General features: G+C 39.7%; 25 protein-coding genes across 43 annotated transcripts in view; 14 read left to right on the forward strand and 11 right to left on the reverse strand.

The window, feature by feature from the left end:
- The window catches only part of mazb (MYC-associated zinc finger protein b (purine-binding transcription factor)), a 6,164-nt gene extending 3,323 nt beyond the window's left edge, over positions 1–2,841 (forward strand). Inside the window, exon 7 of the mRNA XM_041029294.1 lies at positions 431–2,841. Within this exon, the coding sequence (XP_040885228.1) occupies positions 431–774 (344 nt within the window). The 3' untranslated portion in view covers positions 775–2,841. The remainder of the gene's footprint in view (positions 1–430) is intronic.
- A 1,395-nt stretch (positions 2,842–4,236) lies between these two features.
- Positions 4,237–11,334, forward strand: tlcd3bb (TLC domain containing 3Bb). Its single transcript, XM_041067275.1, has 7 exons — positions 4,237–4,715; positions 6,145–6,345; positions 6,674–6,757; positions 7,220–7,445; positions 7,884–7,979; positions 8,991–9,100; positions 9,244–11,334. Exons 2-7 carry the CDS (start codon positions 6,221–6,223, stop codon positions 9,509–9,511), a joined length of 909 nt encoding a protein of 302 aa, XP_040923209.1. The 5' UTR covers positions 4,237–4,715; positions 6,145–6,220; the 3' UTR covers positions 9,512–11,334.
- Positions 11,335–11,739: 405 nt separating this feature from the next.
- On the reverse strand, positions 11,740–13,562 carry pagr1 (PAXIP1 associated glutamate-rich protein 1). 2 transcript variants are annotated; one of them, XM_041067277.1, is made up of 5 exons: positions 13,419–13,562; positions 12,915–13,121; positions 12,442–12,775; positions 12,257–12,345; positions 11,740–12,127 (listed from the first exon to the last, which is right to left on the reverse strand). In XM_041067277.1, the coding sequence occupies exons 2-5, from the start codon at positions 13,081–13,083 to the stop codon at positions 11,892–11,894; spliced, it is 828 nt and encodes a 275-aa protein (XP_040923211.1). In that variant the 5' UTR covers positions 13,084–13,121; positions 13,419–13,562; the 3' UTR covers positions 11,740–11,891. The 2 variants fall into 2 exon arrangements, with proteins under 2 accessions (XP_040923211.1, XP_040923210.1); XM_041067276.1 differs by having other exon boundaries at positions 12,915–13,124.
- Positions 13,563–13,958: 396 nt separating this feature from the next.
- Positions 13,959–20,391, forward strand: kif22 (kinesin family member 22). The gene is made up of 13 exons (XM_041066441.1): positions 13,959–14,087; positions 14,363–14,573; positions 14,686–14,813; positions 15,270–15,421; positions 15,637–15,846; positions 16,314–16,710; positions 17,119–17,239; positions 17,693–17,786; positions 18,022–18,202; positions 18,828–18,922; positions 19,241–19,441; positions 19,572–19,631; positions 20,203–20,391. Exons 2-13 carry the CDS (start codon positions 14,386–14,388, stop codon positions 20,230–20,232), a joined length of 1,857 nt encoding a protein of 618 aa, XP_040922375.1. The 5' UTR covers positions 13,959–14,087; positions 14,363–14,385; the 3' UTR covers positions 20,233–20,391.
- Positions 20,392–22,955: 2,564 nt separating this feature from the next.
- prrt2 (proline-rich transmembrane protein 2) lies at positions 22,956–27,135 on the forward strand. Of its 2 annotated transcripts, none has more exons than XM_041066503.1 (4): positions 22,956–23,244; positions 23,422–23,723; positions 23,864–23,993; positions 25,047–27,135. In XM_041066503.1, the coding sequence occupies exons 1-4, from the start codon at positions 23,016–23,018 to the stop codon at positions 25,061–25,063; spliced, it is 678 nt and encodes a 225-aa protein (XP_040922437.1). In that variant the 5' UTR covers positions 22,956–23,015; the 3' UTR covers positions 25,064–27,135. The 2 variants fall into 2 exon arrangements, with proteins under 2 accessions (XP_040922437.1, XP_040922438.1); XM_041066504.1 differs by having other exon boundaries at positions 23,428–23,723.
- A 7,070-nt stretch (positions 27,136–34,205) lies between these two features.
- LOC121175376 (double C2-like domain-containing protein alpha) lies at positions 34,206–48,761 on the reverse strand. The gene is made up of 10 exons (XM_041029130.1): positions 48,403–48,761; positions 47,762–47,841; positions 46,965–47,039; positions 46,592–46,701; positions 43,966–44,092; positions 42,199–42,258; positions 37,900–38,099; positions 35,819–35,900; positions 35,420–35,516; positions 34,206–34,342 (listed from the first exon to the last, which is right to left on the reverse strand). The coding sequence occupies exons 1-10, from the start codon at positions 48,755–48,757 to the stop codon at positions 34,206–34,208; spliced, it is 1,323 nt and encodes a 440-aa protein (XP_040885064.1). The 5' UTR covers positions 48,758–48,761.
- A 17,028-nt stretch (positions 48,762–65,789) lies between these two features.
- Positions 65,790–104,956, forward strand: adprh (ADP-ribosylarginine hydrolase). Its single transcript, XM_041066998.1, has 8 exons — positions 65,790–66,059; positions 66,707–66,821; positions 67,075–67,183; positions 67,562–67,660; positions 67,746–67,851; positions 69,008–69,274; positions 70,161–70,375; positions 104,236–104,956. Exons 1-8 carry the CDS (start codon positions 66,052–66,054, stop codon positions 104,382–104,384), a joined length of 1,068 nt encoding a protein of 355 aa, XP_040922932.1. The 5' UTR covers positions 65,790–66,051; the 3' UTR covers positions 104,385–104,956.
- Positions 104,957–105,554: 598 nt separating this feature from the next.
- On the reverse strand, positions 105,555–116,097 carry LOC121201248 (ataxin-2-like protein). Of its 2 annotated transcripts, XM_041066996.1 has the most exons (24): positions 115,387–116,097; positions 114,670–114,741; positions 114,485–114,524; positions 113,770–113,826; positions 113,297–113,368; positions 112,936–113,095; positions 112,635–112,756; positions 112,237–112,328; positions 111,363–111,611; positions 110,140–110,591; positions 109,942–110,028; positions 109,725–109,838; positions 109,449–109,529; positions 109,247–109,299; positions 108,396–108,754; positions 108,217–108,286; positions 107,779–107,910; positions 107,450–107,513; positions 107,158–107,339; positions 106,857–106,998; positions 106,636–106,745; positions 106,167–106,346; positions 105,818–105,989; positions 105,555–105,711 (listed from the first exon to the last, which is right to left on the reverse strand). In XM_041066996.1, exons 1-24 carry the CDS (start codon positions 115,509–115,511, stop codon positions 105,662–105,664), a joined length of 3,237 nt encoding a protein of 1,078 aa, XP_040922930.1. In that variant the 5' UTR covers positions 115,512–116,097; the 3' UTR covers positions 105,555–105,661. The 2 variants fall into 2 exon arrangements, with proteins under 2 accessions (XP_040922930.1, XP_040922931.1); XM_041066997.1 differs by lacking the exon at positions 114,670–114,741.
- Positions 116,098–116,198: 101 nt separating this feature from the next.
- On the forward strand, positions 116,199–121,357 carry mto1 (mitochondrial tRNA translation optimization 1). 2 transcript variants are annotated; one of them, XM_041029345.1, is made up of 14 exons: positions 116,199–116,213; positions 116,605–116,654; positions 117,161–117,363; positions 117,529–117,728; positions 117,845–117,962; positions 118,263–118,561; positions 118,714–118,826; positions 118,932–119,122; positions 119,390–119,520; positions 119,688–119,892; positions 120,300–120,471; positions 120,594–120,703; positions 120,845–121,002; positions 121,138–121,357. In XM_041029345.1, exons 3-14 carry the CDS (start codon positions 117,174–117,176, stop codon positions 121,306–121,308), a joined length of 2,058 nt encoding a protein of 685 aa, XP_040885279.1. In that variant the 5' UTR covers positions 116,199–116,213; positions 116,605–116,654; positions 117,161–117,173; the 3' UTR covers positions 121,309–121,357. The 2 variants fall into 2 exon arrangements, with proteins under 2 accessions (XP_040885279.1, XP_040885280.1); XM_041029346.1 differs by lacking the exon at positions 116,199–116,213 and adding an exon at positions 116,265–116,354.
- A 217-nt stretch (positions 121,358–121,574) lies between these two features.
- On the reverse strand, positions 121,575–128,479 carry LOC121175553 (tectonic-3-like). Of its 2 annotated transcripts, XM_041029348.1 has the most exons (15): positions 128,315–128,479; positions 125,012–125,251; positions 124,465–124,579; positions 124,278–124,375; positions 124,072–124,184; positions 123,815–123,923; positions 123,495–123,607; positions 123,357–123,395; positions 123,151–123,225; positions 122,940–123,059; positions 122,761–122,859; positions 122,540–122,643; positions 122,265–122,412; positions 121,925–122,059; positions 121,575–121,820 (listed from the first exon to the last, which is right to left on the reverse strand). In XM_041029348.1, exons 1-15 carry the CDS (start codon positions 128,427–128,429, stop codon positions 121,575–121,577), a joined length of 1,869 nt encoding a protein of 622 aa, XP_040885282.1. In that variant the 5' UTR covers positions 128,430–128,479. The 2 variants fall into 2 exon arrangements, with proteins under 2 accessions (XP_040885282.1, XP_040885283.1); XM_041029349.1 differs by lacking the exon at positions 128,315–128,479 and having other exon boundaries at positions 125,012–126,047.
- A 578-nt stretch (positions 128,480–129,057) lies between these two features.
- Positions 129,058–134,439, forward strand: sult1st6 (sulfotransferase family 1, cytosolic sulfotransferase 6). The gene is made up of 7 exons (XM_041029251.1): positions 129,058–129,692; positions 130,443–130,571; positions 131,644–131,741; positions 132,014–132,140; positions 132,900–132,994; positions 133,365–133,545; positions 134,081–134,439. The coding sequence occupies exons 1-7, from the start codon at positions 129,506–129,508 to the stop codon at positions 134,191–134,193; spliced, it is 930 nt and encodes a 309-aa protein (XP_040885185.1). The 5' UTR covers positions 129,058–129,505; the 3' UTR covers positions 134,194–134,439.
- Positions 134,440–134,444: 5 nt separating this feature from the next.
- atp2a1l (ATPase sarcoplasmic/endoplasmic reticulum Ca2+ transporting 1, like) lies at positions 134,445–145,962 on the reverse strand. Of its 3 annotated transcripts, none has more exons than XM_041029250.1 (24): positions 145,685–145,962; positions 144,732–144,749; positions 144,270–144,352; positions 142,951–143,055; positions 141,888–142,026; positions 140,986–141,066; positions 140,815–140,900; positions 140,365–140,662; positions 140,099–140,265; positions 139,922–140,010; positions 139,701–139,803; positions 139,473–139,604; positions 139,197–139,313; positions 138,873–139,091; positions 138,678–138,789; positions 138,179–138,402; positions 137,832–138,052; positions 137,503–137,705; positions 137,327–137,412; positions 137,109–137,242; positions 136,844–136,961; positions 136,579–136,696; positions 136,200–136,245; positions 134,445–135,099 (listed from the first exon to the last, which is right to left on the reverse strand). In XM_041029250.1, exons 1-23 carry the CDS (start codon positions 145,800–145,802, stop codon positions 136,241–136,243), a joined length of 2,976 nt encoding a protein of 991 aa, XP_040885184.1. In that variant the 5' UTR covers positions 145,803–145,962; the 3' UTR covers positions 134,445–135,099; positions 136,200–136,240. The 3 variants fall into 3 exon arrangements, with proteins under 3 accessions (XP_040885184.1, XP_040885183.1, XP_040885182.1); XM_041029249.1 differs by having other exon boundaries at positions 134,445–135,102; XM_041029248.1 differs by lacking the exon at positions 136,200–136,245 and having other exon boundaries at positions 134,445–135,102.
- Positions 145,963–153,252: 7,290 nt separating this feature from the next.
- Positions 153,253–159,759, reverse strand: LOC121201125 (serine/threonine-protein phosphatase alpha-2 isoform-like). The gene is made up of 7 exons (XM_041066777.1): positions 159,352–159,759; positions 158,054–158,185; positions 157,106–157,336; positions 156,133–156,237; positions 154,900–155,123; positions 154,328–154,462; positions 153,253–154,155 (listed from the first exon to the last, which is right to left on the reverse strand). Exons 1-7 carry the CDS (start codon positions 159,404–159,406, stop codon positions 154,060–154,062), a joined length of 978 nt encoding a protein of 325 aa, XP_040922711.1. The 5' UTR covers positions 159,407–159,759; the 3' UTR covers positions 153,253–154,059.
- Positions 159,760–160,091: 332 nt separating this feature from the next.
- Positions 160,092–165,749, forward strand: pelo (pelota mRNA surveillance and ribosome rescue factor). Its single transcript, XM_041066776.1, has 13 exons — positions 160,092–160,315; positions 160,822–160,914; positions 161,632–161,782; positions 162,331–162,421; positions 162,917–163,080; positions 163,208–163,268; positions 163,523–163,684; positions 163,785–163,831; positions 163,952–164,025; positions 164,118–164,189; positions 164,544–164,618; positions 164,731–164,762; positions 165,192–165,749. Exons 1-13 carry the CDS (start codon positions 160,275–160,277, stop codon positions 165,284–165,286), a joined length of 1,158 nt encoding a protein of 385 aa, XP_040922710.1. The 5' UTR covers positions 160,092–160,274; the 3' UTR covers positions 165,287–165,749.
- On the reverse strand, positions 165,724–168,533 carry LOC121201126 (progestin and adipoQ receptor family member 4-like). Its single transcript, XM_041066778.1, has 3 exons — positions 168,368–168,533; positions 167,016–167,234; positions 165,724–166,638 (listed from the first exon to the last, which is right to left on the reverse strand). The coding sequence occupies exons 1-3, from the start codon at positions 168,531–168,533 to the stop codon at positions 166,205–166,207; spliced, it is 819 nt and encodes a 272-aa protein (XP_040922712.1). The 3' UTR covers positions 165,724–166,204.
- A 942-nt stretch (positions 168,534–169,475) lies between these two features.
- On the reverse strand, positions 169,476–183,271 carry cmn (calymmin). Its single transcript, XM_041029448.1, has 42 exons — positions 183,236–183,271; positions 182,723–182,773; positions 182,272–182,322; positions 181,945–181,995; positions 181,497–181,547; positions 181,330–181,384; positions 181,179–181,247; positions 181,055–181,102; positions 180,870–180,950; positions 180,692–180,742; positions 180,386–180,430; positions 179,101–179,193; positions 178,872–178,928; positions 178,117–178,572; positions 177,324–177,620; positions 176,130–176,186; positions 175,818–175,871; positions 175,511–175,555; positions 175,163–175,222; positions 174,736–174,789; positions 174,577–174,615; positions 174,402–174,458; positions 174,218–174,256; positions 173,991–174,035; positions 173,862–173,900; positions 173,668–173,724; positions 173,077–173,145; positions 172,833–172,901; positions 172,586–172,651; positions 172,356–172,412; positions 172,108–172,155; positions 171,929–172,000; positions 171,749–171,814; positions 171,539–171,610; positions 171,379–171,450; positions 171,221–171,289; positions 171,061–171,123; positions 170,891–170,956; positions 170,765–170,803; positions 170,342–170,632; positions 169,987–170,043; positions 169,476–169,900 (listed from the first exon to the last, which is right to left on the reverse strand). Exons 1-42 carry the CDS (start codon positions 183,269–183,271, stop codon positions 169,896–169,898), a joined length of 3,219 nt encoding a protein of 1,072 aa, XP_040885382.1. The 3' UTR covers positions 169,476–169,895.
- A 5,817-nt stretch (positions 183,272–189,088) lies between these two features.
- On the reverse strand, positions 189,089–194,990 carry patl2 (PAT1 homolog 2). Of its 2 annotated transcripts, XM_041067441.1 has the most exons (19): positions 194,907–194,990; positions 194,540–194,693; positions 193,815–194,092; positions 193,656–193,718; positions 193,510–193,563; positions 193,259–193,423; positions 192,968–193,042; positions 192,706–192,854; positions 192,173–192,247; positions 191,949–192,072; positions 191,674–191,791; positions 191,420–191,526; positions 191,290–191,343; positions 191,058–191,200; positions 190,743–190,899; positions 190,354–190,494; positions 190,172–190,269; positions 189,942–190,082; positions 189,089–189,856 (listed from the first exon to the last, which is right to left on the reverse strand). In XM_041067441.1, the coding sequence occupies exons 1-19, from the start codon at positions 194,928–194,930 to the stop codon at positions 189,823–189,825; spliced, it is 2,154 nt and encodes a 717-aa protein (XP_040923375.1). In that variant the 5' UTR covers positions 194,931–194,990; the 3' UTR covers positions 189,089–189,822. The 2 variants fall into 2 exon arrangements, with proteins under 2 accessions (XP_040923375.1, XP_040923376.1); XM_041067442.1 differs by lacking the exon at positions 190,354–190,494.
- Positions 194,991–195,532: 542 nt separating this feature from the next.
- On the reverse strand, positions 195,533–204,505 carry LOC121175700 (transforming growth factor beta-1-induced transcript 1 protein-like). 6 transcript variants are annotated; one of them, XM_041029509.1, is made up of 12 exons: positions 204,100–204,505; positions 201,466–201,516; positions 200,942–201,090; positions 200,769–200,824; positions 200,102–200,238; positions 199,933–200,014; positions 199,579–199,663; positions 198,488–198,670; positions 198,222–198,395; positions 198,029–198,110; positions 197,273–197,421; positions 195,533–196,676 (listed from the first exon to the last, which is right to left on the reverse strand). In XM_041029509.1, exons 1-12 carry the CDS (start codon positions 204,110–204,112, stop codon positions 196,410–196,412), a joined length of 1,428 nt encoding a protein of 475 aa, XP_040885443.1. In that variant the 5' UTR covers positions 204,113–204,505; the 3' UTR covers positions 195,533–196,409. The 6 variants fall into 6 exon arrangements, with proteins under 6 accessions (XP_040885443.1, XP_040885445.1, XP_040885448.1 ...); XM_041029510.1 differs by lacking the exon at positions 201,466–201,516 and having other exon boundaries at positions 195,534–196,676; positions 204,100–204,397; XM_041029511.1 differs by lacking the exons at positions 200,769–200,824; positions 201,466–201,516 and having other exon boundaries at positions 204,100–204,398.
- A 1,406-nt stretch (positions 204,506–205,911) lies between these two features.
- Positions 205,912–208,835, reverse strand: LOC121201114 (elongin-B-like). The gene is made up of 4 exons (XM_041066762.1): positions 208,763–208,835; positions 207,834–207,968; positions 207,454–207,562; positions 205,912–206,910 (listed from the first exon to the last, which is right to left on the reverse strand). The coding sequence occupies exons 1-4, from the start codon at positions 208,763–208,765 to the stop codon at positions 206,798–206,800; spliced, it is 360 nt and encodes a 119-aa protein (XP_040922696.1). The 5' UTR covers positions 208,766–208,835; the 3' UTR covers positions 205,912–206,797.
- A 100-nt stretch (positions 208,836–208,935) lies between these two features.
- pkmyt1 (protein kinase, membrane associated tyrosine/threonine 1) lies at positions 208,936–213,288 on the forward strand. The gene is made up of 8 exons (XM_041066763.1): positions 208,936–209,016; positions 209,766–210,182; positions 210,705–210,942; positions 211,076–211,355; positions 211,450–211,556; positions 211,649–211,821; positions 211,917–212,137; positions 212,534–213,288. The coding sequence occupies exons 2-8, from the start codon at positions 209,808–209,810 to the stop codon at positions 212,916–212,918; spliced, it is 1,779 nt and encodes a 592-aa protein (XP_040922697.1). The 5' UTR covers positions 208,936–209,016; positions 209,766–209,807; the 3' UTR covers positions 212,919–213,288.
- A 345-nt stretch (positions 213,289–213,633) lies between these two features.
- On the forward strand, positions 213,634–219,635 carry LOC121201116 (rho-related GTP-binding protein RhoG-like). 4 transcript variants are annotated; one of them, XR_005896599.1, is made up of 5 exons: positions 213,634–213,883; positions 214,185–214,383; positions 214,476–216,128; positions 216,348–216,594; positions 216,710–216,849. XR_005896599.1 is itself a non-coding variant. In XM_041066764.1 (4 exons), the coding sequence occupies exons 2-4, from the start codon at positions 216,563–216,565 to the stop codon at positions 219,410–219,412; spliced, it is 1,164 nt and encodes a 387-aa protein (XP_040922698.1). In that variant the 5' UTR covers positions 215,385–216,128; positions 216,348–216,562; the 3' UTR covers positions 219,413–219,635. The 4 variants fall into 4 exon arrangements, 3 of the variants coding, with proteins under 3 accessions (XP_040922698.1, XP_040922700.1, XP_040922699.1); XM_041066764.1 differs by lacking the exons at positions 213,634–213,883; positions 214,185–214,383; positions 216,710–216,849 and adding exons at positions 218,151–218,341; positions 218,472–219,635 and having other exon boundaries at positions 215,385–216,128; XM_041066765.1 differs by lacking the exons at positions 213,634–213,883; positions 214,185–214,383; positions 214,476–216,128; positions 216,348–216,594; positions 216,710–216,849 and adding exons at positions 216,952–217,769; positions 218,151–218,341; positions 218,472–219,635.
- Positions 219,636–221,639: 2,004 nt separating this feature from the next.
- LOC121200914 (sesquipedalian-1-like) lies at positions 221,640–224,557 on the forward strand. 2 transcript variants are annotated; one of them, XM_041066409.1, is made up of 4 exons: positions 221,640–221,705; positions 222,180–222,274; positions 222,752–223,055; positions 223,923–224,557. In XM_041066409.1, exons 2-4 carry the CDS (start codon positions 222,194–222,196, stop codon positions 224,351–224,353), a joined length of 816 nt encoding a protein of 271 aa, XP_040922343.1. In that variant the 5' UTR covers positions 221,640–221,705; positions 222,180–222,193; the 3' UTR covers positions 224,354–224,557. The 2 variants fall into 2 exon arrangements, with proteins under 2 accessions (XP_040922343.1, XP_040922344.1); XM_041066410.1 differs by having other exon boundaries at positions 221,689–221,705; positions 222,151–222,274.
- A 2,050-nt stretch (positions 224,558–226,607) lies between these two features.
- Positions 226,608–229,932, forward strand: mylpfb (myosin light chain, phosphorylatable, fast skeletal muscle b). Its single transcript, XM_041066890.1, has 6 exons — positions 226,608–226,711; positions 227,386–227,484; positions 228,645–228,825; positions 229,022–229,100; positions 229,197–229,245; positions 229,346–229,932. The coding sequence occupies exons 1-6, from the start codon at positions 226,709–226,711 to the stop codon at positions 229,448–229,450; spliced, it is 516 nt and encodes a 171-aa protein (XP_040922824.1). The 5' UTR covers positions 226,608–226,708; the 3' UTR covers positions 229,451–229,932.
- Positions 229,933–231,459: 1,527 nt separating this feature from the next.
- Positions 231,460–237,551, forward strand: pgap3 (post-GPI attachment to proteins phospholipase 3). Its single transcript, XM_041066889.1, has 8 exons — positions 231,460–231,866; positions 232,747–232,844; positions 233,063–233,215; positions 233,300–233,362; positions 234,197–234,258; positions 234,533–234,669; positions 234,897–235,101; positions 235,267–237,551. Exons 1-8 carry the CDS (start codon positions 231,596–231,598, stop codon positions 235,328–235,330), a joined length of 1,053 nt encoding a protein of 350 aa, XP_040922823.1. The 5' UTR covers positions 231,460–231,595; the 3' UTR covers positions 235,331–237,551.
- Positions 237,552–241,347: 3,796 nt separating this feature from the next.
- Positions 241,348–262,133, forward strand: erbb2 (erb-b2 receptor tyrosine kinase 2). Of its 2 annotated transcripts, none has more exons than XM_041067521.1 (27): positions 241,348–241,659; positions 248,976–249,127; positions 249,333–249,513; positions 249,657–249,797; positions 250,125–250,190; positions 250,307–250,419; positions 250,591–250,732; positions 250,919–251,047; positions 251,517–251,658; positions 252,162–252,235; positions 252,361–252,451; positions 253,222–253,424; positions 253,780–253,909; positions 254,556–254,646; positions 254,760–254,914; positions 255,001–255,048; positions 255,201–255,339; positions 255,554–255,676; positions 255,811–255,909; positions 256,001–256,186; positions 256,436–256,591; positions 256,679–256,754; positions 257,047–257,193; positions 257,435–257,532; positions 257,724–257,915; positions 258,032–258,413; positions 258,538–262,133. In XM_041067521.1, the coding sequence occupies exons 1-27, from the start codon at positions 241,587–241,589 to the stop codon at positions 258,885–258,887; spliced, it is 3,879 nt and encodes a 1,292-aa protein (XP_040923455.1). In that variant the 5' UTR covers positions 241,348–241,586; the 3' UTR covers positions 258,888–262,133. The 2 variants fall into 2 exon arrangements, with proteins under 2 accessions (XP_040923455.1, XP_040923456.1); XM_041067522.1 differs by having other exon boundaries at positions 258,035–258,413.
- Positions 262,134–267,646: the final 5,513 nt, after the last annotated feature.

A 267,646-nucleotide genomic window follows, 5' to 3' on the forward strand; every position in this document is an offset into this window, starting at 1 on the left:
CCTTTGATGCATCTCTCTCTCATGTATTTACTGTCTTGCTGAGATTGAGATAAGGCAGTTCGAAACTACTCTCATGTTTGGTATCAATCTTCCCATATAACTCTTGACATATAAGTGGATAAGCATAAATGAGCACAAATGAGATGTTAATTCATTATATCAACATTTTAAGATTTTTATTATTTTCCTTTAGAAATCGACTTCATCCTCTGTTTTTAACTTTCTGGTTACCTTTTATATCATTTGGATCACATTCAGACGGTCTTTCACATGTGACTGCTTTGCATTGGCAAGGTCAAGTTTATCACTTTGCTTGGATCTTTGTTTAGCTTAGTGCGGAGTGAACCTCTGCTGTAACATGGCTATCTCTCGCTGAAATAACTCTGTGTCATTTTCACTCTTCCCTCTCGGCTCTCCTCTCTCCCATCAGGCTTCACCACACTGACCTACCTTCGTGTCCATGCCCAGAAGCACCATGGCCAGGAGTGGAAGGACAGTCCAGGGGGCTTTGGCGGCACAGCCTCTGGTGGTGTACTTGTCTGCCACTTGTGTGGCGTCCACTGTAAGACGCCCACCCAGCTCCAGGGGCACATGGGCACCCATAGCAACAACCAGGGCGCCCCGAGCCCCATCACCTCTAACGTGGCAGCCAGCAGCTCAGTCTCCCTTAGCAACATGGTGACGGCACCTACTGTGTATGTCACTGGTAACACAGTGGTGGACCTGCTTGTCACGGACTGCTCTAGCATTGCAGCACCACAGTCCCACAGTTAGCAATAGAGAGCTCAGCAATAATAACCTCGGTCCCTGAGCAGAGGGCAAGTTAGAGAAGGTTGACGTTACTTGTAGATGCTGATCCGGTTTCAGTTTTTGTCATGTCCCCACTTATAGGTAAGGTTAGGATTAAGGGTGGGGGAGATTAACACCAGTCAGGGCTCAAGGGCAGTTTCACCTCAGAGCTGCAGAGCTGGAGCGTTGGAGAAAAAGGAAGAACTGTGTTAAAATAGAGCAACGAAGTCATGGAAAGAGGGACCTTGGTGCCTGCGGCAGGTTCACTGACACTAACGACAAACATGGATGTGTCGTCCAAATATTCCTGAATGCTCTTGTGCATTTAAGACTCCAATGAAACTGTGGTATTGTGAGCATCTACTGTATTACTCTTCCCTCTCTCTCTCTCTCTCTCTCTCTCTCTCTTTCTCTCTCTCTCTCTCCCTCCCTCTCTCTCTCCCTCTCCCTCCCCCCCTCCCCTCAACCCTGGCATTGGCTGCTCTCTGCAAGTGCACCAAGTACTGTATATCTCACACCAGCTCTGATCTTACCTCCATTTTGCAGCTCACTTACAGAGAATCCAAATGGCTTGCGTTAAAAAGAAGTGGTAGGGTGAGGATAGCTCTAAGAAAACATGATGAAGAAACACATTAGAAGGGAAGTTGCGTGTTCGGGTGTGTGTAAGTCAGGGCTCCTCTAGCATGTTAGCGTGTTTGTATACAAAACTAAAATCAACATTTGATTTGAAGCTGTAATGCTAGTTTATTAAGTTTCTAGAGGGCTGTTTTTAGATCAGGACAGGAGACCATACATGTTGTGGTCAGTGTGTAATTGTATTGTGGGATGTACTTGTTCATTTGTTTCCTAAAAGTTCCTAGAAAAGAATAGAGTTGTGTTCAGGAGTGTCAAGCACCTTAAACTGTTATTGTTTGATTCAGTGAGGATCAAAATGGGTTTGGGATTTCTTGGATTTTCTTGCTCTGAGTCTTCCTCTCTGGGTCTGGCCATTTAAAGAAAAAACAAACAATTAAAAAGACAAAAAAAACCTTAACTGCTAATCTACACTTCAGCTTCTGACATGGCGATTCTTGCACCTGAGATCTACCTTTTGCATGAAACCAAGCTAGCTCAGTCATGCTTATTGCTAGGGAGCTGTCACGACAAAAGAAACTTTTAGCAGTTCCACTAAGTTAGTTGGCTGTAAACAATAATATTAATGAAAGTGTTGATTTTATTCAGAAAATTTTAACATTGTTGGCCATTCATTTGATTGTAACTGTCATTGCCATAGTCCTTTGTTTTCTCTATGTACCAGTCCAACGAGTGAAACTTATGCATTAGATTTAGTCATTTAACTCTCTGTATAGCACATAATGTTCTGAACGCAAGTCATTATCGTTCCTTATTAATCATGTGAAGAATGGTCACTTGTCCATTGGTTATTTTTGGTTGCTTTGAGTTATATTGTGAGTGATGTGTGGTGTCGAGAAAGGGCTTATAAAGTCACAAGTCAGGCAAAGGGGTACAATGGGAGTTTGACAACACCATTTGGTATGCTGTAAACAAATCCTGGTTTTGTACTGGAGTGCTTTTTCAGTTTTGTGTTAATATGTTACCTTGAAATTTGTAGAGTTGTTTCTTTCTTCCTTTCGTTTTCTTTCTTTCTTCTGAAATGTGTTCTTCCTGTTGGGAAAAGTAGTGATTTATTAAAAAGTTAATTTTAGGTTTTCTCCATTACACTAAGAAAAAAATAATACCTCTACTCTAGGATTCTGTACAGCTCTTGTGATACATCTTAATGCCTTATCGTACTCAACTGCATTTTAATTCTTTTATGATGAAATATTTCAAATCTTAGTCATGGATTCATTAAGAATATTAATGGGATGTATTTATATTTATATTTTTATATTTCTCAACAGTATGCATGTCTAAAAGGTTGTTAGAGCAAAAAAAAAAAAATCAATGATGCTTACTACAGTCATAAATGTTATGTTATTTTGTAGATGAAGTAGAGATCATGTTATTATTTTGTAATTTGGACAATTTAAAGTAAAAAGGGTAAACAGGCATTGTTTTGTGTGCTGATCTGTTCACCTGGATAATCATTTTTACACTACAGCTTCTTCACTGACATGATTCACAGACCGGTGTTCATTCTGGATATAGTGTTGTCCAGCTGATCAGAGTGTTACACAGCCATTTTTTGTCTTTGTAAGAAAGGTACAACATGCATGTCTGAATACTGCATAACCAGTGATGGATGCATCATAAATATCCATCGCTCACCATTAAGAAATGATCAAGTCATTGTGAGTTTATGTGATTACTTAAAATAGGTTATTAATTAATTAATTAACATGAACTCATTACATATGAAATATAAAGCTGCTTTTACTGAAATGAGAAGCAGATGCAAACACATATAAGTTGCAGTATGACCCAGAAACAATCTCCAGTAGTAGTTGCCGTAGTCGTGACAAGTTGCAATCAGAATCCTGATTATCCATTTATACCCACTTTGTCTGTCACACTTCATTACACTGTAAACTGCAGACATATATGTAGACATGTCTGTCCATTCTGCTTTGACTGAACAAGTGGCACCTGCAAGATGTTTTTTGGTTTTAGTGCACACTTCTCTTCTGTGCTACGTGCCACTTCTACACCCAAAAAATGTAATAGTGAATTATAAGAATCATAAAAAGAGAACCCCATTTGTGCAGCTTAAATAGACTGCAGAGTAAACTATTGCAAACGGACACAGGATGTAGTGTTTGGGGGTACACAATTGATATGACCATGTAGTATAACTAACAAAAAGGGGATATTCTACTGACCACTGTTTCCATTTTATTTCAAGTTATAAAACAGTGATCACAAAAAAGTTCCCTTTTCAGTGCAGTGCAAGGCAATGTTACAGTTGCCCTAATAATGGTAAGGACAGAGATGGGTTATCACTGTAGAGCCCTGACAAAGTTGCATTGGCTGGAATGCAATCTGCAAACCTCCAAACGTGTCAAGGTTCACAAGGCTGCAAAACAGTAGGACCATGAACCTACAAACACACCAAGCATCTCTGGAAATGCGCAGCTATTGACTGTATCTATTAACTGATCGGTTTATTTGCAACTGCTGTTCAATTCAAAGGCCAAATGACTAACCTGTCAAAGATCAACAATTCTCTGAGTCTTTACAGACATCAATTGCTTGGCAACTATCTGTGCTCATTTATTTATTTATTTATCGCACTACATAAATGCTGGGTCCTTTTGTTTGCACGTAAAGGAATGTATTTTTTTTAAGTAGGAAGAATGGATATCGCAAACTATGAATGCAGCTGGAATAGACAGCCTCCTTATGGGGAATCCATTCAGCATTTCCCTGCATAGAAAACAGCAACATCAGAAAAAGAAACCCCAATTTTCAAAATGCAGCGCAGTGAGTGGTGCAAATTTCTCGTCATGACATGAGCTGCTGCCTGGACCTGTAGGAACTAGCTGGCGCAGCAGTCCTCAGTGTTGAGTCAACGTTGCATCTGCGAGGCTGAGGCAGCGGCAGCTCTACTGTTGCGAGACAGATGCAATGACATAGCGGCTGGAGCAGCTAACGTTACTTTGACACCTGGATGAGACTGTGGCGTTGTGTTTTTTGTTTTCTTTTTTTTTAGTCGGTTTACCGTGCTTTAATTGGCCATTTGCTTGAGCTGGCTAGATCACAATTGCTAGTCACCGATGCTCTCAGTGAGCTGCCCTCGCATAGATTTCGATCTAAGTTGCTGCAAGCTAGCGTTAGCTCGCTGCTGCTACCCTTCAGACATTGAAGTGGCCACATAAACATGCGGATCATCGAGGCGGAGACCCCTGGGACATCTCTAACGTTATACGCTTTCTGCAGGACACGAGTTTCGACTGACCGCTGACCGGACTCCGCAGAGTATCTGTGTAAATGCTGCTTAAGATTTTTCATCTATCCTAAACATGAGTAAACTCCAAATCTGCTAGCCAGCTAGCTGTGGTTGGCGTGCACGGGGATCGGATTGCCCCGCTGCTTCTGCTAACTGCTACAAACAAATAACAAGCTAACAAAACAGTTTAGCGTCAGCGTAACGTTATCATGAACGAGTGACCAAACGTGGACAGTGGCACATTCAGGTATTAGCTGTCGTTTTTGCGTGTCATCGTGTTGCTAACTACTGTTTTTTCAATGTGGTCGGAGCGAAATGGTTGCTAACTAAGGCAGCGGTGACTAACTGTCATAGCTATATGTTGGAGAGATGCTAACGTTAGCTAAAGGTCTTAGCGTCATTGTTAGCAGTGATTCAACATCGCAGACAGCTGGTCATGCTTACCAAGGGTTATGGATGACATTTAATGTTAGCAGCATTGTCTCTTTTCGTTAAACCTCAACACTTGCATGTTGGCTGACCCAGTTTTTTTGCTAACAAGTTAACAACCAAATGGCAAAGCTCGTTAATTGGCGTTACCTGTAGCTGTCTGGTGTTATTGTTAGCATAACTAGGGGCTATATTTGACTGAAAGCGTACTGTACAGCTAAGTTAGTGTTCAACGCCAAATAGATTTGACGTTTGTGCTCTTGGGCTTAACGTTGCACAGTTTAGCCAAAGTTGCTTAAGCTAACATTAACATTAACATTAATGGTTTGACAGATCAGCCAGTGCCAGAGTAGACTAGTTACATGTCAACCTCAAGCCGGTCTCAGTTTCCTTTTTTGATACCTACCAAATCTCTGCCGGTAAGTCATTTTTTTTCTTTAGACAGGTAACGTTGTTAGTAAGAACTATGAGCACCGGCAGCCCATGATTATGTCGATATTTTCGACGTTCAGGATTTTAAAATAGCGCAATGCGTATTTTGCTAATGGACTTCAACTTTTTAATGAGTCAGCTAGTCTAGTCTAAGCAAACTGCAAAACCGCATGGAACTACCACATGGTTGCCCCAGGAATAAATGGGGATAATGCTTACAGTGTCATCAGATGGACAGGGGAGGATGGTGCACAAAAGGGCCTTCTATCTGATATTCTGCCCCTGACTCTGTGCTCAGCAGTTATATAGTCTCCCAGCTTTCTGTCCCATGAACTGTCCTCTGTCACCTTTTATATAAACTCGTTTTCCACATTGTGCCTCAACTGTCTTTGATACTCTATCTCTCTACCCCACTTTATCTTCATAGTATATTTAGCAAGACCTTCAGTAAAGCTAGAAGAATACATTGCCACATATGTTGGACTTTGATAGCATGCTTTGTTTGTTATCTTAGTAAATGCAGCCAAATGCATACATGTGGGAGTTGCCACCAGTCAGATCAGTGTGGGCTCTTTATCCACTGTATGATGTTTTGTGTTTTTCAGAGAGGAAAGAGCGACAGATCTCAAGGACCAGATTGCCAGCTGAACTTTTTGCCTCTCAGACAGATCGCCAGGGACCATGCTGACCATCTTAGCTGCTGGGTCTGTGTTCTTTCCAGGCCTTTTCCTACTGTCCAAACAATGCCTGAAGTCCATCCCAGCACTGAGATGGAGCGAAGGCGATGCAGTCATTGTGTCTGCCAGGTGAGACCTACTTATACTTGGTTTTCATTTTCTGTGTGGACTTACACATGAACACTTTGTGCATGTATACATGTCATGTAGATGCACAGTGCTCACACTTGTACCCACAAAAAAATCTATTGCTTAAGAAGTTCTTTTACTCCCAAGTATGACAGCATGTTGCAGCTACAGTTGTGTCGTTTTTACTGAGTGCTTTCAGCTGCATTGTTGCTATATAAAAGTGGAAGGGCATTACTTTCCTGTGCGTTCATGGGTTAACTAGACAGTGTAAAACCTTTCACCACAGTGGATAATGAGAAATACATTATTTGTCATTCTCTGCTCACAGGTTGGTGTCGTCAGTTCAAGCAGTCATGGCTTCCTCAGCTGGCTACATCATTGCTTCTTCCTGCAAGGACATCATCGAGGACCAGTAAGTCAAGAGAATTCATAGAAAATAATCCATCACATTTGACCACACTGCCTTGTCTTTTAATGTATGTAACAAGTCACGTGAGACAGGCTGTAAGATGTATGATGCAAAGGTGAACAAATTTTTGGTTAAAATTAAATGTTAACCAAACGTTTAACTTGGCATTGGTCTCTCATCAGAGAGCAGTAAATGTCAGATACTGTGTATTTTAGAGTTTTTAGTTCAGCTCAAGTTTTTTTTATACTTAAAACTGTCCCAAGCATTTAATCACCTTTTTTTAGATGGTTGTAAATTGATATGAAATGGGTCGCATTGGGACTTTTTTGGATTGCAGATGGGGAAAGCGGTTTTGTATTGGGAGTAATCACTGCACTGGTTATTATGGATATGTGGTTTTAGTTACTTACTGTTTATTCTTTCATTTCTGTTTTTAAAAGCCAGCTTCTCTTCCTCTCCACACAGGCACTGGCTGACTAGCACTTACATCATGTTTGCTGTTCCCTACTTTGTTTATGACATCTACGCAATGTTCATGTGCTACTGGTACAAGCTACGGGTCAAAGGGCACGAGGAGGCCTCGGCAGCACCCCAGCACATGAGCTCAGCACTGACCAGCTACTTGCGTCGTGAGTTCCTCATGGTTCTGCACCACGTTGTCATGGTCACCGTCTGCTTCCCCGTCTCTGTGGTAACTGTCACACATTGTTCTTTCTCTTTCTTTCTATAAAACATAAGAAAACTCAGAGATATTTAGTTACGTCTTCTGTTAAGACAAGGAAAAGCAAAAGTGTGGTGTTGAGCTTTAGTTGTGTGTGCATGTAAACATGGATGGATATATGGATTAGAAATGTGATATAATCTCTGTTATACTTTATACTATAGTAAGTAAGCCAGGCATCCATTTTTGGAGATGTTTTCTTGTTTTCAGACTGCATGTGGAGACACTAAAATAAAAAGTTTTCTGATTCTGAGAAAGTGGGAACTAAGCCCTCAAAATGTTTTACTTGTTGGTAGATATTTATTTACAGATGTGCATTTATTGCAAATCTACCAGAAAGTCCACAAACAGGAGCAAACACTGTAATTGCATTCTAGACAAATAATCAACCTCCTTTTCTCTCTCTAGTTTTGGCGACAAGGAAAGGGAGATTATTTCCAGGGTATAATGTTCATGGCTGAGCTCAGCACTCCATCTGTCTGCTTAGGGAAAATACTCATCCAGGTAAGTGTTCAACCTCAGTGAAGTTTTAGGTGTTGCTGCATGTGCATGTGACAAACTAAAGTTCTTCTGCACTTTCCACTTCTTTCTTCCCTTTTCATTCAATGGAGATTATCTGTCTCTGGTCATTCCCAGCATGCAGCTTGTTCATGCCCATCGTCTCCTGTTGACTGTGTCTCACATGAACAGCACTTGTCAGAAACATCATTCATTAATCGGTAACACGGTTTTTGTGAATACACATTGTAGGAGCTGCAGCCACCTGTATGTGTTTTAGGTTTGTGTGGGTGTGTGTACGATGTGTCAGTGTCTAGGTGAAGGTTGTCCTTCCACTGCTTCCTGCTTGTCCCCCATACGAGGCTCCTACAGCTGTTAGCCTCTGAATATAGCCTCTAGTATTTAGAATGGATATTCAGCAGATACAATATCAGCTTGTCTTTCTACCCTCTATCACTCAGCACCCTGCCCCTCCCGTCCCTAACAGCAGCGCATGTGGCCGTTTGATAAACAACAGTGGGCTAAAAGCTGTGGCCCTGCTATACCTATAGTATAAAAAAACAATGAATAATAAAAAACAATAGCATGTTTATTGATGGGATGCCATGTAATTCTAGGATACGAGACCAGTGAATGGGCAAGAGGAAAACGTTTTTAGGGAAATGCATGTGGGCTTGTCCTCAGTGTTATCTCACTGAAACAGGTTGACTGTTCAAGATAAAAGTTTAGTCATCGGCTATAAACAAATGAGAATGGAGGGAAAAAAAAGACTCTCTCACTGATGCACACACTCTCCTACTGCCTCCTGTAGAAATCAACCGGTGTGCAACCAGCAGCATGGCATACTGTGCTCTCCATCGCTACTTGTTCAGTCCATGCAGATAGTATTAACAAATATAACAGTGTTAGTATTAACAATATAACAATGGCAAATGAGATTAACATCGTCAGCTTTCAACAAACTGTACTGCTTGCTTTTCTTTCTCCCTCTCTCCCTCTGTTTTTTTCCACTCTCAGTACAAACAGCAACACACTCTCCTGCACAAAGTGAATGGGGCTCTTATGCTGATCACTTTTTTCATCTGTCGAGTCCTCCTCTTCCCTTACCTCTACTACGTCTATGGAAGGTATGTCTTTCTTTCCATCTCTGTTTTCTCATGTTCTGCTGTCTCGCTGAGCTTGGGTCAGTAACTTGCAGTCACATGATCTCTATCTTACGGGTTATGGGGACAAGAATACAGTCCTGTATGTCTCCTCTGTTTGTATCCAGGTACGCGTCCATCCCCTTCCACATGGTTCCCTTCTCAGTGCCATGGCACTGTAACCTTGGTGCTGCTCTGCTCATGGCCCCCCAGCTCTATTGGTTCTCCCTAATTTGCAGGGGCGCCCTGCGACTATTCACAGGCTCCTCGCGCTCTCAGAGACCACGCCCGGCTACAGCCGCACCAAAGGAGCGCCAGACGGATGGCAGCGCACTGCCCCAGCCTGCCAATGGCTACAGCACGCGCTCCACAGAGCCCGAGCTGGCCACTCACTGAGAAGAGTGGAGGGGAGGGTGGGGAGGGAAGGAAGGAGGGCAAATGTACCAATGAAAATGTAAAGCGAAAGAAAGCTGTGAGGGGAAAAGCGAGACTTGAAACACGTAGCAATATGAAGAAAGCTACAGACGATGGCCTCAAACAGCGCTGAAGGCTTCGTGGCCAGCAGTCAAAGTCTTAAGAGCTTAATGATTTGGTTGCTGGCCTTCAGGTACTTCAGCTTCTCAGTTTGTAGGAAACAAATGGTGTGTTAGCACACTAAGTATTTAAAGATGTCATCAGGCACTGTGACAGACAGGAACATGCACTGACCTGAGAGGAATTTGCCTGGATGTATAGTGAGTATAGGTGGCTATTTCCCTCATGTAGATCAAATTCAGTCCTCTCTGCCTCACGGTACGGGAAGGGCAGGAAAATAGGAATGTATTATATTGTATGTTAGTACATTTGCTGTAGATGGAAGGCCTAATTCAGTTTAGTAATGAAGAAGACCTTCAAAAAAGAAAAAAAATCCTGGCTAAGCAGTATTTTGACTTGTTAGTGTTTATTATCTGTATCCTCTATGTAGTCACTGTCACTCTAACAAAATGTAACCAACCTGCAGACTGACTCATTTTTAGAAGGGAGATAATCTCATAAGACTGTATTCTGCTGCCTTATCCCTTTTCCCCATTCTTTGCAGTTTCTTTTCGTTTTTATTTATTTTTATCCTTGGAGGAGAAGGAAGAGGTTTTCCTCGGGCACAAAAATGTGACGGGTGTACATAGCCGATGTAAAATTGTCCTTATTTCCATGTCAGTATTAGGTCAATGTTTATTCCCCCACCCTCATTTTATTTTTTTAGATTTTGTCTCATTTCTGCATCTGATATTTCTACAGGCATATTTGGACCAGTTACATTTCAGCATTAAAACAAAACGTTTCACAGTTTTACAGCTTAGTGTATGCAGACTATCCCCAAACGTTATGCCAGTGCTTCTCATTTCAGTGTAGATATGACTTCATTCCACTTAACTGGTATCACAAAGTGTTTTTTTGCAAGTGATGCACAGTAGCAGTCACTTTAAACTGAATTTACATGTGTTTTTTTTAGTTTGGTGCTGATGTAAATGTCAAAACATACATTTGATTGGCTGGAATATTTCACAAAGGGATCCATGAGGTTTGAATATTTTTAGCTTTGTTCGGGGGACTTGCAAAGATAGAGTTTGAAGGGACACAAAGGTGATCTTCTGGGGAAGCATTCCCTTGTGATTGACATGCAGCACATTTGTCCATGGCAACTTATTGTGATGTGACTTTTAATTTTTTTTTAACCATTATTAAGTCTCTAAATTATTTTATTTTTAACATTGTTTGAATTGCTCCAATCATTGAGCCGTGCATTTGAGCCACTGGTTCCATGAACCTTCGATGAACAAAACTGGCTTGTTTTATCATTTTATGTTAGTTTAAAGCAGCTACACTGTCCTTGAAATGGGTCAAGAAAAAAAAACTAAAACACAGCTCAGAAACCATCAAGACAGGGCAGCGTGTGCCAAAACATCTGGACAACTGTGGGCATGTTGAACACAGAATATTCATTCCCCTGTTCCATGAATTCATGAGGTACTGCTTCTTGACAATACTAAAACATTTCAACTGATGTACTGTATATTCCACAAAATGCTTGTTATTTATTTGTAAGTATTTATTTATTTATTTATTTGGTTTGTGGTTTTGAATGCATATTTATGCATACATATTATACTCTATGCTTCTGAGCCTTATGTGAAGGCTGTATTGTTACTCAAACTTAGCTAAAATATACTTCTCTGTCCTGAGCCTGCCTTGAGTCTTTTTTTTTTGTTTGTTTTAGTAGTGTTGAAAATGTTTTAACAATGTTTTAACAAATGCCTTTTGTTTGTTCTAACACCACTTCTCTAGACAAAGGTAAAGTGAGACAGTAGAGGGTGCCAGAATCCGTGATTTCATGTAATGATTTGAAGTCATTTTAAACACTACAAAGTGGACTGGTTTCTGTCTCTTACTGCGATGTGAAAAGGCCTTTAATAATCAGTTTTACTTTCATTTGTCAGGTATTTAATTGACCACGTTAGCCAAAAATATTCTTTCCATGAAGTTTAACAGTTTTTAGTCCCATCATAACAAACTCATATGCTCATGTACAGTTACAGAGGATTTCTATGTCAATCGCCCTTACTGCCCACAGAGCACAACAGGGTTACTCCAGGGTTAAAAGGTTTATTGCCATCATACAAAACACACATAGAAAACATAGAAAAAACTTGTTACATTAAAAAAATTCAAGTTTTGAAAAAGCCTTGGAAAGCTATTGTCCTTGTTTGCCTCTGGGCAAGTCCTCATCTTTCTTAATACTTCAGTATCTCCTCTGTCTTGGGGAGAAGATGGTGTTGGGGTTGCTGTCTCGTTCCCTCTCCTTCTCCCGCTCCTTCTGGCTGTTGGGAGACAGGGCTTCCTCCAACTTCTTGTCACTCTTGAAAAGGTCTCGACCCGTACGCATGATGTGTTCCTCGATTTTGCGGTGGCGCTTCATGTCTGACAGCACTTTGTCCAGCCGAGCTTCCCTTTTCACGGAAGAGCGGGCTGAAGATCCTGGGAGAAAAGGAAAAACATTTATACTTGATTAAAAAAAAAATACACCAAGTCATCAGTGATGAAAGAAAACGGGTTCAAGAGTGCAAATTTTAAAACTGAAATCTCAGTGATTACTGTCTATCACACCTGGAGTTCTGCGTCTGTTGATGAAAGCATTTTTCGGAGTGGCTTGCGTTTGCTCCTCATCAAAGTCAAACTCAGTTGGAGTTGGAGGCCTGAAAAAAAGAAAGTCATGAGTTTTCTCTTCCAAAACTAGTACACAAACCAAAATCTTAAGACATGAAATGGTTAGGAAGAATTGTAATACTGACTTGCGCTCTCTCTCCTCCCTCTCCCTTTCCTTCGCCGCCTCTTCCTCATCATCTCTTTCAGGTGACGGGGTTCGTTCAGGTGTAGGGGGCCTTCTAGGAAGGGGCACAAAGTTCAATTCCAGCATCTCTCCTTTAGCAAGGAGCTCATAGAGTCTTTTGATCTCAGCAGGAGGGGGCATCCAGCTTTTGGGGTCCTCCATTTCCTCGTCACTGTACGCCAGCTCCCATTCACTGTCCACTTCTGCAGCCTGCTGTCCCTCTTCACCATCCACTGCTGCATCTGCCTGGGGTTCATCTTTGTTTGTCTCTCCTTCCACAGCATCTGTGTCTGCATCTGAGAAAGCAACAAAAAGGTGTGAAAAAAGTAAGTTTAAAAAAAAAAAAAGCTGCTGAGTAAAAGTAGTAGGAATAACAGTACAACCTTATTTTATTATGAAATATACAGTATTTTAGCAGTATTTTAGTGGAGTTACCTTTCTCATCCTTGGTTTCAGTGTCCTCCTCCTCTGTGGCAGCAGTCATCTCAGTGTCCTGTTGCTCTGTGCTGCCCTCCTCTTTGCCTGCTGCAGGTTTTTCTGCGTCCTTCACACCCAGAGCCTCTATGCCCTCTCTCAGTGAAGAGTCTGTGGCCTCAGTCTGCATCCTTCCTTCTACTTCTGGTGAACTTAATATTCACAGACCTGCTTTATGAAAGAAAAAAAAAACCCCATTTTAGAACACCTGAGAATAAGTATAGGTATGAAAGGTTAAGATATTTTTGAGAGAGCTAACCCAGAGTAACATCAGGCGTTTGAGGTTTAACAGGTACCCTAACGATAGCTGTTAATTTTGCTGAATAAGTAGATAGCATAGCCAGATTTGAAGCGTAATTGTAAACCTATTTCACATGATTAGCTTGCTAACGCCAGGCCTGACCGCCAGCTATTTCTAAACAGTAATTACAATTAGCCAACATATGTGCATTGAATTGTCATTACCGAACTTCTGTTTGTCGTGTTACTGAAGTTAATTTTTACGTCAGATTATCTTTTCCAGGGAATAAAGTCACCGAAGCTCTCCATGAGACTTGCTAGGGATAAAAAACGATTATGCATAGACGTAAACATAGCGCCATTTTGGACTCCAGGAACTGTGTGACGATCTGCCCTGTTCCGTGAGCCTGCGCATTCCCACTGATTAAACTGTATGTGGATGGTCCACCGATAGCGTGAGGAACCGATAGTACTTAACGTGTGTGTCGTAGAGATCTGTGGTGACACGACTTCCTCCGCAGTGCGCAATCGCATACATGGTTGAATGCTTATCGGGCGAAATTCTTTTCTTCACTATTCACTTTAACTACTTGTTTTAAAAGATGTACATATATGTTTAAATAGCATGTTGACACTGACAACTACATTTGGTGTACGAGTAGTTCTGATAAATAAGGACGCTAGACGTCAAATAGGCGCCAGTGTTAACGCGACTTCTGATTGGTCAATGGCAGTTTCCGGTGGTAATGCTCTTCATTTGAAAAGTGTTCCGGACCGTTAGATGTTTGGGGGTGCTCAGTAGCTATAGTTAAAAGACGGTGTTCGTGATGTTGCTAAAAGTGAAACCTGGAGAATAATAGAGGTTTTTGTTCTTGGAGACCATACATAATATCGGTAAGTATTAAAGAAACGTTTATAATTAAATAAGTGAAGCAGTAACTGACCTTAGCGGGGCGGACGCGCTCATGTTAGAAGCAAGACTAGAGTTGACGAGACTTGGCGCTAGCTAAGTTAGCTTGGTTGGCTCCGCATTGCAGCGTTTTGTTTGCAGTCAAATGGGGACTAATGAAAGGTTATGCAAGTTTGATAATCTGTATTGTTAAACTTTAATTTTTTCACACGCAAACGCCAGCGGAAATAATACGTGGCTAACTTGACTTGTTATCCAGGCCTTTTGTTTTGGAGTTCAAACATGGCTCAGCGCGTAGCGGTACCAGATGGAGGAAACAAGAAGACCTCCAGAGTTCGGGTAGCTGTTCGTCTGCGACCCTTTATGGTCAAGCAAGATGAGAAAGGCGAAGGACCGTGTGTGAGAGGCCTGGACTCCCAGAACCTGGAAATAATCAACTGGAGGAATGCTACAGAAACAGTGAAATACCAGTATGTGTCCTCAGCAATGCAGAACTCTTTTCATTTCTAAATAATCCTGTTGTTAACGTTTCTCATTAATTATTAAATTTAAATTCTAAGAGTGCCGTGTTTGTTGTTTCAGTTTTGATGTTTTTCATGGTGAGCAAACGACACAGCAAGAGGTTTTCCTCTCATCAGTGAAGCCCATTCTACCACACATACTGAAGGGACAAAATGCAAGTGTGTTTGCCTATGGGCCAACAGGAGCAGGTATATCAAAGCAGAAATGCATGTATTGTATTTGTTCCGAATTCACTTGTTACAATACTTAGAGTTTATATGTTTTGCTGAGCAATCTCTGTGGCCTCTTATTTTACTGCTGTCTACTAGGGCTCTGTTAATAGCCATGCCCTGTCTAGCATTGTTTGCTTTATGTCACTGTTGTTTTTTGCACATTATGTGTACATGTGTGTCCTAGAGTGTGTGTGTCAGTGTGCATGTGTGTGTTTGTGTATGTGCGAAATGTGTGTGTATGTGTGGGGTTCGAAATAGTGTGTGTGCACACTATACTGTATCTGTCTTGTCTTTAGTGTGTTTTAATAGTTGTGTATATCACCAGTTGTTCCCGGTGAAACGTTTCCTCTCACTGTATGCTATGTATATGGCTGAAATGACAATAAACCTACTTGACTTGGTATTTTTTTTCCTCTGTAAACTCCTCCACAGGCAAGACCCACACCATGTTAGGCAGTTCAGAGCAGCCAGGCGTGATCCCCCGAGCAGTTCATGAGGTCTTCAATCTGGTCAGAGGAAAGGATGAGAATGAAGGATGGGATTACAGCATTGGCATGTCTTATTTGGAAATTTACAATGAAAAGGTGTGATTGATTGACTGTACACAGTATAGTGTGATCCATTGCCAGTAGTTCAAAATTGTTTGTCATTTGGTAGTAGAATTGTAGGTTTTAATTATAGTTGTTATGCTCTAGTTTCTGTGCTGTGTACATCATCCTTAGGTGCTTAAGTTAAAACTGAATTCTTGAATTTTTGACATACTTTATGGAGTCCTTTATTCCTTCTTTGGTTATTTCAGGTTCTAGATCTTCTATTGCCAAGTTCCCAGGATCTGCCAATCAGAGAGGACAAGGACAAGAACATCTTTATCCCTGGCCTCACTCACACAACAATCTCCTCCTTCTCAGATTTTGACAAACACTTTGTCCCTGCCAGCTTAAATCGTACTACAGCTTCTACCAAACTAAACCAGCGCTCCAGCCGCAGCCACGCTATTCTCCTCATCAAGGTTTGATATGTAATCCCATTGACTATTTGTTATAATTCTCTTTGAGAATTGCTCTGTTTTTCTTTGAGTTTGTCTCTGCGTGAGTCTCCAGCGGACAGTCAAATAGCATCTTAAACAGGTCGTGGCCTCCGAGCAGTAGGCCAGGATTTGGTAGCTGGTGCTTAAATCAATTCTCTCTTGCAACACCCCCATTAGCAATTTCTGGGCTTTCTGGGACCACTATGAGAGAGATACAAACTGGTGTCTGCTGTCCTTTACTATCTTTGTCCTGTTTAATCATTCTTAATTCCTATCTGGTAGAGCTGAATATGTGATTTGCTGAATTTATTATAAAACAGATTTCTTTTGCTGCCTTCTTTTATCTCTTCTAACCTTGTGTTTCTCCCTTCTCCTTCCTCTGTTTCTCTGTCACGTTTGACCTCTGTGTCACGGCCCTTTCTGAAATCTTAATCTTCTTGATGATCTAGGTTGTACGGACTGAACGTGCTTTGCCCCACCGTCAACAGACGGGCAAGCTGTACTTGGTAGACCTGGCTGGTTCTGAAGACAACCGCCGCACTGGCAACCAGGGCATCCGCCTGAAGGAGAGCGGGGCCATCAACCTGTCTCTCTTCACTCTGAGCAAAGTGGTGGACTCTCTTAACTCTGGCACTGCTGTCCGTGTGCCTTACAGAGACAGTAAACTAACACGGCTGCTGCAGGACTCCTTGGGTGGCTCCGCGCACTCGGTCATGATCACCAATATTGCGCCGGAGTACAAATACTACTTTGATACATTTAGTGCGCTCAACTTTGCCGCTAAATCCAAGCTCATTATGAACAAGCCCTTTACCCGAGAAACTGTTGCTGTGCCTGTGCTGCCAGGTGAGTGAGAAAAGCACCAGATTTTTCATTCAGGACTTGTATATGTAGAGAGAAATGAAATAACTAGAGAAAAGGAAGCTGTATTTGAATTTGATCTAACAGCCATCAGGGACACCTACGTCACATCCCAGAGGAGGATGACTAAGAGTAAACAGCCAGCTGTCTCACGGAAAGAGGAATGTAAATTTTTAATTTCTGCTTCTGATACCTGCAGTTCTCAAATGTATTTCTGGTGGTTACGTTGTGCTGCTCTTCCCTTGGCTTTAATTCAGGCACTGCAATGCAGCTCTGACCGATGCTGTACTGTCATCATCTGAATTCCTTTTCACTCTAGAGAACCCTACAAACACTGTTGCTTCAGTGCACTGAATACTAAACTGTTAATTTCCCCTCTGCCTTCATCTCCAGTGAAGCGGGCCAGAGAGAACCAGGAGGCGGGCGGGTCTGGCACCGAGCCACAGAAGAAAAGGCAGAAAGAGGAGAAGAAAACCGAACAGGGTGGTTCCTCACCCTCTGCACATTTTCAGAGGTTAAAAAACACACACAGACAGACTTATTGATTATTTGTCTGGCCAATCAGACTTAGCAACTGTGATGTTTGACTGTGAAGAAAATGCATTTGCATCTGCCCAAAGCCAAAACAGCAAATTCAATTTCCTCTGCTCTGTCCATATTATAGCCACTTAAACAAGCCTCAAACCAATGGGCCAAGATTTTGTAGCTTGTGCTGAAAACAAGTATCTCTGCAGTGCTCCTATTGGCTACAGCTGTTGTGCCCACTGGAATCTCTCTGGGAGACAGACGAACACTGCTCTCTTGCCATATGTTATCATGGGTACAAGTCCGTCTGGGCTAGGATGCTTGTCAACATGTATTTGTTCAGCATGGCCTGGTCAACCATTTGACTTCTGAGCCTCTGACCACACTCTTCCCTTCTAGTTGTCTGTCTGCCTTTTCTTGATTTGTTTTGTGTCTCTTTCAGTCCGTCAGAACCATCTGTGATGGACAGACTAATAGCTCTGGAGAAGCTGATGATGAGCTGCAAGGACATGGCCCAGTCTTGCAAGGAAATCCAGGTGAGAACACACACCTACATCAAAACTTAGTTTGTCGATCAAGGGTAAAAACATCTACCCTTCTCTAATATAGGTTTTGATCATTTAAATCCACTCCTGGTTCAGCCCTTTGTCAAATCATAATTTGTCTGTATGTGATTTACTAAATGCTGATACAGTCGGATCTTTGAATGGATCAATCAGCTCTCCTTCATTGATATTTGATATCCAACCTTGCTTCACCCCCTCCCCACAGGAGCTCAAAGAGAAGCAGCGTGAGTTTGAGAGCAAGGCCCTTCTACTCAGTCGGTTGGCTGGAGAAGAGTCCAACACCAAAGAGGAGCCCATCTTCAAGAACAACACAGCTCCTTTGCAAAGGAAACAGTCAAATGCCACAAAGCCCATTAAGAAGCAGGCTGTGGTCCAACCCCTGCAAGGTCAGTTACTTGGTTAACTTGGTGAAATTACATAGAATTTTTCTTTATCCATTTATCCATAAAATAACACTCATTGAAACTTCAGTTGTATGAATTTAACTGACAGAAAGCATAGACTACAAGACTGTGGTCATATCAGATGCCACTGTCCTAAAATTGCCCTTGAATAATTAAAGTTCTGTATGGAAAAAAAAATGACCTTGGAAAACTGCTTTCCTGTCGTGTAATCCTTTATTGTTCATTCTTCCCTACAGAGTAGTCACTCGCTAATTCTGTCATGTTGAATCACTGGAGCTTATGAAGAGCTGCAATATGATACAAGAGCTCAGTCTACAGTATAGGAGCCAAAAAATATATCAAATGACGATGAGGAGGACTTATTTTTACACCCCTCAGCAGCTCAGAGTGTGAGCCAGATAACTTTCCTTGGTACATGTGTCTTGTCTTTGAAGCAAGACTGTTTTGTTTTTCTCAAAATATGAAATTTTTAGCGTTTCAATGCAAAATTTCGGTTTAAAAATTTCCCCCCTCAGTGAGAATATTTGCCTTATTAACAGATTGTGTTCTAATTTGTAGTATTATTTGATTTTAACATTAACTGTATGTGTGGTTTCCTCTCTATCAGTGTCCCAGCTTCAGCCTCTTCAGCAGCTTGCCGTCGTCAGAAAACAGTCCACCTGTGTCAAGAAGAAAGAGAGGAAGCTTTCAGACCAGGTTGAGGTCAGCATCCGAGCTTTGACTGTGCTGTGCTTAGCTTGGCACATCTGCAGAATTGCAAGCATCAGATACAAGCTGACACAGTGCATTAGCTTCAGTCTGCTTTTTAACTCGACAGACACTGCAAAATTAACATCCTTTCCGGGCCAATATGAACAAATAAATGCTGGCAGTTATAGTTATAGTAGTTAATTGATTTTCATGTACTGTATATTTTCTGTAATTATGTAAAATCCCAGTTATAAATGTAGTCTAGTTTGTTTTGCTTTTTGTTTGTTTTTTTTGTAATTACTTTAATTGTTTTTATTGTTTCTCTCTCAGCCTCCAGATGGCAAAGAGAATTTAATGGAGAATGCCTGGGAGTCACAGCTTGACACATCTGTGTTGGAGCAGTCCAGGCAGAAAATCCTGCAGGTTCTCAACACCGGCTCCCTTAAAGACCTGAAGGGTCTGCAGCAGATCGGCGACAAGAAGGCAAAACTCATTCTGGGCTGGAGGGAGATCCACGGTCACTTCCCAAAGGTAAATAGAGAAAATGTTCTCAGCTTTTCTTTTTATTGTGTAGTACACCCCACAACCATACCATGTCTTAAATGTAGTTTTAACATCACTTGTGGTGACATCAGGCATATTTTTTTTCTGTTTATTGCAGTTGGAGGATCTGGTAAAAGTTGAGGGTATGACAGAAAAGAGATTTTCCTCCTTCATGAAGGTAAGCTGAGTCCTGAATTTTTCTTCCAACCATGGTGGCAGCCTAACATTGCAAAAGTTTGTACATTTCGGTGTTCCTGACCTTTTCTCTGGCAGCAGGGTTTTCATTGTTCACATTTGCACAGTAGTTAATAAAAAATAAAATCATTTCTTATACTGAACCCAAACTTCAGTTAAACTAGATCTGCAGCAGATTTAAAATAAACCTACAGGAGTCTAAGTTGACTTCTGCGGGACACAGCAGCCAGGCTCAGACTGAAACCACAGGTGCAGCTTGAACCGCTGCCTCTAAGGATACAGCAGGGGGCGGGATTTACTGATCGTGTGATGTTAACCCAGACAGCACAGGTTTAAACCCATCCTAAACCTCAGACTGCAGCTAATGACCCCCAGCGTGTTGGCTCACAGCTGTACTGTGCCTCAGTACAGTCTCACAAAGACGCTAAACATGGCTGTAGACTGGTTCAGACGCATAACTTGGGGAGGGTGTCAACTATCAGCCTAATATACTGCTTTAGGGATGATCTTTCTTTTGCTCTGTGTTAATGTTAATTTACTCTTATTTTTTTCAGGCAAACATCCTGAGTGCCATGGGGAAGTGATTTTATTTTTTCTTTTGTTTTTAAATCAAACCTTGTATATAATTTGTGTCTCGGAAGCCTTTATTTGTCATTTCTGCTTGATTTTATGATGTTTTTGTAGTTACAACTGTGCTCCAGCTGATGGCGCACTACTGTTTTTAATAAACATCTCACATGCCATTGAATGTTTACTTCGGTAGTGTTTACTTCATGATGATAAACAAATGTGATGGTCACCTTCGCATGTGGGCCAAACGTCCCCTACCCCGAACGGTGTCTCGTGTCATGAATGGACATCTCAGGGTGTGTTTTATGGTAGCGTATTTCCGGTTTGAAAACCTTAATTGGGCTAATTTGTGAACTCTTGTCCTCTGCAAGGCGGAGACAGGAGGATACGGACTCTGAGATGCTGAGAGTGTGGATGAATGTTGTGTTCAGGGGTGAGGAGAGGAGGATGCCATAATCCAGCAACCACTCCCCCCACCCCACCCCACTCCCCCACATCCTCCTCCTCTTTCGCCTTCTCCCACGGCACGTAGTCTGGTTGATTTCACTTTTCATTTCTCTCTCTCTCACTCTCCCTCACACACACACACACACACACCCCTCCTCCCTGATCCACCCTGCCGTCCAGGAGACTCCCCATCCATCCCAGCACTCCGCGCTGGAGCAAGACGCTACACCAGCTCTGCCGCACTTTCACATATAACTAAAAAGAAATAAGATATTCTCGGATTATTATATAACCGTGCACGTTTGAAAATACGCTGGATGTAGAAGAGATGTGTGGTCGTGTCTGATGCTGTTATTTTCCACCTGAGATCAACGTTACCACGATGCCAAAGCCACGGACGCTCCGGCTGTGTTGAGACTGGCGCTGGATTAAAAAAAAAAAAAAAAAGGTTAGTTTGATTTCTCTTCATAGCCACCTTTTTCTTATTTTTAATTCGGAAATTGCCCATCATTTATTTACAGCTTGCATGTTGCATTACGTGCAAGCTGTCTGTGTGTTTGTTTTTCTGCTTATCATTGCAATTTAGCAGCTCACATCCAGTGAATTCAAATTACCAGCAGCAGGCTGAGTAATGAGCAGCCCCCCCCCCCCCCTCCCCCTCTTCGTCAATCCGACGAAGAGGGGGGAATTTTTCCTTTGTCCCCATCATTTTACCGCTGTGTCCTTTATCTTTTGTTCAACCGGTCACCATATGCCATTTTGTGCCTGTGTACACATGATTAAATAATGGTATGTACACACCTGCACAGAGACCACGGCTGCTACTATCGTTTCAAAGGAACCTGCCTCCATCTGCCATGCCTTTGTACTCCTCATGTCATTGTGACCTGCTTTTTTTTTCTTGTTACCTGAGCTAGTGAGTCTGATATTTGAAAATAAGCTCTGAGCTCATCTGAGGCCTGGTTTACGGTGAACCGTGACTGTATTGTATCTGTTCACCTTCAGCCCGTTTATTTACAAACCACCGTAGCATGACAAGCGATCAAAAACAAAATGAGACGATCTGCTGTCATCTGAAGTCAAAGTGGATTGTAAAGAGGCTTATTGTGGTGATACTGAGCCTGGGTCCAAACTGAAAAGCATCTGAAGCAGAATGTGTTTAGGGACTGTGTGAAAATGATTTTGTGGAGTGTGGGCTGGAAACTTAGGGTTCACATAAATAAACAAGTGAAAACTAAGAATCTCCCCAGTATTATTGATATTTTCATTGACTTAGAAATAAAATGCACCCCCCACCCCCCACCCCTTCAATTTCATACGTTTTTTATGTTTATGTTTGTGTACATGTATGTAATCTTATTTTAATTAGAAGCAAATTATATAATTTCATGAATTTGTTGTAGCTACTTTTTTCCTGTGAAGCCCAGAGGCTGTTGCTTAAGTAACAGCCAATGGGGATTCAAATAAAGAAAGGAATATCTCTAAAATAACATGACACTACTTAATTAGTACAACTCATTTTGCCATCAGAAACAAAGAATGTTAGATGTTGTGGTAGGCAAGCCCAGAATCCATTACGGTCTACTGTGCCACTTCAGACCAGTTATCAGCAGACGTAAAAAGGATGAAGTGCTCTTTATATCTGCTGATAACTGAATCAGCCTGAATACTGTTACTGTCCAAATATGATTCTACTATAGCAGAGCCTTCACAGATGATCATTACTGTGGATCAGACCTCTGTTCTTCTTAATGACACCCGATCAGATTGACACTGTCAACAGAAATGTGCAATTCCAAACAGTTTTGTCAATAATTTTGAAAATCTATCTTACAGTACACCCACACGCCTCTTAATAAATTGATTTAATATCTATTATCTATTGTCTGTTCTGTTCTATAATATCTATTATCTATCTATTGTTTTACTTCTCCAACTTCTTGTGTGTCTTTTTTTTTCCTGTCATCTGATTTTAACTGTAACTCTGAACTGATGCCCCTTAGTTAATTATGTGGACATTATATCAACAGAGTATTTGAGCCATGTCCTTGCACAAGGTCCCAGTGAGCTCTGACACACGTCCACATGCTTGTTGTCTTAATGGGCACTTGGGTGCCGTGTTACCAGAAACACATTACACAAATAAGTAAAAAAAAAAAAGTTTACCACTAGTCTGCCCATTTTCTAACCCTTCCCCACTCAAGTTATTTTTGTACAGTCCCTAAGCAGAGGGGTTAGAGCAGGTTCTTTTTATAAATGTGGTTAAAACCATTTCCTTGTCCCCAGGTGTCGCAAAGAGGCAGCACACACAGGACTGGACCACAAACAGAGGCTTTATTTTGCGGTCAGCATGGCTGTGAACATGATGCCAGCTCCCGCCATGTGGCCGGGGGAGGAACAGCCATCTCTGCTGGACCAGGAGGGCTGTCTGTCGAGCCAAGCCCCCGTCTCTGTGCCATGTCCACCAGGCATGGGCGAACATCTCATCCACAGCAGCAGCAGCCCGGTCAGCACACGGCCCCCTCGCAGCAAATCCAAAGGAGAGCTAGTCATAGTCATCAACGAGAAGCTGAAGAACAGTAAGTGACTGGGTTTGACCTGATATTAATGCAGCTGGTGGGTCATACAGCTGCTTAGTCAGCTCGCTCAGGGAAAGTCAAATTGCAGTGTACGAAAGAGCTCCTGGGAGAGTGCACACACACACACACATCTCTTCCAGTGTTTGAAACATCTGCCCGTCCTTTTTGTCCCCTCATGTCTAGGTAATGGGATACACCCAGCGCCTGCAGAGAGCACCTCTCCAGTCATCTCCTCTCCTCCCAGAAGGCAACACTCCATCTCTTACCCTCATCACGGCAAGACCAGGAAGGGGAGCAGGGCTGGCTCCATCGGCTACACCTCCTTTTCACCCAGACCGTCGCTCTCTCGCCACTCCAGCATTGCCACCAACCCACCCTTGGACCGGACCAAGGTTAAAGACTACCTCCTCCTGTCTGTGCTGGCCTGCTTCTGCCCCGTCTGGCCCATAAACATTGTGGGATTTGTCTACTCCATCATGGTAAGAAGAGGATCTTTTGTTGTTCTGAAGCAGGTTTACTGAGCGTTTTTCTTTTCTTTTTTCTTTAAAAAAAAAAAACAAAAAAAAACATGCAACTGTGCTAAACCCAAGTTAACGGACAGTTCCATCTTCTCTTTCAGTCCAAGAACAGTCTCGAGCAGGGAAACCTGGACGGTGCTGTACGTCTGGGACGTGTGGCCAAGATGCTCTCCATGGTATCACTAGTAGGAGGGACGGTCATTATCATCGCCTGCATTGTCAACCTGGCCAGTGAGTGTCCCAAATCTGACCTTTAAACCTTTACCTCACCCTTTTACCCTCTGTGTAGTTGTGCACAGCTGACTGTTCCCCCTGAACTCCTCTTTTTATTTTCTCTGTGAATAATGAATTGACAGTTAAGGATTTATAGCAGTAGCCCTGCTGCCACTGATCCTCCTGGCCTAAAAACCTGCTACTGTCACTGTTTATCCCATCAACATATATTTAGCTCTGTTAGCACAATCTGACTGTAATCACTGACATTGTTACCCGTCCATGTTTGCACAATATTGCACTAGTTATAAAACCTGCACGAGTCTTTATACACCGCGACACTTTAGCTTTTAGGATCTATGTCGGCGCTAAGCAAAGATCAGAACGTATTAATAATATTTGCATCAGGCTCAAATCTACATTTTATCACACATTTCTCCATATTTGCACGGGTGGTCTCCAGCTGTAACAGACTGCATGCCTCCGACTGCTGTGTGTGTATCTGTAGAGTGGTATGTGTAGTCCGCTGTCTGTACGCCTTGCCCTGTTTGCTTGTACAAAATGTGAAGTCCCTGTGACAATGTGTTGTCCCTGTACCATATGTATACATAAAGAATGTGTCAGTGTGTGAGTTGTTGACTTGCTCACAAGATAAATATATGTACACTTATTGTACCTGGCAAATAAAGGGATTCTGATAACAGATCAGTGATTATTACTTATTAGAGATTATAGTATTTGTCTTTTGCAGTGCTGTATACTTAAATTCATGAAGGGTCAGTCAGTTAAATCATTCTTTGCCTTTTCACTTAAGACACTTAACTGTACTTTGTTTTTGAATGCACGCAGTTGCAGCCTGTTGGGTCTCATTAAGCCAAGAGATGTCCTAATTAACTTAATGACTGCAAGAGCAAATGTACGCACAACTTGAGTTTAAGGGCTCTGGGACTCGACAACCCTTGTTTTTCTCATTATGTAATTGTCCTCTGTGGTCTGTCAAAGTGTATACATCCATGTGAAGTTGCAGAATATATAGCTCTTCAACTAATACACTTCCTTTTCTTTTTTTAGTAAATGTGAAAACCTGAGTTTCATCCCAGGATGAAACTGGATAAGGCAACAGACCGTCTGGCCCGCACCTGCACCACCGTCTTTACCGCCTAGTCATTACCTGGATGTGTGACAAATATGCACCTGATATACAGTGCTTACTTATATTTCTGTAATCTATATAAATCCCTTTTGCTAATGGAAGAAAATAACATATGCAAATGCAGCTGCTCTGAGTCGGGGTTGGGGGATGGGGGGAGTTAACAGTCTGATGTTAGATGGAGAAGGGAGTTGGCAGTCAGACTAATCAGTCCCTTCGTATTCTGGTCAACGCATTCAGAACGATTCTTGAGAAAGAATCTTCAAGAATCCCATCTCCACCTGCAGAAATGACTCAAACAAGGTGGATTAGAAAAGAGACCAGTGGAGGCTGGTTACAGAATGTGAAACAGGAAGCATTGCCTCCCAGCTTCAGCGCCCACATGCAAGTACCAACAAAATGTCCACCAAGCCCATCCTTCACTGCACTGACGACAGGATGCATCAGAGTTTCAGCCTGCCGTTAAATCCCCCCTGATAACGTGGAGAGGCTCTGGGGTTTTGTGTTGCATCAGTCACAGAGCAGAAATTCATCCGTTTCCCTCACAGAGAAGGAACACTTCCAGTCACAGCACATCCTCTTGTTTCAGACTGTCCTCTGTGGTTCCCATGACTCCTGCCATACATCTTGTGTTCGAGAAGTGAGCACGCGGGTGGCAAAAACGGATGAAAAAGAGGCTTACCAAGGACTAGCTATGGGTGCTAAAATGGATGGGATTATGGAAAGTCTCACACAGAAGGTACCGTCATCACTGCAAGGAAAAATATGTGCCAAAAAAAAGAATTAGTGGGGAAAGTTTCTGGCTTTGTAAAGACCCAACTCTGATCACAGAATAGTTGTTGTAGAGAGGAACATCAGAAGTGTTTTTACCCTGCTGCAACTTTACTATATATCCACTCAACACCACTGAGCACTGTGAGCTGGGGAAAGGGTACATGTTCACAAAAAAAAACCCCATCACTGTAGCAAGGTACTTAAAATATTCATTTTACAGCGAAGCCAATCATGCCACGTTATCTGTAACCTATCTTTTGATAATGTTTGTAAAAGATCATTTTGAAGCAGAAGAAGATTTGTAATGTGATGCTCCTCAAGTGCCGCGCTGCAGCTGACAGATGATGGTAGTATTGTATTCATATGGGGCATCGCGATTTGGTTAACAAATTAAATAGCTTGTGATTGCAGTCAGTGTTGTGGCTCTAGCCTCAACCTGCATCCACAAGTCAGCTGTACTTTCAAACCAGACAGATGGTGGCACTTTTTGTCCCCTTGAAAAACTTAAAATAGTTGATTTTTACTTAACTGAGTATAATATGCTAATATATGCCCATTTTGTTGTGAATCACAGTAGGTTGATCTTTTGGTGGATTATTTGTAAAACACTGGTTCAGACATGGTTTTATGGATGAGAGACATGAGTAGCATTGTGGTAGCAGTGCAGTGGAGAAGTAATTTTAAAATCTGTCTTATTATATTATTCTTATAACTATTATTATTATTATTATTATATCTCCTGTGTATCCTTACCTAACCTCTAATCTTTATCTACCTGTGATTTTCACTGTGATCTAAAACAACCAGGATTCATCAAGAATGCATAAATTTCTCCTTATTTTAATGTATCCCAGATTTTGAATCATGTACAGGAAATGCCACGACTTCAATTAATTTAATTAATTTTCCGTCATGGTTAATATGGCTTTTTTTTTTCTTCCTTTGTTAGTACTTGATATGTAAATTTGATTGTTATCAACAGTTGATGTATTCTGCAGATATAAATCTCAATATTGTGATAATTCTCTAGGTGATATGAGTTAGCATTAAGTAGTTATGATCTAACGTAGGCACAGAAACTGTCGGCTAGCCTCCTCTGACAGTCATTGTATTACCACCGGGCTTCTATAATCTTTGTGGTTATTGGCATGTTATTAATGTATGATGATAGAAGAAAAATACAAAGATAAGCTGGCACTTGGAATATTATACTTCTGCAGCACATTCATAATAAAGACACAATGCATGTAAAATGCTTTCAGTGTTGTTTTGAGATAAAGAGCAGCAGCCACAGCAGCAGTAGAGATTAAAGAGATTTTGCTTTTGTGGGAGAGAATGAGTGTCAAAAGTGAGTGATATCCAGAGAGCTAAGCCATTGAGTCAAGATTGTGTTTTGCTGTTTAGCAGATGAGAGCAAAAGAGAGAGAGAGAGAGAGAGAGAGAAAATGGGGGGGGGGGGGGTGTAGTTCTGTGTACTGTGAAAGTGTGTAAGCTGCAGGGATGGAGAGTGCCTGCTGTCGTCAGGCAGTGGAGCAGAGACAGCAGGAAGAGCAAAATGCAGAGGGGAGAGGCCCTGAGCCAAGGAAATACACTGCGTGAGAATGAAAACCTCCACAAATTCAAAGCAAAAATATTGCTCATTATATTCTCTGAAGTTTTTTTTTTTTTTTTTTAACCCTTAAGAAGTCAATCCATTGTCTGCTCAGGCTTTTTTTCATTTAATGATTTAATGTTTATGAGCATTCTTAACAGTAGTGAATGGGCAAAAAATTTGTAACGTCATAAAGTAAATAGTTGTTATAGTAGATTTTTGCATCCAAACTGACAGTGGTAAAGGCTGTATTAGATTGTAGCTTATTCTGCACTACATCTGCCAACTGACCAGAGAGGAAGGCAATCGATCAGTCGAGACAGGAAATTAATCAGCCGCTATTCTGATAAATGCTGAACACTAACAAGACTGAAAGTCTATGGCCACGCTAGCAGCTCTGTGAGGCTGCACTTAGACACACTAGTGCTTGAAGCTAAGTGCTAACAGCAGCATGTTAACACGTTCACAATGATAGTGTTCAAATGCTGATGTTTAGCAGGTATAAAGTTTGCCATGTTCACCATTCTGGGTCAAACACAAAGTGCAGTTAAGGCTGGTGGGAATGTCTTTAGTTTTGCAGGGATTTGGTCTTAAACCAAACTACTTGCAAATGAACTGATGATGGTGCAGTATAAAAAGTCACTTATTAGTTATTACAGTTCTTCCTGAGGGGGATATGAAAGTTAGTAACAAATTTCAATAATTGTCAAGACCTTACACTTAAAACCAAAAATATGAACCTTATGGCCACACTAGAGAACAAGTTAGAGGACCACCAAATTTGGGGTCCTTCCTCCTGGCAATGTGAACGTCTCCTTCATATGAGAAACTACTTGAGCTCACAGAGGGGAAAAAACAACTAAAGTAGCAGAAATCACAACATCTGACAACAGCAAATTCCCCATCACCACTGTTAACATTTTGACAGCTAAAGGTATTTTTCTTTGTACTCAGCTAATTTAACAGTAGGCTTGTAGTGCTGTTCGGCTCAGAAGGGGATCACTACACCAGACAGAGTCACATCCAGATGCAGTAAGTGGGTCAGGGATTATCCAGCTGGGTCACATAAACACTGAGGCCGTGAGTCAGCTTGGCAGCGTTTGGATGCATCATGATCATCCTGTCAGTCTGCATAGGAGATAACGGCATAATGAGACATACTGACCTGTGGCAATGCTGTTCTATTAGTGCCTGATTAATCTGCAGAGAGAGCTGAGGCGGAAAAATAATTGTTATGACAGTGAATTAATGCTGAGATGGATTGTTGTGGATTTTCCCTTTGGAAAGAGAATCTAGAATCAGTTTGTATTCATGGCTCATTCTGACTCTACTGTACTCTACTGTATTCAGTTCAGTCACAGCTGCCTGTAAACACCAGTAGACTTTCAGAGACTTCTTCACCTGCTGTCAACACAACAAATTCTCAGCTCTCGTTTTATGGGCTGCTGTGTGTTGACTGAGGGAACTTTTTAAAGTTTGTTGTCAAGAACTGTCAAAGCTGAAGCGTCATGGAATTGAGCCATCATTCATTTTATTATTTACACTCACACTGCTGGGTTTGCTGTGTAAGAGGAGGGAGATTTTCGCTGCAGTTCTTTGGCTCAGCTTCAAACATAATTTACATTTGTTATTTCTCTACAGACACCATTAATATTTAACGCAGTCTCTAAACAGTGAATAATTTGCCACTAAGTTCTGTGTTGTCACCTTCAACATCAGAGACAAATTAATTATTAACTACTTATTTTCATCGTGTGTATGAGTAAATTCATCTGTTGTAAAACAACATTTTAGCATGTGTTTTAGCAAGTGGACCGAAACCCTCCTCAATCAGGCCTTTTTATCTATCTAACTATCTAACTATCTAACTGTCTGTCTGTCTGTCTGTCTGTCTGTCTGTCTGTCTATCTATCTATCTATCTATCTATCTATCTATCTATCTGTCTGTCTGTCTGTCTGTCTGTCTGTCTGTCTGTCTGTCATTTTAAATGTAGTGTATGGATGCTTGGTGAGAAAGCAGAGTGTCCAAATTAAGTTTCTCCTGCAAATTATTCCAAGCCCACGATGGAATTTCACACTAATAAACATGTGACAATGAGGGGCCGAGGGAAATTATGGAATTCACTCAAAATCTACTCATGAACTGGGTTATAATTGAGTACCTTTGCAACATCCACACAAACGCAGCCTAATTAAAATGTGATGGGAGCTTCAGGCTGTGATTTGGCCCGTTATTACTGTACAGCACCACTGCCACACTTCAGCATCCTCTGTTAGCTGCAACCCCAAGTTTTCATCACAATCCTGGCTAGTTGGCAGTAATGTGCTTATTACTGGCTCTCTAATGAAAACTACCCATCATCACAGAATAGATTCAGAGTTCTGTCCCTCTGTGGTGAAATATAACTGTAATATTTCCATTAAAGCTCTTAGGTTTTCTGCATCATCCATCAGACTGTGGTGTCTTCAGGGCTCTTTGTATCTTTTATTTTCAGTAGCATCACTGCAGCAGCTTTTTCTCACATTGTTTTTTTTTTTTTTTTTTTTTAATACTGCCAGCTTTAGTGTTATGAGATGATCATGCAAAGATTATTTCACCTTCAGTAAATAAAGGAATTTTTTTTTCTTCACAAGGCAAACGATAATGTGAATGTTTCTCAAAATCAAGACTTTTTCAGAGCATCAGACAGCCGTTACTTTGTGGGGTGGTGAGCTGCCAGAGACTGTCATTAATGTCCATGTGTTTTCTAAATAAACTGTAATGCTGGCTCTGGTCCCTGCAGAGCAGACAGGGTTTAGGTTTAAACAAATGTTTGTGATTTTCACAGAAATCTGCTAAACCGCTGGATTTTAGATTAATCCTCCCTGAGCAAAATAACTACTTTTATTATTTTAATGGTTATATTAAAATCTGTCTGAATCACTAGAGGGTGAGTTTTTAGTACAGGAATTTGTGGCATAATTTATTTATTTATTTATTTTTTTTATCTTTTAAGGACAGCATGTTTTTGACCTGATTGTATCCTGATGAAATCTTCTTTTAGATGGTATTACATCTTCTGACACTGATGCTCTTTTGATTCTAATTAGACATTTTTGATCACTAGGTGAGCGTCTTTGGTATTCTCGAAGATGCCATAGAAACCGAATGTTTAGAGTCCCTTCTCATTTTTCACAGTTTTTCACTGTGCTGCTGGTGAAGCAGTGATTATAACTCATTCTGTGCAGACAAACATTGTTCAAACCTGCCGAACTTTTGCTTAAAATTTCAACGTTACCAAAGACACCAAATGTATATCAAATAATGAAGATTACATAATATTTACATTTGACTGAACTGTACAGCAATTAAAAAAAATCTTAGTTTTGAATATTTCACTCAGTGTAAACTTCATTTTGTTTTTGTTTTTTTGTTTTTTTTTTTAGTTGTTTGTGATTATTTTAGATAGATAATTTTGTTTTTACGTCATCTTATTGTTCAGTATTCAATTTGGACAACACATTTTCCAGCTCTTTGCAAAGCACTTTTTGCTTTTGTTTTTTTTTTTTTAAGTGCAATAAAAAAGCAAAGTTATTAGTATTCATAGCAGCAGCAGTAGTATCATGAAGATAATTCTTTCCCTCTGCTGACAGGATCTGCAGAGGACAGACATCCAACAGTGCAGCTGATGTTTGAGCACAGGGAGGAACAAACAGTGACTAAGATGAAACAGTAGTAGCCTTCTCTGATTTCCCACTCAGGATACACGAGAAAATGCACAATAATCAGAAAATGTGAAGCGGCAAAGAGCTGTGTTTTTCTGACCCCTCTGTTCTATTTAAAATCTAAACCGAGTCTCCGTCCTGACGTCCGTGACTCTGTCTCTGAGTCAGACATTCAGTCAGCTCGTGGTGAGCCATAGAGCATGATGATCCATCCATGCATACAAACATCCTGATGTCCTGACCCTGACTTCTGACCTGTGACCTCCCTGTCAAATGGAAAAAGTGAGAAGTTCAGTTGATCTGACTGAAATTGATAATTCAGGATGAATTATCGAAATTAGCTTGATCCAACATCCGATTTGCTCCAAACTTAAACCTAGAGTAATGAGCCCTGGGGTCCTCTTGAGGTTTGATCTCTTTCCAGGTAGCTGATTAGAGTGATCTGGAACACCTGTGGCGCCCAGTGTGTTCTAGGTTACATAAGACCAGGCAGTCTAACCACTCTCTTTCTCTGCTCCTCTCCACAGGCACTACACATCCGCTGCTGGTTGTGTTGTTGAAGTTTATCTTTACATTTTGTCAGGCACCTTACAACTCCTACCCCCACACCCTTCACTTATACACACCACACACTCTGAACTTGATTGATTCCCACACCCCAGATTGTAAATATTTAATTTGGCACTTCAGTTTAGTTTAGTTTAATTTGGTTTAATGAACTATTCCTAATTATTACCTGCAGTATGTCTCCCTTTTGTTGTGGCCACCTGAGCCAGGTCACCACGTTAGGTAAGTAACTGAAACAAACATTTGCACAAAATAAAATGAGGCTGCACAGGCAGGAAAAAAGCTTAAGTATGTGAACCACTAACGATATCAGCTGAGTATGACTAGAATCAGTAAGTCCTCTGTCCAGTCAGATCTTGTGTGATTAAAAAGGAAGAAGTTTCTTCTGTTACAAAGAAGTTTCATTTGTCATGTTAAGCTCTGGTGTCTGAATAATCTAATTTGGGTGTGGGCTAACTTGATTTGTGATGTGATTTGAATTTTTAGCTCAAAGCTTTGTATTATTTGAATTTGACTTTCACATTATTCTAGTTTTTTGAAGTTGTGCCACTTAAGTGTTTCACATAGGTGAGTTCAATGCACATTAATTCAGAAAGATTGTTTTAAAAGTAAAATATTTAAATGCTATAAATGCAGTGACATTTAAATTTTAATACTGTGTTTTCAGAAGTGATTTCACAATTAACTATAAGATTGTAAACGGCTGTTACTTCGATATGATTGTTTGGAGGTTACATGCTATGACTGGGCTTATTTTAATCTGACTGATCATAGGTAATCACAGAATCACAGATCTGGTGTTTGTCTTATACAAAATTGGAAGTGTAAAGTGTTGAACTAACACTGATACTTTTGTTGATTTTCTTTCACCTGTGCCTCTCGGACACGTCTCCTGGATCCCTTCTGTCTACATTACTGTCAGAGAAGAGGCTGCAATTGTGGATCCTGAATACTAGGTGGCAGCGTTGGCTTTACTGGACCGCCTCTGAGCCGTGAGTAAATATTAGAGACTGAGAAAGGATACTTTGGAACCATGGAGCAAATATAATAGAAATTCAATGCACGCAATAACTCAATGTGAATGTTTTATGAAAAAAAAAAAAAAGAAACAACCATGCACACTTTATGTTCCAAAAGACAAACATCCAAAGCAAGTGAAACACAGTACATATTTACATATGAACACCATTGTTATTTTCAGCATGCCTCTTTTTGCACGAGACTGAGTACAAATAAAACCTGCAATCCATAGTAAAGCAGCAGCGATGGAGAGTTATTAGACAACACTGTGCTCTATACAACAACTCATATTTGTTATTCAGATATTAAATAAGGGCTGATGATTTTATTTACTGTCTGTCAGTAAATACGGGTACGACCATGCACAACTCTCTGCCGAACAATCAACTCTGCAACTTTTCTGCTAATTACACCACCATCCTCTTCCTTACAAATTAAGCACTGAGAAGCAAAAGTAGATTAACACCAATGTGTCATCAACAAGAAACTGACAGTGATATTTCAGCTGACACATCAAACAACTGTGAACAAGATAAAACAAAACAAAAAACCTGCTACCCTTGAAGAAAACAAAAATTCTGTTTAGTTAATCAGAGCAACGCACCTCAGGAGAATTGGGAACAACACAATGATGAACATTTCATCCTGCAGCAGAGTCTGGCACACATTTGTCTTTTAGTTTTCTCCACCAACACCAAACATGCAAATAACTGACACAAACCATCAACATGGAAGAACCAATTATCTTATTGGGTTGTGCTGTCTGCAGGCAATCCAGTGGCAATCAGATCAATAGATACAAAAACGTCTGACAGTATTAAGACCACTTGGAAATCTTCGGAAGCATTAGGCAAAACATTATTGCAAGGGAGAGGTATGTGCGCTGTGAGACAGATGGCCATAACAGTGGAGTTTTAATGTCAGCAGTTAATGAAAATAACAGGCCAAATTAAATAAGAGCAAGCAAACCTGACATGAGGGACGAGACGAGAGCCGAACTGCAGAATAATTCGCCTTTCTCCCTCATTTTACTTTCTTGCACGATTTCAGTTTTTCTTGTTGAGTGAGATCTGACCAGTTTGGAGCAGTGCAGAGGAGCCTTTAGATTAACATAAAATCCACAACAGGGACATGGATCCCTATGAATATGATTATGAAAATTCTCACAATCACAGCTTTACGGTAGGGATGGTTTTCCAGATTTGCATCGGGTCTATTTAAATCCAAGATTAGAGTATTGATCTCTGAATGTGACCCCTTTGGGTATGTTGTTGTGAATTATGAACTCATTTATGACACAAAGTAAGTAGGATATGAATCTGTCATAAACATGCAGAACATCCTCAGAGCATGCGGTGAAAGGTCTCTCATCCCGAGTCTTCAGGCAGTCTCTCTGGTGTCAGTGCAGTGGTAGAGGCTCAGTTCATTCCTGCAGCGTGGATCCGGGCAGCTCGTTGGTCAGCGTGTGCCAGCGCTCCACCTTCTTTCCCTTGTTCTTCAGACAGTCTATCCAGTGCTGCAGAGTCTCTCCCTGTGAGTGACACCCTAAAGACACACCCCCTGACAGGAGACAAAAAAAATATGATCATGTCAGTAAAACCAGAGAAGAGAGTGCATGTTCAAAAAAACAAACAGTGAGTAGCAATGTTTAAAAAATGAATAGAAAATGTATCATCAGAATGGCATGTTGGAATTAGTACAGTATGTTTCATGCTTTTGATGCCAAATAGATTGTAGTGTGTTGTAAGAAGTGTAGGTGTAATTAGCTATAGCTTCAACCTACACCTTGCAGGTCTATAGAAAATCTTCAATTGTTATTGTGTTGTTTTCTTTTCTACTGCGTTATTTTATTGCACAAGGAGACTCATTCCTCCATCACCATCAGCAGGGGAACCGTAGTTATTTTGGCTCAGTCCCAAATATACACCATCCTGTTGCTGGAGATACTCACCAGACCACGCAATGTGTATTGATCCACAGATGAGAACAGTCACCAACAAATGTACCATTCACCCCTGTATCACTGACTGATGCTGAGAACTACAGTGCCCAGTGGTTTTAAGAAATTACCGAGCCTTTTTAAAAAGAGAAGCCATTTATTTGTTACCTGCATTTAAGGATTTCTGTCTCCTGTAGAAACAAGTGAGCTTGGGGCTGTGCCATGAACAGGGATGGGAAGTTGGAAAATACTGAAAGACAGGCTAAAGCACTGTCAGTTTTGGTCTTTTCTTAGGATTTATTAAAAATAAAAAAGGATATAGAAAAACCCCAGACTGAACCTTCAACTACTGTAAGAAAGAAAAACTTTTAAAAGATCCCAGAAAAAGTAGAAGCACACAAAAGTTATTCAAATTATGAAATTACTTACTCCCACTCAGAAAGCAAGTATAGTATGAAGCTCATTTTCAGCCAAAATGTCACTGACACCCTTTTGGCAACTAAACCCTGCAAATTACACACAATGCTGCACTCAGATGATAGCTTACAATAGAGAACATCTTAAAATATCTTTGGCAACATCTACCATGGGTACAACATTATTAGACTGCTAATAAAGTAGCCAGCCAGCTAATCAGTGATCCAAAAATCACCAGCAGGAAATTATTAGTTGGCAGTGTGCTTGTGGTGTCAGCTCACCTATGAAGTCATTGGACTTTCCCAGGTCGTAATCCCACACTGTGACCTCCAGCGTCTTGGTAGCTAACTCTGAGAAGGAGATTTCATAGAAGAACTCCTGAGAGAAAACAAAGAGGGGAAAAGGATGGATGTCAAGAGCAGAGGTCAAAAGATCACACCTAACACACATGTTGGTCGTCTTCTTTAAACCTATACAATACTCACTAATGAGGCAGCAGATAATCATATGCATACTGTAATTGGCTGTCTTACAAAAAGGTTGCAGAAACTTTGTATGCAGCACAGTGTCTCTGAGGACTATAAGTCTAAATGAGCTGTCTCTTTACATTCAGCCATTGCTAATGCACTCCCCCCCTCCCACAGTTATACACATTCAAGTGCACAAACATAGATAGCTACCTCATTAAACTCTGGGTTGAGAGTCTTCTTTATGACTGCTGTTTTGTGCTTGGATTTCTTGTGAACATCTGGCTTGAGATACCTGAGACAGGAATGTGACACCATCATACATGAGTCTGGTCATTAACATTCAAAAGTCACAGTACTGCTGAAAGTCATAGTAAAGCACTAAGGGCAACTGCAAATACCAGCTATGACTATACAAAGGTCAGAGTAAGTTCATACATAAAGATAATCATTATTTTCATTCAGGAATTACAGTCAGTGATGGACAGATTTCATGTGTTTTCCTGTCATGTCTCTCTTTTACTTCATTAATGCTGACTTTTTCACCGACAGGTGATTCAGGAAAAAGTAATTACTCTGAGGAATAGTTGATCATTTTGGGAAATATGTTGAGTGTAAAATCTATATGTTGAACATCACGCTACAGCCAGCAGCTGATAAGCTTAGCTTAGAACGGGAATGGGAAAGAAGGGGAAACAGCTATTAAGGGTCTGTCCAAAGGAACAAAATCACAACAGCTCTAGGAATAACATGTAATTTATACACTTTGTAAAAAATTGCATGAATAAAATATAGGGTATTTTATTTATTTATTAATATTAGTTTTACAGGTGCTAGTAGGCAGACTGCTACCTCTGGACAGAGCCAGACTAGTAGTTTTCCCAGTTATCACTCTACGTGCTAAGCTACACTAACCAGTTGCTGCCTGTAGCTTCATAATAAACAAACAGACAGTAGTGTCAATATCCTCATCTAACTCTCAGCAGGAAAGCAACTAACTGTACTCAAAGGTTTTTATGTATTATTTGTGAAACTAACACTGTGTGAGTGCGAGGACGGATCTGTAATTCCTTCACCAACACAGCACAGACTGAAAAAGCTCAGCATCCCTTTGCGAGCTGTCATTAAATTCTTAGGATATTTTTAAGCCAGCTGGAAGGAGCGTGGCAAAATCTCTATTCACATTTGCTTTCCACCCACCACCCACAGCTCGGAGAGCGTATGTTCCCACACGCTCTCAGACACAACAAAGCATCTGAGAAAAAGCTCCCGCCAAAGGGCAAAGATGCGAGCGTGCATCTGAAATGTAACAAGGTGCGTGATGTATTACTGTGGATGTGTGAGGGACGTACGCGTAGGTTCGGTGGCGGTAAGGAAGGAGGGGGGAAAACTTGAGTTTGAGGCATGACGGGGAAGGAGAAGGGAGATTGTGAGTGTGTACTGAGGTGAGGCAAGCATGGTGGCATGCTCATATTTATGTGTGTGTATGAATGTATGTTTAATGGGAGGTTGTTTTGTGTTTTTCTCATTCCAGAAACAACCTCAAAGCCAGAATCCACACTCAGTGAGTGAAGAAGAAGGGGGATTTTAAAGCTCATTTGTCCAGTTTCTGTCAGGGTGCATCATTCAACCCAGGGACCTCCCTGCCCTCTCTAGCACAGGCACAAACCCACATGCACACACACGGTATTGCTTTTCTTTCATCAGTGAGTAATGAAACTCCTCTGAGGACCTCTGTGACACTAACAATAGCACCCAACTCTGTTTTTCTTAATCTTGCATCTCCTCTGGGTGATACAGTACGCCCATAACATTAGATCATGTCACTGCCTTTCAGTCCATTTTGAAGGCTGTCAATACACACACACACACAGTTATCATTATCTTGATGGATGAGTGACATATTTAACAATTGCTTCCACTTGTGTGAAAGCTGCTCTCATCTGTCACCATTACTTTATGAGGGGTTAACAGAAGTCATATATCATTCATGAGGGGCGACAGAGGGTGATTCATGGGGTCAATATGAGCCAGCGGCGGGTTAAGACCAAACACAGGTATTAAGGTGGAGAAGGAGATTGGCGCTGGATAGGTCATGTGGTAATTGGTCTGAAATGAGGATTGTGAATTGACAGTAAATCAGTCTAAGCTGTGTATATTGTGTATTCTTCATTTTAAACCTGTCCAGTTGTTAATTGTTTTTCATTAAGATATAAACATTCTTCTAGTTAATTAAATACAGCAATGCATATAAATTTCATAGTTTTCAGTCACTGGTTTGATGTCCTCCTTACGTTTTAACATAGGGGTCTGAGTAGCCGTTGACATCCATGGCTGCCAGGTGGGCACAGCGTTTGACGCCCACACACAGCCCTCCACGAGCCCTCTCCTTGGCCTCGCCCTTCACATCGCCATCACTGGCTGGGGGGAGATACTGCAGGCAGAGCAGCAAACGGCCTCTCTCCTCTAGACTTCTCTGCTGCTCCGTCTCCCACTGAAGGAGAGAGGGGATACAACAGGTAGGAAGAAAAAAAATCGGGGAGAGCTGCGTGAGCTGCATTTCTGGTTGATAAAGGTTCAGAGTTAAAATTATGTCTCATATATTGAAAATGATGAATCAGAGTCTTGTGCCACGACCTGCTGATGAAACGGGCAACAATAATCGAGTTGTTCTTTAAAGCTGTTGTAATCAATGTTTTCATATTACTTATGGATTAAATGGCCATGTGTAATGTGAGAGGGGCTGCTCTCATAGTGATGAACTATTTATTTTAGTTGAACAGTCTGCAACTTTACTGCCACCACTCCCATCAGCATCATGTCCAACTGCTGCGATAAACCCAAAGTACCTGCCCAACACCAAATGACAGACCATTAGCTACCAGCTGCTGATCATACATGGAGCATTTAGCAGCTAAACAGCAAGATATTCCCCTCAGGAAATATTGGAGAGCTAAACAAATCTAAAAGGAGAGTGAATATTGGACTTGGGGACACAATTTCAAATGAATGCTAATGTTGCTCCTTGTGTTCAATGTGCAAATAAGCCACAGCTGCTTACTAACACGCTCACCATATCAACTCAATGAGGTGATTATATGTTGTTTTTACAGAGACCAAAAAAAATCAATTGATGTAGGTTTAAAGCCACAGTGAAAACAAACCGTCGGAATACAGTGAAGATTTGGAAGCACAGCAAATATTGAAACACGCCTAACTTTGGGTGAACAGTAGCTACTTTTGCCACAAGTCGCAGGAATGTTAAAACTGTGTAACAGTAGGACACCTCTGTGCAGGCCTAAAACACAACTCCAGCTAATCCTTATGCAACACATAACACCCAATAAGTACGAAGAGAAATTACATTTTGAAACAATTAAACCTGGACCTGGCTCAGCTTGTGTAGAATTACACAACAAAATGGTCCAAACCGCACCCAAAACTTGACACTTAATCTGGACCCCTAAATTCTGATCACGTAGCATAATGGTAAACAGCAAGAGCAAGATGGCTCATTTATAGGCTGCAAACATTAGCCACCATATGCTACTGTTCATATGGCCTGTGGCTGCAAAACACCTGGATCCAGTACACCTGTAGTGTATTGGCTCGAGCAAGGGTGATTTTTTTTTTGTGTATGAATTCAACATTTTATTTGTGAGAAGAAGAATGGGCCATTTCTTCTCTCAGAAGTTGCATGGTCATTCTTTAAAATGTACTTTGTGTTCCTCATTGTGATGTGGCTCATTTCTCTTCTTCCTCTCGTAAGCAGATCCATCTAAAGAGCACGCTGACTTTCATCTAACATTTGAGCTCATCTGCCACAGCTCAAATGACTGTCATCGAGAGCAAAACAGGAGTGCTGTTGTTCCGATGGCAAAGACCTGTCTTGGACAAACTGAAGCACCATCCCTTAAGTCTTATTAATACTCTGTGTCGCTCCTGGCCCGGGTATTTTCCGTGGACAACATCAAACTGTTACCAACGCATTTGACAACAAGTGAAACAACAGAGAAGATTCAAAGTGACAGATGAAAAAAAGCAAGGAAGCAGCAGCAGCAGAGGGTGAAGAAGGAGAAGACGATGTTCTCACAGGACCGTGACTCACCCTCATGGCCAACAGCACCAATACATGTATGTTATTTATAGGAAAGACGCACGTCTGCTATTTCAGGATTTTTCTGCACTGCAGGTGCATGATTTTCAACCGAGCTATCTTTGGTGTTTCACCACAGAAAATGGAGAGGGCTCTGTTCTACTGCCTGTAATACAATTTTAATACAAAATGAGTTCTATCACTCCTGTACTGTATTTTTTCCCTAAATGTCTCTCCTCCCCTTTAGATCTCTCCATCTCTCATTAAGTCTTATCTTCAGGCGAAAGGTGGACACAGCCAAGGCAATCAATATGCCACACGCCCCACACTCCTGCATGCTCCTCCCTCCCTGTTTCTAATTGTCTCAACAGCCTACCCCCTTCTTTTTCCTAATTCTCTCCTTCCTGCCTTTCCACTCTCCTTGTCTTTGGGAATTATCTATCCTCTTTCTTTGGGAATTATCATTACTGCCAACAGCCAGTTCACCATCTGTCGTCAATGAGTAGAAGACTCTGAAACTCACAATTAGTGAGAATAATTTGTACCAGGTATTTGGTAATAAAACAGCTCAGACCTTCACAGATCGATAGAGAGCAACTCATTAGGGAGGTGGAAATAAACAGGCATCAATGTGGAGCCAGCCACACACACACACACACACAAAGTGACAGATGACTGGGAACAAGATGAGATTGTGGGTGGGTTTGCAAGGCGAGAGAACAGGCGAGATGATCGGCATACACATTAAACAACGTTGAATATGGTGAGAAACACAGAGGAAGCTGTTTTACTCCAGTTATCTTAATGAAGTTAAAGAGCTACACAGTCCTTTGGTTTAGCCCCTTTGTTAATTTACTGTGATGAGAGGATTGGCTCTGAAATCTGTGTTCAAAAGAACTGAGACATTAAGAATTTGTGACAGCTCTGAGATTGGATTGTTCATTAAAGGACCAGATCACTTATTTTGCTCTTTCACTAGAAACCTTTATATTTTTTTAACTTGTGAAAGGCAAACTATACAATTCTGCCTCTTAAAAATGGTTAAAAGGTTGAATTTGTAATAAGAAACAACCTTGATCACTTCAATGCACTCAGGGTTTTTTACTGCTCCTTCCTGTTTTCAACCGTGTCTGTTTGTTAGTTTGTTTGACATTGGCCTTGGTGGAGATCTGAGCTCTCTAAGTGTCCTTCTAGTTTTGTCTGGAATAACAAGTAGCCTGCGGTGGCTATGTTAGCTGATTGTTATTTGTTTGTTTTTGTCTTTACAAACAATCAATGGACAACTGAATAAATAAAGATAAAAGATAAATATAATAATTGCAAAAGCAATTAAGATAAACACAAAGAAGACTTTAGAAGAGATACAAATAAATAACAGAACATTAATGATAAATAGATTCATGAAGTGAGCCATGAAGAAATAGATTACATAAAGACTTACTGTATAAATGAACCCCTATATATAAGGACAACAGTTACATTTTCATAATTTTTCTACTTTTAAATAATTTAAAAGAAAAAGATTTAAAAGTAGTTGATTAGGATGTAATTATATTCAGAAACATCTTCTTGAGATTGTTTTTTTTTTGCAGATCAACCTGCAGATCAGTTTACATAATAGTTCAAAATTGTTCCACCTCCACCAGCTACAACTGTAAAAGGCTATTTAGACATTAATACATCAGGAAGCCTTTAATTTTGATTCATTTCCCTGTGACATAAAAATCAAACTCAATTTTCCCATTTAGCCACAGGACGATTTGAAATGTACTGTAATTAATTACCTCACAACAATAAATTAACGCTGGTTTAATGGTTTACATGACTCAAGTGAGTTGGCTAATTGATTGTCATTTCTCATGGAATTGACTGGAAACTAATAGATGCCTGGAACAGCATCTAGGTGATTAGATGTGATTTTTTTTCATCATGAATCTAATTACTGATTAACTATTTAGTTTATAAAATGTCAGGTTATATTGAAAAATATTCTTGTTTTCTGGAGTCTAAGGTGTTGCCTTCAACAAACAGAGCAAAGCAGCAAATCGCAGGACAAATGACTAAAATGATAAATCAATTATCTAAATTGTTGTGGATTACTTTTGCTTAATTAATGAATCAATCTACTACTTGTTTTGTCACCAGTTAGATGCAAATGGAAAAACCTGTTGCTTAGGCAATTTTGTTTTCAAAAGAATATAGAGACTGTAGAACAAAAATTAATGGTAACCTTGGATTACTAATATTTTTACTCTTAACAATTTTACAATAATGCTTGTCATAGTCTGTGAGCTACAACAGAACAGATCAAAGACACGGAAATATTATTTTTGGAGCCATTTTGTCATTTAGTTCCATAATGGACAAGGTGACCAAACAGTCCCCAAAAGACTGGTTGTAGTCCTTTATGACAGGCTGAAAGCTGGACTTGTAAGAGGATAGACAGACAGAAGGAGGGTCATGTCGACCACAACAGACAGAGAAGTCATGTGTTCACCTCTCTCAGGTAGCAGGAGATTCCTCTCAAGGCTGTGCTCATCGCAGTCGGTGATGGCAGCTGGAGGTGGAGAGAGTAAAAAAAAGAAGAGAAGGAGATAAATAACAGGGGATATGACTGACAGAAAAGCTGTACAAGCAGCTTAGAGGAGAGGAGGATGAAGAGGAAGGGATAGATGTACTGCGTCGAGGGTGAGGCCACTTTGAAAATTACAGGTCTGACACAGTGTCTGGTTTGCAGGATGACAGAGGGGCCTCAGTGTTTGATCGCAGAGTGGCCACCGGCCTCAGAGGGCCAATTTAATACCAACAGCCCCTTCCAACTCATAAAGAACAAAAACCCAGCACCCTCCCAACCGCTTTTCACACACATGCCCCCCGCACTGCACCACTTTTATTTTTTAATCCATTTGTTTCTCATCTCTCTCGCTTGCTCTCTCTCTATTGACGCTCTGCCGGCCTCCCTCTCCTCTCGCTCTTTCTCCTCACCTTTTATTCCCTCCAATCTCTGTGTACCCTTTTCCCACGTGTGACCCGGCTGACATTTAGTCTGCACAAAAAGCTATTTGTGGGCTATAAGAATAGATATGATACTCTGTCCCCTACCTTAAATATTGATATTGGCTTAATGCATGATATAATCTATGGCCAAAAATATGCAGACACCCCTGTCCTGGAGCTGTTGGTTTTGGTTCTTAGTTTGGGCCTCTTAGTGAAAATCAGGGGAAATCTTAATGCTACAGAATACAATGAACAAGAATTCGCACAGACAATAGCGTGTTTCCAACTTAGAGGCAACAGTTTGCTGAAGCCTCTATTCCTGTTTGAAGATAATGGTGTCCTTTGTGCACAAAGTGAGGCCCAGAAAGAAATTTTCTCATGGTTTTCTCTGCGTTTGGTGTCGAAAAACTGGCTTGCACAGAGCCCTGAGCCAAAGTCTTGTAGAAAGCTTTCTGCAAAGAGTGGAGGCTGTTACAGCAGCAGATTAAAGCCCATGGTTTTGGAATCATTATTGGGCACCCATGTACTTTGTTGAATGTGCTTTGAATGAATGAATCAATAACACACAAATTTTGGGTTGCCAGGTTGTGAAAAATCCCTTTGAGTGATTGGCCCAGCTTCCTAAGCAGTTATTAATGATTAAGCATTTTATACTGCATTATTACCAAAGAGAAATGATAAACAGCAGTGTAGGTTTTTTTTTCCACAACCTGAAAACTGGCTTATGCAGCTTTAAGAAATGATTTACTAACCATTAAAAAAGCCATTAATCACAACTTTTATAAATGGTTCTGTATTAGAAAGTGGTACCTGTGCAACTTTAATATTTGTTGTTGTATTTGTTGCATGTGTGTTTACGTAACAGGAAAGTCAGCCTATTTTTTTCTGTTTACTCTCAAATATTAATATTAAGTGTTAGTTCATATTTAATCTCGAATAAAGCGGGGATCTTGGGTGAGCTGAGGTATTTGGGGACATGGGACATTTCGTCCAGCAGATTTTTGGGAAGCATTTGTTTAGCTCTTTCTCTAATGATACCACAAATCCACCAACAGGTTGGTGTTTATATAAGATGAGACCCAGGTGTGTGCTTAGCTTTAGAGTGGATTGGTATGTCTACTAAATATCGACATTTGAACACCTCCCTGTTGGCACGTAAACAATGTCCTGACTATAATATTGTATCCTCCTTTTCCTCTTTCGTTCCTTTTAATCTTTCTTCCCTATCCCTCTTTTTATTCTTTCTGGTCCCCTCTCTTCTCCTCACAGGAGGTGGATGCTCCAAACAGATGTTAAAGTGTTTGGTCTGGTCAGGCTTCACACGGCGCAGGGCCACCCGCGATTCCCCGATGAACTCATTATGTGTCAGCTTGTCTTCGTCGCACACGGACACCCTGGGAGTAAGAGACAGAGGAGGGAGGGGACAGCAAAAGACAACGATGGAAAGAGAAGGAAACATGATTAAAAATAAGAGAAGGTAAGCTGGGAAAGTTAAAAAATTTAAAGTAGACAGATAAAGTGTGCTTTTGTGTATTCCGAATGTTGTGGCATTCTTATAATGAGGGAAGCAAACTGTTGACAGAAACCTGACCTGAATTAAAGAGCACACCTCCATATAAATCCAGCATCTGTATACACACATTTTACAAGTAATTACCATTTTTCTTCCCGTGGGAATTCAGATAGTGTGAAAGTGCATCTGCAAGGTTAAGTCAATCCATATTTATGGGCCTAGCAAACTTTTACACCTGCCATAATGTCACCCGAAATGCATATGTGGGTGGGAGCAGCAGAGAGGAGTGAAGGAGATCCAGGGAGGCTGCATATGTGAAATCAAAAGCTGCCGAGTGAAGGATGGAGTGACGTGGGTGAGAGGTAGAGATAAAAACGGAAGAATTTATTTAAATCTGTGTGTGTGTGTGTGTGTGTGTGTGTGTGTGTGTGTGTGTGTGTGTGTGTGTGTGTGTGTGTGTGTGTGTGTGTGTGTGTGTGTGTGTGTGTGCGTGTGTGTGTGAGGAGTCATTTATGCGTGCAAATGTGCATGTCTATAGGCAGAAGTGATGAATCAGTATGCTACAGGCTAACTTGAGTCCAGTGTGATTACTTTTTTCTGTCTTTTATGTAAATGTGAATGAAAGACATGCGATGAGAAGAAGAAGAAAATTAAGAATGCAATCTGACAGAGGAGAAATTCAGATATGAACATGCGTCCTCTTCATCTGCTGTTTTATTCAACTTTTATGTGAATTCATAACCAAAGGAATGAAACCTTACAGTCACCTGCTGCCTTCAGCTTCCAATAATAAAACATTGCATATCAGATATGTGAAAGGTGCCAAGGGCCAGTTGCCTGGGGACACCAGATATGGGTTGACACTGCCAGAGGTAATTTCCAGTCTAGTAGCTTATTAGCCAAAAGGAGACCTGAACTCTGTCGAATTTAATAGCAACAAAAATAGGAAAAAAATGAACATGCAAGAAAGCAAAAGACAGAAAAGACAAGGGTGGGAGGCAAAAGAGATGAGAGCAGAGGAGAATAAAGGGAGGTGAAGTCAGTCAGTGCTGAGAGGATAAAGATGGTATCTGTGATGAAAACGGCTTGAGGATGGAGCGATGGGGGGTCAAGAGGTCAAAGAGTGTAGTTAAGTAATATACTAATTTTACTGTCACTATGGCAGCTCGTGTTTCCTGCATTGAAACATTTCATAATGTCACTAAAGCGGGGTGATAAATCTAATGCATGCATATTGTCAGTTAAATGTCAGTGTCAGACAGAAATAAACAGATACTGTAATCAGTTCAAAACCTTCATATATTACGTTGCAGTTTGTTGCCTGCTGCTGCATGTTTTAAGTTGGAGAAGCAAAAAGAATATATAGCTTCAGTTTCTCCAGGTTAGAAAAAATAAAGAGTTCTGCTCTTTTTCAAAATGTGGCGTATCTTGCAGTTGCATTGAGTTCTGGTCGATTGAAGCTGCTGTTGGAGAAATTGGAAAACCTCCCTTTTCTGTGATGGATTTCTGAATGTACTGGAAGTGTTGAAATTCAAATTCAAATCCAAAGTCTAGATAGAAACCCTTTTCCTCACATTCTGAAGGACACTGTTGCTTTTTTTTTTTTTTTTTTTGGATGGCTGAAATATATTAAGCTGGTTTGGATGGATTTAATAGAATAGATTAATTCTAATAACGATTTATGTAAATGTAAAAATGTGGTCACATTCAGTCACTGATAAACATAACTTGGCAGACAATTTCTAACATCAGTGCATTGCAGTGGGCAACCTCAACATGTTCACGTGTCTCAATAGGTCAAACTTTCTGTCTCCTGATCTTTAAACGCCTCTGCTGAATTAACACAGTGTCGCAGACCAGTGGTAGGGCCTGTTTCTCTAATTTCCCCCGAGAGATCAACAGTCAGTCCTATTTAAATCCCTCTCCCACGTGTGCTGTGGCAAAGTTTTAGTCACAGGCAGAGACAATTCGCAGCTTTCGTCACCTCTGGAGGGGGTCAATGAAATTAAAACACCCCACGGTGCTTAGTCTGACCTCAATCTGTCACTGCAACATGGAAAGAGAGAGGCAGGGAGACAGATGGAAATAAAGGGAAAGGAGTGGTTTAGAAGGAGTGAGGGGAGATCTGAGGACAGGGAGGAACGAAGGTGAAGTGACAGAGGAGAATCAAAGAATCAGCAGCAATAGAAAGAGAGAGGGAACATGGTGAAACAGAAAGGATAAAGGCCTACAAACCAAGAGAAAAGGACTCTGTGATTGAGATAGATGATAAGAAATCCTTTGTAAGCAGGAGTCAGCTTTCTGATGGGAAAGAAAGAACATGAAGGCAGGAAGTGAGGAGTACAGAAATAGCGAGAAAGCTTCTACAGCAAACATTTACCGGAGTGTTTTGCGGTACATGTCTTCCTCTGTGATTCCACAGTAGGTGAGCGTCTCGTTCCATACAGGGTTCAGCGTGTTGCGAACAGTCTTGGTTTTCAGTTTATTGGCCTGTACATCACAGCAGAGAGGAGAGGAAAACAGTAAAGTAACGCTCAGACTTTTCTAAGAGCTGCAAGCAGCAAACAACCTCAACAGGAAATCAAGTTCTTACTGGCTACAAGGTCATTTTGCTTCAGCGCACATTTGTTCGCATTTTCATGATGCAACTCTAGAATTATAGTATGAAGGTGATGTACACTCAAAATTCCAGAGCAATGAATTTCTCAAGGTCTTTTTTCAATTGAAACTATGTTCTGATAATAAAACTGGACCTTGCAAGCTCCTGGCAGAAGATGCAGCTTCACATACGGATCAGCCAAACCGTTGAAATCCATCGGTTTCAGACCCTTATAGACACAGACAGAGAAGATATAAGATGACTAAAGCGCAGTGGTAGAGGGGAGATGAGGGAGTTGTAATTTAACAGCTAAATACAGTGAAATATTTATTGCAGAAAACATAGCCTGTTTTAAAACAATGTAGAAAATGATGGATGAAAACAGAAATCTTCAGCAAAGCAGCAATAGGGAGATGGAATAAATTTATCTTGGGTCTCTGCACCTGAAATCATTCATTTGCTTTCTTAAAAAAGTGGAACAAAATAGCTGTTCAGCTGTTTTTCTACTGTAAGAATTGTCGATTTACAGATTGAATATCAGAAAGCATCTTCAGAGGGGGGACTAATTTTTATGTAATGCTTATGTGCCATATCAACAGGTGCATGACTGGAATAATGCCTTCCTTATTTTGCTGTATGTAAATGTGCAGGTCTCTTTTAATCATGACCACACAGCACAGCAAGGTTTTATTTTGAATTACAGTGATTTTACCAGGTCACAAACCTTTTATCAGCTACTAAATGAAGTCACAAAGTAAAAAAGAAAGAACAAGGCTAAGAGTCTACAGCCGTTCTAGCAGCTCTGTAAGGCTTTACTTAGGCACAGCAGTGCTTTGAGATAAATACTAATGTCAGCATGTTAACACACTTACAGTGGCAAGATGCTGATGTTTAGCAGATACAGTGTTTGCCATGTTCGCTACCGTAGAGTTTTCAAAGGACAGTATTTACCTTTGCTCTCAGGACTGTGCAGTGTAAGGAGCTGGTGGCTCTCTCATACAGTAGGTCAAACTCTAAAGTCCCCAGGGAGGCTGGAAGGCAGTTCATTAAAAGTCGTACACAAAGAAATTAGGTGTCAGTTACATTGTTAAACGCTTTTGTCCTGATGACTTTATTATTTGGAATAAAGATGGAGAATAATAGAAGGGGGGAAATACAACTTATAGACCATCAGGAGCAGTTATCTAGTTGTAGACGCTCAAACAGACACTTAGAAACAATCTTTTTGTTAGTTTAAAGGAATATTTATGTGCTTATTCACTTTCTTGCTGCGAGTGTGAGGAGAAGATTGAGAGCAGCTAATGTGCAGCTGCAGCCAGCAGATAGCTTGGCTTATCTTAGTGCAAGGACTGGAAACGGGGAAACAGCTAGCCTGGCTCCATCCAAAGGTAAAACTTTGCCTGGCCAAGAAATAGTTTGTGAACTCCCTATGTGATGTCCCAGAATGGAAAGCTTGAGATGTCACAAAAACACACAATGTTCTGAACTATCCTAGGCCTCTTCTCCCAAATTCACTTCAGTGGTGGGGTTATTCCTATTCTTTGGCTCAAGCAGCTCCAGTGAAAACAGGTCATTACTTTCAGGTGACTCACTGTTATCATCACTGTCACAGCTGTCGATCTCAATGGAGGTGTCCATGCTGCTCATGGCTGACAGCGAACCCCCTCCGCCTGCCCCTCCTGGTAATAGCGGTGACAACAGACCGCTGCTTCCTCCACCTCCTCCCCCTCCGACAGCTCCTCCACCTTGACCCGCGCTGCTGGGGCTGAGCGCGGTGGGAGCTGCCACCTGATTGGGTGAGAGTGGCTCAGAGAAGGAAGAAGTGGGCGAGAGGCGGGGGAAGTAAGCAGAGATTTGACGGATGGGGCGGATGGGGCCAGGGCAGACGTCGATAGCCATGTGCTCCTGGATGGAGATGGCTAAACGTTTTCCTTTTCGCACAGTCATAGGGCTAGAGGGAAAGAGACAGAGAAGTTACAAGGTTAAATCACATTTCTTTTTAGCAGCAGAAAAATTGAAAATCTGGAATGCAATCGGCCAAAGAAAGAGCGAAGACAATGATCCACAGATATGAGCTGCTGTTCTCAATTTCTCTTCTGCAATACCAAGTGAAACAAGGTGATCTTAATAAGATGGCCTGTGATAAATAGGATCTTTTCCAGTATCTGGCCATCTCTAAGATATCATCACACCCAACAGGAGTTGCTTGTTTGCCATATAGTCAAAAAGAAGAACTTATGATAGGAGGCTTTTATCTCAAACTGCTCTCCCACTGAAAACTTTTCACCATAATTAGAACGCTTTTAAAGAGAAAGTCATTACTCATAAGATGACAAAATACAGCAGAGGATGTGCACAAATTAGCATTTCTATTGAATACTTATGAATAAACTCAAGCATATAAGGGGAGATAAAGGATAATGGATAATAGGGGTCTCCCCCGGATCCTAATCATTCCTGATGAAATTTCAGTGCTGAGGCATACATGTTATCTAAAGTGCTTAACGATTCTCCATAGACAGACAGGTAATTACGATATGAAGTCTTTACAGGGCGGCTCGCTCTTCAGTGTACTTGGATGGAGAGAAGAGTCCTGATGATTATATAAAGTTGTGTTAGCAGGGAGAGCAGTTGACCACAAGGCTGATGTGTCTGCTCTCTTCCCAAAATAAATAAGAGGGGGGTGGATTACAAATATCTCACAGCTTTTGTTGTCTAAAGACAGCAGGCCTTGAGGGGGCGTTCTGTCCTCAATACCGAACAAACCCCCCCCCCCACCCCCCAGACTACCTTCTGCTCTCTCTGCATTAATCGATTCAGAGTGAGAAGTGCATATTTGCACTTTCGGTGTTGTCTGTTGGTTGAACGTCTGTGAAGTTTGGAAAGGCTTTAAGGAGGGAGATATGTAAAGAAATGGTCAGAATTAGTGGTCATTTTGATGAGTCAGAATGTAAACCGCATGAAAAAGTCGGAGAAAGTGCTTTATTGATAATCAGTCAATGCAGTAATTAAAGGAGTGAATGATTTCAAACCTGCACCCACGTTAAAGGAATAGTTCAACATACACTTGTTCACTTTCTTGACAAGAGTTAGATGAGAAGATTGATACCACTCTCATGTTTGCATGGTAAATATAAAGCTACAATCAGCAGATGGTTAGCTTAGCTTAGCACAAAGACTGGAAATAGGTGAGAACAGGTAGCCTGACTCTGTCCAAAGGTAACAGCAACTCTACATCTCTCGAATTAACAAAGTTATAGTGTGGTGCATAACCTGCTGTAAATCCACATCTTTTCATTTTTACAGTTTTCGGACAGATTAAAAAAAAAACAAGGTGTGAAATGTGTTCATTAGTGACATTTAAAGCTGCTGGTAAGCTGATTTTATTACCTTTTGACAGAGCCAGGCTAGCTGTTTCCACTCCTATTTAGCTGGCTAAGCTAATTGGCTGCAGACTGTAGCTTTAAATTTAGCATGCAGACATGAGAGTAGTCTGCATGCTAAATCTATGAATGTATTTCTTAAAATGTGGAACTATTCCTTTAATATTGATGCAGATCGGCTCCAATGGCCACACTCTCATTTTCGACTGACTTCTGCTTGTGGGGTCAAAACCAGTAAACAGATTAATTTCAGACTCTTTGGTCATCGGGATGAAGTCAATATGACCTGTGGCGCTTTGGCAGAAAGTGGCTCTGAAATTGTCGCCTCTGACTGTTTACCTTCAGCAGAATTACAGGCAGTGAGGGTCATTTGTCATGTGTGGTCCAGTCCTTCCGCTGTGAGCACAACAGCGGGCGATGCACACCACAGCTCATCCAGCCTTTTCTTGGCTGGAGATGAAACAAACTTCTGAAACACGCTGCAGCGTGCCAGCCTGCAAACTTCCTCCACTCATTTTACTGAAAGGACTTCGACAGTGTGCTGGCTCTGGAACGGAAAATGATCGACATCTTGCCTTTCAAAAACCAGCAGCAGCCATTTCAGTGCCACTAAGGACCACAGTAACACAATTAACGACTTCTGAAGCAAAGGCGAACTGGTCAGAGTTCAACACTGTTCAATTAAGTAGCGCAGAGATAAACTCAGACTCTTGCACTTCAGGACAAGATTTTTTGATTCTCGTGAAAACCCCAGTTTTTCAAATACGAGCTGAATGAATGTAGAGAGAAGATAAACCAGTGCTTATCACAGCCACAGCATCATTTCAATCTGCTACAACAATAACACAACACTGAATCCACCCACAGAAAGAAATAATCTTAAATTAAGTGGAGGATTGCAAAACAAGGAGCAGGTGAAAACAAGTTAATGAAACTGATGATGATGATGATTATGACCAGAATTGATTGAAAGATTAATTAACGTGGGTGAGTAGATAATAACGATTGTCCTTATGAATAATATATGCAATCCCTCAAAGCACACGCACACAAATATAGCAATACATTCACACAAGCACACAAGCAAATGTACAAGCAGATACACTTCTGTCAGATCATTAATTCATTCCTCTACACACATACTGCGCAGCTGTTGCAGACTTGTGTCTGTTGATATAATGTGCGCAGTCAGTCGCCTCCCAGTTCTGGCAGATGTGGCCGTAAGCTGGAGCAGCACGAGCACCAGCAGTAGCAGCAGCAGCAAACGTAGAACCGCGAGGCCTGGTGGCACGCAGCTCGCGGGGAAGCAGAAGCTCACAGGGAGCTCATGATTGATCGCTCTCATGCTGCCAGCTGGAATATCTCTCTCATCTTCTCTTTTCATCATCATCTTGTTGTGGCAGCGCACACTCGAAAATAATAAGGTGCAGATTTCCCCCTCACGCTTTACAGGTTTTTATGCAGTAACGCTCATTTATGTACATGACTCTCAGCCTTGCAGCACATGGCTGAGCTACTTTACATAATTCACTTTACATAATTCCTATAAGCTACAAGATAATGACCCAACATGTCCACAGTAGCAACATACAGCAGCCCCTTGGCTGTTAGTTATGCAACCACATGCAGTATAGTGTATCATGCATGGCCCCTTTGTACGTACACATGTTCGTAAGGTTGCGTCGGCTTCCAGCTTTGAGAGAGAGGAATGAAGCTGCCAGAAGCCAGCAGTCAGGAATATCTTTGTGCCTCCCCTCCTCCTCTTTTAGCTCCTTCACTTTACATTAGAGTCATATCACAGGCATGGGGGCTCTTTCCCTCAACCCTCCCTCCTTCTACATTCTCACCTCCACCTTTCTAATCCACCTCTTCTCTTCTTCTCCCCTCTTTATCTCTCTCATTATCTCTCCGTCAGTCTTTCTCAGACACCATTATTCCACCTGTGGGTACGTGAGGATCTCTCTCTTCCTCTCTCTTGGCTTGGTTTTCTTCTTCTCTTGTGTCCAACATACAATGGGCCCCTGCGGCGGGCTCTGTTCACCTTTAAATAACAAGCTTACTGGCTGACAGGCAGATGGTATAGCACAGTGTTGCAAAGTGTAGGCAGTCATTAGAGCGTGATAGCCAGCACATCATTTATAGCTAACCACAGTGACAGTGAGCACTTGTCAATTAGAGCCAAGTTATTTTTGGACTGCCAGGGATGAGTAAACTTTAATGTGTGTGTTTCATGTGTCAGTGTGTGTTGGAAGGTGTTAAAAAAAAGTGAAAGAGCAGGTACAAAGATACAAAATCAGACTGCCACATGTTGCACCTGTCTGCTGCGTGAAAATGATGCAGAATAAACGTGCTCCTGTGCCAGTCTGTTTTTTTTTTTTACTGCACTAGTTTTTATTCTCTCATGCAAAGTTAACAAGAAAACACACACATGCATAAATGAAACAGAAAGACAAGTGAGGATGTGATGAAAGAGACGGATGATATGATTAAGGAAAGAAAAAAGAGGTGTAAAACATAAAGTGTATTTTATGCAGGGAAATGAACGGAAACAAAAAATACATATAAATGACAAAATTTCCAACCTTGGCAGCAGATTCAACCTGTATGCATTTCAGAATAAAAAGAATAAAATGTTGACTTACCTCAGTGATAGTGTGAGTGTGAAACTCCTCATAAAAAAAGAGGGGATTCCAGTGCGGAGAGGAGAGGGAGACTAACTAACAGGTGGTGAAGAGAGGAGCAGAGAGTAGAGAGAGAGAGAGAGAAAGAGAGAGAGGGAGAGAGGGACTGTGCCAGTTCTACATGTATCATTAAAAATTAAATGCACGTTCAGTAGTTGAAGTTGAGATGAAAACAGGGAGCAGAGAGGGGAAAGAGGAGAGCGGCATGCAGGAGGAGGAAGATGAGGAGGAAGAGGATGAACAGGAGGATAAAGGGAGTGAAGAAGAAGACAGAGAAAGACACAGAGAGAGAGAGAGAGGCAGCGGGGAGTTATTCCTTGACAGTCTGTTGTGCATGTGACTGTTTCGTCTCACTCCCTCCTGCATCCCCCCACCATCACTGCACACACACACACACACACACAGGCAGGCAGACACACAAACACTTGTTTTTGTCATTGTGAAGACACTGCATTGACTTCTTCTGCATTCCTTCCCCCGACAACTTAAACTGGCCTCAAAGGAAAAGGCTGATGATGCTCTATTTTTTTCTTATTGTGAATTTCCACAAAAAGGACAAAACCGACAAAAGATTTACTCTAAGAATTTTCTGAAATAAAACTAAATATTTGCATTAACATAACCAATTCAGCTTATTTAAATTAATGAATTGCTCCAAAATACGTAACACAATAATAGTAGCTACTTAGGCTATTTAAATGGTGTGACTACAAGGCTAGCAGTGGCAGTAACTCTTGGATTAAAGTTGATGTTCAAAATCTATTAAAAAAATTACATAAACAAGCAGATTCCCCTCAGCATGGAGATCTCTCTTGCCCAGAGCTTTCTGAGGTTTTGTTGTCAAAGACAGGTTGCCAGGTTTGGTAACATCGTACACTGTAGCTGGAAAAGGTGCAAAAAGGTGTCTGGAGGATGAGTAAACTGTTGTTCGTCACATCTCCCTTTCCAGCCCAGTGTCTTTAAGAAATTTGGACAAATGACAACTTTTAGTGCTATTGCATGAAGTATGCCCCCTATAGGTAGCAAGGTGGAGTTTTTATGCTAAGCTAAGCCAGTGACCTCCATTTCATGCCTAACCTTAACCCTAATCTTCACCAAACATATTAATGTCTTAAAATCTTTACTCTAATATTCAGGGGTTTATGTTGTGTGGACCTGTGTTCCCAAATGAAAGACAAGTCCCCATAATGTGACTATGTGAGATCAATCATGTCCCCCATTATGTCAGTGACACACACACAAACAGTGTCTCTTATTAGATGCAGGCTTTGTGTTAACTTTAGTGGGAAAAATAGATATGACATCTAATTAAATTTCTCCATCTCTCTATCCAAGTTGATTCCAAACTAATACACTGTTTCAAAATCTCTCTGTCATTCCTCTCTCAACCACACACACACACACACACACACACACACACACACACACACACACACACACACACACACACACACACACACACACACACACACACGGTCTCTTCAGTCTCAGTTCTTCCATATAATTAAGCTAATGGTTCTTGAGTCAGTGATAGACAAGGGGAAACATGCTATTTCCCCCTTGCGTCTATTGAAGGGACAAAATTGGTGTTCTCGCTGTCTCTGTCTCTTTTAATCTGACTTGTACCCCTTCTTTTTTTGCTCCTTTCTCTCAGTTTCGAGTCCACACTCTCTGAGCCTCTCTGTCTATCAAAAAGAGGAGAAGAAAACTGTCACACAGCACAGGCTGTTGAATAGACTTACTGGTGTTTTTTATGTTATCTTCAAAAATTGCTTGATGTCTTTGTTCAGTGGTGCTTCTTCATGCCACTCGCTTTTCTTATCTCATGCCCCCTCTCCTGTTCTCTCTCTTTCTCTTTCTGTCATTCGCACATGTTGGTCTTTCTCTAGTTGCAAGGACATTCGTTGACATAATGCATTGTCTTGCCCCTCACCCTAACGTTAACCATCACAAATAAATACCTCACCCAAACCTAAACCTAATTCTAACCTGAAAACCCTTAAAGCCAAGTCTTAATCACCAAACAGCCCTGAGGACCAGCCAGAATGTCCTCACAATGATGATTTCAAACCAACATGTGTCCACACAAACATAGAAAGACATGTACAAACATACTCACACACCCCCTCATGTATGTTCTGGTTCCATTAAATTGATGCCGTGGCACAGACATGCATGAATGCATTAACACGGTAATATAACGCACACAAGCCTCCAGAGAAGGATGACTCCCACTCCTTCATGCAAACAGCTCGTATCACACACATTTACACAATCACCCACACACAAACACACAGACACACATACACACCACTCTGCCAACTCCGTCAAAAGACCCCTCAATCTTTATTTCACCTTTTTGGGCTTTATTCCACTTTCCTCCCTCTTCCCTCCTCCTTCTCATATCTCTACTCTCCTGCCTCCTGTTTATGAGAACTGAAAATCTCCTCATTATAAATGCATAGTCGTTACATCCTCCCTCCACACCAATTATCTCGGGGATGGGTGCTATTGCTTCAGTGAAAACAGCTGACCACAATGTCCACAATGGCTCTGAAAAGAACAAATGGCATCAGCGTGCCAGTCGGCCTCATTACACACAGATGACCGACACTGACAGAAACAGTTTCCCCAACCAATTGTAAGCTGAGAGTAATTTATGATGTATAAACACACAATTGATGAATTCTGTACAAACAATGAATATTTGGTGTCATGTCATGGTCACTTTTATACAGATGTCATGCATATTCTCATTTTATTGTACTTTCCCTATTTTTTTTTTTTTGCATATGTTGGTATGGACCCTGCATGCACTTTCATTTACTCAGTGAATTGAGTAAATTAAATTGAGTAGTAATAGACAGTTCTGTAATTTTCAGTTTCAGTCCCTGGTCAAACAGTTCTGCACAAATCATGTAGAGCAACAAGACGCAGCAAAACACAACAATAGAATCCACTGTTTGATGTAGTCATGCAAAACTGTATAAAGCAACAGAGCAAAAATGACCAATGCGATTAATAACAACATTTTACACTTTTACTATACTTTTTCGTACATTATTTTTTCTTTTACCCTAAAAATGTGTAATTCCAAGGTGGAAACAGACAAAATTAGAAAATAGAGGTAAAAGCCAAAATGCAGTGACTGCATTCTGGCTAGTTATGGTTAACTGGTGAGCCTTAGTTATAGCCTTATCTAGTAGTTCAAATGGGAAAAAAAACTGAAGAAGAAACCAGAAGAAGACCATATTTACTTACTATGTTTTCCCAGCGCCTTTTAGATTGTCCAAACATGGAGTACAGTGTCTCCAAGTGTTTTTGGTTTGATGTAACGTCTGTGACAATGATTAACAATCTGCAAAAAAATGAATAAAATTAAGACCTTACACTTCATATCTGTTACACAGTTTGGATAAGAACCAAACTTTAAACCCTTTCAGCTCAACTTCACTTTCTGTAGTTGCTAATAGCAAATATATTTTGTACTTTATGAGTGATCTTAGGTCTGTGGCTTCAGAAGATATTGCTTTATCCTCTTTGTGTGAAGGTCGGCAGCGATAATACATTTCACAAACACATAAGTTTAATAAAGAAGAAACTTGTATAAAAGCTGTCATAATTATGTGAGGCCAAACAGAGCACACTATGTTTTTATACAGAGCAAACAAGTTGAACATCTCCGAGAGATTTTTATAGGGGATAAACGAACAACTACACTTCCTCCGATAATGAAAGAATGCCAAACATTGGCCAGAAGAATAAAAGAAACAATCGGAGAACCATTTCTCTGACTCTCAGTTACGTGAATGCAAGGTTGTACTGATTTGAAAGGCAAGGGCTCAAGCTTCTCACAGCGCTCTAGTAAGCTGCTTCTCCAGTATTGTCACTCATTGAGATGAGCTATGCCGATGTATTCCATGATTCACAGACCTATAAATGTATGAAATGGAAATGCTAGCAGTCTGAGGGCACCTTTATGTTTCAAATGAAAAGGGGAGAGCTTGATAGCAACATTGAAATAAGAAATACAGCAGCTGTTATGATACCAGGAGAATGGCAGATAGGAGAGGAAACTGCTTCCAATTACCAAAGATTAAAGTTGTGTTCGAAACAGGATGCGTGAACATACTGTAAAAAAAAAAAAAAGTAATAATAATAATAATATTATTTATGTTTTTATTACTCAAGACCTCTTGTGTTTATTCATTTTATTTCTCTGCAGAGCCAGTAACTGCAGAATTGACTAATAAGCCTCACAAAAGTGGACTGCTGACATTTTCATAAACCATCTGAAATTTCGATAGTGTCAGCAACAGAGAAGCCTGTCTTCATTTAGGTGAGTAATACCATTAAACCACACAATTTTTTTTTATCACTTTAGACAATCTATTCAATATTAAATTAGATGAAGAATTAAAAAAAGGAAGGAATTTCTTTGTAGGGTTTGTGTCTTTCATCTAATGACTGGATTATCTACAAAGATCCAGAGGAAGCTCACACTTGAGGCAAAAAATATAGACACTTTTTAAAAAATATATTACTTCATAAGTCAAGTCAAGATAGTGTGAAACAATAAGTGTAAACTGCACAAAGTTTTAGCCTCAAGCATGTACTTCTCTGAACTGCACATCTAAATGACCTTCATATTGTATTACTGCATGATAGGATCTGCCTTGACTCACTGTAGATCATCGTGGTTGCTGTCCCAGTTACCTTTTCTATTCTGCCAACTCATCCCTTATGGAGCTTTACATCAAGAGACAAGAGAGTCTCTGACTAAAGGAGACATTGTTAGATGTCCACTCATGCAGGTGTAATCTTGTCTGACGGAAGGAAAGGAACAAACATAAACAAAATCTCAAAGCTGTTTCATTTAAAGATGTTTTTCGATTGAGTCTTTCTCAGGGAAAACGTGTTGCGTGGTGATAGACAGACACTGAAAAGATGTTTGACAGCGGAGTCATTCAGCAGGCGGCCTTGGTTGCCATATGGAGACAAGCCGCTGGAACAGTCACGGAGGGTGGAGAGTTTACATGAGTGCATGACCGACTGTGACGTGTGCAGATGAGTGTGCAGCATCTTATGAACCCTAATGTGCCTAATGTGCAGATCCCAACAACAGGCATGTTTGTGCGTCTCTGTGTGTACGCCTCCCCATCACAAAGAGATGTGAATGCGTGTAGTATGTTTACCTAGGAAGTGTTTTTGTCAGCAGATTCTTCTTCCCGTTGATATAATCGTGTACATCATGTACCTTAAAGCGTGGAGGGGTTAGAGCAGACAGTTAATAAAATCATGTACGGTAATATCTCGTGTGCAAGAAAAACGCGCCTCCCACTATTTGAGGACTTGTTAGATCAAATGTGATATTGCAAAAATCAATATCACAGAGATCCATAATACACACAGGCCTGCAGGCTGTGACAGATAACATTAACTTTGTGGAAAAAGCAGGAATGAACACAACTTCGCAGGCTGTTTCAGCTCGCTAAGTTTCCTATTGAACTAAATGAGGAAATTACTGAGGAGTGGCAGCTATTTAAGATTACTGCCATTGGTCAGCCATAGTGGACAGTAATGGCTTCTCACGTTGCCCAAATGACTTGAGGTCAACCTTTACTCAGACTCTTCAAATTGTCCAGGAGCAATCTGTCTCCATAACTGTGTGTTTAATGGTGTAAAACACTACTTGGACACCAGATTTTGGAAGTCTCTCCACCACATGAGGTTAGTTTGTTAGTTTTTTCTACTTTTATGTGAATTACTGGACTGTTTTTATCTTTCAGGCCTTTAGAAATATTTGAACGAAACAGTCTGAGAGGGAAGGATCACTTTGGTTGAAGTGCACACAACTCATAGATGCATTAAACCTATGAGAACTTGAGAATTCATAACCATTTTAGGGGACACAAGCCAAAAAGGTTGAGAACCAGTGATCTTATGTCCGAGTATATGTTTGCAAATGTTGATTTCAGCTCATTTTAAGCTGCTGGATTGTCTTTAAAATGCACTTTTGAACTGCTCTCTTGTTTAAAGCAAATATTCAAAGCTAAATTAAGTGCTAAAAATATGATACAACCCTACATCACTTTGTTTATGTGCATTTCATGAAATATATGTTATATTGCTGTTGGTAGCTGATTTCATCTAAAGCAAAGATTTTTTTTTTAAATCACAGATGGCCTCAAGCTGTGGTTGTGGAGGTGTCAGTTCCTTGCTCTGTTTTAATTATAAAATGATTATTTACAGTATTATTAAATAGTATTTTGCACATCAGTCACAACATTCATATTTACTTTGAGTTTTTAAAGTCCTGCATCTTTTAAATCTCACACAGCTTTGCATATGTTCGCTTACAAAATGCAAGCTGACAAGCTGTTATGTCAGCAGTGTCTAAATCTGAGCTAAAGTGTAAAGTGCTGAAATGTTCCCTTAAAATGGGAGCATGGCATCGACTTGCTTTCTTTTTTTTTTTCTCTCAAAAGTGCATACATAACAGCCTTAGGTGATGTGCAGCCAGCCACATTCAAAACTAAATTCTATTAAAAGTACATTGAGATGCAAAAAGCCTTGAAAGGACATTTGAAAATGAAGATTTTTAGGCTGATGTTGGTTTGCAGACTTCATAAAGTCGTTATACGGTAGGAGTCTTTGGATAAGTAAGAAAAACGTCTGTTTTATTGAATGTTTTGTACAAAAAGTGGCTGTGTGCCACGGTCAAACGGTCGAAGTGAAAACTGATTAAAAACCCAAAGTGTTGAAGTGTTCATGGCCAAACATGAGGTTTTATAACCTCACCACTAACCACATGTGATGGCTAATGACAGCATAGTATCTCAGTTTAGATGACATGGCAGCCCTTAAGGCAGCAGTTTGAACTTTATGACTTCACAAAACAAATCTCAGTGCCATCCACCAACTATGTTCTCTGACCAACTTGCAATTTTTTAAATTTTATTTAATCTCTAGATCGAATAAAAAAATATCAATGTCAGAATTCATGTGTATGAAGTGAGATAACAGGGGACTCAGATGACTTGAACAGGTTTCTGTTTGAAGCTCTAATAAGAGGGTGACATCTGATGAGATAAATTTCAGATGTAAATATCAGACACATGCTAATTTTAGACTGAGGCAGTGACAGACAGGGTGCTGTGTAACACGCATGAAACAAGGCCCCTAATTATGTAAAACCTGATTAATAAACATTAACAAAATGCTGTTGTGACATGTGATGTTCTGTTTTTCATAATTATTCGGCCGCTTTATGACGTGACATAAGCTTGCGGCTGTAATCAGCAAGTCTGTTGAAGTGTCTGAAAGTGCAGTGTTAATGAATTATAAATTTGAGGAAGAGAAGGAAAACAGGAGCGAGAGAGAAAGAGAGAGACAGAGGGGAACAAAAAACATGAGAAACAGAGAGGGAGGAAGGACGAGCATGTCAGGACGGGAAGGAGAAGACGAGATGAGCTGACAAATAAACATTTCAGAAGCCGAGAGTTATTGTGATCATTTCAGTGAATTTAAATTGTCTTTTTGTGTTTCTAATCTTTTGAAATATTTGAACGACTGGATGTAAGAATAATAGAGGCCAGAAAAAAAATCAAATAATCAAATCATCTCGAAAATGCATCACTGGGGAGACTGAAGTTATTCCCGCTCTGTTGAGATATTGACTTTACATATCAGGGACACCTCCTTCACTCTCACAAGGCTTTTGAAATTCCTCAGGGATTCAGGATTTATTGGAAAAAATATTGGAGCACTGTGCTTTTGTTGAGGAGAGACAGGCCTGTAATGTGTTAGGCAATATCCTGGGAGACATTTTATATCATTACAATGACAAAACATTAATATTTTAAACAACAATCTAAAATATATATTCCTTACAAACAACATTTGCAAACCTTCCGGTCCGCAATTTACCTTACAAATTACACAATCAGCATTCCTTCCCATTTACACCTCACCCTCATCTATTATTAACCAACTGTTAAATGTTAAACAACAATTGCAGTGTCTAATTTAAGGGTGAGAAAACAAGACGAATGAGAAGAGAATAAGATAAAGGAAAGCATTATCTAGTCAAGCCAAGCTTTCCCATTTGAATTTTCCAGCCCGAGTATAATGGCTCTTCAAAAACAAATGAATTAGGTCTGCCGGATGACAACCAAGTCAAGTGATGCCTGGAACATTAACTTTAAGTGTGACCTTTCATTATCCAGTAGTGCACTTATGCTTTCACAGCAAAGCTCAGAAGACAAATCTATAAAACAGACTAATCTAAAGGGCTGTACTCAAATAAAATGAGATTTACAGTCAGTTGTGCAAATCTAATACAACAGTCCTGCAATAAATCATCATTTCATAAAGGTTGTTCAGATGTTCAGGATGTTCAGTTTTTGTTGAAATTGTTTTAAAGAATCAACTGTGTGATCATTTTGGAGGATGTAGTTTGTGGTGCTGCATTGCATTATACTACTACAGGTGTTTCTATTATTTGGTCCAGCCTATTTATATCAATGATAATAGAATATACGACAGACAAACCTCTTTGTATAACGCAATACAGCTGGGGATCTATTTTGTTATAATCACCACTGTGAGGCTGAGTTTATAGTTTATTGCCTGGAAGCAGTGGGGGGAAACGTCACTGGTGACACATCCACACACACTCATGTCAGTCATTATGGATTCACACACCACACACACACACACACACACACACACACACACACGTCACTCATAGGTCCCTCTGCCCCCCCATACACACACAAATCCATGCACACACTGATACCCCCATAAACAGTGTTAAATCTCCACCACGTACAGCCCCAATTGTAATCCGCCAGCCAGTTGCTAGGCAACACTGGAACTTGTAATAGCACTCGGGTATCATGGCCCGCCACGGCTGGGGTGGGAGTGAGGGTGTGGATGGGGGTGCTGGGTGAGGAGGTTGTGAGGAGTTTGAGCTGGAGCCTCTGGGGGGGTCGGGGATGACGAGGTTACTCCAACTGGTACTCCTCCTTGGACCACCCAGCCATCTCTTTAACTGTCGTGGGACCCAACAGTTAACACTATTGCCATTCAGTTCTGCACAAGGGGACGTGATGTTGAGGGTATGAGTGGATATCATTTCTTCTTCCAGTAATTTCCTTTTTTAAAAAAGATATTTTATCAGTTCTATTTAACTATTTTGATAGTTGATTAATCATCCTAATCATCTTTAAAAGCAAAAATATAAACAATTTTTATTAAGTTGTCGATCAAATAAAACAAATATTCAGCATAACCTCTTATATACTCTGATGATGTCTTGAAACCAATGTCTTTTTCAAATCAGCTGTCCAAAACCACAAAATATTGTGGTCTCATGTTTAGGATTTTTACTTGAAATTACTAAAATAATTAATTGGTTGTCAAAAATAGTCAGCAATACTACTCAATTAGTTAATCAATTAATCATTTCAGCTATAATGAAAGATAAATTACTGAGCAACAGTCTGCTACATCTTTTGGCTGAAAGATAAACTTCCACAATATTTTCAGTGTGTTTAAAAAAAAAAAAAAGACCTGTAGAAAAAAGGACAGAGTGTCCTATCAAATTGGAAAACATGAAGACATGAGTAGGATTTGGTCACAAAGATGCATCGACACATCCTGATCTCAGGTCAGTCGAGGCTGCCAACATATCACCCCAACACCCATGTGATACTCTTCCACTCCATCTCTCATCCCTAAGAGGAAACCTGGGAGCGAGTTTATCAAGCTTAGTCAAGCTTACTGTACCTTCTGCCTGTCGCCAAGCAGAACTAAACTAAGCACCCCAGTGGAGAAGCAGTGCTGCTTACTGGAGCTCAACCGTGCCAAAGGGGGCAATTTAAAAAACATTATAATCACATGAGGAGAAATGTCTCTGGCTTGATAATTAGCAGTGGCGAGAGGGGGATATCTTTGATGCTGTTTGGTTTGGCTGCAGTGCAACGGCATAATGGGCTTCTTCATTATCCTGTTTCCAGCTGTCTCCAGAGCACTTTCAGCACTAATACACTCACACGTTCAGAATTCTTGCAGGTTTTAGGGTAATGCTCTTTTGTTAAGGTGTGAGTGTTTCTGTCTATACCAATTCATCCATAACCATTCATATTAGTAGTGCCATTTTCAAGTTCAGCAAAACCAATGCATGTTATGACTGATACAAAAATTAAAGGAATAATTTGATATTTTGAGAAATAAATCTAGTTGAGATGACAAGATCAAAACCAAGTTCCTCTCCTAAATATCCAATTGGTTAGCTTAGCATAAAGATAATGGTACAAATAACTATGCTGGTCGCTTACCAGCACCTTCAAAGTTCACAATGTGAAGCTAACCAGCTGTTGGCCGTAGCTGTATCTGTTTACTGGAAAGATATAAGTGTAGTGTCAATCTTAACTCGTGGCACTTTACAATCTGGACTGAGAGGATTTAGTCAGTAGCCAGCAGGCTTGTTGTGAGATCTGTTTGACATGACTGATGCAATCATGTTCAAACACACATGCTCACAGCCTAATACAGCAGGTCCCTCAGCTATGACAATGGTGACATAGCGGCAAACTCTGAAACTGTAGGCACTGCCACAGTCCACCCAGGCATATCTGAACATGGACCATTTGTTTTTATTTCACCACCGTGCCTCTCTCTGGCTCTGCTCACCATCGGCCTTTATGGCCCCTGACAACTCGTGAGTAATAGCCTCCAGGCTGCCTCTCTCCTGATACCTCAGCTCCCTCCACAATCTGCACTTCCCCTTTGATGATAATCATCTGGTAGAGAAGACTGACCGTGTGCATCAGCCATGGGGAATCACTGTCTGGCATCAGGATCCACCAGCTGCCAGTGTAAATCATCAAGTCTGTTCCAGAGCCACTTTCTGTGTGTTGTAGTGAAACCATGCCACCATGTGGAGGGAAGCGCTCCAGAACCCATCAGATCGATGAGCAGGTCGCAGGTTTTGTAAGCCTGGTCTACATCTAAAGCTGCATTTGGGAGGAAAAACTTGATTTTAACATGATGTAATGCTTTATTGATCCCTGGAGGAGAATTCTCTTTTCTTTTCTTTTCTCTTCTCTCCCTCCACCTTTAGGTCAGGGCACTGGGTCAGATACAAAACAGCCGTGTCTCGCTCAAGGACATGTCAGCAGGACGGATGCTTGCTGACACTGCAGCTCGGAGCTGCGTCCTCTGGTAGAACAATGGTGCTCGTAGTCACATCGCCACCGCCCGTCACACCCCAGTGCTGCTGTCTTTCTGTCTCTTTCTGATTTCTATGCGTGATAGCAGATATTTAGTTTTCAGTTCTGAGTGGGTTTAATCCACCACAACATTCACATGTAAGGTCTTCTGGTTTGCAGTGTGTAAACACCAGTTTACCTGGCCAAATTCTTTTTGCACCCTACTCATGCACTTGTGGTTTTGACCTAATCTGTGGAATGGCTGGCACAGGGACAGGGCCTATTGGACTCTGGATTCACTTGTAATTCATAACCTCTTCAACCCCACTGACCTCGTTACAAACTCATGTTGGGGGAGTGTTCTGCAAATTTTGGACCTCACTGTACCTGCACATATTTTAGTATGTTAAACCGTTTGCCCCCTCTCTGTTCGTCATCGTCATCATCATAACTGCTGTAAATTACTTTTTATTCTTATTTAAATCTTGGCAAGAAGAATATATGTGTATTTCCCATAATGTCCAACTATTCCTTTAACAGAGTTTGGGTTTATTCTTTCATGTTCACAACATGTGCACGATATGACCATTTCAGCTCAAACTGCCTGCATTGGATAAAATCGTTGAATGACTTTGTTGACAGGTGACTGGATTAAAAGGGAATTCATTACACCTGGGTTTACTGCCAGAGCAGAGGTGGCTCTAAGGCTGCGATCTGCCTGGATTATCTAGCCACGGGTTGCATAGAGTTCAACATCTGGCCAGAAAGACAGCAGAGGTAGAGACAGCAAGAGAGGAGGATGAGAGACAGAAACAGAGACGAATGGACCAGACTATTTTTTATTATAGTGTGTTAAAAACAGTGGCATTCAGCCTAAAGTCTGGTGATGCTAATTTCTGCCAATTCCGCTGAGGATCAACAGTCCACTCTATAGCTGCAAGCAGCTTTCAGCTCCTTTAATCAAATGATTCAATTTTCAGGTGCCACAAGCTACGGTAATACAAGCTACTTCAGAGCCCGACCACTGAAAACCGTGGGCAGACCAGCAGCAAATTACTTTACCGGAGCTAAAATGCCAGTAAATATTGGACTTACACAACATGAGATAAACTCTTCTCCTATTCTCTGCTGCCAAATACATAAGATTTAAATGTCCAGTAAAGACGTTCATGGTCCTGTCAGGATGAACTCTAATAAGTCTAAATATAACCATCATCGGGTCTGCATTTTCCTTGTTTCCAGTTAAAATGACGAAAGTGTGTAGTTTTGTCTGGCCACTTCCATATTATCTTACCGTTGAACAAATTTGCTGTCTCTGTTGATATCAATACTCTAAAACAAATATATTTTGATAGTGAATTTATTATTGAAATATGATTGAAAATAACTCATGTTTTTCATAACAAATGCTATTGGTTTTGTAATCAGTTGCTGTATCACGGATGTGTGTAACGTTATAGATAAATTTATGCAGCGAAACAGAAATGTTAAAATTCAACCGAAATTTTATAATTTAGCTATTTTAGCCACAAATAACAAAGTGGTACTTTTTTCTAATAGCTCACAGATTAATGCAATCATGTGTGTGGTGCAGCTGGGTAAATGCCGAGTGGGAGCTCGTCAATGATTTTCCTGGTGTTACAGAAATCATTTGCCATTTGTTTTGTTATGTCTCCATCTTGCCAGCTGGAAACGCTAAACTTGGTTTGCTGCTGCGTCTTTTTATAGCTCACACGTTTTCAGGGAGTCTGGCTGGGGTTTGGAAAGCGGCGTGCAACAACTTTAGTGAATCAGCTCAGCTGTTTGCAGGCCTTTATCAGCCGGGACTGAGTTAACACTTGCAATAAACAAGTAGCCGAGAGCAAGAAGTCGGTGTGCAGCGCTTCAGTTCTTCGGCCCCGGTGTTAACTTAAGTGTGTGACCGCCTCTTGAAGCCTGATTTCGGGGAACAACGATCTGCAATGGACCGGTGAGGCTGCCTCAGCATGGAGGAAGGATTTCCTGCAACATGTGCAGCGTTTTGCTTAAAAATTACTCTCAAATCGAGCCAGAGAGCAACCTTGTTTTGTTATTGTTTTGAAGTTGACTCGTTTATATGTTTGGTCGATGTTATTGAATTTGTTGTTGGAAGTCAGAACATGTTAAGATTATTTTTACAAATCTGCAAAAAAATGGCCAAAAACATTATTTGCTTACTCTTAATATACAAGTGTTTTCTTAGGCATTGGGATGATTCCTATATTTAATATTTTGCTTCAGTGGCAATATCAAACCAGTGTTTTGGGGACCCTAAGGACATTGTAACTGCATTACATTGTTTAGACACATAAGAGTCAAATTCACCTGTAAAACTCAAGAAGGAACTATAAAATATCACACCTCTCTAAGTTTATTTTGAACATAAGTTGAAGATCTACGTTCAAAACAATGTCTGGACAGTTTTCAAATTAAAGTTTTCAAAGTTGGAATATGCAAAGCATCTATAATTGAAATTACTGTTAGAAATAAATGAGCTTGGTAAATAAGCAAAAATAACTGATGATTTAACATTAGTGAACACTTCAAAGTGTTTGTGTCAGATTGCCTATAGTCTTTTTGTGCCTTTTGTCCAAACAGATCTGCTACACTGGAGCACTATAAGGCAGCCATGTTGTTGAGTGGAGTGGGTGACGCTCTAGGATACAGGAACCAGCTCTGGGAGTATAATGAGTCTGGACCAGCTATTCACCAGGTCAGTGCAGGACCAGCCAGGAAAAAGAGAAAAAAAGTCACGCAACAGAAAAGTGGGTCCAGGGGTCCTACAGATCCATAGGGGTCCTAAATGGAGTTTAAGTGTAATCCAACATGGAGGAGTTTACTGTTGTTTCATTTACATGTAATAGGATTCATGATCATAGTTTATAGTAATGATGGCTTTCATGCATTATGTAGTTGTGCACAGAGTCATAACTGACCTCTTGTATTTCACCCCAAAATGTCTGCAGGAGCTCAAGGAGCTCGGTGGTCTGAAGAACATCAAGGTTGAGCTCCCTGACTGGCCGGTGAGCGATGACACGGTTCTGCATCTGGCAACCGCTGAAGGACTGGCTACTGGTGAGGTCAAAAGCACACTGAACCCATTCGCTCTCTCGGGTTCCTGTCTCTCCTTTGCTCATTTTGTGTCAAACGAGGAGTTGATTGGATTGATCTGATAGTCAGCGTCATTCTGATGAGGCCTCATCAGGACACACTCCACACCCTCCCCCTCAAGAGCCCCAACTAAAGGTTAAATCTAATTTCCAGACTTGCCTTGATTTGCTGCTCTATTATGAGTCTGCACAATTGGAAGGAAAACAGTAGAAACTCCACTTGACCTTTACTGTGATAAGGCAAACAACCAGTCTTGTTAACAGATGGTGCATCTTTAAAATTGTTAATGTGTACAGGGTGTGCAGTCTGAACAAGTGAACTCTGCGCTGTCCCCCCTCATAGGGAAGATAGGGGAGGAGCTCCTGCATGAGGTGGCTGCTCGATATGTGGAGGGGATGAAAGACATGGACGGGAGGAAACCAGGGCCTTCGAGCATCCTGGGTGAGAGAAAGACTTTGTTTCTCATTCACATCACATTCATGGGTAGCAATGGCAGAGATCTGACTGACCCTGTTTTCCCTTTTAGGAGTGTCTCTATTGAAGCCTGGGGAGGAAGGAGGCTACAGAGTGCCCTATAACCCTGAGGGGACGGGCTGTGGAGCAGCCATGAGGTCGATGTGCATTGGCCTGAGGTAAGAAACATATCCGGAGCATCTTAATGACTAACTGAGTTGTACTAAAAGATTTCTGAAATATTTTTTGGTGTGCAGTAACCAAAGTTGTGGAACTAGTAGAGAAAAGGAAATAAGCTACACATTTACTTTGACTTAATTGCCAAATATTGGCACTACATGATCATTTGATATCACTAGAAAGTCATGGCAGCTCTCAGTTGTGTTAGGATTTTTCATTTGCCTCCTGAAATCCTCTGGGTTTTGTTTGTGTTTGTGGTGTACCTGATGTTTGCAGCAATCTAATAAAGCAAGGCAATTTTCCACACAAGGACACTCAATGTGATTTACATTAGAATCCATGTGTAAACATCCACTGAAAGAAGATTCTGTCTTACCCCTCAGACACACACACGTACAGTAAGTACAGTAATCTTTTAACTTAAATTTTTTTTTCAAGTGATTAAGAGTTGCCCTTCTTATGTTACCAACATGACTTTAAAGGTTAAGGTCAGAGTCCAAAATAACTCTGAGGTCCCTGATTTACTCACCATATTTCAGAGACAAGTGTGTGAACATATTTCCTCACTTTGGTATGTAGGACCTACAAGCAGTATTTCTGTCTCCTCTCAGAAAGAAACAAGGGAACTGGTGATTGTTTTCATTATCAATTAATTGTAGATAATAATTCATCAGAGACAGGTTTGATTTCAGTTTTTTTAACTGTGGAGAAACATTGAAAGATGTTTTTATTAATTTGGACGCCCAATGATAGTTGGAAAACTTAAGATTTAATGTTTTACATTTAAATTTACAGTTGAGCCACGCGGCTGCTATTCTTTTTTTTTTTTTTTTTTCCTAAGCCATTTATAATAACAGCGGGGTAAGTGTACACTCTTTGATCACTAAGCGGAACATAAAAAATAAATAGGGGAGTTGCAGGGTTAAAACATTAGCCAGAACCAGCAAGAACATAATGCGAAGTCAATTAAAGCATGAAAAGAAGTAATTACTGTGAATATTATTTGTATTCAAGCCAAGTACTGATACTGAATGCTTAAACACATTTCTCAGCTGTGTTGGACCTCATTAGGTTTATGGAGAGAACTTCAGCTAAATATCCCCCATAATAAAAGCCGATATATACTTTAACACTTTGCTTCCCCCCTATACCCAGGTATCCAAAGCCTGCCCAGCTGCTGTCGCTGGTGGCGGTTGCCTTGGAGACAGGGAGGATGACCCATCCTCACCCCACCGGTTTCCTGGGAGCCGTAGCATCGGCCCTTTTCACTTCGTACGCCGTCCAGCGCAGGCCAATCACGACGTGGGGTCTAGGCCTGATCAACGAGGCCTGTCCAGTAGCGAAGAACTTTGTTCGGGGTCGAGGCTTCGCCGTGGAGGAGACGGAGAGAGACTGGGACTATTTCTGTGACAAGTGGCAGTGGTATGGGGCTGTCATGTTGTATTCAAATCCAGTTTCCCACCATCAGCAATTTCTATTAGCCTATTTTAGTCTCAAGGTTAATAGATGATGGCATGAGATTTGTACTTAAATGTCAGTGGTCAGTCTGAGTGCAGCAGTGTGACCTCATTTTTTTTCTAAACCATTACTCTTGATAACAAAAATACAAATACAGAAAAACCTGTTGTGGCTTTTTCCTTTTTGTTATAGTAAAGCTCCACTATTGTCCAAAAAGTAGTAAAAACACATCAGTGAGCCGGAGTGTTGCACTGGGGAACGTGCTCCTTCATTATGATAAACATGGGCATTGTATTTTTTCAAGTCAATCTCACAACACACCCTCCTGCTGCTGTAAGTACTTAGCACACCAAATGTGTAATAGTCCCCCAACTGAAACAAATGTACTGTTTGAACTTCTTTTGTTTAAAACTACAGCGACCAGAGGATTTATGAAACTATTATAACTTTTTTAAAGAAATAGATAGATAGATAGACTTTATTCATCCCTCAGAGGGAAATTATGTTACAGCAGCAAGTAAAAAAAAAGTCAGAAAAAGAAAGGGAAGGACAAGTTGACAAAATATAGAAACTTAATTCTCATGGCATTATCTGTGCTTAATTTGACACATGTATGGTATATCTAGTTAAAAGATTTCCAAATTTCAGAATCTTTCTGTGCTTTTCTTTTAATGTTGTGCAATCTGTCCAGGCCAGGAGGAGATTTCAAAGTAATCACCACTGACAAAAACAGCTGTTTTCACACCATATATACAGTAAATGATATGGTATCAGTTTGTCTATGAACCTTGCAATGACTCTTTGCTTATTTCTTATATCACGTTACGCTGACTCATATCTCTGTCCACAGGTACCTGGATTTGAGGGGTATCTCCAACGGGGTGGGCCCTGTGATTTGGCCTTCCTCCTACGGCCCAGCTGAGAGAGACGAAGCGTACAAGAGCTTCAGTCTGTCGGGCTGGGCGGGACGCAGCGGTCACGATGCTCCGATGATAGCCCTCGATGCCCTGCTGGGGGCCGGTTCGGACTGGGAGGAGCTGATGAGCAGAGCGGGCTTCCATGGAGGTCAGAGATTCAATCTAAAAATGTCTCTTTGTTATACTTTTACGGGCTGTCGGGGAAGTCTTGTCCTAGCCGTAATCCCACCTAAACTTTACCTAAAATATCTCTAATCTAAACTTAAACTTCACCATCCCCAACCTTATTGCTTAAAATAGCCTGTTAGTATTGAACCTGGTGTTTTGCCTAAACCCAGCCTCCTGGTTTAGCCTGATAATCAAAGCACTTGATTAATTATAATTAAACATAATTCCTAATTTTTTTGCATTTTTGCAAACATTCCTCTCCTCTTCTATTAAACAAAGATGCTTTTCCCAACATCTACCTCATCTAGAGTCAGGGCATTTTTGCTCAGACAAGCCATATGGGCCAATGGCCTGCACTCTAATTGGTCCTCATCTGTCATAGTCTTGAGGACAGAGGCAGCTTTGTGGAGCCTACACAAATGAACATAATGATAATAATAATATTAAAACATTTAATATTTAATATTTACCAGCTTTCATCGCTGCCTCCACCCACTATCCACTAACAGTTACAGCAGCAAACAAACATCAGCAGCCGCTTACTGACGGAGCTGCTCTGTCCATGCAATGTTGGACTTTTTAAACAGAAAAATGAGACGAAATAAAATTGTAGCCTAGTATTCCCACAATTAACGGACTCTGAGAGCACAGAACACACCGCAACAGCGTTCCTAACATTAGCTGCTCCGGTCCTCTATCTGTATCAGCAACGACTATAAATCAGCAATTAAGTCATAAGCCAGCGGCAAAATATGCTAATACATGCTGATTAGTGCAAACATCTAGATAAAATAGTACGAAATTTACTTACCGAAAAAACAGCAACACAGACCCCTTCGATGGTTGGTTAGTACAGTCTACACCAGTGGTTCTCAACTGGTGGGTCCTGACCCAAAAGTGGGTCGCGGACCCGTTCTGAATGGGTCACGAGCAGCTGGTGAAAAATCAGCGAAATAATGTGCATCTGTTGTTGGGCATGTCTTTTATTTTGAAAAATTTCTTATTTTGAAAGGCACGCGTCAGACACGTGCAGCCGCCTCGGTTCGGTAACCATGGTAACTATCACACGATTACGGTTGTTGCAGTGAGACAAGATGGCAAAGCGAAAATATGATCTTGTGTGCATGCATTTTTGATAATTTTACTCACTTTTTTACCATGCTTTTATCATGGTCCACTTTAGTTTCTTATTAATGTTGCCTGAATGCTGTGAAAGTCCCTTGTTTTGTGGGGCTTTATTGTGTGCAATTTGATATTTACCCACCTTTGTCCATGCTGTTGCATGGTCCTCAAGTTCGTCTTAATGTGTTCTGAATGCATGGATGCATATAAGAACAATTTCTCATTGTTGTGGTTTAATTAATGTTGTCTTGCACTCTGCTGAATAAAATGAATAATTTAAAAGAAGTGATTTTTCAAAGGCTTTTTTTTAGAAAATTAATTTGCTTGGTTTGAATTCTATGAGAGTGGGTCGCAACTTAATGACCACAGGAAAATGTGGGTCCCTGAGTGAGACCAGTTGAGAACCACTGGTCTACACTACAACAAGCCATATTGTCACAAAAACCTATCCGAACATTGGCAAATAAACACGGACACTGCAGCCCCTGTCAACCGCTGGAGGTAGCCGTAGGGAGTGATAGTCCTCTGACACCCGAGACTCTGACATATGCACGTTAGCTCATGAAGCAGTTTTATAAAACCACTGTGCCGAGATGTAGTTTGGTCACTTGAGTACTGATGTTTGAAGCACTTGAGTGACGTTCGAAGCAGGTGGGTGCTTTGGACGTCATACGGTTTGTCATGTGAATCACGTGATTGAGTGTGTTCAGAGAAGCTCTATAAGGTATTTTCGTAAGACCTAAAAATGTCATAAAACACGACATAGTATAGTAAGGCTTCAAAATATGCCAAAAAAGTCATATTTTAATGAGACCTCAAAATGTCATAAAAAACGTCATAGTATAGTATGGCATTTTTTTCGGGCAAAAAAAGTCAACATTTTTTTTGACCTCAAAATGTCATAAAAAACGTCATAGTATAGTATGGCGTTTTTTTTGGCCAAAAAAAGTCAAAAAATTTTTTCACCTCAAAATGTCATAAAAAACGTCATAGTATAGTATGGCGTTTTTTTCGGCCAAAAAAAGTCAAAATTTTTTTTGACCTCAAAATGTCATAAAAAAACGTCATAGTATAGTATGGCGTCTTTTTCGGCCAAAAAAAGTCAAAAATGTTTTTCACCTCAAAATGTCATAAAAAACGTCATAGTATAGTAAGGCGTCAAAATCGGGGAAAGAAAGTCAAAAAATTTTTTCACCTCAAAATGTCATAAAAAACGTCATAGTATAGTATGGCGTTTTTTTCGGCCAAAAAAAGTCAAAAAAAATTTTCACCTCAAAATGTCATAAAAAACGTCATAGTATAGTATGGCGTTTTTTTCGGCCAAAAAAAGTCAAAAATTTTTTTGACCTCAAAATGTCATAAAAAACGTCATAGTATAGTATGGCGTTTTTTTCGGCCAAAAAAAGTCAAAAATTTTTTCACCTCAAAATGTCATAAAAAACGTCATAGTATAGTAAGGCGTCAAAATCGGCCAAAATAAGTCAAAAATTTTTTTCACCTCAAAATGTCATAAATAACGTCATAGTATAGTATGGCGTCAAATTCGGCCAAAAAAAGTCAAAAATTTTTTTCACCTCAAAATGTCATAAAAAACGTCATAGTATAGTAAGGCGTCAAAATCGGCCAAAAAAAGTCCAAATTTTTTTTGGCCTCAAAATGTCATAAAAAACGTCATAGTATAGTATGGCGTTTTTTTCGGCCAAAAAAAGTCCAAATTTTTTTTACCTTAAAATGTCATAAAAAACGGCATAGTATAGTATGGCGTTTTTTTCAGGCAAAAAAAGTCAAAATTTTTTTTGGCCTCAAAATGTCATAAAAAACGTCATAGTATAGTATGGCGTTTTTTCCGGCCAAAAAAAGTCACAATTTTTTTTTACCTCAAAATGTCATAAAAAACGTCATAGTTGTAGTATGGCGTTTTTTTCGGCCAAAAAAAGTCAAAAAAATTTTTCACCTCAAAATGTCATAAAAAACGTCATAGTATAGTAAGGCGTCAAAATCGGCCAAAAAAAGTCAAAATTTTTTTTCACCTCAAAATGTCATAAAAAACGTCATAGTATAGTAAGGCGTCAAAATCAGCCAAAAAAAGTCCAAATTTTTTTTCACCTCAAAATGTCATAAAAAACGTCATAGTATAGTATGCCGTTTTTTTCGGCTAAAAAAAATCAAAAAAATTTTTGACCTCAAAATGTTATAAAAAACGTCATAGTATAGTAAGGCGTCAAAATCGGCCAAAAAAACTCAACATTTTTTTTCACCTCAAAATGTCATAAAAAACGTCATAGTATAGTATGCCGTTTTTTTCGGCCAAAAAAAGTCCAAATTTTTTTTGACCTCAAAATGTCATAAAAAACGTCATAGTACAGTATGCCGTTTTTTTCGGCCAAAAAAAGTCCAAATTTTTTTTGACCTCAAAATGTCATAAAAAACGTCATAGTATAGTATGGCGTTTTTTCCGGCCAAAAAAAGTCAAAATTTTTTTTGACCTCAAAATGTCATAAAAAACGTCATAGTATAGTATGGCGTTTTTTTCAGGCAAAAAAAGTCAAAATTTTTTTTGGCCTCAAAATGTCATAAAAAACGTCATAGTATAGTATGGCGTCAAAATCGGCCAAAAAAAGTCAAAAAAATTTTTGGCCTCAAAATGTCATAAAAAACGTCATAGTATAGTATGGCGTTTTTCGGCCAAAAAAAGTTAAAATTTTTTTGACCTCAAAATGTCATATAAAACGTCATAGCATAGTATGGCGTTTTTTTCAGCCAAAAAAAGTCAAAAATGTTTTTGGCCTCAAAATGTCATAAAAAACGTCATAGTATAGTATGGCGTTTTTTTCGGCCAAAAAAAGTCAACATTTTTTTTTACCTTAAAATGTCATAAAAAACGTCATAGTATAGTATGGTGTTTTTTTTTTCGGCCAAAAAAAGTCAAATTTTTTTTTGGCCTCAAAATGTCATAAAAAACGTCATAGTATAGTATGGCGTTTTTTTCTGGCAAAAAAAGTCTAAATTTTTTTTGACCTCAAAATGTCATAAAAAACGTCATAGTATAGTATGGCGTCAAAATCGGCCAAAAAAAGTCAACATTTTTTTGACCTCAAAATGTCATAAAAAACGTCATAGTATAGTAAGGCGTCAAAATCGGCCAAAAAAAGTCAAAAATGTTTTTCACCTCAAAATGTCATAAAAAACGTCATAGTATAGTATGGCGTCAAAATCGGCCAAAAAAAGTCAACATTTTTTTGACCTCAAAATGTCATAAAAAACGTCATAGTATAGTATGAAGTTTTTTTCGGCCAAAAAAAGTCAAAAATTTTTTTGGCCTCAAAATGTCATAAAAAACGTCATAGTATAGTAAGGCGTCAAAATCGGACAAAAAAAGTCAAAATTTTTTTTCACCTCAAAATGTCATAAAAAACGTCATAGTATAGTATGGCGTTTTTTTCGGCCAAAAAAAGTCAAAAATTTTTTTGACCTCAAAATGTCATAAAAAACGTCATAGTATAGTAAGGCGTCAAAATCGGCCAAAAAAAGTCCAAATTTTTTTTCACCTCAAAATGTCATAAAAAACGTCATAGTATAGTATGGCGTCTTTTTCGGCCAAAAAAAGTCAAAAAATTTTTTGACCTCAAAATGTCATAAAAAACGTCATAGTATAGTATGGCGTCAAATTCGGCCAAAAAAAGTCAAAAAACTTTTTGACCTCAAAATGTCATAAAAAACGTCATAGTATAGTATGCCGTTTTTTTCGGCCAAAAAAAGTCCAAATTTTTTTTTACCTCAAAATGTCATAAAAAACGTCATAGTATAGTATGGCGTTTTTTCCGGCCAAAAAAAGTCCAAATTTTTTTTTACCTCAAAATGTCATAAAAAACGTCATAGTATAGTATGGCGTTTTTTTCGGCCAAAAAAAGTCAAAAAATTTTTTCACCTCAAAATGTCATAAAAAATGTCATAGTATAGTAAGGCGTCAAAATCGAGCAAAAAAAGTCAAAAAAATTTTTCACCCCAAAATGTCATAAAAAACGTCATAGTATAGTATGGCGTTTTTTTCGGCCAAAAAAAGTCAAAAAAATTTTTCACCTCAAAATGTCATAAAAAACGTCATAGTATAGTATGGCGTCAAATTCGGCCAAAAAAAGTCAAAAAATTTTTTCACCTCAAAATGTCATAAAAAATGTCAGTATAGTATGGCGTCAAAATCGGCCAAAAAAAGTTAAAATTTTTTTGACCTCGAAATGTCATAAAAAACGTCATAGTATAGTATGGCGTTTTTTTCGGCCAAAAAAAGTCAACATTTTTTTTGACCTCAAAATGTCATAAAAAACGTCATAGTATAGTATGGCGTTTTTTTTGGCCAAAAAAAGTCAAAAAATTTTTTCACCTCAAAATGTCATAAAAAACGTCATAGTATAGTATGGCGTCAAATTCGGCCAAAAAAAGTCCAAATTTTTTTTCACCTCAAAATGTCATAAAAAACATCATAGTATAGTAAGGCGTCAAAATCGGTCAAAAAAAGTCAAAAAAATTTTTCACCTCAAAATGTCATAAAAAATGTCATAGTATAGTATGGCGTCAAAATCGGCCAAAAACAGTCCAAATTTTTTTTACCTCAAAATGTCATAAAAAACGTCATAGTATAGTATGCCGTTTTTTTCGGCCAAAAAAAGTCAAAATTTTTTTTGGCCTCAAAATGTCATAAAAAACGTCATAGTATAGTATGCCGTTTTTTTCGACCAAAAAAAGTCAAAAATTTTTTTGACCTCAAAATGTCATAAAAAACGTCATAGTATAGTATGGCGTTTTTTTCGGCCAAAAAAAGTCAAAATTTTTTTTGACCTCAAAATGTCATAAAAAACGTCATAGTATAGTATGGCGTTTTTTTCGGGCAAAAAAAGTCAAAAAATTTTTTCACCTCAAAATGTCATAAAAAACGTCATAGTATAGTATGGCGTTTTTTTCGGCCAAAAAAAGTCAAAAAAATTTTTCACATCAAAATGTCATAAAAAACGTCATAGTATATTATGCCGTTTTTTTCGGCCAAAAAAAGTCAACATTTTTTTTGACCTCAAAATGTCATAAAAAACGTCATAGTATAGTATGGCGTTTTTTTCGGCCAAAAAAAGTCAACATTTTTTTTCACCTCAAAATGTCATAAAAAACGTCATAGTATAGTATGGCGTTTTTTTCGTCCAAAAAAAGTCAACATTTTTTTTCACCTCAAAATGTCATAAAAAACGTCATAGTATAGTATGGCGTTTTTTCGTCCAAAAAAAGTCCAAATTTTTTTTCACCTCAAAATGTCATAAAAAACGTCATAGTATAGTATGGCGTTTTTTTCGGCTAAAAAAAGTCAAAAAATTTTTTCACCTCAAAATGTCATAAAAAACGTCATAGTATAGTAAGGCGTCAAAATCGAGCAAAAAAAGTAAAAAATTTTTTTCACCTCAAAATGTCATAAAAAACGTCATAGTATATTATGCCGTTTTTTTCGGCCAAAAAAAGTCAAAAATTTTTTTGGCCTCAAAATGTCATAAAAAACGTCATAGTATAGTATGGCGTTTTTTTCGGGGAAAAAAAGTCAAAATTTTTTTTCACCTCAAAATGTCATAAAAAACGTCATAGTATAGTATGGCGTTTTTTTCGGGCAAAAAAAGTCAAAAAAATTTTTCACATCAAAATGTCATAAAAAACGTCATAGTATAGTATGGCGTTTTTTCGGCCAAAAAAAGTCCAAATTTTTTTTCACCTCAAAATGTCATAAAAACGTCATAGTATAGTATGGCGTTTTTTTCGGCCAAAAAAAGTCAACATTTTTTTTCACCTCAAAATGTCATTAAAAACGTCATAGTATAGTATGGCTTTTTTTTTGGCCAAAAAAACTCAAGAAATTTTTTCACCTCAAAATGTCATAAAAAACGTCATAGTATAGTATGGCGTCAAATTCGGCCAAAAAAAGTCAAAATTTTTTTTGACCTCAAAATGTCATAAAAAACGTCATAGTATAGTAAGGCATCAAAATCGGCCAAAAAAAGTCAAAATTTTTTTTCACCTCAAAATGTCATAAAAAACGTCATAGTATAGTAAGGCGTCAAAATCAGCCAAAAAAAGTCCAAATTTTTTTTCACCTCAAAATGTCATAAAAAACGTCATAGTATAGTATGCCGTTTTTTTCGGCTAAAAAAAGTCAAAAAAATTTTTGACCTCAAAATGTTATAAAAAACGTCATAGTATAGTAAGGCGTCAAAATCGGCCAAAAAAACTCAACATTTTTTTTCACCTCAAAATGTCATAAAAAACGTCATAGTATAGTATGCTGTTTTTTTCGGCCAAAAAAAGTCCAAATTTTTTTTCACCTCAAAATGTCATAAAAAACGTCATAGTATAGTATGGCGTTTTTTTTCGGCCAAAAAAAGTCCAAATTTTTTTTCACCTCAAAATGTCATAAAAAACGTCATAGTATAGTATGCCGTTTTTTTCGGCCAAAAAAAGTCCAAATTTTTTTTGACCTCAAAATGTCATAAAAAACGTCATAGTATAGTATGGCGTTTTTTCCGGCCAAAAAAAGTCAAAATTTTTTTTGACCTCAAAATGTCATAAAAAACGTCATAGTATAGTATGGCGTTTTTTTCGGCCAAAAAAAGTCAAAAAATTTTTTCACCTCAAAATGTCATAAAAAATGTCATAGTATAGTAAGGCGTCAAAATCGAGCAAAAAAAGTCAAAAAATTTTTTCACCCCAAAATGTCATAAAAAACGTCATAGTATAGTATGGCGTTTTTTTCGGCCAAAAAAAGTCAAAAAAATTTTTCACCTCAAAATGTCATAAAAAACGTCATAGTATAGTATGGCGTCAAATTCGGCCAAAAAAAGTCAAAATTTTTTTTCACCTCAAAATGTCATAAAAAACGTCATAGTATAGTATGGCGTTTTTTTCGGCCAAAAAAAGTCAAAAAATTTTTTCACCTCAAAATGTCATAAAAAATGTCAGTATAGTATGGCGTCAAAATCGGCCAAAAAAAGTTAAAATTTTTTTGACCTCGAAATGTCATAAAAAACGTCATAGTATAGTATGGCGTTTTTTTCGGCCAAAAAAAGTCAACATTTTTTTTGACCTCAAAATGTCATAAAAAACGTCATAGTATAGTATGGCGTTTTTTTTGGCCAAAAAAAGTCAAAAAAATTTTTCACCTCAAAATGTCATAAAAAACGTCATAGTATAGTATGGCGTTTTTTTTGGCCAAAAAAAGTCCAAATTTTTTTTGACCTCAAAATGTCATAAAAAACGTCATAGTATAGTATGGCGTCAAATTCGGCCAAAAAAAGTCAACATTTTTTTTCACCTCAAAATGTCATAAAAAACATCATAGTATAGTAAGGCGTCAAAATCGGGCAAAAAAAGTCAAAAAATTTTTTCACCTCAAAATGTCATAAAAAATGTCATAGTATAGTAAGGCGTCAAAATCGAGCAAAAAAAGTCAAAAAAATTTTTCACCCCAAAATGTCATAAAAAACGTCATAGTATAGTATGGCGTTTTTTTCGGCCAAAAAAAGTCAAAAAATTTTCTCACCTCAAAATGTCATAAAAAACGTCATAGTATAGTATGGCGTCAAATTCGGCCAAAAAAAGTCAAAAATTTTTTTCACCTCAAAATGTAATAAAAAACGTCATAGTATAGTATGGCGTTTTTTTCGGCCAAAAAAAGTCAACATTTTTTTTTACCTCAAAATGTCATAAAAAACGTCATATTATAGTATGGCGTTTTTTTCGGCCAAAAAAAGTCAAAAAAATTTTTCACATCAAAATGTCATAAAAAACGTCATAGTATATTATGCCGTTTTTTTCGGCCAAAAAAAGTCAACATTTTTTTTTACCTCAAAATGTCATAAAAAACGTCATAGTATAGTATGGCGTTTTTTTCGGCCAAAAAAAGTCAACATTTTTTTTCACCTCAAAATGTCATAAAAAACGTCATAGTATAGTATGGCGTTTTTTTCGACCAAAAAAAGTCAACATTTTTTTTACCTCAAAATGTCATAAAAAACGTCATAGTATAGTATGGCGTTTTTTTCGTCCAAAAAAAGTCAACATTTTTTTTCACCTCAAAATGTCATAAAAAACGTCATAGTATAGTATGGCGTTTTTTCGTCCAAAAAAAGTCCAAATTTTTTTTCACCTCAAAATGTCATAAAAAACGTCATAGTATAGTATGGCGTTTTTTTCGGCCAAAAAAAGTCAAAATTTTTTTTCACCTCAAAATGTCATAAAAAACGTCATAGTATAGTATGGCGTTTTTTTCGGCCAAAAAAAGTCAAAATTTTTTTTGACCTCAAAATGTCATAAAAAACGTCATAGTATAGTATGGCGTTTTTTTCGGGCAAAAAAAGTCAAAAAATTTTTTCACCTCAAAATGTCATAAAAAACGTCATAGTATAGTATGGCGTTTTTTTCGGGCAAAAAAAGTCAAAAAAATTTTTCACATCAAAATGTCATAAAAAAACGTCATAGTATATTATGCCGTTTTTTTCGGCCAAAAAAAGTCAACATTTTTTTTGACCTCAAAATGTCATAAAAAACGTCATAGTATAGTATGGCGTTTTTTTCGGCCAAAAAAAGTCAACATTTTTTTTCACCTCAAAATGTCATAAAAAACGTCATAGTATAGTATGGCGTTTTTTTCGTCCAAAAAAAGTCAACATTTTTTTTACCTCAAAATGTCATAAAAAACGTCATAGTATAGTATGGCGTTTTTTTCGTCCAAAAAAAGTCCAAATTTTTTTTCACCTCAAAATGTCATAAAAAACGTCATAGTATAGTATGGCGTTTTTTCGTCCAAAAAAAGTCCAAATTTTTTTTTTACCTCAAAATGTCATAAAAAACGTCATAGTATAGTATGGCGTTTTTTTCGGCTAAAAAAAGTCAAAAAATTTTTTCACCTCAAAATGTCATAAAAAACGTCATAGTATAGTATGGCGTTTTTTCGGCCAAAAAAAGTCCAAATTTTTTTTTACCTCAAAATGTCATAAAAAACGTCATAGTATAATATGGCGTTTTTTTCGGCCAAAAAAAGTCAAAAAATTTTTTCACCTCAAAATGTCATAAAAAACGTCGTACTATAGTATAGCGTCAAATTCGGCCAAAAAAAGTCAAAAATTTTTTTCACGTCAAAATGTCATAAAAAACGTCACAGTATAGTAAGGCGTCAAAATCGGGCAAAAAAAGTCAAAAATTTTTTTGACCTCAAAATGTCATAAAAAACGTCATAGTATAGTATGGCGTTTTTTTCGGCCAAAAAAAGTCCAAATTTTTTTTGACCTCAAAATGTCATAAAAAACGTCATAGTATAGTATGGCGTTTTTTTCGGCCAAAAAAAGTCAAAATTTTTTTTCACCTCAAAATGTCATAAAAAACGTCATGGTATAGTATGGCGTTTTTTTCGGCCAAAAAAAGTCAAAAATTTTTTTTACCTCAAAATGTCATAAAAAACGTCATAGTATAGTATGGCGTTTTTTTCGGCCAAAAAAAGTCCAAATTTTTTTTGACCTCAAAATGTCATAAAAAACGTCATAGTATAGTATGGCGTTTTTTTCGTTCAAAAAAAGTCAAAAAAATTTTTCACCTCAAAATGTCATAAAAAACTTCATAGTATAGTATGGCGTTTTTTTCGGCCAAAAAAAGTCAAAAATTTTTTTCACCTCAAAATGTCATAAAAAACGTCATAGTATAGTATGCCGTTTTTTTCGGCCAAAAAAAGTCAAAATTTTTTTTGACCTCAAAATGTCATAAAAAACGTCATAGTATAGTATGCCGTTTTTGTCGACCAAAAAAAGTCAACATTTTTTTTCACCTCAAAATGTCATAAAAAACGTCATAGTATAGTAAGGCGTCAAAATCGGTCAAAAAAAGTCAAAAATTTTTTTCACCTCAAAATGTCATAAAAAATGTCATAGTATAGTATGGCGTCAAAATCGGCCAAAAAAAGTCCAAATTTTTTTTGACCTCAAAATGTCATAAAAAACGTCATAGTATAGTATGGCGTCTTTTTCGGCCAAAAAAAGTCAAAAATTTTTTTCACCTCAAAATGTCATAAAAAACGTCATAGTATAGTATGGCGTTTTTTTTCGGCCAAAAAAAGTCAACATTTTTTTTTACCTCAAAATGTCATAAAAAACGTCATAGTATAGTATGGCGTTTTTTTCGGGCAAAAAATGTCAAAAATTTTTTTCACCTCAAAATGTCATAAAAAACGTCATAGTATGGTATGGCGTCAAAATCGGCCAAAAAAAGTCCAAATTTTTTTTGACCTCAAAATGTCATAAAAAACGTCATAGTATAGTATGCTGTTTTTTTCGGCCAAAAAAAGTCCAAATTTTTTTTCACCTCAAAATGTCATAAAAAACGTCATAGTATAGTATGGCGTTTTTTCGGCCAAAAAAAGTCCAAATTTTTTTTGACCTCAAAATGTCATAAAAAACGTCATAGTATAGTATGGCGTTTTTTTCGGCCAAAAAAAGTCAACATTTTTTTTCACCTCAAAATGTCATAAAAAACGTCATAGTATAGTATGGCGTTTTTTTTCGGCCAAAAAAAGTCAAAAATTTTTTCACCTCAAAATGTCATAAAAAACGTCATAGTATAGTAAGGCATCAAAATCGGCCAAAAAAAGTCAAAAATTTTTTTCACCTCAAAATGTCATAAAAAACGTCATAGTATAGTATGCCGTTTTTTTCGGCCAAAAAAAGTCAAAAATTTTTTTGACCTCAAAATGTCATAAAAAACGTCATAGTATAGTAAGGCATCAAAATCGGCCAAAAAAAGTCAAAATTTTTTTTCACCTCAAAATGTCATAAAAAACTTCATAGTATAGTATGCCGTTTTTTTCGGCCAAAAAAAGTCAAAAATTTTTTTCACCTCAAAATGTCATAAAAAACGTCATAGTATAGTATGCCGTTTTTTTCGGCCAAAAAAAGTCCAAATTTTTTTTGACCTCAAAATGTCATAAAAAACGTCATAGTATAGTATGGCGTTTTTTTAGGCCAAAAAAAGTCAACATTTTTTTTCACCTCAAAATGTCATAAAAAACGTCATAGTATAGTATGGCGTTTTTTTTCGGCTAAAAAAAGTCAAACATTTTTTCAACTCAAAATGTCATAAAAAACGTCATAGTATAGTATGGCGTCAAAATCGGCCAAAAAAAGTCCAAATTTTTTTTGACCTCTAAATGTCATAAAAAACGTCATAGTATAGTATGCTGTTTTTTTCGGCCAAAAAAAGTCCAAATTTTTTTTGACCTCAAAATGTCATAAAAAACGTCATAGTTGTAGTATGGCGTTTTTTTCGGCCAAAAAAAGTCAAAAAATTTTTTCACCTCAAAATGTCATAAAAAATGTCATAGTATAGTAAGGCGTCAAAATCGAGCAAAAAAAGTCAAAAAATTTTTTCACCCCAAAATGTCATAAAAAACGTCATAGTATAGTATGGCGTTTTTTTCGGCCAAAAAAAGTCAAAAAATTTTCTCACCTCAAAATGTCATAAAAAACGTCATAGTATAGTATGGCGTCAAATTCGGCCAAAAAAAGTCACAAATTTTTTTCACCTCAAAATGTAATAAAAAACGTCATAGTATAGTATGGCGTTTTTTTCGGCCAAAAAAAGTCAACATTTTTTTTTACCTCAAAATGTCATAAAAAACGTCATATTATAGTATGGCGTTTTTTTCGGCCAAAAAAAGTCAACATTTTTTTTGACCTCAAAATGTCATAAAAAACGTCATAGTATAGTATGGCGTTTTTTTCGGCCAAAAAAAGTCAACATTTTTTTTCACCTCAAAATGTCATAAAAAACGTCATAGTATAGTATGGCGTTTTTTTCGACCAAAAAAAGTCAACATTTTTTTTACCTCAAAATGTCATAAAAAACGTCATAGTATAGTATGGCGTTTTTTTCGTCCAAAAAAAGTCAACATTTTTTTTCACCTCAAAATGTCATAAAAAACGTCATAGTATAGTATGGCGTTTTTTCGTCCAAAAAAAGTCCAAATTTTTTTTCACCTCAAAATGTCATAAAAAACGTCATAGTATAGTATGGCGTTTTTTTCAGCCAAAAAAAGTCAAAATTTTTTTTCACCTCAAAATGTCATAAAAAACGTCATAGTATAGTATGGCGTTTTTTTCGGCCAAAAAAAGTCAAAATTTTTTTTGACCTCAAAATGTCATAAAAAACGTCATAGTATAGTATGGCGTTTTTTTCGGGCAAAAAAAGTCAAAAAATTTTTTCACCTCAAAATGTCATAAAAAACGTCATAGTATAGTATGGCGTTTTTTTCGGCCAAAAAAAGTCAACATTTTTTTTCACCTCAAAATGTCATAAAAAACGTCATAGTATAGTATGGCGTTTTTTTCGTCCAAAAAAAGTCAACATTTCTTTTACCTCAAAATGTCATAAAAAACGTCATAGTATAGTATGGCGTTTTTTTCGTCCAAAAAAAGTCAACATTTTTTTTCACCTCAAAATGTCATAAAAAACGTCATAGTATAGTATGGCGTTTTTTCGTCCAAAAAAAGTCCAAATTTTTTTTTACCTCAAAATGTCATAAAAAACGTCATAGTATAGTATGGCGTTTTTTTCGGCTAAAAAAAGTCAAAAAATTTTTTCACCTCAAAATGTCATAAAAAACGTCATAGTATAGTATGGCGTTTTTTCGGCCAAAAAAAGTCCAAATTTTTTTTTACCTCAAAATGTCATAAAAAACGTCATAGTATAGTATGGCGTTTTTTTTCGGCCAAAAAAAGTCAAAAAACTTTTTCACCTCAAAATGTCATAAAAAACGTCGTACTATAGTATAGCGTCAAATTCGGCCAAAAAAAGTCAAAAAATTTTTTCACGTCAAAATGTCATAAAAAACGTCACAATATAGTAAGGCGTCAAAATCGGGCAAAAAAAGTCAAAAATTTTTTTGACCTCAAAATGTCATAAAAAACGTCATAGTATAGTATGGCGTTTTTTTCGGCCAAAAAAAGTCCAAATTTTTTTTGACCTCAAAATGTCATAAAAAACGTCATAGTATAGTATGGCATTTTTTTCGGCCAAAAAAAGTCAAAATTTTTTTTCACCTCAAAATGTCATAAAAAACGTCATGGTATAGTATGGCGTTTTTTTCGGCCAAAAAAAGTCAAAAATTTTTTTTACCTCAAAATGTCATAAAAAACGTCATAGTATAGTATGGCGTTTTTTTCGGCCAAAAAAAGTCCAAATTTTTTTTGACCTCAAAATGTCATAAAAAACGTCATAGTATAGTATGGCGTTTTTTTCGTTCAAAAAAAGTCAAAAAAATTTTTCACCTCAAAATGTCATAAAAAACTTCATAGTATAGTATGGCGTTTTTTTCGGCCAAAAAAAGTCAAAAATTTTTTTCACCTCAAAATGTCATAAAAAACGTCATAGTATAGTATGCCGTTTTTTTCGGCCAAAAAAAGTCAAAATTTTTTTTGACCTCAAAATGTCATAAAAAACGTCATAGTATAGTATGCCGTTTTTGTCGACCAAAAAAAGTCAACATTTTTTTTCACCTCAAAATGTCATAAAAAACGTCATAGTATAGTAAGGCGTCAAAATCGGTCAAAAAAAGTCAAAAATTTTTTTCACCTCAAAATGTCACAAAAAATGTCATAGTATAGTATGGCGTCAAAATCGGCCAAAAAAAGTCCAAATTTTTTTTGACCTCAAAATGTCATAAAAAACGTCATAGTATAGTATGGCGTCTTTTTCGGCCAAAAAAAGTCAAAAATTTTTTTCACCTCAAAATGTCATAAAAAACGTCATAGTATAGTATGGCGTTTTTTTTCGGCCAAAAAAAGTCAACATTTTTTTTTACCTCAAAATGTCATAAAAAACGTCATAGTATAGTATGGCGTTTTTTTCGGGCAAAAAATGTCAAAAATTTTTTTCACCTCAAAATGTCATAAAAAACGTCATAGTATGGTATGGCGTCAAAATCGGCCAAAAAAAGTCCAAATTTTTTTTGACCTCAAAATGTCATAAAAAACGTCATAGTATAGTATGCCGTTTTTTTCGGCCAAAAAAAGTCAAAAATTTTTTTGGCCTCAAAATGTCATAAAAAACGTCATAGTATAGTATGGCGTTTTTTTCGGGCAAAAAAAGTCCAAATTTTTTTTCACCTCAAAATGTCATAAAAAACGTCATAGTATAGTATGCTGTTTTTTTCGGCCAAAAAAAGTCCAAATTTTTTTTCACCTCAAAATGTCATAAAAAACGTCATAGTATAGTATGGCGTTTTTTCGGCCAAAAAAAGTCCAAATTTTTTTTGACCTCAAAATGTCATAAAAAACGTCATAGTATAGTATGGCGTTTTTTTCGGCCAAAAAAAGTCAACATTTTTTTTCACCTCAAAATGTCATAAAAAACGTCATAGTATAGTAAGGCATCAAAATCGGCCAAAAAAAGTCAAAATTTTTTTTCACCTCAAAATGTCATAAAAAACGTCATAGTATAGTATGGCGTTTTTTTCGGCCAAAAAAAGTCCAAATTTTTTTTTACCTCAAAATGTCATAAAAAACGTCATGGTATAGTATGGCGTTTTTTTCGGCCAAAAAAAGTCAAAAAATTTTTTGACCTCAAAATGTCATAAAAAAACGTCATAGTATAGTAAGGCATCAAAATCGGCCAAAAAAAGTCAAAATTTTTTTTCACCTCAAAATGTCATAAAAAACTTCATAGTATAGTATGCCGTTTTTTTCGGCCAAAAAAAGTCAAAAATTTTTTTGACCTCAAAATGTCATAAAAAACGTCATAGTATAGTAAGGCATCAAAATCGGCCAAAAAAAGTCAAAAATTTTTTTCACCTCAAAATGTCATAAAAAACTTCATAGTATAGTATGCCGTTTTTTTCGGCCAAAAAAAGTCAAAAATTTTTTTCACCTCAAAATGTCATAAAAAACGTCATAGTATAGTATGCCGTTTTTTTCGGCCAAAAAAAGTCCAAATTTTTTTTGACCTCAAAATGTCATAAAAAACGTCATAGTATAGTATGGCGTTTTTTTAGGCCAAAAAAAGTCCAAATTTTTTTTCACCTCAAAATGTCATAAAAAACGTCATAGTATAGTATGGCGTTTTTTTCGGCCAAAAAAAGTCCAAATTTTTTTTTACCTCAAAATGTCATAAAAAACGTCATAGTATAGTATGGCGTTTTTTTCGGCCAAAAAAAGTCCAAATTTTTTTTGACCTCAAAATGTCATAAAAAACGTCATAGTATAGTATGGCGTCTTTTTCGGCCAAAAAAAGTCAAAAAAATTTTTCACCTCAAAATGTCATAAAAAACGTCATAGTATAGTATGGCGTTTTTTTCGGCCAAAAAAAGTCCAAATTTTTTTTGACCTCAAAATGTCATAAAAAACGTCATAGTATAGTATGGCGTTTTTTTAGGCCAAAAAAAGTCAAAAAAATTTTTCACCTCAAAATGTCATAAAAAACGTCGTACTATAGTATAGCGTCAAATTCGGACAAAAAAAGTCAAAAATTTTTTTCACCTCAAAATGTCATAAAAAACGTCGTAGTATAGTATGGCGTTTTTTTCGGCCAAAAAAAGTCAACATTTTTTTTCACCTCAAAATGTCATAAAAAACGTCATAGTATAGTAAGGCATCAAAATCGGCCAAAAAAAGTCAACATTTTTTTTGACCTCAAAATGTCATAAAAAACGTCATAGTATAGTATGGCGTTTTTTTCGGCCAAAAAAAGTCCAAATTTTTTTTGACCTCAAAATGTCATAAAAAACGTCATAGTATAGTATGGCGTCTTTTTCGGCCAAAAAAAGTCAAAAAATTTTTTCACCTCAAAATGTCATAAAAAACGTCATAGTATAGTATGGCGTTTTTTTCGGCCAAAAAAAGTCCAAATTTTTTTTCACCTCAAAATGTCATAAAAAACGTCATAGTATAGTATGGCATTTTTTTCGGCCAAAAAAAGTCCAAATTTTTTTTGACCTCAAAATGTCATAAAAAACGTCATAGTATAGTATGGCGTTTTTTTAGGCCAAAAAAAGTCCAAATTTTTTTTCACCTCAAAATGTCATAGTATAGTATGGCGTTTTTTTCGGCCAAAAAAAGTCCAAATTTTTTTTTTACCTCAAAATGTCATAAAAAACGTCATTGTATAGTATGGCGTTTTTTTAGGCCAAAAAAACTCAAATTTTTTTTTCACCTCAAAATGTCATAAAAAACGTCATAGTATAGTATGGCGTTTTTTTCGGCCAAAAAAAGTCCAAATTTTTTTTGACCTCAAAATGTCATAAAAAACGTCATGGTATAGTATGGTGTTTTTTTCGGCCAAAAAAAGTCAAAAATTTTTTTGACCTCAAAATGTCATAAAAAACGTCATAGTATAGTAAGGCCTCAAAATCGGCCAAAAAAAGTCAAAATTTTTTTTCACCTCAAAATGTCATAAAAAACTTCATAGTATAGTATGGCGTTTTTTTCGGCCAAAAAAAGTCAAAAATTTTTTTCACCTCAAAATGTCATAAAAAACGTCATAGTATAGTATGGCGTTTTTTTCGGCCAAAAAAAGTCCAAATTTTTTTTCACCTCAAAATGTCATAAAAAACGTCATAGTATAGTATGGCGTTTTTTTAGGCCAAAAAAAGTCCAAATTTTTTTTTACCTCAAAATGTCATAAAAAACGTCATTGTATAGTAAGGCATCAAAATCGGCCAAAAAAAGTCAAAATTTTTTTTCACCTCAAAATGTCATAAAAAACTTCATAGTATAGTATGGCGTTTTTTTCGGCCAAAAAAAGTCCAAATTTTTTTTTACCTCAAAATGTCATAAAAAACGTCATAGTATAGTAAGGCATCAAAATCGGCCAAAAAAAGTCAAAATTTTTTTTCACCTCAAAATGTCATAAAAAACTTCATAGTATAGTATGGCGTTTTTTTCGGCCAAAAAAAGTCAAAATTTTTTTTCACCTCAAAATGTCATAAAAAACGTCATGGTATAGTATGGCGTTTTTTTCGGCCAAAAAAAGTCAACATTTTTTTGACCTCAAAATGTCATAAAAAACGTCATAGTATAGTATGGCGTTTTTTTCGGCCAAAAAAAGTCCAAATTTTTTTTCACCTCAAAATGTCATAAAAAACGTCATAGTATAGTATGGCGTTTTTTTCGGCCAAAAAAAGTACAAATTTTTTTTTACCTCAAAACGTCATAAAAAACGTCATAGTATAGTATGGCGTTTTTTTCGGCCAAAAAAAGTCCAAATTTTTTTTGACCTCAAAATGTCATAATAAACGTCATAGTATAGTATGGCGTTTTTTTCGGCCAAAAAAAGTCCAAATTTTTTTTGACCTCAAAATGTCATAAAAAACGTCATAGTATAGTATGGCGTTTTTTTAGGCCAAAAAAAGTCAAAATTTTTTTTGACCTCAAAATGTCATAAAAAACGTCATAGTATAGTATGGCGTTTTTTTCGGCAAAAAAAAGTCAAAAAATTTTTTCACCTCAAAATGTCATAAAAAACGTCGTACTATAGTATAGCGTCAAATTCGGCCAAAAAAAGTCAAAATTTTTTTTCACCTCAAAATGTCATAAAAAACATCACAGTATAGTAAGGCGTCAAAATCGGGCAAAAAATGTCAAAATTTTTTTTGACCTCAAAATGTCATAAAAAACGTCATAGTATAGTATGCCGTTTTTTTCGGCCAAAAAAAGTCAACATTTTTTTTGACCTCAAAATGTCATAAAAAACGTCATAGTATAGTATGGCGTCAAAATCGGCCAAAAAAAGTCAAAATTTTTTTTGACCTCAAAATGTCATAAAAAACGTCATAGTATAGTATGGCGTTTTTTTCGGCCAAAAAAAGTCAAAAAAATTTTTCACCTCAAAATGTCATAAAAAACGTCATAGTATAGTAAGGCGTCAAAATCGAGCAAAAAAAGTCAAAAAATTTTTTCACCTCAAAATGTCATAAAAAACGTCATAGTATAGTATGGCGTCAAATTCGGCCAAAAAAAGTCCAAATTTTTTTTGACCTCAAAATGTAATAAAAAACGTCATAGTATAGTATGGCGTCTTTTTCGGCCAAAAAAAGTCAAAAAAAATTTTCACCTCAAAATGTCATAAAAAACGTCATAGTATAGTAAGGCGTCAAAATTGAGCAAAAAAAGTAAAAAAATTTTTTCACCTCAAAATGTCATAAAAAACGTCATAGTATATTATGCCGTTTTTTTCGGCCAAAAAAAGTCAAAAATTTTTTTGGCCTCAAAATGTCATAAAAAACGTCATAGTATAGTATGGCGTTTTTTTCGGGGAAAAAAAGTCCAAATTTTTTTTCACCTCAAAATGTCATAAAAAACGTCATAGTATAGTATGGCGTTTTTTTCGGGCAAAAAAAGTCAAAAAAATTTTTCACATCAAAATGTCATAAAAAACGTCATAGTATATTATGCCGTTTTTTTCGGCCAAAAAAAGTCAAAATTTTTTTTGACCTCAAAATGTCATAAAAAACGTCATAGTATAGTATGGCATTTTTTCGGCCAAAAAAAGTCCAAATTTTTTTTCACCTCAAAATGTCATAAAAAACGTCATAGTATAGTATGGCGTTTTTTTAGGCCAAAAAAAGTCAAAATTTTTTTTGACCTCAAAATGTCATAAAAAACGTCATAGTATAGTATGGCGTCAAATTCGGCCAAAAAAAGTCAAAAATTTTTTTCACCTCAAAATGTCATAAAAAACATCACAGTATAGTAAGGCGTCAAAATCGGGCAAAAAATGTCAAAATTTTTTTTGACCTCAAAATGTCATAAAAAACGTCATAGTATAGTATGCCGTTTTTTTCGGCCAAAAAAAGTCAACATTTTTTTTGACCTCAAAATGTCATAAAAAACGTCATAGTATAGTATGGCGTCAAAATCGGCCAAAAAAAGTCAAAATTTTTTTTGACCTCAAAATGTCATAAAAAACGTCATAGTATAGTATGGCGTTTTTTTCGGCCAAAAAAAGTCAAAAAAATTTTTCACCTCAAAATGTCATAAAAAACGTCATAGTATAGTAAGGCGTCAAAATCGAGCAAAAAAAGTCAAAAAATTTTTTCACCTCAAAATGTCATAAAAAACGTCATAGTATAGTATGGCGTCAAATTCGGCCAAAAAAAGTCCAAATTTTTTTTGACCTCAAAATGTAATAAAAAACGTCATAGTATAGTATGGCGTCTTTTTCGGCCAAAAAAAGTCAAAAAAATTTTTCACCTCAAAATGTCATAAAAAACGTCATAGTATAGTAAGGCGTCAAAATTGAGCAAAAAAAGTAAAAAATTTTTTTCACCTCAAAATGTCATAAAAAACGTCATAGTATATTATGCCGTTTTTTTCGGCCAAAAAAAGTCAAAAATTTTTTTGGCCTCAAAATGTCATAAAAAACGTCATAGTATAGTATGGCGTTTTTTTCGGGGAAAAAAAGTCCAAATTTTTTTTCACCTCAAAATGTCATAAAAAACGTCATAGTATAGTATGGCGTTTTTTTCGGGCAAAAAAAGTCAAAAAAATTTTTCACCTCAAAATGTCATAAAAAACGTCATAGTATAGTATGGCATTTTTTTCGGGCAAAAAAAGTCAAAAAAATTTTTCACATCAAAATGTCATAAAAAACGTCATAGTATATTATGCCGTTTTTTTCGGCCAAAAAAAGTCAAAATTTTTTTTGACCTCAAAATGTCATAAAAAACGTCATAGTATAGTATGGCATTTTTTCGGCCAAAAAAAGTCCAAATTTTTTTTCACCTCAAAATGTCATAAAAAACGTCATAGTATAGTATGGCGTTTTTTTCGGCCAAAAAAAGTCAACATTTTTTTTCACCTCAAAATGTCATAAAAAACGTCATAGTATAGTATGGCTTTTTTTTCGGCCAAAAAAAGTCAAGAAATTTTTTCACCTCAAAATGTCATAAAAAACGTCATAGTATAGTATGGCGTCAAATTCGGCCAAAAAAAGTCAAAATTTTTTTTGACCTCAAAATGTCATAAAAAACGTCATAGTATAGTAAGGCATCAAAATCGGCCAAAAAAAGTCAAATTTTTTTTTCACCTCAAAATGTCATAAAAAACTTCATAGTATAGTATGCCGTTTTTTTCGGCCAAAAAAAGTCAAAATTTTTTTTGACCTCAAAATGTCATAAAAAACGTCATAGTATAGTATGGCGTCTTTTTCGGCCAAAAAAAGTCAAAAAATTTTTTCACCTCAAAATGTCATAAAAAACGTCATAGTATAGTATGGCGTTTTTTTCGGCCAAAAAAAGTCAAAAATTTTTTTGACCTCAAAATGTCATAAAAAACGTCATAGTATAGTATGGCGTTTTTTTCGGCCAAAAAAAGTCAAAAAACTTTTTCACCTCAAAATGTCATAAAAAACGTCGTACTATAGTATAGCGTCAAATTCGGCCAAAAAAAGTCAAAAATTTTTTTCACGTCAAAATGTCATAAAAAACGTCACAGTATAGTAAGGCGTCAAAATCGGGCAAAAAAAGTCAAAAATTTTTTTGACCTCAAAATGTCATAAAAAACGTCATAGTATAGTATGGCGTTTTTTTCGGCCAAAAAAAGTCCAAATTTTTTTTGACCTCAAAATGTCATAAAAAACGTCATAGTATAGTATGGCGTTTTTTTCGGCCAAAAAAAGTCAAAATTTTTTTTCACCTCAAAATGTCATAAAAAACGTCATAGTATAGTATGGCGTTTTTTTCGGCCAAAAAAAGTCCAAATTTTTTTTGACCTCAAAATGTCATAAAAAACGTCATAGTATAGTATGGCGTTTTTTTCGGCCAAAAAAAGTCAAAAAATTTTTTCACCTCAAAATGTCATAAAAAACTTCATAGTATAGTATGGCGTTTTTTTCGGCCAAAAAAAGTCAAAAATTTTTTTCACCTCAAAATGTCATAAAAAACGTCATAGTATAGTATGGCGTTTTTTTCGGCCAAAAAAAGTCAACATTTTTTTTCACCTCAAAATGTCATAAAAAACGTCATAGTATAGTATGGCTTTTTTTTCGGCCAAAAAAAGTCAAGAAATTTTTTCACCTCAAAATGTCATAAAAAACGTCATAGTATAGTATGGCGTCAAATTCGGCCAAAAAAAGTCAAAATTTTTTTTGACCTCAAAATGTCATAAAAAACGTCATAGTATAGTAAGGCATCAAAATCGGCCAAAAAAAGTCAAATTTTTTTTTCACCTCAAAATGTCATAAAAAACTTCATAGTATAGTATGCCGTTTTTTTCGGCCAAAAAAAGTCAAAATTTTTTTTGACCTCAAAATGTTATAAAAAACGTCACAGTATAGTAAGGCGTCAAAATCGGCCAAAAAAAGTCGAAATTTTTTTTCACCTCAAAATGTCATAAAAAACGTCATAGTATAGTATGGCGTTTTTTTCGGCCAAAAAAAGTCCAAATTTTTTTTGACCTCAAAATGTCATAAAAAACGTCATAGTATAGTATGGCGTTTTTTTTCGGGCAAAAAAAGTCCAAATTTTTTTTGACCTCAAAATGTCATAAAAAACGTCATAGTATAGTATGGCGTCTTTTTCGGCCAAAAAAAGTCAAAAAATTTTTTCACCTCAAAATGTCATAAAAAACGTCATAGTATAGTATGGCGTTTTTTTCGGCCAAAAAAAGTCCAAATTTTTTTTGACCTCAAAATGTCATAAAAAACGTCATAGTATAGTATGGCGTTTTTTTCGGCCAAAAAAAGTCAAAAAACTTTTTCACCTCAAAATGTCATAAAAAACGTCGTACTATAGTATAGCGTCAAATTCGGCCAAAAAAAGTCAAAAAATTTTTTCACGTCAAAATGTCATAAAAAACGTCACAGTATAGTAAGGCGTCAAAATCGGGCAAAAAAAGTCAAAAATTTTTTTGACCTCAAAATGTCATAAAAAACGTCATAGTATAGTATGGCGTTTTTTTCGGCCAAAAAAAGTCCAAATTTTTTTTGACCTCAAAATGTCATAAAAAACGTCATAGTATAGTATGGCGTTTTTTTCGGCCAAAAAAAGTCAAAATTTTTTTTCACCTCAAAATGTCATAAAAAACGTCATGGTATAGTATGGCGTTTGTTTCGGCCAAAAAAAGTCAAAAATTTTTTTGACCTCAAAATGTCATAAAAAAACGTCATAGTATAGTATGGCGTTTTTTTCGGCCAAAAAAAGTCCAAATTTTTTTTGACCTCAAAATGTCATAAAAAACGTCATAGTATAGTATGGCGTTTTTTTCGGCCAAAAAAAGTCAAAAAAATTTTTCACCTCAAAATGTCATAAAAAACTTCATAGTATAGTATGGCGTTTTTTTCGGCCAAAAAAAGTCAAAAATTTTTTTCACCTCAAAATGTCATAAAAAACGTCATAGTATAGTATGGCGTTTTTTTCGGCCAAAAAAAGTCCAAATTTTTTTTGACCTCAAAATGTCATAAAAAACGTCATAGTATAGTATGCCGTTTTTGTCGACCAAAAAAAGTCAACATTTTTTTTCACCTCAAAATGTCATAAAAAACGTCATAGTATAGTAAGGCGTCAAAATCGGTCAATAAAAGTCAAAAAATTTTTTCACCTCAAAATGTCATAAAAAATGTCATAGTATAGTATGGCGTCAAAATCGGCCAAAAAAAGTCCAAATTTTTTTTGACCTCAAAATGTCATAAAAAACGTCATAGTATAGTATGGCGTCTTTTTCGGCCAAAAAAAGTCAAAAAATTTTTTCACCTCAAAATGTCATAAAAAACGTCATAGTATAGTATGGCGTTTTTTTTCGGCCAAAAAAAGTCAACATTTTTTTTTACCTCAAAATGTCATAAAAAACGTCATAGTATAGTATGGCGTCTTTTTCGGCCAAAAAAAGTCAAAAAAATTTTTCACCTCAAAATGTCATAAAAAACGTCATAGTATAGTAAGGCGTCAAAATCGAGCAAAAAAAGTAAAAAATTTTTTTCACCTCAAAATGTCATAAAAAACGTCATAGTATATTATGCCGTTTTTTTCGGCCAAAAAAAGTCAAAAATTTTTTTGACCTCAAAATGTCATAAAAAACGTCATAGTATAGTATGGCGTTTTTTTCGGGGAAAAAAAGTCAAAATTTTTTTTCACCTCAAAATGTCATAAAAAACGTCATAGTATAGTATGGCGTTTTTTTCGGGCAAAAAAAGTCAAAAAATTTTTTCACCTCAAAATGTCATAAAAAACGTCATAGTATAGTATGGCCTTTTTTTCGGCCAAAAAAAGTCAAAAAAATTTTTCACATCAAAATGTCATAAAAAACGTCATAGTATATTATGCCGTTTTTTTCGGCCAAAAAAAGTCCAAATTTTTTTTCACCTCAAAATGTCATAAAAAACGTCATAGTATAGTATGGCATTTTTTCGGCCAAAAAAAGTCCAAATTTTTTTTCACCTCAAAATGTCATAAAAAACGTCATAGTATAGTATGGCGTTTTTTTCGGCCAAAAAAAGTCAACATTTTTTTTCACCTCAAAATGTCATAAAAAACGTCATAGTATAGTATGGCTTTTTTTTCGGCCAAAAAAAGTCAAGAAATTTTTTCACCTCAAAATGTCATAAAAAACGTCATAGTATAGTATGGCGTCAAATTCGGCCAAAAAAAGTCAAAATTTTTTTTTACCTCAAAATGTCATAAAAAACGTCATAGTATAGTAAGGCATCAAAATCGGCCAAAAAAAGTCAAATTTTTTTTTCACCTCAAAATGTCATAAAAAACGTCATAGTATAGTATGGCGTTTTTTTCGGCCAAAAAAAGTCCAAATTTTTTTTCACCTCAAAATGTCATAAAAAACGTCATAGTATAGTATGGCGTTTTTTTCGGGCAAAAAAAGTCCAAATTTTTTTTGACCTCAAAATGTAATAAAAAACGTCATAGTATAGTATGGCGTCTTTTTCGGCCAAAAAAAGTCAAAAAATTTTTTCACCTCAAAATGTCATAAAAAACGTCATAGTATAGTATGGCGTTTTTTTCGGCCAAAAAAAGTCCAAATTTTTTTTGACCTCAAAATGTCATAAAAAACGTCATAGTATAGTATGGCGTTTTTTTCGGCCAAAAAAAGTCAAAAAACTTTTTCACCTCAAAATGTCATAAAAAACGTCGTACTATAGTATAGCGTCAAATTCGGCCAAAAAAAGTCAAAAATTTTTTTCACGTCAAAATGTCATAAAAAACGTCACAGTATAGTAAGGCGTCAAAATCGGGCAAAAAAAGTCAAAAAATTTTTTGACCTCAAAATGTCATAAAAAACGTCATAGTATAGTATGGCGTTTTTTTCGGCCAAAAAAAGTCCCAATTTTTTTTGACCTCAAAATGTCATAAAAAACGTCATAGTATAGTATGGCGTTTTTTTCGGCCAAAAAAAGTCAAAATTTTTTTTCACCTCAAAATGTCATAAAAAACGTCATGGTATAGTATGGCGTTTTTTTCGGCCAAAAAAAGTCAAAAATTTTTTTGACCTCAAAATGTCATAAAAAACGTCATAGTATAGTATGGCGTTTTTTTCGGCCAAAAAAAGTCCAAATTTTTTTTGACCTCAAAATGTCATAAAAAACGTCATAGTATAGTATGGCGTTTTTTTCGGCCAAAAAAAGTCAAAAAATTTTTTCACCTCAAAATGTCATAAAAAACTTCATAGTATAGTATGGCGTTTTTTTCGGCCAAAAAAAGTCAAAAATTTTTTTCACCTCAAAATGTCATAAAAAACGTCATAGTATAGTATGGCGTTTTTTCGGCCAAAAAAAGTCCAAATTTTTTTTCACCTCAAAATGTCATAAAAAACGTCATAGTATAGTATGGCGTTTTTTTCGGCCAAAAAAAGTCAACATTTTTTTTCACCTCAAAATGTCATAAAAAACGTCATAGTATAGTATGGCTTTTTTTTCGGCCAAAAAAAGTCAAGAAATTTTTTCACCTCAAAATGTCATAAAAAACGTCATAGTATAGTATGGCGTCAAATTCGGCCAAAAAAAGTCAAAATTTTTTTTGACCTCAAAATGTCATAAAAAACGTCATAGTATAGTAAGGCATCAAAATCGGCCAAAAAAAGTCAAATTTTTTTTTCACCTCAAAATGTCATAAAAAACTTCATAGTATAGTATGCCGTTTTTTTCGGCCAAAAAAAGTCAAAATTTTTTTTGACCTCAAAATGTTATAAAAAACGTCACAGTATAGTAAGACGTCAAAATCGGCCAAAAAAAGTCAAAATTTTTTTTCACCTCAAAATGTCATAAAAAACGTCATAGTATAGTATGGCGTTTTTTTCGGCCAAAAAAAGTCCAAATTTTTTTTGACCTCAAAATGTCATAAAAAACGTCATAGTATAGTATGGTGTTTTTTTTGGGCAAAAAAAGTCCAAATTTTTTTTGACCTCAAAATGTCATAAAAAACGTCATAGTATAGTATGGCGTCTTTTTCGGCCAAAAAAAGTCAAAAAAATTTTTCACCTCAAAATGTCATAAAAAACGTCATAGTATAGTATGGCGTTTTTTTCGGCCAAAAAAAGTCCAAATTTTTTTTGACCTCAAAATGTCATAAAAAACGTCATAGTATAGTATGGCGTTTTTTTCGGCCAAAAAAAGTCAAAAAACTTTTTCACCTCAAAATGTCATAAAAAACGTCGTACTATAGTATAGCGTCAAATTCGGCCAAAAAAAGTCAAAAAATTTTTTCACGTCAAAATGTCATAAAAAACGTCACAGTATAGTAAGGCGTCAAAATCGGGCAAAAAAAGTCAAAAATTTTTTTGACCTCAAAATGTCATAAAAAACGTCATAGTATAGTATGGCGTTTTTTTCGGCCAAAAAAAGTCAAAATTTTTTTTGACCTCAAAATGTCATAAAAAACGTCATAGTATAGTATGGCGTTTTTTTCGGCCAAAAAAAGTCAAAATTTTTTTTCACCTCAAAATGTCATAAAAAACGTCATGGTATAGTATGGTGTTTTTTTCGGCCAAAAAAAGTCAAAAATTTTTTTGACCTCAAAATGTCATAAAAAAACGTCATAGTATAGTATGGCGTTTTTTTCGGCCAAAAAAAGTCCAAATTTTTTTTGACCTCAAAATGTCATAAAAAACGTCATAGTATAGTATGGCGTTTTTTTCGGCCAAAAAAAGTCAAAAAATTTTTTCACCTCAAAATGTCATAAAAAACTTCATAGTATAGTATGGCGTTTTTTTCGGCCAAAAAAAGTCAAAAAATTTTTTCACCTCAAAATGTCATAAAAAACGTCATAGTATAGTATGGCGTTTTTTTCGGCCAAAAAAAGTCCAAATTTTTTTTGACCTCAAAATGTCATAAAAAACGTCATAGTATAGTATGCCGTTTTTGTCGACCAAAAAAAGTCAACATTTTTTTTCACCTCAAAATGTCATAAAAAACGTCATAGTATAGTAAGGCGTCAAAATCGGTCAAAAAAAGTCAAAAATTTTTTTCACCTCAAAATGTCACAAAAAATGTCATAGTATAGTATGGCGTCAAAATCGGCCAAAAAAAGTCCAAATTTTTTTTGACCTCAAAATGTCATAAAAAACGTCATAGTATAGTATGGCGTCTTTTTCGGCCAAAAAAAGTCAAAAATTTTTTTCACCTCAAAATGTCATAAAAAACGTCATAGTATAGTATGGCGTTTTTTTTCGGCCAAAAAAAGTCAACATTTTTTTTTACCTCAAAATGTCATAAAAAACGTCATAGTATAGTATGGCGTTTTTTTCGGGCAAAAAATGTCAAAAATTTTTTTCACCTCAAAATGTCATAAAAAACGTCATAGTATGGTATGGCGTCAAAATCGGCCAAAAAATGTCCAAATTTTTTTTGACCTCAAAATGTCATAAAAAACGTCATAGTATAGTATGCCGTTTTTTTCGGCCAAAAAAAGTCAAAAATTTTTTTGGCCTCAAAATGTCATAAAAAACGTCATAGTATAGTATGGCGTTTTTTTCGGCCAAAAAAAGTCCAAATTTTTTTTCACCTCAAAATGTCATAAAAAACGTCATAGTATAGTATGCTGTTTTTTTCGGCCAAAAAAAGTCCAAATTTTTTTTCACCTCAAAATGTCATAAAAAACGTCATAGTATAGTATGGCGTTTTTTCGGCCAAAAAAAGTCCAATTTTTTTTTGACCTCAAAATGTCATAAAAAACGTCATAGTATAGTATGGCGTTTTTTTCGGCCAAAAAAAGTCAACATTTTTTTTCACCTCAAAATGTCATAAAAAACGTCATAGTATAGTATGGCGTTTTTTTTCGGCTAAAAAAAGTCAAAAATTTTTTCACCTCAAAATGTCATAAAAAACGTCATAGTATAGTATGGCGTCAAAATCGGCCAAAAAAAGTCCAAATTTTTTTTGACCTCAAAATGTCATAAAAAACGTCATAGTATAGTATGCTGTTTTTTTCGGCCAAAAAAAGTCCAAATTTTTTTTCACCTCAAAATGTCATAAAAAACGTCATAGTATAGTATGGCGTTTTTTCGGCCAAAAAAAGTCCAAATTTTTTTTGACCTCAAAATGTCATAAAAAACGTCATAGTATAGTATGGCGTCTTTTTCGGCCAAAAAAAGTCAAAAAAAATTTTCACCTCAAAATGTCATAAAAAATGTCATAATATAGTATGGCGTTTTTTTCGGCCAAAAAAAGTCCAAATTTTTTTTTACCTCAAAATGTCATAAAAAACGTCATTGTATAGTATGGCGTTTTTTTAGGCCAAAAAAACTCAAATTTTTTTTTCACCTCAAAATGTCATAAAAAACGTCATAGTATAGTATGGCGTTTTTTTCGGCCAAAAAAAGTCCAAATTTTTTTTGACCTCAAAATGTCATAAAAAACGTCATAGTATAGTATGGCGTTTTTTTCGGCCAAAAAAAGTCAAAAAACTTTTTCACCTCAAAATGTCATAAAAAACTTCATACTATAGTATAGCGTCAAATTCGGCCAAAAAAAGTCAAAAAATTTTTTCACGTCAAAATGTCATAAAAAACGTCACAGTATAGTAAGGCGTCAAAATCGGGCAAAAAAAGTCAAAAATTTTTTTGACCTCAAAATGTCATAAAAAACGTCATAGTATAGTATGCCGTTTTTTTCGGCCAAAAAAAGTCCAAATTTTTTTTGACCTCAAAATGTCATAAAAAACGTCATAGTATAGTATGGCGTTTTTTTCGGCCAAAAAAAGTCAAAATTTTTTTTGACCTCAAAATGTCATAAAAAACGTCATGGTATAGTATGGCGTTTTTTTCGGCCAAAAAAAGTCAAAAATTTTTTTGACCTCAAAATGTCATAAAAAACGTCATAGTATAGTAAGGCATCAAAATCGGCCAAAAAAAGTCCAAATTTTTTTTTACCTCAAAATGTCATAAAAAACGTCATAGTATAGTATGGCGTTTTTTTAGGCCAAAAAAAGTCCAAATTTTTTTTCACCTCAAAATGTCATAAAAAATGTCATAGTATAGTATGGCGTTTTTTTCGGCCAAAAAAAGTCCAAATTTTTTTTTACCTCAAAATGTCATAAAAAACGTCATTGTATAGTATGGCGTTTTTTTCGGCCAAAAAAAGTCAAAATTTTTTTTGACCTCAAAATGTCATAAAAAACGTCATGGTATAGTATGGCGTTTTTTTCGGCCAAAAAAAGTCAAAAATTTTTTTCACCTCAAAATGTCATAAAAAACGTCATAGTATAGTAAGGCATCAAAATCGGCCAAAAAAAGTCAAAATTTTTTTTCACCTCAAAATGTCATAAAAAACGTCATAGTATAGTATGGCGTTTTTTTCGGCCAAAAAAGTCCAAATTTTTTTTGACCTCAAAATGTCATAAAAACGTCATGGTATAGTATGGCGTTTTTTTCGGCCAAAAAAAGTCAAAAAATTTTTTGACCTCAAAATGTCATAAAAAACGTCATAGTATAGTAAGGCATCAAAATCGGCCAAAAAAAGTCAAAATTTTTTTTCACCTCAAAATGTCATAAAAAACGTCATAGTATAGTATGCCGTTTTTTTCGGCCAAAAAAAGTCAAAAATTTTTTTCACCTCAAAATGTCATAAAAAACGTCATAGTATAGTATGCCGTTTTTTTCGGCCAAAAAAAGTCCAAATTTTTTTTGACCTCAAAATGTCATAAAAAACGTCATAGTATAGTATGGCGTTTTTTTAGGCCAAAAAAAGTCCAAATTTTTTTTCACCTCAAAATGTCATAAAAAACGTCATAGTATAGTATGGCGTTTTTTTCGGCCAAAAAAAGTCCAAATTTTTTTTTACCTCAAAATGTCATAAAAAACGTCATAGTATAGTATGGCGTTTTTTTCGGCCAAAAAAAGTCCAAATTTTTTTTTACCTCAAAATGTCATAAAAAACGTCATAGTATAGTATGGCGTCTTTTTCGGCCAAAAAAAGTCAAAAAAATTTTTCACCTCAAAATGTCATAAAAAACGTCATAGTATAGTATGGCGTTTTTTTCGGCCAAAAAAAGTCCAAATTTTTTTTCACCTCAAAATGTCATAAAAAACGTCATAGTATAGTATGGCGTTTTTTTCGGCCAAAAAAAGTCCAAATTTTTTTTCACCTCAAAATGTCATAAAAAACGTCATAGTATAGTATGCCATTTTTTTCGGCCAAAAAAAGTCAAAATTTTTTTTGGCCTCAAAATGTCATAAAAAACGTCATAGTATAGTATGGCGTTTTTTTCGGCCAAAAAAAGTCAAAATTTTTTTTGACCTCAAAATGTCATAAAAAACATCATAGTATAGTAAGGCGTCAAAATCGGCCAAAAAAAGTCAAATTTTTTTTTCACCTCAAAATGTCATAAAAAACGTCATAGTATAGTATAGTATGCCGTTTTTTTCGGGCAAAAAAAGTCCAAATTTTTATTGGCCTCAAAATGTCATAAAAACGTTGTACTATAGTATAGCGTCAAATTCGGCCAAAAAAAGTCAAAATTTTTTTTCACCTCAAAATGTCATAAAAAACGTCATAGTATAGTATGGCGTTTTTTTCGGCTAAAAAAAGTCAAAAAAATTTTTCACCTCAAAATGTCATAAAAAACATCATAGTATAGTATGGCGTCAAAATCGAGCAAAAAAAGTCAAAAAATTTTTTCACCTCAAAATGTCATAAAAAACGTCATAGTATAGTATGGCATCAAATTCGGCCAAAAAAAGTCAAAATTTTTTTTGACCTCAAAATGTCATAAAAAACGTCATAGTATAGTATGGCGTCAAAATCGGCCAAAAAAAGTCAAAATTTTTTTTGACCTCAAAATGTCATAAAAAACGTCATAGTATAGTATGGCGTCTTTTTCGGCCAAAAAAAGTCAAAAATTTTTTTCACCTCAAAATGTCATAAAAAACGTCATAGTATAGTATGGCGTTTTTTTCGGCCAAAAAAAGTCAAAAATTTTTTTCACCTCAAAATGTCATAAAAAACGTCATAGTATAGTAAGGCGTCAAAATCGAGCAAAAAAAGTCAAAAAAATTTTTCACCTCAAAATGTCATAAAAAACGTCATAGTATAGTATGGCGTCAAATTCGGCCAAAAAAAGTCCAAATTTTTTTTGACCTCAAAATGTCATAAAAAACGTCATAGTATAGTATGGCGTTTTTTTCGGCCAAAAAAAGTCCAAATTTTTTTTCACCTCAAAATGTCATAAAAAACGTCATAGTATAGTATGCCGTTTTTTTCGGCCAAAAAAAGTCCAAATTTTTTTTGACCTCAAAATGTCATAAAAAACGTCATAGTATAGTATGGCGTTTTTTTCGGGCAAAAAAAGTCAAAAATTTTTTTCACCTCAAAATGTCATAAAAAACGTCATAGTATAGTATGGCGTTTTTTTCGGCCAAAAAAAGTCCAAATTTTTTTTCACCTCAAAATGTCATAAAAAACGTCATAGTATAGTATGGCGTTTTTTTCGGCCAAAAAAAGTCAAAAATTTTTTTCACCTCAAAATGTCATAAAAAACGTCATAGTATAGTATGGCGTTTTTTTCGGCCAAAAAAAGTCCAAATTTTTTTTCACCTCAAAATGTCATAAAAAACGTCATAGTATAGTAAGGCGCCAAAATCGGCCAAAAAAAGTCAACATTTTTTTTCACCTCAAAATGTCATAAAAAACGTCATAGTATAGTATGCTGTTTTTTTCGGCCAAAAAAAGTCAAAATTTTTTTTGACCTCAAAATGTCATAAAAAACGTCATAGTATAGTATGGCGTTTTTTTCGGCCAAAAAAAGTCAAAATTTTTTTTCACCTCAAAATGTCATAAAAAACGTCATAGTATAGTATAGTATGCCATTTTTTTCGGGCAAAAAAAGTCCAAATTTTTTTTGGCCTCAAAATGTCATAAAAAACGTCATAGTATAGTAAGGCGTCAAAATCGGCCAAAAAAAGTCCAAATTTTTTTTCACCTCAAAATGTCATAAAAAACGTCATAGTATAGTATGCCGTTTTTTTTTCGGCCAAAAAAAGTCAAAATTTTTTTGACTTCAAAATGTCATAAAAAACGTCATAGTATAGTATGGCGTCAAATTCGGCCAAAAAAAGTCCAAATTTTTTTTGACCTCAAAATGTCATAAAAAAACGTCATAGTATAGTAAGGCGTCAAAATCGGCCAAAAAAAGTCAAAAATTTTTTTCACCTCAAAATGTCATAAAAACGTCATAGTATAGTATGGCGTTTTTTTCGGCCAAAAAAAGTCAAAAAAATTTTTCACCTCAAAATGTCATAAAAAACGTCATAGTATAGTATGGCGTTTTTTTCAGCCAAAAAAAGTCAAAAAAATTTTCACCTCAAAATGTCATAAAAAATGTCATAGTATAGTAAGGCGTCAAAATCGGGCAAAAAAAGTCAAAATTGTTTTTTGACCTCAAAATGTCATAGTATAGTAAGGCGTCAAAATCGGCCAAAAAAAGTCAAAATTTTTTTTCACCTCAAAATGTCATAAAAACGTCATAGTATAGTATGGCGTTTTTTTCGGCCAAAAAAAGTCAAAACATTTTTTCACCTCAAAATGTCATAAAAAACGTCATAGTATAGTATGGCGTTTTTTTCAGCCAAAAAAAGTCAAAAAAAATTTCACCTCAAAATGTCATAAAAAACGTCATAGTACAGTAAGGCGTCAAAATCGGCCAAAAAAAGTAAAGAATGGCTTAAGAATGGCCTAAAAATGTCAAAAAAATAAAAATGGTCATAGTATTAGTAGTAAGGCGTCAAAAAAGTCATATTTTTGTATGACCTCAAAATGTCATAATACACGTCATGGGCGGGGGGGGGGGGGGGGGGGTAAGGCTTCAAAATAAAACCATAAACCAATGTTTGATGTCACGGGTGCTAATAAATCATAATTATTAGATAGAATATTAATAATTCAAACATCAACAATCTATTACTCAGACTGATGTCCCGTCTAGATACAGCAGGAAGAAAATGAACCATGAGTGAGCTTCCGCCCCTTCGGATGTTTGAGATTTAAAAAACCTTGATTTGTTGGTGCTACAAGAGCAGTATACTTAATTTGTGCTGATCAGATCAAGTAGCCCTTTTTATTTCTATTTTATTTGGAGAGGGGTAGTCTAAGAGAAGGTTACCTTTTATGGGAATTTAATAAATATTGACTGTTGATTACCTGTTTTTCTGACCTTATACTTACCTCAAGTTGCCTTTTGGGACTTTCATTCTCATGCTGTATCCTCTTCTTCTTGTTCAGGTGACAGTGACAGCACAGCAGTGATCGCCTGCTGCTGCTGGGGTCTCCTCTACGGCACACAGGGGGTCCCTGAAGGCAACTACTCCAACCTGGAGTACAGGCACCGATTGAAGCGCAGCGCGGAGCAGCTCTACGCCCTGTCGCACTGAGTTCACCGCCGCCGCTGACCGTGTGTGTGTGTCCAAACGTGTTGCACCGAGAGGAAAGTAGGCCACACACTCTGACACACTGACGTAAACCTAGCTGGTGTACTCAGTAGTACATTGATCTAGAGCGCTGTCACTGAGCCACATCGTGTGGTGTCATACTTGCCTGAAGGGGAAGAAGAGCGTCCCACTAACCTAAAGCGGAATCATTTTTTGCCACAAGGACTGTGTGCCTCATGATGTCGGCACCAAACTTGGTGTATAAAGAGGGGTCCCCCTAGTGACCGTTTTAAATTAAAATGCTGAGTTGTACCACTGAGTGGAACGAATCCAAGCTAATGAGAATGTGAAGAGAATACAAAAAGTCCCCCAGGAGGTAATTACTTCGTTTTGTCAGCCTGACATAATAGCAAATGCTTAGTGAGCTTCAAATTAAATGTGCTCTTGTTATTGTCTAAAGAAAAATATATTTCTGTCTCATTATAGTTAACTGTTTCTTCATGCAGTGAAGAGCAAAATTGCAGTACCCAAGACAAGCACAATTAATGGTACAATAAATTAAACAAAGCATTTAAGTTGAGTTGTAAACTTTATTTTTTGGTCATTGTTGTTTTAATATTTTTTTTGTCCATCTTGTCCATTTTTTTTAATTAATTATATTTTCCTACAGGAGAGAAGAAGGGCAAAGGGGGGTGGTGGGTTTTAACTACGGGATCAAGTTAAAAAAAGAAAAGGAAAGAAAATGATTTGCTAAAAATCCCCTCTTCTCTTCAAATCCCTCCTTTCATGCTGTATTCATGAGAATCCCGCAACAGTCTGTTTTGCATCATGGTACTTACAAAACCCAACAAGGCTAAAAACACAAGGCTGGAAGTGTCTGCTGCTGTTTTTCATCCATGTTTTTTTTCCCCCCTTCTCCGTCCAGCAAAGTGCCCCCGTGTGAGAAAAGGGAAAGAAGTTGCTAGGAAGAGCAGGGTGGCAGCAGGGGTCGGGAGGCTGCTTCTGCTGCTGTCGTCTGCCACCTTCGTCATTAGCATTAAAAAAAAAAGTCCTCCTCGTCTGGGGCTGACATCGAGGTTTGTACTGATGAAGAACATTACAGCAGAAGACTAAGGTGCTGAGACTATTGTCCTTTTCTCTGTGCGATCCTGTCAGTTTGTGTGTTTTTCTTAATGAGTCACGTTCAGTCTGGGCCTCACATCCAGCAGGAAATGGGGACATTGGGGCTCATTCCAGGGAGCAGTTAGGGGGGTTGTTGTGGGCGAGGAGTCTGGAGGGGTTTAGTTTCCAGGCGGATGGAAGGGAGCAGGGTGCGTTTGTACCTGCATTGCTGTGGTAGGTAAACACAAAAATTGAAATTGTAAATAAGACACTACAAACAAAGTCAGAATCATCTTTTTTGATCAGAGAGTTCTTCTTGGTATTGTGTCTCCTACCTTGTGGATGTCCTATGTAGAAGTGCTGGTGTGCTCCTTGCTGAGGTCCGTGCTGCGGGTGCTGGGGCACTGAACCAGGGCCCTGCTGAGGGGGTGGCTGCAACATCACTAACTGGGGTTGACCGTGGCTCCCCGAGTGGTGGGGACCTGACATGGCTCCCTGTACGTGGGCCTGGGAGGACAAATTGACAAGTTTGAATCAAGATAAAACTTTTCATATTAAGAAGCACTTGGAAAAAAAAACAATAGTCCAACAATCTTCCTACATTTCAGCTGTAATTTGCAGTAATGCATGAGAAGGTACAGTAAACAATACAGCAGAAAAATAAGCTGTACTGTGGATCCATACCTGTGCAATCTGTCCCAGGGGGTATGTGGGTGGGATGCCCTGGTGGCTGTGGATGCTGTAGCCCTGAATGGGGTAAGACCCCTGTGGAGACGTGTGACCTGGGGGCATGTTGGGTGGGGTGGGTGCTGACAGGGGACCTGAGTGGTACAAGGACTGTGGCTGCGGGCCTGACTGGGCGTTCTGAAAGGAGAGATCACAGCGTAAACAAAACAGTACAAGAGATCATAAATTAATCGCGATTGCTGTGTCCTGGGAGCTGGGTCCTCTAGAGAATGAGTCTTTCTGAGGACCTGAAGTTTGGGCTGAACCTGGCTATCAACAAGAAAACAGGCTGCAGTGGATTAGTGGTTATGAAATAGACTCGACTTGTCTGCTATAAAGTATTTAGTCTATAAATGTATACATAGGGAGATTCTGTCCCTAAATAGGACCCAGCAAATCTGTCTAAGTATATCGAAGGATGTCTCACCTGTCCAGGGCTAGGTGCTGCATGTTGGGGAGGGGGCTGGTTTCCTGTTGGGGTACTGGAGGGCTGAGGCTGATGCACTGCACCCGAGTGGTGGGAGAAGGACTGTGGAGCTACAGAGAGAAGAGATAGCGTCAGGGTACTGCTTTTGACAACGGAGCAGTAGGACCTTGTACACAGATATTGTTTCTTATTCATCACTTTGAAGGTTTGGTTCCACTCACCATAAATGCCCTGCTGTGGTCCCTGAGGTCCGTCTCCCTGTGTAGAGAACTGGGGGCCTCCTGGGGGTCCCAGGGCTTGTGGATGGGGCCCCCCGCCTTGACCTATCATCCTGGCTCCACCCTGGAGCATTGAGTACATTGGCTGGAGAGGGGAAGAGAGGAGGGAACAAATTCTTTTTGTTATGTGTTTATCTTTTAGCAGTTTGTTACTAATTCAGTTTATTTTCAAGCTAATGCTAACACTCAGCTAACTATTTAAAACCTGAATTATAAAAAAGGGGTTAGAGGTTAGACGTCCTACCTGTCCAGGGTAGGGTGTCATGGCCTGGATGACCTGCTGCTGGCCGTACTGCTGTGGGTTGTACTGAAGGTAGGACTGAGGGTAGGGGGACGCCACTAGTGGTGCCCCGGCCGCTGAGGCCGCAGCTTGCAGCATTGGGGGCGCTGAAGTACCATGGTCAGAGCGCGGAGCCACTACTGAGCCTGGTGAAGGCGAAGAATAATCAAGACAACAAAAACGTAAAGGTCAAAACACTGCAACAACCAAAATAAAAACTCAGGTATACAGCACTGGGGAAGAAAACTGCATTTACCTTTGGTCCTGGGGTATTTTCCCTGGTTGACTGTAGACATGGTGTACTGGTACATTGTTGGTGGCTAGAAAGCAAAACATGATTGACAAGGGATTAGTTGATCAAAAGAAAATTACCTGGCAAGAATTCTGACAATCATTTCAGTCAGTTTCTAAAGCAAAATGCCAAGAAATCATCTCTGATTAAAGTTTCTAAAATGTTAGTATGTACTCATCTAAAATGACCAACGTGCCTGGTATATAAAGGGATGGCTTGGCTGTTCCTTTCAAACATGGATGCCTTTGATAAGGAACACAACTGCCAATGTAAAAGTTTTGATGTTCATGTACCTGCACAGAGTGGATCTGTGAGACGTAAGAGAGGTAGGGGGTGGTGTAGAGTCCCTGTCCGCCTGGGTGCTGAAGGACCACTGGGCTTGGTGGAGTTGGCCGAGGTGGAGTGGGCGCAGTGTTGGGCTTTGTCTGTAAGAGAACATAACATGTCACTTAGCCAACCACAAGGCTTTCAGCATATATTATTTTTCTGTGTTGCAGTATGTGGAATTATAACATGGTGCCTACAGCTCTTTGACTGTAAAATATATGCAGCAAATTCTTTTTTTTGCTCACTCTGACTTTTGTGGATGCAAAACTTAGAGCTACCTTTCAAAGTAGACTAGTTTCATTACTGTAGAACAGTAATCTTTTCATTTTTGACATATTTTCAGGTTTTTGCACACAATGTGGGTGTTACACGTTAACACTAGCTAATACTTTTAATAGGCTTACCATAGGCATCTGAGGTTTATTAGGGTTGAACTCTTTAGCGTTGGGGTTTAAGGTTGATTTCTTTACTTGGCTGGAAGATGGGGGAAAAAAGATAAAGTTTACAAATGACAATCACAATGACACAGGTAAGCAAGTCAAGTGTTTACAATGAGAAATATCTAATCCTTATTAAAACTCACTCTGCCACACCCTCCGTCCGCTCTGTTGTCTCAGACCTGACCTCCTCACTTCCTGGGGTCCTGGCTGGCTGCGGGGCGGCTGGCGACTGCCTGTCTGAAACAGGTGCTGTGGTGGCAGCTGTTGTGGCACCAGGTGTAGCTGTGGTGTCCTTGGCGGGGCCCTCCGCAGGAGCTGGTGAAGGCTGAGGTTGGGGCTGAGAGGGGCTGGGAGTTGGAGGCTGAGGTTTGGAATCCAAAGCAGGGTGGGCATCTGATGACGAGGGCTTGGCTACGCTGGGCTGGGCGACCTCACTGACGGCAGGAGGGGTTGCTGCTGCCGGAGAACTGGGAGAGCTGGAGCTGCCTCCACTCGGCTGGAGCTGGAAGAAAGAGAGAAGCGGATCAGAACAGAGAGAAAACTAGAATTTCATAAACCATAGCATACAATTATTTTTTCTTAAACAATCTTGGTCAAAATGTCAAGATATTGTGATTTCCCCTCTTCTACCAGAGTGACTACAGTACTACAGGCACAGTCACACCTTGCAATCAAATAACTGCATTATAGAAACCCAAGTCCCAAATGTGCAGCTAACTTTAACACTAAGGTGTGTTACATAAAAAGTGAGTATATCTCCAGAAGCATAATGTCCTAAATGATCTTTACAGCACCCAGTAAAGACTGAGGAGGGCCACCAGTATTCAGTGCCATGTGATTACTGTTAGTGGTCAGAGCAAAAGAATAAGACACAAATGATTTTTGTTTTTTTTTGAGGGGAAGTCAGACAACTGTGGTGTCTCAGGACACGGCCTCTAGATTGGTCACAGATTTTCTAATTTCACACTTCACTGAAAGGCAACTGAACTCTTACCCTGAATTCCTTGCCAAATTTCCGCAGTTCCTCAATCTGCGACCTTTGCTGCACTGAGGGTGGGAAGAGAGGGAACAAGGGTTAATGAAAATGTGAAATTTTGAAAACTGTAAACTTGTAAATAAAGTGCATGCTCTTAAAAACATTTTTATGAGTTATTTCTGGTACCAATTTGAAATCTTGCAATCTTGCACACACACACCTTTACTGCTCTTGCTTTCTTCTGTGCTGCTGGGGCTCTCAGCTGAGCGTTCCTTTGCAGCTGCACCAAGGATCTCATTCACTGTAATGACGAGACAAACGCCAAGCTAATTAGTTGTGGTGCTTCATTGGATTCCACCTTCAATTCCTGTCACTTACTGCTACGAGGTGACAGTCTGATTGAAGCTGACGTCATTACAGGATACAAATGGCTTTGACTTTGATTTTAAACGCTTAACTTTAAAACAACAACAGAAGGCAAGACGTAAGACACTACCATCTACAGGGAAGAGAGGGGCGGGACCAGACGTCTTCTGGGCGGGCAGGGAGACAGAAGATGTGTCCAAATAAGGCGTATCCTGGGAAGAGCCTGATTTAGGAGAACGAGTAGCTGCAAGGACACGAGGGAGAAAAAGATAAAGGTTACATTTTAGGCAAAATCCATTAAAAATTTAGGAGATGATTTTATAATTGCAGTTGACTGCAGCTTATACCTGTGGACTGAGAATGTGAGTTTGGAGTGCGGACTGTCCTGCTCGACTGTGGAGGTCTCTGGGCTTTGGGAGATGTTCTGGCAGAAACTGAAAAACACACAAAAAAAAATCTCATTGATATTTTTCACAATTCACAGAGCCTTGGCAGCAAGCAAAAGTGTTGTTAAAGCACTTTCTGAGACAAGTTCACACACTTACTTCCATTAACAGGCCTGCCAGCGTCTGACAGAGAGTGTGGGAGTGAGTGGGAATGAGGGACTGTGTGTCCGTGTGGGGCAGGGGGGCTGGCTGAGGAAGGGGCAGCGGAAGCAGAGGCTGGCGTTGCTGCTGGTCCACCAGGAGAGGCAGGTGTGTAAGGGCTTGCAGGGCCAGAGCCCGGGCCTGGACTGGGGCTTCCCTGTGAGTGGTGGGGCGCGTAGGCTCCGCCTCGACCTGAGAGAGGGCTGCTTCTCTCTGAGGGGGAGATGCCGGATTGTGGCCCCGCAGCAGAGGGCAGTGGGGGTCTTGGGGAAGAGGAGGATGCAGGGGTGGAGCGGTAACCTCCACTTAGACGATTATGGGGCGGAGGCCCGCCAGGACCTCTCTCCCCTCGCTCTCGTTCCCGGTTCATCTCTCTCTGGCGCTGAGGTAATGGAATGTACTTGCCCTCTCTGGAGGAGAAAGAAAATAAATCAGACACAGACACGACACACAGGTGATACACGAAATACTATAGCATTAAAATTGACTTGTACATAAAAAGAAGTTCATTTTTGACCATGGCAACAGCAGTTGAAAGAACAATCTCACCACAAAAACCATTTAGTAACTGTTCTGATAGACAGCCTTCGAACATATCATATGATCTTCTTTAGCAGAGTTTTTCTGCTTGAATTGATTGTGTGACAGGATTGAAAGCTGGACCTCAGAATGAGATTGCTTTGTCAACTGCTGTTTCCAGAGTCAAGAATGAACTCTGAACTTCAACTTTTAAGCCAACACAATTAAAAACTGAAGGATGGCGACTACATTAAATTTGAGGTGAGGTTTATCAAATGGTGACACAATTTTGAACCAAGAACTACAAATAATTTATGTATATTTGAATTTTTTATTTTATTATTTTTACTGACTTCAGCCCTCACACATAGCATATATGTTAATTTCTCTGTTCCTAAATTGTGAAGAGTATTTCTCCCAAAAAATAATGTTAAGCTGTGGTTCAAAGTGGTGCAAGATGGTTGTTGATGTCTTCTTGCTTGTCTTCACAAGTCCTAAACATGATTACACAAGAGGGCCACATATTTTGAACCAGTTAGTGTTTTACTATAAGAGGAACTAACTCTCAAGAAATTTCAAGTCTCTTCAAGTACAGTAACTAATATCTGTAGAAAGATGAACATGACTATCTACCTGCCTGACAAACACGTGTCCCTTCTCACCTGTTGCTGGCTCCAGGGCTGTCTCGGCCCCTTTCGCGGTCTCTGTCACGGGGACTCTCACGGCCCCTCTCCCGATCATTGCCATCCCGCACCACAGCGCTGTACTTGTCTTCCTCGCTTTTGCCCTCATCATTTTCCAGGTTGACACGATGGCGATACTGGGGACTTGACTCAATCTCACTGGCCAGGCGAGCGGCGCGTGCCTCTCTCTGCCGATACACCTCAGAGTTGCCTTTTTCCAGTGGCACACTGGGCAGTGAGTGAGAGAAGTGGGACAAAGACACAAAATGTAAAGAAGGGACAGAAACCTTTAGAACAAGTTGTTAAAAGATCTTACTGACCCAAACTTTTTCCCCCCATTTTACCCTCTCCGCAGTGAGTGAACTGGTAAGTATTCAGTTTCTTACCCAAGGACACTCCCTTGCAAGTTAGCTGAAGTTGACTTTCATCTATACATCAAGTGTGACTAAATTTAATGCAAGTGAAAGTGATATGTCATCTGATTAAAGTAAATGTCGCTCCTCTGTGGTTTAAGCTGTAGTTAATTGAGAAATCAACCGAAGTGGTGCAACATTTGGTTATGGTGAAAACCTGTAAAATCCCAGTCAACAATGACGTAACTGGAGAACAATGGAATTTAAGGGCCATAATGGTTGCAACCAGATTTCTGATTTGTGCTTACTGGAGAGATGAAAGCAAAAGTAATTCTACCAATAAAATAAAACATCTTTATCATGATACAACATGTGTGATATACAATGTAGGCTTTTTTCTTCTGGTCTGCTTACTAGATATTAACAGAGGAAATTTGCTGTTTTAATCAAAATGATTTATCAAAAATTCCTGAAGACAATGAACTGATATGGAAACTCACGTGTACATGGAGAGGCTAGAATCATATGTTGACGTGACTCCGTATTTTACTTCATTGTATCGGAACATCTCATTGGCATCCCAGCCATTGGACTGGGGAGAAAAACAGGAAGATCAATGGGGTATCAAAATAATCAGTGCTTCAAAATTTGTTATTACCAGAACAGAATCAATCAAGATTGATTTCTTATGGTATATCAGATTAATTAATTCAACATGTTCCCAAAGATTTACGTGTGGATGAATAATCAGTTAAATAAAATACTTTGTATTAGCTGTACATGACCAAAATATGTATATTCTCTCTGTATATTATTAAACCATCTCTTAGGCTAATGGGAATTTATATCATTAGATGGTTAGCTGGTGTTTTTGTGTGTAAGAAAGAGAGCAACTCACTGCATCATTCTCCAGATCGTAACTCTCTCCATTGCTGTCTCCTCCCTCCCATCTCTGCAAGACCTTCTCCTTATGTTCTCCGTTGACGCGGGTGGAGCTAATGGATGTGTCTGTGAAGGAGTCTAGAAATGAAAGACAGAAAAAAAATCTGTTTACTATACATCAAGGATGTGCTCACACAATAAATTGATGACTTTTAAACCTATCCCTCTTGGATTTTTTATTTTAGAAGAAACTATACATCTGGCCTGTGTTTATCTTCTTGCTCCTTCACCCCAGCTCCCAGCATGTGTGTTTTTACCTCTAGTGGCATAGTTGAGGTCAACATCTCTGCAGATCATTGTCACTAGGTCTGAGGGGCTGAAGATCATAGTGTCAGTGATGTCCTCTCTCCGTGGCGGAGCTGATGTTGATCCCTCGTCCTCACTGCGTTTGTGTACAGCGTCAACAGCCAACTCACACTAAGAGCCAAACATTAAGAAGGCAGAGGAAATTTGAGGACGGTGTGCTCTTCCAGAGCAGGAATTAAACAACTACAGAAAAGGCCTTTTTTTTTTTAATCTCAAGAGGAGTTCACCATTATACTGACAGGATTAACTGTAGTGTTTCCTTGAATTGGCACAGGAAAGTACATGCCTGTTTGCTCAACATGAGATTCTTACCCGAGAGCTTAGAGTCTTGAATATGCCTTCAAATACGCTGCCATTCTTCACTCTTATGTCACAGGTGGAACCCTGAAAGAGATAAATATTAAAACTTTTTTACCCAGGACAGCGAGTCAAAAACATTTTTTTTAATTTAAACTGGTAAAACACTCACATATACTATACACTGTATCCTGTGTATTGTATATATTTCCTAATGACACAGGATGTACAGTCTGCCTCTTCACAAACAAAACTAATATATCCAGTGGCCAAAGGATTTTAACCAGCAACCTACAGTTGCTGTAACCCTTCATGGCCTTGGACAGACACAGCAGATCATGAAAGAAAAGGTAGCTTTACGGTAGGTAGGTCACATCTTATCACTAACTATTATGGTAATTGTCAAAGGGGGTTATACACGCTGTTAATTTTTCTAGAATAAACATCATGGTCTGGGAAAAAAATTGACAACAAGGTGAATAACTCACCACAACAGCTGTGAGGAAATGAAGCATTCTGGCATTGTTGTACACGCCCTCGAAAACCTGCAGAAGGAAAAGGTATTAAGTATCAATCAAGACAAAGTTTCACAAAAGCATGAAAAAAAAATTGCCAAATGATGTTATGTTTTAAAAGAACAAGGTTTGATGCTAAAAAAAAAACAAAAAAAAAAAAAACATCATTGTGACAGCGTTAACCACTACCTAAAATTAGCCAATTTGTTACAAGAACAAGGGAACTTAAAGGTTAGGAGCTGAATAACAGAAAGTTCTCCTTTACACCGGAGACCCACTTTTCATGCACTCTCCTTGTGAAAAGGAGAAGTTTAACCCACATCAGACAAATTCATATGGACTGTTGTCACAGGTTTATTTATGGTCATCATGGTTCAAAGTGATTTGATTTGACTGCAGTTTCATTTATACATTATTTTTTATTGTTTACCGGTAAATATTTTTCATCAATGATGTCTGCAAACACAGGAATAAAAAAATCCCTATATTGTGAATTGTGATCAATTAAGAAACACATATTTTCAATTTATCAATTATCTATGTTAATACTTTTTCAATATATGGTCTAAAAGGTGATGAACTGAGACATAAAGATAAGACATTTATACAGTATAGCCCATTGATTTTTAACACTGCACACAATGTGTTGTGAGTGTGCTGCTCAACTTTCCTGGATCAGGATACTCACAGGAGATGACTGGAATGATGGCTTTGCAGAAGTTCGATTCCTGTGAGACAGCACAGATAAAAACAAGTTTGTCTGCTTAGAAGTGAAAGGAGTATAACCTGTTTTCAAAGCTTGTCAAGGCAGTATCACATTCCACATTGCACATCAACAAATATGGATAATTGAGAATAAACTGACATGCTTACTTAAATTTTTGCTTTACTGATACTGTCAACCTGTCATGTTTTAGTGCTAGGTTTCCACCTGCCACTTTCGGTCTTCAAGAAAGAAAGGAAAAGAGAAAGCTATATCATATGAATCACGTCAGCATCTTAGATAGAAACTAGGTTTAGGGCAATACATTACTCTTCACACATTCAATAGAAGGATTAAGATATATCTAGATGATAAAGAATGCACACATGGGGTCGTATAACAGCTAGCCACATACACGGTTACAAAACAAAGAGACGAAACTGACAAGAGTTTAGTAAACACACTTTCATCTCAGAAACTTGGCCCATTATGACCTTGTGCCAGCCATGAAATATTTTCGATGTTAACTATAACGTTTCTATCGTCAGGTTTTTCTTGGTCAGAAAGACGTGTTGTTGTAATTTTTATATTTTTAATCGTCTACGTCCCCTCTCTTGCACTGACAGGCCAGATAAACTTTGTATCTCTTGTGTGCTGATTTGCTGTCCATTGCTTTCACCAAAGATGAACCCACCTCACTTATTCGCCCCGAGCATTCTGATTGGTTAACAGATACTGTCGATCTAACATAAACTAATGTCATTGGACTGGAGAGACGCTCTATTACCGGAACACGCCCACTGAGTACACAGCGTTTTAACCGGTAGGCCTCTGACTTACAGGACAATCCCCGGACTGTCCTGAAAAGAGCCCCCCAGCTCGCTTACCTCCCGGCCGGTGTCCTGTTGCCACTGTTGATGCCGCTGACTGGGGAAGACATACCGGCGGGGCCCGAGGTTCCGTTAGACGCTTTTCTCCCGCCCGAGCCGGGTTGCTGCTGTTGTTTCAGCATTGCGAAGCACAAGGCTTAGACAGTAACAAGTGTATGCTAACTTTTAAACACTGATACCTCCCGATGTAAAGTTGCTTTAGCAGCGACCTATCTTTAATGGTGTCACCTGTCCCGAGGAGCCCAGAGCCGGTATAACCTCAATAAGACCGGCTATTGTAGCTAATCTCGCTAAGTGAATATCAGTCGCCTGTGGCCTAAAATGTAAAGGCAAAACACTTCACTATTTAAATTAAATGTGACAAATAACTTAACAAATTCCCCCCCGACTATCTACTTTCTAACCACAGTGGTTATGTCAAATCAAGCAACTAATAAAATTACACGAGTTTCCGGATAATTATTTAGCAATGGCTGGCTATGTTAGCATTAGCTTTGATCCTCAAGCTCACTTCGGGCGCTTTCCCTCCGGGATTTACTGTCCTCTCTCTGTCGCGTCGCCTTAACTCCGGCACCCTGACCCTTCCGTTAAAAAATAAGGTCTTAGCGTTACTGTCAGTTTCCTTAGAAAGTTAGATTTTTCAGGTTTCTTACTGAAAACCTGCTGCGGTCGGTCAACACCACCTCTCGGTAGGTTCACTTGACTCAATCCGCGCGCGGCTGACTGGAAACCGGCTGAAAGGGGGAGGGGGCGTTGACGTGCGCGTGCGCCTTTGACCCACTAGTGAGCGCGCGTACGTGGAATAATGTTTGCATTGAATCGATGTAATTTGATCAATCCTACTTTATCTCTGATATAAACAAGAATGGATGGTATCTGTACACGTGGCAGTTGCCACACAAAACAACACTGTTGTTTTGTTTACAAAGATTACCTTGCTATTTATTTACTCCGCCTTTTTATGTGTATGTTTCTGTTGCTTGCTTTAATATTTTTCATTTCATTCATGAATTCATCTGTAACTTATAATAAGGGCAGCCAATCACCCGACCGAGTAAAAAAGGCTTTGTGGACGAGTCTATACTCCAGTTATTACGGCTGGAAGCTGCAGACAACATGGCTGCCTCCGTAAAGAGCATTTGTGTAATGTAGCAGGAGTTTTGAAATTTTCCCAAGGATCTTGATCTTTCCTTAAATCTAACTTTCTTCTACCAGAAACCTGGAAATTAAACAAAGGACCGCATTCGTCATCTGCCAAGGAAACCGTATGTATCTTTAATACATGAAGTGATTTATTAGTTGCAGTGGACCTATACATATGTACAAATGCAGTACTGTACTGCACTGTTAAATGAACTCAGTGTTCTACTGAGCCTGTTTTAATAAAACATTTTCCTTGAAGTTAGAACTCTATTTACTGTAATTACTGCTTTAACGAATAAGCCTTGGGCCACCATAGTTCCTTGTTCACTGTTTTCCTTTTATATTATTTTGCCCTTCACTGGGGTACTTAAGCAGCAGTATATAACGTAGCTATATCGCTCAATTACCTGTCAGGCCTAATGTGACAAAATGTTACACCTCTAAAGGAACCATATGAGTATGCATTACCTCTATACTTTTTATTACTCTTCATCTATACAATGGAGGACTTTTACTGTCCCATTGTGGTATCAAGCAGGTATTACATAATGGAGGATTAAAGCAGTTTATTCTGAATTCTTAAGCCATTGTATTCAAATTTCTGACCATCTAACCTCAACTTTGATAGGTGTACATCTCACATGTTGGCAAAGAGGCCCCCCTCCCTGCAGAGTTTTCTGTCCCTGGTTTCCAGACGTGCCAGTCACCTTGCGAGACAGCAGTATGATGTCATTGTGGTGGGTGGGGGTCATGCAGGGACAGAGGCGGCGGCCGCAGCAGCCAGAGTGGGAGCTGAGACACTCCTGGTGACACATAAAATAAACACCATTGGTGAGAGAAAGGGCTTTGATCAAAAAGGAGCAGTTCACGCTATACATTCACCTATTGGTGATTTTGGTGTGAGCAAGCAAAAGTGAACTTTTCGTATGTCAGAATGAATAAACAAACAGTCGATTCTTAGCTTTTCATTGTCTTTTCCCCCTCACATTTCACTAGGTGCTCTGTCCTGCAACCCATCTCTGGGTGGAGTAGGGAAGGGCCAGCTTGTGAAGGAGGTAGATGCTCTGGATGGGCTATGCGGTCGAGCAGGAGACTGGGCTGGGATCCATTTCTCCATCCTAAATCGTAGAAAAGGCCCGGCTGTGTGGGGCCCAAGGGCCCAGTTGGACCGCCAACGCTACCGTGAATTCATTCAGGTATTACATACACAGATTTAAAAAAAAAAAGATTCTGTAGTTTTCTGTGTTCCGTTTAGCAGAATTTTTATTTGTGAATTAACTCTCTGTGTATTTGCCTACTGTTTCTGGCTCAGTCTGAGCTGCTGTCCACTCCCAGGCTGACGGTGTTGGAGGATTCTGTGGAGGAGCTGCTGGTAACAGAACCAAACCCAGAGGAGCCTGGACAACACAGAGTTACAGGGATACGTTTGGGTAGGCAGCAAAAGATAACTGTCTGTCAATGTTTACCTTAACTATTTTTATCCTGCCATTACAATTAGGGTTTAAATGGTACTGAATGTACAGTCAGAGGGATTAGTAGACTAATGATAATGATAACCATGATTTATTAAATCATTTATCAAGTTGTTGTTTTTTTTGTAACTCTATTAAATCAGTTTTTTTGTGCTATTTGTGACATTTACTCAATTTCTACATTATTACAAATTTCTTTAGAAAATCTGGACTTAATCAGCTTATGATCCTTTTGCACTTCTTTAAACATTTTCCCAGCAAATGGAAGCCAACCTATCTCAGCCAGCTCTGTCATTCTCACCACTGGTACTTTCTTGTCTGGCTCCCTCTTCGTGGGCCAAACCACGTCACCCGGGGGTCGGATTGGAGATGCTCCATCGAGTGCTGGGCTCTCCCATACACTGAGGAAGAGGCTAGGGTTAAGGATAGGCAGACTGAGGACTGGTACTCCTCCCAGGATTGTGAAGGATTCAGTAGATCTTCGCCTTGCTGAGATTCATCCCCCTGACAGTCATCCAACGCCATTCAGCTTCCTTAATACACAACCACGCTGCAAGGTAAAGTTTGTGTACTCTTACCAGGCACTTCCTTTATTTCATTAATGATCTTGGTTTTGTCAGCAAAGGACTTCTACATAATGTTCTTTTGTCAGTGTCAAGTGTCCTTTCTAATTAATGAATGCTTTATTTTCAAATGAAACACTCTGAAGCCCGAGGATCAGCTGCCTTGCTACCTGACCAATACTACTCCTGGTGTGGAGAGAGTGGTGAGGGAGAGTCTTCATCTCAACTGTCACATACAGCAAGACACCAAGGGTCCAAGGTACACACACACACACACACACACACACACAAACAAACAAACACATTATGTAAATGTTAGATATCTATTAAAAGGAATGACTAACTAAGGCTTTGTCTCTGTCAGGTACTGCCCCTCCATTGAATCACGAGTGCTTCGCTTTCCAGGCCGGGCGCACCAGGTGTGGCTGGAGCCTGAGGGAGTGACCTCTGACCTTTTGTACCCACAGGGTCTATCCATGACCATGCCCCCTGACACGCAGCTCCGCCTCATTAGAGAAATCCCCGCCATGCACAGAGCTGAGATCCACACACCTGGTAATAATGACCTGAATCCTTTGATCTAAAAGTGATTTGCAGCGCATCTAAAAGCAGAGACGTCTAAATAATACCTGTCAGCGATACAATGATACAGCATGCCTACCCTCAACCCTGAAACTACAGGCTACAGCTCAGTCAACACTTTACCAATGTAAAAGTTTTTAATGTGAGATGTACAGCACAATGAAATTTACTGCTTGTCTGCACAATAGTTTATGGATCTGACAGTCAAACATCTCAGTGAATGTTTTTTGTATTTTCCAGGTTATGGTGTGCAGTATGACTTTGTGTGTCCCACTCAGCTGAGCCCTGCCCTGCAGGTGAAAAGCACTCAAGGTCTCTTCTTGGCTGGACAGATCAATGGAACAACAGGGTATGAGGAGGCTGCTGCACAGGTACCTGTTTTTTTAAATATATTTAGCAGTTAAGAGTCATAAAACATAAAATCACCTTTGTAATAATTTCCCTCTTTTCTCACACTGTATATGAATCACACTGAAACAGATTTCTGTAACAGCAGAAACTATTCAAACCTAAGGAAAATGTTTTCCTGTCCATGCAGGGGCTGTGGGCAGGTGTGAATGCTGCCCGCTGGGCGCTCTCCATGCCCCTGGTGGCGTTGTCTCGCACAGAGAGTTATATTGGAGTTCTCATTGATGATCTGGTGAGCCGAGGCGTTACGGAGCCCTATCGCATGTTCACCAGCCGGGCTGAGTTTCGAACCTCTTTGAGGCCGGACAACGCTGACCTCCGCCTCACTCTGAAAGGTAGGTATCATGTCTGGGAGTTAGCAGCCTGATTTTCAAAACTTTAAATAAACATATTTTGTATCAAACATCTCCTGAAAGCAATGGGAAGCAATGGGAATTCCTGTACTGTGTATCATAATATTGGACTATTGGGCAGTAGCGCCCAGCCCTTGTGTGTCTCTATGTGCATATCGAGCTTTCTTGTGTGTAGTTACAGCCCAATAATACAGTTTTAACCTACGTTCATTTAGAAAAACAGACCCTTTTCTGCTATTTAAGTGGTTTTAAAATTATTTATATCTAGTTCTGCTAAGGTTAAAAAAAGAGTTGGATGAATTTTCTGACACTTATTCTTTTAGACAGTTGTTCTACTGTCTACTACTGTCTTTTAGTTTTTCTCCTCTCATAAACATTCTCTCTGTCAGGGTTTGAGGAGTTGGGATGTGTGTCCTCCTTGCGCTACCGGGAGGCCGTGAGAGTGAGGGACAGTCTGCAGGAGGCACTGACAGCCCTTCAGGCTCTCACTCTGTCCTCCCCCAAATGGAGAAAAAAGCTGCCCAACATCCGTATGAGTGAGAACAAGAATACGCTTCTGACGTGAGTGACAAATATGTGGAATCACCAGTGTAATGGATAATGTCTGCCCAGCTGAAAATGTCTGACTTTTCATTTGTAGTCAGCTATAGGTCCTGACTGTTGCTGCGCGGCTTCTTTTTCAGTGGTGTGGATCTGCTGCAGTACAGCGACGTGTCCTTTGAAATGTTGGAATCTGTCTTCCCAGAGTGCCTTTCACCTTACGCAGAATTTGCACAAAGACTCAAGATAGAAGGTAAAAGGTGATTTTGGCATTTTGAGGCGACAAGGAAGGAGAATCTTGCCTTAAAATGTTGCATTGCTATTATGGCCTTATAAGCTAGCATAAAATAGTTCATTCTTTCTCAGTAAAACATTTCTCCTGTCTGTCATGTAGCTGTGTACAGGCCTCACTGTGACCTCCAGAAGAAAGAGATTGAGAGAATTCAAAAGGAGGAGAGCATGGCTCTCCCACAGGACCTCGACTATCTCTCTCTGCCGGTGTCACTGTCTCAGGAAGTCAGAGAGATTCTGGACAGAGTTCGACCCAGCACTGTGAGTCTGAACTTTCACAGTAGAGTAGCAGAAGAGCCTATATTTTGGTCAGCTCTTGGGTAAATTAAATTAACTCTTGCACTGTTACACAGAAATGAAATTTATCTACAACTAATATTGTGCTTTATCCTCCAGCTGGGTGCTGCTACACGTTTACAAGGTATAACTCCTGCTGCTGTAGTCAATCTCCTACGCTACGTCTGCCACACGGGACTAAAGGAAAGAAGACCACACAGAAACCAGCCAGACCAAAAGGACGAGAGAGAAGAGGAGCTGAATGCAAGAAATGCATCTCTACCTCAATGACAGGATGACTCAAAAACTGTCTTGTAAAAATGTATGTATTCCTGAAAATGTACAAAACACATAAATTAAGGTATTTCAGGGTGATACAGTATGTACAGTTTTCATGCTTTACTTAAGAAAGATGCCTGTTTATATTGTAAAAAAACTAAGCAAAAATAAAGCCCTAATACGTTCATTTAAATTCATTCATATAAAACTTGTCCTCAAATTAAGAAGCTCTCAAAACGTCTCTAACAACTCCACTGTTACCTTCAGTGTGAAGAATTCTACCTAGTGAAGAATTCTAATCCTGTTAGCAACATGACTGTGAACAGCATTAAACTCCATGTGACCTTCTCAGTGTCACTGCCGTTAATAACAACATGCCCATCCAGCTCAGCTTTGCCTCTAGTGAAGAAACCAAAGGGAAACTTCCAGTCAGGCTGCGGCAAGCCCCTGGGGGGTCCTGGGTAAACTGTAGTGTCTGCAAACATCACTTCGGTGGTTAGAGCGAGAGGGGACGACACCGGACACTGAAGCAAAGAGAGGAGGAGAGAAGTTTGACATTTTCATATTTATGAAAAAAATGTGTTGCACAGAAGAGCAAATTTTTTAAAACTTTAAAGCTTCTGTTTACCTTGAAATTTTGACACTTGAAAATGTATTTGGCCCCCAGGATGTATTTCTGGGGAAGGTCTAAGAGACCCTGGCAAGCCCATAGCACTTGGACAGAGAGAGATTTGGGAAGGAGGCAGCCTGATTCGCATGTTTCCTGTGAGGGGAAACAAAGTAAACAGTTGCGAAAAGGGGAATAAAAACAGCTGTGATTCAGTCTTCTGATTTTCAGGTCCTACCGCACACAGGCCCGACTTTGTCAGGTCAGTGGTCACGTAAAGTTTCAGATAATCCAAAAACACAACCCTCAAAGTAATTAAACTGTGTTCCTTAAATACTTTAGATTCCTGTTTCAGCTGTACCTGCAGGCTGACTGGACACTCCTGGGTGATGACTCTTGTCCAGCTCAGTTGGGAGCCTGAGTTCATGGCAATCTCATCAGGAGTAGCAAGCCCCTGCAAGATCCCATAAATCTGGGACCGCAGCTCTGAACAGTCTCTAGATGGGGACCTAGACAGCAGATGGAGACAGTGAAATGACTCGTGGACAATGAATTAAAACTCCATCACTTCTTCATGCACAAAACAGCAGTTAAAACTAGAGACGATAGTGCTGAAGCAAAATAGAGTGGCTTCACCTGAACGTGCAGCCAGTGATGGTGTTGTGTGTGAAGAGGATGGGTGCTCGTTCGCTGGGGTCAGAGGAGCACTCCCCACTCTGTGACACCTTCAGCATGGTCAGCTAACTTCACTGTCAAGGAGCCATGATGCATGATTGACCTCTAAGCACACTAGGTAAACAAAAATAGAACTTAACAACTTAAGGGGCAAAAGTTCAAGATATAGATGGTGAGGATACAGGTGTCACGTCTCCATTAAAGCGACCAATGAGTGGAGATCCCACCCTGAGTCCAACTGCAGGGATTGCTCCTTGTGGACTGGGGCTGGGTGTGGCCAGCTGGAAAAGACAAATGGCATTAATGTCAGTGTTTGGATCAACATTACGGATATTTAATGCCTTTGGCTTTAATGGGCTACCTGGAACTGCACAGAGTGTGTCTGCAGCAGCAACTGATTTGGATCCACATCAGCTAAGACTACGTTCACAGTTGCATATGTGAGTTCTCCTCTGCCTGTGTATCCTATAACAAACTCCACCTACAGGACAGTCAGAGAAGGCAGGGTTGGGTTTGATATTTCATCATGATTTTAAATACATGTGATTTAAGACATTTATGTAGCTGCTCACCTTTTTCACCACATTGACACAGGAGCTGTTTTGTTGGCTTGGCGCAGGCCAATCAGACAGTGGTGTAACTGGAATCTGAAAGCAGAGTTAGTACAGCATCTTAGGCTATTTTCTAAGGCAAAAGACATGACATTTAAAGATTTAGCGTTTAATTAAAGTGTTTAAAATAAAGTGTTTCTGCTTTGTATGTAGAACCAGTCACTTACAAGAAGATCTGACACTTGTGCAGTCTCGCCTACTGGAATCTGTAATTTAAAAAAAATATTGATTTTAGCCTTTCTGTTCTGAAACTCTCACCAGTAATTAGCCACATAAAAGCATTTAGTGCAGGCAGACTTGCTGACCTTTATTAGACTTAAGTCAGAGAAGTAGGAGCGGGCGTTGAGATTGGGGTCTGTGGTGCAGGACTGAGGAGTCAACATGCGGGTACAAGACAAAGACACAGACCTCAAGAATTCTACAAGTAGAGGAAAACAGAAGGTAATTAGATAAACAGTTATAGTGGTTAATATGGTTGAACCATATAGGTCTACTATACTGTACCAATAGCAATTTGGACCAAAGGAAGTCCCTGACATAAAATTTAAATAGCAGGTCTGGATTCAAAAAGGCGTGGGGAAACTTTGCAACTTACCTACACACTTTTCATGTGTTGTGAACTTACTTGCAGGGTTGCGGTTGACACAGAATGCAGCTGAAGCTCCTGGAGACGGCTGACGAAGGAGACCACGCACAAATGAGCTGGAGAAATATGTCTGGATAACATCATCAGCCTACGAAAAACAGAGTCTTATTTGCATTTCATTTATTAAAGATACTCTCCCCGATTTAGTTTTAGTACTGGCTTACACCCTCACATCTCAAAAGTTCACCACTTTTAATGCTTGAGACATAATGCTGTGAGCAGAAACTTTCTGTTACCCTGTAGAAAGCTCTACTGTGGCTGCTGCTTGTAGCTGCTGGTGGTGAAAAGTGGTATGAATCCCCTAAAGCTGGAAACTGAGGCAGAGCTTGGAGAGACTGGGGTGCAGTATCTGTTGGGACAAGTTGAAAAAAATGCTTATTTTTAACAGTATTCATGTGTGATCCTTATATGTTGCTTATTAACACTTCATATGTTTATTTACTTTCAGACTGGACACAAAACAAGGAGTCGGTCACAGTGACAAGAGATGAATCCACGTTAGCCCTGAACATCAGCCATTTCTCAATGCAAACTCCTGATCTGTAAAATAAAATGAGTCTTTATGCTTTTAAATGTTGAAAATGTGTCTTTTATGTGCAATAACTTTGGTGCAGGTGCGCAGGACTTACACAGCTTTCTGTGGACATCCAGTGAAAACTGTACTCAGGTTCGCAACACCACAATCAACTGTGTCACAACAGCAGCCAATGTCACAGAAATTGGGGCTTAAGTCACAGAGACAACCTGGAAAATGACAGAAAAAAAACTTGGGTTAGTATGTTTTCGGCAAAATTAAAGAATGAGAGGAGGTTCACTGGTTTAACAAGAACGTTTAAGAAGATAGCAGATGAACTGTGTAACAGTGTTTATTATAGCTACACCACAAAAATGTATCAAAAAATGTTTGTGACTATTGATCTTCTTGGAAGTGACTTAGGTCTAATGGGAAATAACCAGACTGTTGACTGGAGACAACATAGAAACAGGTCATAGGGTTTGACAGCCATAGATCAACAAAACTGAACTAGGTGGACAAGTTAAAAACCGTCTAGTTTTCTTGCATAAACAGAGTGAGACAATTCGCTGGACGGAGCTCCTCTCAAACCTTTATCAAACCATCAAAACAAGTGGCTTGCTTGACTTTAGCTCATGGGGTAACAAGAGGCAATGAGTTACCCTCTGGAGCAACCGCAGGGGGAGCTTCAGTGGGCACAGAGGGTGCAGGGGGAGCTTCAGTGGGCACAGAGGGTGCAGAGGGAGCTTCAGTGATCACAGTAGGAGCTTCAGACACCTCTGTGGTACCGAGACTAGTGAAGCCCACGGCCTCTGTGGCGCCTGGAGCTGGTGTCGGGGAGCTGAAAGGTCCCCCATTTGTCGGATTGACATTGACGGTTGAAGAGACGCCTGATTCCGTGGCTGCGTTTGCCAAACGTGCACACAAGACGATAAATATGTGAAATGAACGACACCACCGGCGGTAGTTCATCTCCTTAAAGTGGCATAGTGAGCAGTGCGAACTCCAGCTTAGCTGATTAGCTAGATGGCTAATGCTAACGTAAGAGTTAGCTGGAACAATTTCCCCTACGTCGCTCGAGACGGCGTTAAACCCATGAATGCATACAACATAAAACAAAGTAAAAATTAAGTAAGCAATTTAGAAGACGTGTTCTATGGACTTGTATAGCTGAACATGTCGGATTCAAAAACACTGGAGAACAAGCTTCCCGTTACCAAGGAAGTTGTCATAGAGACTTCCGCTTCTAAGATAATAATACCGTAAAACCTGTAAAAGTGAGGAAAGATACAAGTCGTCAGTCAGACCCTATGGTCAAACCTCATCTACACAGAATAATAAAGTGACAATTTGGGTAGAAGATACAAAAAATGAACAAATGAACCGAACAAGTAAATACAACATGACAATGATAATGTGGTTTTTTGTTTTTTTGTTTTTTTGTTTGTTTTATCTTGCTTGTTAATGTTTTTGGGATGCAATAGACAGCATGGACCTGGGAGACAGTTGGCCTGATCCTGGGAGATGCAGAGCCCCCCTAAACATCTGTCTTTTCCTAGAAGTGGTCTGTGCACAACTCACCCACTCATATGTACCTTTTTCATTGTTCAGTGGTAATGTTTATATATGTCCTTGCATTTACTTGTTTTGGATTTGCACAGTATATGACTATTAAATTTGACTTTATATGAGATAATCTTTGTGTTGTGCTGATTCTAATTTACTGTCATTCTCTCCATCGATGGAAAGTTACAGATTCTAACGTGCTAATACTGAAAATTTTACATATAAAGGTCAATAAAGATATTTAAGAGAAATAACTTAAGAGTACTTCAAATTAAGCTTTCTGATTTACTGTTACTGCAGTGGCAGCAGACACAAATGGTGATAGAAGAGAGAAGACAAGAGTCTGAATCTAGGGCAGTACAAATAAGTATGTTTAGTTCTTGGCTTTACTGCTTTTCCTCATGAGACACTTCATATGCCTCAGTGGTTATGACGAGATTAGCAGCACCCTGCATGGCTGCAGAGTGCAGGTACACAGCATGTTTCTTCAGATCTGCACCAGACAAGAAAAGAATTTTGCATTTGTATTAACTAGAAGTTAAAAGAATATTTTGGTATTTAGTGAGACATAGAACTAAAAATGCTTTCCATTTATACCTACTTGCAAATGTAAGACTAAAAGCTATTTGTTAAATGTCTAACAAATTAAAATGCTTTTAAATTTAAGAATGTTCCACCAGACTACAGTCTTTTAAACTGGTCAAGACATATGTTTTAGAAGTATTGTGCAAAATGCTGTTGGTCATAATAAACACATTCATAAACACACATATACGCTCTGCATTTGTGAGCCCTTCCCATGCTCTCAGTTTATCACCATACTCTCAGTTTTTCTGCCAAAATATTTGAAGGTTCAAGTCTGACTCAAGACTTTCTCAGGCAGCACAAAGCTCCTGCAGAGCAACAGGAAATGTTATACAACTGTTTGCACAGGCTGAGTAGTACTGACCATGACATGCCTACTGTCAGTAAACTGACTTTCATGTGTAAAATAAGCAGTGTAACCCTTTAGAAGCACGCAAACATTAAAAAAAAATCAATTAAATAAATTCTATTACTACTTCTACTACTACCACTACAATTACTATTAATATCACCACAACCACTACCACCACTACTACTATTACTACTACTGTTACTACCACTAGTGGTAGTAGTACTACCACTACTATTACTGTTGTTCTTCTTAATAGTAGTTGTAGTAGCAGTCACAGTGAGGTTGACTGTGTCCAGAGTGAACAGTGTGTTAGAGATGAAGGGGACAATGAACAGTTCGCCCACACCCTCACTGCTCCCCTCTGCTTCTCTCTCTCGCAGATTTTACAGCTGTGACTGTGAAAAAAAGACAAACATGGCCCTGACCTCTAGCTCATTCATTATTACTCTCTGTCTTAATCTTTAATGGCTCCATACTGTTGTTTTATTAATGGATCTTATTTGACTGCTGTTTCTTTTCCAGAAATGCTTACCTTTAACGGTGGAGCTGCGGACTGGCCAAGAGAAGGAACTGTGGTGCTACTGGAAAGCTCCCAGATGAGGGAATAACATTTTGTCCTTTGGCTACACAAGAAACTAAATGTTTGAGTTCTTAAATCATTGATTTCAAAATGGGCTCCAAAAGTCTGAGACCACTTTCCCATTCACCAGAATTATGAAATAAAAACGAAGTCCTACAAAACTCTGTTTTTATGAAGGTAGTAAGGATCAAAGAATATTTTCGTATAATGAGGTCAGTTTGAATAATTTCTTAAATTATTGTACACATTTTTTTCATGTGATTATTATATATTTTGGTAATGTTATGCAAATGCAATAAATCCGGTCATCTTGCTGACAATAAAAAGAGCCCTATTTGATATGGTTGCACCAGCAACAAAGTAAGCATGGATGTTTTGCGGCATTATATAAACCTGCCTTGTGCTCTGTAACCTCTGACATACATATTGTCTCACTCTCTTAAAAACATTCACTGCCTACATGTCCTCATTTCACCACTTCCTCTGTCTCTGTGACTAAACCTTCACTGTTCATTTACAGCTCTGTCCGGACTGATTGACCTCTACAGCGTTCTAGAAACCCTCCCTCCACATGTAGACTCTGTGGAGCCTCTAATCTTAATCCGATCTAAAAGAAATATTGCTTGAATGTGAGAGTGGAAATTATCATGTTGTTTTATGCATTCCCCTCCAGCGAGTGTGTTCTATTCTTTTGTGTTCACTTTCTTTATCCATTTAGAAAAACAACAAAACAGAAGTAAATTTTAACATCCAGATTCAAGCATTATCCTCCAGGTTGCTTTAAACTTTACATTTATTCCAAAGATTTTCTGCACGTTCTGTCCTTTGTTAAATATTTCAGGCAACTGCCGAGCTTATTTTCAGAGAAAATGTTGTTTTTACCTTTGGCAGGATATTCAGTGTGGAAATCCTGGAATGTAAACAGCTGCTTCTGGCTGAACTGAGCATACAGGGCCCTGACTGCATGTGAATGCACAGGCATACATATATAATACATATATGTCCAGCACACTATCCATCTGTAAGTCTCCACTTGTAAAATATTTTGTCCTTGCAAGTTAATAAAAGCTGACATGAGAATAGCAGATCTTTGTCTAGCAAATCTTTTACTGCATGTAGGTCATCATTTTGTTGACTTTAAAAGTTTAGGTCCAAAGGTGTCTTTCAGCTGGAGACCGTCTACACATATTCTGTCTCTGTCTCACAAAAAGAGGTCAGATTCTTTGGTATTTCTGAAAAACATTGACACAAATCCAAGCCAAGTATTATTTTCTTTGGCAAAAGAACATGAAATTGCAAGTGGCACAAGTGAAATAACATAATCATACACAATCATACAATCAATTATTTGTTGAGCTTTCAGCTAAAATGTGCAATTCTTCTCTTTTGTACTCTTTGTATGTCATTGTTTGCCTTTATGTGATGTGTGGAGCTCTTTTAAGACCCTCCCTTGTCCCTTTCTCAAATTACAGGGGAAGCAGTTAAGAAAGTATTGTGAACATAAGTGGAATTCATACGTAACTGGGAATGTTACATAAGGGCACTTTAGTGCAGGTCTGCCAGTGCAAGTTTCAGTGATTGCAGACAGATAAGAACCTGGTACGAGCACTCAGACAGCCAGCCATTTTAGAGTGACTGAGGCACTCAGCTGGGTGTTCAGGAGGGACTGTTTTTGGGACAGCCTACTGAAGGATTCTTGCCTTGCTTTGGATTCAGATGTTGGAGAGCATTTGGACTGAAAGGGAGAGGGAGAGGGAATCAAGAGGACACAAAACCAAAAGATTTCTGGCCAGCAGATAAGGACGCAAGGAAGATATAATGAAAGAGTGACGAGGATTCATATGCAGTGATTGTGGGCCTGGCGATCAAGCAGGAAATGGTTTGTAGACCATTGGAATTTATGGTGTACAAAGGCAAATCAGCCGTGAGTGTTTGACAAAGGACCAAAAGCCAACTGAGAGACACTCTCCCAGAGGAACCACCGTACAGGCTTTGCTCGATTCATTTTTACAGTCGAATTTTGGCTTCATCTTCTTGATTTCTTCTTGAAGTAAACTTTGGACAGTGTCAATCATGTCTGAGGAGAAAGACATGTCCTACAGCGAGGCCATTCAGAAAGCCAGTGCCTCCATCACTCGCTTCCCTCTCATCCCGGTCAGAGGAGTTCCTCTCATGAGCTACATCGCCAACAGCTGGGACTCCATCTGGGCTTTCCGTCCTGACCCCTCAGACCTCCTCATCGCCACCTACCCGAAAGCAGGTACTCAGAGAGCTGCTGCCAGATGCAGCTTTGTTCGTATACAGTAGATCTAAGTGATTAATCAGTTATGGACAGGGCATTTCTCTATTTTCATTAAAGCTCTATTAGTGCTCACATGATTGTCACCAGTGACAGAAAGTAACTAAGTACATTTACTCAAGTACAAATATGAGATGGTTATACTTTACTTGAGTGTTTACATTTTCTTCTGCTTTATACTTCGTCTGATCTATAAATCAGAGGAAATACTTTCTAACCCACTACATCTATTGACAGCTTTAGTTACTTTTCAGATTAAGAGTTAACATACAAATTATATGATAATCTTATAAAATATGATGCATTGTTGTGGCTATACAGCCGTATATGAAATAGTTCAAACTGGCTCTGCCTCTGTCTCAGCTTTTCCAAAGGAAAAGTACATAAATGAATTAATTCAACAAAACCAATAGTCACTCTGGATGAATACTCATAGAGCAGTCTGATCGACAATGAGGAGACGTGGTCTTCTTCAAAGGGAAATTTAGAAAAAAGATTTTTAAGCCAACGTGGTTTTACTGTTTTCCAGCATTTAAGTAAAATTGCTTAAAAAATTGTTAGCTGGTTTAAGGCAAAAAGAGAATGAACAGTCTTTGTGGAACCGTTAGAAAGGTCAATTTGTGGAAAAGGCACAAATCTAAGACTGGAGTTTGGTTTGGGTGTGAGACTGGTCCTTCAATTCAATGTTATTTTTTTGATTTGGGACATAAGGGACCACATGGACCCAGGAGATAGTTGACCTGCTTCTTCACAATGGAGATGCTGACATCTGCAAACGAGCGCCCACACCCGTCCGCAGTCCTTTCCTAGAGATCTGCTCCCCACCACCCATCCCTTCAGGTATGTGTTCATATGTTTATCATTGCATGCATGTGATTGCATTTACACATTTGAAGTAAAGTATTCTAAGTAATAAATGTGATTGTCTGATTGAGTTTTGGAGTTGAGCTTTTTCTGCATCAGCCTATATTTTCCCTTTGCACCCTCTGTCCACAGTATCCCAAGTGTACTTTGTGTACACAATTTATATGATTATTTTCTGCCTTTCAAAGCAAATGCATTCCCCTGCTAGATCTGACTGTGCCATGTCAGAACCCACAAATCCAATTCCTGGAGGAATGTTTTCATAACCGCTTGTTTCTTCCGCCTTAATCAGGGTCAATGAGCTATTAACCCATAAACATTTCCATCAGCGCCACAGCGCCCAAACTGCCCCAGTGACAGACTTATATTTGAAATGACTGCAGTTTTTTTTCTACAAACAACAAAGTTATATTAGTTCACTTACTGGTGAAGTGAGATTTTAGTGAAGCCTGGTTTTTTTTTGAATGAGTGTTCCTGGATCCCGCAGGGGTATGACGCTGAGCATTACCCATCTACGCCCTAAATTATTTATTTGTCACTCTTGTCATTCAGGTTTTAAAGCTCCATCAACAAGACTTAAAACTTTGTTAATGCTACTGTGTTAGCAATTACTGGCCTGTCTGGCCAAGTCCCTCAGACATTCAGTGATAATAACATTTTCATATTTTAACAATAACAACATATTTCTAAGATTTTAATTTAACTATAGCAAAATATGTTTTTTTTTTTTTTTTTGCTTGTACATTTAACAAAATCTCTGAAAAGAAATCTTAATTTTTGACCAATAACATGACTACTATTAGTAATAGTACTCTCTAAGGTAAAAAGTAACTATAAGGCTATTGGAAAATTGCAAAGGCAGGTGATGTCTTTTAATGTTGACTGCGTTCATAATTTTACGTTAATTTAAAGTCATAATGCAGCTGTGGGATATTTATCCATCTCAGTGCATTAGAGAGGGACTTCTAGCATGACATGGAATCAATGGAAAAAGTGTGTTTCAGCTCTTTCACATGTATGTATCCTTTACCCCAAATTCTTGTCTCAGGTCTTGATCTTCTGAAGAAAATGGATCCACCACGAGTTATTAAAACACATCTTCCTTTTCAGTTGGTGCCTCCTGGATTTTGGGAAAACAAGTGCAAGGTAAGACTCAATATGTGACAGATACAACTGAAAGTAAAATCCTGCAGTGTTGCAGGATTCTGAGAGAATCAGAGAGTTCAAAGAATTTTATTGCTTCAGGCTGAACAGTAAATACGTATAAATGCTGGTCAAAAGTTCATTATACAATGCAAGTAAATGGGGTTAGAGGTTAACAATACCGTGCCATTCGACAACCACCTCATCAAATGACCTGTTCTTTGTATTGTCGTCATAAATCCCTTTTTATATGTCCCTCCTGTTTTTGTGTAAAGGCTATATACGTGGCACGCAATGCCAAAGACAACATGGTGAGCTACTACTACTTTGATTGTATGAATCTGACCCAGCCTGAGCCAGGGCCCTGGGAGGGCTACATCCACAAGTTCATGCGAGGAGAGCGTAAGTAGATTAAATCACATTCTTCAGTGTCATCTTACCTTGAGTCAGACTGGTTCTTTCTGTTTGTACAAAGTTTCCAATCGAGCCAAGAATTTACCACAGCACAAATATATGTGGTTGTACAGAAGAAAACTATCTTTCATATCAACAAAAGAATCTCAACTAGCATATCTCTTATTTCTTCTTTCATGTCATCTCTAAACCAGCTGCTACCTTAGTTTTTGGTTGGATTGTGGAATCCATTTTGGTTTTTGTATAGATGACAACCTCTCCACTTTCTATTGAGGCAGGCTCATTAAGGGTTGTAACTAATTGATTTACTAATTGTTAAAAAAAAAACAAAAATAAAACCAAACATTTAATAGTCTGTCATCATAAGATGATGAACATAGTGGAGCAGTTAGTAGCTAAAGAACCAGATATTTACCCTAGGAGTTGGCTGAGACCAAACACAGAGCTAAGAGGAGAATTAATATTGGATTTACATGTTTGGAGACCAGAAACATGACTACAAATGAATGAAAATGTTCTCCGTGGCTGCCATATGTGGAAATATTCATATTATTATTCATGTTTCCCAACAAAATTCATATATGAAATTTGTTAATATGACAATAATATATCTGTGTTGTGTGCTCCAAAGTGGTCAGATAAAGTTATTAAAGGGTCAGTGTCTCATCCCCACTGGCTTTCAGTTTGCATAAGTGGGAATAAAAATGTTATTAAATGTTATCTCTATGAATTCTGGTGTTTGTACAGTGTCATGGGGCTCCTGGTATGACCATGTGAAAGGATACTGGGTGGAGAGAGAGAAGAGGAATATCCTTTACCTCTTCTATGAGGACATGAAAGAGGTAAGGAGATATACCCATAACCTAGTATTCCCAAAGCATGCCATACATACTCCTAAAATTGATATTCTTGAAATGCGGACAAAATATAATAACTTCCCATTCCATTACCCAAAAAGCAAAAGCTAACAATTTGATTCTGCTGGGAAAATATTATTTACACAAATGCAGATTTTTAAAATCTTCTTCTGCTTTTTATTTGACTTCTTCATTAATTTATTTGGTTCAGTATCAGTATTTGTTCTCATGCTCTTAGTTATAATGAAAAGAACTCATGTCAACTTTTCAGATACCTGTCCGAACATCTGTATCTAGTTTTAAAAAACAACAAGAAAAAAAGTACATGCTCCTACCATCATATTTATTCCCCCAGAATCCTCGGCGTGAGGTTGAGCGCATCATGAGGTACCTGGACTTGTCGGTGTCTGATGAGGTCATCGATCGAATTGTGGAGCTCACGTCCTTTAAGAGTATGAAGGAGAACCCGATGGCCAACTACTCCTGTGTCCCAGCACCTGTTTTTGATCAGTCCATCTCTCCCTTCATGAGAAAAGGTGCATCAGTCTGCTCTCAGTCTAGGCCAGAAGCAAGATATTATTCAAAGTTAATTAAGAATGTACAGGGAAAGACATGCACCAATTGCAAAGGATGAGTGATCTGCAGTGGGTAAACACAGACAACTTAATGCAGTTAAATCAACTCCCTTGTCAACACAAACCAAACCGTATAAGCTACATAAAGACAGAACTGCTACTTGTTGTCTTCTCTGTTGCTTCATGTTGTATGGTCTAATTGTGCCCCCTAGTGGTTTCTGTATTCCTTGCCTTTTTCATCAGCATTTGGAAATTGTAAAGATAGATTTTCACTGACATTTAACCAAACAATTAATCAGTTATTTCAGAAAATGAATTGTCAAATGAATGTGTAAGGAAAATAATTGTTACTGGCACCTCTAATGTTCAACAACAGATGTAGGAAAATAATTAGAGAACTTACTTCTCAGTTTGACCTCTGATTACAACATATATGTATTTGATTTATTTATATAGCTAACACTATTGTATTCTCTTCTATATTTTTTCTTTACAGGTGAAGTGGGCGATTGGACAAACCATTTCACACCTGAGCAATCAAAGATGTTTGATGAAGACTATGAAAAGCAAATGAAGGACGTCAACATACCATTCAGGACCCTCATCTAATGGATTTGGGGGTTTTACAAGTTGATGCTGCTCTGTAAACCAAAGACCAAATAAACTGACGCTGTGCAGCTCTTAGAGGGCAGAAATACTGTGAGAAAAAAACAATGACACTTGCTAAAAACCAAAACAAACAATGAATAAAAAGAAAAATGTTTGACTAACTTCTCAAGTCTGGATGTGAAACACTATAATCACTGAATCTCAAGTATGTATAAAAGATCAATAAAAATGTGCTCCACAATACAAGTACATGAGTTTGTAATCATCATTTTATTGCAGCTTATCACGTAAACAATATATAAGACCAAAAGTGTTGTGACTGAGTGGACATGCCCATTTAATCTCATGAGAAACTCCAAGAGTCCACTGAAGCCTATAGAGAGCGCCGGCAGCTGGAAGGCATGTGGTTTTTCTGCCCATATGAAGTCATTTTGCAACCCTACACCACATTGTACAGAGCCCAGCCTAAGCAGGGAGGCTGCACGAGACACGAGCAACAAAGACTAGAATAAAGGTAGTGAGCTGGAAAGTCAATCATATGAAAATGGACAGAGGACACAAAAACACAACAGCTGAGAAAATCCAAGTTTAACAAAAAATCACTTTTAATACATACTTTATTTCTTAGAATAAAATCTTAAATATTTGAATACTTTATCAGAATGGATACTTCCCTTCATTTTAATCCAATCTCCTTCCTTATGTAGAGGCTATTTTTATGTAGATTTTTTTGACAAGTTTTATTGTTTTTTTTTGTACATTTTCCTGTGTTTTCTCCTCTCTCTTCTATTGGTTGGCTCACTATGGCTCCCCTCTTTGGTTGTGATCTTCCTCTCTTTCTTCTCCACCTCTTTCTCTCCAACCCTTAAGATCCTCTTCTTCTACATCTCTATTTAACTTCTGTACCTGCTGAAGAGGAAATAGATAAGTCAGAGAGGGAAAGGATGTGTGGACACATGACAATTAAACAGAACAACACTTAAACTATCTTTCTAGACAAACACAAGATCATTTTTGATTTTTAGAAAATTTCCCCAAAATGCAACTAAACTCAGGAAGATAGCATTTTAGACAACAAGTCTAATGGAAGCAGCAAGCAATCTAAGTTGTTGTAAAAATTTAGCCTAAAACTAATGTAAGTAGTGGGATGTTGAGCTTAAGTCTTAAGATATTTAAGCTTAAGATATTTAAATGGGAGCAAAATGGAGGTTGTAAAAAGAAGGAAATTATTATCAAATGCTGCTTGAAACAGGCCTGAACAATCACAGAAAACATGTAACTCCAATAAGAAAACTATCTTTTCAAGAACTACTTGATTTTTTCAATGAGGATCCTAAACATGGATGTGAACAGAAAGGTAAACCCATTAATTATAGAAAGGTTGGTAAGGTTGGTATATATACTTTGATAACCACACCCATAAACACTTGATAAGATCTTTTATGTGCTCACAACTACATTATAATGTCCTATGAAACATTCATCAAATGTTTATATACTGTGCTAAACGTGTGGGTTAAACTAAACTTCTACCAAAGGGTTTTGAGCGACATCGACTCAATCAAGCCTTTTTGCAAAAGTGGTACCAGAGCAAGCACTGGTCACAGAGGGTCATAAAATGCAGACAGAAACCAACCCCACAGACACACGCGGACGCTGACACCAACAGGAGCAACTCAGAGGTGATTAACTCACCTGCTGAGGCATCTCATGAGCAGGTATGACATGAGAAATAACAGTAAACAGAGAACCCAGAGGAGGACATCAGATATAGACAGAAACACTCAGGGATCTCCCCCATTCACTCGTCATCATGCCACCTTGTCAATTTGTGACAGACCATTTAATTCATTCATTTTCCAGTTATGTTGTTAAGATGTAAGGGAGACCCCAGAGCTCCACGTCAACATGACTCTGATAATATGCAGACAGATCTGCATTAGAGCAGTGACACGCAACAAAACAAAAACATGCACATAAAGTATAGGTACACAGCTTTGGAATACCTTGCTTTAGTTACAGGCTAATGGTGGTAGGTTGACTGAATTTATTCTGTAAATCAAAAGAAGTGTTAAGTGAGTTAATGATGGATGGAGAGAAGAGATAGTGATGAGAAAGAACAGGCAGATGAAAACAGGCATCATTGAACTCATGATGGATTGGTAGCCAGATAGGGACATGACATGATGAAATAAAAATCCAGTAAGATGAAGAAGGATTATACTTCGTTAGAATATTAATGAATAATTAATACATGTATTGTAGTATTAATCAATTAACCATGAAGTAGAAGTAAAATTCCATGTTATCTGAAGACAGACGGTTTACAAATATACTGATTTTTAATAAGTTAAAGTGACTGTACAAATATGTAAAGCAACTTACTCTCGACGTAGTTGCGGGCCATGAACTTCAGCACCTCATCAATGGCGATGACGGGGAAGGAAAGCTTCAGGACCACCATCCACTGGTCAAATGACAGATGGGTCAACTTGAAGATCATCTGTGGGGCAAAAGAATGTGCGTCAGTACTGTTGGGAAACTACAATGTAAAGCAACTTCAACAGAGGAAAATGTAGTCCCCAAAACTGGGAGATTTACTCACACAGCTCTTAAATCAAAGTGTAGAGAGACTGGATGTCTGACTTACGGGCAGAGGGTCAACATAGATGATCATGAAGTGCAGGGACATGGAGAGGGTCATGGCGGCGAGCAGCCAGAAGTTGCTCCATGGGGGCATGCGGAGCAGAGACTGGTTCTCAGACAAGCTTGACAAAGAAAAGACAAGGAAATATTAGAATAAATATCTGCAATGTGTAAAGAAACCACTAGAGTCATCATCGAAATCAGAGCTGGAAGCAAACATGGTGGTCTGCACTAGCTGCAAACACATTCTAACACATTCGAGGCATTACCTGTTGAGAGCGTTGCACATCTCAATGGTGACCAGCACAGACAGGGCCATGGTCATGGGAGGAGCAGCCTCAAAGATCTCACAGTCAATGCCGGCGAAGTCCTCGTTCTCATCGTGGCACTGCATGAAGTGGGACTACACAGAGGAGAGGTGAGGTTAGGTGAGGGTCTGTGTGTGAGTGTTTGTGAAAGACAATGTAAAAGACTAACAATTACTTACCAGCTGGTAGTAGCTGACACCGGGGCCAGTGGAATCGTACAGGAACCACCAGGCAGCACCACCAACAGTTGCAGCACCGACATATCCTGTTAGGGAAAGGCAACAGTATTAGTGCAGGTAAGTGTTCTTCTTGCATTTTAACTGAATGACAACACAATGGTCATAGTCCTACTTACCACCAATAGCCATGTATCTGAAGAACAGCCAGCCAGAGATCAGGGGCTCCTTGGGGGAACGTGGGGGCTTGCCCATGATGTCCAGATCAGGGGGGTTGAAGCCCAGAGCAGTGGCAGGCAGACCATCAGTCACCAGGTTGACCCACAGCAGCTGGACGGGGATCAGAGCCTCGGGCAGACCCAGAGCAGCAGTCAGGAAGATACTGAGGGAGTGAAAAAAGAAATAATAGAACAAAGGGGAGGGTGAGGTTAACCGGAGTCAGAGAGAAAGATGGCTGAACGATGGCTTTTAGGTGCGGATCAGAGTGTGTGTTACACAGGCCACTCACCAGACGACCTCACCAACGTTGGAGGAGATGAGGTAGCGGATGAACTGCTTCATGTTGTTGTAGATAGCTCTGCCCTCCTCAACAGCAGCCACAATGGAAGAGAAGTTGTCGTCAGCCAGGACCATCTCAGAGGCAGACTTGGCAACGGCAGTGCCAGAGCCCATGGCGATGCCGATCTCGGCCTTCTTCAGGGCAGGGGCATCGTTCACACCATCACCAGTCTGTGGTGGGAGCACAAGTTATTACGATTATTACTATTACACTCTGTAAATCCTAGCACAAAACCAGCAACAGGACAGATGAAAAATGTTTTGTTTAGTTTGTATCCTGTGCGGTTGTGCTCTTACCATAGCAGTAATGTCATCATAACCCTGCAGGAACTCCACAATCTTGGACTTGTGGGATGGCTCCACACGGGCAAAGCAGCAAGCCCTGCGCACAGCCTCGGCCTGTTCGTGGCTGGGCAGATCGTCAAACTCACGTCCGGTGTAGGCCTTGCCAGAAACATCTTCCTCCTCAGTGAAGATGCCAATGCGGCGGCAGATGGCAATAGCGGTTCCCTTGTTGTCACCTGAAATGTGGAGAAGGAGAAGTTGAGTCAGTGAAATGTGTTTTTTTCAAACACTTTTGTTTACATTTACATGAAAGATCTGCCTTTTTAAAGCAAACCCTTTAAAAGCAATAATTGCCAAAAATAACAAAATACTATGTAATTACTATATAGAATACACAATCCAGACCAGGTATAAACACGTGTAACTTGACATTTTAACTAGTGTATTGTTAATACTCAACAACATAACACTATTTTGTGTATTGATAATTTATCCAACCCATAATACTAACCAGTAATCATAATGACACGGATTCCAGCAGCTTTGCACAGCTCAATGGAGCCAGTGACCTCCTTACGAGGGGGATCCAGCATACCCACGCAGCCAACAAAGGTCAGGTCAGTCTGAGGGGAGAGATTTTTACATGTAATCACGGTTGTATCCAAACTGCTGGAATATCTAGTCCATCAATATGTTGTATTCTCACCTCGTAATCGGCAAACTTGGTTGAGTCCTCAAGGTTCATCTCCTCCAGCTTCAGGGGGGTGTCACGGGTGGCCAGGGCCAGGCAACGCAGGGTGTCACGGCCGGTACCCCAGTCCCTGATAACAGCCATGATCTTCTCCTTGATGGCGTTGGTCAGGGGCACGCGGGTGGTGCCAACACGCACATATGTGCACCTGTCAATCACACCCTCGGGGGCACCCTGTGGAGAAAATAGGATGATTACTTTGTGTTATGTTGAGTGCAGCACAGACAAAGTGCAGGTGTCTGACCAAAGGCTGTGAGAGGGAGCACAGCCAGGACTGACCTTCACGAACATCTTGGCACCACCATCACCCTTACCAGGGGTGCAGTACACAGACATGGACTTCCTGTCACGGGAGAACTCCAGAGTGAAGTTCTTCCTCATGAGCTGCTTGATCACCTGTTGGAAGAAACAGAGAAAAGAGGGTTATTGTTGGATTAGATTAGATTCTTTGGAGGAAGTAAGACTGATCCAGTGAATCAGTGGTTGACCATGGTTCACGATTAGCTGGATTAAAAGTTAAAATGACATTTAACAAAATGAAAGTCAGAAACTTACTGCGCAGCAGGCGTTGGCTCTCTCAATCCTGGACAGGTTCTTCACGTTGCTGTTGAACACATTCATCTTCTCAACCAGGCAGCACAGGGCAGTCTCAGTGGCCTCACCAACCTTCTCATAGATCTTCTTGGACTGGAGAAAAGTAGGGTGATGGAAAGAACTGGTTAACCCGGAGAAGGTCGTGAGGTTTTAGTATAGTAAACAGACTGCACGTCTTCACAACTTTACCTCATTGTAGTCCAGAGAGGAGTCGTTGCACAGGGCGCAGATGGTAGCCAGCTCAACAAGGCCGTCGTATGAGCTGCAGTTGGTCTTGGCACCTCCCTGGGAACTGATGGACAAAGAGGGAAATTATGAATAAATAAATGACTGATGGTTTATGTACATTCTAATGGTGACTGATACTGGCTACGTTAAATGATGATAAATGGCACTGAAAACCAACTTACACCTCGCCCTCGGGGGTGTACTTGGAGCCAGAGATATCAAAGGCATCAAGATCAACATGGTCGCCATCAACATTCTTGATAATGAACATCTGTGGAGGAGGAAACAAAGACAGTTTTTATTGTGCTTGAAGTAGGCTAGGTTTGTGGGTACAATTTTCTTATTGATTAAGTGCCCACCTTGGTCACACACATCTGGTTGGTGGTGAGGGTGCCAGTTTTGTCGGAGCAGATGACAGAGGTGCAGCCCAGGGTCTCCACAGAGGGCAGGCTTCTGACAATGGCGTTCTTCTTGGCCATACGGCGGGTACCGAGGGCCAGGCAAGTGGTGATGACAGCGGGCAGACCTGAGAGACATCGGTGAAAACTGTGAGTTTGACAAACAGTGGTGGAAAAACACATGTTGTTCCTTCACTGTCCTAAACAGCATTCTTTGCTTCCCTCACCCTCAGGGATGGCAGCCACAGCCAGAGCAACAGCGATCTTGAAGTAGTAGACAGCGCCGCGGATCCATGAGCCTCCGTGGACGGGGTCATTGAAGTGGCCAATGTTGATGGCCCAGACAGCAACGCAAATCAGGGAGATAACCTTGGACAGCTGCTCGCCGAACTCGTCCAGCTTGGCCTGCAGAGGAGTCTTCTCCTGCTCAGTGGCAGCCATCTGGTCACGGATCTTGCCAATCTCAGTGGAGACTCCAGTGGCCACAGCCACACCGATGGCCTTGCCAGCAGCGATGTTGGTGCCCTATGTGGGAGAGAAGAAGAGAAAGGTAAAAAAACAAACAAAAAAAAAACAAACAGGTAATGGTGGAATTAACAGGAAAGTGTGTGTGTGTGAGTTAAACTCTGCCACAGCAGTGAAGATTATTAAATTATTAATGGTGGTAAGACACTTACAGAGAAAAGCATGTTCTTCTTGTCCTGGTTGACAGCTCTGAGGTCGGGAACAGACTCAGTGTGCTTGATGACACTGACGGACTCACCTGAGAGAGAAAACAGAAAATTAACTCAAAACTGCCAGTGGAGAAAAACACACACCGGCAGATTTAAGGTTCCTTGAAAGCTTACCGGTAAGGATGGACTGGTCAACACGCAGGGTGGTGGACTTGATGGAAACAATCCTGATGTCAGCGGGGACTTTGTCACCAACTGTGGGAATCACAGAGAAGAGATCATTAAACTTTAACTCATCATTTCTTCTAAATTGCAACAGAATTCCTAACTATTTCTCTTATCAAGAAGAAATTACATACACCCATGGTGACTGAGTAAATTTGTAGACTAGTGTGTGGTCAGGAAATTTCTCCTATTTAATTGTTTCCAGGTACATCCTAGTGATTGTAATAGTTGCAAATGGCACAATTCTTGTCACTCATGTATGAAAACCCTAACTGAAAAATACTACTACTAATAATAATACTGTAAATGATTCCCAGAATAAGAGCCAAATGCTCAGACAGCTCGCTAAATTTCTATACTAATCCATGGATTTCATAATGGAGCAAAATTGAAACTGACACATGCATGGTCCAATGAGAATGAACCGTACATGAGGCAGGGGGTGGGGACAGCCAGCCAGAGAGGCAACAGGTGTACGCTGACAAATGAACAGAAGTGGGCAATGGCAGGGAGAGGAGAAGAGGTGTGGCAGGTGCTAGTGTGGGTATTTATATTCATGATTTTGTTTTCCTTCAGTCAGCATGTTTTCACAGCAGTGCTACTTCATCCTGCTGTGCTCTCGTTGCCTTAAAAAGACACAAAGCTCTGCCATCAGCCTTTACCAGATACATATGTCCCGAATTTGCATGTGCCTTTCATTCCCTCAACAGAAGACTATTTGACACAACAGACGGTGACTAACAGGGCTATTATTCCACTGACATGGATATTTGTAGAGCAGACTGACAGACTGGGTCCCACTTTTTTAAAATAATAATAAACAACTGTTGAACAATCTTGACATTTCTTACCAGACACCTCCACAATGTCTCCAGGAACAATTTCTCTGGCCTTGATCCTCTGCACACTCTTTCTGTCAGAACGGTAAACCTTGCCCATCTCAGGCTCGTACTCCTTGAGAGCCTCGATGGCATTTTCAGCGTTACGCTCCTGTGGAACACACAGACAAAGAGCATAAATACGCTTCTGAAATCTTGGAGTGACATTTAATTGTGAAAAAGTATCCATGTAAAGACACCTAATGTCCACTGACTATCACTGAACTGATGTCAGCACGCCTGTTTATTCTTGCCTGAATGTAAACTATACTCAGTTTGTCCTTGGTCTAGCACTGGCAATGTCCTCTAAGAGGCTTTGAGTCATTACACACAGCAATTACTGACTGATACACAACCTACTGATGATATATGAGTAGGTCAAATGCACTATTCCAATCTAGGCAACCATACAACACATAGCAGATTTCTTGATTTGTTTTTCTTTTCAAATAAATACTGATTTCTGTGTGGAAATTGAGGTTCGTGTTCATTAGCATCATGCGACTGAGTGACTCTGCAACAAGAAGTTGCTAAAGTGCGTTTTGTTCTTAATGAGAAAAAAAAAGAAATGAAGCAGCTGATTTCAACACTTGAGCAGGATGTGTTAACAGCAATGTTCCCTCACTGACTGATGCCTGACAGCAGTGCCAATTACTTAATGGCGTGCATGTGAGAGAGCATGACTTCCATATTATGAATCATCCATCGCCTTCTGTCAAAAGAGACACTGCAGTCCAGACATAAAATGAGCATGATGTATGCAAATATTTAACTATTCTCATAATGATCATGTAATATCAATTAAGACTTTTGATACATTTTACAACAAGTTTGAGCCAATAATATTGTTTACTTTAAGTTTTGCTCCATGTTGCAGCAGCCACACACTATTTTGACCTTCAGAGCTGTAAAAGTGATTCCACTTGAGCAACCATGTCTGGGTTGAAAACACAGCAGTAATTGGAACCTGTGTACTTTCGGTCATCACTGCAATGGATATGTCCTATTGCTCAATGTTCTAGGACTCGTCACTGACCTGCCACACTCCAACGACGGCGTTAGCGATGAGGATAAGAAGGATGACGAAGGGTTCTACAAAGGCAGTGACGGTCTCCTCACCTTCCTCAAACCAGGCCAGCACCTGAGGTCAGAATGGTAAAGAGTGCATCAGAGTAATGGTGACAACAGTGACAGCAGGCCATACTGCTCCAGCATGCACACATCTTCACACCTTTGTGTTAAATGGACTAATTACATGGCTTAGACATTTTCATTGTGCCTAAATGACAGCCCTCTCCACAAGTTTATAACCTTGTATATAATCTGTAATAGATGAATAATAAGAGGATTCATTCTTTAGGGATTGTGGAGGCCACTATGAAGGGGTTAGGTGTTTAGAGGGCATTTATAGTTTTGTGTTCATTTTTTGTGGTTTTACACAGCATCTGGATACTTTAATGACATTCAAACTTTGTTAAAAAAAAAAGTATAATAATTTTATAAGTTCAGTTTTATAAGCTTATGATGGCTGTTATTATTTTGATGATATCTTCATAAGTCATACGGTTACATAATTGTAATAAATTTGATCTCAGTATCCCATAACTCATTGCTCCTTCTGACTTCAACCTTCTTTCTGTGGAGGCCCTTCGTTCCTTCCTTCAGGCCTGACCTTTCCCGAAGGATTCAGTTTCTCTCCTCAGCTTGGGGCTTTCTTAAAATAAACCCTTACCCCTCAGCCCCCCTATACTTTCCTGACCCCCGTCTCTCACTGGCTCCTCAATATTCGCCTTCTAAGGCCATCATGACAGCTGCCCGAAGGGGTGAAAGCTGGGCATAGGAATTAATACACCTCCGACAAGCCTTCGCAATCTGTCTCCCTCCTCTCAAGTTGTTGTCCTCAAAAATACACACAAGGGTGGAGGGACTTGGAAGGGGTTTAAGAAGTTGTCTTGACAAAGTGGCCCGACTGAAATGATCAACTACATCATGCTTGTTTACTAGATTAGTTTGAGTGAAAGGTTCCCTCCTTGTGGATTTTAAAGTTAAATGCAATTAGTTACTGGTTTCCAGATGGCACACAAGAATGTAAGAGGGGCCAAAGGTTATTGTGCCATAAAAGTTTAATGAATTGCTTCTGAAGATTGGTCAGGTTGATAAGAAATTAGTTAAGTGTCACTACAACTGTTTGAGGTACAAAAAATTGGGCCCCACGTGATGATGGTGGCTCATGGAATTTGTTGCTACTATTATGTTTACTACTGTTACTTGAGTTTAAAATGACATGACAGGAATAATCCCAGTTTAAAGTGAGTGACACAATTATAAAAATAACACAAACACTTGTTTACTTACAAAAGAGATGCAGGCAGCCAGCAGCAGGATCCTGACAAGCAGGTCCTCGAACTGCTCAATGATCAGCTCCCAGATGCTCTTACCTGAGAGAGACAAAGGGGAAAATGAAGATTAATCAACAGATGATAATCACAAAATATGGGTGCGATAATTGGAATGCTCAAATGAGAGTGTATGTGTAAAAAGGGATGTGTTCCAGTCTTAAGCACAGATTTGTGATCTTAATTGGTGATTATGATTATGGTCCAAATAAAATACAAATTGCAAGTGACTGACTGATGATGCCCAGCAGCAAGTGAATTGCATTAGAGCGCGAGAACCGTACAATCAAAAAGCTGCCTGCATGATTTTAGGGAAGGGCCTGAGCGGTAATGATGGTCGTCCCATCTGAGTCAAACCAGGTGTCTGGAAAGTCTTGTTCGGATTTACACATTTTGTAAATGTAGCTGGACGAACACTTACCCTCCTCAGCAGGCAACTCTGGAGTCGGACACCAAGGTGGAGAAGGTGGAAGAATGTGGAGACAGAAAGACACGGGGGGAAAAAAGATGGTTGGTTATAATGATTCATGTTCATCAAGAAACATTTTGAACAAAATGTTGTGAGAAAAGCTTCACTTGCTATGAAATAATGGATGTGATCATAAGATCACTGGTTCACCCTGAGTCTTTCACACTTGATGCCATGGCCGAATTTAAAAGGCCATCGTACTGTGTTATTATTTGATATCAGATCGGCCTAATGAAAACCTTCCTGAAATGGCTGTACATTTTATTAATTCATTAATCTTTAACAAAATAAAACACTGTTTAATGGCAGCTCTCTTAAAGGCAACAGAAACATCAATATGAAAACAAGAAGCTTGTTGCTTTTGAACTGTTACTACGTCACAAAGACTTTGCTCTCTAATTTGTCGTTCCATTGATTATTGATTAGCAATCATATTGCAGATCATTTAGCCATAGACCATCTAAGGACCTCCCCTTTTTGCCTGGCCTAAAATTATCCACCTCTCCTGTTAACGCCCGCCCCATATATCACCCAGGAAGCTTCTTGAGCCATCACCTGTCTCTCTCGCTCTCCAGCCATCTTCTTTGGCTATCTTTAAATAGCTCTTCAAAGCCCTCAAAGTCTCTGCTTCTCAATGTCTCTGCATTTCTACCAGCTGTTGCAACTCCTCTCTAAAAAAGCATCACATGCAAAAACTCAACCCAGCCCGGCTCCGCTGGTGTTGACTCAGGAAAACACTTCCACTTCCTATCTTTGCAAAAGTCATTGCACTTTGAGGAATATTTGATAATGCAAGCATTCACATCTGTCTTTAACTGTGAAGTGAGAAGTTTCTCTATGTTACTGTTTGAGTCTTTCCTCTTTCAGTAGGCCTCCCACCCCATCCCTGATGCCCACGCTCTCACCATTGTAGCCATACTTGTCCAGGTTCTTCTTGAACTGGTCAGGAGAGAGACCGGTGTTCTCATTCACCCCGAAGTAAGAGAGGCATTCTGCCGGGGTCTTTGCGTGTGCGTTCTCCATCCTTTCTGGACAGACAAGGGATTGGCCGTCTAACCGTGCCTATCCGCGCTCTTCTACTTCTTTGTTGTTCTCTGCAGGTTTCACCCTTGGTCCACCACCCTCACCTAAAAGTGTGGCACCCTCCAATTCAGGAGTGCTGGACTGACAGAAAGAGCGAATAAGTGCACACATGCTCAGGGTTTTATACTCCCAAAGGGCTCAGGATTGGTTGACACCCCCTGACACACGCCTCCAAATTCCTGCATGGGAGGACATGATGGTGGTGGTGGGGGGGCTGTGAGGGTGGGGCTCGAGGTGGAGCAATGGGGAGGTGAGATGGTGGACTTGGACAGGAACTGAGGACAAGGCTTGGACTTGGAAAGGAGGTAGTGCAGCGGAGTGGTGGTGCAGGGTCTAGAGTGGGGTGGGGGAGTGGGAGGTGAGGGGGTCGTACCGTGGATGAAAATGAGATCTGTTTTTGGAACATGCATGGTCAGTGGAATAAGACGAAGGGAGAAGGTGAGAGAGTGAGACAGGAGATCATCCAGAGGGGAGCTGGGGGGCACGCATTGAGTGACGGCTCAACTGGTTTCTGCTGAGGAAGGTAGCTGAGCCAGAGAGTGAGACTGCACACAGAGTGAGACACAGAAGGAGGGAGCTGGTAGACAAATAATTCAGTACAAGAATTAGATGGAATTTTTACATGAAGAACATGAGTTAGACATGTCAGCACGTGGACATGTTAAGTTCTCAGTGACTGGGATCAAAGCTCAAACCAGAAATGAAAACTTTGTGCAGCAGAGATGAATCATCTAACGTCATCAACGTGTACGTTTATCTCAAGTTTTACAAAGCCAATAACTACTCATACTAACAGAGACAACGGACCTGATAATAAACCAAGTTAAATTAGACATGGGAACGATAGAGGAAAGTGAGCATGTAGTAGAGGAATGATCCCTGGGGGGGGGGGGGGGGGGGGGGGGCAGAATGCCAGGAGGACAGCCAGCTCATACTATCGCACCACAGAGGAGAAGCCCCGGCTGCAGATAGGGGAGGATCAAGTTTTATTTCTCTGTTTTTTTATGAGGAAGGGAAGGCAGAAGGGAGATATGGTGCAGCCTAAGATGATCCAGCCTCAAACTGCCATTCAGTGAGGCACAATGGCCTCTTGTGGTGGAGTCAGAGCATAGAATTTATTATACTAGGCAAACAAGTATCAACACGATTCATAAAGAAAACAACATAGCTCTCTTTAATTTATATAATTGGGCTCATTGGGAATTATTTTTGTCTTTTTTTAATTTTTATTCATAAATCTGTTCAAATGATCACTTCATCATTTTCTGTCTTTTGATTGCCTGAAAAATTCTGTTGACAGTTTCTGACAACAGTGTGTCAAGAAATCTTCATATAGCTAAAACTGAGATGTCAGTGTGAACGTTCAGTATAAAATTGAATGGTTTGATGCCGACTCTGCTGATTTACTATTTGTTTTAACAGCAGTAAACTGGCTGCTGGGTGGTGCAGAGTCCTCTGTAGACAGGAATTCAAGTTGCTGTTGCTAATCAATGAACTGACAGGTGTTCCTGTAAGAACAGCAGTGGTCGCTGCTCACTACCTTTGACAGCTATACGACACATTTTTGCTGCAATCTATTTCTTACCGGGTCATGTTGTTGTTGTGCAGTGTCACAGTTCCAGGTTACATCAAAGATCAATGGGTTTTCTATGTGAAACAGGTTTTACTCTTAAAAATGTTTGTTATTATTGCATAACAAGCTGCATTCGCCAAACTTTATTTTCAGTCAAACTACTCCAAAGAAAAAAAAAAGTAACTGCTTTCAATGTCTGCCAACCGGATCATTAGAGGCGTTATACTGTATGTTGGGGATTGACTTTACTGCATCATATTTCACTTGAATGCCGCTGTCACTTAAAGTGTGGCCATCATAAACTGGACGGTCAGCAAATTCAAATAAATCAGGTCAAACAAATTGTGCTTTAGGGAAACAGAAAACAGCTGTTCCTGTCCTTAGAAGGCCATCTGTGTCTTTGCATACATTAACAGTTATGTAATGTTATCCTGTGCTGTTTACTGATAGCAAACTGTCTACATTTGCCAGATTGTTCAGACTTGCCATAAATTTAAATAACTGTTAAATCATTTGGCTAATGGGCAGAAAATGAACTGAGTATCCCAAAAATAAATAAATAATCTGTTTATCATTTTAAAAATTTTATAGCCTAAATAATTAAATTAAGAATTAATAGGCTTATTTGCATGAAAATAATGTTGGTGTAAGATTATACCATTTGAAAGGTTTGCACTGGCCAGAGTTTACAGTGAATAAAAATAATGTGATATTTTGCAGTGTCCTGTTTTTGCTTGCCCCACTGCACTGAGGGCCACAGCACAGTTACTGAGTATGAGCATGATAATAACATGTGAACTGGTCCTCACGTCTTTGATGTGTTCTCTTTATTATATCAGCGTTAACAACCAAACTTAAGTGTTATTTTATTTAAACTTCACAACAACTTACATTTTAATTCAGGTGACCAAGTGAACTACAAATGACCTCAGTGACTCACATCAACCAGACTGTGAGATTTTTATTCCAGGCGTTTAAATTAAGTGGTTAAATGAAAGGTGAAATGCTCTCTTAATTCAAAATTAAATATCACTTCAATGATATTGAATGTGATTTATTTTTAGTGAGATTTTTCTCTATTATCCTGACATATATGGAAAAAGCTTGTTTATTTTCTTCAACCTTTGTAAGGTTAAAAATAAACAGTGGCAGCCCTGAAACAGATTCACTGACTTGCTCAAGGACACTCCAGCAGGGTGGAGGCTTCCACTAATGGAGTCCATCTGAAGGACAGTCTCACAAGGACCTCAGTAAGTCTGTCGGTAGTTTGTCTGGATATGAAAAGTTTAAACCCTACATGGTATATGAACTATTTTTAAAAAGAGAAACTTTTCTTGAATTGTGAACAGAGTATTGTTTTATTTTACACCATCCTTGTGAAAATGTTTTACTTCCTATTGCTCATTGTGCCCTCCTACTTAACCACAACCTGAATCTAAATCTTATCAGGATGATTTTGTTGTGTGTTCCCAAACATTTCTTTATAATAATTTTTAAAATTTATATTATACATTTGTATTTTTGTTTCACTGATCTAACCCTCAGATATTTGCAGTACATGTGGAGTAACTTACTGTAACTATAATATATAACCATGAAGACATATTCACAGTAGTGGCCTATTTGTGACAGAGAAGTGTTTCTGCTGCTCCTCCACAGAGAACTTCTAAACTTTGAAGCTGTTATGGCAGCTTTTAAGTTTCCAATCAGCAGCTGGTGACCACCTGACTCGGCCCTTTGGCCTCTTAGTGAGCTGCAATTCCATTCCCAAAAGGTACAGTACATTATCCAGGATGCAGAAGACAGTGGCAACCAACAAGAAAGCAGAAAGGGCTTAGTTTAATACACATTTTAAGCTGGGCAAGAATTACGCAAAAACTACATAAGAAACATTTATGCTGCAAACATGTTTGTACGGTACATTTTTAGTAGGAAATTAATGTACTGAATTTTATTTAGTGTATATAATCATCTTCTTTGATCTCGCTGACATTTCAAATGGTATGAGAGTGACTAGTGTGATGATGAATTGGCAAGATACCTGCACTCCAGCCAAATGTGTAGGTGAGCTGACCTGTAAGTACATTACAATTATCAATTTCTCCAACATCTACAAGTCCAAGGGATTAACATTTGGCACTAGCTTTATTTTTAATTATTTATTTGTGTGTTTGTTCTCAAACCTGTTGACCAAACATTTTATGCTCATTCTGTTCTGCCAGCGTTCCCATCTCTGTTTCACCCAGCCGTTCTCCAGGCCTCAGCTGTTGTACAGCCGCTCTGACCTCTGAGATTTGGGGGGCTGTGATAGGGGTCGGCCTGTCAGTGTCTCCCTCAGGGCAGAGCAGTGACATTTAACTCAATATCCCAGAAGGATAAGGTTTCTCCCTCACTCCCCTCCATCTTCCGCCTCTGTCTATCCCTGAAGAGGCCTGTGTGTGCGGGGACTACTACAGTGTAAACCCCTGCAAGCTGGGACACCCATCACCTCCAGCTCCCACTGTGGCGTTAACATGCCACGCCTTCGTGCCAGGCTGAGGGATCACCATGTGCCGCCTTAACCTGTCGAGCCCTCCCTCCTCCACTTGTGAACTCTATACATGTTCCCAGTTCTGTACAAGTGTTAAGTACTGTGGTGGTGCAGCTGTACGCACAGCTATCTTATGCAACTAAGTCTGTCTCTGCTGACTTGCACGGTACAAGCAAAGTGAGAGGGGACAAGGCGACATTTGTCTCTTAAAGACACGGAGCCCGGAAAGACTGACATATTTCCTATTTCCAGGCAGAGTAATTCTTATGTCTAAGTAACAAATTACGATATTAATTCAATCTCATCTTTTTAAAAACAACACTCTTTAACGAGGCTCCAAGCAACAAGTTAAAACTGCAGCAGCATCACCTTCACTGCACTTAGTCTGACTTGCATCCATGAACAGCAGGTCTGCTGTAACTCTTCACTCTTTATGCACATGCAAAAATACATTTCGCAGCCAAAACGAGCGTCAATATAAAATCTAATAACACAGAACATGTGTGGTATTGACTGTGAGGACATAATTAGTACTGGGCAATAAGGCAATGGATAAAGGAGCTGCAGCGTCAGTGTGAGCTGGGTACTTGTTACAGCATTAGCTAATAGTAATAATAGAAGTGGCAGCTGAGTCTCTGAATCCAGAATTCCTCACGAGATATAAATAGAGCAGGTGACACTGTGCTGCTGAGCATGGCACCACGACAGCTTTGCGGCTTTTTTATTTCAGAATGCGGGACCTTTAGTTCAGGCTCGTAAGTCTAACTTTCACCTATTGGTGGAAAATAAGATTGTTGGGGGACACATTTGACTCCACAGTGTCATCAGTATCTATGTGGTACATTGGGCCCAAGAGTTCCTGGTTGTTCGCACCATTCCTCACACTTAGGGCTGTACTATATAAGCCACAGGGGAGCTGACAGGAAAGTGAGCCTGTTGATCAAAAGCAGCTTTCATTTTACTGATGGAGTGTCATTTACTGGGCTGGGTCTGCATTTTTGGAGGCCCGTGTTGTTCATTTACGGGTAAAGACTTTTGATTGGGAAACCCATCGTCTGCAGAGTTGAGCACAGCCTCCCGCTTTACTGGATCAGATAAATTCAGATTCTACTTCGCTGCCCTGAGTAATTTAACATGCAGTGAATTTAAGAGGCATTTCTATATAAAGATCACAGAGAAGTTATTTCTACTAGATTAACAGAGGTTGTTTGCAAAACACATCTAACATTTTGAGTAAATTGTTTTTTTTTTTTTTAGTTCTTTTTACTTTTACCTGTACTTGATCAGCCTTACAATAAAGTAACTGGCACAGCTCAACTCAAATTATTAATGTGATTAAAAAAAAAAAAAAATCTATTGAACATATGACTATGTTTCCCAACACAAGGCTGGACAGTTCTGACAGGGTTTTATTTTAATAAATATTTTATTTATTTACTGGATGTCTGCACATGAACAGAATCATCCTGGAGTTTCATAATAGCAGTCATAAATTAAACAGTTTAGTGTTTCAGGCCAGCTGAACTTGTATGTACAGTATTTGGTATCATCTGTAAGATGAACTCTTGGAAATATACTACATCTTTAATGTGTTGTCTATTTTGAGTCCTCTTATCTAACTGAGACACTATTTTTGGGTTGATTACCATGACTGATGTGAACGTCCATTCAACAAAATTGGACTGGGTCCTGTAATCAATGAAAGTTTTTTTAAACCCTTTTCTAAAAATATTGAACACAGCAAATCTACACACACACACACACGAGGAACGCGCCACATTTGAGTCCTCAAGGCTCACTGACGAACACACAATTTAGAAACATAATCCTGTAGAAGTGCCACAGTAAGAATTTGAGACAAATTCTGAGGACCACGGATGACCTTTAGTCTCCATTGACCTGCTATAAATGTACAGACATCTGTTGGCCAACAGATATCACAGCAATTTACAATGAGAATGTTTTTTGTCTGAAACATATTTCATCTTCTTGAACATTTTTGTGCACAAGAGTTTCGTAAAGGGCAACAGTGGCTTCTGCATCAGGATGTTATGAAATAAATGGGTCAACAATTTTGAAATGAACTATCTCAGTTCTTACCAAATGTTTCACTGGAAATCCTGCAGTCAGGCCTCAGCTTTTGCCTTGGAGTGGAGTTTTTACGTTCTGAAAAAGAATTATTCGTGACAGAGTTACAGAAAATCAGAAAATTAAAATTCCATTTTAAAAAAAAGGAGTTTATTATGTCCAAACTCAACCCCCTCAGCTATACCCTTCACCTCTCACCTCATTGGTCCTGTAAAAGGAAGCCAAAGTGATGGACAGAGCGTCTTGGAGAAGGGTGTTGATGACAGGAAGATAAATGAATGCAAAAAGAGCCTGAGAAATGCCTAAGAAAGAAATTGGACCCTTTAATGATAAATATAGAATGGGGAGCGTAAAAGAGAGATACAGTTTTCAACACGGCCCCTGTACAGCAACAGAAGGCGAGTATTGCTCTTATGACTACTAATATTGTTACTAAATTATTCTTTAAACTGAGAACAACTAAGTGGCTGAAGTGGGATTTTATACAAAATATGGCAAACACAGTAAAAGTAAAGAGCACTGTTACATTTAATGAAAGTACTTATGAAATGTTTGCATTCCCTTGGGAAAATGTAAATCAACTAGTGTGTTCTTAACCACTGCTCTGTTAAGTGTTTTTACCTCACAGTAATGTAGATCTTCTTAATCCTGTAGTCAAAGGAGCTCAACACTGGCCCCCTGTGGGTAACTGCTGGACATATCCAGACATAGTGGACATTATAATGGCAGTTTACATTGCTTTTAAAAAAAAAAAAAGCATGCTGATTGGAAGGTGAATAGCAAGACAAGTACTAAATAAAACATTATGTTAATAATTACATGAATAGATTCAGACAAAATAACCAATATAACGATGACATTGTGAAATTATCCCAAACATTTTTTGAACAGTTTACTGCAGCAGAACTGTAATGAGGAGGATTAAAAAAACTGAACAATTTAACCCTGCAAACTGTCAAAACTCATGTGTGCATTTATTCTTATTATTTATTTTGTAATTAACTGATCCATGATCTTTGATATCAGTAGTATTGGTCTGTACGCTACTCGTGATCTCTGCTGATATGGTGCAGAACAACAGTCAGCTCCCAGAAACCTGATATACAAACAGCTATTTGCAGGGTATTAATTACAAATCCACATTTACACATCACTGCACATATCAGATGTAAGATCATAATTAAAATGACACATCCACATTGTAGCTCAGATTCTCGCTTTATTGGTCAACTTGATGAAAGACTACAAAACGAATTCACAAAAAATCTCTTTCAAGTAATCAAATCTGTACAAACCTAAACTGTATGGGGTTTTTACAGCTCTGGCTCATATGAATCTGAAGAGTCATATGCATGTGTGTGTGTGCGTGTGAGTGTGTGTGTGTGTGTGTGTGTGAGTAAGCCTGCACTTGCTCTTGTGAGACAAGGTGACATACTCCTTCCTGTTCAAGGATACTGAGACATCACACTCAGACAGGGGCAAGACACTGCATGCACGCACACGCTCACATGCACATACCTGTGTTTTGAGATTTTACAGTACAGAGGACAGGGAAAACAAAATACTCACCCCCCCCTCCTCCACAAGTACACACACACCACCTGCTGGCAGGGTTTGCTGCTAACTCTGTCTGAAATTCTCCCACTGTCTCCCAAACCCTGTTTTTTCAGTCAAAATTACTGTACAGACAGACACTGTGGTTTCAACCTTTCCACGGGAAGAGTGGTTAGAGAGAGGGGAAAGTATAAATCTCTAATACTCTCACACAAAATGTACACGTGCACACATGATTTTAATGCTCACCGGCAGACGAGACGCGTTTGTCATCTGCGCACGCACGCACTCACTCAGACAACTCGTAACATTAAATGTTTTAAGAAGTACAGATAAAAAAGGAAAAAAGCCCTGGGTATAGGTTTGATTTCTGGCTGTTTGGTGAAAGAAAGGAGAAGAGAGGTAGAGAGGGCAGGAGGGATGGGTCGGAGGTCGAGGGCAAACTACTGGTGTCATTTCTTAGCTTTCCTTGGGGGAGTGACTGGGCGACCGGAGCCCATGCCCCCTCCGCCACCGTAAAACAGCTTCTTGTCTGCAGGTTTGAGAATCTGTGAAAGGGAAACAATGGTTACAAACTTGAGCAAAGAAGGAAAGAAAAAAAAAGAACAACAAACTGTACCATTATGTAACACAAAGTGCAATCGTTTATTTTTGAAAATGTTGATCTGGTGATCTGGGGTTAGGGTTTTCTAAAGGGGTCTGGGCTGGTCTCTTGCTTACCTGGAATGAGCACATGAGGGTCTCATCTACACTCATCATGGCTCCGGCGTTGTCGAACTCACCGCAGTAGTTTGGAGCTGAGAACAGCGTCACGAGCTGCCTCTTTGCAAAGAACTCATATCCGTCCTCAACCACCTGAACAAAGATACATGACAGGTTGCTGCGAGTTGTTTTTGGCCAGTTAGAGAATTTTCATTGCCTCTTACCTGGATACAATAAATCAAGCTTAAAAACAGAACCAAGAGCTTGTAACTGCTTTAGTATGGACATATGAAAGAAGAAAAATATATCATAAATACAGTTCTATTTTTCGTACTGTCTGCCTGTTATCAGCAAAGCTGAGAAGAATCACATTGCTCTGACATGTTCAAGTTTTCAGCTGGTCCCACCGCACTACAGATGCTATCAAAGTACTTTATTTGTCAGCTATTCCACCTGACAAATATTCGCTAACATCTGCACTCGGACGCTTGGTAGGCACCCCCACACCACAGCTCTAAGAGTTAACCCTGAGCTCCCCTCCAAACTCGTGCCAGTTTAAACAGATATAAAAGTCAAGGTCCCGCACTGACCTGATGGGCCCGACAAATGAGGTCCATGTCATGTTTGTGGAGGAACTTTGTGACCACGTCGGCGCCAAAAGTGAAGGAGACGCCACGGTCGTTCTCGCCCCAGCCCAACACGTCCTTGTCTGGGTCGGCCCACAGCAGGTCGCAAAGGAGGCCCTGGTCAGGTACATCAGTGGGGCGCATGACCCTTCGCACCTGCTCCATGGACTGGAGGTCTGGGGATAGGCCTGGACAAGGAAAGAGAACAAACTCTGTGTGAACTCAGTTGTCTTGGCTGAGACAAATGTCAACCACAGCCACAGACAAACTTCTCTTTAGGCCTTATAACGGGTAAACAGTATAACTGAAACCATTAACATGATATGAACAGAAATATTTTTGGGGAACCGGGACAAACAGTAAACAAACTCTGGAACAAAATTATTTACTAACCTTTGTCAACATCAATAATGGTTGTTAATAAAGACAGAAAAGCAGGTGTGTGAATTATGATCCACTGAGACACAAAAAAAGACGACTGGGTCTTTAACTGCAGTGTGCTGAACAAATAAGCCAAGCAAACATACAATATCCTCTCTATGTGCTTATGTAACTTTATGTTGGAAGAGAGAGGCAGTGTCTACCCTCATGATTACGAGGGCCTGTTTACATATTTTTGTGCAGTGGGTCTCAGACACAAGACAGCTGTGACTGGTTGCTGGTGTCACGCTGTCTGAACCCTTAGGTCCATTTTATTTTATTATGCTATTTCATGGATTACAAGTACTGCAAAAATAGTCAAAACAGATGACAAAAATAAATAACATCTGATATTTATTTCATTTGTGTTTTTGTTTTTATTTTTTAATCTAATGTACTTGTTTATTCTTTAATCAGCTCTACCTTTGCATTTCTTTCATTCTCAGGGGCGCGCCTTTATTATTGCTTCTTTCTAAACTTAATGTCTTGTTTGTGACTGACAATGTTTCTTTGAAATCTTCAGCTGTTTAAGACAATTACCATCTCACATACAGTATATTTATATGTGCCTGCATGATGAGGAACCACTAAATGTACTGGGCCCAATTGATCATCAACAGTGACTTGGAAATATAAGCATATTCAAACAACAAATTAAGATCCTACACACAGTCCTGCAGGCCTTTGACCATTATGTTGACAGTAACAACAGTGAGGAGGCGAGCTTGTCTGTGTGTGCTCTGGATAGAAGCCAAATGAACTGTTTGATGAGGATACCTCCATGGCAACAGAAGATCTTCTCATCAACAATGGCTGCAACAGGCAAACAGTTGAAGCAGTCGGTGAAGGTCTTCCACAGCTTTATGTTGTATCGCCTCTTACCTGTGGAGAGAAAGCACAATTGCTTGGTCACAATCTAATCTTGGGACCTTTAAAATCTTAACAGCTGCTGCGCCTATTGCATCACATTAGAAACACAACATTTTACATAATCCCGGCTGTGTGAATAGCAGAGACAGGCATGTGATTAATCATTGCCCGTTCTGCCTGATCATGCTCCTTTGCCCGAAGCCTGGTATATTGAGATTTATCTGTGTTATAGATTGTTACAACTGATAAGCCTGCTTCCCCATCAGATTTAAAAGAACAGCTCCAAGTCAGATTCATCCTTAATTAAAAATGTTTTTGTTTTTGAGTATACTAAATAGTTACATTTGTAGACTCATACCAAAGTGCAAAGTCCATGTTTTTGTTTGTTAATGCAGTGACCATCCTAACAAACTGACAGGTGATGCTCAGCAATAACTTTTTTTGTAACCCTTCAATTGCCTTTAGAGATAGATGGCAAGATAGAGGTTTAAGTTTTGATGTCTGGCTATCAGCCAGTGGAACTTGTATGTTGTATTTTACTACATTCTTGGAAACACAACCATCAGGTTGATCCTTATGAGACAAGACGAAACATGATTACTTTTTCATAACAGACAATACATTTGTCAAAAACAACAATCGTAAAATCTTGAGGAAAAAAAAACACATTCATCTTTTTATAATCTTTGCTTTACTTTCTCTTTCCCCCCCAAATTTAACATTTGAAAAATGTAAATAAACACTGAGACTTGGGACAAATCTGACTGACTGTATTACCTTGGCCTACAGGCTCAGGCTTACATTCTTAACTGTAGATGGTAGTGGAAAGACTGGTAAGATTCATGTCTGTTTGTATCTGTGTTCATGTCACATGACTTACACTCATCGTAGAAGCCATATATTCTGTTAATGGAGGCGCACTCATGGTTTCCTCTCAGCAGAAAGAAGTTTTCGGGGTATTTGATCTTGTAAGCCAGCAACAGGCAGATGGTCTCCAGGGACTGTTTGCCTCTGTCGACATAGTCCCCCAGGAACAGGTAGTTGCTCTCTGGTGGAAAGCCCCCATATTCAAACAGCCTCAGCAGATCATAGTACTGCCCATGAACATCACCTGGTGAGACAAGCAGCATTAGAGTGCAAACAGCAATGTTGGTTAAAGGTGTGATTATCATGCTGTGTGTATGAGCACAACAAAAGGTAAGGGTCTCGGACAGAGGTACAACAACACCTGGCACCCTGGAAATTAATAACAACGCTTAATATGATTTTGGCCATGCATTACTTCAAATGAACACTGTATAATTCCTGTGTTGCTTGACTTGTTTTTATGATGACGCGACAAATGAGTGAATGTGCAAGGTTGCATTTAGTGTGAAGATGCTGGTGATTCTCATTCCAGTGCAAACTTGACCAGTTCCAGAATTTTGCTGGCTGTTCCTTTAAACTAGCATTCTTCATTAACTGGCATCAGCAGTATGACACAGGAGGGCAACTCCCAGGAGAACAGAAGTGCAAAACAGCACTGTACTTGCAAGCCTATATTATCTGTTTATCCCTTCAGTTCTGTAATTATGTGGTAAGGTCAAAACCTTGCACTGTATACTCTCTTGTGGATTTAAAGATTGTTTACTTTTTAAATCAGATTCTTAACTAACATTTGAAATTTTTTTTGCAACGGGTAAAAAGAATGCACAGCGAAATGTGACTGTAAGATTTCTCATAATACTCCAACAGTCTAAGCTACAACAGCCATCTAAGAGTGTTAGTAAATGCTGTGTGACCACATTTGAGAATTCCCTTGACTCTAAAGAACACAACTAAGCCTCACCACAAATCTTGAGGGGCGCCTCGAGTTCGAGCAGGATTGGCTGGCTGAGGAAGATCTCCCGGGATTTGAGGCAGAGACCACGGATTTCATTCTCTGTCAGTTGAACATTTTTGCCAGGTCTAGAGCCTTTCACTGTGAAGGAGAAATGGAACAAGAGTGAGAAATTGTGCACTGGAAACCACAGAGTTCATTATTCTTCCTCCTTTTTTATAGTAAAGGAGAAAACAGCAGAACTCATCAAAAAATTGTGTGAAAAATATATATACATATATTTTTAAAATGTGTTTTTTCAAAGAACTAAAATAAAATTCACACTTTCTGCGCAAAATAGGGCAGATTGCCATGGATATCTGGAACATGTTAATTTGGAGTGTGCACAGTGTGTATTCAGTACTACCTCCATCATCAGAGCCATCATGATTATATAAAACATGTAAGACGGTAACAAAGTTTTAGAAAAACTGTTTCCCCAGAGCCCAAAGTTATGACACCTCTTAATAATTTCGATCAACAAACAAAATAAAACCCTCAGTCTATTATCATAAAATATAGAAAAGCAGCAAATTGCTATATATGAAAAACTGGAACCATCAAATGTTTGGCATTTTTGTGTGGAAAAACAACTGGAACGATTAACTGATTATCAAGATAGCTGAAAGAAATATAAAAAAGCTGAAAGAAATATAAATGCTGATGAATACTCATCTACAACCATAATATGTACAAATCAGAAATGTAAATTTATGATGCTTAGTCTTTAACAGCTAGAAAGTCGACAAATACGACAAGCCCATGGGGATACTTGACTAACCCAGAAAACACCGCCTAACAACATACAGTAATAAAGCCTTTACTCTTCTAATTTCCTGCTTACCTACAATTCTCAGTCTATTTAGCGTTTGACCTCACCTCCCAAAAGCTTTCGGGTGGCAAGAAAAGTCAAATTTGCCCAAGAATCCTTCGACAAAAGTACGATATAGACAACGAATTTGCAAAAAGATGTACACTGCTCCGTGCCTTTGAGGTGATAATCCAGGGTTAAAGAAACCAACTCTCACAGTATCTAATGTGCGAGTACTTTCAGAGTAAAAGATAAATATTTATTACGGACGAATGGGAACCGCAAATGTTAATTAGCTACACATAATCTTCATAATTCAAATCTGTTTCGTTAACAAGAAGCAGGAGATGAACTTAACTCGCTAACGTAGCATAAGTGGCTACCGTTGTCTAGCCTCCTCTGTTTGCTAAAATGGCTACCCCGGTGAATATATCTCGAGCGAAATACAAAGACTTACCTTCCAGCAGACGCTGTATAATGGAGTCGATGTTCAACTTATCGGCTTCTGCCATGCTATTCCACTATTATAATCGATTTCTAATAACTTCTGCGAATTTAAGACGTCGTAACTGTTCACTAGCTACCGAGTTACTGTTAGCTCACCTAGTTTAGCGTTAATCTGCTATCGTTAGCCCGCTAGCTAGCTAACCTTGGGGCAGAATTGGCAACCTCAAAATCTGAGGCTGGGTACTGAATTGTCAATGATGTGATGGCTGACATGTACTTCAGAAATTAATACTAGTCAGCTATTTTCCATTACATATCCAAATTCACTTTAAGTATTCGTATTTTCTCGTGGAAACGATGTTCCTGCCGTAGCTAGTAGCACCATGCCATCGACAAAAGAAGGCTAGATAAGCGTTAGCTCAAAGCGAGAAGGAACGGAAGTGGGCTGACAGTTTCCGCGCTCTCATTGGTCGGTTTTACCAGTAGGCGGTATTTATGGGATCCATTGTTCTTGGGGGTTGGCTGATTCCAACGTCTGTCAGCATTTACTTATCTCAAACCACAATGTAAAAAGGACTATCGTTCTCGAATATATCTCACATTTTCTTGAGTTTAAATGGATGGTTTTATCAAACAATACAAGACACACCGCGTTTGTCCTCATTTACTCAAACATCCGTGTTTGTATCGCTCTGTATTTGTTGCGCAGTAAAGCGACACCCACGGAAGTGACCAAGATGGGAAGAATTGACGACATGACGCAATGTCCCGGCGCCTGGCAACACGCACCGAGTGATTCATTGTGAAGTACAGAGATGGCATAGTTAGTCTGCTACTTCACTGTAAAATAAACATGACTCCAACTCGGATAATCGCTAACCTTTCTATTTTACGCTAACAGTACTCTTGTTTATATAATACAACCATCCGATCATGAAGCTGCTCCATAAAGACATTGAAAAAGATAATGCCGGGTGAGTGACTGGCTGCAGCTAATGTTAGCAAGCTAACCAGCGTGCCACTTTACAGCTGACTGTACATGTGTCAACTTTGTAAACGTCCATATGTGATTTACAATCACATGTAGCAACAGAGACGTGGGGGGTTATAAAATAGTACGGAAATGGCCCCTCGTATCGCTAACATGTAGCCTGTATAACACAGGACCCGAAATATTTCTATAAGAGCATATATTGTACCGCTCTGATACAGATTTAGCTTAATGAGCTACGACGCGTCAGTGAGTAAAAAAAAAAACAAACCCCGACTGTGTCATAACTGGTGTACACTCTATAATTACCGTGGCATCATGGATGCTCCTGCGTCTTTGCACCATCTGTGTCATTACCCCCAATAATAATAATGGTTTGACACCGAACCACAGTTTCATTACGTGATAAACAAAATCACACCTGCCTTATCACGAATACGGTTAACACCAACTCAGAGGCCAGTTTATTGATTGCCTTCTCTTCTTCAGTCAGGTGACTCTGGTGCCAGAGGAGGCAGAGGATATGTGGCACACCTACAATCTTCTGCAAGTGGGGGACAGCCTGAGAGCCTCCACTATAAGGTAACCACTACTTCAGCTGTCACACAAAAGTGGCACCTGAAGCCATGTGGTGAGCGTGCAACTATCTGTTTTCTGGCTGTGTGGAGAAGGATGTTGGGTTTGTGATCTTGAAGCACTGCAGAATTTCATTTATTAGCTGATCAGAATTAAAATCTGCTACTCTGTCATCGTGTGAGTTTGTATAATTTCAAGGCAAGCTTCCAGTCCTTTATTACAGCCTCTACAATACAACCAAAGGCAGCCAGCTACATATCTGAAATGAAGAGTTGCAACAGAGAGCTTTATTTACACAAGAGTTCTGTTTTTGCAAGAATACAAATCCACAGCTCTTTCTTGAATTCTCTTTAGATGTACTTCAGCCACATTTCTGATCATCATAGGAATCACAATCATATGTAATAGGTTTGTGGTTTAGACACGATATAGTTAGAAAACTAACAATCTTGTGCTCTTAAGTTAGCTTTAGCTCAATTTTATAAGTATATGAAGATGTAATATTTCCAACACCCCAGTGAAGCTCTTAGGTCAGTGCCCAGGTTAGCTTTAATATAGATTTGTTTATTAAAGTCAGTCTGTGCTTGTATATGATTATGGTTGGTTTCCTTCTATGTCTCTCACTCTTTCTGTTTGTGGATCTCTCAGTGTTTTGGTCTGAAAAACACACACACAGCTTGTCAGCAAAGTCACAACTAAAGTCCCTTTCCCCTGTTCCCACAGGAAGGTGCAGACAGAGTCCCCCACTGGAAGCGTGGGCAGCTCTAGAGTTCGCACTACTCTTACCTTATGTGTGGAGACAATCGACTTTGACTCCCAGGCCTGCCAGCTGAGAGTAAAGGGCACTAACATAGAGGAGAACCAGTATGTCAAGGTCTGAGATGTTTAAACAACCTAAAAGTAGTAGCCTTGTCACATTTGCAGAAGTTTTAAAGTGGAGCAGGTACTAGAGAAATACAATTAGTGAAGCAAGGACTGAAATTTGGATTTTAGGAGTAATCAGAGATCATTACACATGTAGATTGTGTTTGATAAGTTGTCAGTTTTATTCTTTATTTGAAAAGTTAAGTTTTTTTTGTTCTGAAATCTAACCAAAACAAATGAGTAGGTTTGTTTTAGGTTTTAAGTTTGCATCTGAGACACGTTAAGTTTATTTAACTGTTACAGGGGTTATGTTCAGTCAACATATATACTTTATTTGTATTTACTAGCATAAGCAGAATTGTATGTTAAAGAATAACAGTGCTGTAATTTATTGTTTTGCCTGCACAAAGATCTGAAGAATATCAATACAACTGTTTGTCACAGTAAACTCCATCTCCTCTGCAGCAGGATTTCTTTTTAGTATTCAGCTGGTCTTAATGCTTATTTCTGTTTGAAATGAAAAGTGGTTGTGATTACGTTGTGCTCTTCACTCTTCAGATGGGAGCTTACCACACTATTGAGCTTGAGCTGAACAGGAAGTTCACTCTTGCTAAAAAGAGCTGGGACAGCGTTGTGCTGGATAGAATCGGTAAGCAGGTGCTGCTGGTTCATTTCTTTAATATGTCAGTTTGTCTCGTTCATGTCAGCTTCATTTAAGCTCACACTGCCCACATGCACGTCAACCTGGACCTGGAACATTTCAGCAGGTTTTCTGAAAATGAAAATGCACAGGCTTCTTGTTAATTTATTTACATGCCCAACAAAGGCAGCGTGTTGCCATGGAAACAGAATATGAAGAAACAGGAGGGAAGTTCATAGCTGACAGATGGGGTTCATGTACTTGAAGGAGCGGAGGGCCACTGAGTCACTGCTGCTGTAATTTTCACCACATTAATTTAAATTCAACCAGAAAGTGTTTTTGAAATTCTTAGCAATAACTCAACTGCACGCATTAAGTATTAATTCCTTCATTAGTAAAATACAATAGTTAATAGTAAAAGTGCAATAACACATTTGTGGATAACTGCAAGAAGTGACCGTCACCTCAGATGATCTGAATATTGTTGCCTTGTCTATCCTTTAGAGCAGGCATGCGATGCAACCCAGAAGGCAGATGTGGCAGCTGTGGTAATGCAGGAGGGTCTGGCCAACCTGGTGTTGGTGACCCCCGCCATGACTCTGCTCCGTGCTAAAGTAGAGGTCACCATCCCTCGCAAGAGGAGGGGAAGCTGCACTCAGCACGAGAAGGTACGTCACTGCACAGAAAGCTGAGGAAAGAGAGTGTGGTTTTTAACAATGAAAGTTGTCAGAAAAGATTGATAGTGTATTCTGGTGTTCTGTCTAACGTCAAACCGTTTCTCTCCCTTGTTTGCAGGCGCTGGAGAGGTTCTACGAGGCTGTGATGCAGGCCATCCTTCGCCACATCAATTTTGATGGTAGGGCTGCTGTGGAGACACTGACACACAAACACATACACATGTACACACATACAGCATGTTCCTGTTTTGTGTCACGTCCTTCTCTTTTTTTAATTTGTTGTTCCCATCAGGTTTCCTATACTGTATGTCATTTTTACAGCACCATTGTGGTTTATTATTGTTGCCGCACAATTTTAGCTTGTTTACCGTTGCAAGAAGTTAAATTTAATTACAGTTTCAGATTTTGATTTCTCTTCCTTGTCTTCCACTAGTGGTGAAGTGCATCCTGATTGCCAGTCCAGGGTTTGTGAAGGACCAGTTCATCACCTACCTCTTTAAAGAGGCAGTGCGACAGGACAACAAGGTCCTGCTGGAAAATCGTCCCAAATTCATGCTGGTCCACTCGTCATCCGGTCATAAGTACTCACTCAAAGGTAGGAGCTGACTGAAGAATAAAACAATCACATCATCAATCAGCCAATCTTATCACAAGGTGAAAACTCAGTAAAATTCTTGTGTTTTGATGTTTTGCAGAAATCCTTTCTGATCCCACTGTGACAAGTAGGCTCTCGGATACAAAGGTGACTGTACATCCTGTGATTTGTCAGCTTGTTTTATAATATGCTGTAAACCAATGCTCTCAACTTGGTTTGAGGCTATTTGTTGTATATTACTGTGTTAATTGGTGTTTATGTGTTCAGGCAGCAGGAGAGGTGAAAGCCCTGGAAGATTTCTACAAGATGCTCCAGCATGAGCCTGACAGAGCTTTCTATGGGTGAGTGATGACATAAACAGGCAGTGACCCACAGGAGCCTCATTCATTTACAGTGATAATCCAGCAACCTTTGTATCTTTGTATCCTCACAGCCTGGCTCATGTGGAGAAAGCTGCTGACACCCTCGCCATCGACACCTTGCTGATAAGTGATAAGCTGTTCAGGTATGTACTGAGTTATGTTTCTGTTCTAACCTATCTTTAGGTTATCTGTGTCAAATACACACTGCAGGTGATAGTTTGTTTTTACAGACAGAACTGCTTGATAAACTGGGTGCATCAACAACCATTTTAAACAGTTTTCTCCTGGATTGTCTCATTTTTACAGAAACACAAATTTATGCCATTGGAATAAGATTACGACACTAAAATCACACGAAAAATCCTCATTTAGCTGCTTCACTTTTCTGCTATTTAACATAGTCCTGCAACTCTATTGGCTTTTAACCTGTCAGACAAGGGATTGCTTGTGATGTAAACAAGCAGTTACAAGTTTTGTGTGTCCATGTGTCTGTCCAGACATCAAGATGTCCCCACGAGGAGTCGTTACGTTCGGTTGGTGGACAGCGTGAGAGACAATGGCGGCAATGTCAGGTACCCGTTATCTTTGAAAGGACCTGTCTATGTTAATACTCACCAGGAACTGGCAGAACCTCCTGTGGCAAACATAAAGCTTATGACAGTTTCTTTTTTTTTTTTCATGCAGAATATTCTCAAGCCTTCATGTGTCTGGTGAACGTAAGTTATAAAACCATTCTGATTTTTATTCTACATTAAAAGTTGAAAGTTTTTTTGTACACATACTATCATATGATTTTAACTCATTTATCATCTGTATAATATGTAACCCATGTGACCCATCTGAGTTAAAATAACAGAAACATGCTGTCACGTCTACTCTATAAATGTTTATTGACCACGACCCAAGGAGGAATTTACTACTGTCATTTCAGCACACTGAAATGATGACACTCACTGCACACTGAGTGAAACCCTGACTTTGTCTTGGGTTGATGACGTCCTCGGCTTAAGAAGTAAAGAACGGACAGAAACAAATGTTCAACTACAGCTACGCTCTTTGCACGTCTCGACTTAGACATGAAATCAGCCTGTTTACAGGTTGTGCTGTAACCTATTGATCTATCCTCGATTTATCTGTCTCCTCAGAACTGACTCAGCTGAGCGGAGTGGCTGCCATCTTGCGCTTTCCCATCGCCGACCTGTCGGAGGCTGAGGACGACAGCAGCTCAGACGAAGACTGATCCGCAGAAATGGACCACAGAGCGGTCGTTTGGAGAAACGCAGGTGGTCGTCCATAGTTGCAGATAACACCAGAATGCATTGACTCAGTGTGTTGTAAAACAATAAAGCTGCTGTGTTATGGTCTATGTATTGCACCTCTGCAACATTCACACCTCTGTCAGACCTTATTAACGCACCTGTTTTTGTACAGTGGCCATGATTTCACATAATTAGATGCAGTTTTTTTGGTGCTTTGATGCTTTTGGTTTGAGGTGGCAGCGTTTTTGAGATGGTGCAGGTTAAGGTAATGCCAGAGTGCTCTCACTTCGCAAGAATGCCAATCAAAAGGAATGTAACGTGTGTTGCCAAGTTTCAAATGAAAACAGTTAAAATTTTGAGTAACATTTAGCAATAGCAAAAAAAAAAAGTTCCAAGTGTATATACAATATATCTTTGTTGCAATTAAACAAGAGAAGCATTCAACCACTCGTGTTATTTCACTTTGTCTCATAAATCTCTTCTCATCATGCATGAATGAAATACAAGTTGGCGCAAGATATAAAAATATATAATTAATTGCATATAATAATTTAATTAGCAATTTAAAAACTAGTTTGGTCGTGGGTAATGTGACCCAAAACTACTGCATTTCAACAATCTAAAAATCAAGTATACTCAGGATATTTAATTCGATACAGTAATCTTTGAGTTCCACAGTTACAACACTGTAAGTTCCTCTTATTCTTCTCTGGCAAAATGTCAAATGTATACTTCCCTTATGAAGAATTTCAGCAGCTAGGACTAAAGTGCATTTCAAATCAACTTGCCTCTCTCCTTTTTTTTCATACTTCATTCCTCCTGCCTTAGTGATTACTAAATCTCATGTCTATCAGCGTAGCCTCGAGTGCATGCGTGTGTGTACTTTGAAGCACTTGGCATCACTCTGTAGGACACTGGTAGGTCTTAATCCAGGCTAAATCCTCCAGTGTGCCCCAGTGCAGGTAGATTATTGAGCAAATAACCATGACATGCATTATCTGGTGGCTGTTACCCCAGTTGTCAAACAGACCCGGGCTAAAGCGCTCTGGGATCTGGATGATGTTGACCAGCCCTCCCAGCACAGCCAGAGAGTCCATGATGACAAAGAGGCGCAGGGAGTTTGGGCTTCCCACCCCGCTGCCGTACACCCGGAACAGGAAGAGGCTGAAGCGGAACAAAGCTTGCCAGACGAAAGCTTGCAGGCGCAGCACATTAGTGCGGGCCGTGGTGGCACAGTAGATCCCGTAGGCTGACAGGAGGATGTAGGCCAGCAAGGCAATCTGTTGCATGGTTGGGTAGCAAAGAAGGGTGATGTGAATGATGGGAAGTGCTCCTACAGAAAAAAGGGAAGAATATATGAGCATAAAGTATTTAATATAAACAATAAACCAAAACAGCACTTAAACTGAGATATCACAGACACAGTTGTTGTCAGGGTCCTTAGCAAAGGTGTAGAACTGAGACCTGGGATTGAATTAGACTTTTGAGTCACAAAAATGAGGACCTGAAACTTGAAACTTGATGTGTGATGTGACTTATTTGGCCTAAATCTCCACAGACTTGATTTCAGAGTTGAAGGCATGGTGAATGGAGTTAGCTTTTTTTTTTTAAATGTAATGACAACTGAGCCAACTGAGCTCCGATTATTAGTGACTGAATTTTAAATTGCTGCACTCACTGAGAAATCAAAGAAAGAATTCAAGGACCTACCCAGGGTGTTAACCAGGCAGACCCCGAACATGTCAAGGGAGAGCAGGGTGTCGTACACATGTTCTCCTCCCACGTGGTTCATGAACACATGGTAGACCACTGAGCCTAAGGTGGGGCAGAGGCAGGCCAGATAGTGGACCACACAGATCCAGACGCTGTCCACCTCCATCCAGGGGATGCTGAAAGGCATTAGCACCAAGAAAAGGAAAAAAGGGATGCCTGAGGTGACAGGAAGATGAAGAGTCGAAAGGGGAAAGAAGATAGAGGAGAATAAAGGGAGAAATGAAAATAGAAAATGTGTGAATCCACTACTATGTTAGAGGAGACAGTTACATTTAGTTATATATACACAGTATATTATATATACAGTTATATTAGTCTGATTCTTGGCCTCACATAAAAAGAATGTCTTTTGTATGTCCAAGGATTGGATTAAGGTTTGCAAGGAGGATGCTGATGATGACTCTGTAAATGGCATCTTGGTTTATAGTGACATTTTAGGTCTGATGTTATAATTATATAACAGTTGACACGATACATTAGCTTTTGCAATCAATATGAGGAATTTGATGGTTGTTCCTCTGTTTGTTTGTTTTTTATCAGGAACAGTGAGAAAGACGTGGCTTCTGGCCACATGCATAGAGGAAACCTGAGCAGATACTAATACCCTTCACTTCCCCTTAGTAAGAGTGTTAGTCTTAATGATCTTATGGGATAGAGAAAATGGAGCATGAAGAAGATGCCTTCGGAAGTTCAAGGCTGCACAGGTTTTAGCTCATGCACAGTTAAGTTTCCATCTTTCCTTGTGTTGTTTCACATTTGAAGTCAGGTTTGAATTTATGATCTTAAATTAAAAGCACAAATTTCCAAAATATGTTAACATGCTGTAATTCTGTAGCTGCCCATAATCTGTGCAAACTTGTGTGTGTCCATCTTGACTAGCTCAAGATACTTATGGGCATCTACAGCTGAAGAGTTTCAGCCAAATACTCACCTTTAAAGACCTAGTTAACAGTAGGATATTTCCAGGACAGAGTTTCCCTGGGCAGATTACAGCTAATACCCCATATCCTCATTACACACCCTCGTCAAGCTGGCTTGTAACTGGCTACAAGTGAGAGTAGTGGACATATTTGACATGTTTTGTTTGTACATCCACTGAATGGTTTAAGTGGGTACAAGATGGGAAAACCTTGCTATGTGTATTTAACTGTTGAATATTTTTAGGTCATTTTAGGTCATTCAGATGCAGCTAAAAACACTTACTGACATTTTTACATTTAGTCCAGACTGACACTTACTGGATAACCAGCTCAAAGCAAAGTCAATCAACAGTTAATTTCTTGACTTACCATGGGTGTAAATGTTCCCCAGCTCATTGTGCATGTAGAAGACGCTCCTGAGGCACTCTTGAGCTGTGGACACTGGCCGATAACCTGTCAGGACATATTTGTTGAACTGAAGGTGCGGAGGGGTCTTTGTAAAGTCCAACAGCCGCGGTCCTTTGTAAAGCACCATGACTACTTCCTACACCCAGTGCCCTTACATTTAGATGACAGGACAGGTTCCTCACCATCTACATCCTAAAAGCGGCCACACTCAGGACTCTGCAGCACAGCCATGACCAAGACAGGCTGGAAATTCTGGTCCTTGAACCCCTTCAGTGGACAGGTGTAATTCCTAGCAACCTGTTGAGCTGGCATAATGGAATGCTTTCACTAGGACCAATCAGCAAACGGCTCTTACCTCTAAGCTGGAGTAATCCTCACAAAACGCCACATGCACTACCGCAGCTGCTCCTTAACATATGTCATAAATCAAATCAAAACAGTGTTATTGTCATTGTTTAAAACAACAAATTTAAAAACAATGAAATGCTGTTTAGCAGTTTTCAGTAAAGGCAGCAAGGTAGAAAATAAATATAAATATATAAATATGTGTGTGTGTGTGTGTGTGTGTATAAAAATTACACATATACATAAATATATATACATATTATGGACATGTATATATAACCAGTGCAAAATATGAGCAGCTGTGCAAAGAAAGAGTATGTTGTGGGTGTGTGGGTGTGTGGGTGTGTGGGCGTGTGTGTTGGGTGGGGTGGGTGGGGGGTTTAAACGGTAGTGTCCGGGGTGAGTGGGGTCTTTTGCGATGTATGTAGATATATGTAATGTAGATACATATTCTGTATATATTCTGTATTTCCCTTGTTGTAGGCTGAACACGTCCTCCTATTACCAGTGCTCATTTACAGCTGTGTTGCAGTGAGGATGATCTGGGGATTACAACACTTTGAGAGGGGGCTGTTTTTCTTAATGACTGTGATTTACTGGCACCGGTAATTCCTTATAATGTACATTTAAATGTCATATTTAAAAGGGTTTGCCTGTTCTGTAACAAGTAAAATGTAGAGGAACACACGCAAATGAGTAAAGCAGCATTTTCACTGTTGGGAATTATTTGATGGTTTTAATCAGTCAAATACTATACAATAATAAACAGATGCTTGTCACAAGTAGTTTAAAAAACCCTTTCCCATGCAAAATAAATTAGACTGAATTAGGTTTTATAGAAATATTTTGAGATGAGAGCTTCCAGGTAAAACTGATAGATTAAATTAAATCACTGCCCACACACAGCAGCCAAACTCCATTTCTCCAACAACCACTTCTTTGCATGTACAGTGAACAGTAAGTGCAGGACAAAAAGGTAACGCAGGATGCATAAAAATTTACACTAAAACCTAACAACTCAAAATATGGCTACCAGGACGATTTGACAGACAGGAGAAAATAGAAATAATATACAACCAGGAAACAATCAAAAAAAATATACAATGGCAGAAAAGAGAGATTATACTTGTCCCTGTCAGCACAGTTAACCTGTGTGGAGAAAAGAATACAGTGCAAAGATGAGTTGAGGAAAATACAGCTGTCACCACATGTTTTAGTTTGAGCCTAGTTCTCACCTTGATAGCCACTATTTCCAAAGAAGCCATTCAAATCATATTTGCCATTCTTTGCTCCTGAAAAGAAAAGAAACTTGTGTTATCTCTGCAAAATACCAATAATTTAACGTTTTATCTCAAATGTTTCCAGTTGAACTTTGTCATAATTAAATAATAAATGTGTCACTATTTAAATAAATTGTTTAACATTCTAGGAAATTTACTTGGTGGCTTTTTTTATTGGATGTTGGATGAGAAAGTAAATGCAAATATTCCTGCATAGTTCATCTTCCTCTGCCTTCTCCCTTCCACCTCATGACTTTACAGGAGTCTAGATGATCTGTCACGCAGTGCTGTTACCTCTCCAGGACTTTACCTTGTGGTGTGCCTTGTGGGTGAAAATGGAGTTTGAGATGCTGTTGAATGTGTATCTGACGTGGCAGCTGCAGGTCATCTGGTTGCTCGGGCACTTGAACCACACCCTCCGTTTCTGTAGCAGGTGCAGAATCAAGGCCAAGGCTGGCAGTGCCCGTGGGATTGGGCAGGTCTTCAACATCCACTCCAGGCACTACATCGGGTGTGAAGAAGGACTCTGCTGGCGGATAGGATGGGACAGAAGGGTAGGCCAAGGTGGGGCTGGGAGTGGGAGCTGCAGGAAATGCAACAACTAGGGAGAAGTCACACATGATAGAGGGAAAAAATGGGTGCATAATGTGAAAGATTTCAATGCAGTCCGTATTATTAATGCATTATTTTTGCAGTTAAAATGTTGCGATGAAACTATTGTCCCTAGTTTTACCTTCTGGCTGCACTTGTCCGTTTATGTAGCCCACATTTTCTGAAAATGACAAATAACAGCTAAACATTTAACTGAATTCAAAGGAGCCACAAGAAACAACAATGCAGGAATACACACTATACTTACCATATCTGTCAACAGACACCCCTTCGCCTTCAACAGCAATTGCTGGAGTTGGTAGCTCTCCCTTTACTGAGAGATCAGAAGAAAAGAAGATAAGATAAGGAGAGACTGTGGGCTGCAGTCTATTTGTGCTGTGAATCTCTCAAAAAGAAAAACCTCTTTCCCTGACTCACCATAGGATTTTCCTGCTGAATCTGGCTCGAGAGGCAGGGACTCATAAGGTAAACCAGCTGCATCTGTTTATGGCAAAATAGTACACTGTAAATGTACAGCTTGTTCGAACATTTCTAATTGGACTTGTTAAAAAAAATAGTACCAGTAATGACAAAATACCATATTCTCCCCCAGATCTGACTTCAGTTGCAGATTCAAGGGGCTGTGACTGGTAAACTCCCTGGTTATCTGTTCAGAGATTGATGAGAAAAATGAAGAGAGAAAAAAATAACTGACACAACAAGAACAGAAAAACAAAAACACACATGAGGATGTACCATATTTCCCTGCAGATTTTGCGTCACCCCCAAAACCAAGAGCTTGTGGTGCATAAGGAACTTCACCGCCACCTGAGAAGGAAGTGGCCACATATAGATTAAACCAAACAAATAAACAAATGACATGTACAAGGGAACTGTCATGTTCGCTGAATCTCACCTTGTTTGCTTGTTAACTTTCCATTATGTCCAAGTCCGAGAGATTCAGGCTGATATGGTGACCCAGCCATACCTGGAAGAAAATATATAATTACATAAATTTTTAAAAATGATAAATAAGTAACAAATGCATACAAGAAAGTTAATGAGGTAATTTCCCAAAATGCTGAACTTTTCCTTTAAAGGTTTTTTTTTTTTTTTTTTTTTTTACCATATTTGCCAGTAGATTTGGCTTCAGGGCCCGATCCAGCTGCTTCATGAGGCATTCTGCCGTAACCTGAAGCGGAAGAGCAGAAACAGGAACAGAAGAGAAATAATAAAAGGTCAATGCAGGGAACATTTACAGAACTGTGACTGAGATTTTGTGTGCATAGCTCAGCTAATTATTCACCATATTTTCCAGCTATGTTTCCATTACTGCCAAGACCGAGAAGTTGTCCACCGTTAGGGAACCCACCATATCCTGGGCAGAGGTGGATGGAAAACAGTATAAAATGATCACATGACCTGAAGTGGCCACTACAGTGAAGATAAAACTATTAGTCAGAGCAAAAAAGCTTGAACACTGACCGTATTTTCCAGGTGCAGGATCCCCTCCCACGCCAGCACCAAGACCACCTGAAAATATTTGGAATTAATGTCAACATTAATATCTCAAGTTAGTCAAGATCTCTGTAGCTCAGTATATGGAGCAGCACACAAGAAATGGCAATTTGGTTCCAACTTTGGACAAACACACCAAAAACTCCTCATGGTAGGAAACATTACTTTGTGATAACTTCTTGTTAACATGGCTGCTCGAGACATATGATTCTCACCATACTTTCCAGATGATTTTGCATCACCTGTAGGCCCATATGGTCCTCCACCATATCCTGGATAGAATTTAGAAGAAAAGAATTTAGAAACAGAAAAAAATACTGGACATGTGGACTCATTACAGGCTGTATATGCTTGTATTTATTCTTAATGGGCTAGACAGATACTTAAAAGGGAACAATTTGATTTATGCTTTCAGCACACATAAGCAACAGTAGCATAGACATACCATACTTTCCAGCACCGTTACCTCCTGTACTGAGGGGTTGTCCACCAAACTGCAGCCCACCAATGCCTGAATCAGAGTGAGCAAGGCAGTGAGTTGGTTATCACATGAATGATGAGAAGGATGGCCATGAAGAAGGTGGGGCAGAATTTTATTAGCTATGAACCCAGAAAGCCATAAAGATAACTCCCTTCTCATTTCCAGGCTTCATTATAGTGGAGTGATAAGAATATGGCCAAGAAGGACTCACCGTACTTCGTGTTTGACTTCTCTGTACCCATTCCAAGTGTTTGACCACCAAAAGGCAAGCCACCCATTCCTGTAACATTTAGGAGAAATTTGTTTTGATGTGTCGCTTTTAAAAAAAGAAAATATTTCTTAAGATACTGTAATGCTATACAGGTGTGTCCTTTATTTCTGAAGTGACTTTGTAAACCGGACTCTCCTAAAATGATTAATGACGATTTGAATGTGTTAAGTTACACAGTACATACCCCCATACATGCTGCCCAATTTCCCATTTGGACCAAGGCCAGCAGACTGAGGCTCAAACTGACTAATTCCTGCACAAGTACACAGGAAATGTGTGCATGTATCACATCTGTTAACTCTTACACCTTCAGATAAATATGATTACATGCATTTTCAGACCAAGATGTCTCTGAGATCACCTTATTGCTGAAAGCAGAGAATAGTCAGATGATTGAAGTGCATGTAAACACACTGGTAGACCTACATACTGAGTTTGAGACGTTGAGATGGAATGACAGTGAAATGTAAGAGTTAGCTCATAGATAGGCTGATGTGATTCAGTACTGCCTGAGGAGCAGCACTCAAAATGTGTTGCATAACAGGATTTTGGATTTCAGCCACTCTTATCTTTGTTTTTATTTCATTCTTTTTTTTAAACTTCTCACTATTTTTGCACCAAACACAATGAGTAACATACTATTAAAACAGTTCAACACTGTGCAAGGGAGTTTGTTTTTTTCACTGTATATTCCAATGTGAAAATATTTTTGCCAACTAAAATCTAAACCTAAAGGTCACACATGCTTAAATCAGATGCTTTTTATATGTCTTACCATCTAGTCCAGCAGGAACCACTGGGGATCCATTGTAAGGAATCTGTCTGGCACCACCTGTAGAACCAGCAGCAAATTGCACAGTCATGGATTATTATCACTTTTTTACTATCGGTGTCTTCTTGAGCTAATTTTCTGAACCCCTGTTTTAGATTTCTCTTCAAACGAATTTTCACTGATCACATTTATCATACCTGATTTGGCATCAGCAGCGGGTACACCCTGGCCAAGACCTGTGACAAAGAGAAATGTTGACTTTTACTATGATTCACACAAAAATGCAATTCAGATTTTCTGAGTTAATTATTATGTAATGTACTTACTTGCATAGTCAGGCTGTACACCAGCACTGTAGCCATTTCCATATCCTGTTAAAAAAAAAAAAAAAACACAACATCATAAACCAGGTCAGTGCACAGAACTTGGACAAAGGGTGAGCTAAATAACACATACTTTTTTGGGAATATGGCATCTACCAATTCATCATAGTATGTTGTATAATTTATGGATTCAGTAATTTAACAACATTAAAGTAAATATAGCAGCCTACCTGATTTGGATTTGCCTGCTTCACCCACATTAGCATTCCCTGAGAAAAAATAATAATAATTATTAATAATAAAATAATAATTTCAAATAATTTCAATTCATAACACTACTGCAAACCCAATCTATCATCAGCCTACTGGTTGAATGTAAAGCTAATGTTTAAAGTGTTTCCTTTGACAGTGCACCTCCATATGGATTTCCATTTCCATATCCAGCTCCAAGGTAAGCTCCTTGTCCATAACCTGAGGGAATACAGAACAATTATCAAAATATATACCATACTTATAGTCATAATTATTTCTGTTTCTTATCAGGATGAATATTCCTCAACTGAGATTTAAAAAAAGAAAAAACACTCACCAGGCTGCTTAGGGTTCCCCGCATAAGGATATCTAAGCCCTACACATGTAAAACAAAAGGTACTTTAAAAACCACATCTAAATTTCCTTGGAAATTGGAGACCAAGAAAATGTCTGAGCACATTCTTCAATGTATGTTTATTTTGACAGTAAATATTACCAGCTCCATATCCATTGCTGAGTCCAGGGACAGTGTAGCCTCCTGCACCATAACCTTTGGATAAACAAAACTGTATTCAGATATATATGATCTAACAGGTACAAGTACAGTAGAAAAAAATATTCACAATTATATCAAGGAATAATTACCATATCACTGCAAGAAATCTCAATTATATTATGGATTTTACTTTTTGGATTTCAAACTTTAGATCTTGCCTTGAAGATATTATCTGCTATTAATTTTCTCTCCTAAATGTGCCAGTAAGCAAACAGAATAAAACAGCTTGGTCTGAAGCAGAGATTATCAAGTAAAGCAACACAAGATCTCATCCAAACATCTGAGCAGTATGTCCTTAAATTAGACAAATTTTCAAAAGTTTATTCATACAAAACATGCAAATGAGTTGTTTTATCAGGTTCCTTACCTGGTTTGTTTGCTTTAGCTCCTCCTCCATTTGAATACCCCCCTGCACTAGCACTGTATCCTAAATAACGGCACAATATCACTGTTGTCAGGCCTACATATTTCTGCATTTATACAATGATCAGACCTGCAGTAGGCTTTAACAGTCATCATCAAAAAACTGAGTATTTCATACACATGAATATTGAGAATGAAGAATAAAAGTAGATTTACCATTGGGTTTAGCACCATATTGGTTTGGATTACCAGCTCCTGCTCCATAACCTCAAAACAAATGAAAGAATCATAAATAAATTCTATCTCTTATCTAAATATACAGTGTTATACAATTAACTGAGTGTACAAGTACCTTTTGTTTTTGTGCCAGTGGATGCTCCAGCACCTGCATTATAACCTTAAATGAACAAGAGAAAACAATGTGTACACTAGTTTTCATTATGTGCTTTGACTTTGTGAGTTTCAAACTGACCAAGCAAATACAGTATGTGTTTCTCAATGTGGATTAAAGGTTAATGTAAAGTTTTATCTATCCCACCTGCTTTAAAATACACTGTATGTGCAGTAAAAATGAAAATACACATTTCAGCTTAGACCATTCAAGCTACAGCATGTAAATCACAAATCGGCAGTATTAAAATACAATACTCTCAGTTTACCTGGTCTAGGTATTTTCATCCATTGTCCATTTGGTATTCCAGATGGTCCACAGTCTAGATTAACCATGTAAACATGTATTATAAACACAATTCAAGAATTCAAGGCAAATATAATGTACACCCAAGCACTTAACTACCAAGCAAGCAGATTCTGAGTTATTGTAATTTTGAGGTTTTGGACAAAGTGAAACTTAGATATTTTCAAGTCACACTAATTACTCTTGATTTAGTGAATGACAGCTCCCTCAAAGTAGGGCATGACTTCAGCTCTCTATACTGCATGTTGCTCCAAGAAGGTTGACAAATGTTTACCAGGTCTGGCTGATTTAGCTCCCTGTCCCTTGGAGAGTGAGGTTCCTCCTCTGCTGTCTGAAAAGGCAGAGGTAGAGGATAAAAGGTCAGGGCTTACATGGAAATGATCCAGCAACTAAATCTGCTTTAAGTGTATTTACACTTGCATCATTAAGTAAACACTGTGAACTCAAGTCAGTGGGTTAAACCTAAAAGACAGTACAGCTCATGCACCGAAAGCACCAATTGAAATTTACAAGGATTAAGATTGACAAAACGTAAAAATATCACAAGGATCACACAACAAAGTGGCACACATCACACTTATAGACAAGAATGGACACATTATAAATTGGTTCATTCTCAACTTGTTCCAAACATTAAAACAATGGTTTGACATTTTAGGAAATTATCCTATTTGCTTTCTTGCTAGATTAGAGATAGATGAGAAGATCAATACTACTATCTGTCCATCAAATGCCAGCAGCGAGTTAGCTTAGCATAGCAGAGCATAAAGACTTGAAACAGGGGGAAACAGTTAGCCTGGTTGTGTCCAAAGGTAACAATATACACATACAATATGTGAGCACTTCTGAACTTCATTCTTATGTACCTCTCAGCAAGAAAGCAAATAAGCAAATTTCCTGAAACCTCGGTTTCAAAACCACACGTAATTATTTAAAAATGACAAATTTGGGTGAGAGTTTCAACAACATCAGAGATAAACACATATGAACACAAGTTACTGGTATTTTGCTGAGACAGAACTGAAAAAGCATGCAACACAAAAACATACAGAAATTGTAATTACACAAAAATCTGCAGAACTAAAACAAGTGTGAGCACTGGCTAGGATTCACTCTAAGGTTGGCATCTCTCTTTCTGTACCTGACATTTTACCTCTAGTATTTTATTTAAAATGCACCTATTTTATTATGGTATTTATTTAATAAACACCATAATAGGTTCGGATAGTGTATAAATATTAATAGAGTGTTTTTAGATGCCGTTTAATTGCCAAAGAATTATGGGAAAGTTAGACTGAATTCTAGCCTTTAAAACAACACAAATCTCGCAGTCTATTGAGTCCTGTAAGATACTTAGATCATAAAGTCCACAATTCTGCACCAGTCCCAGAATTAGGACAAACAGAGGATTCAGTCAACATTTACACATGCAGTCCAACAGTAGGAAACAAACCCATATCAAGTTTACCAGTTGCCCCAGTTTCTCCTGCAGGGAGACCTTTGACCCCGTGCCTGTCAGGTCCTGCCTCAGGCTGATTCTTGATGTTTGCCTCTTCTGGGGCAACCTCAGGCACACCCACAGTCAGTGTCTCTTCAGGAATGATGCCCCCTGTATTTTTAGCTGCCACTGTTTCAGGAACAACTTTGGTTTTCAGCGGTTTGGTGCTTTCAGGGGAAGCTCCCCCCTCACCAGTGCTGTCTACCCCAAAGAGAACGTCTGTTTCTGCACCTTTTTGCTCAGGCACAGCATTTCCAGTCACATAACCTAGAGGTCATACATTTCATCAACATATTATTCTGTGAAGGGTTTGCAAATTATTATAGCAGGTGACCCCATACATTAATAAACACAGAAAACACAAATATGTAGCCGCCACATGAAATGTCAGACTCTATTCTTCAGCACAGCTGCATTTACAGTGTGTTATAGCGAAACTACAAAGTAAAAACTAAAAAGCAACACATAAAACATTAAACTGACACATATGCAAACTTGTTGAGAGGTCATTCGCAATTCTTACAACTGCAAAAACTTCAAATTTGTTTCTCAGATAAAAATCAGTGAGTGGCTTTATAAAGAATTCAGTTTTAAGAAAACATCCACTCCCTACCTAAACTTGACACTAGTAAGTTTGGCTTTTATTCACCAGGCACATCTCTTTCAGTGGCAGAATACAGAGCTGTCAGTGTGCTTTCTTGTACAGTGTGGGGGGATTGTTCCTGCTACAGGCATTGCACAGATTCAGGTTTAGTGTACTTGCCTTGAGGAAGAGCAGCTGCTGGCTCTGGCAGTGGGTTACTCTGGGGAACCACCGGTGCGGGTCCAGATGTGGCTGCTTTCGGACCCTTGCCCTGTGGACCCATGGGTGCAGGTTCAGGTGTGGGTTCGAGTGCAGGCTTTGGGTCATTGCTTTGTGGAAGCACCGGTGCTGCTTCTGGTGTAGCCTGAGGGATTAGCGGCATCTGCTTGTAGCTTTTTCCTTGTGGCACAGGTAAAGGCAGCTTTTGGTATTTCTCCTGTGTCACCATAACAAGGATACCATTGGTTGGCTCAGGGGCAACAGGCGCTGCACCTTGAGTTATTGCTTGTTGAGGTACAGCACCCTCCTGTGGTGCTGCACTTGGCTGCTCAGGAGAAAGAACTCCACCTTTTAGGCCCAGTCCTTTGAAAGCACCTGCACCCTTTGTAGCCTTCCCATTTGGCATCATGCCATAACCTGAGAACCAAATGGAGACATGAGAGTGAAATCCCACCCAAATTTTAATGGAAAAACCCTCTATGAGCATAATTTAAAAGATAGAAAGGTACTTAAAATGAGTGAAATTTAAAACATGACAGATTTACAATTTTACACATTTATCTGCAGAAAGTCTGCAGAAACAAAGTTGCGCTATGACCTTTTAGATTAAGACCAGCAACGGGTTAGATTAACTATACAGCAAAAGTAAAATGTAACCAGAAATGTTGACAGAGATAAAGCTGAAATAAAACAGATGCATGTACAGGAGCATTTACCAGTACTGGCTGCTTTAGCAAACTGTCCATTGGGTGCACCAGCAGGAGCACCATAGCCTGAAACACAACATTTTCATAAACAAATCACACAAGCACTGCAGACATATAGTTTGAAGATCATTACAGAAAGAAAACCTGAGACAAAATGATGCTCGACGTTTTTATTCTTGTTTTCAGGTTGGATATCAGAAACATTCAATGTGTTATATATATTATTAGGAATTCCTACCGGTGCCAAGTGTTTTAGTGCCTTCGCTGGGTGACACTGCTCCAACTCCTTTGGTAGTGTGAGGCTTTAAGCCTCTGCTTGGCCCTCCATATCCTGCAAACGATGGTTTATAAATGTTACAGTGTGATCACAGTGACACTGCGAACTGACCATCACAATAGCTTCACAAGATTAACTTTGACTAATGAAATTCACAACTCAGTGAATGACTCTTTTTGAATCTCAAAAATAAACTTGGACAGTTGAAGTTTATCATTGAGTTTACCTCCATATCCTCCAAGTGCAGCACCATTTCTAACTCCATGACCTTGAGAGGAAATATAGAAAAAAGTAGGCAAAGTTGGTAATTATGGAAGATTTTAAACACCTAAATTAAAATAAATCAAACAAAGAAATCAAGTTATATGTAGTTCCTTTCTATGTTTGCATTTATAATGTCATAGCTAACTGAAAAACCAATGCTTTCTTTAATAACTTAATAACTTCTCATAATGATACAGATTTTCCATTTTCCACTATACAATAAAGTGAATGATTTATTACTGTATATAAGGTGCATATTAACAGGATGTACCGTTAGGCTTGGCTCCATATCCATTGGGAACACCAGCTCCAGCTGCAGCTCCATAACCTCAGGTCAAACATAATGTTACATAAACACATATACCATCACACTAAACCACAGAGCTTCTTTTCTACATGATGAATATTTGTAATACTGAATATAATTAATTACCATTAGGTTTACTTCCATATCCATTGGGAACAGCCCCATTGCCATAACCTTGAGAGAAAATAAATCATTACATAAAGATCTAATTGACTTTGTATTTACAATTCATGTTTGTGAAAAACAAAATAAACATTAAATACAAGTAGTACCTGGTTGTGGTCTCATTGCACCTCCTCTGTTGGCTCCATATCCTGTAAAACATCCAACAAACTGCTTTGTAATCTGAGAAGTCTTTAAAATAAAAACTACTTTGAGTCATAAAAAGATTTGAAAAAGAAGTGACAGTCTCACCGTTGGGTTTGGTGTCATAACCATTTGGAAAGCTGCCATACCCTAAAAAAAAATAATAATAATAATAATATATCAAGGTAAAGTTAAAGTTCTGAAAATCATTTTGTTTTTCAATCAACATTATGTAACAGACTGATGCAAGAGATGGATTCTGATTTAAATATGTGTTCAAAATAATGATTAAGAAAACATTTCCATAGTTTACCTAAGAATCTTATCAAAGAAAAATTATATGAACTTGAATTGCGACCATGCACTTACCTGGCTTTGCCGGCTTGGTAGCTCCAGCACTCGGGTATCCATAACCTTAACAATTACACAAACAGAAAGAATAATATTCATCTTATTGCATAAATGTAATAAGATTATTATTATTATTATTATTATTATTACCTTTTTTGCTTGTTGACCCACCATTTGGCATGGCTCCATTTCCATTAGGGGGTCTGGCTCCTGCATAAGCTTTACATTTTACAACACAGTGATTTCAGACAATTTTAATAGTTGCCTGACAATTTTTTTTTACTGTATGTGATGTATTGTACTATATAATATTTACAGATTTACCATTGGGTTTTGCACCTTGTCCACTGGGCACACCAGCTGCACCATTGTAGCCTGAAATTTTAACATTTAACATTTTCCCTGGAATTGAGCTTGTACAGAGGATCATGTCATCTAGAAACATGAAAATAACCAAATTTGGAGATATATCATTTTCACTAGACATCAAGGATAGTCCAACCTTGCTTTGGTCCCTTCATTCCTCCATTTCCATACCGAGATCCTAGACCCATACCAGCATGGCCATAACCACCATTGTAGCCTATAAATGAAGTATACACATGTATTTACCAATAGCATTTATGTGTTATTCATCACAGTATCCCATAAGTGAAATCATCACAGACTGACTGGTGTATGACTCACCTCCCATGGGCTGAGCTCCATGACCATTATAACCATTACTGCCATATACTGGAAGAACAAATAAAGACATTGTTACTGGTGTATCAGGTGATGACCTCAGTTCTGTGCCATGGCTTTCACTCACCTTTCCCTTGGTTCCTGGCAAGCTGGGGTACTCCCAAACCTCTGGAGGTTCCCATTCCCACACCTGGACCTTAGAATGTAGAAATGCAAATGAATAAATTTCGTATCAACGTGAATGTTTTGATTTCCTGGACTTGCAGAGGATGAATTACCTGCCCCATAAGGTGGACGGCCATATCCCTTCATGGGTTTACTTCCAGCCCCTCCCTGTCCTTTTAAATACACAGAAATGTTTAAGTTATATAAACAAACAAGTATATTTTATGTCTCATAATGTACCAGGCTGACCATTCTCACGTAACCACTTAACACATCTCACCATTTGGTCTTGCCCCATTGCCAATGGATGGGCCAGCTGCAGCTCCTTGACCTAAGGGACGATCATAATATTCAAAGATATGATGCCTTTTACATGAATTCATTTAAATGTGTCTTTTAAAGTTCTGTTTTTGCAAATGTTATCCAAATTTATATAAGGTACAGGAGATCTTGCACTACAACCTAGAAAACAGAGGATCTTAATTATTCTACATACAGCGCAGTAGGTATAGGAACCCACTACAACATGTTGCTGACTTCACAAAACCAGTTTTAGGTCCTTAGAACTGATGCCTTTTTCATTTATTATTAATCTGACCTACTTGAAAATCTTTACTGGGTTCATCATATTACAGAGTTCTTCCTGTCCTGCTCTTAATGGATGTATGTATGTGTTTGTTTGTGGGGTAGATCAATAAAAACAGAAAATGCTGTAGCAGTTACCCTACCATTGCCTTTTGTTGCATGTCCATTCTGTGCAACAGCTGCAGCACCATTACCTACAATTATATACAACACAAAAAAGTTTCATATCTCTGCTCATCAGCTTTTATTTTTTTTCTAAAGGTAAAAGGGTTTTTGACATTATATATTTGTTACTTTTTGCCAATCTAAGCAATTTATCCATGAATCGTTAAAAAAAAATAGATACTTTATCATAAAATATAAATTGTTGCGGCACTGAAAGAAAGTTTATCTCATGTAAATCATGTGTGAAGAAAACAAAATAACATTATTTTGTTACTGAATACAGAGCATTATCATGAGTTACTCACCACTGGATTTAACTCCATTCCCACCCAGAACACCAGCTCCAGCACCATAACCTAAAAGCCAATAAGAGAAACAAACACCAAGAGACTCATTTAGTCTGATGTAGCTTTTGGAAACACTGCTCTCCTGTAAAAATGACTTCAAACTGACTCACTGCATTTCCAGCATTAATGTAACATACATACAACAAAGTGTGTGTCTTCATAAAATGACTGAAAATTTACCATTCAAATAGCCTCTGTTTCCATTTGGTGCTACAGCAGCAGGAGCTCCATAACCTGGAGATTGAAGAGACTGTGTGAGTTTAGACGTGGCCTACTTTTCAACTCTATTTCCAAGAACATGAAGCTAACCTAAAATGACTTATATAGCATAGATATCGTATCATCACTCTCTAAAATTAACCCAAACCCAAGCAAAATATAACCTAGTACATCATCACATCTAATATACCATTGCCTTTAGTTCCTTGTCCACCATAACCACCAGCTTGAGCACCATAGCCTGCAACATGAAGAAAATTTAAATTGAACGGTGTTGTAGCTCAGAGTGTGTATGTACTGTGTGTGTGTGTGTGTGTGTGTGTGTGTGTGAGAAAGAGAGAGTATGCGTATGTGTCCTCAGTTTCATACCGCTGCCTTTCATTTGTTGTCCATTGGCTGGGCCAGCCTGAACACCATATCCTGTGACAAAAATAGCAAAATGATCGATATAATAGTAATCAATCATTATGTTGCATTTTAATTATTGCTACCATGGATGCAAAGTGTAAAGGTGGAGAGATGTAGTCAATATATTGTATCTACCTTTGGATTTTGCTCCATTTCCACTGGGTAAAACTGGTGGATTTCCTCCTGGTTTAGAAGCAATGCATGCAGAGACAGAGAGGTTAGTGGAAAACAGTGATTCTGACACACATTTTAAACACTGACTAAAATATCCTGCAGTTCAAATCAGAATACCTACCCTGTTGCTTGATACCTTGTCCATTTGCTGTTCCATATCCTTAAAAAACAAAAATGTAATCAAAATATTGAGCATATTTACACTGATGATTTGAGTAAACAGAGTGAACACATACATGTGGACTCACCTTTCATCCCTCCTCCATTGGTCACACCAGCTGCTGCTCCATAGCCTTCAGTAGATGTGGAAAGTAAATGTTAGGTGTCATGATAAAATGATGTATTTGCACAATTGTGGCGTGAAAACTGATTTACCATTAGATTTTGCTCCATTTCCTCTTGAAACTCCAACTGCTGGCCCATAACCTGAGTGCAACACGAGGAAAATCACATTCTCAAAAAAGATGAACCTGCCATGCAGGTTTATTTGATGTTCACATTGTGTAATCACTGACCTACTCCTTTTGTAGGATATCCACCATACCCATTTTGTGCACCCATTGCTTGACCCACACCTTAGAATAAAGAATAACAATAAATAAACTCATACTGAGGAACGGGTGAGTTAATGGCAGGAGAAAATCTATGCTAATTTACCTTTTGATGGCATCAGCATTCTTCCTACACCTCCACCATTTTGGGGTTTCTTTCCTAAAAAAAATAATAATAAAGACATGACAAATCTGGACTAAAGTTTTGGCTTGTGTATAAAATTCCACAATTTCAATAATTTTCATGTTTCATAAAGACAGAGAGTGTACAGCATGTGATGATTCACCATTAGGTTGTGGCCCTTGATACAAGCTCAACCAGTTGTTGTGCTAATCAGTGTAATGAGATGAAACATGTAGACTGTGGCTGCTCACAATTTGGAAAGTTACCCCATTATTTTATTCACATATTGAGGTTTAAATTGGAGTACACCATCTTGCAATTCTTTCTACTTTGCTTTCTTTTAATTGTGTTTATTTTTCTAAGTCAAGTTAATAAAAAATCTTAATAATGCTTGGAAGGATCTTGGGTTTTTAAGAAGTTAAACATGAAGTCCAGGCCACCTTCGCTACACAAGTGATTTTCACATGGTCCCTTATTTAGAATTCCACATTAACTTTCATCAAATTCAGTTCATTGGTGAGTCAGTGGTCTGACAAATATTTTTGGGAAGGCTCTAGAGAAGTCAGTGGAGTGACTGTGAACAAGCAGTAAAACCATTCTCTTCCTTTCTCGCAGAGGGATGTTAAATTTAGGCTGCTGCTGCCACTGAAGCCAAGCTGCCTTTGATTTCACAAACTGAGGCTGCCGGTTAAAGAGAAAACAGAATATACGGCTGCTTCGCGTCACCACAAGAAAAGCTGGTAGAGAGCCAAGCACATGGAAAATCCATACAGCTCGCGTTGCTAAGCTTTCAGTTTAACATGATCGTTTGAAATTTGACAGGCAAACCCAACCACCAGAAAGACATTTGTCTCATCTCTCCTTCATCTCATCAGGTCTGTTAGCAGGTTGTACTAACCAACAACAACATGTAGAAAAATGCAAGTTGATGTATGTAAAGTTTGTAAAAAATAATTATTTAATTTGCGAGGAAATTAATCACTTCTCTTAGAGATTTCTGTTAAAATCATCTAACAATATCTCAAATTCTGGCCTGTTTTGATTTGATTTGATTTGATTTGATTTTTTGCATAATTCAGCTCTGGTATTAGAGCCAAGTAACATCACTGAAACAAATACAACATTTCAGACATGCAAAGGTCCCAAGAGTTGACTGGTACATAACTGAGCTGAATGCTGCAATGAAACACAGTGGATACAAGAAAAATGAGCACTATAGTAGGCTTCAGAAAACACACTGTTGGTGAATTAAATATTTTCTCACAATGATCCTGTAAAGAAATGAACTTCAACAACAGATTTTATCCTTTAAGTGCATCTTTTTCTTTAAAAAAAAAAGATATACTTGGGAATGTCAGGGATACATTTTCTGAATATTTGGTTCACTTTCTGTTAGAAAACTATCTGGAAAGAAATAATAAAATACAGTGTCGCTCATTATGACTGATGTGCAAAGACACAGAGCAGTTCTTCATCTCCAGCTACATGGTCATAGGTCCCAGAAACAAACTACACAGCTGAAGTTCTTCTTCTTTAAGGATTCTAATAACTGTGAATGGGAGGTTTAAAAAATACATATTTGACTTATCCAATTTCTGTATTAACTCCCCAGTGTTTTTGCCATCTTTGTGTTTGTGTTCAGTCTAACAAAACCAGTAAAGGCAGTTATCTCAAACTGATATTACTGATGCACGACCTCAGCCATGAGGACATTTCATACACCCCATATTACACCCCAAAATACACTCCACAATATAAAACAATACAAAACATCAACGTGGTCCAATTTCACCACTGAGCTACTGGCTATCACATTATTTTACATGGCAGGGGCTGTCAGACACTCACCACCTGTGTATGCTGTCTGCACCAGCCAAAGGATCACAGCACTCTGAAGGAGTAGTTGTCCCAACATAGTGGACCTGGAGGAAAAAGCCCAAAATGTTTTTAGACCCAGCAGGAGAATGAGGAGTGTGAAGCAGATGTTCTAGAGTGGGCAACGTACCCTGATTGTGAGGGTCTAATATACACTCTGGTCTGGAGGCGCCCCTCCTCTCGCCACTTCTTCTAGTAGATGCTTCTGGTCTCCAAACCCCCCCCCCCCCCCCCCCCCACCACACACACACACACACACACACACACACATAGACACACAGACAAACTGAATAATTGGGCACTTAAAGTACATTAACACTTCAGAGAGAGACAGCAAAGAGAGGGAGCTCACCAGATTGGACAGTGACTGATGAACTGTGGAGGGTGCATCACACATGCTAGATAAAGGAAGACACAGTTGTTCTTGCACTTATTCGAGATCATTGTCCTGGTTTAAAATAGTTTGTGCAAACTATAAAACCATTCACTCGCAGTTTACTTGACTGTATAGCAAATTCTTCTGTGCGGTATTTTGGATCAAGGTGTTGGCTATGATGATGTTGGCTAACACTAACTCATGTCATGCAATGCTCCAAAGCATAAACAAATGAGCTGTAGTCAAGTCAAATATAGTGTGTAGAATGTGACAGACATCACATAAAAAGATCAAACATACTAAGCATAAAAACAACATTAACAGGATAATCTGTACAGCCAACCATGGAAAGACATATACTGCTGACTGGTTCAGACAACCATAATATAAATACCTGGATAATAAATCATCCAAATGACTGCACCACAGTGACAGAACACAACAAAGCTAAAATTATACATGCAACGATCTGAATAGGCAGCAATTCAGTTCAATATTTAGTTTTGAGAACAGTTTTCACAGGCACTTTGGTAAATATTTCTGCAGACTGAAACTCATTAATGCATGTGTGTTGAAGACTGAATATGTATCGTACAGTGCGTTCGATGTGATGTCACTTGCCAGTTAAAAGGGTAATACGATGGAAACCGTGAGTGAGCTTCATCCTCTGTTCACGCTTCTTTGAGCCCCATAATGTCTCCATGGTCCCGGCCTATACATACACACACACGCACACACATACTGCTGAATGAGTGGTGGCCCCTTGTATATTTAAAGAAAAAAGCAGGAAAAAGGGAAAAGATATCTCACCTTTAACATAGATTCCTCACCTAAAGTCCAAATCCTCTTCTTATGGGGTCAAGGAGAGGTTAACGTCTGGCCCCCCCAGCCCACCCAGACCTCTCACATACTTGGCTTCTCAATAAACTCACTCACTACCTCTGCCGCCACTGACAAACCATCTGTCTAACTTTTCTCCACCTGGTTACAAATGTGTCTTTCAATTCATTCCTGATTCCTTCAGCTCATCGTGTCTTTTGGAAATATTTAAACTGTAAAAGCTTTATTAATTTAATTAACCCTTATGGGACGAAAAGTCATTTTTGAAACTTGAAATTTAAGGTGATCCCCACAAGAGAATCACGTTCCTTAACTTTTCATCTGGCACCATCATCTTAGAATTTTAATTTGTGTAGTACATTTGTTTATAACTAGACTGAAAACTTTCAAAAGTATTGACATTCCCATCAAACATTATAGCTGGTCAGCATCAGCATGTTGTGAGCATGTTAGCATGCTGATGTTAGCATTCAGCTCAAAGCACCACTGTGCCAAAATACTGCCAAGCAGGCTTTGTCTTGTTTAAGATGCCCTATATGGGACAGGCTTTTATAGCCATGTAGTTCATCTGTTGCTCTGTGTAACATGTTAAGGGGAAAAAAAAAACAACAACCCCAAAAAGCAGGCTCAAGACCACAGTGCAGCCACTGTTCGACAAAGATTCTCTGACTCCACACAGCCATGTCTGGAGTGTGTATTCCTGTCCAGATGCATGCAGCTGTTATAAAGAGGCAGGCCAACAAGTCTCTGACTCAGTGTTTGGTTAACAGCCAGTGGAATCTGCCAACTGTTTAGTGTCCAAAGCTTGTTGGCATTGGAAACACAACTCACTTGACAATGTTGCTTTAAACCTGCCGCAGACAAACCCAGACTGACAGCTGTGAGCACAGAGAAAGGTCTGAGCAGGAGCCTGAAAAACAATCACTTACATATATTTAATGGTGAAGAGATCACACGTTAAATATAAAAGCATTGCGAGGTATTTGACCATCCAATGTAAGAAACACTCAAGTGAAATTAAAAGTATTTTGTGCTCTTAAAAATAACAAAATTATTATCACTCAACACTCAAAAAGAAAATGTCACTTCTAAAGACATTTGTGGTCCGGTCTTCATGTTTGGTGTAAACATTGTCTGCCTTTGCTATATTGTCACAGAAAACAGGGGTGTGTGTGTGTGTGTGTGTGTGTGTGTGTGTGTGTGTGTGTGTGTGTGTGTGTGTGTGTGTGTGTGTGTGTGTGTACATAAAATAACAGTCTTTTCTGTCAATGTATATTTTTGAGCCTGGGGTCCTTGGACAGACGCTCTTTACGAATGCAGATATGGACAAAGCAGAGGGTTTGATAAACAGACATGCAGAGTCAAGAGAGCCATAATTTACAAATCTCAAACCATATTACATGTAAAATATCTTCTATGTCAACGCTAAGATTTTATATAGACTTTACACAGTCTGGTCACTGACGAACAAAAACATTAAAATGCGAAAGACATTGCATTAAAGTAGTCTCATATAGGAGCACATTAAATCACGTGCGGGTAGAGGACTGAAGTGTGCATTTGAACCTATCACTAATCACATAAATGACTGTGTGCTTCTGCTGGTTTGGCTTTTCTCCTTCCTGCTTCATATCACTCTTAATGTTTAATTTCTCGCTTTTTCCTACAGTCACTGGCATAACTTGCCTTGTGAATCCCATACATCTTTAATTTGCCATGTTCTGCTTTACACAGTACTAGATAAATGATTTGCTTTCTGCTACTTCCTCTTCCCCCTATACTGTGTCACATTGTGTCCTGCTGCCGCCACCAGTCTCTCCCTTCAGGAATGTCACACACTGGCGTTTCAGCCCAGAACAGGCCAATTAGTTTGGTTAAAGCTCAATTCCTTTCAGCAAAAAACCCACAATATCTGGATCACAGATTTGTTAGAGATTTGAAGTGAGCCAGAGTTCAAAGAGTCAATTCACAGGAAAACAACCAGACCCATTAATGGCTTGCATGGATGCTGCCAATCTAACTTTGTATAAAGTTGTAATAAGACCAGTTGCACCACCCAACTAGATTCTCAAAGTCTGATGTCCTGGACTTTGACCGTGCAAGCAAACGGAGCACATGATGAAGCAAACTCCTCGAAGGAGAATGTATTTTCTGCGAACCAGATCAAACTGTTGAGCATTTTTAAAGATTTTTTTTATTTATGTTGCAAGTGCTCTACAAGGGTGCAATTTAAATTATTCCTGTTTCCAAATGAACACAACAAATAAAAATCTCTTTACAACTGAAACATCTAAGATGGAAAATTACATCAAATACATCACATTTAGTATCGCGACGTGTACACAATGCTTTTTTTTTTTTTCCACAAAAACCCAAAATTGTATGGCTCACGTTGATGGCCATGACAACTTCCTTAAATGGTTATTATAAGGTTCAACTGTACAATCATAAATTACTATACAATCCTCAACCTGGTCGCCATTATCTTAACGCATTCGATTTATCTGAAATGTCTTGTCTTACATGTGACTGGCTTTTAGATCATACTGTTGGAAATAAATAAATCTTGTGACATGATCAACATCTGAAAGTTTAAAAAAGCAAAAAAAAACAAAAACAAAACAACAACCACCAGTTTGTAATTTCTGAGTAACTCGCACTGACGTAACCTACTGGAGACCAAAGGGAGGAAAGTAAAGAGATCAGATAAAGATATAGAAATAAAAAAGGGAAACAGTTTGAGAGTGCAAAAAACGTGAAGGGATGAGGGGGAGGGGCGGAAAAGAATAAGAATCAAATTATTTTCAGCACAGTACAGAGTACATAACATAGCTTCTGTTGTAATGAACACTGAGGGGTTTTTGTCAGGGATGTGCTCCTTTCACTCTAGTGCTCACTACAACCTGGTCATTATCTGAACCTCTCATTAGCTCCTGTCCACCTTAAGATGGAAGAGCCAGGAATCCAGTTGCAGACCTAAATAAAGATGTTGGAGTCAGGGTCCACCAAGTTTATTTATACATAAATATCTTCTTAAAAGAGAGGAAAAAAAAAAACTTACTCCATGTTGCTTTTCAGCTGATGCACAGTACGCTTGTCCAGGTAACGGCAGAAGAGAGTGAGCAGGTTTGAGGGCAGAATGAGCGGCTCCACCAGCGAACACTGGGACAGCTGTCCCGCCACCTGGAATATTGTGTCAGTCCTGAAGGACAACAGCAACACGGGTGTCAAAATCCCATGAGAATGTTAAACTTATCTCCATTCATGGAATATTAGACTAAAGAGCCGCACCAGGTCTCAAAGTCACCGATACTGGGCTGGAGAGGAACACCTGAAGACAGCAGCTTTTCTCCTTGGGACAGGAGAGCATACAGTAAGGACAGCCCGAACTGAAAGGAAAAGAAGCAAATGAGAAAACCCAAGAAACGTCCATTAAAATAAACAAAAGCCAAAGAGCAGCAGAAAGCACAGACCTTGTTCTGACATGCCAGCGTAAGGCTCTCGTGTGTCGACAGAGACTCAGATGATGTCAGATCTTTGAGGACCCAAATGAGCTGACTGAACGTAAGTCCTCCGATCACATTTCGAAGGGGTGGGTAGAGAACAGGAAGTGCCTACAAAGCGGATGTGAGGATGGTGATAAGATTCATCCCAATAATTTTACATAGCCAAAAAAAAAAAAAAAAAAAAAAAAAGGCAAGCAGCGTAAAGTCGTTCTCTGACTTTTGAACAGTGTATGAAATACATATGAACAAAATTATGTAAATTCAGAGGATCTACATACTTTCAACCACATCTCGCGTTCTTTGTCAACTGACAAAAAATTAACTGGCAACTATTCAGACAAAAAATCCTCCCCTACCTCTTCTGCATCTCTGCTCATCAGCGTAGGCAGGTTAGAGGTCACAATACGCAAGATTTTCAGCGCAGAGTCATGTTTCAGGAACGGGAGCAGACGGGCGAGTAGCTTTTTGCCTTTTGAGACAAGCAGGAAAGGAAGAAACTCTCCTCCTGAATCTCTACATCAAAGTAAATAAATAAATACAAAGAGAAAGTTCTTTGCTCAAATCAAAATTCAGCGCCGATCAAAATCTTTACTATTTTGGCATAGCTTCAGTAGGAAAGCGAAAACAAGAATAAGCCTAAATTAAATTGTGGCACAGTGTGCACAACTCACAGAGGGTCATGGTGTTGCAGCTGGGAGTAGATGTGCTCCACCTTCCTCTGGGTCTTCTCCATCAGCCTTCGTTCTTCTGCTTCAGATAAAACGGTGGTTTTCATCCTTTCCGTCTCCTCCACCTCCAACAGATCTATGAACAGCTGCAGGGAACAACAAGTGGGACCAAGTGTTAGAAAAGAAGGGGGAAAAAAAAAAACTCACTGCAACAAAACAAGCAACCAGCAGGTACCTTTTCTATTTTGCTGAGGACCTCTAACCGCTGTTGTCTGGTGTCTTTTTGTTCCTGTAACATGGACATAACGGTGTCAGAGACGGCAGATTAATAAACTTAAAACTCAAACTGTCTCAAACACAGTCACCTCAAGTGGACTCTGAGCTTGGACTGCATGAACTGCACTGATGGCACGACGAGGAGAGTAACATGTGGACACAGCAACTTGACCCAAAGAGCCTTCAATGTGCACCACTGGAAGAGCAAAAGACTTGTAATAGTAGAGAAATACGTAGAGCACTGAAAACTTCTTTTTTTGTGAGTTTAAGTAGATAAAAATCTTGTGCTGCCTTTTCACACAAATCAGAATAAAACAATAACAGTGAGGGAGACATTTTGAACCTGGTGTGTAGGAGTCAGTCTTTGTGATGTAAGGTGTGGTGAGCTTCAGTGGCTCCCTCTTGCTCCTGATGCCGAGCTCCTCCTCAGCCATCTTGGCCTCCATTCGTCGATAGTACTCCTATGACAAAGTTTAACTAGCCATGAAATTCACTTTCCTTTGCTCATGCATGTTACAGTTTGCTTACGTAACACAGGAAGTATCGAAAAGAAGCAAAGGTGGATCATTTAGCTCAAGAGTGACAATGAGTAGCAACACTAGAGGAAAGTTTTCCTACCTGGTAATAATAGTCCTCCAAGTAAGGATTCTCACTTTGCAGCTGAATCATCTGCAGCCTGGTGATCCACTCCTTCTCTTTGGCTGTCATTAGATTACAGTACGGATCCAAGCCCTCTGCTTTTCTTAAAAACAGATGTCTTTTGTAAATAAGCCTTTTCCTTTTTTTCCCCTCAGCAAGCTGAATATGGGAAGTTAAAAGTATTTACTTGATGTAGAACCAACCTTTGGAAGGAACGTTGTTTTTGACTGAGTAATCGTTTGTGTTGGGGGTGGAGCTGGGTGACAGGACCGGGGTACCTGTAGATTCAGAGAAAGTCCACATTTAAAAGCACCAGAGCTTAGTCAAGCTTATTTATCTTGATTCCAAATGAACAACAGTTTATATGAATTCATACACTGTGAAAACATGGAACAAGGAAGAAAGGTGAGTATTCAAACCAGCCCAGATTTTCTACGTAAATTTAAAACTTATCCCATAATCTGCAGTTGTACCCGTTCATACTGAACTAGGATACATATAGACAGAGTAAAATCACTACAGTTTTCTTCTTCACATAAAAATATGTTAATATTTCCTTTCATTATCTCTGGGTACTTTTGATTAACGCCAGGGGCTGTATGAAATTTATGAAAGTCAAGTCAATGGGGAAAGTTTTATAAAGTAATGAACAAGACTGCCAAGTCATAAATATACCTCATACTCAAACTTTGCTGGCAAATATTTCAGTCCTGTGAGATACGAGATCATCACACACCTGAAGTGCTGCACTGGATTAGACGACGGACTGTAAAAGGGGGACGGTCTGGGTGAGTTAGCACCAAAGCGAAGCTGCATCATCTTAGGAGTCAGAGACTGAGGAGTGGAGGGGCAAGGGCGGTTCGAAGGAAACATGAAGCCCCCTGTCTGATTCAGCACAAATAAAGTCAAGAGCCAGGACAAACAACCAAAATCTGTGTAAATACATTGGTAATATGCTTTAATTTTTCAGAGCAGGTCTGATTGATTGTGGAATAAACCTGGTTGTAATGACGCCGCGGAGTCAAAGGTTGACGTGAGAAGATGGGCGATCCTGGTATCATTGGTGCATGAATCTGCAGGATAAAAGTAATCCAGAAACTGAGATTAAGTGAGGGCGTTTACAGGAGGAGCAGTTCCAGATTTGGGGAAATTTTCCTCTTTATGCTACACCCACAAACATGTAAGTGACAGATCTTCTCATCCAACTCTCAGCAAGAAAACAAAAAAACTGAAAAAACACTGAATTATTCCTTTAAAAGAACTGATTATCGTGTAAAATTAATTTCCACCTGAGAGGGGCCTCTTTGGCCAAAATGTCTCCTGGAGTAGGGTCCTCTGGGTTCCCCTCTCCTGCCCCTGAAGGAAGAGACAGGATATGGCAAATCCAGGAAGTTGGAGGTCAGGTGCTGACCTCTGCCTCCGTGACCATCAATCACACAAACTATAGCACTGTCCTAAGAAACAGAATAAAATAAGACAACTATTTGTTTAAGTAAAACACTGAAATGCAGATCATTACGTGTTCTTTAGTGATCTTAACCTGAAGTAGTGATCCAGAGATTCGTCTGGTTTTTCTGTAAGTGGGTGCCATCCACTAAGGGAAAAAAAAAAATTAAGCCGTGATATCAAACAAACAAAACAAAAGGTAAAACAAAAGGTAAAATGTCTTTAAAAGTTGGGACTTACATCATCCTCAAACATTTTCTGATACATGGCATTCCCACAGTCCACTATGGCGCTGTCAAGGCTCTTTAAAACAGGCCCCAAAAGGAAGACAAGCTGGCATGAGGTGAACTGTATAACTGCAATTTTCACACAATAAATAAATTAATCTGCATCAGTCACCTTGAGGCTTGGGCGCCCCTCCACTATCCTCATCACAGCTGGGTCTTCAAACATCTGCCCCCTGCCCAGCCCTCCCCTCTGTCCCCTACCTCTGCCACTCTGTCTAGGGGGAGCCCGGGGCAGATACTGAGGCCTCTGTCTGGGTGGGGAGGGGGAACTGTGTGGAGACGGAGGTTTGGGGTCTGGTGGTGCTGGCGGTGTTGGTGTCGGAGGCAGCGGCTCTCCGAATTGAAGGAGATTGCCGCTGGGGCCGTCTGTGGCCCCATGTGCATCGAGATCTATGATCCAGACACAGGTAGAGATGCAGTCTGAGGGTAACTTTAAGCTTTCAGGTCAGATCAACTAAATTTTTTTTTTACATTATATAACATTATTAGTTATATGTCCTTCTTTTAGCATCTCTGATGAGTCACAAAGTCTTTTCTAGGTTCAGAATTAATACAACACAAACCATAATGAAGAGATGTACTTCAACCACTCGCCATCGTCTTGATTTCCACAATGCTTGAATAACAGGATTCAAACCAAGCAAAATCAATCCTGAGCTGATTGCATTTGCTACAACTATGTTAAATGCTATACTTTTAAGCAGATGTAGTTTAAAAGAGACATAAGCACAACTGTTCTTTCCTTTTTACAGTGGAGAAGAAAAAACAGCGCTGGACAGGAGTGAGAACAGAAAGGATTATATCTATTTTCAATACTGTGGAAAATGACTAACACACCCATTCCAAAGGTTTCTTCATTGTAGACATTTATCTCCTCATCCTCCTCGGCCATGGCCTGCAGGAGTCCACAGTCCATGGTGGTCGCGTCCTCTCCATCACTCCACTCACCTCCATTCTCAGGCCACTGAGGCTCAGACACATTTTCAGCCTCCTGAGTGGATGGAAACAACGTAGAAGTAAAAAAAAAAAAAAGAAAGAAAAGGAATATATATATATATTCTAAGTGTCTGCAAAGAAGATAAATAGGACCTAAAAGCTTACTTTCAGCATTAGTTTGCTAGCACGCTATATGAGTTTGAGTATGTTCAATACAACGATATTCACACATTTAAAAAGCAGCCAAATTATAGGCCTACTGACTTACTTGTTTCTGTTCTGAATCACTCATTGTGTATTTTTTTAAACTCTTTAAGTCGACGGGTCACGGTGACTCTCCTCACAAAGTTACCTGCTTTCTCTTTTCAGGCAGCGAGGGGAACTCGTTAACTTTTAAATGAACTCACCTGTGAGGTGCAGCGTGCGTGCACACGTCATCACGCTTCACGTAGCCGTCGCCTCGCCTCGCTTCTGCTGGATGCTGCAGTTTATGAATTTTTCATCGGGCTTTTGATTTGTTAAACGGTTTAGTTTATATTCTCTCTTACTGTTCTTTTAAAATCTGGATGCAGCCTCTGATTCCTCTGATTTTAAAACGGTTAAGCTCTGTGTCCCATGGAAAAGCAGTGCGCGAATAGGGACATCTAGTGGAGAAACTGAGGTATAGATTTGTTCTACACAGAAATATCTTTGTAATGCGTAAGTGGATGTAGAAGGGTTTCTCAGTGAAATATTGGATGGATGGGTCCAATAAAAATATCCAGTTTTAATCAACAGGAATGGTGTTGGTTATTTTTTGTAGATTAGGACCAAAAGAAAAACACTTTGAAATCTTTACTAACGTCAAATCAGATTAATTTCTGAGGACTCCCCTCTCCATTTTTTTTAAGAACATGTAGTTTCATCTTTTTTCAAAATCTATGTTCCTTTCTTCAGGTGTTATACATCTGTGATGTCTTTGTCCTTAATAAACCTTGATCAGATGGTTATACTCCTGGCGTTCCTTGTATAAAAAGCTTACCTGTACTTATCTGGATAATATTCTTCTGTGTTCTCAAATTTCACACTTGATTCTTTGACTCTCTCTCTCTCACACCCATGAAACAGCAACATAAGTTGTGTTCGCCTTTATTTTATTCTTTGGAAATGTTTTTGGCAAATTGCATAGAGCAATAGTGAAAGAATAATGCAAAATATCTGACCTTAAACACATGGTAGCTTAGTTTGTTACACAAAAACATATATAGCGGTCAGCATACAATATATAAAAGCAATTGCAGTGACACTTATAGTTTTGCAATAAAAAGCAAATATATTAAAGGGGATTTCCTTGCACAATAGTACAAATCCTTCACTGAAACAGTACATTTGCTCAGATTATACTGTTTCTTTTGTACCTTTGGCAAAAGAATTCAATTTTCAATATTCAATTTGAATCAGTACAGTATGCAAAAGATTTACATACAATGTTTAAATTGTTTGGCATCATTTTGTGTCTGTCTTACCAATACTATATTATATTTGTTATATTTCACACTGCCAGTCTAAATGCAGTCCACTTTTTTTTTCACATGAACAGAAATGAGTTGGGTTGGATGATTCTCTTTTTCGCCCATCCCTCAAATATACTAAAATATTCTTAAAACCAAGAAAGAGACCAGCTCCACCCACACTCCCACAGTAAAAAAAGGACAAATTGAGAATTCAGAGTCACACAGCTTCTCTGACCCAGAAGATGGTCGGGGGGGGGGGGCAAAGTCCTGCTGTGTCCTCAGCCAAAGAGTTTGATGAAGCAGGGGTGGCAGTAGGGTTTGTTCTCCTGCTCTTTGAAGCAGCCTTTGCTCAGGGGCTTCAGGCAGAAGTGACACACGAGGTGGTGGGGGTGGAATTTGGCCCCCATGGCGGTGACACAGCGCCCCAGGATCGGCTGTTGGCAGGCTTGACACACGCTGCCACGGGACTGGTGGTAGTGGGCCTCACACAGCGGCTTACCCTCGTGTTCGAAGAAGCTGCCGTTAACAAAGGGGCTGTAGCACTCCTGGAGACGAGAGAGAGGCAGCGTGATTCAGTCACAGCGGAGAGTCCTGACTCATGGAACCGTAATTAGAAAGTTGTCATGAGAAATGATAACTTTCTCATGATATAATTCCAACTTATTTTTAGTTTTTTGGGTTTTTTTCTTTTTAAAAAAAATGCTAGTTTTACTGAAAGCTGAGCCTTTTTTTCAGGAACGCCCTGTTCACACACACACAATTACACACATGTACACATCACAACCACAGACATCCGCTGGTCACTGAGCAGCTTCACTATAGCAGTTGTGGGTCAAGAGCCTTGTAAATATCAGTTTGTTGGTCTCAGAAGTTTGCCGTGACCCATTTGGAGTGCTGCAGCGAGGATTTTAGAAATACTGAGGTCCACAATGAACGGCCTGATCCAACCAAACTCTACTGAATTTTCTGCGCATTTAAAAGACATTTTTTAAAATTTGCAATTTATTTTTTAATTTACATATTTGTTCAAACATTTCCATTAACTTTGTTTAATGGAAATGTTGTTTGTTTATCTCCATGATAAAACTATAAGAACTGCAACCATAACACCCATCCTTCAAGCCCACAGAGAAACACTCACCCTACAAACGAAGCACTGTGGGTGCCAGAGAGAGTTGAGAGCTGAGATGTAGTTTTCCAGAATGGGCTGGCTGCAGCCTTGACAGCGGGAAGCAAACAGAGTCAAGAAGCACTGCTGGCAGTATTGCTGGCCCTCACGGTCATGGAAACCTGCAGAAGACACAGTCACAGTTGAACACAGTGCTAGATTTCCTTTGATAAATGTTGAATTAACTGGATAATGCCAAACACCGTCTGAACCTTTTCCATGTAACTCTGGTTTGTGGTACATTAAACTTCAGTCTGGTTGTAATGGTTGTAAGTGTTTCCTGATCTGAACTATTAATAGCTGACAGGATTTCTTTTCTTTTTTTTTTGTTTGTCTCAAAGCCTGTAATGTTTTAAATTTGGTCATTTTCATGCCAAGAAAATACAAAGATTCAGTGTTTCTCTCCAATTCTTGGCAAGGTGGAAAAAGCCTTAACAGCTTTGAGACATTAAACTCTCCTTTTACAAATTAAAACTTTTTAGGGGGTCATACGGTAGAAAAAAATACAAACTTTTGAATGTATTATAATCTTGAAATGTACAAAAGATTCAGTGAACATTGTGTACTGTTAAATCCATGATTAAGTGAATTACTCATTGAATATCTGTGTATGTTTGATAGGAAAGTTAGTTTTTTCTGATGGTTCTATTTAAATGTGACCTTGCTGCAGTTCAACATTAAGAGCTGTGTGCTGAACCCAGACAGGATACAGTACATGCCGCCCATTACCTTCCTCTCCAAACGCCCGGCTGCACTTAACACAGCAGAAACACTCTGGGTGCCAGTTCTTGTCCAGGGCGGTGACCATTTTCTAAACAGCAAGAGGAATAAAAAGTTAAATGGCTTCCAACAGCTTCAGGTATTGATTTGAGCTGTTCATATCAGAATGAGACAGCGACATGTGCACATCCAAGTGTCTCACATTTAGTATGGGCTTGTTGCAGTGTGCACAGTGAGGGGAGAAGAGGGTGAAGTAGTCCGACTCGCAGTACGGTCGTCCGTCCTTCTCAAAGAAGTTGCGACTGCCCAACTCCATCTCACACTCGGTGCACACAAAGTGCTCTGGGTGCCACACCTTCCCCAGAGCTGTCACCACCTGCACCAGGAAACAGTTAAAAGTCCATTTGAGTTTTAAAAAAAAAAATCTACTCATATGCATCAGCAGCAAGACTTATACCGATAGCTCACCTGTCCTACTACTGGCTTCTGACAGGCTGAACAGTTTCCCTTGGAGGATGTTTGAACACCTTGTCGGCTCAGGTCTGATTGAAGCAGACCCAGCATGCTGTCCAATGAGCCGCCGGATGAGGGTTGTGGGGGGGCGGCCGGCTGCTGCGGTGCTGTCACCACTGGAGCGACAGGTGCAGCCGGCTGGGAGAAGAGAAAGAAAAACGATGGATGACACATCTGTCTTAGGGATTTTAATTCTCCGGGAGTTAATCATCGCTCTGCAGCTGGTCTGAAATTAACTGCAATGAAAGACAGTGACTGTTTTTTTTTTTCACATCCATCTGAGGCTGAGTTATTCTGTGCGTGTACAGCAAAGCAACCAAATATGTAGCCTGTGGAGAGAAAGAGAAAGAGAGTGCAGTTCATGGCGAAAGTGAAGGACGTCTTGTGGACTTGATTATAAACAAACTAGAAGGCTGCTGTTCTCTGCTGACTGTCTGGAATAATTCTGGGAAATGTAGGAAGTCACTTGCTTAAGTAAAATCCGACAAGACAGTTTTAATTAAAGTGTGTAAATATCAACACTTCAGTAAAGTACTGAACATCACATGTCAGTGATAAAAGTATCCACTGATGTGTTTTCCTCTGTTCCCATAACCCTGTGCTCAGGCTTGTTTATAAAACACAGCTGGACTGCACACTGGAATCAAACAACCTTATAATGACAGAACCACTTCCTTTGCTCACATGCTACTTGCTGACTTGCTGAAAAGGAGAATACCCAGATTATATACTGCACCAAATGCAGATCTATAACTCTGACTTCCAACTATCTGAAGCTATTTTCAAAGCTGGAAAATATCACCACCAAGACTAATTTCCATCCTCAGGCCATATCTGGTGACTGATTTATACCAGGAGGCATGTGCTGCGGCCGGGCCACACAGTAACAGTGTAGTCATGGTGAAGTGAAGTGAACGTCTTCATGAATCCACGATGAATCAGCGTGAGCTGTATTAAAGCTTGGAAAAGCTGGGAGGTGAATGGCCAGGAAGAAAAAAAACGGCAGACTCTCTGTGTCATGTTTATGTTGTTGTGTGGACTCTTACTGTGCTCTGGACTCTGAAGTCAGACAGAGAGGCCATCAGTTTGTCCAGTTCCAGTGTGGCTGATGTCGCTGAAGGCTTCGCCGAGCTGCAACACAAAAGACAACCCACATAATACACATTTTCAATTTCCAATATAAAACCTAGCCAGTAAAATTCTGGTACTGCTTAAAGAATGTAATATTGATTGATTCAACAGATCATCAATCTCGCTGCAAATAAGTTAGAAGATACTAAAACTGATCTGCAATGCTTTGACAGAACAGTCTCCCTCTGCATATGTTGTATTTATATGTACTTAATAATGCATCATGAATAGTATTGGTGTACATTTAGTGAATTAAGTGAATTTGATACCTGGAGGAGGAGGTTGTGGCCTTATCCTTAATCTTGTCCCTCTCATCTTTCTTAGAAGAAGGGAACTGGGCCAGGATCTCATCTGATGACAAAACAAAGTCAAAAGAAAAGATTCACTTCAGAGTCAAACACAGGGATATGTAAAACACACACGCACACGCTCTCTAACCTGTGATGTTGAACTGGGTGGCGTTGAGCTCCTGTAACAGATGGTCCAGTTCACTCAGACCTCCTCCCAACAGCGAGGAAGAGGAGAAGGCAGGAGGAGGATCTGCGGAGCGGGGAGAGCGCGGTTTACACACGGTGCTGTAAGAGAGAGGCAGCGTCCAAAATTAACACAGATTATAAAGCATCCCGTCACTAATGTGGTTGGATTCATCATGGTCACTTTGTCGTGAGTCATAGGTTACTCTTGAACTGTCCATTCATTCATGAGTCACAGGGCAAATGAATACTCATTTGTCCATAACAGTGGTTTCAGATCTAAACGCATTCATTAGCAAAAAACAGGCAAGACGACAAATGTAGACAAAAAAAACCCACATAATTTATCATTTCTCTTAAATGTGATTCCTAAACAGCTTTAGCCAGATATTTTTTGACACTTTCTGCTTGTTTTAAATCAGACTGAATTCTCGATTTTCTTCTCACTTCACTCATTTCTATAACAAATTCATAATTTTGAACAAATCTCAGTTGTGGGCAGCAATCTAGAGGTCTGGAACCACGCTTTATTCTGCTCATTTAGAGAGGGATGATGTTACTAAATTAAGAAGAACAGTGGGCTTGATTATAACGTGTGAAATAGGTGTAAAGAAAATCAGGGAGGGAGTTACCTGTATAATTTGTCTGGGTTGGAGTTCTGGGAAGATTTCATTGCAGCAGAAACAGTCTGAGAGACAAAACAGTGAAAGTGTCACAAAACTAATATGGATTCATGGAAAATATCTATAGAAAGTTCAGAGTTTATAGGCTTAACGACTGAAAATTGGACCTGTTGATCGTCTACCTGCTGTGGGGTGTAGGCCGGCGGCGGTGGCCGGGCCTGGGCGGCTTCCTGGGTGGCAGGATCAGCATTTTGAGGAGGGTCCGAGGTGAGCAGGACGGGACACCGAGCTAAAGGAGAGCCAGTGTTCTCCAGATCAGCGAGAAGGGCATCTGGAGGGGAGAGAGGGAAAAGAAACTGAATAAGAGACAGAGAAATGATATAAGACGTAACAGCATGAATGTGATGGAAGTTTGGTTGGATTTACAATTCACGTTAGCTTCAGGTTGGTTTTAATGGGAATTAAAAACAGTTTACAACCCCATGATGTATCTGTACGTTTAGAATAGGGTTATCAGTTTTGTTAATGAGGTGTTAAAGGTGAATCGAAAGACATAAAAGTAAAAGGAATGGGTTTTTGAAGCATGCAATGCAACACACTGGATGACAGACAGGACATATGAAGTTAAAACAAGCATAGGCAAGTAAATGACGTACTGGCAGACAGAATGAAATACATACAAACACATGCGCAGACAGTTACGTACCAAACACAACAATACGAGGACTGAGAGGGTAGTTAGGTGTCTCAGGCACTCCTAGAGAAGAGACAGACAGCCTGTGTGACCAGTGTGTGACATGGAGGACAATGAAGTGTCCTAATACACTAATCAGTCAGAGGACAGGACAGTTGGAACTGGCATAACCCCCGCCCCCTGACGAGATAATCCATCAACATAGTGAAGTTAATAGAGCACACAAAACATTTCTGCATTCATATCCAAGACATGCCAGTGTGGAAAGGAAGCAGAGGAGGAAGAGTGTTTGGCAACTGATATCTAAATCCACTCCAACACTGCCCCCACCTCCAAACACACTCACTCCACACACAAGTGGAAGCAGCCCAGAAACTAGACTCGCTCAGGCGTCAGTCTGTGCAGCTGTATGACATCATTTAGCGCTGACAAGTCCGTGTACGTGCGACTAAAGGCCACAGCAGAGTATGTGAAAAGTGGACTTTACATTGTAGTGGGGACACGTTACCTTTTACACCACTGATACCACACTAACCATTCATTTTTGGGCCTTCAGATAAAAGTATTTGAGACATAGTTCTGTATCAGCCCCCCCCCCAAATCAGGTCAGTTCAAATACCCCTTTATTGAAACCACCTATCATCTTCCAAATCAGTTCAACTGACCTGATTTTGAACGGGATAAAAGCATTAAAGGGGCAATCCAGAAATTTTCAGTTGCATTTCCTAAAAGTTGTTTGAGTAAAGAGAGACTCATTAAAAAAAAAAGAACTGATGCAGCCGAGATCAAATAATAGCAGGATCCTACAATTCCCATGATGCAAGATGCTGCTGAGTAACTTCTGGAGAACAGGTAGCTCTGGTTGAGAATCACTTATCTAGATCCATTTAAGTCCAGAATCAAGGATTAGGGACTCATCCTACATCAGCCAAATCAGACACAATAATAGAGACAGGATCTGAAATTATAACTTCTGTAGCACACAGTTGTAGTTTTTTTAATAGGTTGCTGTTTAACTGATATCTCCAAGCTCAAGAATAAACACTGACCATTAGATTATCAGACTGTGGAAACCTTTATAAACTGATATCATGGATGTTTGCTGAATGTTTGAACGAGTTTTTCATCCTGGTGAAGCACTGTTTCAAACATGTGTGGCAATCACATGTATGGCAGACATGTTAAACATATACATGACCAGTTTACCAAGTCTTAGTTCATGCCTGCGGTCACCTCTTTCCCAGATGATTCACACTTCTGGTACGACCATGTGGTGAGAATCTTGTGCATATACTACTCGCCCTCCTCCTCCCTGCTGTCTCTGTCTCTTACACACACACACACACAGAGACACACACACATACTTGTACAGACTGAACTGCTCATATAAGGAGTTGAACTTCTCTCAATGGGAATTATGACCATATTTAGAGCGGCCTGTCGACTTGTTTGTCTTGGCCAAAGGCCTCTCTAACAAGTGGTCTCTCTCACCAAAAGCCTCGCCAGATCCAATACATAAACTTACAACACTGTTGGACTACAGCATTTAAACTGAGCGTCCCGAACATGGCCACTGCCTCACTAACACTCACCCAGTCACCCAGCAACTCGCTCTCACTGTGTGCAATCCAATCCAGATGTGCTCGGCTACATCTATCCGTTCCTTCTAGTATTGCCTGAAAAGCATAAATCCCCGAGTTCTGAAGTGGACTTCATGAAAAAAAAAAGAAAAAGTTCCACAGTGAGCAAACGGGCAGCTGAGGCAAAAAGGCCTTTCTATTTTCATTGAACTCTGTGGCTTTTTGAAATAGCAATGTGGCCCTGGGCTATTTCAGGGCCTTTCCGACACAGCTATTCCCAAACACAAAGCTTCTCATAATGTTGTTCTGAGGAAGAGAGAGAGAAAAAAAAAATCTTCCTTCAACATCTTTATCAGTAGAAAGACAGAAACAGCCACATTCCTTGATGCTGGTCACAGTCCTCTTTTGATGTCTCCCACCCTTCAAAATGGAAGGCACTCTGTTTAACATTATGTGGCTTTCCCTCCATCCCTGACTTGTTAATATTAATGGACGGAGGTGACCCTCAGTGGATCCCTTTAAATCTAATTTACGAAGAATTTATTGAATTTGCAGGCCATGCATGAAAGACACAAAACGCTCAGTGGCGCTCGGGCAGATGTGGAGCAGTGTATCACCAGCTCTTGCGTTACCTGGAAAGGTAAAACACATTCCTGCAAATAATATATTCAAAATCTTAAAGAGGATCAGAGCAGACTTTGGAGAGAATAAGCAAGAATATGCATTAAAGGCAAGGAGAATTACTCTTAAGATGGAATATGAGAAAAGGAAAAAAGCCTTCCATGTTTCTGATGGAAAAGTTGTAAGACAGTTATATGTAAGGATTTACCATAGCCTTAAAATGTTATTACCGGGTGGCAGCCAATAAAATTCCCTTTATATTACAGCCTCATACATGTCCTTGGGAGAAAAAAAGGGGGAAAGCTTGTACTGTACTGTGAGTGCCAGAACCAACAGAGACCTTATTTCCTCTGTTTGGGCACACCACCCCTTCCCAGAGATCCCCTCAAGATATCCCAACATGTAGTTACAACGCTTGAAACGAAGCAACAGCAGTGATACTTACCCAAATCCTCCATGATCGGTTTTCAGCCGAGTGTTTTCCTCTTTGTGTGTGTGTGTGTCTGTGTCACAAACTCGGACGCGGACAGCATTAAGTAGTAGTGATGGGCCGTGTATCAAAGCCACACAGACCGCCTCGGTACTATTGTCTGCGTCGGTCCTGAATAACTTCTTGGACACCGTTATCCGCCGAGAGCTGGGGAGGAGGAGGAGGAAGAGGAGGAGGAGGAGGAGGGCGTCCCGTTTCTTTTTTTCCTTCACTGCTGTCTTCCTGTGTAATGCCACAGACCGGAGAAGGCGTAGTTAAATAAATGTGGCTACACACCCCGCATACCCCCGGACACAAGACGTCATCCTGGACATTCCTAGTCCATATTTGGGAGACAAATTTTAAGGATTTCGTGGCGCTGCGAGCTTCACAAACTGCAACTGGACGCGCTGCTGCTGCTGCTGCTGCTGCGACGATGCGCTTTGGAAGTTGTATCTGAGTAAAATCATGGAAAATGCATTTACCGGCCTCCACACAGGAAACAACCCTGGCAGGCCAACACCCCTTTTAAAAGAAGCTGGTAATAGGGATAATTGGATTTGACCATGTATGTGAAACTCTACAATTTATTATTTTATTTTATTTTATTTTATCGGAAAACATTAGTCTAAATAAAATTATCTGATCATTTTAGGCTTGAAAAAAAATCCATGTTTAATTCACTTATAAATTTCTATTGAACATTGTTAAAATGAAAAATAGTATGGATTGAGTGATCTCACTAGATGACAGTCCAAACAAAGCCTATTTTATTTTTCTTAGAGCTTTCTCCACCCATTAGCTGGACTGTGGGATAAACTCACTCTTTTTCTCCGTGTATACACTAATACACTAATGCAAAGAGATCACTTCCCACAGTGATTTCTTGTTCTCTTTTGCAAATCTTTAAAATGCATTTTTACACAGGAGGAATGTAGATTTTCTTCTACAGGGCATCTCTTCACAAACAAGAGAAACAACTACACAGAACGAAAACTGTTTCAGTTTACACATGGAGGTGTGAGTATGTAATGCACGTAATGCACAACAGATGGAAGCTTCATTATATCAGGGTCAGATGTATTGTGCACTATGTTGAAGTTGTTAAAATGAGTAGTTTCATGGTCCTTGTAGTGCACATGCTGGCTCACTGGGACACTTCATGGAATTGAGCCATCGCTAACAAAATTTGTTTCACCGTTGCTTTTCCTGTTATGGCAAGTTAACATGTTTGCAGTGAAAAAGGTTTACAATGCAGGACTGAGCTGATATTAAGGTGGTTATGTTTGATAAAAGTGGTGCAAATTTCCCAGGGAAATCAGGAAGTAAAAAAACAACTGATACTCTGAACCTGGGGCTCAGTGAAGTTGTTTACTTTGCCTTATCCACTCTTATTCAAACCCACCTGAAAGTTAAGGAAAACTGTTGGTTTGCTGTATATATTCATTTATAAATGTCTTTATTTTTCTACGCCTGAAAACAGTTTAAAACATGGTGCAGAGGTGTATATAATAAAATTAATGATGGCTTATTTTAATATAGCTGCTTTGGTATCAGGGTCCCTGTAGTGCGCACACCAGCTCACTGTCAACACTTCTGGGACCGCATGAATAGAACAGAGCAGTCGACACCTGTGCTTTTCCTACTATGACAAGTCAAAATGTCTGTGGTGAAAAGGTCCATTTTAGCTACAGCCTGCACAACTTCATTAACATTAAACACTTAAATTACTTTCATTAAATGTTGACACAAACCTGTTTAAAATAAAAATCAGCCAGCAGCATAAAAAACAAAACAGGAAAAACTTTTAATTAAGCAAGCTTACACATACAGGCTATGTTTATGTGATTAGGAGAAGGTGTCACATTGATGGTGGTGAAATGTGATGTATGCATTTTCAAAATGAAAGTTTTAACAAAAGAAAATGCTCCTCCTGTGCTGAATGTCACGGACAGAATGTCCTCGGACCAAAAAAAAACCCCTCTGCTGTTTAAGAGGTACCTGCCTTTGGTCTCAGTGCATGAAACATACAACAAAGAAGTGACAAGTAAAACATGCTGAAGAAAAAAAATAGACAACATCATCAACAAAAAAGTAACATTTATCATAAAGATGTTCTTTCCTGGTTTGAAATCAAATCCAAAAATGTACAACAAAAACTGGGAGAACCAGACCAAGGAAACGTGTCAGAAGAAGGTTCATCTGTTTCTGTGAAAATAAAGCCATGGTTTTGAATTTGTTCATGCAGTTCGCTGATTCAGACACCGGACTCCTTACCCATGCATGTTACTTCTAGAGCACTGTGACACAAAACTATGCCTTCACCTTTTCCAAAATATTAATGACAATAATTATAATAATTCACACACATACACACAATCATACTTTCCAAACCAACTTCTTCACTCAAAATGTTTGAGCCAGTTTGGCGCTTAAGAGCAATGTCAAGGAGCAGAACTGCATGTGTTGTGGAAAAAAAATTGTGAAGCAAATTGGGGGGGATGCTGGGATGATAGCATGAAGGTAACATGGATAGGCGTGGTTACCTACAATGTTCCCATCCATCAACTGAAATTATATTATATATCCTCCATCCCGCTACTTCTCCACTGCAGTTAATCCACACACACCCACTTCCATCCTTCCCTCCATTGCTCGTTTCCTCTCCCTGCTATCACTGCACCGCCTGTTCATTGGCAGTGCTACCAGAGTCCTGAGGCTTCATTACATCAGGGAGTTCTGGGGGGCTGGAGAAGGCCTCAATGTGCAGCTGCTCGAACATCTCATCTGGAGGGCAAAGGAAACAAGGAGACGTTACCTTCATCATGGCAGCAGAGTTGCACATGGTTAAATCAGTCATGTCACAAAGTTTCTGCTGTGAACATTTACTACGGCAAGTGTTTCTGGGCGAATATAAATCAATTCAAGTTGTTGCTCAAGAGATAAAGTCAATATAAAAAAAGTAACCACAGATTGATATTTAACAGTAAGAGTAAGCAAATGGATGAGTTTAAGTTTATACTGCCACAGCGCCCATTTAGATGCTGAGGGACTAAATAAGTTTGATGCAGATTAACTGGCCACAAAGCACAGAAACTTCCCATCATGCAAATTATTACTGACATTCAACTATTCAACTAAACAAATAAATCCAAAACAAGACTAATAGAATGTTTCCCCACCCAGAGCAACAGGAAACAGATGGAAAGAAGCAGAGAGAGACCCAAAATACATAATGTGCACAAAAACACCAAATTATGAGGGAATAAAAACAAAAAAACAGAAATTCCTGATTTTTAGAAGCAAACAAACAACATTAAGCGAACATACCATTTATGCGGAAGGCCAGACCAACTGTAGCTGGGGCCTGAGGTCTGGCAGTCTGGTTGGTGAATCCACAGTCACCCAGAGTTTTAATGTCCTCTAGCAACAGATCATCCTGTGGAACAAGAGTTGAAAATGAACCTTCAAATGGGCTCAACATCCATGAATTTGCTTGAATGAATATGGAGACTGCGTCAGACACTTGACAGAGAATATTTTTGTCACTGTTCTGAAACACAAGTAACGTGCGACCAATGCCGGGAAGAATACAAAGCTTGACTGCATGTATTTTAACAAACCAAAAATGTATGATTAATCTATCTAATGCTGTAATGGTTTCAGTTATGTGACAGGACTAAGTTTGGTGTACTTGGTCCTAAACTCACTTTGTAGAGCCGCTGGTCTTCAGGTGGTCGTTTAAGAATTCCCTCAACAATACGCTTCAGCTCATAGACAGTGGTGGATTCCTTGGCATCTGTGAAGATTGTAGTCTTGTGACGCCGGATCATTAAGAACACGTCCTGAAAGCAATGGGCATTTAATTAAATTTACAACAGTTTCATTTTTTTCTTGACAGTGGTTTTACAAAAGTGTTACTCTCAATTTAAAACGGAATCAAGTAGGCTAATTAATTCTGTGGCTGTGATAACTTATAACCAGGTTAACTGACATTAACGCGTCTGTATCTGACAATATATCTTAGTAGGCCATGAAAGTCTTTAATCACTGTCCATCTGGCGACTGTTTACCTTACTATCCTGTACGTACACTGTGCGTGTCTTGTTAGCGAAAATGCGAACATTGAGTCTTTAAATGGTTTTATAGCTAATGTGTCTGGATACAGAGGAATTAACACTACTGACAATTCACTGATTCATAAGCCAACAGTGAGCAGTGGCAGGGGGACGTAGATTTGAGCTAACGTGAAATTAGCCAACACGGACCAGCCTGGTGACTTTTGACAAAATTAGGCCCGATGGTTTACTCTAAATTAAGTAATTCTGACAGAGACTGTATATGCCCAGTTGGTCTGACTAGCCAAACTGGGTTAGCTGACTGACGTTACATCACTTCCAAGGTTAGCCAAGCTAAGTTACCTCGCTACAACCTCTCTTTACAGATGGGAAGGCGAAGCTAACACAGCAAACTTAGCGTTAGCTGCCTGGCAAACACAAACTGAAACAAACAGTCCTATAACCGACAGTATCACTTGTTATCGCGGCGTAAATCTTTTGAACAAAGCGCTGAACGTTATTTCAATGTTTGTATCTCGACACTTAGCTCATAAATTAGTGGATAATAATAATAAAGTTACCATTTCAAGTGGTCAGCTAGCTAGCCAGTTACGCCAGCCCTGTGTGTTGAACCCCAGACTGCACCGCTTGCGGATATTGCGCAATTCACACGAGCATTCTGTATTCACGGAAGGCAGGTACGCAGCACTGCGTATCATTTTCAGAATTTGGCGCCAGGTAGTTTCATGCTTGGAGGAGGGTGTACGCACAGTTTGATTTGGACACAGCGACTGGCTGAGCTATGAAGACTCTCTGTGGTTAATACCGGATAATGGTCTGTGTAATAATGTTACTACTTTTGTTACTGCTGTGGTAATGTAATGTTCTACTTCACTTAACGATGAGCTGTCAGTTAGAGTACGTTATTTGAATAGACGTTAGATAGCTAGCTAACGTAGTGATGTTATGTTGTTGATGACTGGGTCCGACCATAGTTAACCTTAGCCATCATTTGTTTTGTTGTGTGTCGGTGACATTTAGAAAAAAAACCAAAAGTTAATCAGCCAAAGCTGATTCAGCAAAATAACTGCAATTCAGAAAACAGGTCAAGACCAACGCTGTCAAACTTGTGTTTACCTTGCTAACGTTACGTTACATTCAGTCGGCCTGTCCCACTTCTTAACGCCCATAGTTATCTACAGGCTAAGAAGGCCTGTTGTTCCACATGTGAGCTGACCATCAAGACATTAAGAAGGCTGTAATGATACTGGTATCAGAAAAGCCTGTCATTCCGGATGTTCAGGGTGTCAGGTCGTGATAAATAGGTGTGGCCAAACTGGACTGAAGGGGCTTCATTAAATTTACTTTAGTAACACGGATATAATTACTGCCTGTTTTATTCTATATTGGCAAATCAGTTTTATAGCACACGTGTCAGTGTTAAATTAATAGGCTTTAATGAAACATTTAAGCAGTAAGTCTTTGCTTTTGTTCTGTTCTGCAAATGAGTATGCCATTGGTACATTCGTGTTAACTGTCAGCCAAGACCTCAGGTCTTTAAAGATTCTCTTTTCACTGTTGCAGCACACTGTCTTCAAAGAAAGGAGCTGAAAAAGTGCCTGCACAATGTCAGTGGCAGTGGAAACCACAGTGTCCACGGAGTCTCTCCCTCTTCCGACTCACTTCTCCCTTGCGGAGCAGTCCTTCTCCCTCAAAAAGCGGCATACCCCTTTTACCTTGTCGTCTGTGTCCAGCTCATCCTACTCTTCCCCTGCCTGGCTCTCACATTCTCTGCCTCCGCTGCCTCCATCCAAGGGATGTCCCCCTTTGAGCAGGATGTTCCCCCAGCTTTCATCCCCCTGGACCCCTCTGTCTTGTTCCCTTAGTAAGTCTCCCCCTCCAAGTTCTGTATACGATCCCAGCAAACAGCAGTCCTACTTCAGTCAGTGCTTCACTAATTTGGGCCTACTGGGAAGAGGATCCTTTGGAGAGGTCTACAAGGTGAGCAAGGCAAAAATTGTATGAAAGTGATATGACACGTATACTGTATTAGATTTTCCTGTATCTCTACATTTAGAAAATTTAAGTTCCGCATTTTAGGGACTACAAATTTTCCACAAGAGTTCAAGTTTAAGGTACTTCAAACAAAAACAGTACAAGGGTGAGAAATTAACAGGGGAGAAATTAACAGTGCTGAAGATGAAAAGTAAAAGTTTGAAGCCAATTTGAAAACTTAGAACAAGCTATTAGGCAATGCCTGTTACCCTTTACCTTTCCTTTTCTTCTGTTTCTAATAAAAACCTTCATCACACTGGATTAGGTTGAAAGGGAGTTATGTTACACAACAGTATTTACATAAAATCTTGACTGTTTGAACATCTGTGCTGTGGTTTTGTACTGGGGAAGCTCACAATACACATGTAGGTATCTCTGTAAGCCATATTTTCTCTCTGTGACCAAGATGATCGTGTAGAGATCCTCAAATAGAAGAGAAAACCTCAGCATTTTTCTGTATTTTTCTAGGTGCAAAGCAACGAGGATGGACGGCAGTATGCAGTGAAGCGTTCTTCACACCGCTTCAGGGGTAACAGTGAGAGGAACTGGAGTGTAAGGGAAGCTAGGAACCATGAGCGCCTGTCTCCTCACCCTCACATCCTGAAATTTGTGGCAGCCTGGGAGGAGTGTGGCCGCCTGTACATCCAGACAGAGCTGTGTAGCACCAGCTTGCTGCTCCATGCTGAGAACCAGCCTCCTGGCCCAGGTCTGTCTGAAAAGGACAACAATGCAGTTGCTGGCATTGACTATACACATAATGTGCTGTGTTTCTTGCTCCAGTTAAATCTCAAACCCTACACGCTACTAACATGGCTGTCTTTTAAAACCCTCCTATCTAGATGAGTCTGGAGCATGGGCCTACCTGTGCGACCTCCTCTCAGCACTGCAGCACTTGCACTCTCATGGTTTTGTTCATCTGGACCTCAAGCCCGCCAATGTCCTCATCACTGACTCTGGCCGGCTCAAGCTGGGGGACTTTGGGCTGCTACTGGAGTTCAAAGAGAAGGATACTGGGCCTGTAGACAGGAAAGTCAAAGAGGATGCTCAGGAGGGAGATCCCAGGTACATGGCCCCTGAGCTTCTCCGTGGGGAGTATGGACCTGCCGCAGATGTTTTCAGGTACAAACACAGCAAATGAGAAAATTAAATTCTAAAATATTAAAATGTTTTATCTTATTTAAATTAGTGGCTAAATGTTGTCATTCTCATTTAGTCTGGGCGTTTCTATTCTGGAGCTTGCCTGTAATATTGAAGTTCCAAATGGTGGTGAAGGCTGGCAACAGCTTAGACAAGGCTGCCTCCCCTCAGAGTTTACCAGTGGTGAGATCAAGTTTCTTTTAAATCCCCATAAATTGCTCCATTTTCTTTATTCAAATGACTTACGTGGGTTTTTTTACCATCTAAATTTGCAGGCCTGTCAACTGAGCTGCAGACAGTACTGCAGATGATGCTGGCCCCAGAACCCTCTGATAGACCAACGGTCTCTGAGCTTCTTGCCCTGCCCTCTGTTAGGAAACACAGATGGAAGAGGCGCATCTATCTTATGGTCGCCGAGACTATGCTGACGCTGGCCTCCCTCTGCCAGGTAAGAAATCTAACAAGCTGCTGATTGGTATAGCCCACAATCAGCAGCTGTAACTAAGTCAAGGTGCAATATTTTTTCTGGTCTTTTTCTCATAGTTGGTGGTGTGCCTCGGGTGTCGACTCCTGTCCTCCCTGCACTTGTCCTTTCTTCCTCGTTGGACCAAGCCAGTGCCCTGCACTCCTCCTAAGGACAGCTGGGACAGGGATTTAACCCTGGCCCTCAGTTACATGCATTCTGAGTCGGGGAGCCCAGAGGGTGATGCAGTGTTTATATTCGATCCCTTAAACCCAGATCTTTCCCCCACCTTCTCACACAGGTAGAGAATCATTGTGTCAATATGATGATGTTCTTTGCAAACTTGTAGCCCCTGCTATTTAAACTAAAGGTACCAAAGATAATTTCTTCCTCTGAATTACTTGAGTATTTAAAATATTTTAGAAATATCCTGAGTGATCTTTGTTCTTTGTTCCAACAAATCGGGCAGAATGAGACATAAATTTAATTATGGGATCGGGCTCTGCATCAGCAGATACACAATATTAAAGGGACATCCATATAAAATTGAACAAATTATTAACTTTGTTTTTTGAAATATCTTTAAAGTAAAGCAACAGCTGTTCATTTACTGCATCATTTGCTTCTGACTTGACCTAAGTTTTGTTATTTCTGTCATATTCCCTGCTTAAATTTTAACATTTACCCCATTTCACAGGGTCAAATCCAGACTGTCTGTGGAGAGCACATCCACCCCTCTCCCAGGTTCACCAACACACAATCGTCGAAGTCCAGCTCACACACCTACACCTTCAAATCTGGGTGACTGGTCCCCCTGTAACTTGGCTCATATCCCCTCCAGCAACCACTCAAATGGTTCCTGCCGCACACTGACCCCCAGTGCAAGCCCCATACATGCCGAGCTTCATACAGATAGCATTGATGAAAAATCCACGCTGAGCCGACTTTCTACATCCACCAAGTCCTCACAGCGGCGTGGTCGCAACTGGGTCCGAGCAGAGGAGGCTCTACCCCGACCCAACTTTGAACCAAAGAACCTGCTCAGTCTATTTGAGGAAACAGCTCCCGAGGGACAGCCATGAGTGCAACACTGCCAGTTTACCTTCAGGGACACGAATTTTCACCTCAGAGTGTCTGATGGAAAACGACCTAATGTATGAATGTACCAAGTTCACTGCTTATCTTGTATGAACTGTTTTTTTTTGTGCTGCCATCTTGAACAGTAACTACAACAGCTTTTTTTTAACATGTATTTGGAAAAAAAAATGAATTGGGGTTAAGGGTTGAATATGTAATCAGACCATAAAGCACTTTTTATGTTTTTGTCAATGCAATCACTTGCTGAAATGACAAGTTGTGGTTTATTGTTAAATAAGTTATCGTCAGCTCCGTGTTCTCTGAGTCATGTACCTCAAGAGTTACAAAAGAAAATAAAACAAGGAGGGAAGCAGAGTCTTAGCTTGTGGAATGTGTGTTTTTAGTACAAGGAAAGTAAAAAATAAAAAATCGTGCTTGTCACGGTTCATGTGAATCAGAAGAGCAGTTTTCCCCATCAGAGACTGGGGGATGACAGGCCCATTACTAGGGGAGGAATCATTTTAAACAGTTCTTTTCATTCATTCAGACTTAGAGAATTAATGTAGATTTCATTTTGAAGAGATCGATCTCATTCAGGTTGTCTTCAGGCTCTGTTTCCTAATTAACCAGTAGATGGCAGCAACGTGTCTCAGACCCGATTCCAGCCGCCTTAAAGGCACAGGAAGGGGAAGATGTGTGGTAATGTTTCGTGCACGCAACAATACACACTTTTATCGGGTTATGTTTTTTCCACACCGTTACTGTACTCTGACTGCGTTCATCTGGCATTATAGTCATACCTGCCGATGCCTAATGGACACCTGGTCCTGAGGATTCTGCGACCTGAATATCGACCATCGTAAATGTGAATATTGTAAACAATGAACGTTTGCATCCGGATCACCACTGGATAATCCGAGATTCATCGAGGACCGCAACGGTATTTTATGGGAATTACATTAGGTTTTAGGTATGTTTCTTTTCCCTTTGTGAAGAGTTGTTTATAAGAAATATAATACTCCTGCATGGTGTTCGTCTATTTAATAATGAGATAATGTTCTCATTTTTTCCCCTAATTTTTATAATTCTACAAATTTATATTTTTGCTGGGAATTCAGTTGGTTAAACAAGGAAAAGCTGATCAGATCTGTAAAGGCAAATTAAAGTCATAATATTAGTAAAATGCACGTTGTTCTTTAAAAGGCATGTTAAATATGCACACACTGATCAACACCTTGGCTCCTTTTTTCTCTTCTTCTTCTTCTTCTCAGTCCATGAAGATGTCCAAAATCGAGCGTCTGAATGCTCGAGTGGAAAAGCTGCTGTCTAAAGCAGTGCAGGAGGTTCTGGAGGTGGTGAAAGAGACTGTGTCAGAGTACCAGGAGAAAACAGCCAGAACACAGAGAGAGAACCAGAGTCTGAAGAGGAGGCTGCAGGAGCTCCAGGATAAAATAAACTTGGAGAGCAATCGTAAGACAACACAACCGAGCACTTGTGTCCAGAAATGTTGACACTGACTGCTAAAATATTTGTTTCTTTTGTGGTTCATCGTTATCTTGCAGGAATAGTGGCTCAAGTTTCCACTGCAACCCAGCAGGCCAAGGTGGAGCAGAGAGAGATAGAAGAGCTGGAAGAGGACACTGAACTCCTCCCTCCTGATAAGGACATTGCAGATTCATTTGAAGACCTTGACTGTGAAGCATCCATCACATCATTAGCCACCCCCTGTCTCTCCCCTAAAGCTACGAGCTGTCCAAGAACTCTTAAAACTGAAAGTGATCATGGACTGTCAGCAACAATCACAAATCATGTAGATCCCATGATTACAACTGAAATCAGTGAAAATAATTCAGATTTATCCTTCACATCGAATAAAATGAAAGTAGAGCCCACGTCGGATGAAGAGACCTTGCACAAAAACAGAAATTATTTTTATGATGATGCTGCGACAACATCTATATCCTCAAACAGAATACACCTAGAAACTCCTCAACCCAAATCAGGACTCTACAATGCATCGGGTGCTGTCTTCAGTCTGGGCCAAAATAGTGCACAGGAGCCACTATCTCAAAGATACAATAATACAAACAGTGTGGGTGCAGAAAAGCCATATACCGCTCAGACAAACACTAAAGCGGGCGGTTCAGGCTCAGGAGCTTTCCAGAGAAACGTCAGAAAGCACTACTGCTGCTCGCTGTGTGGTCGCACCTTCAGGCACGCGGGCGACTACAAGAAACACAACAGGGTGCACACAGGGGAGAAGCCGTACTGCTGCCCGGTGTGCGGGAAGCGCTTCAGTCAGTCGGGTTACCTGACTGTGCACCTGCGCTACCACACAGGAGAAAAGCCTTTTGGCTGCAGTCACTGTGGCAAGAGTTTCAGTCACTCGAGTAACATGAAGAAACACCAGCAAACGCATCTGTGAGGCTTCTGTGTTTTTACAGAGCTGCTGTACCACATTGCTGCAGCTGTTTTCTTTACATATCACATCTTTGATACTGAAGAGGCAGCCTGTTTGTAAGCTAAGGATAATAAAAAAGTGCAAAGTGATGGATTCTCTGAGTGTCTTTTTGGAGGTCAGTTAAGCGAATTGCAGTCCTGTTTAGAAAATGATGTAGCCTTGTGGAAAAGTTATTACATGATTCAATGTGCCTTCTTTTATCAAAATAGAAAGTCTATTGGAGAGCGCTTGTCAAATTCAAAGGTGGAAGCACAATCTAACAATTCCTGCTGTTCCTGCCTTACTGTTATTTGTCAGATGTTTGTTACTTACTGTGAGAAAGTGCTGGGAATATTAAAAAATGTTCCTGCTCTTGTGTTCACCTTGTTGTATAGTATTAGTTAAACCATTTAACATGTTTAGATTTACATTTAATTGTTATCATCGCTGGACCTTCTTTGAACAGATAACTGCACATAGCCTCGTCAGATGAGGTGAATAACGTTGCAGCACCTCATTGCATCATTTCACAGAAGCAATGACAAAGTGTCTTTACCAACGCTTTGAGCATATTTCCTAATTCCTAAAGTTCCAACAACTACTTCCCTTTCCTTCCCAACCAGATGTGACTTGTTTAAGCTTGATGCAGCCTCTGAAGGACTGCCCACTTAAGCAGTTGTGCCACTTCCTACACCGTACATTTATTTTTTAGATTTTCATTTAGGCAAGCTATAGGACACACTGCTACGAGACTTTGATATGACAGATTTGAGAGGTAAGCGAGATGTTTCCATTTGTTCTGTTTTTCTTTTTTGATATATCATCATTGGTCAAAAATAAACATTTTGAAGGTTGTGTAAAATTGTCTTTTACAAAGGGTTTGTTTTTTTAATTCACTTTGGATTTCAGTTTGAGCCTGAAGAAAAAACAAAACCCATGTCATCTAAGACCTCTGTGGTGTGCTTAATCTTGAGGGTTTGTCTTTGTGTTTCAGAATGTCTGGAGAGCAAGCTGTCACAATGCAGAGTGTCAAGTGTGTGGTTGTCGGAGACAGTGGAGTGGGAAAGACCTACTTACTCACCACCTACATCAATAAGATCTTCCCTAAGGAGTACATACCATGTTTCTACAACACGTACAATACCCTGGTCAGTGTAGACAACCACACTGTCAGCCTTGACCTCAGTGACACCAGTGGCCGGGAGGAATATGAACGTCTACGCCTTCTCTGCTACAACCAAGTCAGTATCATTCTCATCTGCTTCTCCATTGCTGACCCGACATCCTATGAGAATGTCAAGCATAAGTGGCTTCCAGAGGTTAAAGACCACTGCCCTAATGTGCCTATTCTCCTAGTGGGAACTAAGAGTGACCTGCGTCATGATCAGCAGGTCCTGAAAAAACTGAAGGAACAGAATCAGACCACAGTCACCCAGCAGCAGGGGACAACAATGGCAAAGCAAATAAAGGCTGTCAAATATCTTGAGTGTGCTTCTATCAACCAGGACAGACTGGATGAGCTGTTTGATGAGGCTGTGCGTGCCTTTCTCACTCATTCAGCCCCCACCAAGAAACCCTGTGTAGTCTTGTAGGTTAAGGTTGCATATAAATATTTTACTTTGTTGTGATTAAATACATCTTTGAATGTGCTTTTCTGTTTGTCTCCATGCATATGTAAGGATCCAAGTGTTTGTGTGAGCTATGAGTGTATGGGAATATCATGTATGACTTCAGGGAGCTTTAGTCCTACATTAATACCACAAAAGTATCCAACTGCATATAAAATATCTAACAGACCATGCCATGTTACCACATGTTGTGATTTTACTTACTACACCTTTATTTATTTTTCTAGATACAATAACACAGTTTTGTCTGTTTTTCAGCATGGTGGCAAGCTATTTTAGTTTGGCAATATAGTTGTCTTCTGTTGTTGTGACTTGGCTATATGAATAAAGTGTGCAATCCTAGCTTTGATCAATTTGTTGTGTAACCTTTTATTCACAGTATGAGTAGGGGATGGAGTTTACTGCTCGAGGTCAGATGTCAAATGAACAAAGAATCATATTATCATTATTAAACAGCAATGTTAAGAAACGTATTAAATTCCTGCTTTTATTATGAAAACCCCAGCACACCCGACGTGAATCAGGTTGTGTTTCCGGAAGCTGAGGACTGTTATGATGCGTTTTTATTTGTGTTGTGTTATATTGTTTACAGTGTTTTAAACTTGTTTTTGTTATTTAAGTAGGCTCGACATTAATTAAAAATAAAAGTTTTGCCGCATGTAACCGCATGGCGAGTTTGTCGGACCTCTGGGATAAAGGGAAAACGAAAACGTATACCGAGTTAGCTAATTCTGCTAACGTTAGCTCTCCACGTTATAGTAACGTTACAACTCAGGACTAGCTAGCAGGTACTGTTGCTCAAAACATGTATAGCTAGGGAACTGACACATGGTTGTACAAAAGTATTATCCAAATAAGTGCACAGTGTGAAATCTGGAAACTGTGCACTAAAATGTTTATTTAGCTTGTCACCTCTCACACTGAATGTCGATTCCCTGTATAGTAACAGTACAGTTGATGAGAGAACCACTTCTCAAGTTTTCAGAGTGAATGTACACATCTACTCTACCTACTGCTGAGTTATTCTCTGCCTCCAGTTGCTGTCACACTTTATAATCATACAACAGTAACGATTATGAAACGTTGCTTATTTATAATGCAGTGACAGATGGGTACATTATTCCTTATTTTGCAGTCTTTTTCTTACCCTGACTGCTGTTTCGTTTCAGGATGTCTAAACTTGAACGTTTGAATGCTCGTGTGGCCAAGCTACTGACTGACGCAGTGCAGGAGGTTCTGGAGGTGGTGAAGGAGACAGTGTCAGAGTATCAGCAGAAAACTGCCAGAACACAGAGGGAGAACGAGAGTCTGAAGAGACGACTGCAGGAGCTCCAGGACAAGATAACAAAAGAGAGCACCCGTGGGTACAAGTGTAATTATATTGGGGTGTTTATCATGACAGAGAATGTAACAAGCTCATTCTAACTGAAGTGTCTTGATGTGTTACTAAATAAAAGTAAACACTCCTTGATTTGCTCTTCATTTCACAGCTGTTCTGCCTGCAAGTGGACCATTGCCTGAAGAAAAACAAGACACACGGGATCACGAGCAGGACTTGAGTTTTGTTCAGAGGCACAGCTCAGGCATCCCTCTCACCGAGCAAGAGCCAATAAGCAGCCACAAGCCTGACCACGGCGTGAAGCGGAAATGCAAAGAACGGGAAAGCATTAATACTGAATCACAGGTTGAGTGTAACTTAGCACAAAGATCAAAAGAACATTGCAAATCACAACCTGAGGAGGGGACATATATTATCAATGAGGCAGTGATTATCCAAACATCACTCAGTGCAAACAGTGATACCAGTTCTGTCTCATCCAACAAACCTCACAATTTTCACTCCAGTAGTCCACTTGGGGTAAACCTGGCTGCTATCAAACAAGAACCAGAGCCGACAGACTGCACGTCATCAGAACTGCCGCCTCTTCAAGAACCGTATACTGGATGTGTGGACTTAAGCTGCAACTCTTCTCGTCACAGCTCTGCTGAGACCCTCATGCCAGAAGTTAGCACCGAACCTTACGGGCTTGTCTTTGTGCACTCAAATCACAGCGTACCAAGGAGACATGGATTTGCAAAAACCAGCAGGGCTGCCTTTGACGTGAGAAAAATCAGGAGGGAGCACTTCAGGGGAGACGACTCACACCTGTGTATTGTGTGTGGAAAGACGTTCAGCAGGGTCGGGAACTTGAGAATCCACCAGCGCTGTCATACGGGGGAGAAGCCGTACGGCTGCATACAGTGTGGGAGGCGTTTCAGTCAGGCAGGAGACCTGAAAAAACATAAGAGGGTCCACACAGGGGAGAAGCCATATTACTGTAACCAGTGTGGAAAGAGCTTCAGTCGAGGGGAGAATCTTAAAAGACACCAGAAGATCCACATTGGAGAGACACTGCAATTACAGCAAGCATGGAGGGAGCAACACTTGTGATTATAATATGAGACTCAATTTGTGGAGAATCTGTGAGTGATAATGTTTGCTCTTTTGCCCTTAGTTTGAAAAATATTGATATAATAAGATATAGTACAGTACAGTACAGTAAGAAATTATTTCCTATTTAGTACACAAGTCTGTTCTTCTAAAAGACCTTTGTCACAGCAGATGTTGTGGCCTGTCCTAACATGAAAAGCTCAGGTATAACTAATAACATTTTTTTAAAAAAGCCTGCATTCAATTTAGGTACGTTTGTTCCAGGGTCCTAGTGTTGTGCATACTGGCTCACTGTCATGGTTTACTGGGGCACTTGATGAAACTGAGCTGCTGTTAAGGAAATTTATTTCACCTGTGCTTTCCCTGCTCTGACTAGTTAAAATATCTGCTGTGTAAAAAGTCTTATCATGATGAAACTGGACTGTGGGACTGGACTGTTTTTTTCCCTAATATATGTGCAAAATTAGTAAAGGAGTTAAAGTGACAAGGTCTTGAGTTTTGAAAAGAAAACATGCTTCACATGTCCTGCACGCCCATGATACATCCATATGTGTGCGTTCACTTATTTTGGCTAGTTAGATATTCCCTCAGCACTTCATTACATCACCCTCACTCTCACATTAGCTGTGTTGCACCCGTTAGTGCACCAAAAGTTATGCACAATTGCACAATTATCATTCAGTTATATATTAGTATAAAGAGTTTTGTGAGGTCTAATCAGCCAGAATAAGTGAAAACACCTGCGGGGGTGTGCAGGGATTTTAGGATAGGCAGGAGTAAATTGCAGCACTCAAATAGCACATCTATTTGCTAAAAGGATTACTGTAAAAATGCATTGTATTTTCAGTGATGTATCAGACAATATAGAAGGGAAATATTTGAGACATTGACATCTGCTTTTTCTTTTTAAAAAAGCCATGTATTTAAACTGCAGTAACAACTAGAATTGATTTTGGACTAAACAGATTTATATCCACTGAGCCTTTGGTCTACAGACCAGGTTGAAACAGACTATGGTGACAGTGTGTTATATAGTGTAACACCTCCATTGGTCGCTTACAGAATGTTTTGTCTCATGTTAAATAAGTGAATGATAAAAACAAAGATTGAAACTTACTAATTTTAAAAAATCTGAGTAGCATGATTGTCATTAAAATTGCCTGATTTTCTTGAATGACTGCAATGTTTTGTTTGCTGGACATATTTATTGCAGATTGATTTAGTTACTCAAGATAAAAAAAACAATGTTTTTCACAACAAAAGCAATAAATTAATTGATTACCACCAAAAACGACTGGGTGAGTGACATTTCAAACCAACGTATTCTCATGGCTTAATTAATTAAAAAGGAATAACAGACAAACATCACCTTACACCCCTTATGGATGTGTTTTTTTGACTTCTCAAGTTCTTAGGGTTGAGTAATACTATGAGGCTCGAATGTGTAAGAAATTGTCACGTGTGTCCACTCGACTTTACACAAGAGATGTGAAGGATTTTCACAGAGGAACAAACACGCAGCACTGACAGCAATGGTGTTAATACTCTCACACAGCCAGAAACTGCATGTCATCAGCAGTGGTTCACACAGTTACAGAGAGACAGAGAATATATAATATATACATATATAAATATAATGTATGGGTTGTTACTTACTGTTACATGCTGCCAGATTTCAGTTTACCAGTTGTGGTGATTAAACATAACTTCACCTACAACATGTGGGCACAACATAACCGGAACTAATAATAAACAGACTTTGAAACCGGATGCTTCTGAAAGACAGAGCCACAGAATTACCCAGGACAACACAGGACCTGTGTTAGTTGATATGGTACTTTACTGGTGCAAATATCATATCAATTTGTAATTACTCAAATCAACAATAAATCAGCTGATAGACACATTGACATGGGCACTTTTAGGGCCCACAAAGGGTCTGGGCTCTCTTTGCCTGACCGATTATAAAGCCTTGCATTTTTACATTGGACCTTGTGTCCATGACAAAAAAAAACCTGAGTGACAACATTTAAAAGCTTTTGCATGAGAAACACTTTTTTTTTTAATGTGTCTTTTATTAAAAGAACTGGAGTGGCGCCACTGAAACAGAAACTAGCACTGATGAGGTGCATTAATTGTTTAATTATCGTGCAGCTGAGGTTGTTGTGCACAAACAGCTGTTTGCGTTGTTGACGTGGAGCTGCCCTCACCTATAGCAACCAGGAAGTGACTGACACACACACACTGTGGGAGCTGAACTGGGAACTGAAACACATTTACACACTTCAGAAAGGTGAGTGAACAGGGGCCATGTGCACGGAGAAACTTTCCGGCCTCGCAGTTTCTCAACTTTAATTGTTGAAACCGGAGTTCACGATGTTGCGTTATTATTGTGAGGCACATACGCATTTTAAGACGTTACCGCCTTCAAAGCAAGCGGAGAGTTGTTAATGGCGGGTCGGTTTGGCTCGTCTCCAGCGAAATATAAAACTTTTATTAAACTGTATGTAACTCCTTGTCGTACAAAAGGAGCTTGACTGTTTTAAAACTGTTAAGTGTGGAACAAGTTGTGGGGTTATTTCCTTGTCACAACGCGGAAAAGCGCTAAAATGGCCCACAGACACGAAACGTGTGTCAAACATTAAAGCCGTTTAATATCAGTTCTCCTTTAACATGCAAACATGGTAATAAATGTGGAAGTAAAAGCTGAATTATATTCGTTTGTTTTCTTTGGTGAGTGTGTGTGTTGTGGTTCTGTTTTGGGCAGCCTGTGATGTTGAAATGAAGATTGATGAAAAAATTGTCACCTATTTTGAATCTTGCAACTCACCTGTGGACAAGGAGGGGTACTTGTACAAGAAGGTAAGACACTGAACAAGTCAGATTTGTGGGGTAGTTGATGATAACTATATTCAGATATTATATTAATGTTTAAAAATATTCCATTCCTTATAAATTTTGTCATTGCTTTCAATATGTTTTATATAATTGTATTTTATTTTGTAATTATCTTTTTTTTTTTACTGGTTTTATAATGAGTTTGTCATCATTGTCCTAATAATATAAGAATATATGTGTAGCACCTTTTAAAACAAAGCTCCAAAGTGTTTTACACGTGACAGTAAGATTAAGCTCTTACAACACTTTTTTAAAAGTAATAACATTTTGAATTTCTAAACACAGAAAAACATAAAAAAAAAAAAAAAACTTCTTCTTTTTGGTGTTCACTTTTTTTTGGTGTATCTGTAGTTTCATGACACTCAGTAAGTCATTAATTTTGCCAAAGCTGTTGTGTAAGAAATTGAGTGAAGGAGTCAGTAACACACGATTGTCACACAGGGTGAGATAAAGACTTCCTATCAGAAGCGCTGGTTTGTGCTGAAGGGGAACCTCCTCTTCTACAAGGACCGGCCCGCTGACCGAGACCTGATTGGAGTGATTGTTCTGGAGGGCTGCACCGTCCAGCTGTGCGAGTCCGAGGAGCAGTTCGCCTTCTCGTTGGTGTGGAGTGAGCCGGGCCTGCGAACTTACAAGTTTGCTGCAGAGGACGAGGCCAGTCAGGAGAGCTGGGTCAAAGCCCTGCTCTCGGCCAACCACAGCTACCTGGCCCTGCTCGTGATGGACATGGAGAAGAAGTACAGAGGTGAGAGACAGAAAAGCAGGGTGTCTTTATTTCTGTGCGTGAAAGAGAGCAGGCTTTGTTCTGCAGAGCAGCTGTGAGAGACGTTGCATCACTGCATCGCGTTAACTGCTCCACATCAGATACCATGAGCATCGTGGTACACGGTTATAATCTGATAACATCTGCCACATCATTGCAAATACAGTAACTCAAGTTTGTAATGATCTGAGACTTTGTCAGAGAGAGGTTAATTCAACTCTGCAGTAGTTTTTGAAGGTATAGCTTGTGGTTTTGTTGTATTTGATTGTAATGCATTGTAAGATATAGATGGTGTTTTGTCATCTTCTGTATGTGGGGCAGGGAATGAAAACCAGCTAATAAACAACAACACAAACTGAAGCCTAATAAAAAAAAAAAAAAAAATAGTTGAATCAACTCCTCTCTGATGATGACTCAACAGATTGAACATGATAAGCTTAACAAAGGCTGGTTTTACTCCAGGGTTATTTAAATATAATACAGTCTTCGTTTGCATGCATGTGCTGTTATGGTGTTTATTGTAGTATAAAGCAATTAAGTTACTCATTGGCCTTAATGGGTGAGGGTAATTTTGACTAACTGGAGACTCAAATACCTATTTTTTTTAAGGCAGAGAAAAGAATGAGAATTTGCTAAAGTGTCTGTCGACATAAACATTGTGCAAGCTGCACAGTTCGGCCAGTTTTTTCCTTTTGGTTTTACAGCTTTGCTAGAAAATAAAATGCTTACTCTAAAACACTCATCTGCCAAATTAATGCATAATGCATATAAGCAACTCAAGTCTTTCTGTTGTTGTAACTTGGGCTGTCTGGTTATTATCTATTCCTCTGTTTTTTTCTGTTTCCTCAGACACATTAGGTGCATTCTCCAGTGAACCATCCAACGCTTTTGTCATGCCCAATTTCAACACCACAGAGGCAGGACATCCTGCAGCCTATCAGAGAACGCAAACTTCGACTGTGCCTACGTATCTAGCGCCACCTGCGGGAGCAGGTTCCAGTCTGAGCTCCAATCCAATGCTTCAGGCTCCGACTGTTTCATCCAAAACAGCTAGTAAGAGATCACCCAAACTGTGGCCCAAGAGAAATGCAAATGTGGTGCCTATTAACACCCCTGCTCCACCCATGGGGGAGTGGTCAGGGGTCTGCTTTGGCACCATGGAGGACTTTAGTAAACTGCATGAAGATTTTGGAAAAGAAGTCAAGGAACTGATTGCTAATTGGTCAAAAAGAGGACAAGGAGGCGAAAATGTTCAGGAAGAAAATTTAATACATTTTTGATAATAAATGTGTTGAAACCACTACATTGAATTCCAGTGACCATGGCTGCATTGCAAAGCTACTATGTAAATAGGAACAAGAAGTACAAAGATATTGTCATGATGTATTTAAGATTTATCTGTATATATTTGCAGTTGAAGAGCAAACTGTTTCTTTTTTACTTATCTTGCCATTGCGTCATTAAATGATCTGTGATCTACTGCTTTATTGACATATGTTCCTTGACATATCTTCCAACAGTCCCGGACCCAAAAATATATTCATTTTACAGTGATATAAAACAGGGAAATGTAGCAAATCCTTCCATGTGAGAACCCAGTAACAGTTTAGTATATTTTGACCTTTTTTTGCTTGAAAAATAACTGGTAAGTAAAATTTACCCAGACGTTTGATACCAGCTTTCTTGACTAGACCAGTTTTTGTTTTTAATACTAAAAAAGCATTGAGGTTAGATGCAGGCCCTATTTATCAGTAATCAGATGTTATTGATCTCTTAATTATCAAATTGGTCTGTATGCCAGTGAATTAAAATTCCAAACCACTTTCAATGTAAAGAAGACAAGTGATTGTGTGGGTACAAAAAAAAGGATACCAGTTGTATTAGGGCAAAGCAGGCCTAGAAGGGTGAAGTCTGTCGAATTTTAGAAGAGTCAAAATGGCTGAGAAAGAGAATGGCAGGGGGAGGCAGAGCTATTTCAGTCTGTACAGCTGTCTTGTTTTTACGGTCTTTGACAGAGCTTGGTCTCTTTCTCCCTCCGTCTCTCTCTCTCTTTTCACCTTTAGTCCTACACTTGAAGTGGCGGCTTTTCTGTGTTGCTTCCCTCTTCACATAGGATTTCATTTTTGATTGCTTCTCTGCGAATAACAATTCTCTGATTTCAAATATTCTGTGTCAGGATGTTGGATCAGATAAAAATCACCAAACAGAATATTACAAAACTGGCAAAGAAACATTTGTTCCTTCGGAAAAATTAGGTCATATTTTGCCACTTGAAATACTAGGCCTGCTAACGACTGAAGACGCAGTATCAGTTCACGTTGGTGCTGGATCCCAATACATACCTTAGCTGTTCAGTGGCGTGATTGATGGCAGCCTATGTAGCTCATATATGGAGTTAGGTGGGTGGGCCACTGTCCTCCTATTCTAAAGTAACTATACTGGGAACATCTAGGAGCATCCCAAATTAGTGCATCCATGATGGGAAAGCAACCCCTATAGTCAAATCATCATTTGCTGTTTCCCATCACAGATGGGACTAATTATCACAGAAACAGACATTCAGAGGTCCTGCTATAAAAGACAGAATTGAAGCTTGTGAAAACTCTGTCACATGCTGTGAAACTTAATTCTTGTTGACATTTATTTTGTTTTTTCAATCTGTATATGGCATTTTGCACTTCTACAGGTGGATAAAAATGAAAAAGAAACCAACAGGCTGACTGTAGAAGTCTGAATGTACTGTATGCGAAACATTTTATAGGTCTGGTTTTTTTTGTGTGTCCTGTGTGGTCTGTGTTTTCGCAGAGTATTTCCTCTCTCTTGTGTCAGTATTAAAGAGCTGTTTACGGTCCTCATTGATGCAAGGACACTGTTTCTAAAGGCCTAGTAGTCGAGTGTCATTACTGGAGCTGGACCAATGTCCATCAGCCAACTGTTTTTAAGTTTCATGACTGTTTATAAACCCTGCTGGCCACTACCGATCTGATAGTGGGCACAAACCGGAGACCAAACCTATCATTTAGACAGGTGATGATTTTAGGATATGCTAACTGCAAATACACGATGGCACTTTGGACAGCTAAAGGCTGTTAATTAATGGAAAGCGTTGGTCAGGTCGATGGCAGGATAACCATCCCATCTGTGGGTATATCAAGAGACTAAAACAGCAATAGCCTCCCGCTTTACAGTACACTGGGTTTTATTGTCTCGCAGCGGATAGAAAAGAAACAAAAATAGCCACAACAAAGACTCTCAGTATGTCAGGAAGAAGAAGAAGGGTACGGGGACAGCTCAGTTGCCCCTCAGCATGTCCTATTTGTCAGTTTGGCCATATTAGTCCACAGATGACACTAAAGTCAGGCCTGTGTGTTGGCATTGAATTCACCTCATTCCAAGACTCCTGGGACCTATTTTGGAGCACCGGTAAGCTGATCTGTCCTGCCACCTCCTCGCTCCTCCCTCTTTCTCTTACTTTCCCTCAGCTCTGTTTTCCTGCCAAACCTGATGGTGTGGCTAAAGTTAGCCCCCTGTGGGCTAGTATATAAGGCCCCAAGGGTCCACTGCTTACATGTCAGTCACATCGGCTTGGCGTAGGCTTCTCTTCTTGACCAACAACAACCCCACAAACTTGAGAGATGGTGAGTGTGGCCATGTTCCTTGGAAATACAGTCTCTAGGGAACTAGGATCTTGTCTACACTAATCTGATGAGATGAGAGCATCACTGATGCATTTGCTATCTGGATTACCAACATCCCATGAAGTGAAACTGTGGGAGTCTTTTAAGATGAGCCTCCCGAACTGTGGATGTGGACCCAGTGTTACTTTTATCTGCTGGTTTGAGCTGAAGTTTGGCTAACATCTCAATCCTTAAGCAGGATGAAATACTAAAATGCAATCTGTTTGGGGATCATTGTCTTATGCTTATAGTCCCCGAAGCACTTTACCCAAAACGGAGTGATGTAAAATGGGAAGATTTCTTTTGTAAGAAAAAAAAATCACCTCTTAACAAAAATGTGTGATTCTGCATTTGGCAGAATCCAATATGCAGAGTAATTTAATAATATTTGTGTTGGATCATTTTTAATTGTATTTTAGTAATATGGAATTTGGATGTAGAAGGAACTAAAATCTGCAGTTAAGAAGTCCTTTATGTCCTTTATGTAGGTGCCAGAGGGCACCTTTGACAGTCCTTATATATATATGTATATGTATATATATATATATATATATATATATATATAAAATCAGTTTGTTTGGTTGATGTTTTGTTTGTTTGTTTGAAGTGTGTTTTACCTTTTCATCCTTTTCCAGGCACCCAAGAAGGCCAAGAGGAGGCAGCAGCAGGGTGAGGGTGGATCCTCCAATGTGTTCTCCATGTTTGAGCAGAGCCAGATCCAGGAGTACAAGGAGGTAACATTTTCTTCATCACATCTCATGCACTTCAAAGCTTTCTAGTAGTAAGATTTGAGGTCCTTCTAGGCCATGTGAGAACAGGGATATTTGGCAGCTCTCATATAACTGATGACTCCGCGTGTCATTTGACCTCAAAGGTAGACCTGATCATTTTTGGCAGCATGACAGCAAAAATGTCCTCATCAGCATGACAGGAAAGTAAATCTGAGCTTTTCTGATGACAGCAGCTACCTCTCCCCTGTGGTAGCTCAGTAAGCCTCCTCAGAGGCTCGAAACACTCGCTCTGTGACCCCACTGGAATGCCGCCCAGCAGCTGGCGGACAGTAATATTAATCAAAGCGGGAAAGAGGGGCTCGACATAGAAAGAAGAAAAAAAAATACAAGGATCCAACATTAGATCCACCTAGATGGATCTAATGTTGAGTCTCCACTTTGGGAATAATTGTTGTTTTGCTGCCTCAAGAAAATTTTTCATAATATCTGAGGATGTAGCACTTTCAAGCAAATAAATGTCATTGTTTGATTACAAAAATCAGGAGTCTCACTGGGGACTTCTGTCAGTGTACAGCTAGAAATGCAAGCAAATACAATGGCTGACTACAGTAGCTTAGCTCACCCTTCAGAGGCATCACAAGGTGAAAGAACATTTGGGACAGGGTCAGAAGATTTAGTCATAAGTCAAAAAGAAGGAAAGGGAGGGGGGCTGACAGCTGTAATCAATACCTTCTCCTTAAATGTCGCAAGGGGCTTGTCTCACATTCCGAGACCATTTTAACACCTTAGAAAGACAAGTGGCCGACCAGCTGCCAAGTCCCAAAAGGTTTCCAATGCCATCTTTGGTTTCACGGGGTGCTACGCCCAGCTATGTGGAAAGAGAAGCGGAGAACAGCTTCCCCATTTACACGTTTATTTTGGCAGACCATGTCACGCAAATAATTATCATAAGCAAGTCTTATGATCAGGACTCGTGAGAAACGTGAGGATCTCAATTTTGATTTTTAATTAGCTGTATTTTAGATGATAGCTTGAGAACTTTTGATTGTCATCTGAGGAGGTGGTGAACCTTTGGTATAGTCAGCCCCCCTTCACCACCCCCTCCAAAACAGATCAAGCATAACTGAATGGTTTTAATACATTACCAAACTGTTCCCCGGCAGGCTTTCACAATCATCGACCAGAACAGAGATGGCATCATCAGCAAGGACGACCTCAGGGACGTGCTGGCTACCATGGGCCAACTGAATGTGAAGAATGAGGAGCTGGAGGCCATGGTGAAGGAGGCCAGCGGTCCCATCAACTTCACTGTTTTCCTGACCATGTTCGGCGAGAAGCTGAAGGGTGTGTTGACACATAGACTTTGCACAAGTTACCCTTGTTCAGTGTTGTCGCTTTTTCTTCTTTCATAAAATATTCAGCACTGCATGGAGTACATTTATTCTCTTATTTACCTAAAACAATTCAGGATTTTTCTTTGAGTTTTTTTTTTTTTTTTTTTCAAAACTCTCAAAACTAATTGACCCATCTTTACTTCTAGGTGCTGATCCCGAGGACGTTATTGTGAGCGCTTTCAAGGTCCTGGACCCCGAGGGCACTGGCTCCATCAAGAAGGAATTGTAAGGGCTTTTACTTTTACTTGCAACTCTCTCAGTTCTTTGTGGCACAATTTTGAATCAGGATGAGCCATCTCATACTTAATTTTCCCTCTCCAGCCTTGAGGAGCTCCTGACCACCCAGTGCGACAGGTTCACCGCTGAGGAGGTGAGCTGATCAGTCTTTGTCTCACTCAGAATTCACATTCTGTCGTTACCTTAAGTTGTTCAGGGTTATAAGTCATTACTGTAATCCCTCCTCTCTGCAGATGACCAACCTGTGGGCTGCCTTCCCCCCTGATGTGGCTGGCAATGTGGACTACAAGAACATCTGCTACGTCATCACACACGGAGAGGAGAAGGAGGAGGAGTAAATCTCCCTTTCTCAAGCTCTCTACCTCCGTTCAAAGCCATACTCTACTCACCATCTACTCACTCCGTCTTCTCCAACACTGTGGCTTCCTTGCACACGCTCGCGCCCTGGTCCACTCTTTCCGCTTGCCAGCTCACTCAAAGACTTGTCTCCTTTATTGAGATACTCAGTGAGAGGACTGAAGGCCGTGGGGGTGTTTGTGTGTGAGTACCAACAGGGGAACATGGGATTATTTTCAATAAAAATAATCTTGTGACACTGAAACACTCTCCCTATCTCTGTCCCTGCCTCTTGTTCCTCCTCCTTTTCCTCCCATCACTCATTCTGTCCTTCTGTGTTAAGGCCAGCAGTGCATGTATCATACCTACGTGCAGCGTGTACGCATATGCAGTCCAGTGTATACCACGGTCAGTCAAAAAAAAAAACAGTCTCTTGGGTGCTGTGGTGCATGCGCAGTCACTTATTTGAAACAAGTAAGCAGCCTGACCCAAGTGGTCTGTTAGTCTTAACCTGACACAGAGTGTTTAATGGATTTGTCCCTTTGTTTGTATCAGAGAGGAGTGCACAGTAAAAGACTGGGAGTAGTGCACTATAATAGTTTCCTTACCCCTCTCTTTTTAAATCTGTCTCTCCCTCTCTAATACACAGGTACAAAAGGAAAAGTTGCAGTGAAAAGAGGAAAGCATGGGGTTTTTTAACTTTAAATCTTGTAAATAGAGAAAGAGATGGTGAAAGATGGTGAGTGGGAGGCAGGAAAGAAATAAACAAAAGTAAAGCATCTTTGTTTTTGACTCTTCTTCCTCCCTCTCACTGCTGTTTCTCTCCTGTTGTTGTGACTGTGTCTGTGTCTCCACTGTAACAAAGAAAGAAGTAAAAATAAAATCCATTATCTTTCGTACAACACCGTGTCTGTTGGTTTAAGTGGGGGTATGGGTGAAAGCAGGCTGACTGTGGACAGCCCTGTAGAGCACTGACTGCGCACTGACTGTAATATGCATATGGTCAAGCATTAGCAAGGTCTGCATAGGGTACTTTCAAATGGCTATTAATAATTGTGGAAAAGTGTTGGTCAAAACTACTGAACTTCAAGGTCTATTCATGGTCCCAGCATATAAAAAAGCAAATATTGTACATCAAGATAAATTCCAGTGACATTTTTATAAAACAAGCCATTTCTCAGATCATTTCTCCACACAGCATCAACTCATGACCCGAAATGTACAGGACAGAGGGACAAAATAAAGAAAGGCAAGTGGCAACTGTGGGAAGTGGCCAACAATGAACAACAGTGACAAATAAGACAGAGAAAATACTTGCATATTCAAAGTAAGAGACATTTCCCATGGCAGGGAAGACAGCAGTTAAAGTTACGCCGAATTCCACACAAATCCAAGACCAATGTTGAAGCCATCAACAGTTCCTTACAAAGTGTACAAGTGTGTTAGAGAAAAATGGCATCAGCATGTGTGTCACCCAAGGTGTTAATGGGGTTTTAATCCTCCCAGATATTAACTTATATTGTGTTTTATTATAGTAATATCTGTTACCATTTGCAGATTATTACTGCTATATAACAACAATAATAATAATAATGATAATAATACTAGTCTGTACTTTAATAAACAAAAAACTAATTCAATATAAAAAATGTATTGATGCGTATGTACCAAGATCTTTTTTTTACGGTCTATGACCAAGATCAATGAATCATGTGACCTAGTGACGTTCTATCCGAAACAGGATGTAAAACTGCTTAAAACAAAACGTTCCGCCTTCAAAATAAAAGTCCACAATATGTCGTAAAAAATACCGGTGCTGAATCTACCAAATAAGTTCGCTAACAAAACATGAATTATTCCTAGAAGCTAAGTGTAGAGGCAGGGTTTATTATAGAGCCATACTACAGCTGTAATTTGTCAGTCGCACCCAGAGACCGTAAGGTCGAACCAAAAGCTTCCCCAAAGCGTTTTATTTTGGAAATGTAAATCGGATACAGTGTGCGAGTGTGAAGCTTGGCCCTGATGAGAGGGCAGGAGAGTGGTGGACGCACAGTACTGTAACTGCAGAACATTTCAGGCCCCGCTTTGTCACTCCAAACTAAGAATGGCCCTGTGGTAATGTGCACCGTCGGCTGTGGGAGCCATCGATGCCGCTGTCCTCCCGCCGTGCCTTTGTGAGTCCTGACGGGCCGAGACCCACCACCATGGCCTCGGCGTTACCCCACTGCACATCTGTCAGACTCCCCGCTCTGGCGACCGTCGCCCTGCTCCTGATGTCGGTGACTACCGTGCAGTCCTCCCAAGGCGACAAGGAGCCGGTTTACCGAGACTGTGTGAAGCAATGTGTCCGGACCAACTGCACCGGAGCTCGACTACGGGGCTTCCAGTCTGCCCAGCCGCAGTACATGGCGCTGACAGGTGAGTGGCTGTTGCTGTTGGCAGGTAAGTTAGGCTAACTTAGCGGGCTAGCACTCTGCCGGTTTTTCAACAGTATTTAGCGATAATATATCCGTAACATTTGCTAGCGGTTTACATTTTACACTTTGTGTTTACTACCGCTGGTGCTGTTTTGTGTGTCACGGTTTTTTGACCCGGCTTATTTTCCTCATCTTTGACGTTTCATGAAACATGTGCTGCCGCTGTCTCTTGAAAGCTGAAAGCCTGTCAGGTTTTTCAGGTTGGACAAGGAGTCACAGAGGGGCCTATTGTAACTCCACCCTCGATCAGTTATGAACAATTGTTAATATCTGTGTGGGATTTAAAGACACAACACACTGGCACACATATCTAATTACAAATTTATTTATGTGTCTTGTTAAGAGGAACCAAATAATCCAGCTCAAACCAACCAGAGAGGATAGACTGAGACTGTAGTGATCACCTTTTCTGTTGCTTCAAATATAAGAACACGTTGTCTGTTAAAACGGTTTCCATCTGTATTTTAATGTTTATAATTTGTACTTAATTATCAGTAAAGAAAACTGAACTAAAGCTGAGTAGTTGTTATTCAGTCAGTGGACAAATAATGAGCATTTCTGATGATCTATTCATTATTTTGCTTAGTTTTTTCCAGTTTATCATAGTAAATGACCTTTCAGGTTATTCTGAGAAACTTTTCACTACTTTTTAATACTTCAGTCTAAACAATTGACCAGTAAATCAAAATTATAATTGGCAGATTAATTGATAATGAAAATAATCATTTGTTACAGCCCTAAAGGGAACCGGTGCCTGTGACCTGTTTTTAATGGCAGGTTTTTCACCCTAAGCTTCTCTCTCTTCGCTCTCTGTGTCACAGGTTGGACATGTCGTGACGACTGTCGCTATCAGTGCATGTGGACCACGGTGGGCCTTTACCAGGCTGAGGGGTACAGAGTCCCACAGTTCCACGGCAAGGTTTGTGTTCATTACAGAGGCCCGTGTGTATATCGCACCAAGCTTAATCACAGAATCTTAATATTCTGTTCACTTAGGTCAATAGATTTTCTAGTTGTTGAAAGTATATATATTTAGACCTGGGAAGAAGAATCACCAAGTGTTTCCATACAAGTTTCATTTTAACCCTTTTGAATGTTGAGAATATGAAATGTTACTGTATGCTTTGTTCCTTGTAGTGGCCATTTGCGCGCTTCCTGTGTTTTGAGGAACCAGCATCTGCTCTGGCCTCTCTGCTTAATGGCCTGGCTTGCCTTCTCATGCTGCTGCGCTATCGGAGCACGGTGCCACGCCAGAGCCCCATGTACCACACCATCAACGCCTTCTCTCTGGTGAGTTGGATTCTCGCAGAAATACACCAGTACTACTCTGTCTTTACATTACTATGTAACAAGACCCTGTCTGTGTTTCTTTAGGTGTCTCTTAATGCCTGGTTCTGGTCCACAGTCTTTCACACCCGGGACACCTATCTCACTGAGGTAATGGATGTTATGTGCTTAGAGTTTCAGTCAACTTGAAGCTGCGTTAAGTAATTTTTGAGTCAACTCAAGAGCTGGCAGTAAGCTGCTCGCTGTTTGTACAGAGCGTTGGTGAGAGCTGTTGGATTTCACTATGCAGACCATCAAACCAAATCAAAGAGCTGAGAGCATCAAAAAGCAACCCTGCTTTTTACGTTCCAGGAAGTCAGATGACTAATGAACTATTATTACAAACGGTTTAAAAAGAAACACAGCTTGATGTGGTTTTATTGTACACCACATGTCAAACTGCTAAAATATCTAGAGCACCTGCTGAGATGGGTGTTTGGCTTTTTTATTGGCCATTGAGTTCATGCATTCATTTTCTATACTGCTTGATCCATCAGGGTTACGGGGGAGCTGGAGCCTATCCCAGCTGACTATGGCCTAGAGGTGTGGTACACCCTGGACTGATCGCTAGTCAATCGCAGGGCCGACACACAAAGACAGACAACCAGAGTAGCCAGTTAACCAAATGTGCAGGTTTTTGGGATTGTGGGAGCAAACCTGAAGAAAACCCACGCAGGCAGGGAGACAGGGAGAACATGCAAACTCCACACAGACCAGACTGTGTTTGAACCTGGAACCCTCTTGCTGTTAGGCGACAGTGCTAACCACCGTGCAGCCCCCCATAGAGATCAACTAATCATTAACATCCTAATGCTGTTGCTGACCAGCCCTCCAGCTGTGTGAGCTATATTTTCTGTACGACAGGCACAAGTTTTTTTTTTTCTCTTGATCTTTGATGTTGATTTCCAATGTCAGTAAATGTCTCTGCATGTTTTTCTCTTTCAGAAAATGGACTATTTCTGTGCGACAGCAGTCATTCTCTACTCAATCTACCTATGCTGCGTCAGGTAAGCTCTAAAATAGGTTTTCCATGTGAACCTGCTTCTGTTGTTGGACAGAAGTTGGAGCTCTAGTAATCACTGATCCTAGCTATCATTTCTGTCTGTTTTTGTTTTCTGGATGAAGTTTTAATATTTCTGGTTAAAAAATAGTGAGTATTTAAATGAGCCCTAATGATTTCCAGAAGCCGGCAAGCATTGAGTAAAAATTGTGCCTGGACAGTCATGTAACATTTTCTCTAATGACATTATTTCTGCTCACACTGTCTCCTCTGTTTGCCAGAACACTGGGTCTGAGGCGACCTGGGGTGTCCAGCATGGTGGGAGTCCTGCTTATCTTGGCCTTTACCTCGCATGTGTCCTACTTGACCTTTGTCAGCTTTGACTACGGCTACAACATGGCTGCTAACGCCACCATCGGTACAGTAGATGCTCCAAAGTCCCATTAAATTATTACATTTGTCTTCACTCTTTAAATGCCAATGGATCCCAAGGAAATCTCACTCCTTTACTCTTATATTGATGCATTTTCTTTTCAGAGTTTATATTTACCCAGCCTCCTCTTTTGTCACTTCATACTCTGCTGCCATATTTCCACCAAACAGCTACTCCCTGACTCTATTATCTCTCCATCTCATCTTTCTCAGGCATGGTAAACCTCCTGTGGTGGCTGTGTTGGTGCTGGCAGAACAGGCGGACCCTGCCATACTGGTGGAAGTGCGGCCTGGTGGTGCTGCTGCTTCATGGTCTGGCCCTGCTGGAGCTGCTAGACTTCCCCCCACTGCTCTGGGTCTTAGATGCTCACGCTGTGTGGCACCTCAGCACCATCCCAGTGCACTTCCTTTTCTACAGGTTCGACTCACTTGCCCCTCCACCCTCTTTGTTTCACAGCTTTACTGAAGAGAAACATTTAAGGAAGTGTTAATGTGTTTAGTGTGTGTGGAAGGAGAGAATATAAAAGGAATACTAATACAGATAAATACCTGATAAATGATCCTTACTTTCTTCTCCTTCCAGTTTCCTGATAGACGACAGCCTCTACTTATTAAACACAGAGAAGATGGGAGTCAAAGTCGAGTAGGAGGAACTCATCGCCTCTTCACCACGCCTACGCCCTCACACCCCTCCAATCAGGGCAGCTGGACACCTGAACACGGAAGTAGCTCAGCCTTCCAGATGACATGCATGACACTACTATAACTTCCATCAAAGCAGCCTTTGTTTACATCTTTCTTGTTTTAAATTTCTTGTATTTATTTTATTTAAATTTTTTTAATTTAAATGACACTTATCACCATTGATGCTTAACTTCAACATTGATTCTGCTTAACTTTGCCTTGTGCTCACATGTGCACTACCATCCTTCTGCCATTTATCACAACTGCAAAACAGGCCGAAGGAAAAAAAGATTTCAGAACCAGTTTTTGACTAGTGACGACGAACAAATGGCAGTTTGCGGTGGCTGACAATAGATGGCACCAAATCACTTGCCAGGCCATCGTGAACCTACTCTGTGTGGTACAGCATGTGTCAGGGTCCATCTGTGCCAAAAGTGGACTGGCGGACACAGAGAGGTGCCCCTTGTGAAGGGGTGGGGGTGGGGGGGTCTGCTAGCAGATTTATCTAGAGAGAGGGGGAAGGGGGTTTATGTTTGGAGGCCATTCTAGCTGACTGTGTTTTTTTTTTCTCTTTTCTCACCATCACACCTTTATTTTTGTGCCTCTGTTGTTTCCATTGCTGCTTTTCTTTCTTATATTCTTCATCATCATCTTAGAATTTTATTTTCTTCTTCATAAGTTGCCTTAGTTGTTTTGATTTCGTTGTTGTTGACCAATTTGTGCTTTATTCTGTTGACAGTTTTGCTTTGATCACTTGATTTTTAATTTGGGTTGGGATATTCCTGATGGTCATAAAATGGAAATATTATTTTCATTCACCTGGATTGCCTTTTAGTGTAAGCGAAAGGAGAAAGTGATTGAGGGTTTTTGTTTTTTTTTTTACATCTAGAGTTTCTAATAAATTCTGGGGTTAGGAGGTGTGTGTGTGTGTGTGTGACAGAGAGAATGAGTGTTTAGGTTTTCATTTGACACCCATTATTTTTGATTTGGTTGCATTTCTGGCTGCAATATTCCTCAAAATGACACCCACACACAACCAGCTGCTTTACAGATAACTGCCCCATCATGTAAAACACTCCACTTCCACCCATGTCTGCCTTACACACTGTATCGGCACCTGCTTGTCAATGAGCAGGTTTCTTCTTTTTTTGTATCAAATATCTTTTATTTTTCTCTCAGCAAAACTCTAATGAACACTCTTGAATTCATACCATGTATGTGTTCACCCCTCAGAGTTCCACTCACATATGTGCACTTTACAGGTGTGTGTGTCTGTGTACACATTTACATGCGTTTCTGTTTGAAATTCTGCCCATGCCTTTGTATTTCTGTATGAGAATGCGAACAATGGCCAGTATGTGTGTACACGTTGCCTTGACTGGACATTGTGTTGTTTTTGCCGTCCTAAACTGAATCACTGTGCGTGTGTGTGTGAGAGCTAGATTGTGCTCGATCCTTTTGTAAAAGTACTGGTGTGTATGTGTGTGTATGTATATGTTGAAGGTTTGCTGCGTGAATGTGTGTGAGATGATGGGTAAATTTAGCTTTGCTGACAGCCTGTGATGGGGGTGGGGGAAGATAGAGGACGAAAGACACGGAGAGGTTGTCATTGGTCTGGGTGGCAAAAAGATTCCTGAAATCACTATAGAAATATTATCCTCATGAGACATGAAACACTTTGTATTACGATTTTATTTGATTGTTGGCCAGCATTGTGTATATTGGTTAATGGTTAATATTGGTTTATATTTACTAACTACTGATACTCACGAAATGGTGTCTGTGGCCCAGTTATGGCAACAAACATCTAAAAAGCAAAAAGAAGAAATGCCCATATGAACAAAATCTCATTTCAGTGTATCACAAAACCATGACCTATTTAAAGCTGCAAATACTTTGTCTGCTGCTGAAAAATTAACTTGCTCAATCATTTCACTTGTATCTGTTTCCAGAGAAATTAGCACTATTAACTTCAGTTTTTGCTCTGTAAATCATTTTGTTTGTTCGTGTCCTTCTTCCTTACTAGTAACCACGTCCCTCCTCTTCCTCCACTCATCTGCTGCCCCCTGCCTGCTGCCCTGTGCACTATCATCTCTCCTACTGAGTGCACTTTCCTCCACCTCACATCGAATATCTGACCAAAAAAACAAAAAAATCTTAATGAAATGGAACAAATAAAAGTATTCTTTGTTGATAAAGAATGGGCCTCTGCTGTGTTTGTTTTCTCTATATGAGACTTGTTTTTTTGTCCTGTAAATGTGATTCTCTTCTCCAGTTATGTGTTTTAGTGGTAAAAGAAGTAGGTAGAAAAAGAGGAACAAAATACTATTACACACCAGTGACTATGAACATGGGAGAAAATTTATGAAAAGAGACAGGAAACTTGCTTTCTAGAAACTCTGTACTTGAGGAAGTGGTATAGTGACTTCAACCAGGTGCTTTCTAAGAACTGAACTTTACCTCATAGTCATCATGGTACTTCCGACACAAACCATCACGAGCTCTGGACCACAGCATCAAAAAAAAAACAAAAAAAACTGGCATGCTTTCCACTGTCAATACAACCTTCAGCCGTTCTTTGCACCTGGGTATATTTCAGGTCTGGTAATCAGTTTTCTCCATGCACAGCTCGTAATTCAGTTCATTTATTCAAAGGCAGTGGTACAAGAAGTATTCAGACCCTTTAGTAATAGCACTACTACAACAATAAGAATACTCCATTACAAGTCAAAATCCCTGCCTACAAACTCCTGCTTATATAAAAGCTCTAGTATTATCAGCTGAGTGTAAATACTAATGTATTAGTACTTGAGTTACATTTAACTGTTGCAGCTGGTGCAATTAATTTTAGCTGCTTTATATACAAGTAGGTGTTGTCCACTGGTTCCCAGTGAAACAAAGTCCTGCTGCACAAATCTGTATTTATTTTTCAGACAACGTGTCTTTGGTGAGACTGATAACAACTCAGGCATCTGAAAAATGACAAAGTACCCTGACTGTTTTTCTGTAAGGAGTCTTGGAAACCGCTAATCTGAGATATAACAATACTACATAACAATACATTGTATTTCATAAACTTATCACTGTTGTTTTACATGAAATAGTAATTTGTAAAATAGCTAGAAACAAAGTGTGACTCCAAAATGAGTGAAATGTGTGATCTGTGGTTCATCCCTCCCCTGTCCCCTGCAGACTGAAGGTCCTGCTGACCTTGTACCATTTGTGCGAGTATTAAATGCACAGATTCTTTGCAGGCTCTCATTATGTCTCTAATATCACCAAGGCACATTCCTCTAGGCCTGTATTTGTTATGCCTGTTGATCTAAGTAAGCAAATCAAACTGTGAGACGATATTAAGTGTCCAAAACAAGCCCTTCTCAGACTGGAAGGACCTATGTTTTTTTGCAGGCTGTGTAGTAGTTGTCCTTGCACTTCTACACAGTATCTCTCACCCACTTGCCGGCCTCCTCGTTCTTCAACAAATGTCAGTGTTTTATGAGTCCCGGACCATTATAGGCAAGTTTTTGCAACCATTCCCATTACGATTTGCCATGGTACAAGTCTATAAGAAAGCTAACGTCTGGGCCATGTTTTGCATTTGCATAGCTTAATTCCAAATGCATACTTTTATGACTGATATGAGGATTTGCATATTTCTACAGAACCAGCAAACTTTATCCAAGACACGATGCTTGAGAACTCCTCGTAAAAACCTGGTTTTATTCATTTTACAGACGTTTACTGCTGAGAAAAATCATAGAAGAAGAATGCTGAATTGGATCCGTCCCTTGAAGGCCACACTGGCACTGAGCTGCAGAAAATGGGCTTATTTTTGTGGGAACCAAACATTTAAACAGGACTGGGATCACTAATCCTTGTCTGGGATTTGTGTTCTGTCTGGCTCAGTGAGTAGCTTTTTGTTGTTTCCTGATAGCTCTGTGCAGTACGTTGGACTCTGACCCTGGCTGCTGTGGGTGGGGAGAGTGGATAGACTGGGATGAATAGAGTTTATTCTTCCTCCTTCAACTCCTGATTTGTGACCGTGAAGGGAAGGGCATGAGAAAAATGAAAGAAATATGAAGATGCTGCAAGATGGCATAGTTAATGGCAAATAATTTCTTTTTTTTTTTTTTAATTCAATGCTGCATATAAATCCATCGGTAAAGTAAACTGAAATTTAAAATCCATAAACATTCTTGAGTTTGCGGGCACAAAGTTTCTGGGGTGAGGTGATGTGTGTGAGTGAACTCTTTAGCCTGGCTGCTCTGGGACATTCTTCCATTAATAAATGACTGATGAAGCCATGAATAATGGCTGTATAGACCATAGGCAGAACTTCCTTTTTATATTACAGTAGGCATGTGTAACCTTGTCTGGTTACACTAAAGCTAGTTCAACTGAGAAACGATAGATTTGGATTTCTTGTGCAGTTGGCAACTGTATGAACCACACCAACCACATCACCACACAATGCATCACATTCATCTGCAATAAACTGTCTAACATGTTTTTCAAAGAATAAAAGTTATGTTGAGCATTAGGAGTAGTTTTTAGTCTGTGAACAGTGTATTATCCTCTGTGGGTGGGAAAAAAACCCCTGCTGATGTCATTGGGTTATCTCAGACTTGTGTATGAGACTTAATTTTTTTTTTTTTTTTTTAAGAAAGCCTGTGTTACAAACTAGGGGTTATGAGTGGATGTGGGCATTTATCAGGCGGAAGGGGGAAAAGATCTAATCCTATGGTTGCAGTATGGGAACGGTGAGATCCAGTGTTTTGGGGGCGACTCATACTTGGGGCTGGGATGTTTTGGCCTCTGCCACTTTGATTTTTGACCTTTTTTTGACTTAAAAAAAAAAAAAAAAAAAAAAAAAAAAAAAATATATATATATATATATATATATATATATATATATATATATATATATATATATATATATATATATAGTTATTACTACTGCTACCTAAGTGGACGAGGTGAATACTTCTTCCACCGCTGGTGTTTGGTTCATCATATCTGATACCTTGCTCACTTGACTTTTGAAGGTTGTTGGGATGATTGAACTGCCATGCTTGAGAGCGCCTAGCAGCCAATTTAAAGATCCTCTCCTGACATGTTTTGAGCTAGCAGTTAATATCTGTCATGTTTTTATTTTCACAAAAAAGTAAAAATTTCCTGCTGAAAAATGTCACAAAATCACGTATGTAACTCTTTAACTGAGGTTCAAGCAGATGCATTTGCAAACACAGTACTATGAAAAAGCTGTAGGACGTTTAGATTCTTATTCATCACACAGTATCATCAGGGAGGTGTGTGATCGGTCCCAGATTCACTCTGCAGCAGGACAACGAGCCCAAACATACAACCATCAGGGAACTGAGGCACGTTCTCTACCAACCTACCTGTACCACAGGTCACAAGTAGCCTACCTTATTAGGTACCTTTGCACTAAACTTACTTAACTTAATCTTATTTTATTTTATTTTATTTTATTCTATTCTATGTTGTATATTCATACATGTTGCACTGGAGAAGGAGATGCTTTCCATCTCGTTGTACATGTAAAAGATGTCCAATGACAATAAAAGGCATTCTATTCTATTCTATTCTACCTTAGTATATTGATTTGTTTTAGGGTTTTTTCCCTCTTTATTGCACCATAAAAACAATCCATGGCGTTATTTTTGAAAGCATCCTCACTTTTCTGCATTTTTTCCCCACAAGTGCCTAAAACTTCTGCACACTTTGTACCTCCTTCTGCTCAGTGAGGGTCAAACATCCAAGTGAAGTAACAATATACCGAGGGAAAGGGGGGCTTTACAATTACCCGATAAAAGGTGATTGCAATACCAGTACTTGGATGAAACCGTTCTTTCCTTAGCAGAGAGTCAGAGCAGCGCTGCCCCGCAGAAAAGTCAGTTTCAAGTGAGGGCGGGCTGACTCAACCTGCCACTCCCCGCTCAGGCCTTCACGGGAGCGCGCCTCCGCTCCGCTGTCACGCTTTACTACCAACAGGCACGGAATTCCAGGGAGGAAGTCACTGAGATTGGGAAACGAGCAACTCCCAAACGGTGCCAAAAAAGAAAGAAAGAAAGAAAGAAATAACCCGGGGGACGGAGGAGACGTTCAAACAACAGCAGTTCCACATTGGGAACCGTAAAAAAAAAAACACACACACCCAGCTTTGGAGTATGGACTAGAGGCGGAGGGTCGCAGCAGATGGAGGCGGCGAGAAGTTTGGTGTTTGTCGGGGCCGTGCTGCTCGGAGTGACGGGCGCGTTGGGCAGAGAAGGTGGGTAACTTCCAGCGCCTCTCCGCTGTTAGCAAAACAGACACGCCGCTTGTTAGGAGTGCGGCGTGTGGTGGGTTTTATATGTGAGTAAATGTTTTCAGGTTCAGCTCGGCCGATAGAGGCTGATATTTCTGGCTTGGACCACATTCCTCCGTGAGCCTGCTGTCCGCGCTCTCTCTCTCTCTCTCTCTCTCTCTCTCTCTCCCCCTCTCTCCGCCACTGTCGGGGCTCGTGCGATTTGCGAGGCGCCGATAAGGAGGAAAATCACACCTGTCACAACGTGGCCTCTAATGAAATTTACGGTTAGGACTAAAACCGCTTTGTAACAAACTCCACGCGCTCTTTGTTGCACAAATAAACACTACCGGAACACGGCAGTGGCCGTGGCACTGAAAACAGGTAAGAAATATGAGAACCTGTCTCGCAGCTTGGGGACAGATAGAGACACCGACTGACTTGTGCGCGCAGGCGGACGTTAAGTTCTGGGCCGGTTTTCGCTCTGCGCGTAAACAAAAACAAACCAACAATAACAGGCGGCGCATTGTGTGCCACGGATCATGACTATGTCAATTATTCACTTCTGGCTCTGAAGAGGACATTGTCTGATTGAGGGGCCACTTGTCACACTTGGAGCTTGAGTGCATGCCAGGAAAACGAGAGCTAACTGAAAGTGCAAACATATTTACAAGGTAGTCCCACATATTATGATTTATTAAAGAAAAAATGTTTTATTTGATGGAATGATCTCATCTCATTTAGAGTAATGTATTTTCACCCTTGAAAAAAAAACCAAAAACAAAACAACAGTGTATCTGTTCCTCAGTTCATCTTAAAACTGAAACCAATTTGTGGACTGAGTGGTAGTCGATCTACATAAATTGTTTTGGTAACTGATTTAATGTTATAAAGTTATTTCCAAGCAAACAAGTGAGACACTGGATGGTTCCAGCTTCTCAAATGTAAAGATTTGCTGCTTTTTCCTTCTCTTACTTTACAGTAGAAAAAAATAAACTCTTTAGAAGACATTCATTTGGGCTTTTTTAAATTTAAACGGCCAACCCATCAATCTATTAATCATTAAAGTACTTGTTTGTTGCAGCTCTAGTTGATATTAGTGGATGCATTGGCTTCAGTATTGGTAGAAAACTGTTTAAGGTTGAATCAGGGATATCAATAAGCCCAGTCAGCTGTTTTCAAAAGCCTTTTTATGACACCAGCTAATGGCAAAAATATTGACATCTGTAACTCTGACAGTTCCTCTTACAATACAGCCTTTATTGACATGCAGTTAACAGTTTTTATCGATGTGCTTGTTTAAAAAAAAAACTGCGGAGAGAATAGATTAGTGCATGGCTTAAAAAAAAGTAATAATATGAAATATCACAATGTTTTATCTTTTAAGCAAATCTCTACTTAGGAATAATTCATTCAAGCTCCTTTTACTACTAAAATGACTTGTATGAGAATAAAGAATATTGTGGTGAGGCTCCTCTGGCTGTTGTTAGCTGCTGCCCACCCACCACTGCTACTACTACACACACACACACACACACACACACACACACACAAAGCCTATAGTCACAGGTGAGGAGATCTGCATTGTTGTTGGGAACTGGTCGGTGCACTTTCTTCCACGGTGTTGATCTGTGAAGCATCAGCTCAGTGTGAGCGCTCTGTTTGGTCACAAATCCCCCGCGTTCAGCAACACATCAAGCAAAAGTGGATAGATCTCAACAGTCTTACTTTTTCTTGTTAAGTAGTGTGTTTTTTGTCCACACACACACACACACACACATACACATCCTGTGGCCAACCAGTGTATGACTCCAAAGGTCAGCATTTGTGTTGTTGTTCTTCCTTTAGTGGTCGGAATAAATTATTTCAACAACCAGCCCCTCAATGAGAATGTGTGTGTGCGTGTGTGTGTGCATGTGTGTTTGGTGGCCTCAGTATCCGCAGAGTTCATGTCCTTGTCACACTCCAATGCACCCATTGAGTGAAACTCACTGTGAAGTGATTAAGTCCTACTGAACTGGCCTCAGTGGCAGGTTAGCTCAGCCCGCCCTGAGTCACCAGTCTAGACTGTGTGTTAGTGATCTAACTCTCTCTGAGCTGAGGAAGGGGCCTCATCACCAGCCTCGCAGGAAACTTTCAACACCTTCTTGTGTCTTTTCCTTAGGTTTCAGTTGCACACCGTCAGCCTTCATTTACAGTTCTCTGACATAGATCTGTAGAAGGAAATCACAGTTTTAAATGAAATCACAGCTGCCTTGTTAGGAATTTAAAAAAAATTATCTTGTTTTCATCTGTGATTTTTTTCTGCAGAGAACAGGTTAATCTGTTTTTCTTGGAGGAAAAAGTTGTTGGCTGTGTTTGCATCCTGTATCAGTGGCACACTTTTTGGTCGTTAGAATTGGGAAATAATTCAGAACTAGAAATGAAATGATAATATCAGCGGTTTCTTGGCGGATAAAGGGTGTAAGAGACTGACCATGTAATCACAGCGTCCTTGGTTTGAGTCTGGCCAGGACCTTCAGTGCATGTCCTCCCTCCTCCCTCTCCACTCATTTCCCGTCACTATGACAAATGAAGGCAAAATACCAAAAATAAACTTTAAAAAAAGAAATGATTATTTCATCGTATATGAATAAACATTGGTTATTGGGTTACATGAGTGTGTCTCAGGACACCTTTCTAACAAGGCACCTTTTGATTGAGGGTTATTAGTTGTAGCTAACAGCTTTATAAATGGTTAAGAAATCATTTACTAATGTGTTATAGATTATTAGCACACCATTAATAAGAGCAACTTTTGGGTTGCCAAGTTGTGAAAAATTCCTTTGGAATAATTGTTTTTCGGCTAAACAGTTAATAATAAAAACCCTTAAATACAGTGTCCAGCTTTTTTCTTTTTTCCCCAGAAGGTTCAGTAAGTGGTTCAGGGGTCTTTGTGTGAACTAGTGTGAAAAAGTCTTCTTATTTATGCCATAAGAAGAAAAAAATAGCGAGCAAAAGGATTTTTCACAACCTGGCAACCCATTATAAATGGTGCCTTATTATCGATATATTGGACTAATTAGAATTTTTATTACACTTGGCATCACTGTAGCGTTCATAGCAATAAACATCAATTTCCATTCTATATATTATGTTGTATATAAATACTGACTGAAATAATGTAGTAGATGCAGTGATTGTCCAGCACTGATCTGTTCATATACCAGTATTTTTAGTTCATCTATCATTGATTTCATCAAACTATATTTTACCCAATAAAGCAATCATGCAGTTGAGATTTCAGGTTGAAAATATTGATTTCAGATTAACCTTCCATCATCATAGAGACCCATGTGATGAGCATCGACTACAGTTTTCAGCTACGCTTGCTTGTTGCACCTCATCACCCAGTCCTAGTCCAGTCTTAGATTCATTAGGTTTTAAACATTAATTGACTAGTTTTGATCATTTTGTCTTCATTTTCCTTACACAGTTTATCCTCTTTGAAATGAGCTGTTTGCAGGTGCAAATGATAGTAAATATGCCAGAAAGTATGCAGGAGATATTCTGATGTAGCAGTGCAGCATATGTTTGTGTACATGTTTGTGGTTTTACTCTATGCATGACAGGGTGCATGAGCGAGGAGTTAATGTCTGTAGCTCCAGAACAGTTCAGATCCTGTTCTGCTTGTCTGTTGAGCAATACCTGTTTTTTTCTTATCCGGCCGTACAGTGAAGGGCAAGAAAGAATGTGTTCAGGGAGGTTAGGAGAAATTTGAAGTTTATGCGAGACACGTTGCAAGGATTAGCATTGCATTAGAATTAGGCCTGACATGTTAAATCTGAGGGCTAATAAAGCTGACAGAGAATGTCCTGTTGGATCAGCTTGTTCTGTTTGTGTTGAGCTTTGAAGGGATCTAATCCATTAGAGGAGAGTGGAAGCCAGAGAGGATCTCTGTTGACTGTTTTCTGGTGTGTCACGCTGCAGGCTTTTCCACCGTGCTTCAGTCTAACTCCTGCTGTAGCATCCCTGCCATCGTGTTTGTGTCACTTACCGCACACACACTGGTAAACACACATGCACACTCCCTGTGCTAACTGGCACGCTGCCACGCACAGGTGTGGCCTCGAGCTGGCTTTTAGTTTTCAGTCAATCTTAAGCAGCACAGTGTGCTGCCATGTGGGCTGACTGGGTGAAGGACTCAGTCCAGCCCACAGTCATCACATCCACTCTTGCAGGAAGACAGTTTAATATCAGAGCTGTCACTATTAGTTCTCTGAAGATACAGTCTGCTATTGCAGTTTATATAACTGATTAATTATTTAAGTCATTCATCAACAAAATAACCAAACATTCACTGGTTCCAGCTTCTTAAATATGAGGAATTGCTGCTTTTTCCTCCATCATTTATTGAATGTTTGGTTTGCACAATTTAAAAATTTTGTTTTGAGCTCTAGAAACCATAATTCCTGGCAGTTTATAGATTAAATGATTAATCACTTCCTCAAAAAAAAAAGATTAACTGATAATGAAAATAACTGTTTCTTGCAGCCGTATTTTCAAGTACCTGAGCTGAGGAAAGTTCCCATGACCACCTGTAAGGAGACATGATTTTGTATTAATTGTCCATATTCATTTACTATAAATCCTACAGGGTCACACTGCACTTTAAATTACCCATTTAGCTGGCAGTGGCACTCCCTTTCAGAGTGAGCAGGTAGGAGGTCCCTGTCTGTAATATGATTGACATGATGTTGAAACAGGGACTGAACAGTCACCTTTCTATTTGGCAGCTTTTCATCAGCTGATATTTATCAAATGAACTGCCTGATGCGTGCTGACTGGATGTGTCATGAAAGCCGGGATGAGTTAACAGGGTGATGCAATTAAATGATAAAATACTAGTATGGGCAGAAGTCAGAAGCAAAGCACAAGTAAAAGCAGGGGTATGTTCGAAGAACTAGTTTGTATGATTTATCGTATTCTGAATGGCTGCGTTTGAAGGGGGGAATGACAGACCTGCCATCGCAGAGACAGGTGTGACACAGTAATTCCTGTCATGAAAAGTGACTTAAATAGTTTCATTTCATAAGCAAAAGGGATGCTACACACTATAATAAAAGACCTATACAATCCATTGTTACCTTGCTTCAGACAAGCAAAGCTCATGTAACTTGAAGATAAATTTCAGAGTGGAGCTCACAAATGGCAAAATCATCATTTGTGGAATCTGAATCAGGCTGCTGCGGTGCCTGGACATTTATGCCAGAACACTGAGTGTGATCACAGTGAATGCTGGATTGTTCTGAGTACAAATAAGTGCACACTGATGAACAGAAATGCTAAACGTTTACATGTCAGAAGCCCAACAGCTTACTGAACACAGGGTGACTCCACTGTAATCAGGTTAATGATCAAAAACAGGCAGGAAAGTAAAAACACTCTTTCATTCTTACTCTTGTTAACCACATAAAGACCTGACCAGATTTATACACTGTGCAGAAGCCAGTGCTAACTCCCTCAGCTGTGTGTGTGTGTATTTGGATGTCCGAGTCAGTCATTAGTTGTGTGTGTTGTGTGTGGTGACCTGTCGGACACAGAGATTGTTGTCTCATTACCTGGAGAGTCATAGGCCACTGATGTGCCTTTGGACAAGACCCTGAGCTACAACCTGGTTTCTCTTGGCCCCTCTCACTCACTGGTGGAAAATGTACAAGTGTGTCATCATCGAGATATGCGAAGACACGCATTCCTGTAAAATGACACTTTCCAGAGCACACACAAAAAAAAAGTTGGGCAACAGCTCACAGACTGAGAGAAACTTAACAGGAATAAAAAGGAATTGGGTGAATAGAGGGGAAATTTTGAGATAACTAGGCTCTCAATCCAGGTCATAAAGTGGTGTAGAGAGTGAATTTAGAAGGGGAAGGCAGGGGTACTGACACGACAGCGGGCAGATAGAGCAAAGTAAGTGATAAAAGGGAGAGTATTTTAGGCCGTGGGGATGGAAGGGTGGGCAGCTCCTCACAAGGCCACGCATGCACACACAGCCGTTGCTGAGAGACTTTTGGAGAGCAAACAATGAGGGAATAAAAGGAGAGGAAGCTGAGAACTGGCTTTACACACACACTTTTTAGAAATGGAAAATCGGCTCTGTTGTGCGCTCTGTTACGGCACATTTACCTAATCCCCAGAGCTGGAGCTGTCTACGCTGTTTGTGAGTGTGTGATAGTTTGTGTGAGTTTCGAGGAATCGATTTCTGTTTGTGTTTAGATAGTCATGTCTTATTTAAGATGATTTAAATGCTGGAGGATAAAATACCGACTTCCCACTTGGCTTCACATGTAAAACTATTTTCCATGATGATATCACTGAAGGAGGCAGTGATTAGTCATTTGATTTGATATTTGACACAAGCTGCAGCGACTGGGTGTGTATTTTTGGCAGTCTCGCTGGTAATCATAGACCCATTTGCTGCAGTAGCTGGCTGTCAGATTTTAATACAGACTTTATTTACACTTTATGACCCAAGTCCTCTGCGCTGATTTGCAGCCACTGTAATATGGGTCAAGTTCAGAGTGCTCTGCAGTTACCGGGATACTTTACACGTGGCAGACACACATACTTGATAAGAAGCACAGATCTCCTGAAGTTTGTTGAACCTCAGAGTATCATGGAAATCTGTTCCTCCAGTGATGTATGTAAGTCCAAACAGCCATCTTTTCCAAAAGGAGAGATAGAGATAGCACTGGAAGGAGAGTGGGGGTGCAGGGGTCGCCTTAATCATGAGAAGTGGGTTGACTATTGAAGGGCTGTTGAAAGAAAGCCAGAGGAAGTCATTTATAACCTCAGCAGAGGAGGGACTGTCCACTGTGTCACTGCCTGCTAAAGCATGGGAGCTATGTGTCTGCAAGAGCCTCCGTGAATTGTAACGCTGTGTGACCCTGAATGTAATACTGTGTCTGACCCACTGTGGGGAATCTGTGCTCTCTGCTGCCTGTTGAAAATTTATCATATACACTAAAAGGCAGACAGAGGCTGTGCATACAGTTTGTGTTTTCGAAGTATTCAAGCCCACTTGTAAACAGTTATGCAGTCAAAAGTGTGTGTGGAGTCCAAATCTTTACTGTCATCGTCATTTGGAGTCTTCAAGTTCCCTTACAGCCCAGAAACCCAAAGATATCTCATTTACAGTGATATACTAGGATTTATTTGAAGGTATAAAATAAATAATATATTTTGTCATTAATATGGCTTCATGTGTATTTTATTTACGTGAACTAATATAAAGTTGGGGTCAAATGTTATCTGTGTTTCAGTGTGCCTGGGTACAGATATGAAGCTGGCCCTGCCCTCCAGCCTGGAAAACCACTACGAGACCCTGAGGCTGTTCTACACTGGCTGCCAGGTCGTCCACGGCAACCTGGAAATTACTCACCTTCATGGAAACCCTGACCTCTCCTTCCTACAGGTATATGGTTGTAGTTGTCACAGGGAGCAATTTTAAAAGAAATAGAGTTTTAAAGACGGGACTGGTGTTTTTGGTACTTGGGAAGGCTGTTCCAAAAAAGTTAGTTGAACCTTGACAAAGAAGATGGAAACAAATAAAGACAATGAAAGTATTTGGTTGGTTGGCTGGTTCGTCCATTTTGTCTCCTCACCACCTTCTTCTCCAGGGGATTGTGGAGGTGCAGGGCTATGTACTTGTAGCCCACGTGTCAGTGAGTCTGGTGCCTTTGGACAACCTTCGGATCATCCGAGGCAGCCAGCTGTACAACTCCAGCTATGCCCTGGCAGTTCTGGATAACACTCAGCATGGAAAGGGGCTCAGGACGCTCCGGCTTCGTAGCCTTACAGGTAAGATAATAGTAGTAGGGCTTAGAGCTGATGTCCAGAACCAGTATGACTTGAGTGGACTGGGTTGGGACTGGTACTCAGCATCTTTTATCTACTGTAACAGTACGTTCCTGATGTGCTCTTATGTTCTGTCTCCCCTGCAGAGATCCTGCTGGGTGGGGTTTACATTTGGGGGAACCCCCAGCTGTGCTTCCCAGACCCCCATAGCATAACTTGGGGGGACACCTTGGACGAGCAGAATATCCATGCCAAACAGCACCAACTGCAGGCTCGCGCCTCTAACTGTGAGCAGCTCATTGTCTGATTGAAATATTGAACATCTGATCTACAGAAAGAGAACTTACTCTTGTTTCCCGTACTTTTCTGTCAGCCTTGGCTGTACTTTGTTTTCAGGGCCAATTAGCTCAAGACCTGCTAAATGTCAGTGTGTTAGTATTGTGTCTGTGAGCACGTTGTCATGTTAATGTTAGCGCTTTGAGCTAAATGCTAAGTACATCCTCACAGAGTCTCTAGCATTGCTGTGGACTCTTATTCTTGTATTTTCTAGTTAAATTGTGGGGACAACTGCTTAGCTCTCCTTATTGGATGTTGTTGGGTTTCTTCTCGTACAGGTCCAGGTTGTTCCTCTGCATGTGGGAATCGCTGCTGGGGAGAGACTGCACAGGACTGCCAGACCTGTGAGTTAACACAATGTGCACAGCATGACAGTGACACTGTTTGGTTTTCAATGGAAAAAAAAAAGTCCAGAGCAGGTGAAGTAGAGCTGAAACTTTTTATTCATTTTTGTTCAAAGTGACCCGTAAATGTGCGTCTGGCTGTCAGCTGTGTAAAGGTCCCCTGCAAAATGACTGCTGTCACATGCAGTGTGCTGCTGGATGCACAGGACCCAAAGACTCAGACTGCCTGGTAGATGACACATACACACACCCACACACGCTTACACAGAAACACACACGCTCTGAGATACGCTAGGCCTGTTTGCTGTTTATCTTTTATCTTCAGTGTAATCTTGTTTTCAGACAATCCTTGCCATGACATTTGTGGCGTAACATGTTTCCTCCTTCCTTTTCTCTCCAGGCGTGCCGTCACTTCAATGACAGCGGTGTGTGTAAGGAGAACTGTCCGGCACCCACTATCTATGACCCTGTCACCTTTCAAACCAAACCTAATCCGAACAAGAAGTTCAACTTTGGAGCCACCTGTGTCAAGACGTGTCCCTGTGAGAATTTATTTTGAAACACTCCAAGATTTCCACAACCACTCCAGGAATTCATCAGTGTTCAAATCACCTTTTTGCTTGTGCAAGCCTTTAGGCTAACAGCTTCCCATTTAATCAAATATGATTCATTTTCATTTTTCCCTTCGCAAAGAATGCCCTTTGAACACTTTGTCTCCCTGTCTGTAGATAACTATCTGGCTATGGAAGTGGCCTGTACTTTGGTTTGTCCTAAAGCCAACCAGGAAGTTATCATCACCCACCCTGATGGAAACGAGACACAGAAATGTGAAAAGTGTGAAGGAGACTGTCCCAAAGGTAGGAGTTATGACTTTGTGGGTGTTTTGTGTTCAATACACTATTTATATATACAGTAGCTATCCAGAAGTCCAACAGAGAAAAAACTATTTAATCTTTTGTGGCTGAGATGTTATGGATGAAGTTTTTGGTTCTTCATGTGTGTCACATGGTGCTTCAGCACAAGGTGATTATTATTTGTGCTGCACGTACTGAAATTCTGATGCACCGCATGCTGATAATGGTTCAAAGTGAACCAACCTGTTTCTGCAGTACCCTGTTTTCACAGTGGTTTTTCTCATGAATTGGGATCAGTACATTTAGATAACTGAGATAACTTATGCACAGTCAAAAATGGAGCATTTCTTTTCACTTCAGCTCTAGACTTAAGGGAGGTCCATATTTTAGTTGGTGGAGTTAGTAATCAAATTTCTGAATTTCTGATAAAATGGTTCAAATCTGTCCTTTTTCTTTGTGGTTTCTATTGCAGTGTGTTATGGTCTGGGTATGGACAACCTCGGCGTCATGGACAACCATGGCGTTACCATGGTAACATCTTCAAATGTGGAGCAGTTCAACAAGTGTAAGAAGATTTTTGGTAGTCTGGCCTTTGTCCCACAGAGCTTTGCAAGGTAAGAGATAAACAGGCCAAATATGAAATGTATGTACATTTGTAGCTCACAAAGACACTTGAGAAATGACAAATTAAAGTAATCACGTTCAGTTCTTCAAATATTTGAGTTTGCAGCAATGTTTGTGGACGATTCTTTGTCCGAGTGGTGAGGAAAATTACTACCCAACCCAAACCCTGTAGATTACTGAACTCAAATGTACTTCAAAGCCAGACCTGGATTTTTTTTTTCTAAGACATTTTTCATTTTTACAGTGTCTCTGTCAGTAGAGAAAAGATCCACATAATGCCTAGAGAGTGTTAACTCTGTATTGGTTACTTTTGTACTACAGTTTCTGAAATCTTGTATTTTTATCTTAAAATCAAAACAAAAATCTGACATAATCTGCATCACAGGAGATTTAATCAGTGAATAGAGATTTTACACAATAACAGTCTAGGGAGATTAACAAAGACCTTCCACACAGTTGAGCTTCACTCAAATCTTTTGTTATCATTGTCCAGGGACCCTGTGACCAACACATCAGGCCTGACTCTGGAGCAGCTGAGCGCCTTCAACAAACTGGAGGAGATCACAGGTATTGAAGAGGGAGGAAGTGTTTATCAAACTCTCTTTATTTTAGCCTTGTGTACAGAGCTTACTACATTCTCTCCTCTGGTAGAGCGTGTTTATTATCTTTGTCTGATTTTTTTGTCTGTGCAGGCTACTTGTACATTGATGCCTGGCCTGAAGAGTGGACTGACCTGAGCGTGTTTGAGAACCTGAAGGTGATCCGTGGCAGGATGCTCTACAAGTAAGACTTTTAAACTGCCTACACTACCTCAGTACACTCACCTGTCTGTCTCTTCTCTACATCTTAACCTTTCTGTCCTGAATCATTATTTAGATAAACATATTTAAATTTACTCATATACAATCATATAAAATAAACTTTTTTTGACATATTACTTTATATTATATCAAGTCAGTGTAGAGTATCTGTTTCTTTCTGTGTGGTGCGTCACCTCAGGCTACGATGCTGATGTCCATCCACCCACACTGTGCCGTCATTTGTGCTTTGTTTTTTTGGACTATGTCTGTTTGGTTCTGTTGAGGCAGTTTGTTCACTTTCAGGGCTATAAAGGCTAATTATTAGCCAGCACAGCTGCTTGAACCTGCAGCACACGCCAGCCAGGGTATCAGGACAAGTGTGAGATCTGCTCGTCACTGTTTTACAGTGAGGTCTGACATTATGGGCTCCTGTTTGGTAATTAGAGCAGTATGCAGCCATGTCCAAGATTTAGTCTTTTCTGCTCCATTTTACTAAAACACGTTCACATTTGCTCATGTTTAGAGTTGAGAGAATCTCAGGTAATAGTGCACCTTACCAGACCTCAGTGTTAAAAAGCATTACACAATGATGGATGCAGATTTATGCAAGACCTTGTTTTATACCTTTATATCTTTCAGTTCATCTATTTTAACCAAATTTGAAAAGAAAAGATTCTTACACCTGTCGAGGCCAGGTTTAGGTCACACTTTTTTGACTTCTGGTCGCTCACATCATCTGTTCCTCTTTTTTAGGGGCGTGTTTTCACTTGCCATCCAAAATCTACACATCCAGTCTCTTAAGTTGCGTTCACTACGCAGCGTCAGTGGAGGTTTGGTTCTGTTGCACAACAATTCCCAGCTGTGCTACACCAGTTCACTGCCCTGGGAGAGTCTCCTGCACCCCACCCAGGGACCCCACCGCATCGTCAGCCACAACCGGGACCCCAAAGTCTGTGGTAGGGAAAACACACATAGTGTTTGCAGAGCAGAGCAATGCCAAGGCCTATTAAAACTATTGTGGGTTGCACTTTGATCAGGCCAGATACAAGAAACACTCCCATTTATTGTTCCAACAGAAATGCAGCTGCAACGACAGTGCAGAAAATACTGTTCTGTGCATTTTATTTTAAATAACATTCAAGCATGTTATTGCGTTATACTTTTGTAGTGGATGAGAAAGGTGGCTGCTAGTCTGCACAGCGCTTTTAACACACTGAGTCCCAAGTATTGTCGTTGAGAAGAGGAAAAAAAAAAAAAAAAAAAACCATGTGCGTCATGCTCTGCTGTATCTGTCCCTGAATGTGTTTACAGAGACAGAGGGGCGCATTTGTCATCCACTGTGTGACAGGGGCTGTTGGGGTCCGGGGCCCAGCCAGTGTGTGTCCTGCAAAGCTTTCCGACGTGGCACTGAGTGTGTAGAACAGTGTGACGTCCATCAGGGGTAAGAAAGTTTGTCTGTGTGTGTGTGTGTGTGTGTGTGTGTGTGTGTGTGTGTGTGTGTGTGTGTGTGTGTGTGTGTGTGTGTGTGTGTGTGTGTGTGTGTGTGTGTGTTTGTTTGTGTGGGTGTGGTTGCACTAAATCAATAACAACTTGAGTGATAATGTTCTAAATAATACAGTATACCGTGTGACATAATCCTCAAACAAGCTCTCCAATAAATAATAAGTAAAACCAATTATGTATTTGCCTAAAGTAAAGATGTGAACAGGTAGCTGCATGTGGGGTTGACTGGTTTAACAGTCTAAAATGCCAAATGCCACAGTAGTTACAATAAATCAATCTGAAAGCTTTTAACTTAAATTGTGCCCTTAAGCAACTGCACATGATTAACAAAGCAAATACATGTGATAACATGGGCTGATTTTGTTATCGTCTACTGTACATGTATGTTAGTGTTGTTATATTTACAGAATGACACAGAACTAAAACAAATTCATTTACAAAAAGAACAAAATGTCCCACTGATGAAACATGACATGACAAAATATTTCGTCTTTGCTACTATAATTATGTTTGAAAAATTGTACTTTGATGATAGACTCTGTCATGGGATGTTATGCTACATTTTCTCTGTGCCTGTGTTTCAGGGCTGTGCGTGAATACACAGACGGCTCCTTATGTGTTGCCTGTCACTCAGAGTGTCGACCAATCAATGGCTCTGCCTCCTGTCATGGCCCGGTAAGATATGTCACCCTCTTTCTGTGTAAAGCACACAAATGTTAATCCTTATAGAAATGAATATAGGTATTTATAAACAAAAAAGTGCTGAAACTATTAGTGTGTTTCTTCAGGGAGCAGAACATTGCACAGAGTGTCGAAACTTCCAGGACGGTGAGTCCTGCGTGGACCATTGTCCAAGCGGTGTGAAGGAGGATCAGCAAACTGTGTGGAAGTACAGCAATGCGACAGGACACTGTCTGCCCTGCAACACCAACTGCACACTGTCGTGAGTGGACACAGCTACACACGACTACAAGCACCCACTGCACACACAGTGAGAACAATCTCACGCCTAATGTTTCTCTGTTTCAGCTGCACCGTGATGGATGAAAGAGGCTGCCCCATTGAAACCAGGACAGGGTGAGATAACTGTTAAAAAACTGAAGAAGCCTGAGCAAGTTATTTTGTTTTCCAGTAATCTTTAGTTACAGTTTCCACCCAGTTCAAACAGGATATTCTCAGCGCTTCATTTTAGGAACAGGAGCTGTGCTGACCTGTCTCTTCCTGTTTAGACCGGGTACGACCATCGCGGCTGCAGTAGGTGGGGTGGTGCTCTTCTTCATCCTGCTGGCTCTGCTGGTCTTCTACCTGAGGAGGCAGAAGAAGCTGAAGAGGAAGGAGACCATGAGGAGGATCCTGCAAGAACATGAGGTGGGCGCTGAGACTGACAGGAGCACAGGTCACCAATACTGATGCGTTGAGTTGTATTTGGGTTTGACGTGTTGCAGCTTTGGTTGTGTGTTGTTGAAACTAGTGAGATATTTTTTGCGCAAGCCTAGTGCTTAATATGAATGAAACATGTGCTTAATTGGGTGTTGTAGAGTGTAATGAAGGAATCTGCCATCTGCTTCTCTCATGTGTACAGCTGGTAGAGCCTCTAACACCCAGTGGTGCGTCGCCCAATCAGGCTCAGATGCGGATCCTTAAGGAGACTGAGCTGAAAAAACTCAGGGTGCTGGGTGCAGGGGCCTTTGGCACTGTTTACAAGGTATGTGAGCCAGTTCTTCAGCAGGATCTTCGAAACTGACTGTTACAAATAAACAAATACAGCATTTGTTGTTATTTAGATATTTCAAATCACATCTTCAGTGAGATTTTTAAAAGTTTTGATAACTTTTTCAGGGAGTGTGGGCTCCTGATGGGGAAAACGTGAAAATACCAGTGGCTATTAAGGTATTACGAGAGAACACCTCACCAAAGGCCAATAAGGAAATCCTTGATGTGAGTACAAACCAGATGCACTCATATACATTTACAGTACACATAAATACAGCTCACATCCCCTCAACATCTTGCCTCTGTCTTCTCCCAGGAGGCTTATGTGATGGCGGGGGTTTTCAGCCCTTACGTGTGCCGTCTTCTGGGAATCTGTCTGACCTCCACGGTGCAGCTGGTCACTCAGCTGATGCCGTACGGCTGCCTACTCGACTACGTCAGGGAGAACAAGGACCGTATTGGTTCCCAATTCCTCCTAAACTGGTGTGTCCAGATCGCCAAGGTACGTAAGCAAGAAACAAGATATCATCTTTTTGTTGGCTAAGATGCACAGATTTGTGTTACTGCCTGTAGTGGTAGAAGTACAGATGTGTATCTTTCTTTGTGAGACAGCTGTGTCTGAATGTTGTTGTTGATTTTCGTTTGTCGTCTTATTTTTCCTTTCATATTTGATGTGGTACCAGTTTGTATATTTGTGGACACATGGATTTGTGTGTGATGGATCTGTGCGTGTGTATGTGTGTTGGTGTAGGGGATGAATTACCTGGAGGAGGTCCGACTGGTCCACAGAGATCTGGCCGCCCGCAACGTTCTAGTGAAAAACCCAAACCATGTGAAGATCACAGACTTTGGCCTAGCCCGTTTGCTCGACATAGACGAGACTGAGTATCACGCTGATGGAGGGAAAGTAAGATAGAGCTGTGTAAATGCTGTAAGAGCGTCAGCACAGTTTCAGTTTATTTTATTTTTTTTAAACTGGTATCTGTGTTTGTAGGTGCCGATTAAATGGATGGCTCTGGAGTCTATTCTGCACAGGAAGTTCACTCATCAGAGTGACGTCTGGAGCTATGGTCAGTTTCACTCAGTGGCACAGTATTTTAAAAAAAATGTTAATTTTTCACAATAACTCACTTTTTTCCACTAGTAATTTTAGTGACAAAATTTGAATATTGTGTTGTAAAAATTGTGTTCTATTTTGGATACTGACGCGCAGATTTTACGTATACCTCAGTTTCATGCCAGTCAACTTTACGTGTGTCATTACTAAATGATACATTTTTTTAAGTGCTGACTAACATTTTGGTGGATATCTTAATTTGGATTAAAGGTTGCAATATTGTAAATCGTTCATTTCCCTCTCAGGGGTGACCGTCTGGGAACTGATGACATTTGGTGCTAAGCCCTACGACATGATCCCAGCGAGGGAAATCCCAGGTGTTTTAGAGGAAGGAGAACGGCTTCCGCAGCCTCTCATCTGCACCATCGACGTCTACATGATCATGGTCAAATGTCAGTGGTTGCTGTTCTTACTCAAGCATTGATGTTACATTTTGTGTGTGGCTCAACGCAGTCCATTTTCTGTTTGGTCAGAGCAGAAAAGTTAATGTTCATGAAAAGTTTAGTTACGTTAGTTACAACATTTTAGGCTAACTAGTTTGAAAAATAAATTCAAAATCACGTTCAATTAAGAAGATCGTTAATGTATTTATTGACGATTAATTGACATTGTGAATTTATCTTTGAATGGCAGGTTGGATGATTGAGCCAGAAAACAGGCCCAGGTTCAAAGATCTGGTGCATGATTTTAGTGCAATGGCCAGAGATCCTCCTCGCTTTGTGGTCATTCAGGTATGTGTCCCTGTGTTTCATGTCCGATGTATGTTGCTATTTGTTGGACTCGTCACTGTTTGTTGCTATTCTGCTTTTGATGTGGTGCCTTTTGAAAAAGACAATATATATATATATATATATATATATATATATGTATAAAGATTTTATACTATGTTTTCCATCCTTGTCGTCTTTTCTCTGTCTTGCAGAATGATGAGCAGATGAGCATGTCCAACCCAGTGGACAGCCAGTTCTTCCGCACACTTATGGAGGAAGAGGGTAACAATATGAGGGAACTGCTGGATGCTGAGGAGTATCTGGTGCCACAGCCAAACCTCCTCCCCAGGACTCAGGGAGATGGGGCTCCAGCCAATGGTCCATCCAGACACCAATCATACAGGGTTAGGACAATTTTTTTTTTTGACTTTCTTTGATTATACCTAGACATCAGCATATAAGCATTATGAGTATGAGCATGTTAGCGTTCCATCTAAATGGATCTCCACTCTCTCTCCAGCAGAGCAGAGATCAGGGTTTAGATGTCGAGCCCTCCGTCACAGGCGGCCCTCGAAGCATGTACTCCTCCCTGAGCACTCTCAGCCGCAGCCAGTACCCTACCCTACCATTAGGAGCCAACGCCTCCAATGGGCTGTGGAGTCCTCAGTACCAGACTCTAACTCGCAGCCCCTCCACCGGAGACCAGTCTGACTCGGTCTTCCTGGACGGGGCTCCAGATGACCCCTCGTTGCCCCCAGCCAGCCCTGGACGCTACTGCAAAGACCCCACCTACCCCAATGGGAGCCAGTACAACCTGGAGACAGATGGGCCGAATGGCTTTCATCATCCTAATCACCTTCATCACTCACTGCCCAGACGGAGTCATAATCACGCCTTGCCAGGTGAGTGGGTCTTCAACTGTGGGCTTCCTAAAAAAAAAATTACAACATGAAAGGACATGTACAATACTGAAACACATCTGAGAAGCTTTTGTTCTAACGTTTCTTCCTTTATCCACCTGATCAGAGTACGTCAACCAGGAGATTCTGGATCTCAGACCAGGGATCCCTGAGCGGCCCAGCACGCTGCCTCGTAAGGGCTCCAGAATAGACCGACGCCTCCCTAATGGCCTGAGCTCTGGTCACAGTGTGGAAAACCCAGGGTATTTGGTCCCTGTGAGCTCCGCATCCCCCACCTCTCCGGCCTTTGACAACCCATACTATCTGGACCTCGTGGCCAAAGCCAAAGCGGTAGCAGGGGATGGTGCACCGGAGAGAGACGGAGGAATGCCCAGGCATGTGAACGGATTTGTGACCCCCACAGCAGAGAATCCAGTATATCTGGGACTAGCAGACACCTGGAGTGGACATACTTGAGGAGAAGGAATGGGAGTAATGTGATGAACTCAAGAAGTGTCACAGATTGTGTCCTATTGAGGTAAAAGAGGAGTGAGAGAAAGGGAAGATGGATATTTGTGTGGGAGAAATTACGTGGGTGCGTGTTTGACATTGGGAATGAGCATGTGTGTCTGGATCTTCTCTCAGTATCTAGTGAAGCACCCAAATCCAAACCAGTTGAGGTTGTCTGGTGAAAGTCACCACACCACCCAGGTGTGGAACACCTTGACTCAACACTGTGTAGCATTAATCTGGTGTCCATGGCATCATTTTTATTCCTGTCTTCCTCTCAGCAATCTGCGACTGCTCAGTGCCAAAAAGTTTACTCAGCCTCTGTAAATAACTCGGTACTTGATAAGGAAAGCAGTTCACATTTGTGGAGACCCATCATGGTACGAGAAGGGTTTGATTATCACAGAATCCAGCATGTGGCTGGATTCATGAATGCTGATTTTCTTTTTCTAAACATTCAATTTCTTTTTAACTTTTTAAACGTCTGTGGCTGTTTCTCCATGTGAAGCATTGTTTTTTGTATTTCCTCCTATTCCCTCGTGTGTCCTGGTATGCTACTCAGTCCAACTAAACAGAGAAAAACATATACAACGCTTTGACAAAGTGAGCCATGGTATGCATTGAAGATTACATTTAGTATTCTGGTCACTTTCTCCCAGACCTGATGGGGGTCTTCAGTACACTCAAAGCCATTTTGTTTTGGCCGGAGAAGGCCCTGCAGCCCATCTGGCCAGTAGACATGCTCCCAGAAAGAAAGGCATCCTGTATGGAGAAGACAGAGGCATTGTGCCGCACTGATGTATGTGGTTGTTAGTGTCTGTGGCTGCAGCTTCTTTGTGGTACAGCGGGTGAGATACGAGGTACGGGCAAACTTTTTGAGCTGCACGAATCTCAAAAATTCATCGTGAATAAGTGAGTGAGGTGGAGAAAACCTTTCAGGGATTGACAGATTTGCAAAGAATTAGGGAGAATTATTTGCATTTTAAAGATGCAAAACACAGCACATGCTAGGATGCTGTGTACGCGCCCCCCCCCCCCAAGCTTGTGTTATCACAATGAGCCTTTTGGGGGTTTTTTGTGGCCATTCACTGTGCAAGAAAGTACACAAGCTAGAGGTAAATATATTCCAAAAGAAGTGAAGAATTTACATGTATATGTACATGTTACCCTTAAAAAAGCAGTTCTGCTGTTTGTGTTTTTGTGTAAAAGTGAGCAATGCACTGGAGCTGAATGTGATTCTGTGGAGGGGAAAAAAGTCGTCGCCCTGCTCGGTTTGGATAATCAATGCATGGCTCAAATTCCACTTAGCAAGAACACACTGGCATCCCAGTTAATAATCAACAGCATTTTTTTGAAGACTTTTTTTTTTTTTCTTCATGTTCACTGGTGTTGGGCTGGGGGAGGTCAAAACAAGTCAATGGACCCATTGTCTGAGTCCCATGTCCTTGTTGGAAAGTCAGCACTCTCCCAAGTCGCATGTCCCAGCGACTGATGTTGTCACAGCTTTGAAAAGAGCGATTTTTTTTTTGCAGAGGTTTGGAATCAGCAACTGAATGTGTGTTTGGGACTCGATTTTCCCCATGTCTTCTTGTTGTGCACTAAACAAACTGCAGCTTATAATCCATCTGCAACCAGCTACTACTGAGTTTCAGCATTTTTTCTTTTAAGGAGTAACTTGATGGATAATTTCTCAGAGATTGTCCACACAATGAACGAAGTGTGTCTGGTCATGTGTGGGAGGGCTGAGACAGCTCCTCATCATCCTCCACCATCGTGTCAGTTTTACTCTTTCTTCAAACTTTCTTTTACCTTTGATGTTCTCATACGGGTTTTGAAGAGTTTTGTTCCAGAATAAGATCTCTAAAAAAACGTACCTAATTTTAGATTTCTTATATAAAAATAACTTTTAAAAAAAACAAAAAAAAAAAAAAAACTTGGTAAGATTTTATTTCAGTACCTTCAACTTTCATAAACTACCGTTGTATAGAAGGGAATTATTTTTGAATGATGTGATTCATATTACAGTTTTTCATGTTTATATTTTAATAGATATAAAGTATAGTGTTTTGGAAAGAAATCTTTCATATGTATTGTTGCTGTCAGGTGAGGACCTCATATTTCCACAGGGTCAACGTTTTAGGAGAAAAGCAAACTTTTGATCGACTAAAATGTATTTTTGCGTTGTTCCTGTGGTACTTTGAAAAGGTTTAGCAACATTAATGAATGTATAAGTTTCTCAGCCTATAGAGGAATGTGTAACCCTTCAATTGGAATTTAAAGGAGCAGCCCATTACGTTTTATAGCACCCAATAGAGGAGAGTGATTTGAGAATATCGGATGAGTACCTACAAACGTGAACCTCTGCTGGAAATATGAGTTTTTACACAGGATTATAACAATGTTGTAGCACAGTTCACAGATGTCGCCTCTTTGTTGACAAATGTGATATTTTTCATGATTACAATGAGACCACGACATACACGTTTAATGCAGTCACAGTTATTGCGCTTGTGTTTACACTGTTGTGTCATTTTTGTATGAATTGTTCACTTTAGATGTCTCATGTAGCCCTCCAGATTACCAAGGAAACTTACAGTCAAGGTTAAACAACAGACAAGGGGGCGATCTGTTTCCCTCCTCCTCAAAACCATCTGTGTTCTTTCCCCAGTTGGTCTTGTTCTTTCACTTAACATTCACTTGTACTAAACTAAAAAATGTCAAAAAAGTAAACGGTTGTTTGGTCCTTTTAAATTGTGTTACAGCGACAGTTTTCGACAGAGGAAACATAAACTGAATGAAAATGGGAAGCATACCTGTTTTTGTTTGTTAACCATCTTACATAAGGGTGTTGATATGTCTCAGATGTGGCCGAAGCAGGAAACTTTGCATGTTTTCATTCAGGAGTGAAGCGTTAGAGGAAAGAAGGAACAGTAAACTGACGGGACTGTGCTGAAGGCTTTATCAAATTTAAAAAATTGTATCTGTAATTTACATTCTGAAGAAAAATGTATCTTTTGTACTTTTCATGTGAACATTTTTTTATCTTTCACAGTTTGTCTGATTGTAACAGGACATGAATAATAACCATTTTATTGGGAGTTTTATAATGCATCCCTTCCCTGTTTGGTCAGTAAGTCCCATTGTGTAAATGTGTAGTATATAAATATATATATATGAATAAAAACAATCATTTTGGTAGCTAATTTGATTGAATACATTGTGCACTGGGAGTGTTTGTGTGTGTGGGGGGGGCGGGGGTCATTTTTATATGGAATTGTTTGCATACATTATGTGTGTGAGAACAATATATAAAACCTCCAACATGTTCTGATCCTTCACAGAGTGAATAACCTTTTCTGTGTGCAGTTCTCTTGGATTAAATCATCAGACCTACACTGACGCATCTTTCAACCATGGTATGAAAAATAAGTCCAATTACTCAGTGATAATTTCTTCCCAAAATGAAACCTGTCAGTTTATATTAATTATCAAATAATCTCTATCTTAACTTAGACAGACTTTGGTAAAATAATGACTCATTGTATTAAGTTTGGTCTGAATAATGTTACACCTAGAATGAGACACACTGTGCTTTACATCCTGTTTCTGCCACCCAGTGTTGATGACGTGAACTACAACTACAGTGTTCATCTAATGGAAACAGAGAATGAGAGACCTGTGTATTAGTGTTAATTCTTACAACAGCAGAACACTCAGTAATCATGCATTATTTAACCACCTCTTCCATGTTTCTTTTTAAACAGAATACATAATACTCTAAAAGAGTGAGCCCACTTAGCTACTAGAATCACAAAGTTACACTCAGCACTCAAGTTTGATTTTTAACAACTAAACATCCCAGTTTTCTCCTTTTATTTCCCCTCAAGTAGATTAAAATGCACAATATAGATGTCTGATTTAAGGTGATAGTGTTAAATAGCATCACTGTTGTTCTGGTAGTTAAAGAGACGTTCTTTGCAGTCAGATGGAGTTCAAACCCTTGACCTCTGACCTCTAACTGTAAAGTGTGGCAGCGAAAGTCTAATGTGATAAACAGAATTTATCACATTAACTAGTAAACCAGTTACATGTGAATAATCAAACCTGCAATACTTGGTTGTTGTTGTTGCTTGTTTGTTTTTAAAAAACATCAGTTCAGACCAAGACTGGAAAGTGATCCTCAATGTCACTTGCATATTCAAATCAGCATTTTCATAAGAGAAACAAATTGACCGCATCATTACACAGGCTCATCCAAAAATAAGGCCACATCGTCAAGGTATGTTGAATATTAAACAGCTCGTGGTTGGTAGGAAATAATGAGATAGAGAAACTTAAAAGGAGAAAATTAGCAAAGCGCTTTGCCTCAAGGGTGTCTCATTTATTTCTGTTTAATTTCAGGTACCAATCACTGATTACATTTGGACTCATCAAGGTTGTCACTGCTGGTAAGAAATGCTTCTCCGTGTGCATCCTCGCTCTCAGAATCTAACCTCCAACTTCAGCGAGCATTTAGAGGACATGTTTGGACACTGTGGTGAGAAGATAGAAGGTATTTTAGTCTGGGCTTCTGTCAGTGCTCTCCTTTCTTTGGTTGGATGTCCTGCATGTGTTGCTGTTCTCTGGGAACTGTTTCGGAAACACAAAGCAGGGACCCCCTTCACCCCCAACGACGTCTTCATGCTCAGCCTCACCATCATGGACTTAGTCTTCTTGATTTTTGTCCCATTTGGGCTGTGCAACTTCCTCCTATGGCACCTCCGGCCCCTTCAAATGCTTAGCAACTTTCTGTATTCTTTAAACCTGGCTGGACGACCTCTTCTAACTGCATGCATCTGTCTGGACTGCTACCTGGCTGTGGTCCATCCTGTCACCTACCGAGCTAAGAAAAGTCTGATTCCCCGGGTCCTCGTGGCTGCTGCAGTGTGGACCCTTACAATGGTTCAAGGGACCGTGTCCATGGTCATTGATGAGCTGAACCACAGCGCCTGGGCCATGTTCGTCTATGTGATAGCACTGCCTGTCATTGTCATCTGTAATGCCTCCATCCTCTGGACTCTGAAGAAGTCCTACCGCGGAGGGGGAGACCTTCACCCCAGGAAGAAGAAGGCTCTCCAGATCATCACCAACAGCATGGTCATGACCGTCACCTCGTACTTCCCTCCAGTGCTGGCATACATCCTTGGGTATTTGTTTATTAGTGATGAAAAAACGTATGAATGCTTTTTAGCAATACCTATCCTGATAACCCCGACTGCAGGGAGTGCCATCATGCCTCTACTGTATTTGGGCAATTTGGGGAGTTTGAATAGCCTCTGCGCTTCGGTGTAACAGTTCAGAAAATTTATAGTGGAGTTTGGTAAAAATGTGTATCACTTACAAACTGCTTGACACTGAAATTATGGTAATTTAGTCTTGCATAGTTTTTTTTTCTGTTCCTTAACATAAGCCTTCTATCTGAATTATACTATATTTCATTGCACTAATAAGGAAGCTACTCAGCTGATGATGTAAATAATTTGACGTGAATGTCATAGCTCTTTGCCCACAACAGGGATTAATTCCACAGTGGTAAGAGTCTGATTTGTTGTGTCTCAGTAAGCTTCACTGTCAGCAGATTTTAGGATGTGCACCCAGATGTGTCACCTAGTGCCAGATGTGCTTCCAGATTTGTATATTCATGATAAAGATGCTTTGTAGAAAGTTAACACATTTAAGGAATGTCTAATTCAGCTCCACTGTTTTCACATCACATCACACACACACACACACACACACACACACACACACACACACACACACACACACACACACACACACACACACACACACACACACGAACATATATTTCAAGCACTACTATTATGTTTTTATTGTTTTTCACATTGTGCTAGATTCCACTGTGTTTATTCATTTTATTTATTTTTTGCATACACATGTATCTATAGATATAATACTTTTTAAATATTCATATTCAGGACCACAGTATGTAAATGTTTGTTTATACCAGTGCACCTGTGTGAGTATAGCTGTCATGACAGATGATCTACCTGCCTGCATAATTTACATTTGTAATATGAGCATTGTGCGTGAAGATTAACCCCACATAAATCTATCATGCAAGAGAAAGTTTTAATTTTAACTGTATCCAAAGGCCAATAAAATTCTTGTAGCACCAAAGACTACTGACAAATGTTTTGAATATAATATAATAATTTCAATATTAACATTAAGTTCACAGTTCTCAAAGCATGCACACAGCAAAACAATCTGTTAGTGCAAACATATAACACACATGTGTGAGAGTAAACGAATAACAAAACACAACAACAACATAATCTTAAATATTAAGTTATAACCTTAAGTTATTTTTTAAAATATATATATGTATACATGTAAATATGTAAAGGGTGATTGATACGTTTTTGGCCTGAGGTAGGAGGAGACAGTTTTAGAAAACCTAGAACATTTATTTTTCAGTATAGTTTCCTCCATCATTTACACACTTAGTCCAGTGGTAGTGGAGCACACGGATGCCATCTTTGCAGAAGTTAGCAACAGAAATACCACAAAGGTTATGCACTTCAAACTCTCTGCATAACTACTCAAAGAGTGGAACGCAGCTGTGTAACTCACCTCCTTCTACCTTAGTCCACTTAACAATCAACTCTCTTCTAGAGCTAATATAACTTGGCAAGAGGGAGAAACAGGAATGAGTAGAAGGGGCAAAAAATTAAGTCTTTCTACAGCATCCACGCCTGAGACGATCAAATTTCCCAAGATTGTTTAGGTAGAGTACAGGCATGACAACAGATCCCCAAGTGGAAGAAATTGTAATTGGAATACCAATAGTGCACATGAGGATTTTGATATTGCTGATCAGAACCTGCCCACATATAAGCAAAATTGCTGGGGGAAGGTATGAGATGACTGTCATGACCATGCTGTTAATGACTGTATGAATGGCTCTTTGCTTCTGCCGCTGAATGTTTTTTTTGCTGGGATTAGACTTAGTTAATGTATATACAATGCAAGAATCACAGAATCCAATTATTACAATAGTTATTAGAAAGGGCACAGTGGGAAATATGCTTATGTATAACTTGTAAAAAGTAATGTATGCAATCCCGCTGGCAATGGTCAGAGCCCAAACAATGGCAGCCATTACAACCCTGGGAAACAGACTTTTCCTCTTATGGTAGGTGATTGGGTGAACCACAGCCAGATAACAGTCCAGACAGACACAAGCCATTAAGAGGGGTCTCCCGCATGTGTTCAAGGCATACAAACCGTTCCACATCGCCTCAAACGAATGGCTCTTGAAGATGAAATGATTTAACAGTCCAGGTGGGATGGAGACCAAGAAGGCAACATCCATGGTGGAGAGGTTCAAAGTGAAAAAATCATTTGGCGTGCAGGGAGTTCCTCTTCTGTGTGCCTTAAATATCTCCCAGAGGATGGCAATAGATGCAGGAAAACCAAGAACAAAGCTCAGAGCTGTACAAAAACCCCATAAATACTTGCCCACTTCAAAACCTTTACACCCGTCAAAATCAAATACTTCCCCGAAAAATCCAGCTGTGGCAGAGCTGTTGGAGAGGTACTTGGAACGAGGATCTATCTCAAGCAACATTATTGTGCAGAGAAGTGGATAAAAGACCTGAAAGACACAAGTATACTTCTTTAGAGAATGAAAAATAAATTCACAAACACATGCACCGCATGTGACAAGCAAGAACCTTGCATCCTCTACTGTAATATAAAACTGTAATGCTGTCAAAATACTGAATAATTTTTGAACACTATGTAGAAAATATTCGTCAGCTTTATTAGTGTGGAATTCACTCCACTCTGGTTGATACACTGCTGAGTAAAAAGCACAGACACATACTGTACCTGTTGATGAGATTTTGAGGAGGTGTTTGCGCTACAGCTCTGCTTCGTCTCGTCGCCTTGACAAAAGTGTTAAACATCCGTAGAAGCTGCTGCTCATCTTTATGTTCAGACATCAATCAAATTCATGACTTGGTGACAGTGAGTTTTGCTAAGCATGTGTTTATGAAAAAGAGCAAACCCAAAGGGCAACGGCGAAGGACATGGTAAATATCTAAACCACTGTTTTGTGTGTTTACATAGCGCCCTCTCAGTCAATCTCTGATGTGACTGCAGGTCAGTGGTGTAAGTGGAGCATAAAGAAAGTGTTTTTCTAATGGCATAACTACTAAAATAAACAAGATTATCAGGTACAATGTGGATTAATGTTGTCCACTAAGAGTTTGTCTAATTTTGTTGGCCTAATTTTTGTTCCACTAATGACAAAGGGTTATAGCCAAGCTTCCATCAAGTAGATGTTCAGATATTTAAAAAGATAAGTGAAAACGAGAGAAGAGAAGGAAAAAACAATTAAGGCTTTTAGTGATAATTACAGGTGCCAACAGAGAGCAAAAATTAAAGGTCTAACATACACATATAACAAACTACTTGAACCAAGAAATGCTGAAATGAATTTAGCCTACGCCCTAAAAGATCTATTGACGTCTGCTCTTCAAAAGTGATGCAAATGTCAAGTGGGCGTTATGGAAACTCGTTTAAACAACCCTGTGTTATTACTGAACATGCAGATGTAGTTGTTGTTGTTGTAAGCAGGTGGAAAAAGACAAAGTATGTGGCAACCTGAAAATCCTGTACATTACAGACAAATTAAGTGTCAAAGCTCTGGTTTACTA

Source organism: Toxotes jaculatrix, chromosome 21 (assembly GCF_017976425.1).
Source record: "Toxotes jaculatrix isolate fToxJac2 chromosome 21, fToxJac2.pri, whole genome shotgun sequence".
NCBI classification, from domain to species: Eukaryota; Metazoa; Chordata; class Actinopteri; family Toxotidae; genus Toxotes; species Toxotes jaculatrix.

What these genes read in the sequence shown, in the direction of transcription:
- tlcd3bb (XM_041067275.1), top strand. Translation starts at nt 6,221, where the DNA reads ATGCTGACCATCTTAGCTGCTGGGTCTGTGTTCTTTCCAGGCCTTTTC. An exon ending in GCAGTCATTGTGTCTGCCAG is followed by an intron (nt 6,346 to 6,673) that starts GTGAGACCTACT and finishes CTCTGCTCACAG; the next exon opens with GTTGGTGTCGTCAGTTCAAG. An exon ending in TAGGGAAAATACTCATCCAG is followed by an intron (nt 7,980 to 8,990) that starts GTAAGTGTTCAA and finishes TTCCACTCTCAG; the next exon opens with TACAAACAGCAACACACTCT.
- pagr1 (XM_041067277.1), bottom strand. Translation starts at nt 13,083, where the DNA reads ATGCAGACTGAGGCCACAGACTCTTCACTGAGAGAGGGCATAGAGGCT. An exon ending in AGGGAGGAGAGAGAGCGCAA is followed by an intron (nt 12,346 to 12,441) that starts GTCAGTATTACA and finishes TCTTTTTTTCAG; the next exon opens with GCCTCCAACTCCAACTGAGT. An exon ending in CAACAGACGCAGAACTCCAG is followed by an intron (nt 12,128 to 12,256) that starts GTGTGATAGACA and finishes CTTTTCTCCCAG; the next exon opens with GATCTTCAGCCCGCTCTTCC.
- kif22 (XM_041066441.1), top strand. Translation starts at nt 14,386, where the DNA reads ATGGCTCAGCGCGTAGCGGTACCAGATGGAGGAAACAAGAAGACCTCC. An exon ending in TGGAAATTTACAATGAAAAG is followed by an intron (nt 15,422 to 15,636) that starts GTGTGATTGATT and finishes TGGTTATTTCAG; the next exon opens with GTTCTAGATCTTCTATTGCC. An exon ending in TGCTGTGCCTGTGCTGCCAG is followed by an intron (nt 16,711 to 17,118) that starts GTGAGTGAGAAA and finishes CTTCATCTCCAG; the next exon opens with TGAAGCGGGCCAGAGAGAAC.
- prrt2 (XM_041066503.1), top strand. Translation starts at nt 23,016, where the DNA reads ATGGCTGTGAACATGATGCCAGCTCCCGCCATGTGGCCGGGGGAGGAA. An exon ending in CAACGAGAAGCTGAAGAACA is followed by an intron (nt 23,245 to 23,421) that starts GTAAGTGACTGG and finishes TTGTCCCCTCAT; the next exon opens with GTCTAGGTAATGGGATACAC. An exon ending in GATTTGTCTACTCCATCATG is followed by an intron (nt 23,724 to 23,863) that starts GTAAGAAGAGGA and finishes CTTCTCTTTCAG; the next exon opens with TCCAAGAACAGTCTCGAGCA.
- LOC121175376 (XM_041029130.1), bottom strand. Translation starts at nt 48,757, where the DNA reads ATGACTGTGCGAAAAGGAAAACGTTTAGCCATCTCCATCCAGGAGCAC. An exon ending in ATGTACCGCAAAACACTCCG is followed by an intron (nt 44,093 to 46,591) that starts GTAAATGTTTGC and finishes TCTTACTCCCAG; the next exon opens with GGTGTCCGTGTGCGACGAAG. An exon ending in GTTTGGAGCATCCACCTCCT is followed by an intron (nt 42,259 to 43,965) that starts GTGAGGAGAAGA and finishes CTCCACCTCCAG; the next exon opens with CTGCCATCACCGACTGCGAT.
- adprh (XM_041066998.1), top strand. An exon ending in TCGATGTGCATTGGCCTGAG is followed by an intron (nt 67,852 to 69,007) that starts GTAAGAAACATA and finishes CCCTATACCCAG; the next exon opens with GTATCCAAAGCCTGCCCAGC. An exon ending in TTCTGTGACAAGTGGCAGTG is followed by an intron (nt 69,275 to 70,160) that starts GTATGGGGCTGT and finishes CTCTGTCCACAG; the next exon opens with GTACCTGGATTTGAGGGGTA.
- LOC121201248 (XM_041066996.1), bottom strand. Translation starts at nt 115,511, where the DNA reads ATGCTGAAACAACAGCAGCAACCCGGCTCGGGCGGGAGAAAAGCGTCT. An exon ending in CATCATTCCAGTCATCTCCT is followed by an intron (nt 113,827 to 114,484) that starts GTGAGTATCCTG and finishes TTCCTTCTGCAG; the next exon opens with GTTTTCGAGGGCGTGTACAA. An exon ending in AATTTGGCAAGGAATTCAGG is followed by an intron (nt 108,755 to 109,246) that starts GTAAGAGTTCAG and finishes TCTTTCTTCCAG; the next exon opens with CTCCAGCCGAGTGGAGGCAG.
- mto1 (XM_041029345.1), top strand. Translation starts at nt 117,174, where the DNA reads ATGTTGGCAAAGAGGCCCCCCTCCCTGCAGAGTTTTCTGTCCCTGGTT. An exon ending in AGTTACAGGGATACGTTTGG is followed by an intron (nt 117,963 to 118,262) that starts GTAGGCAGCAAA and finishes ACATTTTCCCAG; the next exon opens with CAAATGGAAGCCAACCTATC. An exon ending in ATACACAACCACGCTGCAAG is followed by an intron (nt 118,562 to 118,713) that starts GTAAAGTTTGTG and finishes AACACTCTGAAG; the next exon opens with CCCGAGGATCAGCTGCCTTG.
- LOC121175553 (XM_041029348.1), bottom strand. Translation starts at nt 128,429, where the DNA reads ATGTATTATATATGTATGCCTGTGCATTCACATGCAGTCAGGGCCCTG. An exon ending in TTAATGGAGACGTGACACCT is followed by an intron (nt 122,644 to 122,760) that starts GTATCCTCACCA and finishes CAGTGAAGTTAG; the next exon opens with CTGACCATGCTGAAGGTGTC. An exon ending in ATCACTGGCTGCACGTTCAG is followed by an intron (nt 122,413 to 122,539) that starts GTGAAGCCACTC and finishes TCTGCTGTCTAG; the next exon opens with GTCCCCATCTAGAGACTGTT.
- sult1st6 (XM_041029251.1), top strand. Translation starts at nt 129,506, where the DNA reads ATGTCTGAGGAGAAAGACATGTCCTACAGCGAGGCCATTCAGAAAGCC. An exon ending in CAAGTTCATGCGAGGAGAGC is followed by an intron (nt 132,141 to 132,899) that starts GTAAGTAGATTA and finishes GTGTTTGTACAG; the next exon opens with TGTCATGGGGCTCCTGGTAT. An exon ending in CTCTCCCTTCATGAGAAAAG is followed by an intron (nt 133,546 to 134,080) that starts GTGCATCAGTCT and finishes TTTTCTTTACAG; the next exon opens with GTGAAGTGGGCGATTGGACA.
- atp2a1l (XM_041029248.1), bottom strand. Translation starts at nt 145,802, where the DNA reads ATGGAGAACGCACACGCAAAGACCCCGGCAGAATGCCTCTCTTACTTC. An exon ending in TGTGGCTGCCATCCCTGAGG is followed by an intron (nt 140,266 to 140,364) that starts GTGAGGGAAGCA and finishes GATGTCTCTCAG; the next exon opens with GTCTGCCCGCTGTCATCACC. An exon ending in CAGATACATGGCTATTGGTG is followed by an intron (nt 137,413 to 137,502) that starts GTAAGTAGGACT and finishes TTTCCCTAACAG; the next exon opens with GATATGTCGGTGCTGCAACT.
- LOC121201125 (XM_041066777.1), bottom strand. Translation starts at nt 159,406, where the DNA reads ATGGCAGAAGCCGATAAGTTGAACATCGACTCCATTATACAGCGTCTG. An exon ending in TATACAGCGTCTGCTGGAAG is followed by an intron (nt 158,186 to 159,351) that starts GTAAGTCTTTGT and finishes TCTCCTTCACAG; the next exon opens with TGAAAGGCTCTAGACCTGGC. An exon ending in GATCTTCTGTTGCCATGGAG is followed by an intron (nt 155,124 to 156,132) that starts GTATCCTCATCA and finishes TTCCTTGTCCAG; the next exon opens with GCCTATCCCCAGACCTCCAG.
- pelo (XM_041066776.1), top strand. Translation starts at nt 160,275, where the DNA reads ATGAAGCTGCTCCATAAAGACATTGAAAAAGATAATGCCGG. An exon ending in ATTGAAAAAGATAATGCCGG is followed by an intron (nt 160,316 to 160,821) that starts GTGAGTGACTGG and finishes TCTCTTCTTCAG; the next exon opens with TCAGGTGACTCTGGTGCCAG. An exon ending in ATAAGTGATAAGCTGTTCAG is followed by an intron (nt 164,190 to 164,543) that starts GTATGTACTGAG and finishes GTGTCTGTCCAG; the next exon opens with ACATCAAGATGTCCCCACGA.
- LOC121201126 (XM_041066778.1), bottom strand. Translation starts at nt 168,533, where the DNA reads ATGGTGCTTTACAAAGGACCGCGGCTGTTGGACTTTACAAAGACCCCT. An exon ending in GGGGAACATTTACACCCATG is followed by an intron (nt 167,235 to 168,367) that starts GTAAGTCAAGAA and finishes CTGTCACCTCAG; the next exon opens with GCATCCCTTTTTTCCTTTTC. An exon ending in CTGCCTGGTTAACACCCTGG is followed by an intron (nt 166,639 to 167,015) that starts GTAGGTCCTTGA and finishes TTTTTTCTGTAG; the next exon opens with GAGCACTTCCCATCATTCAC.
- cmn (XM_041029448.1), bottom strand. Translation starts at nt 183,271, where the DNA reads ATGGAACAGCAAATGGACAAGGTATCAAGCAACAGG. An exon ending in ACATGCAACAAAAGGCAATG is followed by an intron (nt 181,548 to 181,944) that starts GTAGGGTAACTG and finishes ATCGTCCCTTAG; the next exon opens with GTCAAGGAGCTGCAGCTGGC. An exon ending in AATGAAGGGACCAAAGCAAG is followed by an intron (nt 180,743 to 180,869) that starts GTTGGACTATCC and finishes TTAAAATTTCAG; the next exon opens with GCTACAATGGTGCAGCTGGT.
- patl2 (XM_041067441.1), bottom strand. Translation starts at nt 194,930, where the DNA reads ATGAGTGATTCAGAACAGAAACAA. An exon ending in AGGGGCGCCCAAGCCTCAAG is followed by an intron (nt 193,719 to 193,814) that starts GTGACTGATGCA and finishes CCTGTTTTAAAG; the next exon opens with AGCCTTGACAGCGCCATAGT. An exon ending in GCCAAAGAGGCCCCTCTCAG is followed by an intron (nt 193,043 to 193,258) that starts GTGGAAATTAAT and finishes TTTATCCTGCAG; the next exon opens with ATTCATGCACCAATGATACC.
- LOC121175700 (XM_041029509.1), bottom strand. An exon ending in TCCTCGTATTGTTGTGTTTG is followed by an intron (nt 201,091 to 201,465) that starts GTACGTAACTGT and finishes TCTCCCCTCCAG; the next exon opens with ATGCCCTTCTCGCTGATCTG. An exon ending in AACCCAGACAAATTATACAG is followed by an intron (nt 200,239 to 200,768) that starts GTAACTCCCTCC and finishes TCTCTCTTACAG; the next exon opens with CACCGTGTGTAAACCGCGCT.
- LOC121201114 (XM_041066762.1), bottom strand. An exon ending in AAGACCAGCGGCTCTACAAA is followed by an intron (nt 207,563 to 207,833) that starts GTGAGTTTAGGA and finishes CTTGTTCCACAG; the next exon opens with GATGATCTGTTGCTAGAGGA. An exon ending in TCTGGCCTTCCGCATAAATG is followed by an intron (nt 206,911 to 207,453) that starts GTATGTTCGCTT and finishes TTTGCCCTCCAG; the next exon opens with ATGAGATGTTCGAGCAGCTG.
- pkmyt1 (XM_041066763.1), top strand. Translation starts at nt 209,808, where the DNA reads ATGTCAGTGGCAGTGGAAACCACAGTGTCCACGGAGTCTCTCCCTCTT. An exon ending in CCTTTGGAGAGGTCTACAAG is followed by an intron (nt 210,183 to 210,704) that starts GTGAGCAAGGCA and finishes GTATTTTTCTAG; the next exon opens with GTGCAAAGCAACGAGGATGG. An exon ending in CGCTGGCCTCCCTCTGCCAG is followed by an intron (nt 211,822 to 211,916) that starts GTAAGAAATCTA and finishes TTTTTCTCATAG; the next exon opens with TTGGTGGTGTGCCTCGGGTG.
- LOC121201116 (XM_041066764.1), top strand. Translation starts at nt 216,563, where the DNA reads ATGAACGTCTACGCCTTCTCTGCTACAACCAA. An exon ending in GCCTTCTCTGCTACAACCAA is followed by an intron (nt 216,595 to 218,150) that starts GTCAGTATCATT and finishes GTTTCGTTTCAG; the next exon opens with GATGTCTAAACTTGAACGTT. An exon ending in GATAACAAAAGAGAGCACCC is followed by an intron (nt 218,342 to 218,471) that starts GTGGGTACAAGT and finishes TTCATTTCACAG; the next exon opens with CTGTTCTGCCTGCAAGTGGA.
- LOC121200914 (XM_041066409.1), top strand. Translation starts at nt 222,194, where the DNA reads ATGAAGATTGATGAAAAAATTGTCACCTATTTTGAATCTTGCAACTCA. An exon ending in AGGGGTACTTGTACAAGAAG is followed by an intron (nt 222,275 to 222,751) that starts GTAAGACACTGA and finishes ATTGTCACACAG; the next exon opens with GGTGAGATAAAGACTTCCTA. An exon ending in CATGGAGAAGAAGTACAGAG is followed by an intron (nt 223,056 to 223,922) that starts GTGAGAGACAGA and finishes CTGTTTCCTCAG; the next exon opens with ACACATTAGGTGCATTCTCC.
- mylpfb (XM_041066890.1), top strand. An exon ending in AGATCCAGGAGTACAAGGAG is followed by an intron (nt 227,485 to 228,644) that starts GTAACATTTTCT and finishes GTTCCCCGGCAG; the next exon opens with GCTTTCACAATCATCGACCA. An exon ending in ACAGGTTCACCGCTGAGGAG is followed by an intron (nt 229,246 to 229,345) that starts GTGAGCTGATCA and finishes TCCTCTCTGCAG; the next exon opens with ATGACCAACCTGTGGGCTGC.
- pgap3 (XM_041066889.1), top strand. Translation starts at nt 231,596, where the DNA reads ATGCCGCTGTCCTCCCGCCGTGCCTTTGTGAGTCCTGACGGGCCGAGA. An exon ending in GGCTGCTAACGCCACCATCG is followed by an intron (nt 234,670 to 234,896) that starts GTACAGTAGATG and finishes CATCTTTCTCAG; the next exon opens with GCATGGTAAACCTCCTGTGG. An exon ending in GTGCACTTCCTTTTCTACAG is followed by an intron (nt 235,102 to 235,266) that starts GTTCGACTCACT and finishes TTCTCCTTCCAG; the next exon opens with TTTCCTGATAGACGACAGCC.
- erbb2 (XM_041067521.1), top strand. Translation starts at nt 241,587, where the DNA reads ATGGAGGCGGCGAGAAGTTTGGTGTTTGTCGGGGCCGTGCTGCTCGGA. An exon ending in GCAGGCTCGCGCCTCTAACT is followed by an intron (nt 249,798 to 250,124) that starts GTGAGCAGCTCA and finishes CTTCTCGTACAG; the next exon opens with GTCCAGGTTGTTCCTCTGCA. An exon ending in CTGTGTCAAGACGTGTCCCT is followed by an intron (nt 250,733 to 250,918) that starts GTGAGAATTTAT and finishes CCCTGTCTGTAG; the next exon opens with ATAACTATCTGGCTATGGAA.